General features: G+C 55.5%; 10 protein-coding genes and 1 long non-coding RNA gene across 25 annotated transcripts; 7 read left to right on the forward strand and 4 right to left on the reverse strand.

The window, feature by feature from the left end:
- The first annotated feature begins 13,825 nt into the window (after positions 1–13,825).
- On the forward strand, positions 13,826–107,703 carry TNRC6C (trinucleotide repeat containing adaptor 6C). 3 transcript variants are annotated; one of them, XM_045984159.1, is made up of 22 exons: positions 13,826–13,853; positions 14,600–14,621; positions 34,195–34,521; positions 52,936–55,521; positions 67,489–67,704; positions 69,494–69,660; positions 72,981–73,061; positions 74,341–74,398; positions 79,922–80,064; positions 81,624–81,797; positions 83,098–83,244; positions 85,006–85,125; positions 87,642–87,725; positions 87,936–88,164; positions 92,145–92,312; positions 93,429–93,620; positions 94,090–94,233; positions 97,638–97,754; positions 99,570–99,764; positions 100,581–100,651; positions 101,206–101,345; positions 104,692–107,703. In XM_045984159.1, the coding sequence occupies exons 4-22, from the start codon at positions 53,154–53,156 to the stop codon at positions 105,050–105,052; spliced, it is 5,175 nt and encodes a 1,724-aa protein (XP_045840115.1). In that variant the 5' UTR covers positions 13,826–13,853; positions 14,600–14,621; positions 34,195–34,521; positions 52,936–53,153; the 3' UTR covers positions 105,053–107,703. The 3 variants fall into 3 exon arrangements, with proteins under 3 accessions (XP_045840115.1, XP_045840116.1, XP_045840117.1); XM_045984160.1 differs by having other exon boundaries at positions 81,648–81,797; XM_045984161.1 differs by lacking the exons at positions 13,826–13,853; positions 14,600–14,621; positions 34,195–34,521; positions 81,624–81,797 and having other exon boundaries at positions 53,013–55,521.
- A 1,190-nt stretch (positions 107,704–108,893) lies between these two features.
- TMC6 (transmembrane channel like 6) lies at positions 108,894–124,409 on the reverse strand. Of its 8 annotated transcripts, XR_006815871.1 has the most exons (22): positions 123,954–124,185; positions 122,292–122,430; positions 121,982–122,121; positions 121,726–121,821; positions 121,247–121,405; positions 120,072–120,177; positions 119,841–119,937; positions 119,392–119,652; positions 118,846–119,033; positions 117,803–117,947; positions 117,081–117,236; positions 116,566–116,717; positions 116,383–116,464; positions 116,065–116,162; positions 115,250–115,345; positions 114,906–114,981; positions 114,097–114,230; positions 113,816–113,992; positions 113,601–113,679; positions 111,410–111,477; positions 110,713–110,856; positions 108,894–109,176 (listed from the first exon to the last, which is right to left on the reverse strand). XR_006815871.1 is itself a non-coding variant. In XM_045984167.1 (21 exons), exons 2-21 carry the CDS (start codon positions 122,345–122,347, stop codon positions 109,155–109,157), a joined length of 2,388 nt encoding a protein of 795 aa, XP_045840123.1. In that variant the 5' UTR covers positions 122,348–122,430; positions 123,954–124,185; the 3' UTR covers positions 108,894–109,154. The 8 variants fall into 8 exon arrangements, 6 of the variants coding, with proteins under 6 accessions (XP_045840123.1, XP_045840122.1, XP_045840118.1 ...); XM_045984167.1 differs by lacking the exon at positions 110,713–110,856; XM_045984166.1 differs by lacking the exons at positions 108,894–109,176; positions 123,954–124,185 and adding an exon at positions 124,218–124,409 and having other exon boundaries at positions 110,371–110,856.
- Positions 124,410–124,990: 581 nt separating this feature from the next.
- TMC8 (transmembrane channel like 8) lies at positions 124,991–135,903 on the forward strand. 2 transcript variants are annotated; one of them, XM_045984168.1, is made up of 16 exons: positions 124,991–126,159; positions 126,683–126,940; positions 127,170–127,318; positions 127,677–127,826; positions 128,099–128,181; positions 128,683–128,819; positions 129,076–129,223; positions 129,581–129,751; positions 130,058–130,197; positions 131,536–131,659; positions 131,919–132,016; positions 132,186–132,369; positions 132,551–132,681; positions 132,773–132,931; positions 133,342–133,420; positions 133,968–135,897. In XM_045984168.1, exons 2-16 carry the CDS (start codon positions 126,780–126,782, stop codon positions 134,223–134,225), a joined length of 2,172 nt encoding a protein of 723 aa, XP_045840124.1. In that variant the 5' UTR covers positions 124,991–126,159; positions 126,683–126,779; the 3' UTR covers positions 134,226–135,897. The 2 variants fall into 2 exon arrangements, with proteins under 2 accessions (XP_045840124.1, XP_045840125.1); XM_045984169.1 differs by lacking the exon at positions 132,773–132,931 and having other exon boundaries at positions 133,968–135,903.
- A 1,776-nt stretch (positions 135,904–137,679) lies between these two features.
- Positions 137,680–147,477, forward strand: C18H17orf99 (chromosome 18 C17orf99 homolog). Its single transcript, XM_045985821.1, has 6 exons — positions 137,680–137,767; positions 138,180–138,212; positions 143,896–144,195; positions 145,421–145,690; positions 145,835–145,931; positions 146,894–147,477. Exons 1-6 carry the CDS (start codon positions 137,731–137,733, stop codon positions 146,898–146,900), a joined length of 744 nt encoding a protein of 247 aa, XP_045841777.1. The 5' UTR covers positions 137,680–137,730; the 3' UTR covers positions 146,901–147,477.
- A 558-nt stretch (positions 147,478–148,035) lies between these two features.
- SYNGR2 (synaptogyrin 2) lies at positions 148,036–152,025 on the forward strand. 2 transcript variants are annotated; one of them, XM_045986571.1, is made up of 4 exons: positions 148,040–148,199; positions 150,034–150,271; positions 150,689–150,828; positions 150,918–152,025. In XM_045986571.1, exons 1-4 carry the CDS (start codon positions 148,101–148,103, stop codon positions 151,113–151,115), a joined length of 675 nt encoding a protein of 224 aa, XP_045842527.1. In that variant the 5' UTR covers positions 148,040–148,100; the 3' UTR covers positions 151,116–152,025. The 2 variants fall into 2 exon arrangements, with proteins under 2 accessions (XP_045842528.1, XP_045842527.1); XM_045986572.1 differs by lacking the exon at positions 150,689–150,828 and having other exon boundaries at positions 148,036–148,199.
- A 1,300-nt stretch (positions 152,026–153,325) lies between these two features.
- TK1 (thymidine kinase 1) lies at positions 153,326–164,289 on the reverse strand. 2 transcript variants are annotated; one of them, XM_045985534.1, is made up of 7 exons: positions 164,161–164,289; positions 163,990–164,021; positions 162,820–162,930; positions 160,291–160,384; positions 154,709–154,798; positions 154,350–154,469; positions 153,326–154,253 (listed from the first exon to the last, which is right to left on the reverse strand). In XM_045985534.1, exons 1-7 carry the CDS (start codon positions 164,224–164,226, stop codon positions 154,047–154,049), a joined length of 720 nt encoding a protein of 239 aa, XP_045841490.1. In that variant the 5' UTR covers positions 164,227–164,289; the 3' UTR covers positions 153,326–154,046. The 2 variants fall into 2 exon arrangements, with proteins under 2 accessions (XP_045841490.1, XP_045841489.1); XM_045985533.1 differs by having other exon boundaries at positions 153,326–154,469.
- AFMID (arylformamidase) lies at positions 162,974–178,865 on the forward strand. 3 transcript variants are annotated; one of them, XM_045985532.1, is made up of 11 exons: positions 162,974–163,174; positions 166,609–166,699; positions 173,073–173,180; positions 173,269–173,317; positions 174,386–174,471; positions 174,582–174,654; positions 174,840–174,955; positions 175,246–175,324; positions 175,434–175,575; positions 175,765–175,869; positions 178,547–178,865. In XM_045985532.1, exons 2-11 carry the CDS (start codon positions 166,675–166,677, stop codon positions 178,577–178,579), a joined length of 816 nt encoding a protein of 271 aa, XP_045841488.1. In that variant the 5' UTR covers positions 162,974–163,174; positions 166,609–166,674; the 3' UTR covers positions 178,580–178,865. The 3 variants fall into 3 exon arrangements, with proteins under 3 accessions (XP_045841488.1, XP_045841486.1, XP_045841487.1); XM_045985530.1 differs by lacking the exon at positions 162,974–163,174 and adding an exon at positions 164,467–164,580; XM_045985531.1 differs by lacking the exon at positions 162,974–163,174 and adding an exon at positions 164,506–164,580 and having other exon boundaries at positions 174,840–174,937.
- Positions 178,866–190,979: 12,114 nt separating this feature from the next.
- On the forward strand, positions 190,980–200,772 carry BIRC5 (baculoviral IAP repeat containing 5). Its single transcript, XM_045986564.1, has 4 exons — positions 190,980–191,146; positions 191,581–191,690; positions 193,272–193,389; positions 198,617–200,772. Exons 1-4 carry the CDS (start codon positions 191,036–191,038, stop codon positions 198,704–198,706), a joined length of 429 nt encoding a protein of 142 aa, XP_045842520.1. The 5' UTR covers positions 190,980–191,035; the 3' UTR covers positions 198,707–200,772.
- A 4,040-nt stretch (positions 200,773–204,812) lies between these two features.
- Positions 204,813–208,923, forward strand: TMEM235 (transmembrane protein 235). The gene is given in 5 exon segments (XM_045986287.1): positions 204,813–204,993; positions 206,519–206,599; positions 206,793–206,930; positions 208,608–208,813; positions 208,816–208,923. Coding segments are annotated over 5 exon segments (714 nt in total).
- A 1,998-nt stretch (positions 208,924–210,921) lies between these two features.
- LOC123930278 (probable low-specificity L-threonine aldolase 1) lies at positions 210,922–216,763 on the reverse strand. Its single transcript, XM_045986631.1, has 7 exons — positions 216,366–216,763; positions 214,833–214,916; positions 214,023–214,111; positions 213,402–213,587; positions 212,632–212,769; positions 212,207–212,399; positions 210,922–211,668 (listed from the first exon to the last, which is right to left on the reverse strand). The coding sequence occupies exons 1-7, from the start codon at positions 216,565–216,567 to the stop codon at positions 211,385–211,387; spliced, it is 1,176 nt and encodes a 391-aa protein (XP_045842587.1). The 5' UTR covers positions 216,568–216,763; the 3' UTR covers positions 210,922–211,384.
- Positions 216,764–264,196: 47,433 nt separating this feature from the next.
- Positions 264,197–266,539, reverse strand: LOC123928810. Its single transcript, XR_006815818.1, has 3 exons — positions 266,281–266,539; positions 265,992–266,094; positions 264,197–264,267 (listed from the first exon to the last, which is right to left on the reverse strand). It is a non-coding gene; the product is annotated as an uncharacterized LOC123928810 (long non-coding RNA).
- Between the last annotated feature and the right edge of the window lie 8,590 nt (positions 266,540–275,129).

Below are 275,129 nucleotides of genomic sequence, written 5' to 3' on the forward strand. Positions count from 1 at the left end.
TTTTGGGTCTTTTATAGTAGTTTTGCCTGTACTGTAAGTAATGAGCATCTGAGAGACTGTTTTGGTTGGGCTCTTCTATTTTGAAGAAATGAGGTCAGCCTTATCATCAGTTTATCTTAAGTCTGAAGCAGATGGCTCTCACTCTTGGGCTACGGTAACGAATACGTGCTCTCTGGGGGTGCAGTGTGGTGTGATGGGTGCAGCGCATGCTTGAAATTCCGTCAGACCTCCGCTTGGGTGACAGCTCTGTCGCTGTCTGTGTCACATTGGGCCACTCACTGAGAGCCCCCCAGCTTTCAGTGCTTCTCCGTTAAGATGCAGGTGATAATCCATCTCAACGAGATTTTTTTTTAAGTACGCTCTGTGCTTAACATGGGGCTCAAACTCATGACCCCAAGATCAAGAGTCTCCTGCTCTACCAAGTCTCTTAAATCCATTTTCATCGAGGCACCCCTCAACAATGTACTTTTGAGGAATGAATGAGATTGTCTATTCAAAAGCCCTGTCCTAGCCCAGTATTTAGTAAATGACAGGTATTGCCATCATTAGTTTTTCTAAAGACTAGAACCTCAAACTATTTGCCACCCTAGTATTTATTCAGGTGGACTTGATATTTATGGAGGATTGCTTGATTTTCTAGGTTATTTGTTTGGATTAAGCAAAACCATCAGAAACCTTCATATATTTGTACCATGTTGCCTTGGTTCCCCAGAGAACTGCTGGGGTTTTGAGAGTTTCCTGAGTTTTCCCATCATGCTTTTGGCTATGAGAGGTTGCAAGAGATGGTTTACTAAAACCTGCCCAGTGCATGCTCCGGGGCATGAAGAGGCTGTCCACTGCTTGACTCTGTCACCCTATGTGAGGCATACCCTGAAAACCTTATTTTTAAATTCTTTGTTTTTTTTTTTAAGATTTATTTATTTGACAGAGAGAGATCACGAGTAAGCAGAGAGGCAGGCAGAGAGAGAGGAGGAAGCAGGCTCCCCGCTGAGCAGAGAGCCCAATGTGGGGCTCGATCCCAGGACCCTGAGACCATGACCTGAGCTGAAGGCAGAGGCTTAACCCACTGAGCCACCCAGGTGCCCTGCTTTTCAGAATTTAAAAACAAATTTTTTTGAGTAATCTCTACATGCAGCATGTGGCTCGAACTTACAACCCAAGACGGCATATGCTCTGCAGATTGAGCCAGCCAGGCATCTCGGAAACATTCACTTTCAGAAATTGGTGTTTGGACATAACATTGGGTACACAGTCCCTACCAGACTCCAGACTTGGAGTCTCAGAATTGTGGGTTTAAGGCAGTAATTCCAAAGCAGCGCTGTAAAGTGCAGGGACAACAGTCCGTGACCGGTAAATACTTGATAATGTGCATGCGACTGAGCAGGTCAGGGTCTCAGCCCGGCTCAGGAAGCATTCATTGCTCTCTTGTTTGTTGAATGGCTAAAGACTAAACTAAATATATCTAAGAATGGGTACAACAAATTATAGAGCACTTCTTTTCCTACCCAGGTGCTTCCCCTAGCATCTTTCTGGACTTGGCATGTGTTTAAAAGTAATACAGAAAATTAAAAATTTTTTTCTCTAACTGGTATTTGTCAGGTAGGTTTTCTTGCTCATCATTTCTGAAATACAAGTGTTTACATTTCACATTTTTAATGTGAAATATTAACAATCCTTTTAATACCTGTGGGGTTCTTTGCACAAATATAATTGGTCAATCATTTTCTCTATCTTACGTTTCATTATAGAAACTGTTGCGGCAGGCATTTGACTCCTTTATCAGCTTATGACTCCTGTGCAAACCCCCGAAACCTTCCTTCCTACTGTCCTCACATACAAACCCTGAACTCCGCAGACATCCCCAGATCAGAGCACTGGGTGGATGGTGGTATCATCTCTTTTTATATTTGACTTTCCCCTGGTGCAGATTGTCATGAATCTATTTCTGCTCAGGTCCTGCGCACTTGCCTGCTCTCCCAAATTAGAATCCAACTTTGAGCACAAGTTAGTTTAATGGCTCCCGAAACGGAATCTACAGTTAACAGTCTTTTTAGTTCACAGAATTGCAGAATTTCCCAATAGAAAGCTACCCTGGAGATCATGTGCAGCCCAGAGCTCTCATTGATAAATGCCCCAGGTGCCGGCTTCCTTGCTTTAGTGGCTGCCCTGCGCTCCTGTGGCTGGGACTTTGTCCTTTCCTTTTCATAATCATGAAGGAGAGCCTTTTCTAAATTTGCCCAGATGTACCACAAGTTTAGAGCGTAGAAGTATAATGGAATTTAAAAAAAAAATACCGGGCAAGTCGTATTAGCCAAATTCAGGCATATGGAACCCCCCCATCAGGTTTCCCATTTGAGGTCTGTGTGTTATTAATCAAGTTTAACTTACAGTTTTATGCTGCGATGTCATCTGTTCGTCATTGAGACACATGTGGGAATTGTATGTACTTGTTGGTGTGACGGTATTAAAGTCTCCAGTTTATTGACCGAATTGAAATAGGCTCTAACTTAAGGATTCTTTAGTCAGTCAGGAGAGAGAACTGTATGGCAGCGCGAACAGGACAGTTCAATGTAAAGAGCTCCTGACTGTGGCAGGGACGGAGGCAGAAGGGACCGGCCAGCAGAAGTAAAGAGCAAAGAATGCGCGACTAGCGGGTCCAAGGAGAGCCACTGTCCCCGGGGCTGAGATGGCGCGCTTGCGAGAACCTCCAGGCTGAGACCCACACCTCACTGAAGGGAGTACACCCATGGCTTGTGGGATGGTGGAGGACTCACCGAGCGGGGGGTGACGGGAGAGGGGGGTGACGGTGGAAGCGACTGGAAAGTTGCTGGGGGGCTGAGGGCATTGCAAGGAGCCTGCTGGGAGAAAATTTTCTCCTGCCGTATCTCTCCAGCGCCCTCTACTGAACAAGCTTAGCATCGTGCCCGCTGGCGGAGGAAAAATGTTCAAAGGTCCACGTTGGTTTTCACAGTGGCCCAAAAGCTGAGTGTGGAGCTCCGAGGCAGTAAATCTGTACTTTGCCACCTTCAGATTCCTTAGTTGCAAGTAGACACTTGGGGAAAGGATGCTTAGCACTGGTTACACAGTACATACTTTTTTTTTTTTTTAGGTATGAAATTTTTTTTTCCCCATTTTATTTATTTTTTCAGCGTAACAGTATTCATTCTTTTTGCACAACACCCAGTGCTCCATGCAAAACGTGCCCTCCCCATTACCCACCACCTGTTCCCCCAACCTCCCACCCCTGACCCTTCAAAACCCTCAGGTTGTTTTTCAGAGTCCATAGTCTCTTATGGTTCGCCTCCCCTTCCAAATTTTTTTTTTTTTTAATAAACATATAATGTATTTTTATCCCCAGGGGTACAGGTCTGTGAATCGCCAGGTTTACACACTTCACAGCACTCACGATAGCACTTACCCTCCCCAATGTCCATAGCCCCCTCCCCCTCTCCCAATCCCACCTTCCCCCAGCAACCCCCAGTTTGTTTTGTGAGATTAAGAGTCATTTATGGTTTGTCCACAGTACATACTTTTAAATTTTTTAGCAAACAGTGAAATCCTGGTCATTATTAATAACCCCTCTGTGGCTTACACACCAGCACACGGCAGCAAGACTGCTGTGTCTGAGAGACTGATTGGAGATTTGCTTCTATTATTTTAAGCATATTTAAAGTACACATATTCAAGTGTCATTATATAAATTGACTACGAAAGTGGAGCAACATTAAAAATTATTGTGTCATTTTCAATTTGAGGCTGCTTTAAACTCAGAAATGAAATAAAAAGGTTTTTACAAAATGACATTTAGGACTCCTGTATCTGTAATTGACAAGTTAATATAGTAATACTAAAGCAGTTTTTATAGTGGTTAAAATGTTTGCTGAACCTGATTAGTTTTGAGACAAAGCATAATTAAATAGTGCTGAATCCAGTCAGCACTTCCTCTTCCTGAATAAACCTAAATTAAATAGATTATCGAGAAACCATTTGTCAGTGTTCTTTCGTTACAAGCAACAAAAAGTGACTCTGTACAGTTTAAAGGGGGAGGGAAAGAGGGACTTTGGGGATGATAGGAGGCAGCTGATGACCTTGAAGGAAACACTGAAAAGCTAGGCTTCGCAGCCTGCGGAATGTGGGTAGCGAGCACCAACGGACAGGCCTTTTAGGGAGCAGGCGGGGAGAGGCATCTGCTCCAGCTGACTCCCACACGGTTCAGGATTCGCATTCCGAGGAGTGTCTAGGAGGGCCAGACAAGGGCAAGGCGCTGAGGTGCCAGGCCGCAGACACACCGTGTTTCTGGGCTCAAGCGACATAGATCCCTGTCCCGCAGACTCAGTTCTCACTCTCTTTCTTAGCTTCTCTTCCGTGACGTTGGCTTCATTTTCAGGCCTACCGTGGCTGAGATCGCTCCAGCAGCTTCCATTCCTCTGACACAATTCAGTTCATCTCTGACCGTTAGAGTCATCTCTGAATCTAGTGGATGGCCCAGGAACGCAGCACCCTTTGATGGAGTCATTGCCCCACATGTCCATGGAGTTCAAGTGAGGGAAATTGGGGTACAATTACCAGTGGAGTGGAGGGAGCTGACAGGCGAAAATGGCAGATGGAGTCATCACCTTGATTGTTCGGAGAAAAGCCAGCTCACAAGAGGAACGTCATTTGTTCCGTGATGAAAAGCCAATGGAAGAAGATCCGGAGAAGCAGACTCCCTGCCGAGTGGAGAACCCAGTGCGGGACTCGATCTCAGGACCCTGGGGTCATAACCTGAGCTGAAGACAGACTCTTAGCTGACTGAGCCCCACAGACGCCCAAAGAGGTACTGTTTCTTAAAGAGTCTGGTCAGTCGGGCTGCGGTCCCTGCTCCTGAGGCACAGCTGGGTTTTGTTTGGGTTTGGTGGTGCGGACACAACAGTGACTCTCTAGAACTAAACCGTGGGGCTGAAGTCTGTGTTCATTCTCCAATGATAATCACGTCGGAGTTCTTTAAAATACCTTTAGGCCAACTGATTTTTCCATGGTTCTCCATCCTTCCGAAGTAAAGGTCCCTGCGGTCATCTGTTCCTAAGTTTCTTGGTCATCTTCTCCAAATCTTCCCCCATGCCTTATGGCATACTGGTCCTGTGGGGAGTGAAGACCTTTATCCTTAGCCCTGTATCCCGCCCCTCACGTACCCTCACCCCATCCGTTTACTCAGACCAGGAATGGAGGGGGGAGGGGAAGACACGAGGGGGAGGATTCAGCATTCTCCAGAACCACCCCCCATGACCATTTATAAATCATGATTTTTTTTTTACTTTTGATTTTGTTCTTTTTATTCACATTTTACAAGTTTGCATACAGTACCGTTCACTCTGCTCTACAGCTATGTAAGTGGCAGCGAATGCATGCAGCGTGCTCGCGCGGTCTGTGCGCACATGACCACCATTGCAGTCGAGACTTCCGTCTCCCTCCAGACACATTCCCTGCTCTGCCCCTTTGTAGTCAGTATCTTACTCCATGGGCTGTCTTCTGCTCCTGTGATTTTTCTTCCTCCGGAGTGCCCTGGAACTGGAGCCGTATGGCACACACATCCTTTCGGAGCTGGCTGCTCGGACTTGGTGTATGCTGTCTGTGTCTGAGTGTGCTTTCCTTTTAGCTTATCCCAGTTAGAGTCCACAGAGCTTTTCCAGTCTGTGAATTTATATGTATCACCACGTTTGGGGAGCTTTCCACCATCATTTCTCCACAATGTCTCTTTCTCTTCTGCTGCTGCTTTTTTTTTTTTTTTTTTTTTTATTTATTGGACAGACAGAGATCACAAGTAGGCAGAGAGGCAGTCAGAGAGAGAGAGAGAGAGAGAGGAAGGGAAGCAGGCTCCCTGCCGAGCAGAGAGCCCGATGCGGGGCTCGATCCCAGGACACTGGGATTATGACCTGAGCCGAAGGCAGAGGCTTAACCCACTGAGCCACCCAGGTGCCCCTCTCTTCTGCTTCTGAAAGTCCTGTAACATGGATGTTGGACCTTTTGATATTATCCTTAGGGTCCATGAGGATTTTCATTATTTTTCTTTCAATCTTTTTTCCTCTCTGTTCTTCAGATTGGATCATTTCGGTCGCTCTATTAAGTTTACAGACTCTTGCCTCCATCATGTCCATTCTTCCATGGGGCCCATCCAGTGAGTTCATTCAGGTTTTTATTTGTCAGTTCTAAAATTTCCAGGTGGTTCGATTTTTATAGTTCCTGTTTATCCGCTGTGAACTCCTAAAGTGACATTTGTTTCAGGTGTATTTACCTTTACTGTCTCCTGGAGCAAAGTTGTAAAAGCTGCTTTGAAGAATCTTTGATAATTCCAGTACCGAGGTCATCTGAGAGGTAGCATCCTTATCTTCTGTCTGGGCAGCTGGTCTGTTTTCCCGGTTCTTCGTATAAGGAGTAATTTCGGATTTTATTCTGGACAGTTGGAATGTGTTGTACAGATTCTGAGTCCAGTTAAACTCCTCCGGAGCCTGGTGATTTTTGTTTCTGTTGTTTCTCAAAGCCTGTGCTCTGCTGTTCTGGGTCTGTCCTGGATGCCCCTGACCTGAATGAGGGTGAGCCCAGATATGGGAACATTTATACATAGTATTCCGAGGTCTGGGCTGCCCCCCACACCATCTAGCTCACAAGAGCTGCTTTTCCAAACCCCCTGCTCAGGAGGAGGGTCCTCGCAGTGCGGGCTGTCTGTGCCGCCGCCGCCGCACAGCTCAGTGACTGCGCGAGAGAAGCGTATGAGACACTCACCCCCGTGCAGGGCACCTCCCCAAGTTTTGAGTCTGCTCCCTACTCTACCAGCTTTTGCTTGCTTTGCATTACTGTGGTTTTGTATTCACACTGTACTTCATCTAGTTTTTTGTTGTATTCAGCAGCTGACAGAGACTATCATGCTCTTCCTCTGTCTGGGTCAGCCCCAGAAGTCTTAGATTGCTACCTGCATTGTTTTTGTATGCTGCATTACAGATTACCACAATCTTAGTGATTTAATGCAACATTCATTCATTATTTCACAATTTCTGTAGGTCAAGAAGCTGGGCATGGCTTAGCTGGGCCTGCTGCAGGCTGCAGTCCAGGCCGGGAATGGGTCTCCACTGGGGGGCTTGACTGGGGAAGGGTGGGCTTCCAGGCTCACTCAGGCCGTTGACAGAATTCATGTCCTTGCAATGGTAGGATTCATGGCAGCTGTTTCTTCAAAGCCAGCACCCAAGAGGGAGACCAAAATCAGTGTGCTGAGAAGATGGAGTCTCACGTAACGTAGTCAGGGGAGCAGCGTTCCTTCGCCTCCACCATATTCTGAGGGTGAGAAGCAAGTTGCAGGTCCCTCCCACACTCCCGGGAGGGCATTTTACAAAGCTGTGAACATCAGGAGACCTGCGAGTCTCTATCAACTCTATTATCCTTTGATCCTCAAATAAAAACTCTTCCTGCTACCCTCTGCTCTTAGTCATCGGAGCCGTGGTTCTCTTTTCCACCCCCAGTTGCGGTGAAACACTGAATGACTTTGTGGTTCCTACAGACAGTCCGTCCGGTACTCGGACCTGTGGGTTCTTGACCTCCTGTGTGTTAGTGACCTTTACTTTAGAACTCTGTCCTGTGATTCTAAATCCCAAGACTGTGCTCTTCGCCACACACCTCTGTTTATTTCCGTAGTGTATCAAGTATTGAAGGTAACTCAAGTCTTACCTTCACTTTCCTGTTAGACTCTCTGTCACTTGAGGTCCAAGACTCTTTTTATGTCTCTGCCCTCTTGTAATGCCCACAGGGCCTCCTGCGTACTTCCTGCACAGAGCAGGGATTCAAACGCATGGTGAAAAATTAAGAACCTTAAGTATTTCAGTGACAGCTGGACAGAATACTACTTTCTTCTCCTTTTTAAATTTTGTCTGTTAACACTTTACCAGCCCTTCCTAACTTAAACACTGTCAGGAAATTCTAATCCAATTGGCCAGACTTTCTAAATAATGCACGTAACACAGACACCCAGTGGATTAGTGACTGTTTTAATGACATAGCATTGGAGTCTAACTGGGATAATTCCGAGTACAGGCTGTGGTTTTGTCCTCTGGGTGAAAACTAGGTTAGGATGAAAACCAATTACAATTTCTGGTAACTAAACCCCCAAGGTAGAAACAGGCCCCACCCTCTTTTAACGAATCCTGCTCTTTTGCAAAAAGGGAGTAAACAACGAAGGAGACTGGAAATTTGGGAGATTTTCCAACCAGAATAGTTTCGCGTGGGGTAGCGGCATTCCCAGTCCACCTGCACAGGCGTGTCTTCCGATGGGCAGTGTGTGGTTTCACCAGGATCCTGTAGTGATTGACACGCGTTGAGGCTCCAGTTATGGCGACTCCCCTACTTCCCAACGTGTCCTCCTTCTGGCTGCTTCCAGAATGAGAGTTACTTCTTCCTCTGCCTAGAATCTCCTACGCCAGTGATGCCGAACTATTTGAGAACAAAAGAAACATTAAATTATTAAAACCCAGATTATTAAAACTATTTTCTTTCTGATAAAACTCAGTATAGTGAGAACCCATTATAATGTAGGGGATTTATGTCCAGTCTGGCCCTGTTCCGGGCCCTGTTCCCTGGTTCCGGAAGTTGAGCCCCATATCAGATTTTCTCCTTCCCTACTTTTCATGACTACCGAAACAGAAGCTGCAACGCCAGTCAAAGCAGTGTTCTTATCGTTAGCCGAAGCTTGACAGGAAAGCTTGAGTTATTTGTAGTGGTAATAAACTGGAGAGGAGGGGCATGTGCGGACGGAGCAGTGATCGAATGGGACAGGACGACAGTCACACCACGGTATCTTACGTAGCCGTTAGAAATAACAGATTGGATCAATCAGTTGGGGGCGGGGCAGAGGAGAGAGACACACACATGTATTGAAGGAGACAAGCAAGATGCAAAAAATGTGTATAACACGATCCCACTTTTACAAAACAGACCAAATAAAATGCTTTGTAAAAATGTATAGGTCTGTATGTTTCCATACAGACCTGAGCACAAAGAAAGACCTGGAAGGGTGTGAACGGGGTGGTTAACATGGGTTATCTGGAAGGGCGGTGAGGGAGCAGGAGCTCTGCTGTAGGTGTGGAGGGAGGAAGAACCCGTGAGGGGACTCCAAGGAAATGAGAGACAGAAATGCAGAGTATACTGGAAAAAAATGCAGGGTCACCTTTACATATGTATGTGCAGTCGTGTATTTAAATGTAGTTTCAGGGGCGCCTGGGTGCCTCAGTGGGTTAAGCCTCTGCCTTCGGCACAGGTCATGATCTCAGGGTCCTGGGATCGAGCCCTGCATCGGCTCTCTGCTCAGCGGGGAGCCTGCTTCCCCCTCTCTCTGCCTGCCTCTCTGCCTGCTTGTGATCATTCTGTCAAGTGAATAAATAAAATCTTAAAAAAAAAAAAAAAGAGTAGTTTTGTTTTTTAAAGATTTATTTATTTGACAGACAAAGATACATATTAGTTTTTTTTTTTCTCCTCCAATGGGTCAAGAAACTTCCCAAATCTAAGTGGGGTGTGTGTGTGTGTGTGTGTGTGTTAGTGATCTCCGTTTCTGGTGTGAGGCTCAAACCCACCGCCCCAAGATCACGAGTTGCATGCTCCTCCAGATCTGTTTCTAACCTTCTCACTGGCCTTGCAAGATAGATGGAATCTTATTAAGTATTACTAGATCATTTCAGGAATAAGGTGTCCCTTGGAAAGAAAGGATACTTTCTTTTTAAAGTAAAAATGCGATTCGATGTTAATTTTTAAGAAATTATTGGTGAGAAATGGCAGAAACTGTACTGGAGGTAGAAGGAGTTATGTCAATTGGGGGAAAGTAGATAAAATTGTATTAAAGAGTATACATCTGAATTGTGCTTTGTCCTGTAAACATGAGCTCAGGCAGGTAAGGCTTAAGAGAGCTAAGGCCCATATGGTCTCTTTATTTATGGCATTTTATTTTACTGTGTAGTAAACCCTTGACTTCGCTGCTGGGGGAGTAGCAGCTCTAATTGTCAGAGCACTAGAATTAAGCAGTCAGTTTTAGTTCATCTTCAGTTGAATACCTTTTATTGATTTATTCTGGGGGGTAAATTTTTTCTTTTTTTTAAAATTTAAATTCAATTAGCCAACACATAGTACATCCATCATTAGTTTTTGCAGCTTTTAAAGATGCGCCTGTACTTTTCTATGTTGTTGAGTTTACTCTCTGAAGGTACTTTACGGCTTTCATTGTACCATAGATTAAGAAAGTGTAGCAGTAGAGGAGGGCAGTCACTGCTTGGTTTTTATTTATGTGCTTTCTCCCAAGATGTGTGGTGGCAGCACGATGGTTTCAGCCCGCGGCATGTACCCGGCCTGGCTCCCCCAGGCTCGCCTGTGCCTTCAGACCCCGTTTAAATGCAGATTTCCTGGTGTCCCTGCACTGTTGAACATGAAAATGTTCCTGGAAAGTGTCATCTGAAAGAACAAATGACCACCATTTTCCAAACTTGATAAACGTACTGAACGGACTTCTTTAAAAGCAGTGTTCTTAGCCTTGGCGAAACATCAGAGCCATCCGGGAGCTCTCAAAACTGCTGGCCTCTGCCTTCCGCTCCCAGAGATCGCACGGAACGGAGTGGCAGCCCCGGCTTCGGGAGGTTCCCAACTTCGCAGGTATTTCTGATGAACAGCCAAGACTAAGGACCACTGTGTGAAAGGAACAGTGTTCCCTAAGTAGCCCGCACCCACACCATGTTGCTTCAAATTATGTTTATTATGGTAGTGTTTGAATATGTACAGACTGACAGCACGTTGAAATTCCTGTGTATGTAGTTGTTTGGTGTTTTTTTTTTTTTTTAAGATTTTATTTATTTATTTGACAGAGATCACAAGTCGGAGGGGCGGGGGAGGCAGGCTCCCTGCTGAGCAGAGAGTCCGATGCAGAGCTGGATCCCAGGACCCTGAGATCATGACCTGAGCCAAAGCCAGAGACTTAACCCACTGAGCCACCCAGGCGCCCCCTTATGTATATAGTTGTATATAAAACCCATTAATGAATGAAAAAACCTCAAAATCAGTAAATTCAAAACAACATTCATATATATATATATGGATGTAATTTTCCTGAGGCTTTTGTGCATGCTTTTCTTTCTGTCTAGTCTGGTAAATTCTCTTTGCCACCTGGATCAGTCTGGGCCCAGGCAGAAGATAAAAGCACACAGTAATGTAAGCAGGGAAAGTTTCTTACAAAGAAGAGTTAAGCTGTGACAACAAAGTCACCTCAGAAACCGGATGGGACCTAGAGCTGAGGGAGGGTCCCCAAGGAAGGCTGGGGTTCAGCCTTGCTGAAGAAGGGGGAGTTGCAGCCCACCAAGTGGCAGAGCAGCTCCGTGACTTGCCCAAGTCGGCGAGTCTGCAGTTGCCAGGCAGCCACAGGACTGGCTCCGGAAAGCCACAGCCATTAGCGGGTCACAGGGCCGGCCGCACAGGCAGCGGGGGTCTGGGGGGGCGGCCTTCCTGGGGGCAGACTGCAGCCGATGGTCGCCCCTGTGCTGAGCAGGTAGGAGTGTCATCAGCGCAGCAGGAGACGTGGAGCCCACGGGCTCCCAGATGGGAGGGCGCTGTCCTCAGCAGGGCCACCGGAGATGAGTGTAGGGGCGGGGCAAGCAGCCCGAGGCCTGGAGCACACAGTGTCTGTTGAAAGGGTCGCGGGTAGATGGTTCTAGTCGGTGAGCTGCAAGGTTGCTGAGGGACCACCCTTTCTGGCCCATGGCTGGGGTCATCACTGGTGTCCTCACAGCTACGTGCTCAGTTGTGCTCCCTGGAAAGGAAGAACTACTTAAAGGAACTGCCCGTTTACTGCAGAGCACGTGTTGAAGGCTGAATTTGGAGTTGCCCAACGGTAAATTGGTATCTGACCCACTGCCCCGTGCCAGCCAAATGCTTTTGCAGTGTTTAAGGCCCAGCTTACAGGCTGCCTGACCCTTCCAAGTGGTGTTACCCTGTGCTGTGCTCCCATGTGTCCTTACAGTAGCTCACCATGCTGTGTAGGGATCTTTGTTCAAAAACTAATTGCTCGGGCGCCTGGGTGGCTCAGTGGATTGAAGCCTCTGCCTTCAGCTCAGGTCATGATCCCAGGGTCCTGGGAAGGAGCCCCGGCGGGCTCTCTGCTCAGCAGGGAGCTGCTTCCCTTCCTCTCTCTGCCTGCCTCTGTGCCTAATTGTGATCTCTCTCTCTCTGTCAAATAAATAAATAAATCTTAAAAAAAACAAAAAACTAGTTACTCTTGGGGTGCCTGAATGGGTCCGTTGGTTAAGCGTCAGAGTCTTGATTTCAGCTCCGGTCACACCCTGAGTGTGAAATCTGCTTAAGATTTTCTCTTTCCCTCTCCCCCATCCCAAAGCTCTCTCTTTCTCTTAAAAAAATTAACAAAATTAATTGCTCTTTGGGACACCTGGGTGGCTCAGTCCTTTAAGTGTCCCACTCTTGATCTCAGCTCAAGTCTCGATCTCAGGGGTGAGTTCGAGCCCTGTGTTGGACTCCACACTGGCCATGGAGCCTACTTGACGAAAAATTGCTCTTTCAAAAAATACCCTGTAGGAATCTTATTTAAAAAATCATTGCTTTCTCGTGACAAGAATGCCCATTCGCACTTGTTGGTGGGAATGCAAACTGGTGCATCCACTCTGGAAGACAGTGGGGGGGGGTCCCCTAAAAGGAACTGCCGCCCAGCGATCGCACTACTAGGTAATGACTCAGATACCAATTTGCAGGGTTACACGAACCCTGATGTCGACAGCAGCATTATTAGCAGTAGCCGAACTATGGGAAGAGCCCAAATGCCCATCGATTGATGAATGAATAAAGAAGTGGTGGTGTGCACGTCCATGCGCGCACGCGCGCGCACACACACACACACGAAACACACAATGGAATATTACCCATCAAAAAGGATGAAATCTTGCCATTTGCAACGACGTGGATGGAGCTAGAGAGTATTATGCTGAGCGAAATAAGTCAGAGAAAGAAAAATCCCTTATGATTTCATTCATGTGGAATTTAAGAAACAGATGAACATGGGTGGGGAGGAAGAGAGACAAACCGAGAAAGAGGCTCTAGACTGTAGAGAACAAACTGAGAGTTGCTGGAGGCGAGGTGGGCTGGGGTGGGTTAAACGTGTGCTGGGTTTTGTATGTAAGTGCTGAGCCACTAAATCCTACACCTAAAATTAATATTATACTGTGTGTTAACTAACCGGAATTTAGATTAAAACTTGGGGGAAAATCTAAAAAAAAAAATTTGTTTTTTCAAGCAAACGTATAATTACAGTATGCTTGAGAATCACTTCCAAAGATTCTGATTTGCTTGGGCTACAGTGGAACCCAGGAATCTGCATTTTTGACAGGTAGTCTGGAGGAGGCTGAGGATGTGGCTTCCGTGACAACAATGAGAGACGTGGGTCTGGGGCTGGACTGTAGGAACAGTGTCTTACTCCGTTCTGTACCTTTATTGCCTGACGCGCTCCCGGTTAGGAGTGTGGTGTTCGGCACCTGGGCAGGGTGCACGACTCTGGAAGCCCTAACGCGGTCGGGCAGCCCTGAGAAGTGGGTGGCCCAGAGAGGGGCCTCATGTTTCCCGCGCCTTCTCACAGTGCCCTTCCACCTTCTGCCCATGGAACTCAGCCTGACCTAAAACTCCCTGTAGCTAATGTTTTGTCGTTGTTTGATCTAAAATGGACATTATACCAATGCTACCTTTCTTTGTTTCATAGGGAGAAAGAACAAGAAACACAAAAAGAGGAACGTTTGATGGAAGAAAAGAAAAAGAAAAAGCAGGAAGAAAAGAAAAAGAAGGAAGGTGCTCAGAAAAAGGTTTGGCTGGCATTCCTCCTTCACTGTCTGTGATCACTGTGTGTCTCATTTGCATTGTCACAGACATTATGTTAGAGTTCCATTTTATGACCTCAGAAAATCCATATGTTAAATCTATAATTAGCAAAAAATAGATGTACTGGTGAAATAAATACAGAGTGACAGCCACAGAATGTCTTTCTTAAGGAACCGAGAAATAGTAGAGCTGAGTTTTAAGGAGGTCTGATTTTCGTTGTTGGTGAAAAAGAATGTCCATACTACTCCCCTTACTGTGAACTGTCCAGAACAACCGTGTCTTGATAACTGATTTTATTAGGAAAACTGGAAATAATTTTTGCAGGTTTGGCAAATGTTCTCTTATAAATCCTATCAGAAAATATTAAAAATTAAAAGGCTTTCTGTAAATCTTATCATCTCACTTGAATCTTACTGCATTTACTATACCGAGTTAGGCTGTTTGTTGTTGGTCTTGCCTAGTTTAGATGTACCTTTTAATTTAAACTGTACCTTTTGGCCTGTGTTAAAATACAGAGTTCTGATGAGCTACCAGATTGGTTTTTTTGGCCTTAGGTCAGTATTGCATATACTAGCATTGCAGACTGTGTGTTTTCCCAGTCATAAATTTTAATAAATTGGGCTAAAACTTGTTTTTAAAATTTCCAGTATTAAATCCTGCTTATAAAATTTCATAGATGTGCGCATTCTACACACTATTATTCCTGAAGAGTTTCTGTTTTTTTTTTCAGGCTGCTGATCAAAAAACCAAAGGTAAGTTTATTTTATTTGGGGGTGGTACATTTTATGGCAGCACCACACTCTTTATGATGAAGATGACTTTTAATTGATAGTTAAAAACAAAGACTCTAACTCTGGCTTTGAATCTTTTGAATCTTCTTTTTATCCCTTGTATTTCTGCATTTATCACTGGTTTCACCTCTGTATTTCATTGGCATTTGTTCAATCTAAAATGCCTAAAGAATGTTGTGTTCGCTTTCTGAGCAATGCTTTTTACTTTTCCTTTGGTTGGCTTTCCACCAAACAAGGACTAAACTGATAACGGTGATCCGATTTGAATAAGAACAGCTAAAAGATACTGCATTTTTTTTGAAACTTCCAATTTCTCTTTGCTCGACTGTATAACAAAAAGAGGTATATATTCTTTCTGTATTCCCTCTTTGCTAATTGGTATGTAGATTTCTTTTTTCTTTTTATTTTTTATTTTCTAAGTTGAAACTTTACTTGTTAACGTCTTAGCGGGTATTGGATACACACATAGTTCCCCCAGTAACAGAGGCGTCCCCGGGGTTTGCTGGAGAAGGGGCACAGCGGAGGCTGCACTGGGAGCCTCTTCTCCCTGTGCTTGCCCTGATCCCGGGCTGTGCAGGGAGGAGGGGTGTGTGCCCAAGAGCCACTTCCGCCTGCTCGGTTGAATTTGGGGCCAGTTACTTCATTTGTCCAAGCCTCAAGGATCTCCTGCTGAAAGTGAGAAAGCTGGTGAGTGAGTGGCTCCCACCTCAGAGAGCTCCTGTGAAGATTAAATGAGATCATGTCTGAAAAGGGCTCGGTACCCAACATGTAGTTGGCGCTCAGGAAGAGTGAGCTAGAACTAATTGTTAGGGCGGTCAAGATTCTGCTGATCGCGTGTACACGATTGCACGCGCAGGCAAGAGTGCTGCAAAGACTGACCAGCTTGCTGTCTTGGGCGGTACCACTGGTGTCGTGATTCGTAGTAAAGGGAGCACCACTGTGATTCGTAGTGCACCACTGCTCATATTCTACTTTTGGGGGCATCTTAGAGTTTCCAAAGTGAAGTTTATGTACATGACTTCATGCAGACTTCATAACTGAGCAGGGCAGGTGGTAGGTGACTGTGGAGAAACCGAGGCTGACAAGTGAGTTAAGGGGCTTGAGCCGGGCCTCTGCCCTCCGTGCAGTGGGCCTCTGGGCACTGGCACCAGGGTCACAGTAAGATGGGATTTCGTGTAAAGTAAATACTAAAACGCAGTCCAGTTCCCAGAAAGGAATTTGTCTCTCACTCTCAGAAGCAGTATGAATGTATAGCACACTTTTCCAGGAGGCCCGGAGGGTTGTGGTACATAGTTGTATTAGCAGGTATGATCTTGAATAAGAAAGAATGGTTTCTTCCACTTGTCATTTAAAACTACAGGATTGTTGTTCTGAGTCATTTCTTTTCTTTTTTTTGGTTTTTGGTTTTTTTCAAACATTCTGAGAAGTTTTTATAACCTGATTCAATAGCAGCCATATTCTGTTGTCACTTTCAATGTTTTCTCTTCATGGAGTTACAAATTGCTTCTGGTCGTATAATGATCCTGCCACACTACACAGAATTATTGTTTCATGTTAGAGTTCTGGTGAGCATTTCCTTGCTTACTCCAAAGTCTGCCGGTGTTTCCTCTTCTCCTTTTATCGTCTCTAAATTACTGCTCCTTTGGGTCTAATTTGTCATCAACTGTACTAACTGTAACTAGCCTTGGTGCACATAATAATAATGATTATTAATGTCTCCTAAACAGAAAAAAAAAAAAGCTTTTTAAATTATAGATAATCTAACAGTGCTGCTAGGTAATTCATTAATGAATACTAGCAGTATCAAGGTTTAAATTTTTCTCAGATGCTCCGTTATTACTCGTTCAAATCAAAATTAATTCCCTGCAGGGAGCTGGTTCTGAATTTCTGACCGGACATGTACGTTGGACAGTACAGGCTGGGCCTGCTGCTCCCCCCATTAACACTTCCCCAGCCCCTGCCCCTCACAGAGCTGCACTGAGCAGTTTGAAAGCCTTGTATGAGCCTTTCCACAAACAAAATAGTTTCTTATAATTTCTGCTAAACGTTGTCTTTGCTGTATCAGTGACTCAAGAAGGAGGTAGCTGAGCACAATGACCTGTTAGGCCTTCAGTGATACTCCAGATGCCCTCACAGTTGGGGGAAAACAGTCGGATGTAATCTTACCTATATATTGAATTTCTGCTATGGAGGACCGGTATCTGAGTGTTGGGCTCTGTATAATGGGTTTTGCTTAGGTAATCCGTAATCTCTCCTTTATTTTGGGCACTGCCCTTAATTTGGGCACAGATAATAGTAGCTTTATATGTGATGTGATGACTTTGTGAGCCTAAATTTTCCATATTGTGTTCTGGGTTTTTTATGGATTTAATTTTTTCTAAGGATTAATTATAATACCCACAAATGTGAAGTAATTTAATTCATTGGTTTTGGCCAGATTTTCTAAAGTTCATAAAATAGAAAGATAAGTTTTCATACAAAAAGCTAGAAGTTAATTATATCATGTGTGAAAACGAATATCTTTATGACCCAACATGTCTCGAACTCCATATGATTAATGCTTTATGATTTCGAGTCATATACTTTTATAAATTTATACATTATGGTTAGTCTCCTAATCTTGCTTGAAAGGACTATAATTTAAGTTTTGCAGTTGGGTATTAACTTTGCCATGCATTCAACTTGTAATGCTAATTTTAAGAAAACCTTTATGTGCGTTTGTTAATGTGAATCAGTTCTTTCAGGCCTTAGGTTGAGCGATAAAGGTTCTAGGGTCAGGGATTGTTTGCTCTGCTCTGTGTTCTGTTAAGGCTCATTCTAAACATGGTTTTCTCAGTATGAATGAAGGTAAGCACTGAAGTTTAAAGGGTGCCTTCCTAGTTGCATAGTCAGATCTAGATACAAACAAATACGAGTGAGAGCCCTCACCTCTGCACCTGGGCGGGTGGGCGGTGCTGCCGCAGAGTAGAGTCCGCTCTGTTTGCTCGACAGGACACTCAGCAGTTAGGGCTGTAAGGCATCACCTCTGTGTTTTCCTGAATTACACTGTGTCATAGGATCTGCAGATTTCTTGAGTTTACGTGTATTCATATTCTCATCCACATAACCAGAAATAGGAGTTACCCTTAGAAGCAGTAGCTAAAAGTCTCATTAGTGTGCATTGCACCGTGTATTTTATGAAATATGGCATTTTGTTGGCCTATCTGCAAAATTAATAAAATCTTGAAGTTTGAAGGGTCCTTAGAGATTCTCCAGTTCCTTCACTGGTTTGGAAATGAGATTCAGAGAGGTTAGACAAATTGCACAGATTTCGACAGCTGTACTTCGTGGCGGAACTAGTACCCTCCTCCTCTTGCTGCCAGTTACTGCTTCGTCCTGCTGTCGTATGAAGGAGACATCAGTATTGTTGATCCGTTATCACTACAGTCATTCATTTTAGGAAGCAACTTAGGATCTTTTCAAATAAGGCTGAAAGAAATTCCAAGAGATTCGTTATGTGACGGATCTTTATGGGATATGGGATCTTAGAGGATTTTAAATATTAGATGGCTTTCTTTAGCCATGTGGTTCTGAGTTTAAAGAAACTACTTAATTTTGCTGTTACACCCCTGACAGAAAGAAGATATAATACATGCATTAATATTTTTTCCATGGGAACAAAAGAAAGTATATTAAGATGTATTTTCTCCCTAACAGATAGGCAACTTATAAGGACAAACTTTGGGGGGAAAAAATCAACAACTCAGCAGGTACATACAAGTTCTTCATCGAATTTTAGAAGGAGGAAGTATAAATCCGCTGGGGCAGGGAGGCGGCTTGGTGCTCCTGCCACAAGCCCTTTAACAGCACCTTCTTGAGGGCCCTTTGCTAAGTCTCAGATAAAGTCAAAGTCCACGTCTCTGTTTAGCTTAACTCTGACGCTAGAGTTTAGAGAAAGTTACAGCTCTGAAGGAAGCCGACAGTCTCTGAGAAGTCACTTAACAGGCTACTTTCTTTGCTTTGCCTTTTAAACCACTTTATTGAGTTAAACTGGCAGGCGGTAAACTACGTGTATTTGAGGAGAGCAGTTGAGGAAGGCTCCGTATGTACGCTCCTTCGAGACCATCCCACCGCCCGGCCGGTCAGCGATCACGCCTGGAAGTCTCCCTGCGCCCCCGCCAACCCAGCCCTCAGCCCCCCGGCTTCATCGGTCCGAAGGCGAACACTGGCCGGCTCCCCGCGCCTGCACGAGGTTTTCTTTTCTAGATTCCGGTTAGACCAGTGGAACCACGCGGGGCGCTCCGGGCTTCTCTCGCTTGGAGTGACGTGTGTCCGCAGCTCACTCCTCCTCGCTGCCGAATGGGGCTTCCACTCTTTGGGTATCGCAGTCTGTCCTTTCACCTGACCCTGGACATCGGAGTTGTTTCTTGTTTTTAGCTTTTGTGAATAAAGCTTACGTGAGCTGTGGAATCCGAGTCTCCGTATGGATGTGTGCTTTGCCTTCTCCGTGGTAGACTTGTGGGGATGGAATGGCTGCATCCGGGGGTAGATGTTTGACCTTCAGGAAGCTGCAGAACATTTTCAAAGTGGTTTCCCAGTGCTACATCCTTACCAGTACTTGGAAGATCAGTCTTGATCAGTGTAGTCATTCTGATGGGTGTGTGGCCATCTCTCGCTGTGCTTTTGATTTGCGTTTCCGTAATGTGATGGTGTGGAATGTTACTGGCATGTGCTTTTCTGCTGTGTATCTTTGTCGAATATTCAAATATTTTGCTACTTTATAAAAGTTTAGTTACTTGCTTGCTTATTCCAGATTGGAATACATGTTCACTCTAGAGTCAGGCAGAAAGGCACATCACTGCCGCGTATTCCTTCGTATCCCATCAGTTCCCGCTCTCTCCCTGTGCACAGCTGTTTGTAAGACGGTCCTTTCAGAAAATACGCACTTTTAACGGCAATCCCATTTTGTCTCACTTTCAACACACCTACTAAAGATCGCATTAATAAATGAGCTGTTGGTCACATTTTGCTATCTAGAGTTGTCAGGTTAGTTCGTTAATTAAACAGTTAACAAATATCTATCAGATGGCAGAGATAAGTAAGTTCCCTGTTCTCAAAGAGATGTGTTAGTAGGGAGGGTTGGCTGTATAAGCAAATGAATGCACTGAAATGTTCTGAGGGTTGTGATTTGTTTACCCCACATCTTCTACCTGAAAAGATTTAACTAATTCACTGGTCATGTTTCTATTCACTGTTTATGTCCCTGTAAGAAAAAAATGACCTGTTTTTAAAAATAGGTGAGAAAACTGGGGGAAAGGCAAAAACTGCTTTAGAATGAAATGAATGCACGCTAGGGCTGGCCACTTTACCAGTTGTCCCCAAGTTAGCCATGAAAATGAGACAAGGGGGAGTGCCTTATCCCAGCCGTTCTGAACCCACCCACGAGGCCAGTAGAATGGAGCACTCTTTAACAGTCTGTCCTACCAAAAAAAGGGAGTTGAAGCTGGAGGCGTGGAGGGCAGGGAGACCAGTTCATACAGTCCATCTTGGGACTTTAGATTTGACCTTTCAGACCAGAGGGAGCCACAGGAGGTTTTAACTGAGAGAGTGACTTCAAGAGATGACCACGAGATATATTTTAGAAAGATCATGGAACATGCCAGATTGAAGACGAATCAGACAGTTGGAGAGGGAACTCCAACTGGATGCAGCCGGTGCAGTCAGACCGCTGCACACTTCACATTCTAGATGACAGCTCCGTGGTGAGGGCAGACGGGAAGGGTCACGTGGTAGATCCGGCAGAACTTGGAGACCAACCGGTTACACATTTGATCCAGCACATACTTACCGAGCACCTGTTTGCCTGGCTCTGGTCTCTGTGGGGAGAAAGATTAAAACAACAGCAACAGATGCACTTCGCACCCTCTCGCACCCTCTTGCAGCGTCGCGTCTTACAGGGAATGGGCAGAAACCTCGATCAGGACGCTGCGCGTGTCGTCGCTGACTGGGATGGCCACTGTGAAGGAAAAAGAACATTGTCTAATGACAGCATAGAACAAAAGACCTGGAACCAGGCTGCAGTGAGCAAAGGCATCCCCAGTGATGCTGAATCACGCGAGGTCTGACGGGTGGAGAGAAGGCAGCTAGGTCAGGCAGAGTAGAGGACTCGCGGGCTTCCGCATTCAGAGGGGACAGCATTCACAAAGGCTGACTGGCCCATGTGGCACTCTCCAGGAGCTAAACAAAAAAAAGCTGGCACAGAAGGTGAGTTGTCAGGCAGGAGGGAGAGTCGTGTCGCTGAGGCTAAGGTAGATGGGGACCCAGCGTGTGCAGGGCATGTAGAGTTGGAATATTCCTTTTTTTTTTTTTTCCTTTTTTTAAGATTTTATTTATTTGACAGAGCAAGAGAGCACAGGCAGGGGAGCAGCGGGGGGAGAGGGAGAAACAGATGCCCGCTGAGCAGGGAGCCTGACGTAGGGCTTGATCCCAGGATCCTGGGATCATGACCGAGCCGAAGGCAGATGCTTAACCATCTGAGCCATCTAGGCGCGCCTGGAATATTCCTTTTCAAAATCAGATTGCAACATGGCTGATGTCCCTTCCCCTCCCCATCCCTCTTTGACTGAATGTTGGCATAGTCTGACTCGGGCTCCCTCTTGTGGCAGGCTCTAGGATCCCGCGCTTTGGAGGACAAACATCCCAGGATTATTGCTGGTCCACGATTTGTACATTTATTGAAGAAAACACACAGTCCTACCACACAGGGCGGTACGCATGCTCTGAGAGAACACATTTCAGATGTGATTCCACTTAAAACTTGTGTTTCATGAGATTTAGAATTTGCTGTTTTTCAAAAGCTTGTTCCTTTACAGATGGTCGAGCGTGGAAAGAGACAAGGTCAGCCAGGAGGTGAGCAGGGTGAGAAGCTGTGCACTCGGGGGGCTCTGTTCACCCTCTGTGTCTGTCCAGTGTGTTGCCTCACTCAGGAAGTATTTCTGGTTAACGTTCCATATGGAGAAGAGGATGCAAAAGCCAGTATGTATCCGTGCTGTGTTTGGTACTTGCCTTTAACATACGCTGTTATCAGAAGTTTCTATTTTGATCTTCTGAATCTGCCAGCTCTTGCTTCAAAGAACTTAGAAATATTTGCCTGTATGATAAATAGTACATTTTTTTAGACTAGAAGAATCCAGGGACCACAACAAAATAATCTTCTAATAAAGTGGTTCTTACTGTTAGTAGTCATTATTAAAGTAAGTTTATTTTAACATTCATATTATCCAGTCTGATGTACTAAGAGTAGCACTTAATTTAATTTCATGCTTCTTAGAGAGGTAGCTGTCGTACGCGAGAATGGAAGATATCTCTGAACAGCACTCTCTCGTTAGCAACAGGCAGTAAGATGATGTAGTTAGCAGTTAATGAGTTGGTGCTCATTTTGAGTTGAGCTCCCGAAGTTGCCATGGTGACAGATCATCCAGAAGCCATCAACAGAACACACAGAAGGCCACCGCTTGGTCCCCCACCGGGAACGCCAGTGAGCACAGCAGATGGCCCCTCGTGCGCATCTCTGTCTTCCCCTCGCCTCTTGCTGCTCTAAGGAGCTTCTGGCCGTAGCCTTGCCTGCTGTGTAGGTGGAAGAAGAGATTGTGATAATGAAAATCTTCTTGGAATCACAGATTGTTTTAGCCCTGGAAAATAGTGCTCTTTTATATATGTTTAAGTAAATGTAAATTTTAAATTTTAAGAAACTCCGAATCTTTGAGTATATATTCTGAAATAGCTAGGTTTAATGGTTTTTGAGTGTTTTTCTTCTGTCATTGTGTGGGATCTGTACAAAAGAGAAATTCTCTGTTTTATCATACAAAAACGTCTGTGTCTTTGGGCTCATGAGGAAACTGTATTAAATTCTTACACTAATTGTAAGATGCATGCAAATTTCAGAAAGAAGACACGTTAAAGTGTCCCTCTTGGTTGGCATTTATCTATACTTACTTTTAAAATACACCGTTGCGTGCCTACAGTTGGCAGTGTGCTTTGGGCTGATTGTGGGAGCCCATGAGATGCTGATGGAGGGCATATGAAAAGTAGCCCCATCACGGTAAATGTCATTACGAGGAAGCCGTTGCTGAGTATCTAGGTCATGACCACACACCGTGATGTTGTCTAGGCGAGTGAAAGAGCTGAGTATACTACTTGCTAAAAAAGGATCTGTGCTCTTAATCAGAGTTCAGCTGGAGTGTCTAGAAACCACTCTAGCTTTTTTTAAGTACAGGGAATTGAGTGCTTATAAAACCATTGCGAGGCCAGAGGGAGGGGGCACACCCGAGGCTGGGCCTCTAGAAATGATTCCTCACAGAGTCATCCCAAAGAGCTGCTCGCTGGGAAAGAATCAGGAGGCCTCACTGGCACTATTGACTTCAAGGGCACAGTGTCACCGCGGCAGCCCAGGGGTCAGGAAGCTGCCGTCAGCACTGTCCCTCACCGCCACCAAGGCAGTGATTGGGAACTGGGAAGGACCCTGCACAGAAACGCCCACCGTTTCCAGGACTGTGCTTACAGTCGGCACCGGGGTAGCGGAGAGCAGCCAGGTCACATGGCTACACGCGTCTGCTTGGGGTCTGCTCCACAACAGGGGCCCCCTTGCAGCTGGGAACCAGACCCCTGTCAGTCATGCCCCTGGTGTGCATGTTGGGGGTGGGGGGCAGGGAGAGACAACTCTGACTGCTGCTTTGGAACATTTTTAAAAACGATGGGATGGATGACTGCTCATTAACTTTTGTATATAGTGTTTGACACTTTCCAGATGGTGGGAATGTGAGACCCAAATTAAGTGGGGAGGTTGAGGACCAGACTAGAGATGTAATCCTCCAGTCCTGAGTACAGCTGTTAGTATCTTGCTAAGTCGCCACGGTCGCTTCTGGCAGCCTTTGCTGACCTGACCCCCTTCTTCAGTTAGGTCGGGAATTGCAGTTCGTGTCACACGACTTTGAGTTTTGTTCCTTAGTTTACAGTCCTTCCCCTTGTTTTCCAGAGGGGAAGAGGAGTGAAGCGGATTATTAAGACTGACCAGGACTATTGACCTAACTTCAGTCAAGCTCCTAGACCACCTCCTAGGCTTGTCCCTGCACTTCTTGTAAGATCCGGTTTTAGCAAGAACCGTGCTAAGTCAGTTTCACCAGACCCGCCCCCTTGTGCTTCCTGGATGTCTGACCCGGTTCCGCATCCTCCACTGGCCGGGATGATTCCTGACACACTGGCCTGCCTTCAGCCAGGATCCTGCTGGGTCCGTTTAGCTAGAAGCCGCGTCACGCATGACGTTGCCTCGTAGAGGTTTTCTACTTGCTGCTCCACTCCTGTGCTCTCTGGCTTTAAATCCCCTCCTGTCCATCCCCCCTGTACTCGGGAGTCGAGCCCAGTCTCTCTCCCCCACTGTAAATCCCAGCGCCTGGTCCCTATACCCATCAGCCCAGTGAGGGTCCCAGATGGAGCTGCCTCCCCATCCTTAACAAGTGTCTTTGCACGGGTTTTCTTTACCATAATCAACACAGTGCACTTAGGATGCGCTAGACATTGTTCCGAACGGTTCTTTACGTATTGAACATTCTCTCCTCAAAGAACCTTCTCAGTAAGGTACCCTAACCCCCGTTTTACCCCCCACTTACCCACGTTTTACAGATGGCACAACTGAGTGACCGAGAGGTGAGCAATGTACCCAGCGTCACCGGCCAGGAAGGGGCAGAGCTGAAATTTAAACCCAAATCCGCACCCGTCGCCACTGCAGTGCATCTCTAGAGAGGCGCCCAGGAATGATAAAGCTCACGTTGCTCATGGGGAGACTCTCTTCAGAGCATACAGTCAGGCCGAGGGGAAGATGGGGCTTTGGTGGCATCAGTGAAATTATTCTTCTTAAGCTGGAGATTGGGTGCATGAAGGTTTGTTGATTATTTGAACTTTATGCCTTTTTGTACATCTTAAATATTTCCAAATAATTTTTTTTCAAGATTTTTTTTATTCGACAGAGAGCACACATGCACAAAGAGGAGGACTGCCAGGCAGAGGGAGAGGGAGTTTAGGGAGCCCAGCGCAGGGGGGGATCCCAGGACCCTGGGATCATGACCTGAGCCAAAGGCAGACGCTTCACCGACTGAGCCCCCCAGGCGCCCCCACATACACGTTTAAAGGAAAGAATGTCTTGGTCGGACGGCTTGGGCAATAAGACGGAAATGTCTCGTGCACTGGGCGTCTGTGCTCCCTGCTCTGTTAAGTCTCTGGCGAGGAAGGGAAGGTGGACCTTGATGGGAACCTAACATCCCGAAGGTGGCCCCCTGGGGATTCGTGGAGTGGAGCAAGGAGGGGGGCTGGTGCTGTGGGCCGGGGTGCAAGTGGTTTCCCTTACCTGTGAAGGTGACAAGGGGCAAGCACACAGGACCCCTGTCTCTAGAGCCTGCACAGACAGGTTCTTGGTCAAGGTCACCTGCTTGTTGAGTTAAATAGCAGCGAAAGAGTGTGTCAACTCTCTATGAATTTGTAATCAGAGGAACCTTTCCTGGAGAACTTCTCCCTGAAACCGGAGGCTCCAGACTCCCCTGTGTGCTGCAGCCGGAGAAGGACCCCCCCACAGGGGGGCGGGGCGCTCCCAGCGGTTGGCCACCAGGTGGACTCCGAAACCCTTACAGAGCCTGTGCCTGCCTCTCCCGCCTGGGGCCCAGCCGCTCTCCCTTGAGGCCCCAGGCTCCAGCCACACTCGTGTTGTTTCAGCCCTTGCCAGCACGAAAGCTCCTTCTCAGGTCAGGACCGTCCCCACAGTGCACCGGTTGGTGGGTGTGAGCTCACGAGCCCACACATACACATGAGCTTGGGTGTGCTCGCACACGCACCTCACCTGGCCGGCGCTTCTCTAGCCTCGTTGTCACTTCCCCACCGGAACTAGCTGCCTGTCATGCTTACCACGACAGGTACTTGTGTATTTCTGAAATCATAGCCTCTTACTGGGTTATAAACTACAAGGACAGGAACTGTGTGTTTTCCACGGTATATACTCAGTGTCTGGCACAAAATTGGTGTCCCTTAAATATGACCTGAATAAAGACGGAGAGGGGATGTGAGGGTACAGACACACTGGGGAGGGACTGGGCATGCGAGGCAGAGGAAGCCAGCAGACAGGGATTTGACCCCTGACTCCCCGTGCCCTGCTTTCCCGGTTTCCCAGAGCACCTAACCGCTGCAGCTGCGTATCTCACTGTGCGGCCTTTTCTTTCCTCCTTGCCCTGCTGAGACGTGGGCTCCATGGCGGGAGTCTGCCTTTTCTGTTCTTAGGCATTGCCCAGCGCCCAGAACAGCAGCTGGCTCTAGGGATGTCCACGTCATACGTGGAGGGAGCTAGCTGGTATCAGGGTTTCTTCTTTCTTTCTTTCTCTCTTTCTTTTTTAAGAATTTATTTATTTATGACAGAGAGAGACTGGAACACAAGCACAGGGGAGCTGGAGAGGGAGAAGCAGGCTTTCTGCTGAGCAGGGAGCCCAATGTGGGGCTCGATCCCAGGACCCTGAGATCATGACCTGAGCCAAAGGCAGAGGCTTAATCCACTGAGCCACCCAGGCGCCCCAGTAGTAGGAATTTAGAAGCTGTGTGGGCCCTGTTGTGACCATGCCCTTTGAAAATTGTAACTGAAAGCAGAAAATTGTTTTGAAGAAGCCTTGGTTTCTCAGAGGGTGGTTTTGTATCTGCCTTTCCCCAGCAGGTGTCACTGTTATTTGAAAGGAAAGGGGAGCGTTTACTGGGGAGAGGAGAGGTCCGGTAGAGTGCTCACACATCAAAGTTATTACGTAGCTGCTGTCTTCGTGTTCTCTAAGGCAGTGACTTGTTGATGGTCCCTAAATAAAATCAAGCTGAAATGCCCACAGCCTGGCTGAGTTCTGCTCTGTCAAAACTGATGTGTAGGATAGACTCGTCTGTGAGCCTCTGTGAGGTGAGGGGTAGCCTTAGACTCAGGTGACTTTGAGAAGAGCCGTGTCACGATGCTTGGATGTCCCACTCTTTCTTGGGGTGGCGAGAGATCAAGAAACTTGTGTCCGAAGAAAGTGGATGGCTGGTCAGAAACTGCCCATTTGGTTTATCTATATTATGAGCAGATCAAATTTTGAGATACTCCACTTATCAGTGGAGATTATGTGAGTTAGCTGCTAGTTTTCAAAGATCTGAAAAACACTCGTTGACACCAGAGAAGCTTTACCGCTGTCTCGTAAAAGAAGCCAGAGGCATAGTTCAGTAGGGTCAGAATTCTTGGTTCCTTCCAGCTCATCGCTCTGATGAGTGAGGCTTCTCTTCCCTTTCCTTCAGACTTTTCCTACAAAGTCCCAGATAGCACCTGTTTTAGACTTTGCTGGCCTTGAATGGTCTCTGTCATATATTCCTCATTGTTCTTTCCCGACCTTTCAGAAATGTGGGAAACCTTTAGTTCACCTGTTTTGACTCCTGCCCTACGCAGCCCTCTCCCCTTCAGAGGGGACACTGGTTTGGGATTCTTCGACTCTTAAAATGAGGCTCTAAAAGTGACCACACATCGTGTAGTGCAGACAACACTAGGAAAATGGAATATTCCATGTTCAGATTTCTTAGGATTGGTGCTTTATGTTCAGAACTAGTTACCGGTTGATAACACTCCTTTATTATACTTTACAGAACAGCGACTGATAGCATTCATTTACTATAGGAGACTTCTTCATTTCTGGAGCACGAATTCCTTTTCCTCTAAATATTTTGAAGAAAAACAGCCCTGTGTTTGTCCTCCCTTCTTTCTGAAAAGACGACAGCGGTGTCGTGGCAGCGGGCTGGCTCTCGGAGACGAGGCTGCCGGTGCGTCTTGGTCAGCTCACCTGGGCCCCTGGGGATCTGTGCGGAGCAAGGCGGCACAGGGTGATTTCCTTGCTGGTTGTTTCCATCAGGTTTTGAGCTCAGGCAGGTTTTCTGCACTTCCGTTCTTTGAGAAGGCTGGGCGACAGACAGAAGTACTTGGCTCTGATGGTAGTTGGCCTCCGGCGTCAGTTGCTACAAGAGGAGGGATTTTCATCGGAAGCGGAGGTAGAACTCTGCAGCTTACGAACAGTTCTCTTTCCTTATTCTGTCCTCCCTGCTTCTCCTTCTCCTCCTCTTCCTCCTTTTTTTTTTCAGCTGCTGCTTGTGAATTTTGTAGTACGAGAACCAGATGCGTTCATATTCTGGGCTTTTAAGAAGCAATGACTAGGTCTCGAGTAAGACCTTTGGGCCAGATACGTTAAAATGTGTAATAAAGTGAAACGATATCATGCTGACCGCCTATTTTTATTTTTCAAGAAAAGATTATATTTATTTATTTTTTTTTAAAGATTTTATTTATTTATTTGACAGAGAGAGAGATCACAAGTAGGCAGAGAGGCAGGCAGAGAGAGAGGAGGAAGCAGGCTCCCCGTGGAGCAGAGAGCCTGATGCGGGGCTCGATCCCAGGACCCTGAGATCATGACCTGAGCCGAAGGCAGCGGCTTAATCCACTGAGCCACCCAGGCGCCCCAAGAAAAGATTATATTTATTTAGAGAGAGTGTGAACTGGGGAAGGGGCGGGGGAGAGAGAGAATGACAAGCAGACTCCGCGCTGAGCGCAGAGACCAACCTGGGGTTCAGTCCCATGACCTGAAGATCATGACCCAAGCCAAAATCAAGAGTCGGAACTTAGCTGACTGAGCCACCCTGGTGCCCCCATGCTAATCACAGATTTTATTTATTTATTTATATTTTTTTAATCACATTTTTAAATAAATTCAGTGGTGGTGTTTCCCAGACAGATGTACTTCTGCCCTGCTCTCGATTTCATTTGCAAAGTTGTAATGGAAAGTTGCTATTGTGAAAGAGACAGCAAGTTTGCTTTAATTAATAGATTTGGAGGTGTTTTTTTTTTATCGAAGTATAATTAGTGTTCTGTTAGTTTCAGGTGTGCAGGGTCTGATGCAGCAATTCCATACCTGACCCAGTGCTCGTCATGCCAAGTGTACGCTCGATCCCTTTACCTGTCTCACCCTCTGCCACCCCTCGCCCCTCCGGGAACCGCCAGTTGTGTTCTGTATTTAAGAGTCTGGTTTTTTATTTATCTTTTTTTTTGCTCATTTATTTTGTTTCTTAAATTCCATATAAGAGTGAAATCATGTGGTATTTTTTTCTGACGCTTCCACTTAGCATTATATCCTCTGGCCCATCCACGTTGTCACAGACGGCAAGATCTCGTGCTTTACTATGGCTGAGTGATGTTCCAGTGGGGTGTGTGGGGGGGTGTACCACATCTTCCTTATCTGTTCATTTATCAGTGAACACTTGGGGTGCTTTCTTATCTCGGCTATTGTAAATAATGCTGCAGTAAACGTGAGAGTTCATATTATCTTTTCAAGGCAGTGTTTTCATTTTCTTTGGGTGAATCCCAGTAGTGGAATTACTGGATCATGTGGTCATTCTGTTTTTACTTTATTTATTTATTATTTTAGAGAGAGGGAGAAGGGGCGTGGAGAGAGAATCTTAAGCAGGCTTTGACGTGGCGCTCAATCTCACCACCTCGAGATCATGACCTGAAATCAGAGTCCGGCGCTTAACTGGCTGAACTACCCAAGTGCCCCTAGTTTTAATTTTGGAGGAACATCCATACTCTTTTCCACAGTGGCTGCACCGGTTTGCGTTCCCACCAACCTCATAGCCGTTTTTAGAGCAGTGTTTGGTTTATGGAAAGACTGAGCAGGAAGAATAGAGTTCCCACAGTATTTCCTCTCCGCACCCCCAACACATCCTCAGTTTCTCCTGTTACGAACTTTGGCCTTGGCGTGGGGCTTTTGTTGAATCAATGAACCAGTATTGGTACATTATTATTAACCGAAGTCCACCATTTACATTCGCGTTAACTTTGTGTTATACAGTTCTAAGGAGTGTGACAGATGCTGGTATCATACGTCCACAATTAAAGCACCACACCGGTTTACTGCCCTGAACACCCCTGTGCTCTGCCTCTGCCTCCCTCCCTCCCCATGCCCTTGTCAGCTGCTGAGAGTTTTACTGTCCCATAGTTCTGCCTTTTCCACGGCGTTCTGTAATAGGAATCATAGACTATGAAGCCTTTTCATACCGGCTTCTACTTAGCAGTGTGCGTGTAAGATTCCTTCATTTCCGGTTAGGGCTTCATAGCGCATTTCTTTTAAACGTAATTCTCCATTGTCTGGACGTACCAGTTCCTTTATCCATCACCTAGAGGAGGACATCTCGGTGGCTTCCCATTTTGGACAACTAGAAATAAAACTGCTCTAAACATTCCTGTGAAGGTTTGTGTAGGTAGAAATCTTCAACTCATTGGGGTAAATACTTGAGAATTTCTGCTGTTTTAATTAGCTGTAGGCCAATGTCAGAAAAAAATAAATACTCGAAAGCCCCTGTGTTTAAAAATCAACCTGTAGGGGTGCCTGGGTGGCTTAGTGGGTTAAGCCTTTGCCTTCGGCTCAGGTCATGATCTCAGGGTTCTGACATCGAGCCCCGCTTTGGGCTCTCTGCCCAGCGGGGAGCCTGCTTCCCCCCATCTCTCTGCCTGCCTTTGCCTACTTGTGATCTCTCTCTCTGTGTCAAATAAATAAATAAAATCTTTTTTTAAAAAAATTTTTAATTAAAAGAAATCAACCTATAATAGGTTTTATAGCTTTTTTTTAAATTTTTTTTAATATTTTATTTATTCGACAGAGAGAAATCACAACTAGGCAGAGAGGCAGGCAGAGAGAGAGGAGGAAGCAGGCTCTCCACGGAGCAGAGAGCCCGACGTGGGGCTCGATCCCAGGACACTGGGATCATGACCTGAGCTGAAAGCAGAGGCTTTAACCCACTGAGCCACCCAGGTGCCCCTAGCTTTTTTTTTTTTAAAGAAAGCTAGAATGGATGTTCATTTCCTGTGCCTTCGAGTTAAATGTGAATAACCATCAAATCTAAGTAAATCATAAAAAAATGTGCCACGTCTGTAGCCAGGCCAGGGAAATAGGAGCAGAGAGAGGCAGAACATGTAGGAGACGCTCGGTGTGCTGGGAAGGGCTAGCCATCACAGAGCTAAAACCACGTGCCACATCCTTTGTTCTTCCCTTCGAAAATCCTAGGCATTCGGAATTGGAGGGAACCTGAGAGAGTCAGCGGTCTCAGCCTTTCATTTCCCGATGAGGAGACCGAGCTGCAGGGAAACCTCTGGACTGGTACCGTGCACGTGATCAGTGGGCGCTGGCCAGGAATCCAGGCCCTCGGTTTCCCAGTCTAGTACTTTTTCTGCTTTTCCGGTTACCTTCTTTATATTCTGCTATTTCTGCATTTTGCTTTAACTTCAGAATGTGTGTTCGAGAAACAGTCAAGCCCTTGGACGTTTGTTGAGCGCTTACTGTGGGCCAGGCACCACGGTGACGTCCACTGCGGCCTGGCGGGGAGACAGCCGCCCAGAAAGCGGTGCGCAGTGCTGAGTGCCGGTGCGTGGACAGGGCGGTGGGGAGGTGGGGGAGCCGGCGGGGGGGCCTGAGGGGAAGTGACATTTAATCTGATAATTTACAGAATGGCTAGGAATCACCATGTTTTACTGAATCTGATATATTATCAATTATGCATTATTTCGTGTACCACTTAGAACAAATACTGCCAGTTAACCTGACACATATGTCGTTAATTATAAGGTGCGTCTCAGTTTCAGGAGTATGAACATGTGCAGGGCTGCGTATGGGAATTGATGAGACATGTAGTTGGATAGAAGAGGGGAGAACAGCGGTCCCTGGAGAGAGAGGGTCGCATGGCGGGGTCAGCAGGTGGGTCTAGAAAAGTAGGGCTGGAGAACGGCAAAGGGACGTGAGGACGCAGTTACAACAGGCCCTTCCAGAAGTTCGACAGGAGGAGAGGCAGCAAATCAGGGGTAGCTGCCGGGGAATTCCGGGTCTCGGAGGGCAGTAGTTGTTGCTGTCTTTGAAGGAAGTGGACATTTGTGCGTGTCCGAATCCTGACAAGGAGGGGCTTGCGGAGAGCGGCCACACAACCCCCGGGCAAGTTAGAAGTTGCAAATGTGCTTACATCCACTCTCCACAGAAACCCACGTGGCTAGATTGTCTTGCATGCTTGCGTTTATAAACAAAGAAATAATCGAAGACGCACTCTCCAGCTTTGGGCCTTTGTGTTGGCTCTGGAGAGTGTCATGGGCTGAAGACCCAGGGCACGCAAGGTCCCTGAGATGGAGTCCCCTGGAGGGCGCCACCTTGTGCTTCCTCCCCGAAGCCCTTGACTGTGAGCTGTACCAATATTCGTACACCAAGAGAAAACACTGCCAATTGATTGGCGGGTCATCGACAGTAGGACGCATCCTGATGTAAACGCGATTAATTTATGAAGAAATGTAAGTCTTAGAACTGGTAAAATACAGTATTCACCACAGATCGGAGTTAACAGGCATGGTTCAGAGAACGGTTTGATGCTCATGTATTTGGAGTGGCAGAAACTTGAAGGTTTTGCCTAATGGCTTTTATTCCTTCTGGAAAGTAAAGTCATAGTTCCTCTTCTGAGGAGGAGGAAATAAAGGCATCAGCGGCTGCGGAGTGGAAGTCTTTGAGTGACTCGACAGCAGTGGAACCCAGCAGGCCCAGGAAATGGTAGAATGGCAGGACGCTCTGAGCATGCCCTGGCTTAGGGACACAAACTCACAGTGACTCACATAAACTCAAGTCTGTGATCTGAGCCAGGAGTAGAGAGAGCACACAGTGGCTTCATCTAGGGTTAAGGGTCTGCTGGGCAGGGCGACACAAGAACAGAGGGCTGAGGCCTTGTAGATGTGGTCTGTGAGATAGTACAGGGCCACAGGGGCACAGCAGAGCCCAGGCTGGCAGACGAGAAGCTCAGGCCACGTGAAACGGGTAATGTCAAGGCCAACAGTAACATTTCGTGTTCCCCTGGGAGGGGCTGGAAATACTTTCATAATGTTACTTACACTTTTTTTTTTAAAGATTCCATTTATTTATTTGACAAATTTATTTATTTATTTGACATTTTATATCATTTATTTGACACAGATTTTATTTATTTTCTTTATTTATTAATCACAAGTAGGCAGAGAGGCAGGCAGAGAGAGAGGAGGAAGCAGGCTCCCCGCTGAGCAGAGAGCCCCATGTGGGGCTCGATTCCAGGACCCTGAGACCATGACCTGAGCCGCTGAGCCACCAGGTGCCCCAATGTTACTTAACACTTTTTAGATACTGAACTAGGTATAAACTCATTTTGTGTAAAGACAGTTACAAATTAAGTAGAAAAAATATTTTTTTCTCCAAACAACAAGGCAGGGGCACTCGGGTGACACAGTCGATCGAGTATTCAACTCTTGGTTTTGGCTCAGGTCGTCATCTCAGGCTTGTGAGATCAAGCCCCACGTTGAGCTCCACACTCAGTGTGGAGTCTGTCTGAGATCTCTCTCCCGCTCCCCTGCTACCTCAAATAAATAAATCATTCTTTGGGGGGCACATGGGTGGCTCAGTTGGTTAAGCATCTGCCTTCGGCTCAGGTCATGATCCTGGGGTCCTGGGACTGAGCCCGGCATCGGGCTCCCTGCTCAGCGGAGGCTGCTTCTTTCTCTCCCTCTGACAACCCCCCCCCCCACTCATGTGCTTTCTCTCTCTCAAATAAATAAAATCCTTAAAAAAAAAAAAAAGGTAAATGCAATGTCCTGGGTATTCGTGTTTCAAATTCAAGATGAGAATGGCTTTTGAGGCTCAAATTCTTTGCTTTTCATGTGTCTGGGCTCCCTTATGAATGCAGGGTCACTCACCTTTGCATTTGGCGTTTATTAGTAGTGACACAGCGCTCTCAGGCCCGCCCCTCGGCTCCGCTGCTCCCTCTTCCTGTTGAATTACTGTGGAACTCTGGTTCATGCAGCGCTCAGACGGCAGTTGGGCTCTCTCGGTTGTGAGCGTCACACACAAGTTGGCCGGTCTGTACCCTCTGCTAGCGAGAGTGGGGAGGAGTGTGCTGCTCCTGCTGACCGCGGCAGCCCCGGTGCTCTGCTCGGGGAGCGCGCGCTCGCGTTCGTGTGTGTGTGTTGTCCTCAGAATTAAAACAGAGCAAAGTACACGTATAGATGGATGAGCATCCAAGATCCTGTGCTTTGAGAAACCACTGGCCAAGAGCAGTGGTTCTCCAAGTGTGCTCCAGGGACTGCCGGCCTCAGATTAGGCACCTTGGGAACTTGTTGGGTCAAGCTGACGCAAGCCGAAGCGTAAACCACTGTGAACTGCTCTAGACTCGCTGAGTCACCCATTCTACAGAGCAGGGGACCGCGGCCCAAAACCTGCTGCTCAGAATGGCGCTCGGTTTCTAAGAAAACTGGGTCTCAAACCTGAACTTCTGGACTTTAGTCCGTTTCTATTTTCAGAGCACTGCGTTGTCATTTCTTTCTCAGTTTTTTGTTTTTGTTTTGTTTTGTTTTCTTTGGTTTGGTTTGGGTTTTAAGGAGCGTTCCTAAAGTTTTGGGTTCTCGTCGTTTTGTTCCTTATAGTGCCAGAACCTACTAAGACCTGCTCCAGCCCGCCCCAGCCCGCCGGTACCGGCACCAGCGCTTGCACCAGCACGCTGTCCAGCAGCAGCAATGGCAAACGCGCGCCTGCCAGCAGCCAGCAGCCAGCTGCCTCCCGTTACCTGCCTCGCGAGGTGCCTCCACGCTTCCGCCAGCAAGAACAGAAGCAGCTGTTAAAGAGAGGGCAGCCGCTACCCACGGGGGCTCTGACCGGTGTGAGCCCGACCCAGGGGGCTGGGCCCGCAGGGTTAAGCCCTCCTCCCCTCCCCGGAGCCGGAGCACAGCAGCACCCCAGTAAGCTCCAACCAGGTAAAAACACATAGATGAGGGAGGGGTTCCTTTTGTCTAACAGGTGGCATGCTGTTCTCAACTTCGCTCTCCAGTGATACAAATAGACATACTGTGGTCCGTATTCATTGTATGCGTCTAATGGAGTGATCTAGCCAGCTACATGGTGGATAGATTCATTTCAGTTGAAATTTTTTTAAAGATTTTTTTATTTGAGAGAGAGAGAGCATAAGCAGGGGAGGGGCGGAGAGAGAGGGAAAAGCAGGCTCCCCACTGAGCAGGGAGCCCGATGGGGGGGGACTCGATCCCAGGACCCCAAGATCATGACCTGAGACAAAGGCAGATGCTTAACGGACTGAGCCACCCAGGTGTCCGCGGTTGAATTGTAAAGTTCAGTTCTGTTTCCTCCTCCTCGTGTCTATTGTTTCTCATCTATTTTCCGCTGGCATGAGCTCCTTCAGCAAAGTCTGTTTCTTACCCGAAACGAGAGGTCTGCACAGGAGCACACGTGCGGCTGTCGGGGCAGTTGCTGTAGAGCCCTGCAGCGGGAACTCTTAACCTTCCTGCCCGTTTCCGAGGTCGGCCCGTGACTGGGCCTGTGCTCTCGCGGGGAGGTCACGGCATTTGAGCGGTAGTGGGTGCTGGGTCACTGTGACTTGTTCAGATACCTGGAACCAAGCCTGCCGGATCTCATGCTCAGCCCCTGCGTGGCTGGGCTCCTGACCTGCCTGCTTTTCGCTGGCCTCCTGGCCCGCAGTTGGACTCTGGCTTTCTCTTGTCTCCTGAGAGAAATTACCACTTCTGCATTTGCTTTCCAGCTCCTAGACTGCTGACAGCTGTCCTCTCCTCCTTCCCCTCTTCTCATCTTCTTGACCTTACTGATGGACTCATACTTTAAACACTTTCTTTACCGAAGCGTTAGAGAAAGTTTTGGTAGAGAGCAAAATACATGTATTCAGCCGCTGTTACTCTGCTATTTTCTTAAAATGTTCCATTTTGAATGATTTCACGATCAGCACTAGTGCTAGCTTGGACACCGTATTTGCTGATGGTAGTGAGACTTGGGCCTGGAACTAGGGAAGCAAGGAGGCTTCTTACATTAGATTGGGATCTAAAAGAAACCTGCCACGAGTTATATTGATATTTTCTTTTATGTGCTGCTTTCTGACATGGAGAATAATGCCACATGGCTTCAGAGTATTAATAGCAAGAGTATTTCTCAAAACTCTGACTTTGTGATATATTTGAAACAAATATTTTTAGACACCTTGGCCATGTGTCTTCAAATAGTCTTGACTCTGATCTGCTAAATTCCTGGTATAGGGGATGTAGGTCATTGGTTGTCAGCAAAAAGCAAGGAAGAAAAAGAAATTATCGATTATAATCATTGACCAAGAATATAGTCTTGTCTGCTTCACCGTATCAAACACAGTTACTTTCTACACTGAAACATTGAAACATGGTCCTCAGGAAAATCTTAACACAGACAACAGTATGTAGTCATCCCTAAATAGCTTGGTGTTTAAACTTCAGATGCTTCTTTTGAAAAACTGGACAAGAACTGTAACAACCCTGCTTTTTTCAGACCTTAACCCATTGTTCCATGATGAGTTGGCAGGACCACATCAGGGTTCCCATCAAATGCTGCTGGTGCAAGACATTATCAGGACCTTCTTAGAGAAGTAGAAAATAAGGAATTGCTTCCAGTTGGGGGACTGAAAATAATATTCTTTATTACAATATTTGCCTCTGTAAATATCCTCTGGAAAGCTATTTCTAGTTTATTATAGTTTGAATTAAATATATATGTATATATATATATATATAGAGAGAGAGAGAGAGAGAGAGAGAGAGGAGACTAAATCAGCATTTTCTGCATAAACATCTTAGAAAATGGAATGAATGTATATTATCTTAATAAAATAAATGATTGGTTTTTGGCTCCCAAACAAAAGTCTTCATTTTATACCAGGTTCATCTCTTTCCCAACAGTTGCTGGTATTATAGCCAGATGAGCCTTTCTAACTGATTCAGGTTCTCTTGAAACCTGTCCTGCCTCCCTTGTTCCTGCTGCACAAAGTCTCATTTTCAGTGATTGACTCAGAAATTAAAGGGCAGAGACCTTAGTGATTAGAGGTCCTGAGAAGTTCAGACCTCTGATTCTGCATGAGAGTGAAGTCCTAGCGGGGGTTTGACCAGTGCTATAGCTGCCAGGACTGCCTCCAGCTGCCCCCAGTGCAGAGCTCCTTCCAGCCCACTGGTCGGGTCATACCCTCGGAAAGTGCGACACTTTCTTTATAGGGTACTTTCAACGTAATTAAGAGCTGAGATGCTTATAGTTGATCAGCGAACAACATAGGCCGCACAGTGCGCACCGAAGAGGACAATGGGATGGGTCTGCAGCCCGACCACCTTCCTGCAGGAGGAGCAGAGAGTGGAAGTGCGGGAGGGGCTTCGCGGGGTGGGGCCCCGGTGACTGGGACAGAACGGAAGGGGGAGCCCATCGGGGCGTGCGTGTACTGGGACAGATGACACTGAGCCTAGCATATTTGTGGCGCGACAGGGAAACAGTGCTGCTAGAATGCAAAGCAGGCCCAGTGGGATAGAAGGGAATGTTGACTAGGCAAGGCTGTCCTGACGGCCAGGCGGAGAAAGCGAGACTTTGTGCTGCAGGAACTAGGAAGGCAAGACAGATTTCAAGAGAACCTGAACGTCCCCCACCAACAGCATTTGATGGGAACCCTGATGTGGTCCTGCCAACTAATCATGTAGCAATGGGATAAGGCCTGAAAAAAGCAGGGTTGTTAGAGCTCTTTTTCTGTTTCAGGACGTCCGTCCCCCCGCCGCCCCGCAAAGGGCTAGTGTGATTGGCAAAGAGTAAAGAAGGTTAAATATGCCTGGAAGGAATCAGTGGACTTTGACTCACATTTGCCACAGCTTTGAGAGGTTACGTAGTACAGACCTGCTAAAATAAACGAGCACTCTGGCTCCCCTCGCCTGAGGGCCGGGCCGCCCTACTGCCTGCTCTCCCGGGAGGGGACTGTCACAGGGTTTGCAGGAGTAAGGCAAAGTGATCTTGTCCACCCCAGGATACGGAAAACACTCACCAGGGAACAGTGGAGGCGTAGAAACAGGAATGTGTGTCAAAGAATCGAAAACTGAAGTCGTACTCGTTTAGCGAGCGTAGATCCGTTTTCCCTACTGTCACATAAGGTGGTGGTAGGGTTCGGAGAGACGCCCAGCCTGTCACTTCTGTATTCGTTCTTTCCTTCATGTCCCACATGCTTTGGAAAAGGGTGTTAAGTCAGTAGATCAGTCTGGCTCTTGTTAAGTTTTGTTATGATTCACCTTGTAATTTACAGTAATCTGTCAAGCTTGTTCATATGGAAACATCGCAGTGTCGGTTTTTGCCATTTTTTGACAAGCCTATACACAAGCTTAATACTTTCGCACTCTCTTTCCTGTGGTTACTCCATCAGAATGCCTAGGCGGCAGCCGCACACCTCTGACGGAGGAGAGGCTAACCTGCCAGAACCATGTTGTCTCTTTTTTTTTTTAAGATTTTTTTTTTAAAGATTTTTATTTATTTATTTGGCAGACAGAGATCACAAGTAAGCAGAGAGGCAGGCAGAGAGAGAGGAGGAAGCAGACTCCCTGCTGAGCAGAGAGCCCAATGCGGAGCTCAATCCCAGGACCCTGAGATCATGACCTGAGCTGAAGGCAGAGGTTTTAACCCGCTGAACCTCCCAGGTGCCCCAAAGATCTTATTTATTTGAGAGAGAACACGAGAGTGGGGAGGGGCAGGGGGAGAAGCAGACTCCCCCCTGAGCAGGGAGCCCGATGCAGGACTCGTTCCCAGGCCTCCAGGATCATGACCTGAGCTGGAGGCAGTCACCCAGCCGATTGAGCCCACCAGGCGCCCCGTGTTGTCTCTTCAAGCATGTTTGCATTAAGTCACCGGGCAAAATGTTTATTGAACGCCTACCAAGTATAGGGATAATAGTCATGCCCAAGTGGGTTGGGGTGCCACTAAAAGATAACTGGGGGGGGCCACATGCCCATTAACCCAGACCGAGTACAGGGGATGGCCAAGGAAGGCTTTCCCGTGGGGCGACCTGAGCTGAGTTTTGGATTAGCTGTGAAAGGCAGGTGATAGAGCAGCCTGCGTGGGTGCTGAAGGTGGTTCAGTGTGGCCGGGGGCACGGGAGGAGGAGGTGGGGCTGGGAAGGTAGCTGTATTACTCAGGAAAGCAATAAAGTAGCACAAAAACTTACTGGGGCGAGAGTAAACCGATAAATTGATGAGATGACACACACACACACACACGCCCGCACAGGCTTAGGTTAGCATGGCCCGGCCTCCCAAACCGCTGGGCACGCGGCGGCTCCTGTCAACACTGTGCTGGAGAACCATACACGAGACGAACATGGGAACTGTCGGAGGTGACGCAGACCATCTCCAGATCCTAAAGCTACTACAGGTGAGTCCTAAACTGGTTGAGAGCTAGTATTATTTGTGACCAGGGGAAAACGAAAACAACAGCGATGCACTGGTTTTCACTTTCCAGACGGCCCTACCTGACAGTCTGTTGAAATAGCAGCGGGACCCTGGACTGAGTGTTTTCCGTGTGCTGGGGTCCAGGTGCTTCACAGCAAGACCCCAGAACGAACACTCCGCCAGACTGCTGAGGGCCTGGGAAGGGGCAGCTCCGATTTGTTGCAGGTGGGGAGGTAACCAGTGCAGCCGCTGGGGAGGGCAGTCGGTAGAATTTATAAAAAATTTTAGGTGGTCCTATCTCCCAGCCCAGCTATTCTTTTTATTTTGTTTATTTATTTTTAAGTAGGCTCCATACCTGGCATGGAGCCCCATGTAGGGCTTGAACTCACAACCCTAAGATCAAAACCTGAGCTGAGCTCAAGAGTCAGGGCGTTGACTGGCTGAGTCACCCAGGCGCCCCTCCTGACCCAGCTGTTCTAGCTGGGAATACTTCTCTCTCCCCACCCACACCCTGTTGCTCAGCCGTATGGCTTGCTCTGTAGCATGAACTGGCGGTAGGTGAGTTGAGAACGTCAGGTGGCCGCTGTCGTCTCTCTGGAACAGTTACAAGTGTAGGAACGTTATTAACCTCGCAGTGACTGACATCGTGCTTTGCCGTGCGGAGCTGGAGCAGGACCTGTGGTCGGGAACCGGTGGAACTCGTGCTGGGTCTCAGGTCATCACTGGCAGTGATGACATTCTCACGAGCTGTCAGGGGTGGCGGGGGCTCCTGCAGAATGAGGCGGAGAGGACAGGGTTCCGCCCAGCCCCAGTCCAGCTTCCCTATTTATTTGTCTTGAAGTAAAACACTGGCCTAAAAAAGAATACAGGGGAAAATGGATTTTTTAATTCATGTATGAATTTGGAAGGGAGCGCAGTTGGCCAACCGGCAGACACTTACAGCTGGTAAGATGAGTGGTGGTTATCTATGAGGTGTCACTCGACTCGGGTGCCAGAAGAATGTCACTTTGTCGTGTGGTTTTCTAGGCAGACCATGTTCTTACCATGTTCTTGCAAGTCTGCTGCATAGCCCCAGCTCCAAACACTTGAGTTTTTACCTTCAAAAAAAAAAAAAAAAACAGACCAAACCTCTTTTTCATTGTGCTGAAGGCAGAACAATGTATTGTTTTGGTGGTGGCCTCGAACATTTATGAACAGAGGCTTTGATTCACATGCAGTGACAGGTGTGTTTGCTACTTAGATCTTTTTTAGATAGAGGCAGGAAAGTAATTAAGTTGGACACTTGCCAGTTTACATACGGGGCTCGTTTAGAATATTACCGCCAGTGTTGGTATGCCAAATGTTGCAGGGTTGTTGAGGAAAAGCGAGCAGGAAGGAGGAACGCGCAACAAAGGCGGCAGGCAGCCGCTGTCTGCACGCGGCCCGGGCACTGCGTTCTTCTTCCCGCTGACTTTCAGGGCCACAGAAGAGGGGCCCTGGCGCTCCCTGTAGCTGGTCCTGAAGTGCGAACGTTGGTGACAGTCGAAAGAATTTAAAGGGGAAGGAAGATCGGTTTAGTGTCAGCTGCAATTAGATAATCAGAGCTTCCAGATCCCCTCTGTGGCCGCCTCCCCCTCGCTGAAGGGGATGAATCGGATACCTCCCGGAGCGGAAAGGAGCAGAAAGGGCACGGCTGACCCCTGCCCCGCGGGCACCCGCAGGTTGCCGGGGGCCGGCCGGCGCGGGAGTCAGCTGGCGGCGCCCCAGCGGGAGGCTCCTGCGGCGCGCGGCCGACACGGTGGAGCTGCGCGTCCCGGCCGAGCTGCGCGTCCCGGCCGGCTCGCCAGGTAGCGTCCTCCAGCCCTCGGGCGGCCCCTGCCCGCAGGTACCCCACCCCCGGCGGCTAGAGCAGGACAGGGAGCACGGCGGCGGCAGAGGAGGCGGGGGATCGGGCTCTGCGCCCCGGGCCCCTGGCCGTGGCTCCGCCTGGATAAAATGGCGCCTTGGAGAGGAGCTCCGGCCAGCGTGGTGCGGCCCCTCCGGCCAGCGTGGTGCGGCCCCTCCGTCGCCGCTGCTGCGACCGGGATGGTGACCGCCGCTCTGCCCGCCGCTCTCCCTCGCTTGGCGAGCTCCCGGCGCGCCCTCCCCAAGCGCCAAGCAGCGCCTTCTGCCCCCGGGTTTTGTGGCAGTGCCCATAGGCTCTTAACCTGCAGGAAGCGAGCTCGTCCCCTGCTGGTTTGCAGAGAGCACAGGCCCGAATTCGGAGTTCTGTGCACACTCTGAGTGTTGTTTCCAGCAGACTTTTACTCCAGTCTGTGTTCCATAATTCCTTGGGTTTGTGAAGTTGACTGATGAAATGTTGGCAGAAATGTTGACAGACCGTGAGTCTGTCCCGCCTTGCAGTTCTGAATTCAAAGCGCCTTCTCGGTGAGGTTCTCGCGCACATGAAACGCAGTGGAAGGGGAGGCGTCTTTGCTTCTCAGAAGCTGAAACCAGTTGTTAACATTTATCCTGCTTCTTGAAAGACAAGTGGCAGGGAACCTCTGTTATTGGTTAACGTTAGGAGACGCATCTCAACTAGGGGAAAGCACTTGGAACCACTTTGTATAATGTATGCTTTGCTGTTTCGTCATTTCAGTCCAGGGCTGGTGGGTGCGAAGAATGAGCTCTGGGCTCCGGTTGCTGTTGGTGCTAATTCAGCATCCTGCACAGGTCCGAGTAAGCCCTGTCCACACGTCCCTGTCTGACGAATTTGATACCTCATTAACATTTTGCCTATTCCAGCTTCGGGAAGCTCTTTGTTAAATACTTTTCCTTGAAAATTTTATCTTTATATGGTAACATTTTGAAACTTTTAAAAAAAAGCTTTTCTCTTTAAATCATGCTATTGTGTAATCCTTTTTAAATTAATCACTTAAGACAGTTACTTAGATTTTTATAGAGATACCTGTCTTTAGAATGTGTAGACCATTTAGGTAGCAGGAGAAAAGAGAATTTAACATAATACACAAACCTCATTACTTTCTTATTTTTAAGGCTGTTCGGGGGGTTATTGGGATAGTAGAGGTGGAGTGGAAGGAGCACCAGATGCAGCTTTCGGTCCGGTCCTTACTGCTTCTTCGTGATTAACACCTCTTCCGAGTTGGACGTCTCTGAGCTGTTTGCCCATCTCTAAAATGGACATAGTTTGTTAGGGTTCGGTTGGTGCAGTGTGTGGAGATACTTCAGGATGTCGGAGTGTCATGCCACACCTGGTGGATGGAGAGAAACTCTTCCTGACTTGTCGCGTGTTACAGGTACGGATTTTAGCAGTTGTGAGAGAACTCAGTCTTGGTTTATTTCAGAGTTTTCATTCATTCAGAGTGCTTGCTCCTACAAATAAGTCATTTCACAACAATTTTCCCCCATGGTTCTCTTTTAGACTAGGACTAAAACAGGGACTGGCGAATTGAGAATACAGTCAAGAGACTTTGGCGAATGCGAAGTGTGTTCTTCAAATAGTGTCAAAGTCATAGCGCGCTCTTAGGAAGAATGGTGTGCCTTAAACTAAAAACAGTAATGATCTTTTAAATTGTCATTTTTGGAATAAATTCTCCTGTCGTATGCTGTGACAGCGGTAGATGGTGCTGGTGGTGAGTGCGCGGTGGTGGCGGTGCCGATGGTGCTGGTGACAGTGGTGAGGAGGGGGAGGTGGAGAGCGACATTTAGGGCTTCCCTGGAACAGAGCTGCTCAAACTGTGCCCCTCAGAGACCCACAGAAGACTTGAAAGGAGTCTGAGCGGGGAGGAGCCAGTGGGGAGCAGATGCAGCCCCGACTCCCCACCGCGGCTGTGTGTTGGCTGCATCAGCTCTGCTGTCCGAGTTTCGTTGCTTGTGCCGCGGCGGCCACGGCACCAAGAGGACTGTGCTGAGCGGCACTTCCCAACCCACTTGAGCCCGTAGTTGAAAGCCGTAGCCATTGCATTAAAATCATACCTTTCTGCTTTAGCCTTTGAGACCTTTCAAAGTTTCAAATACATCTTTATGTTCAAACTATTATTTTTTAAAGATTTTACTGATGTATTTATTTGAGAGAGAGAGCACCCAAGCAGGGCCAGGTGGATAGGGAGGGAGAGGCAGGCTTCCTGCGGAGCAGGGAGCCAGACGTCGCGGGCTCAGTCCCAGGACCCTGATCAGGACCTGAGCCAAAGGCAGACGCTTTACCGACTGAGCCCCCAGGCGCCCTTGAAACTATTATATTTTTAAATGTTAGAGTGATAGGACACGACTGTTTCTCATCGTCAAACTTCTTGAGCTGGAAAAACGAACAACAAAACAAGATACAAGCAAAAGAAGGGGACTAAGGAAAAACTGAGGCATGGAGCGGAGCCTGCCTGGGTCACGCCTGTCTCGACCATGGCCTGGAGTTCTCTTTGCAAAGAGCGTTCCTGGGGCACTGAGAACTTACCGGTGGGCCCCAATCAGAGGTACAGCACCGCCCGCGAACTCCGTAGCTTTTTGGTTTCTGTGTGTCTGAGCGGTGCCTACAGAAGCACTTAAAGTCCTGGAGGTCTGAGAGTTTAATCACGGTGAAAACCATCACAGTAACTGTCTCTCCCACTTTTTCCTCACCTACTGTTTCGTTACAGCTGGAAACATTTAACTAGAAAACTAGTTTTAGTCGCTTACAGAGTAAGTAATGAACCATTGGTAAAAGAGCAGCAAGTTACCCGGTTAGCCTCACTGTCAGCCTTCTGAAGAGTTCCATGTATAAGGGTCGCCAGTCTTTGCGGTCTGGAGGACAAAAGCCCTTGTTTCAAAGCAGACACAGGCATTTCCGTGCAGCGGTGAGGACCAAGTTTCTGGGACCCCCTGGTAGCAGCGTCATCTCCCCTGTGTCGCTGCCTTGCCAGAGCACAGGGCCGCACACCGTGCAGCCGAGCACCTTGACTGAGACATTTCTTCATCTGCTTTCATCTCTCCCGTCCTTTTGCTCTTCTCCGCTAGCCTTCTTGCTCCCTTTTGCCTCTTCCCACTGTTCATCCCTAGTTCTATTTTATTTATTTATTTATTTATTTATTTTCATCCCTAGTTCTAAAATGTTCACCTCACCTCTGAGTTCCGAGCACTTGTCCCCTGGCCCTCACCACTTGCAGACATGTTCTTGATTTTGAGGAAAAGAGTACTGCTCAGGGACGGTGTCCAGATTTCTCAGCGCCTGTTAGAGACCGCTCCCGCTTGACTGGGGTGTTGAGGACGCTGACAGGCCTAGAGAGGAGACCCGGGTGGCAGGAAGGGCCTTTCAAGGATCTAGATAAAAAAGCAGCTGCGGTGCTGGGCTAGTCCACACAGAGATCAGAGGGGACAGGCACACCCTGTGCTCGTGAGCTGAGACCTTCACATCTGAGCTTCTGGCTCATTTCTCCCAGGACCTTGGAGCAGATCTGCGTGGGTGTCATACAACCACCCAGACTCTCATGGCCCTGTGTGCACCCATCATCTCCTCTCCCCAGCCCTCCCTTCCCAGAACTACTGTGACTCCAGTACTCCCCAGCTCAGTGGTTGGAACTACCATCCACTCAGGGCCCAGACCCCAGATCTGGGCATCACTCTTGAATCCTCCCGCCTGCTCCCCACATGTCCCATCTTTCACCAGGTCCTGTGAATTCTGCCACCTGAACATCACGCCATCTCCCCATCTCCCACAGCAGGGCCTTCGGATTACATTATCATTGCCATCTGAGCCTCAACTCCGGCCACCAAAGTGGGGACTAGAGAAAAATAAGCATTTATATTTATTTTTCAATATAAAAAGGAAGGAAGGAATTCTGATATTCTAATATTAATTCTACAGCCTGATGTGTGTATCTTCTGCCGGTCACCCAGTTCTGGGTCCCAGGTGTCATACACAGGCGTACTGTGGTCTCCTGCGGTGGAGGTGGGGGTGTGGTCTCATGGCAGGAAGGACCGGCTGAGGGCTGCACTCATTCCTTCTTGCCCTGTGAGTTCCGGCGCCAGGGACAGCTCGCGTGGGCTCCGTTGTGTTTTCAAAGGCGGGACGGCCTTAGCAGTGCTGGTATCTGGGGAGGTGGGGACTAAGTGGGCTATCTCCTGGCAAAATAATTGGCTTTCTGTCAAAGGTAACTCTGTTAACAGGACACCTGGGCGGCTCCGTCAGTGAAGCGCCTGCCTTCTGCTCAGGTCATGATCCCAGGGTGCTCGATCGGGTCCCATGTTAGGCTCCCCGGGAGCCTGCTTCTCCTTCTGCCTGCCGCTTCTCCTGCCCTGCTCTGCTCTCCTCGAGCTCTTGCGCTCGCCCTGAGAAACAAATAAATAAAATCTTAAAAAAAAAAAAAAACAAACTCCGGTATCTCTGGCAGGGGCTGGGTGTTCCAAACTTGCTAATGTATAGAAAATGAGAACTTTTATTTTTAACAAAAAATACAGGAGGGATGCTTTACTAATCTTTGCTGTATGTGATCTGGACTTCCTGTTGGTCATCTTGCATGGGTCTTCTCCCATAAGTGTGGTCGTTTGTTTGTTTTGTGGGGGCAGCATTGTGAAGGTAATTTGCAGATACCATAACCCTTAATGTACACCTGTATACAAGACGTACTGTTGTAGTATGGTTATATAAGAGACAAATTAGGAAATTTAACTTTGGTATAATCCTATTATCTAATATTAAATTAATACATTTAAATTTCACCAGTTGTCCCAAATAATGCTCTTGATAGCAGTTGAATTGTCTCTATATTTATTTATATTTATTTATTTTTTCTAAAGATTTTTTATTTACTTATTTGACAGGCAGAGATCACAAGTAGGCAGAAAGGCAGGCAGAGAGAGAGGAGGAAGCAGGCTCCCCGCCAAGCAGAGAGCCCAATGCAGGGCTCTATCCCATGACCCGAGCCGAAGGCAGAGGCTTAACCCACTGAGCCACCCAGGCACCCCTCTATATTTATTTTTAAGTTTTATTTGTTTAGTAATCTCTGTGCCCAGCATGGGGCTCAAGGTCACACCCCCAAGATGAGGAGTCATACGTTCTTCCAGCCAAGCTGGCCAGGCGCCCCCGTCTGTGCTTGCTGACACCCACCTCCACACTTGGAAAGGAAAATGAAGGGTGCGCCAACTCGGAATTGTTTCTGACAGTGACCAGCAGCTCAGCGTGCTGTATAGTCCTTGGCTTTGTCATTTTTTTTCATTCTTAATTTTCAGAGAAATAACTGAAACGTGCCGGGGAAAGAGGGCTTTTAAATGGTAGAATAAACACGAATACCTTCTGTTTGCTTTTTTTTTACGTTTTAAGTACTTCCTATTTCCGCACACTGCCCCTGAATTAATATTTGGGGACCTACTTTATTTTGATGTTGAATAACCACAGAAGTGAGAAACAGAAGAACAACTGACATAGGGAAAGGAGGAGGAAGGCGTAGCGGTGCCCAGTGATGGCAGGACAGACGTTAAATGTCAGCTGCGGATGACACCGTCATGTGGACAGGAGGTCGCCTGGAGCCCGCAGCTTCTCTGGGACCCCGGGAGAGACCGCGCAGGTGGAGCAGGCGGGCACACGACTGACTGTGTAGCAGTTCGCTTTGTTTTAAGTAAAATATCATTGCTCTGGATCGACCCCTCCGGTTCTAGAACTTACCTTCAAAGGAAACTGTAGATTTGTAGTGTCACTTACCACTTCGACTGAATGTAGACTGGATCTAAACTTGATTTCACCAGCGATGGCGCATCAACTGCTCCGCTAAAAACTGGAAGGAGAAAAACGGGCAGCCCTTACCTTGTCCGAGTTTACAGCCAAGAGGGAGAGACAGACTGTCACACGGATGGAGAGCGCACACCAAGATGTGTGCCCTGGGGGGAGAAGGAGCTTGTCTGTCCTGTTCAATACCTTGTCCCCAGCACGGAGCCCGCAGGCGGGAGGCACCCCGTGATAGCTGCCGTCTAAATCCCAGCTTGGCAAGCCATGGCCCGCGAGCCAGATCCAGCCTGCCGCCTGCTTTTGTGAATAAAGTCGGACTGGGACACAGCCATACTCGTTCATTTACAGTGTATTCTCTATGGCGGCGCTTGCCCCACGGTGATGGGATTGACTAGTAGTTTCTGAGACCATCTGGCCCGCAGAGCCTAAAATATTTACTATCTAGCCCTTTACAGAAAGGGTCTGCCAACCTCTGGTCTAAATGAAGTGAAAGGAGAGGCAGACTGTTAGGATGAACGTGTCCGGGGGCGCCAGCGTGGGGCGGAACGGGGAGCTGCTCAGATGAAGTGTCCGCCACGTTGCGACAACAGAGTGGCTGTCTCATCCAGGTCAGGGACGCCACTGCCGAGCCCTGTGGCCGGGGGAGCCCCGCGCAGACGGCGCCTTGAGGAGCTGGCCTGAGCGCCGAGAGAGGGGAAGAGCGATGGGAAGTGAGGTCCCGAGAGAGAATCAAGCCTAAGGGCTGCTTACAGGAGCGAAGAAGCCCATGAGGTGTTCAGGCACCGTGATCTGCCCCGTCGGGCTGTGCGCTCGGAAGGCGCACCTATAGCGTGCCCTGGAGGGGAGCAAGGGTGGGGATGACGACGCTGTGGAGAACTGCTGTAACAGTCCAGTCAGGAGATGGGGGAGCTCCAGTGGGGGGTATCCACGGGGAACTTTTGTTTCTCTCTCTCTCTCTCTAAGATTTATTCATTGCAAGTAATCTCTGCACCCACCATGGGGCTCAGACTCCCAACCCTGAGATCAAGAGTCGCATACTCTGCCGACCGAGCCAGCCAGGTGCCCCTTTGTTTCTCATTTTTAAATGGAAGATTCTGGAGCCATTCAGTATTAAACTCACAGGCATGTGATCCTGCCCTTTTGTTTCAGATAGTGAGCACGTCTGTAGAAGTGAATGTCCTTCGTGCCCCCACTGCCACGTTGGTGCTAGTCCTGCCCCGCTCTTTGGAGTTTTTCAAACCCTGGCGAGGAGTGGGCGCCAGCGGGAGTCTTCTCACCGCGGCGATCGCTTCTTGAGAGGACAGACGTGTTTGTTAGAGACGGTCCATGCTGCATTGGCCCCTCTCGTGCCCTAGCTACAACTTGGCGCTGTTATGGTTTTTATCCTAATGACTGGGTTTTTTGGGAAATTTGAGAATTTTTCATTTTTGTCAATGAAAACATTATCTATCTTACATGATTATCTCCTTAGTTCCCATGTCTCAAGGGAAAGAACGGTCTGTAAAAGTACAGAATTCTAGTGTCGATCAGCACTAGCTTCTTCCTGCCCTGCAGAGAAGTTCATAAATTGCTTTTTCTTACAGATTGTTATATAGTTCTGAATGTAAAGATCTAGAGGGATTTATTTTTCTCATAAGCAGCAACATTGCCCTATAATTTATCATCTCACAGTGTCTAAAATGAAGTGTTTTGGGGGAGCACCTGAGTGGCTCAGTCAGTTAAGTGTTCAACTCTTGGTTTGGGCTCCGGTTATGATCTCAGGGTCCTGGGACCGAGCCCTGAGCATCAGGCTTTGTGCTCCATGGGGAATCTGCTTGAGATTTTCTTTCTCTCCATCTGCCCATCCCTCCCAATAAATAAATAAATAAATCTTTAAAAAAAAGTTTTGAAAAAAATTAAATGTTTTGGCCATTTGTATTCCTATTTCTTATTTACAGTTTCAGATTTTGATTATAAATATTTATAGAAAAGTCCAAAACAAAATCATCTGAGTAGCAGGATGGCATATGTTAGAAATGTTTTATAATATTTATTGAAAACTCACTGCATTTTTTGGTGGTTTATTTCCAGACAGTGTAGTTCTTCATCTTTGACTCTGTTCATTTCAATAGAATAAATTAAACAGTTTGATTATTAAAGTATCCTTGCTTTACATGTGAAAAGAAGCTCAACATTACTAATTATTAAGCAGATGCAAATCCAAATCTCAGTGCGATGCCGCTTCACAGCCGTTCAGGTGGCTGCTGTTCCAGTAGAAGGTAACAGGTCTGGTCGAGGGTGTGGAGCAATGGCGGTGGGGAGCCTGCTTCCCCCTCTCCCTCTGCCTGCTGCTCTGCCTACTTGTGATCTATCTCTCTCTCTGTGTCAAATAAATAAATAAAACCTTCAGAAAAAAAAAAGGGGGGTGTGGAGCAAATGGAGCCCTTGTGTCCTGCTGGTAGGAATCCTTACCGAGCCGCAGCTATGGTGGGAAACAGTATGGCAGTTGCTCAAAAGATTAAACCTAGATTTACCATATGATCTGGCCGTGCCACTTGTGGGGATGCACCCAGAAGAACTGAAAGCAGAGACTGGAACGGATACTTGCATACGGCTGTTTACGGCGGCGCCGTTAACAACAGCCGCAAGGTGGAAGCAGCCCACGCCGTCCATGGAGGAGGGGCAGGCGAATGCGCCCCGGTGTGTTCGTGCAGCAGGACGTTGCTCGGCCTGAGAAAGGAGGAAGGGGGTTCTGACACCTGCCACGATGTGGATGGACCTTGAGAACGTGATGCTGAGAGAAATAAGCCAGACAGAGAAGAGCAAATACTGGACGTTTCTGTTTATAGGAAGTACGTGGACTAGTCAGGGTCACAGTGTCACCGGAGCCTGGGGGAGGGGCGAGGGGCGAGAGGACGTCTTGTGCGTTAGGTTACGCTTTCAGGTTGGAGTGATGGATATAGCGCTGGCGCTTGTACAGCGTGAATGGACTTAAGCGCACTGAAGATGGGAAATGTGTATTTTACCACAGTACAAAGAAATCCTTGCTCTGATACTGAGGGTGACACTGAACGTGCCGGCTCTGTGGCTCGGGACTTTCGTGTGTGAGTCTCCTGTCCCCATGGAGAGTACGGCCGCTCTAGACTTCATCCGGTCTGCAGCTGAAGCCTTAGGGCTTCTGTAGTCCATCCCCATCTCTGTGGAGCGGAGAAGGGACGAGGCCTTGTTCGGATAGTGAGCACTTTTAGCTGGCACTCAGCTTGGGTTCCATTCGCGTACGTTCTTTGTTTGGTCCAGGAAGCCCATGCTGGCTGCCGTGCAGCAGGCGTGATGGCCGCAGAGCTGTGCTCCAGGGCTCCCTTCAGAATCCCACTGCACCCGGTGACCAGACTGGGCTTTCATCCCACCGCGTCTCCTTCACCCATGAAGTTCACATGCATTTCTGACCGTGCGGGTTTGACCGCTTCTCTTCGATACATCCCTGTGGCGAGGAGGATTGGTGCTTTGCTTGGGTCCCTTTCGGGATTCCATTTATGTCGCTTCCTTTGATACCACAATGAAGCATTTACCTTTTTTCAATTTTGGATACATTTTTAAAATAGAAGAAAGTATACAAAAACTAATGTAACTGAATCCACAGTACACATATAACAGTCCTTTGTCGCGTTCGCTTCAATCTCTCTTTTAGAAATGATACAGATGTTGCTCAGTCACATTTTTGTCTCCCCCGAAAGGAATCCCAGGCATCATGTTTCAGTGTGAGAGACGTCTCGCGGTGTTCAAATGCGTTTCCCAATTACTGATGAGATCGGTTATTATTTCGTGTGTTAGTGGCCATCAAGGGCCTCTTCTCTGGATTGCCTCTTTCTGTTGTTTTTCAAACTTTGTTGGGTTTTGGTCTTGTTCTTACTGAATTGTAGAGATTCTTCATTCTTTATTCTGTTCTCTTTTCTTCCTGTCTGTGGCTTGTTTTTGTTTTTTGTTTGCTTTTTTAAGCTTCCTTTATGTGATACCTGCTGTCATACGGTTGTTTTTAGTATTAACAGAGTCAAATTGATCAACTCTTTAGGAAGCTAAGTGTCCCACGTCATAGAGCTGGCCTCCTGTATTTCCTTACTGAGCTTAAGGAAGTCTTGCTTTTGTAACTAGGTCTTTAATCCATCTAGAGCTGATTTTCTGTATGATTGGAGGCAGGGATCTTATTTTTTCCATATGGTTAGCCACGTGTCCCAACAGCATTTATTAGCTGGTCCTTCCTTTCTCCACTGGCTCGTGATGCTGTCCTTCGTATCCAAGCACGCAAATATATATTTCAAACCTGACGCATAACTGAGTATGAGTCCAGCAGATTGGGGGCTGAGCAGCAGACAAAAGGCATTACACAAACCCTCTAGACCATTAAGAGAGAGCTGATTCTTTTGCATTGTGACCTATTATGGAATAGAAAAAATAATAATACGTATTCGAAAGGTACACCAGGAATGCATTGGTGAGCCAGGTTAGTGACCTCCTGCTGTCTGGGTGTGGGTTGCAGTTAGTACTGTCCTAGGCCTGGTGTGGCCTGTCCCCGAGGGAAGCAAGACTGTTGGGAGAGTGAACTCTGGGAGATTTGCTGGTAATAATCCATAAATCTCTGGTTTTTTAACTTGGTCTTATTTTCTGCCTTAAATGGTGAGTGGCACATTTACCTCTTGGAATTTATTATTACAAAAGCTAGTTTTCATAGCATATGCCAAACTCGTGAGTGCATGACCTGAGCTGAAAACAACAGTTGATGCTTAACTGACTGAGCCATCCAGGCGCCCCTCCTCTGCACATTTTTAATCAGATGATTTGGGTTTCTTGGTGTTGAGTTGTACCGGTTCTGCATGCATTTTGAATATTAACCCCTTGTCAGCTATGTCATTTGCAAATACTTTCTGTCATTAGGTAGCCTGCCCTTTTGTCTTCTTGGTGGTTTCCTTTGCTGTACACCTAGAGCAAAATTCTGAATTCATTACATCCCTTTTAAATCAAACAACAAAGCCGTTTTTTTTTAAGGTTGAAGTTGTCGCTAGGATGTTCTTTGTAGCAATAGTGATCATTCTTTACACACTTCCGCTGTTTTTCTTTTAGCTCCAGTAAACTTTAAAAGAGGTTTTCTTTTGGAAACCCAGTTTTACTTCCCAGGAGTAAAATTTTTCTTATTAAAAATGTGAGGAAAACATAATGAAGAAAAGGTTCTGAAAGAGAAGAGATATTTTATTGCAGTTATCTGTACATCGTACTATTGGAAGAAACCATCAAGGATTTCTAAGCTGTGTGAATTTGTTGTATGCAAAGATTAAGTCAATTTTTTAATGTTTTATTTAGTTTGGAATGATCCATGTTTTAGATAGAGTCTGCTGGAAACTCATTGGACTAAGTTGGAATGCAGTGTTAGAAATAGTCAAATAACTGGAAATCCTAGGAAATAAAATGCAGGTGCAAATACTGGATTCTTTAAAAGGATCATGAGTGTGAAATGAAATGAATGCTAGAACGGAAGACAGCGCATCCCATCATTCTGGGGCCTCCAGTGCGAAGACTGGATCGACGAGATGGAGAGCAAGGGGAGAAGGTCCTCAGAGAGTTCTAATTTGTGTTTAATAATGGCAAACCGTGATTGCTGGTGATAACAGATAAGTAATAGAAATATAATGAACTGTTTAGCCCTCTGTACTCGTGATAACATAAGATAGCATTTCCTAATGCCTCTTCTCTCTCTCCCTCTGGCCCTCATCCCCAAAATACTGCTTCTGTTACATGGTTCTGCGCTGTGTTTACCGTTGTTTTCTACTAAGTGAGCCGTGTAGCCTCTGTACTGTGCCGTAGCTCCAGTTGGAGTTCTGGAAGAGAACTACGGACTGTATTTAAGAAGCCCCGTGCACGTGGTGTCCCCGCAGTCCAGGTGTGTTCAGGTGCGGCTCGGCCACATCAGTGTCCCTACCTGCTACAATCCTGCCATGCAGCTTCCTTTCCTGCAGATGGCTTTCAGGGACACTCATGTGCTCACGTGCACCATGAGTCTCCTCAGGAGGGATAATGGTATGGGGTAGTGGTAAGGATTAATACCGTTTTAGAAGCACAAGCTCTTCTGTAAACGGGAACTTCCTATGAAGACAGGTAACTTTTTTCCTAAGTCATTTTTTCGCATTTGTCATTCAGCGTTGAACCTGGAAATAAGGAGCTTCCCCCAAAGACTAGTTCACGGTGGATTCATTGACAAGTGGGAGAAAGATCTAATTCTGAATGTGTTTCATGTTTTTCAGATCTCAGTCACGGTGGATTGGCAGATCACTATGAAAGTTCCCACTGGGGACAGCAGCCCACGTACAGAGGTGAAGCCAGCAGCAGCTGGGATAAAGTGATAATAGACAGGACTGACAAGGAGGCGTGGCCTTCCATCACAGGAGCAGAGACGGAATCTGCCTCAGAATGTACTACAGACACTGACTCTGCCTCCAACTGCGGCTCAGAGAACAGTAGCATGGCTACGGGGAGTGCCCAGGGCACCTTCACTGGACATACCAAGAAGACAAATGGCAATAATGGCCCCAGCGGTGCGCTCGTCCAAAGCCCTTCTAATCAGAGTGCCCTTGGAGCAGGGGGCGCCAACGGGAATGGAAATGGAGCCAGAGTGTGGGGCGTAGCCACGGGCTCCAGCTCCGGCCCGGCTCACTGCTCTCTCAGCGGTGGGGATGGAAAAATGGACAACATGATCGGAGATGGGAGAAGTCAGAATTGCTGGGGTGCCTCCAACTCCAACGCAGGCATTAATCTTAACCTTAACCCTAATGCCAACCCAGCTGCCTGGCCTGTACTTGGACATGAAGGAACTGTGGCGACAGGCAACCCTTCCAGTATTTGCAGTCCGGTCAGTGCCATAGGTCCAAATACGGGCAACCAGAACGGGAACCCGACAGGCACTTTAGGTGCTTGGGGAAACTTGCTGCCGCAAGAGAGCACAGAACCACAAACGTCCACTTCTCAGAATGTGTCTTTCAGCGTACAACCTCAGAACCTTAACACTGATGGACCAAATAACACTAACCCCATGAACTCTTCACCAAACCCTGTCAATGCAATGCAGACAAACGGACTGCCAAACTGGGGCATGGCTGTTGGTGTGGGGGCCATCGTCCCGCCCCACCTGCACGGCCTTCCGGGTGCTAACGGACCATCAGTTTCTCAAGGCAGCGGGAGCAGTGGCGAAGGAATCAGCAGTTCGGTGTGGGGACTGTCCCCAGGTAACCCTGCCACAGGAAGTAGCAATTCTGGGTTCGGTCAGGGGAATGGAGACACTGTGAACTCGGCATTGAGTGCTAAACAGAATGGACCCAGCAGTGCTGTGCAGAAGGAAGGAAGCGGAGGAAGCGCCTGGGACTCCGGCCCTCCTGCCGGTCCTGGGCTCCTCGCCTGGGGACGGGGCGGTGGCAACAACAGCGGCGTTAGTCATATCCATTCGGGGGCTTGGGGCCACCCCAGCCGGAGCACCTCTAACGGTGTGAATGGGGAATGGGGCAAGCCCCCAAACCAGCATTCCAACAGCGACGTCACCGGGAAAGGGTCAGCAGGGTGGGACAGTCCGAGTGTTAGCAGCCAGAATCCTGCCGTGCAGCCTGGTGGTGAGCACATGAACTCTTGGGCCAAAGCTGCGTCTTCTGGAACGACAGCCAGTGAAGGAAGTAGCGACGGCTCTGGCAGTCACAATGAAGGAAGCTCTGGGAGGGAAGGAGCAGAAGGCCGAAGGCGCGATAAAGGGACAATAGACCAAGGGCACATCCAGTTGCCAAGGAACGATCTTGACCCAAGAGTTCTGTCTAATACTGGTTGGGGACAGACTCCAGTAAAGCAAAACACTGCCTGGGAATTTGAAGAGTCCCCCAGGTCTGAGAGAAAAAATGACAATGGGACAGAGGCCTGGGGCTGTGCCGCTACTCAGCCTTCAAACTCAGGGGGGAAGAGTGACGGGTCCATCGTGAACAGTACAAATACCTCTTCAGTGTCCGGGTGGGCCAGCGCGCCGCCGGCTGCTGGGCCAGCAAGCACAGGCTGGGGAGACGGCAGCAGCAAAGCGCCGAGTGGCCCGGGGGTTTGGGGGGACTCGATAAGCTCTACTGCTGTCAGTAATGCTGCTGCCGCCGCCAAGGGTGGCCACGCTTGGAGTGGGACCGTGAATCAGGAGGACAAGTCGCCCACCTGGGGGGAGCCTCAGAAACCCAAATCTCAGAACTGGGGAGACGGACAAAAATCTAATCCGGCCTGGAGTGCAGGAGGGGGAGACTGGGCCGATTCATCCTCTGTCCTCGGACACTTGGGGGATGGGAAGAAAAATGGCTCTGGCTGGGATGCTGACGGTAACCGGTCAGGGTCTGGCTGGAGCGACGCTCCCAGGTCAGGGCCCAGTGGCTGGGGTAGTGGTGCGAACGCAAAGGTGAACCCGGGGACGAACTGGGGAGAGTCTTTAAAGCCTGGTCCCCAGCAGAGCTGGGCGGGCAAACCCCAAGACAACAATGTGAGCAACTGGGGAGGAGCCGCTTCCGTTAAACAGACCGGAACTGGGTGGATCGGGGGGCCAGTCCCTGTCAAACAGAAGGACAGCAGTGAGGCCACGGGCTGGGAGGAACCTTCTCCACCATCCATTCGACGCAAAATGGAAATTGATGACGGTACCTCAGCTTGGGGTGACCCGAGCAACTACAACAACAAAACTGTAAACATGTGGGATAGAAACAACCCAGGCCTGCAGAGCAGTGCCACGGTCGCCGCCGCGAGCAGCAGCGCGGACGCGGCCGAGACGCCGCCGCCGCACCCAGCCGGCGCCCAGCTCAGTCGGTCGCCGCTGCTCGGCCCAGGTACGGGGGCACTTAGGGAACTTTCGGGGTTAAAAAGATTGTTTCCTCTCATTACATACATATGCATACTTCAATGGGGTTTGCATACAGTGAAAGACATTCATTTCTGTGCCCTTCACCTTGTGGTGCTGTGTTCAAATGTTACCCCAAGAGAGTAAAGACCGGAGGATCCTCTGATAGCTTTCTACCCAGAAAGGAAGGATTTTCGGTACTTCCAGTGTTGAGGAGGGTAGAGAAGAGACGGATCCTCTTCAGGAAAGATTGGTGACCATTGTGTTAGCTGGTGTTTACTTAACAAAAGTCTTCGTTTCCTTCTGGGCTGAGCCAGTGGTCCTCACGCGCGGCTTGGTGAGAAGTGCTTGGGAGCTTAGGGGCTGGGGAGCCGATCGCCAGGACTCCTGGTGTCACTGGCCTGTGGGGCGGCCCGTGTGCGGGTGGCTGCAGAGCTCCATGGGCCTTCCTGATGTATGGTTGGTGCTGAAGTGGAGCCGCTGGTGTAGTGAGAGAGGCATCACACAATACGAGTCGTGCTGTGAGTCCCGCTGCAAGAAAAATCCTAAAATTAGACTAAAACTTGGGTCTTGAGTTCCCGCTTTGTGCAAGGCACTCTGCTGGACACTGTGGCGGAAAAGAGTCTTCCCAGACCAGACCAGACCAGAATCTTCCCGCGGGGCTCATGAATGGTGACAAAATACACATGCAGTGCGCCCCAGCTGGGCTGGGACTGTGTGTCCCAGCAGCCCCACTTTCTACCTGGGAATCGGCTCCTGACACGGCGGTCTCGCTGTGCTCTGGGCGAGAAGTGGGCTCATCGAATCACAAGGCCCCGGGTGCAGAAGGACCAGAAGGAGAATCCAGTCCAAGTGAGGGCATCACACTCAGGCCCTCCTCCCCCGTCTCCTTTTCCCCACACAGCTAGAGGCTGCTGCATCAAGGCCCACCCCAGAGCCAGGGAGGCCGCCTCCTGCCCAGCGCCCTTCTTTCCGGGGCACTCCGGCTGGCGTGTCTTTTTAGACTGACCATCAGCCTCCTTCCGCTGTCTGTAGTTGCTCGTGTCGTGTTGTCCTCTGGGACCCTATGAAGCAAGGCTAAGCTGCTTGTCCCGTATTGCAGAATTTCGGACAGTGGCACATAGTCATCGTGTCCCACTCTCCAGAAAATACTCCTGGCTCCTCGCTGCTGTTCCTCATTGTCCCGGTTTTAAGTCCTTCTTGTTGTCCTCTGGAAGAGCCATGGCTTGTGAGGGCCTTTGTGCCCATAACTGGCATCACTGGTTTACGCGTATGGTTTTAACAAGTGCAGAAGTGGTCGAGGCTGTAAGTTCCCTCTCTCCTAAAACTCCTACTCCTGGTGATGAATTCTGAGTTTCCCTTAGCCCCTCTGAGCCACATCTCACTATTTGTCCTAAACTCAGTCTAGAGTCTGAAGTTTTTCTTTTCGTTAAGACAGCGATGAAGCCCTCCCTCGCTCGGGATTATTCGTGTGCACTTGGTCACTTGGTGTCCCAAGTGTAGAACTTGGGCCCTGGCCAAGTTTTGCACTCCAGTCCCCCCAGCCTGTTGAAATCTTTCTGTACCTGATCTGTAATCAGCATGTTAGCTACTCCTTCGGTGTTCCTCCCATCCCTAAATTTGTATGAACATGCCAGAAAGACAGGACTAAGGATGGAGTCATTTCTGCAAGGTCACTCCCTCAGCCACCTTACGTATGGAGCTGAATTTGCATCCAAAATCCGGCCTACAAGGGAGTCTGGCAAGTGACGTGTTTTAGCTATGGGCCTTGGTAATACGGGAAGGCTCTTAGAGGGCCATAGAACAGATGCTGAGTGCTCGTTGCCTCTGTCTTGGGCTGAGATGTGGGTTAAAATCATTATTCTGACCATCGGACGTCATTCATGCAGGTATAAATGAAGAAGGATTGGTGCGCCCCCACCGCCAGAGCTCTGCCGGAAGCCCAGTTGAGGCTGGTGACTTCCATTCCCCTGGCTCCTACCGCCCAGCCTCCTCAGTCCCAGGATTTCTGATCAACCTGCAGAGCCCTGTAGTCAGTAAGGTTTAGTAAGGAGCTGCAGGGCTCTTGTACCCATCTGTATTAATGCTTCTAGAACTGGTACCTTCGTCCTTTTATTAGGCATACACTCATTTGAAATAAATCATTGAACACTACTATGTGCCAGGCATAGGACACAGAGGCCCAGGATAGGATAATGTGGAGGACAGGAGCTCTGCCCTCTTTAAACCCCCATGTGGCCAGAAAGGCAAGTACCTGGACAAAAAGAAGTCTAGAGGGACATCAGTAGTGGGGGTAAGTGTTAGGGTGACAGGAAGGCCTTGCAGAGAGAAGCTGGAGATCGGACAAGGCCTTTTAGGCCTTTGAAAGAGCTGGATTGTATTCAGAGGAGAGAGGCTGGTGAGAAGCTTTCGTGATTTGGTTCATGAATTTGTTTTTTAAGATTGATTTGTTTGCACGAGCAGTGGGGAGAGGGGCAAGGGGGGAGGGAAAGACTGTCTAAGCAGACTCTGCATGGAGCCTGACACAGGGCTTGATCCCATGACCCTAAGATCATGACCTGAGCTGAAACCAAGAGTCGGACACCTAACCGCCTGAGCCACCCAGGCCCCCCCAGTGAGGGGTTTTAAACAAATCGGTTGCTCAGACTGACTTGTAGAATCATTCCAACCATAAAATTAAGAATGGGTCAGTGGTAAGCAAAGCTGGAGAGGCTTTGCTCAGCCATGCTCAGCCAGTGATGGTGATGGTGGCCCTGGACTGGGACAGTGGCAGGCCCTGGAGACAGAGACAGACAGAGGAGACAGAGCTGCTACAGAGGGAGCAGAAAGGCTTGCAAAGGGTGTGGAAGCAAAGAAGGAGGGTGAGCAGAGGGTTCAGAGCTGGGGAGAGCGGGCCCCTGAGCAGGTCACTCACTGACTCCCACGGGAGCACAGCAGGGGGCACCTGTCCCTTGGAGGTGGAACAGAGGTGGCGATAGAGGCCAGCAGCAGCCAGAGCCTGGGCTGGGGGTGCAGCTATGGGAGAGCAGCGGGGAGTAGAGGCAGGATCAGAGTAGAGACTTTTTACTTAAGACAGTAGAGTTGGGAGCCTGTTTAAAGACTGCTGGGGGGCACCTGGGGGGCTCAGGCCGTGATCTCAGGGTCATGAGATCGAGCCCCACATTGGGCTCCCCGCTCAGTGCAAGGGCTCCTTGGGATTCTTTCTGCCCTCCCCCCACTTCCATCTATGGGTGCTGCTTCTCTCTCTCTCTCAAAATAAATAAAATCTTTTTTTTTTTTTTAAGAAATTTTTTTTTTATTTGACAGCGAGAGAGAGAGATCATAAGTAGGCAGAGAGGCAGGCAGAGAGAGAGAGAGAGAGGGAAGCAGGCTCCCCGCAGAGAGCCTGATGTGGGACTCGATCCCAGGACCCTGAGATCATGACCTGAGCCGAAAGCAGTGGCTTAACCCACTGAGCCACCCAGGCGCCCAAATAAAATCTTTTTTTTTTTTTTAAGATTTTTATTTATTTGACAGAGAGAGACAAAGCAAGAGAGGGAACACAAGCAGGGGGAGCTGCAGAGAGAAAGGGAGAAGCAGGCTTCCCACTGAGCAGGGAGCCGGATATGGGGCTCGATCCCAGCACTCTGGGATCATGACCCGAGCTGAAGGCAAACGCTTAACGACTGAGCCACCCAGGCGCCCCCAAATAAAATCTTTTTTAAAAATGCTAGAAAGGGGGGCGCCTGGGTGGCTCAGTGGGTTAAAGCCTCTGCCTTCAGCTCAGGTCATGATCTCAGGGTCCTGGGATCGAGCCCCGCATCGGGCTCCCTGCTCGGCGGGGAGCCTACTTCCTCCTCTCTCTCTTTGCCTGCCTCTCTGCCTACTTGTCAACTCTGTCTGTCAAATAAATACATAAAATATTTAAAAAAAAAAATGCTAGAAAGGAGTCAGTAGAGAGGGAGAATTATGCAGAGGGAGGGGATCCCTACTTCCAGCTGAGAGGAGCCCTTCCCCCAATTTGTACAGGAGGCCAGGGTGTCTGTGGCCAGAGGGTGACAGGGTGTCTGTGGCCCAGGGTGCTGGGCTTCTTTTTCTCAGAGTGTCAAGGATACCAGTCTTGAGTACAGAGGGGGCGGGCAGGAGCAGCAGTGCGAGCAGAGGTGAAGTTTCCGTTAGCCACGAACGAAATGGAGCAAAGGGCTTACCAGAGGTCCCCTGAAAGGCTGCTGGAGACTGTCCAGGATCCAGACGTCCCAGTTGCACAGGAGATGAACATTCATTTATCCAGCATGTGGTCAGTAGGACCCACTATGTGCCAGGCAACTCTCTGGTTTGGAGGACAGCAGGGAACAGAGGAGGCAGAACCCCTGTTCTGGTGGGGCTGCGATCCAGCAAGGGGGGCTCGGGCTTCATGGGTTCTGAGGCATGTAGCGGTGTGGCGATGAGGGTGCTGCAGGGAGGGGAGCCGGGCTGGGGCCTCCAGTGCAGAGGTGCTCATGCTGTTCGGTCTTCCCTGAGCAGCCAGAGCAAAAGGAGGGCTGTCCCCACTCCTGAGTTCGGTTCGAACACCACGGCCCTCCAGAGCCTCCCCTGGCCTGCCCGCTGGACGTGACCGCTCCAGCCTCCTTAGATGCCCGCACTTAGTTGACTTTTACCTCTCCGAGCCACCATGTTGGGACTCCTTGATGGAGCACAAGACTGTCGTAGCCTGTCCGCACACCTCTCCGTCCCTAAACCAAAGGTCAGAAACCTGGTGGTCCGTGGACGGCACCACATCCCACAGATGGGCCTTATTGCCCGTTTTGTTCATGTGAATCAGCATTTTTAATGAAAATGTTTTCTAAAAATTCCAGATTCCTGGCTTCTTTTGGAAACCAGGAAGGCCTGACTCCTTGGATTCGGACGGCAGCGGTCAGCCGGAGTGGCTGACTTGAAACGAGGCCTGTGCTTTCTAGTTTGCCACGCTGCCCACTGCCGCCCAGGGCGGCCCCCCCAAGGCTCGAGCAGAGCCGCCGGTCATCAGGCTTGGGTTTCTGTTCCTTTCGCGTGGGCCTGGGTGCGCTACCGGGCTGGCTCCCCAGGGACTGGAATTTGCGACTCCTGTGTTTCTTACTAAGACACGACTTAACACTTCTAAGCGCTTGAGCGTTTTATAGAGTGCTTGAGGGAATGAGGGGAAGTGAGAAGGGAGAAAGGTAATTGATGCCAAAAACGAAGGGATATGGACACTGAGACGTAACGTAGAACTCAGTGGTGCGATTAGCTTTGCAGTAAAGGGATACACACAGCGCTGAGGAGAATCGATGGTCACCAGTAGCCTTCATGTCCCTCCTCCCCAAGACCGTCTTCTGGAAATCCTCACGCCCAGGGCAGTTCGTCCCAGGTCACAGTCTGAGCCCGGGGTGCTGCGCACAGTCTTCTGGAAAAGTTCCAGCCGAAACGTGCCCTTGTGCACTGCGGTCCCGGTGACGAATGTGGCCTGACAGTGCTTGGGGACCACACGCATGTATCTTCGTACATCCTCTCGTGTCATCCTTAACGCCCCTCGGCCTCCGCCTACAGAGGTCGAGTGGCTCACGGAGGGCGCACACATGGTGAGGTCCCAGATGTGTGACAAACTCCTGCCGTCGTGCAGCTGTAACCCCCGCAGAGACCGGAGCCGCGTCGCCGTAGTGATTTTTTCCCCTCTCTGATATGCTGCTCTTAGAATCCACTCTTCCTGGTTTTTAGTGGACGAAGAATGGGAGCTTTACCCTGGATAAAGGCATTCTTGTTCAGTTGGATGGGCCCAAGCCGTTCCCTTTTATATGAAAAAATTTATAGATGATTTTTTTTTAACAAACTGCACATGTCATCACCGAGCAGGAAAGAAGGGAAATGTGGTCCGTCCAACCACGGCACCTGTTTGTCTTCCTTGCCGCCGCTCCAGCCCTCGGGCCTTACGCATGCAGTAGTGTGTGAGCTGCTGGGACCTCAGTTTCACTACCTAACAGAGACAAAAAGTGAGACAGATGTTTTCCATGGAGCTGGCCCGTGTGCAGAGTCTGCCGAGTTGAGTGTATGGCGCCGTGACGGTGCGGTCGCCACCCCATGGCTCCACCGGGGCCCCGAGCAGCCGGGCTGAGGGCCTGCTTCCTGCCCCACATCACCTGCGGTGTTCCCGTCCCAGGTCCGGAGCAGGCACCCTGTGCAGTGGGAACGGAGCTCCTCGCCCTCGGGGGTCACGGGTGATAGAAGCCTGGCACTTTGCAGCCTGGCAGACGGAGCCGTTCTTTGAGCTGATGGAAGGAGCGGTCATGCCATCAGGCCGGCTCCCTCCCGGCAATGGCGGCCCGCTCATTCCTTTCGGTCCTGCCCATCAGTGCACGCGTCCGCTCGTGGGCGTCCTCGGGGGCGTGGGGACATCTGGGCAGCCGGGATCACTGATGGCAGCAGCAGTCACAGCACCCGCCGGCCTGTGGGTTAGCTCATTGTGGCTTGAAGACTTGGCTGACTGGTTTCCATCCGTCTGCTGGGTTGCTGCACTCCCAGCAGAGCCACGCACCCGACTCGTTGATGACGTTCCTGCTCTTTGTGAAGTTGTTCCGTCCCAGGAATTCTGTGATTGTGCTGTAGGCCTGGCTGGCGTCACCCAAATTTGCACCTTTGACAGAGTTCAGGTGTTCAGTTGTTGCTCATCACCACTGGCCTGCGGAGCACCTGGGGGCTTCAGCCAGTGAAGCGTCCAACTCCTGTTCGCAGCAAGGGTCTTGATCTCAGGGTCGTGAGTTTAGGCCCCGCTTTGGGCTCCATGCTGGGCGTGGAACCTACTTCAAACAGACAAAGAACAGAACTCTCAGTGTTGATCTCGGTCTTACAGAATGTGTTTCCTCACTCGTCGTTTGCGTGTGTGTCTGGTTTTAGAGAAGTGAATGCAATAGGACAGTCATGTTGTCCCATTCTCGTTACACTGGTATCAGTTCATTTTCTGATAAGCCTGAGGAAAACTGGTAGTAATTTAGGAAATCCAGTGTAGTTTCATAAGCTGGAGTATTTAGATCTTCTTCAGACCAGGAGAAACAGATGGAACACAGTAATCTGGAGAAATGTTCCCGTGCCTGGCTTTCGGTCAGAGATGGTGAGCTGCCTGAGAGGGACTCATGAGGCTGTTATTAACATGGCATGTCGGGTTGGGTACAACGGGACCACACAGTACCTGCTCCTTGACCTTGCCCCGGGGACCGTGGGAATGCGGGCCGGACGCGCAGGACCCGCTGACTTGTGCCCTGATGTGCAAGGAGCCGGCAAGCCTTGGAGAACCAGTGTGTGACTGTGACGGGTACTGGAGGTGTGGCCTGAAGTGAGCGTCGCATTTACTTGTTTCTAAGGGGATGAATGTGGATCCTACAAATACTAACTGGCCTGATGAGCACACTTAGAAATAAATATCCTGCCACTTAAAAATCAGTTTGCAGACACAGGAGAACACTCAACATGAAATAACACAACTTCTGATGATAAACAGATCCTCCCTGTAGGCTCTGAACCTAACAGCGAGATTGAGAGAGAAGCGCACGGTGACCTCCGTGGGGCTCCTCTGGGACCGTGAGATGGATACTTGGATCGCAGCCGAGGGGTCGGAGAGTGGAGGTCACTACCTGTACAGTTAGTTCGGAGTCATGCAGAAGCCCATTATAGACGAGATCTGAGCTCGACCGGCAGTGTAGCGCGGTCGTAAAAATAAAACCCTGCCTGGGGTCCCGTCTTCCAGCGACGACCGGGAGGGAGAGCGTCGCTGCAGTAGGCTGGTCAGGTAGCTGGGACTGCACTGCGGATGTTGACCTTACTCCGGAGTATTGTCTTACCCGTTTCGCTACGTCTTCTCCCCGGCTCCTCAGGCAGGGCCCGCCTCCACTGGGCATGGCAGCGGGACCGAGCTGCTCACCGTGGTTGCCCCGTGCAGGCTGGCGGAGAGGCCAGCCAGAGGCAGACTCACTCTGCATTCGGGTGCTGAGTCTACGGATGCTGTGTCTGCTTCATCACTTAGTTTTCTCGCACGGGTGTCACAACAGGTGTCCCAACCAAAGGCAGCGATTGTGTGAGTCCATGACAGCGGAGGCGTATCTCCCACCTGATACCTAAAAACTTGGAAAAATTGGGTTTAGGAATCCTCTACATAGGGGCAAAACACGTCTGTTGTCTCTCCAAGTCTCCTTGAGAGCAGATAGAGAACACCGTCCTTCCTGCAAGACATGGTGTCCCGGCAGCCTCCTGCTCCCGCATCATTCTTTGGTATAAAAACGATACGAGAACATGGAGCCGCCTGCAGACAGTGAATCAGCAAGATGCTGCCAGGAGCCCAGCTGTTGTCCCAGCACGGCTTCGGAAATAGATCTCTCAGGCCTCCCAGCCGGAGCAGCACACGGCAGTGCCCGAGAGGGGTCCTCTGAGCAGCCTGCTCTTTGTGGATAGGGGATTTGGGGCAGGAGGAGGGGTTTGGTTAGAGCATTTTTACTTTCCTGTGTGTTGGGGGACTTGGTAGCTGGAGCAGGAATGGAAAGAGAACCAGGGCGCCATCCGTGTCCTGCTGGAAAGCTGGGAGGAGACGGTTTTCTGTGCATGTCCTGTGGATATACACGGAAGATTTTGCTATAGGCAAAACCTTCAGTTAAAAATGAATAAATAAGACCATTAAAAATACAGTTTGGCTCCCCCGTATATCAATAAAAAAGAGTACATTTAAAATCTGTATTAGTGCACTCAAAAACTAAAAAAACATTCTCTTTCTAATACGGACCCTCTGATGAGCCCGTAAGACAGGCAGAAGCACCTCTTCTGAGCAGTCGCCGTGTGGCTCGAGGCCACAGGGCTCGCTTTTGAAAAAGGACCTCGTCTGTGACTCTCCTGTAGCATCCCCGGAGTTTGGGAGAGAAGCTTCTAATCAGTGCTCATGAAGTGAGGCATTCTGAGAAGTAGGATGCTTGGCCATCTGAGAAGAAGGCCTCTGGAGGAAGGGCCACCAGATACATGCCTCTCGGTTTCGAATATGAAAACGTAATTACTGCTGCAGCTCTGGTTCTGCTCTGTCCCTCCGGAAGCCAGTGCCCAGCCCAGCATGGTAATAGGTGCGCCTTAGGCATAAAGGCCACTGGTGTGGACAGAATCCCATCCCATTACTAGTGAAGTCGGTGTGTAAAGTGCGAGGCACACAGCAGGCACTCACATCTTGTCAGTGCCATGTCGGGCTTTTCTCTTTGCACACCCAGTTACGATTGGCTGCTGTCTGACCACACCTTCCTTCCCAGCGAGGACTGCCTGTCGCACTTCGGCTGACACACTGACTGGATACGGTGCAGGTAGCGTCCATGCGACACACTAGAGCTGCCTTCTTACTTCACGAAAGAAGGAACTCCATCCACGGACTTGGCCGTCTGGAGTGTCCAGGCTGGGGATCGTTGGTCAGGTGGAACCTCTTGCCGTCAGGTGTGTTTCCCGGCGCTAGAACCGCTTTGTGTCCCTTTTTGTGCTGATCTTCGGGGTGCCTATCGCATAGGTACTTTGTGTTCTCCATTCTGATAGAAAAAGTGTGTTTAAAATTGAACGAAAAGTACATATTCTAATGACATTTCATTGTTACTGTTGTTTTAGTCCTAACACTGTGTTTGTTCAGTTGGAGAAGGGAGGCAAGAATTCCTGGACCCTGGGCCACAGAAACATGTAGTCAAAAGCAATAGTGTTTGAAGGGCCATTTAAAAAATGTTAATATCACTGTTTTAAATGCAAGATAGAATTTTTCTGCCCCGTGAAGCCTGTCTTCAAAAGAACCTCTTTGAAATTAACAAAAAGCTTACGAAAATTCATACCAGCAATAAACATTAAATGATGGTGAATATTTTGATCGTATGCACTTACAATTATTTTCTGTCTACTGGAAGTATTCGCTTTTAATCAAAATTAGCTGTTATGCCTCAAGATTATAGCATCTCTTCTAGGGCCTTTCAAGTATCCTGCGGTGCACGCGTTCTGATGTGTGTGTATGTTCGGCTTTATCGGTAAATTATATTCTTGCCAGAGATCCACTTAAAATGGAAACGTTGTCAGGGAGATAGATAGTCTTTGAGACACCAGTCCACTGTCTTCCTGGTGTTGGCATCACTGAAATTCCTTTCTTGGTTCACCACTAAATAACAAAACAAAACCAAAAAACCAAGGAAATAATGTTCTCTTCATTTGGGGGAAGCAGTTATTCTTCCATTTGTAAAATTTTGAAACATGCAGCTTGCAGATCATTTGCCTTGTGTAGAGACATACTCTAGACATTTCCATTGCTTTAACAGGAATTGAAAACTCTTATATTATAAATTACATTTAGATGTTACATATAAATTATAATTACATATGAATTTAAAAAGTTGATTATAATTATCATGGTCTTAATATGTATTCTTAGTTTTGACTTACTTTAATCATTTGTCATATTGCCTTTCAAAAAGATGGAAAGATAAGGATGACAAATTTTAAATGAGTGTGTTATTTAATTACCCACAATAAATCAGTATTTTTACAGCTGATTGATCTTTAGCAACACCTAAATTATTTTATCTTCCTAAAACATCCATAATTTTTGTCAGCTCTGTTAATTTCCCTGATTTAATTTGTCCCTTAAATTTATAAAATGATTTTTCCCAATATACATTATTGTTTTCTGTGTAATTATAGGGAATATTATAGTTAGCAGTTGCTGACAATAATTGATTAGGGCTAACTTTCTTGTTATTGGCAATAATTTATATAATATATTGCTCAGCATGGAGCTTGTAATTTAGAATGATTCATGGATCGCCTGGTCTTTTGCCATTAATCAGTATTACTGCATTTTGTAGAAAGCATCAGGGGAGCTGATTCCGTACTGTTTTTAGTCAGAAAAGTAATAAATTTCATAATTAATGGTAATACACATATTGCAACCAGATTATTTAAAAGTTAACTTTATATTGTATACTCTCTATTCTTCAGTTAGTGTTTAAAATGTTTGCATTTCCATCTCTGAGAAACTGTTATCAGTATGAAAATTACAACAGATGTGAGCTGTCAATATAGTTATCAGTAGGTTCAAGTAAGCTTACAGGCAGAAGCAAAGTGAAGTATGGATTTGGGAAAATGAAGTTTATGCATGTAATGTAAAATATTTCTCTTGCTAAAGTGTAAAGATACTGGCCAGATGCTTCTTGTTGCCTGGCCCCCTGACCTCCCCCATGCATGTCGAGAGCAATGCCGTGACCTTCCGGGCTCCACTGAACACCCTCGTCAGGTGCCAGCCCTGGGGTCAGGATGCTCTGGCCACAGCACTGGGCAGATGAGGGAAGGAAGTGTTCCCAGGACCCTTGCAGTCCGCCTGCCCAGTCCTCTAGTCTCTCCCTGTCCTGTAAGACAGATGCCGCCCTCTGCTCCTTCTCAGCTCACCAGGTGCTGCCTGAGAACCGTCTGGATTTCCTGTCACTGCTTTTCTGTACATACTTCATCTGCTGTCTTCTCGTATCTTTGCCCAGATATGTGTCTTTGATGGTTGATCAAAGATAAGCTAGAATGATTTTCAGTATATATTTGCAACTTACAAGTTTTTCTTATAAGAGAATAATATAACATAAAATTTCTTCTATAGATTACATGTAATACTAGAAGTGTAAAAGCTACTTCTTAAATACGAGTTTTAAACTCTTCTTTTAAACCCTCTTACATTGCAGACACTGTGAATTCAGTTGTCTTCAATGTTTAAGGGGCTCTCGATTTTAAGTGGGTAGCGGTCAGGAGTGAAAACACTGGGAATTTATAAGCTAAACAAATCTAATCAGATGTGATACCGTCTCCTTTCTACTTTCCCCCGAAGCCATTCTAAAGACAGATCATCTCAAAATTATCTTGAACTTGAAACAACCATTTCCATTTCTTGTCTGTTTCACTCTTACTGTGTTCTCTCGGTCGGTGTCCATTTCAGTCTCAGCGGGCTGGGGAGAGATGCCTAACGTCCACTCAAAGGCTGAGAGCTCCTGGGGAGAGCCGTCCTCCCCCTCCGCCCTGGTTGACAACGGCACTGCAGCGTGGGGCAAGCCGCCCAGCAGCGGCAGCGGATGGGGGGACCCGCCTGCGGAGCCGCCAGTGACGTTTGGGAGAGCCAGCGCCCCCGCCGCCGCCCCAGCCCTGTGCAAACCAGGTAAGTCCGACTAGGGGCTTGACAAGTGGGTCAGGGTATTTTCCTGAGAGGTATACTTCCTGTCGAATTTTAAGAATTCAAAGTTTAGGACAATTTCCTCATTTTATTTGTACTTTAAGACTAACATATTTGCTATGTCTGGTATATGGACAGAGAGGAGCTCCTAACAGAAGCCCATGCTCTCCTTTAAAAAAAAAAATTGGTTACCAGAATCCCGACCACACCATGTGTGTGCCGGCTACCCAGAGTGGCACCCACGCCACAACGGCGTCCTCGTGCCTGTCCCCCGCTTGCTGCTTCCCTGAGCGGCTGGATGAAAGAAGGCCGGTGTCCCTTCCTGAGACCTCTGGTCCTGCCCAGCGGTTGGCCCTTGCTGCCTCGCGTGTGTCTTGTGAGCACAGTTCTGCTCTCGGTGCTCCATGCTGACGCTTTTTCTCCTCTTCTTGTCTCATCTCGTCTCGTCTCCTCTCGTCTCTTCTCTCTCTTTCTCTCTCTCTTGAAGAAAAGGAAGCAAACAGGTTGCATTGTCCTCCCATTCTCTGGAAACGTAAGAAGTACACCTGCGAAACGTCCTTTCTCACAGATGCCCTCATTGCATTCACCGAGTGGAACTCTGTGACATGTGAATTTGACAGTGCGATGCGTAGGACATTAGTGTGAACCTACGATTGCGATTTAATAATAAGATCGGTTGTTAACGTGGCTGTAAAAGCTTCCTGTTCTCTTTGGACAGCCTTAAATGTCTTAGATCTTAAAATGCAACTATTTGTTTTCTATTTTTGCTGTTGCATTTTGCATTAGTTTTGTGTCTGTTACTTTGCTTTACTATTGTGTGTTCTGTACACCTACCATTCTGCTGGATGGTTTATTCCATTCATACACATCTAAGTGATAAGGAGGTACTTACCGTTTGTTGTTGCCAATCTAAAGGATAAGGAGCCGCTCAGGCAGACACGCCATCTGGAGGGGGAGTATATTTGTTTTTATAATCTGAACTTGGAGGCACTAGGCTTGTCTGCCTTGAAAAAGCCTCATATCTTCATAGTCTTACGAAGTCCAGCGAACTGTATTATCACTTAATCGTGGCCTTCTTCACCTTCTCCCAGGAAGTGAAAATCTGGGGTAACTTTCGTACCCAAAATCACTTTGTGTCTTCAAAAAGTAGAAAAAACAATATCCTGAAATCAGAACTCAGTAATGAGGTTGTGGCTCCATCTGCCCGTGGCCTTGGCTGTCTCCATCCTACTACTCCCAGAGTATCTCCTGGGAGCTTGACAGAAACAGACTGTCGGGCCCAACCGCAGAGCGGTGCATTTCTCGTGATCCCCAGGTCACTTGCGGCTGTTTGCGTTGGAGGAGCACGAGTCCGCAGACTGCTGCAGGTGTGGGCCAAGTGGTAATCAAAAACCACGTGAGGGACAGTGATATTTTTCAGGACTCGGCATTTTACTGGCCGTTTCATACCATGCAGACATTGTGGCCTCCTCCTGTGGCCCCCAGGTTTTATTGTTAAAAAGTCCATGCTTCCGCATCACCTCCAGCCGGTTAAGGGATTTTGTAACAGCCCCGATGACAAATAGTTGGAGTTTGAAGAAAAAAATTGACACGTGTTTGCATATCTATTCTATAAGACGTTCGAGAAATTCAGTTCTTAGGTCCTGGGGAAACGAAGTAGTAAAAAGGTAGATTACATTACACCCCTTTTGTCCCACCTCCCCCTAAATGTTATCTTACAGCATTTACTTTAGGACAGGTGAGTTTGGTGAGTTCATGTTTGCTCTCTTTCTAGCTTCAAAATCTATGCAAGAAGGCTGGGGCAGTGGTGGGGACGACATGAACCTTGGCACCAGTCAGTGGGAAGATGAAGAAGGGGGCATGTGGAATAATGCTGCTTCCCAAGAAAGCACCTCCTCCTGCACTTCCTGGGGGAACGCCCCCAAAAAAGGACTCCCAAAGGTGTGTGCAACACTAAAGAAAAGAGACTCTAAAAGTCAGCGGTGTTTAAAAACACTTTCGGGGTAGTGGTGCTATTCTAGTTAACGGCGACGGGTAGACCAGGAGTTCTCGAAGTGCTGTGAGATTTCTGGAAGACCCCGAGATTTGTCAGGGGTCTCGCCTGAGCGAAGGCTGGCATTTTCCAGAGACTGTTGGCATTGCCATCATAGCATACCGAAGGCAGAGAGAGACGTGAGAATCCAGCTGCTTCTAAGAAGCCAGCCAGTAAAGAGATTTGTAAGCATGTACAACAGTGTCACTCTTCTCACAGAAAGTTCTTTTAGAAAACATAGTTTTCCATTTAAAAAAGTATGTGATTGGGCTTAACATAGAATGGGTTTATTATGGTACTTTTTAAACAAATTAATAAGTATTTTTAAATTTCTCAGTTTTAATTTCTAATAACAGTAAATATTGATAAAAATAACCCATATAACCAGAATTTCTTTAGAATCCTCAAATCTTTAAGAGAGGGTAATGGAGTTGGTCCTCAGACCGTTAAGTCTGAAACTCCTGAGGTAGACCATTAAGTTGTCTTGTAGCAAACGGGTGGCCGTCTGGAAAAAATTAAGTGAGATCCACAACTCTCATATGCACCAAGATAAAATCCAAGTAGCTCACAAATTTAAGTATGATAAATAAAAATATAAAAATGGGGAAGGATTTTAAAAACAGTCTTGGGAGTGGGGATGACCTTTCTAGCTGGGACTAAAATCTAAAAGCCATCAAATGGGAGACTTACAGACTTCAGTAGATACACGTGAAAACCGTGCACGACAGAAAATACCAAGAAGTCAAAAGAAATAACAAGCTGGAAAAAAATATTAGTACCTAACATGGAGAGGGCTGATCGCCCAAATATATGAAGAAAGGTCCTAGAAACTGATTTTTTTAAAAAATCCATTAGTAACCCACTAGAAAAAGGTGCAAAGAATAGAAGCAGACGGTCCCTGGGGAAGGAATGCAGACAGCTCGGACTCCGACGAAGGGTGTTCAGCCTGACTTCCGGGAAGAGAGTTCAGTTTAAAACAGCAGTGTGAGGGGCGCGGGGGGGGGGGGCTCGGTCGGTTCAGTGTCCGACTCTTGATTGCGGTTCGGGTCCCCATCCCAGGGTCATGGGATCCAGCCCCGCGTCAGGCTCTGTGCTCGGTGTGGAATCCGCTTGTCCCTCTCCCTCTGCTCTTCTCCCCGCCGCCCACACCGTCTCTCAAAGAAATAAATAAGATCTTCTTAAAAAATAAAGCAACACGGAAGATGCCGGCGTCCTCTCTCAGACCCGCGGAAATCCGCACGTCTCGTACACAGGCCGCGCTGACAAAGCTGTGAGAAAACCCGCACCGCCGGCCGCGGCCGGTCAGAACGTGAACCCGCGCAAGCCGCGCGGCGGGCAGCTTGGCGCCCTCTGTTCGCGGACCTGCCGGCGCGCGGCTGCGGCGCTTGCTCCGGTGTCGGGTGCGGCCGGCGGCCTTCGCACACAACTCTCCGTTGCGGCGCGGTCGCGGGCTTGAATGTGCGTCCGCGGGGTGACTGGGCAGATGGCAGCATGTCCACGCTGAGGAGAGCCAGACAGACTCTTGCACAGAAATTCTGTATATATTCTTACGGAAAGACCCCCGGAGCACGTCGTTAAATGAAAAGGCAGGGTCCGGGAAGACGCGTGCAGGACACACCTCTGTGGTGGGAGGGAAGAGGAGTGTGCGTGTGTGCGCCTGTGCGAAGGGGGATCTCCTCGGGGGAGAGCAGAGCTGAGCGGGTGGAGGCGGGCGTAGGAAGAAGATGCTTTGGTGTCTGCCCTTTTTCTGCTTCCAGATCCTGTGACGGTATTGTCTGTTCAGAAAACCTGATTTAACAAAGCGTTCAGTTAGCAGCAAGCAGAACCCAGAAACTAAGATCAGAGCTGTCTTCATTAGGAGTAGAAATGATTACAGACCTCAAAAAGGAGTCTTTAACAATCGGACTGGCAAATAATCCGGTTAATGATGGGACCAGAAGTACCAAATTGGTAAATTAAAATATGGTGTCATCTTGGCCGCTCTGGCCCTGGCAGCGCAGCCGTGACTCCCATAGCCTCCGGGTAAGCGGCTTCCTCGAGGAAAGTGTGCCTGGTCGCTTCATGTCACCCCACACCTCCCTCCTCTAGTTAACGGCAGGCTCAGCTCTGTGAAGACTGGTTTTAGAGGAGGATGTTTTTCCTACTATATTAACGCGTGGTTGGAATCTCTGTGGTTGTGAGACTGGGAGGGAAACTGCTGGAAAATACTTCACATCCACACTCGGGCCTCCTGCGCTGCCCTGCTCCCCCCTCCTCTGCCCTGCACGTGCTCTCTCCTGTTCTCTCCGTCTCGCCCCTCACCGGTGTTTGCCCGTTTACTTTCTTCCCTACCCTAAGGCTGCAGGCGGTGAGGTCAGGAAAATTCACAGGCTTGTTGTGCCTTTCATCTTGTTGCCTTTTCGTTCTGTTGGAACAAATGCCCTGCATTTTGTCATCTTTCACAGTAAAGCTAATAGAAGCGCAGGAGACGTAAAATTTTTCATAAACTTCACATAGTATTAGCACAGGGCCGTGTTCAGAGGAGCCCTTACAGTTATTTGATAATGAAAGTGGCACTTATTTGTGATCAACTAAATTCTCGGGGGAAGAAAAATAATTCTCTTGCTTTTTTTTTTTTTTTCCAAGATTATATTTCAGAGAGAGAGCAAGAGAATGTGCAGGCATGAGTAGGGGAGGGACAGAGGGAGAAGCAGACTCCCCACAGAGCAGGGAGTCTGTGTGGGACTCGATCCCAGGACCCTGGGATCATGACCTGAGCTGAAGGCAGATGCTTAACCAACTGAGCCTCCCAGGCATGCCAATTCTCTTGGTTTTTTAAGGTCTATAAATGAGGGATGCCTGGGTGGCTCAGTCTGTTAGCGTCTGCCTTCAGCGTGGGTCATGATCTCAGGGTCCTGAGACTGAGTCCCACGTCGGGCTCCCTGCTCAGTGGGAAGCCTGCTCCTCCTGCAGCCTACCAGTCCCCCTGCTTAGGTGTGCACACACTTGCTCTCTCTCCGAAAAATAAATAAAATCTTTAAGAAATAAAGTCCGTGAATTACACACACGTGCCAGCTTGCAAATGCACCTGAAGCATTCCATAGAACTAGCCATGGAACAGAGTCAGGGACTTTCTGGTGCACAGCATTAGTCAACATGAAGGTTTTCTAACTTGTAAATCACTGGGAATTTTAGGCATCTCCCATTTCTAGAAGAAATGCATTAAAATGTGACCCATACTTCTTTCTAGGGCATGAAAACGTCCGGCAAGCAGGATGAGGCCTGGATCATGAGCCGGCTGATGAAACAACTCACAGACATGGGCTTCCCGGTGACTGGTGTCTTATTTTACTGCTCCCCTCCATGCGTGGCCCTGATTATGTCCTGCCCGCGGTTGTCGTGCATAACGAGGAAGATTTTTGAGGGAGGAGAATGTTCATACAACTTAACTCGTAAATTCCTCTTTCCCGTGAGCCCTTATGGTTAGGGATCGTTGCTTTCAACCACAGCAAGGGTCCACACAGTTTCTGCCAAGTAAGGTGTGAGAGCCTCTTCTGGAAGAAAACGTGCTGGGTCATGGTTCTTTTCATTGGCTTAGCCAGTGACATTCTTTCTTTTAATTTATAAGTAAAAGTGAATTTTCATTAGTTCATGCAGCAGCTTGACAGATGACAAGAGGAACACCTGGTATAAAGCTCTGTGTCCAGAAAAGGACTCCTCACCCAGCCTGTTGAGTTCCTGAGTCTCAGGGCCCGGGTCAGGAGAGTTCACATCGCAGGGCGGCCCTCTGAAAACGTGTCGTGATGTGTTCAGTTCCTGAGACCAAAAAGCGGGGTCAGATAGTGTGAATGTCACCTGCGTTTGTTACGTCTTGCCTTCGGAAGTCTTCTCTCCAGATCACTGCTCAAACGAACATTTATCTTTTGATTACTGTGGATGTCCCTAAAGAAGGAGTCCAGAATGGCCCCGTCTAGAAACCATACACTTCATAGCAGGCCCGGGTCCTCTGACATGGGGCGGGGCACAGGCCCAGGAGTGGCCCAGCCTCTTGCTGTGTGAGACAATGGAGGCCTGCCCAGGAGTCCCCATTTCCACTGTGGTGCTTGCACACAGTGACACGCATCTGTCCCATCATAGGGGGCTTTATCCAAATGAATCTACTCGTTTTGTTTTGATTTTGATCAAAACAAAATGTCTTTACATTTCTTGGTGGAGAGTAGTTGACGGCAAAGCCCAGAGTCCGTGAAGGACTAGCTCCGACAGTGGCTTTTCCTACACTGTCCTGGCGGAGATGTCACCTTTGCTGAATGGTTGCTGCTTACATAGAGTCGATGAAAAGATTCCACGGGCACTGCACTTAAGGTGCTAAATACAAATTCTTTAAAAGTCAGTTCAGTACCTAGTCGTCTTCTAAGTGCCTTTTACTTCGAAGACCTTTGTCTCTAGCCTCAACAGTAAGAGAAGTATTTCCAGTTCCAAAACCTAGTAAGATAGGTTAATATTAGGTCAACAATAATCATTTCTCTAAGTTTGTAGGGATAGAACTCTTCGCTAGCGTTTCTGTTATCATAAAAGCATCGTCCTAACTAAAACCCTCTTTGCCTGCACAGAGAGAGCCGGCTGAAGAGGCCTTGAAGAGCAACAACATGAATCTCGACCAGGCCATGAGTAAGTAGCACGACACACGCTTGGAGCACGCTTGTTCTGAAAGGTTCCGCTGTGTGGAGTTTGGATCTCCAGAAGCATTTCATTGTAGTCTTGGGTTAACGGGGAAAACCGCGCTGGGTAGACAGGACCAGGCTTCAGCAAAGGAGCAACCGCGCGGGGGCGCCTGGGTGGCTCAGTGGTTTAAGCCTCTGCCTTCGGCTCAGGTCATGATCTCAGGGTCCTGGGATCGAGCCCCGCATCAGGCTCTCTGCCTACTTGTGACCTCTCTCTCTCTGTCAAATAAATAAATAAAATATTTAAAAAAAAAAAAAAGGAGCAACCGCGCGCCGTGCGCTGGCCGTGCAGCAGCCTCTGCGGACGGGCGGCCTCAGGACGGATGGCTGGACCCCACGTGGAAGCGTGTTTGCTGCTTTCATTTTTCTCTAGTACTTCAGCAAATAGAAGAGTTTTTTCCCTCCATTCTGAGGGGAGGTCCTAGTGACGTTCTTAGAGAAAAGCTCTAGGACCACAGGCCAGACTTCATCTGACAATGACTGAGCCCGTTCTTCACGCCCGGCCCCAGAACGGGCCTGCTCGGGGACCAGCGGAGAGATGCCCGCGCCCGCGGAGCGCAGCCTCTGCACGCAAGATGACATTGACCTCAACGACAAGCAGCCCTCGTTCTGGAGCTGCTTTAATAGTAGTAATAACTGAAGGCGATAAAAGTCGGGATTGGAAAACTATCACTGTGTTTTAGAACGGTATAATAAACTCTTAAGTGCAGCATAAAGGTTACAGGAAAAGAGGATTAAACATAACTGTGGCTGCTACAACTTGGGAACAAAGTCTCAGCATAAAAAGAGATCATTTGTGACGTCAAAAACGTAACAGGAAAAGCAAAGCCGAGGAGGAGAAATTGCTGTCAGCAGGAAAAGGACTGTTCTCTCTGTGAGCCGGTTAAGGTGGACCCCGTGGTGACCACGAAGCAAACACCCAGGACAGACACACAAAACGGGGACGCAGAGAGTGGAAAACCACCAGTACACAAAGGTGGACAGGAACGGAAGGAAAAAGAGTGAAAGACAGGAAAACCGGAAGGCAAAGGATAGAAGGACAGCAGTAAGTCCTCATATGTCCGTAATCTCTCTCCCTTTTTTTTCTTAAGACTTACTTGTTTATTTCAGAGAGAGAACGAGCGTGAGCGGGAGGGGCAGAGAGAGGTGGAGAGAGGAAGTCTCAAGCAGACTCCACACTGAGCACGGAGCCAGACGTGGGCCTCGGTCCCCGATCCTGAGACAACAACCTGAGCCAAACGCAAGAGTCGTCCGCGTCTCCGGCCGCACCACCCAGGCGCCCTGGCGGCGTTCTCTCTTAGTGGCAGTGCGCTAATTCACCAGTCAGAGGCCCAGAGCGACGGGCAACGGGGTGGACTAAAGCCACAAGTCCTGACTCTGTGCTGCCTGCTAGACCCCTACAGCTCTGAGACACACACAGGCTCACGTGGGAAGGAAAATGATATTCCAGGCAAACAAACAAAGAGACGAAGGCAAGCACAGTAGATGCAGAATAAATTTAACCAAGGGAGTGAGATCTGCACAGTGAAAACAGCAGGACTTTGCTGAAAGAAACTGGAGAAGACACAAGCAAATGGAAGGGTAGCTCCTGTTTGTGGATCAAAAAACTAGTAGTGTGAAGACAGTTATGTTACCCAAGGCCATCTGTAGGTTAATTGCAATCCCCATCAAAAAACCAAAGTAATTCACAGAAGTAGAAGAAACAATTCCTAGAATGTGTATGGAACCACAAAACAGTCCCGAGAAAGAACAGAGTCGGTGGTGTCACACTTCTGGGTTTCAGGCTGTACTACAGAGCCATAATCGAAACTGTGCTACTAGAACAAAAATAGACGCATCTGGGCCCCCAGCCGGCTCAGTCAGGTGAGCATGTGACTTGATCTCAGGGTCATGAGTTCGAGGCCCATGTTGGGTCTAGAGCGTACCTAAAAAAAAAAAAAAAAGAATTAGACTCATCAACCAGTGGATGAGAACAGAGCCCAGAATTGAACCCCAGCAGCTACAGTCAACATAACACTTGGCGGGGCACCTGGGTGGCTCAGTGGGTTAAAGCCTCTGCCTTCGGCTCAGGTCATGATCCCAGGGTCCTGGGATCGAGCCCCACATCGGGCTCTCTGCTCCACAGGGAGCCTGCTTCCTCCTCTCTCTCTGCCTGCCTCTCTGCCTAGTTGTGATTTCTCTCTGTCAAATAAATAAAAAAAAACAAAAACAAAAAAAAAACATAACACTTGGCAAAGGAGCCAAGAATCCTCAGTGGGGAAAGGATGGTGTATCTGACACGCGGTCTGGGGAAGAATGGAGAAACGTGCAGAACAATGAAACTGGACCCGTGTTTCCCAGCACAAAAATTAGCTCGAAATGGATCAAAGGTTTAAACAAAAGATCTGATACCATAAAACTCCTAGAAAAAGAACTGAAAGAAGAGGCCTGTCAATATCGGTCTTAACAATGGTTTGGGGGGCATGACGTCCAAAGCACAAACAACGAAAGAAAAATCGACAAATGCGGCTACATCAGACTCAAAGTTGCCTCACGGCAAAAGAAACAAGCCTAAGGAATGGGAGAAAATTTTTCAAGCCATGTATTGGATAAGGGGTTCATATCCAAAATATGTACAGAACTCAGTCAACCAAAAAAGTTTTTAAAATGGGTAGAAAAACTAAACAGACATTTCTGCAAAGAGGAGGTCAGATGGCCAACAGACAGGAAAAGGTGCTAAGCATCCATCGGGGAAGTGCAGATCAGAAGCACAGTAAGATCTCACCTCACCCGTGTCGGAATGGCTTTCATCAGGACGACAAGGACGGACGTTGGTGAGGATGTTGTGAAAAGGGAACCCTGTGTACTGTCAGAACTGTAGATTTGTCCGACTGGTGTGGAAAACCATATGAGGTTCCTCAAAAAATGAAAAGTAGACTCACTGTATGACCCAGCAATTCCAGTTCTGGGTATATACGCAAAGGAGGAAAACGGGATCTTTTTTTTTTTTTTTTTAAGATTTTATTTATTTATTTGACAGAGATCACAGGCAGGCAGAGAGAAGGGGCGGGGAGCAGGCTCCCTGCTGAGCAGAGACCCGATGCGGGGCTCGATCCCAGGACCCTGTGATCATGACCTGAATCGACGGCAGAGCCCTTAACCCACTGAGCCACCCAGGTGCCCTGGGATCTTTTTTTATTAAGTTTTCTTGTTTTGTTTTTTTTTTGACAGAGATTCAGAGAGGGAACACAAGCAGGGGTGGGCGGTGGGAGAGGGAGGAGCAGGCTTCCTACTAAGCAGGGAGCCCCGGGGGCTCGACCCCAGGATCCTGGGATCATGACCTGAGCCAAAGTCAAGAGGCTTAACGACTGAGCCACCCAGGTGCCCCTGAAAACAGGATCTGGACGGGATATCTGTACTTCCGTGTTCATCACAGCATTACTCACAATAGCCAAGGTGTGGAAACAGCCCAGATGCCCATCAGCAGATGAATGGGCGAGAAAGATGTGGTTCATGGACACAGTGGAATATATTCGGCTGTGAGAAAGGAGGGTTTCCTGCCATCTGCACCAACATGGGCAGACCTTAAGCACTTGATGCTGAGTGGGCGAAGTCAGACAAAAATACTTCATGATCTCACTTAACACATGGCATCTATCCAAGTTCAACCTGCAAAACACAGACAGCGAACGGTGGTTACCGAGTGGTGGGGCTGGGGAGGTGAGCCGTGTAACCAGCAGAGGAAGGCCATGGAGATCCAGCACACAGTGGGCCGAATGCCATGTTGTAGCGTAATTACGGAACCTGCTAAATACGGCTCCACGGCCATCAAATTACGATATGTCAATGTATCAAAGTTACATATGTACCTGAAACTTCCACAGTGGTGTGCATCAGATTTATTCAGCTAAAAGTAAATAAATATGATAATGATGTTAAATAGTCACATGTAAAATGTGGCTGGTTCCCCAGGAAATACGGGGTCGGGCTCCTGCAAGCCTCTGGCCACAGCATTTTTGTTGTAACCTCGCTTTATGTGTGTTTCCATCTAAAGATGCTTTACTTAATGTAAGTTTCTCACAGGTAACAGTATGCTATATTTCTTTCTTTATAGTAAAACACTAGCTAGGAAAGATTTAGCGTTTTCCTGACCCCGGGTCATGTGACCGTGAATCTGTGGCCATCTACTCTCACACTAACGCCGTCTGCCACACTTTCTTAAAATTACGCTATCTTGGGGCATGTGGGTGGCTCAGTCCGTTAAGCATCTAATTCTTCATCTCAGCTCAGGTCTTGATCTCAGGGTTGTGAGTCAAGCCCCATGCTGGGCTCCATGCTGGGCGTGGAGCCAACTTAAAAAATCAGCATCTTGTCATCCAAAAAGTTAGGCACTCTTCCCATCCTTTCCCTAGCTTCGTTGCACACGTAGATATTACTGAGCACCCTCATGTACAGATTGGTGACTCTTCTCTTCCTTGAGCCGGAGGCACCATATCGCGGACTTGTTCACACTGAACTTGAACAGCAGCATGCCACTTGCGCCTGAACGACACGTACCTAACCTGTGTTTTCTCCGTCAGGCACCACACTGCCTTCCTGCACTCAGGAACGCAAGAGAGCACATTAGCACTACACTTGGGGTCCATTTTAAACACTGAAGTCACCAAGAAGCACAGAAACGTGGCACTGAATAGACCACAGAGGGACGCTTGTCACTGTAGGAGAGCTCAGTAAGAAGCCAGCATCTCTTTTGGCCTGAGTTAGGAATGTGTGCATCGGGCAGCCAACATTTTTCACCACCCTGCGCCTGCCCACAAAAGCGGACGATTACAGTTTTGGGGCTACAGGTAAATTTAGCCAGCCTGTGCATTCACGAGCACAGAATCCATGAAGGATGAGAACCAACTTTGTAATCAGCGTGTGGGTGCGGCAATGTGTGGTACAAGCTGCTAGGACAGAAATGACAATCCATGTGAGCTGGAATAAATTATTGTAACTTGTTAGAAGTGTAAAATAGCGCAAAGTCAAAGATAGCCATGCCAAACCAGTCACTAGCCTGAGAGCCCCTGAGGACAAAAACCTTGCCTGTTTGCACAGTATTGTGTCCCCGGTATCTGGAAGAGCCCTTGCAGCCCATGGGGGTGCAGGAAACGGAAACCACTGGCCGTGAGGGCAGCAGCACCATTTTAAACAGGAAGATCAGGGCAGGAACACGACGGGGAAGGCTGTGTGAAGAAGCGGGTACATCCCTGTGGGGAGGGAGGACAGGCCCCTGCAGGGCAGAGTGGCAGGTGTGATTGGAGTGGGCGGGGCAGGAGCAGGGGCGAGAGCAGGGCCCAGCCATAGACTGTGGGGGTCCCAGGAGCAAAACCATGGCCTCCCTGTTTTCCACGGGGTTGAGGGGCTCAAACTGGTGCCCGTCTTGTGTTCGGTACTCCTGACTGACACCCCCGGGGCATTTAGGTGTAAGTGTTGCTTCTGTTTGCTGCAGGCGCCCTGCTGGAAAAGAAGGTGGACGTGGACAAGCGTGGACTGGGAGTGACCGACTACAACGGAGCGGCCCCCAAAGCCCTTGGCTGCCGCCCACCAGTCTCCAAAGACTCTTCCGGGGACCGCCCCACCTTTCTCGACAAGGTATGGATTTAGGGAGTGTTTTGTTTGTTCGTTTTTAACAAGAAGTATTTTTCATTTTAACGGTGTCCTTGATGCAAGCTGGATTAAATATTTGCCCGACTATAATATTTAAGTGACTAATACATACTTTTTGAAAGTATGTATGAATGTTTAGCTCCGAAGAAATAGTGTTGTACTTCACACAATGTGACTAGGGGTAAAGAACCCAGAAACTGAAAACATTTTCATTTTAGTGGGTGAACTTGGCTGGGTTATCTGCTTCCATTTGTCCAGTAACAAAGGTCATCAAATTTCTGTTTTACTGTCTTATTTTATAAGACACTGGAAATAACGTGTGACATGTTTAATCTGAGGAGAAGAAACGAGGTGGCTGGGCGCAGGCATCGGTGTCCAGCCCGCCCAGCTCGGCCGCTGCCGAGCCGTGCAGATGTCTGTCGGAAGCCCCTGGGGGGGCTCACATGTCCGGACACTAGTTTGGTCCTTTCAGGATTGTCACGTAGAGTGATGTCCCTGCTCCAGATGGATGTGCCTTCACAAGGAAGGGGAGAATAGGATCCCGTGAAATTCAGTCAAAATGCTGAACCTTGAAAATAAGACTGAAGCAAGAAATGGCAGGTTTAGAAACAAAACTGGAAGAAAGGCTCACAATAAAACAGAAAGGCTCACAGGAGAGAGCTCTAGCCCTTCGTCTCTGCTCACAGAGAAACGGGGTCCCTTGCTACACTTCGCAGCGGAAAGCTGTGGCTAGGGAAGGCCTGGAGGGAGGGTCAGGTCGTACCCTGCCCCCCGCTGTGCCTCCATTCACGTCCAAGCTGCTTAGTGAAATTCCACTTTAATTCGGTATCTTGTTTTTTTATTTGCGAAGTGTGGGACCCTGACTTATTTCCTTATCTTTAAAATGTAGAATAATACCCCCAAAAAAGAAAAATGTAGAATACCACACACTGGTTGTGAAGTCAGAGGAGACAAATTTGCAAGGTATGGATTTAGCAAAGGGTCTGCTAATTTGCATTAGCAAATTTGCATCATAAAGTCATAAATTTGCAAAGGGTCTGATATATCACGTGACCTTGATGATGTACAGCAGAGTTAGTAAGATCCGTCTGCTCTATGACTTACCCTGTTACGGGATTAAACCATGTGAAATTGCTGTTGGTAGGTCAGAAACAGCCGGATGTCAGCAGAATGTAACCCAGTGCACCCCTAGAGCCTTGCTACTGAGAGAAAGGAGCCTGTTTATTTGAAAATGGTTGTGAAGTGTTGCCCAAATAAGGCTTTTTGCTAATGTTTCCGGGCTTGTCCTGGGTCCTGTCCCTGGGCGGGGTCGGCGGGGTCGGAGCACGTTGTAAGCTAATGTATGTGTTTATAAAGTGATTGTTAGAATGAGAGCAGCATCTTAATCCTGTTTCTCTTTTTCTTTTCCCCTCTTCCTTTGGCCCATGTTCTCCATTCTCTTGTTATCCACTCTTTTTTGATCTTTTAATTCTTCCATCCATACCCCTTTATATGTTCTTGGGAAACTGCTTTGTGCTTTGTCTGCGGATGGACGCCGCACACAGCTCACCCTTTCTTTCTCCAATCAGGACGGCGGCCTAGTGGAAGAGCCCACGACTTCACCGTTTTTGCCTTCACCAAGCCTGAAGCTCCCCCTTTCAAACAGTGCACTCCCTAATCAGGCCCTGGGTGGGATTGCCTCAGGGCTGGGCATGCAAAACTTGAATTCTTCTAGACAGGTAAGGCTTGGGCAGAGATCCAGCGCGATCTCGGTTTCACCTGCCTCTAACAGAGGTGTTTGGGACATGCACTTTGATTTTTAACTAATGCCCGTACTTCAAAATACAGCCGGCTGTGTTGAGGTAGCTGAGATACTAGAAGTGTGCTGCACAGGTACGCAGAGTGAACTCCGGTTCTTGAAACTGAACCGTGTTAGAGGAAGTGGATCCGGGTGATGCCGTCCTTCTCCTGGCCACCCAAACCTTGCATACACTGGTCTTTGAGAAAACACCACGTCCTCGCCCTGCTCCCTAAAATAAAGGTGGCATCTCAATGGTTTCCAGAGTGCCACGCGGACATTTTCCCTTCTCTGACACTCGGGAGGGGAGAGTCCCCGTCAGGCGTCACAGAAGGGAGGATTGTAAGTGTGTATTGACTGCTGCTCCGTGGCCCTTGCGTCTCCCAGTCCCCCACAGGACGGGACCTGCAGGCCGACGGTGCCTTTCCCGTCCAGGGGACGTCCTTTCTGTGGATTTCCTTGCACATGAGGCTGACACACACCCATCTCTGAAACATCTCTCCAAGGCGCCACCGTGATGGTCGAGGTGGCTCGACAGTAGGGTGCGCGCCTGTCGTCCCAGGGTAGCAGCGGCACCCCAACCCGTGGCCTCCCGGTGCTAGCGCCGGTGGTAGTTCAGTGCTGCGCCTGCCTAACGGGGCTCCTGCCGTTGGACGGCGAACAGGCCAGCGGGGTGCGGGGAGCGAGCCCACCTGGCGGCTCTTCTGCTCGGCGTCCCGCAGGGCTCTTAGGCCCGCAGAGCACGACGGGCCCCGAAAATGCGTTGGTTACATTTAACACGAAGGTAGCGACCTGGATTTGCCCATTTGTCAGCTTCTGCTTCGGTGGAAGTTGTATTGCTGTTTCCTGTTTGAATGTTGCCATCTCCAGGTTAGTAGTCCCTGCCCCTTACCGCTCAGCACCCCTCCACGGTGTCCTGTGGGAAGAGCTGTGAAGCCAGTAGCGACGCGTTGCTCTTGTTTGGCGCGCCCTGGGGTGATGCTTTCTTCGGATATGACGGCCTTGTCCGGGGCCCCCTCGGACTGACTCTGTCGCGTGGCTTCTGTGATTTACACACACAGTCTGCCTTCGTGCGCCGCCGCTCTGCACGGCAGCACGCACCCTGAGTGCGCTTCGGTGGGAGTCGACAGTGGAAGGAAGTAGGGACGGTCTTGCCGTCCCGTGCTGGCCAGCAAAGCCCCCTGCGGGGCTCCCGTCGCGCCTGGCCCTCGACCGACCCGGCCCCTCCCGTGTCCCCGCAGATCCCGAGTGGCAATCTGGGCATGTTCGGCAGTAGCGGAGCAGCACAAGCCAGGACCATGCAACAGCCGCCGCAGCCCCCCGTGCAGCCTCTGAGCTCCTCCCAGCCCAGCCTCCGTGCTCAAGTGCCTCCGTTTCTATCCCCTCAGGTGGGCCCCGTAGCTGCGCGTGCTGATGCCGGTGCCACCGATGGCCGGTGGCGTCGTGCCACGGCGACATCACTTGAATCGCGAGGGCGAGTTCACCCACCCCCAAGCAAGGTCATCTCAGCCCGTCCGCAGGGGGCATCTGCAGGACGGCCCCTTGGAGCGGCTGGGTCCCTGGGGGAAAGGATATGCCTCCCACGCTGCCGTGGTGCGGTTTTGTCCAGGTCTTAGAATTATTCAGGTGAACCCGGTGAATTGTCCTAGCTGGGAGAGGAACGTGACACGCCGAAATACTGCTTAGCCCAGAAGGGAGCACGTAGGAGCCCTCGGGGCCTGAAGAATGCTTCAGGGGCCACCTGCATGTGATCATAGGTCATATGATAAATTAATATAACTTACTATATTAATTTGGCTGCTTAGTTAAGTTCATTACTTAGTATTAGACTACGTTTGCCCATAGAGGTTCTTTTAAAAAAAAGAAAAAGGTGGATATCAAACCGAAAAGGAGGATACCTTGTTTGGCATAGCTCTTAAAGCATATGGATTTTTTTCATGTTAATATTGTTTACTTTTAGAACATTCCCTAATTTTACACTTTGACTGAGTTTTTCCTTATAGTATTTCAGTCCTCATCCCTTATGAAAATTCAGTAATAGAGACTAATGCTGTTATAGAATTAGCTGGAAGTAGTTAACCCTCCACAGCTGGTTGGCCCCAGATCTCTGCGCTGAGCTGAGGCAGCTGGGATGTAGGTGAAGTAGTTGTCCCGTTCATGCGTCAGGATGCAGGGTGAGCGGCTGTACCGCAGGCCCCGGAGTACGGAGGCTTCCCCAAGACAGGCGTTTGCTTCCCTGGGTGGCCGTGCGGGGGCAGCCGCTCAGGGCTGTGGGGCGCCCCTGCCGCAGCCCTCCCCGATCACTGGGCGCTGCATAGAACACTTCCTCTTGTGTCCCACTGGCCGAGCCTGGGGACACAGCCAGCCCAGCCTGAGGGCAGCAGGAGCGCCGGGCCTGGGTGATGGGCAGCGGGCTTCCCACACTCAGAGAGCGCGTGTCGCCCCCGTGCCCCCGTGTTACCTGCGCTGTGACACAGCGTGCTTTCTTTAAATGACGTGCCTGCTTAAGTAAATCTATTCTTAAAACCTTACATATATCTCAGAAGTAGAAAAATCACATTTTTCTGGTAACACGTTAGACAACTAATATAAAGTAAAAGATGCCCATCCATGTTCTACCTAAAGTCATCTTGCGTCTGGGTTGTGATAAACATACATGGCATGTGGTGGAAAGCCCTGGAATCTCCAGACCGTCCCTGGACCGTTCCAGTGCAGTGAATTCCAGTTGAAGGGCCCCCCTGAATGTGCAGGTGGCTTGATGGGCCAGGGCAGGGTTGGCAGAGGGGCCTAGACCCTTCCCCGAGGCCCCACATTCACTCTTTCCCATCCTGAAATCAAGCCAGTTATTTCACGGTGACAGAATGTGAGCTTAGTCTGCGATAGGGTCACGCAGAGTCCTTGTTTCTTACCTCGTGACCGAAATATTTGGAAGGGGGAGGCTCTTTCTCTCCGTCCGTCCTTATTTTCCACAGAAGCACCTTAACTACTAGTGGTGAAAAGCCTGTGAGTGTTTTAAGGGGCTTCGAAGTTCATTCGTGAGACAAGCTGAACTGTCAGTAATTCATCAGTTCCGCATCTTGAAAACTGCCTGGACGGGTGGCCGTTTGGACGGGGACGTGGTGCCTGACACTTTGTGTTGTGTCCGACAGGTTCAAGCACAGCTTTTGCAGTTTGCAGCAAAAAACATTGGTCTCAACCCTGCACTATTGACCTCGCCAATCAACCCTCAGCATATGACGATGTTGAACCAGCTCTATCAGCTGCAGCTGGTAAGCGGCTGCGGCGGTGTCTAGACCCGCGGCGGCGTGCACGCTGTGGTTCACGGGGCTCGCAGCAGCCTAGCCGCCGACTGACAAAAGTACTTCACGCCTCGCGTTCTTCCTGGCAGGAAATGGCCCTGAGACTTCCATAAATTTTTGTAGACCATTAAGAAAACTCGGCAGTTTTGTACTCAAGGGTGTTTTCCCTCAGCTTTGTGAGTTCTCTGGCCTCCTCACAGTGTGTCCCAGACCTCACCGGGAGGCGTGCCCTTCACTCAGGGTCGCGGCCAGCCTTTCCGACCCAGAGCTTCCCATCAGGACCCCAGAACTCAGAAACTCATTTAAGGGACAGTTTTCTAAATTCTTCAAGGGTGGGACACACAGAGACTGTTCTGGAAGCATGAAAGAGAAATTACTTCATTACATACATTAGATGCCTAAGAGGTTAGGGCTTAATTCCCTCTCACAGTCCCTGTGGGGAAGGCTGATGTAGCCTAACAGTTCTTGAAAGTTTTACAATTACTTACCTTAAATTTTTAATTTTCAAGAATCCTACTGCTCTTAACATAAAATGCCATATCCCTGTACCATCCATCTCTCGATGTGTCCTGGATTCATACACACTGAAGGACCTTTCTGTAATATGCTGACATCTGCTTTCTTTCAAAGTCTTGTTCAACAACTTCGTCTCCTTGAAAAGGACCAGGAATTGGGGGCACCTGGGGGGCTCAGTTGGTTAAGCATCTGCCTTTGGCCCAGGTCATGATCCCAGACTTCCCGGGATCGAGTCCCGCATCAGGCTCCCAGCTCCATGGGGAGTCTGCTTCTCCCTCTGACCTTCTCCTCTCTCATGCTCTCTCTCGCTCTCTCTCTCTCAAATAAATAAGTAAAAATCTTTGAAAAATAAGGGAAAAAAAGAAAAGGACCAGGAATCATTAAGGAAGGAAAAAAGGCCTCTAAAAGGACTAAAGCATTGATGCCAAAGCTTTCCTGACAGGAGCCCCCGAGCCCTGTCAGCCCTATACCCCGTACTGCCCATGAGGCTCCGTCTCAGCAGTCTGAAGGGCCGGTTTTCCAGTGAGTGGAGCCCGAGCCCTGCTCACTACTAGAACCCTGACAGTGACCCGGAGCCTGGCCTGTGCCTCTCGTTTCGGCCTTGTGGGTGCTCTTGAGAGCAGCCGCCGGGACACTCAGGTGCGCCGTGATGGTGGCATGGAAAGATGGCAGAAAAGGCAAGAAAATCTTGAATTATGTTAAATATGCTCTGTTTTACAAACAGTGCTTACTGTTTTTAATTTTTATTTTCTAAATAATTGGTAAAATGAAATTTTGGTGCATCCTGAGGTTGAGTTTTAGGGCCTTTAAGGATTCACTTAAGTAGAGTATTTTATTCCTCTATAACTTACAGTATAACAAGGCATTTCTAATAGTACAGTCTCTACCTTTATATGGATCCTGTTTTAATAAATCCGCTTGCTAAACATGTCCTAAAAAATCCATGTCATGGGGTGCCTGAGTGGCTCAGTGGTTTAAGCTGCCTTCAGCTCAGGTCATGGTGTCAGGGTCCTGGGATCGAACCCCACATCAGGTTCTCTGCTCAGCGGGGAGCCTGCTCTGCCTGTCTCTCCGCCTGCTTGTGATCTCTGTCTGTCAAATAAATAAATCTTTAAAAAAAAAAAAATCCATGTCCTAAGAAAACAGGGTATGGTAGGCAGCCAGCATTTTGAAGCGATCGGATGATGGAACTTGTACGTGGCTGTGTGGGAGGTGCTCATGCCCCCTTGAGCCAGCTTGGCAGGCAGGGCCGGGGCCTGTGATGGGGGTGCGCAGGCCAGGTTTCAGGCCGCCTGTGGGGGAGCATCACGTGGCCCCCAGCACTTGAGCCTTGAGCATGTTCTGACTGTCCGGGGTGGTGGGTCACTGCCCTTCTACCAGCCTCGGAGCCATTCTGGACAGCTTTCGTCCAGGTCACTGGAAGCATGAATAGTTTTCATTGTCCCATCACTTCTTTTACTTTTAGCTTATAAGATTTGAGCAGAAGAATTTTGATCTCTTCGTTAACTGAAAAATATTTGCTGGGGCGCCTGGGTGGCTCAGTCATTAAGTGCCTGCCTTCAGCTTATGTCATGATCCCAGGGTGCTGGGATCGAGCCCCACATCAGGCTCCCTGCTCGGCGGGAGGCCCGCTTCTCCCTCTGCCACTACGCCTGCTTGTGTTCCCTCTCTTGCTGTGTCTCTCAAAATAAATAAAATCATTTTTTTTAAAAAAGAAGAAAGAAAAATATTTCCTGAGAAATCTCCTTACCTACACTAAGCAGGGGTACTGACTGAACTACTTTTTGAAAATCTGTGTGCTAGAAGGGTTTGGGAAAGACATTTCTCCTTTTAAAAAGTCTTCTCCCTCACGGAATACTTAAACCACAGTATAGTAAGGGGACCAAAAGTCTTGGCTGTTTTCTCTCTGTCTCTCTTTTTAATACACAAAGTTGAACCATCCCCAGTACCTGAACCGTTTCTGCCAACAGGCGTACCAACGGTTACAAATCCAGCAGCAGATGCTACAGGCTCAGCGCAACGTTTCCGGACCCATGAGACAACAGGAGCAGCAAGTAGGTATCGCGGGGCGTGTGGCTGCCCTCGCCAGCGCCCCCCGTCCCTGAGTTCATGATGCTAAATGGCAGGCTGTTCCGTTGTTGACTTTCCTCTCGCTGAGCCTCCCTTTTAGCCATCTCGGGGGCATAGTTTGGGAGCAGGCGGGTCCAGCCAGCAGAGACCGGGGGCCGCTTCCGCGCCTTTTCTGACTGTGTGTCCGCCGCCAGGTCGCGCGCACAATCACGAACCTGCAGCAGCAGATCCAGCAGCACCAGCGCCAGCTGGCCCAGGCCCTGCTCGTGAAGCCGCCGCCGCCGCCGCACCTGCCTCTGCACCCCTCTGCAGGCAAATCGGCCATGGACAGCTTCCCCCCGCACTCCCAGGCCCCCGGCCTGCCTGACCTGCAGACCAAAGAGCCGCAGGCTTCACCCAGCACCTTTGCTCCTTACCCTCTCGGTGAGTCCCGGCGGGGCGGGCCCACACGCTGTCCCTGGCTCCTGCTGGGGGAGCAGCAGCGACCAGCTACTGCAGAGCGAAGTTCTGCGTCGGCCGTACGTACCTCTGGCCTAACGTCTTTTACTTTATTTATTTATTTTTTAAAGATTTTATTTATTTATTTGACAGAGAGAGCCCACAAGTAGAGAAGCAGGCAGAGAGAGAGGAGGGAAGCAGGCTCCCCGCCGAGCAGAGAGACCGATGTGGGGCTCGATCCCAGGACCCCGGGATCATGACCCGAGCCGAAAGCAGAGGCTTTAACCCACTGAGCCACCCAGGCGCCCCTGGCCTAAAGTCTTTTAAAGTAGCACCAGCGAAAGCCCCGGAATTCTCTCAGTTTGTACCGTTCCCAGTTTCCTCCTCTTCAGCGGCCACCGTCCCCCAACCTAACTGCAGGGACGAGCTTGTAATGGTTTTACTGGTAAAGGTGTTTAGATTTTTACGAATCAGATACTTCTTGGAAACCAGTGGTGGCCCATCCAAGCCCTGCGGTGTAGAAGACGGTTTGTGTAATCCGCCAAGTCCGCATGTGTGCATTGACCCCTGACCCATAGGACGCATGCTCAGCACATGAAACCTGCAGGTCTGCAGAAGGCACGGGGCTTCCCTCCAGGTCCTGCAAGCCAGCCAGGAGGGGCACAGGTTCTGTAACCACAGGTGGGATCAAGGAAATGTCCCAGGTAGGGACATGTCAGTAAACGGATTATAAACGAGACAGTTTGACGTAGGGGTCCAGAACCTGGCGGCAGCTCTCAGGCTTGTTTGCCAGCTGACTGTTAGTTGTGCAGCTGCATGACGAAGGGAGGACATGCCCGGAGGAACAAAGGTCAGATGCATGACGGTGAGTGTGCTGCTGACTGATGGGGTCCCCCTCCGTGACGCTGCCCTGGACAGAGCCGTTAATCCTAATCGTACGGGCATGTTCTCCTTGACATGCAGTCACTGTGGTATGTCCTTAATATGAACCTGGTGGGTGCTAACTGTGGTCATCCCTCCCTTTCTCGTTGCCCCATGCTCCCAGCCCTTATGTGCACATGGGAGGACAGTCTGGTGGCCGAGGCCTGGCTGGGGAGATGGCCTGCCACGCCGAGTCCCAGCTCTCCCAGGGCTGGCTCAGCACTTCCTTGCGTGACCTGCCTGACTGGCTCTGCCTCAATTCCCCATTGAAACTGGGGATATTTACCTCCTGGGGTCCTTTAAAGATTAAGATAACAGAAGAAGTTCGCAGGACACTGCCGCATGCCGCCAGCGCTTCGTGAGACACGACCCAGACTGAAGCACGTCTTGTTTCGGGCCCTTTCAGAGACAGATTCCGTTGTCTGGCGCCCACCGTGCTTCCGCTGCAGCTTCCTAGAGGCATGTGGGCTCTCGACCTGGTTTTGGAGAGTAGAGTACAATAATCTTGATTCTTCAAGGTTTTTCCTTAGTACAAATGAAAGAATTAGTGCAGTGGCTCTTCAAAATTAGATGAAAAATAATTTTGATACTGTTTTATGATATTCACATTAAACTTACAAACTTCCTGAACATATCTAGTAGGACGCCTGGCCGGCTCAGTCGGTAGAGCATATGACTCCTGATCTCGGGGTTGAGTTTAAGCCCCACACTGAGTGTAGAGATTACTAAAAAAAAATACAAGAAAAAAAAAAAGAAAGAAAAGAAATAGCTAATCAGGCGTGCCTGGTGGCTCAGTCAGTTAAGTGTCTGCCTTCAACTCTGGTCCTGATCCCAGCATCCTAGGATCAAGCCTCACGTCGGGCTCCCTGCTCAGCGGGGGTCTGCTTCTCCCTCTGCTGCGCCCCCTGCTTGTGTGCTCTTGCTCTCTCTCTCTCTGACAAATAAAAATTGTAGGAGAAAAAGAAGTAGCTAATCCAGTATAAGAAATGTAGCCTATAAGATGGCCTCTCTGCTTGGTGGTTGGCATTTTTCGTCAGTGGTTATAGCCCCGCCCACCTTCCTTCCCATGAGGTGTCTCCTTGCTTTGCTGTCTCTTGACTGCTGGAACTTGTCATCCACACGGGAAGATCAGGTGTAGAATAATGAAAGATAGCCTTCGTAGGCAGTGCTACAGGGAGGGGAGAGCTCGTGCTCACCTTGAGTGGCGAAGGAAAGACCCACAGTAGGGGCTGAACTCGGATCTCAGATGAGCAGGGCCTCGGTGACCAGAGCCTGGCCGGACAGGGCGTGCCCCGGTGGTCGTGCCGACTTGTGGCGGGGGTCCACAAGTGAGCGGGCATGCTGGGGAGATGGGTGCACGCCCAAAACTTTGAAGGCCAGGCTGGAACCCGGCCTCGTGGTCCCCTCACCCAACTAGGTCAGTGCAAAATGGAAGCGAAGATTGCTTTCCGTGCCAACCGCACACAGGCAGCCTCTGGCCGTCTCACCTGCACAGGTGTTGTGTTTCGTCTGCAAAGTGCGTGTGTGTGTGTGTGTGTGTGTGTGTGTGCTAGTTGCCAACATTTAAAAATCTTCAAATGACAGTAACTTCTGGCTTCTTTTAAAATGGCTCCGTGGGGCACCTGGGTGGCTCAGTGGGTTAAGCCTTTGCCTTTGGCTCGGGGTCCTGGATCAAGCCCCGGGTCGGGCTCCCTGCTCAGTGGAGGGCCTACTTCCCCCATCTCTCTGCCTGCCTCTCTGCCTACTTGTGATCTGTCAAGTAAATAAATAAAATCTTTAAAAATATATATTTAATTAAAAAAATAAGTAAATAAAATAAAATGGCTCCATGGGGTTTGCCTTCCATATGGCTGTCACAGGCTGACACCAGCCGCTGGCACTCTAGGTGGGACAAGCAATGTCCCCACCGGGCCCACTTCTCAGCCACTTGGCCCATGTAGGCATTGGAGTTTGCAGACGCAGATTCAAAGTCAAGAACAAAGCTGTTCAGTGCCTTGCTTAGGAGTAGAGATGCGCTTTGACCAACCTACCAAGATGATGGTCTGTGAATCCCGGGGTGCGCACCTGCCTGTTACTCTCTGCCAGCCGAGCGTTAGGTCCCGCTCGTAACTGGTATCCCCACTGGGCACTCTTTCTCGTCCTCCTCACCCTTCTTCAGTAACCCGGCACAGTGTGGCCAGGTACAGCAGCACGTGGTTTTAGCTGTAAGAAGGACAAGCCAGGGTTGGCGGCCATTCCAGCGAGGGGCACATGGCAGCCCTGCCACGCCATAGGTCATGTCTGTAAAAGGAGTTTGATATTCGATTTATAAACTCTGGAAGACTTTGGTAAAGTAAGATCACTAGAGGGGGAATGGAATGATCCCCACCAGCCTGTACTGGTACCTCAGAACACTGTCCAGAACTCCGAAGGAGTTGTGTTCATCTGCTGAGTTTCCCTAAGGTATCCTAAGATCAGAAAAGATTTTTCTTTTTTTTTTTTTTTTTAAGATTTTATTTATTTATTTGACAGACAGAAATCACAAGTAGGCAGAGAGGCAGGCAGAGATAGAGGAGGAAGCAGGCTCCCTGCTGAGCAGAGAGCCTGATGCGGGGCTCGATCCCAGGACACTGGGATCATGACCTGAGCCGAAGGCAGAGGCTTTAACCCACTGAGCCACCCAGGCACCCCGAAAAGATTTTTCTAATTGTCGGGACTTGCCCTGTCTTCCTGTGCGCGCTGGGGAGCAGCAGGACCCTGTTTTGCTCTGAGACAACCGAAGTGAAGAGAGTCATTGGTCTTAGTATATGTGCTGCCGAAGCGAGCACGAGAGTCATTGGTCTTAACCAGAGAATATTCGTTGCCATTTCACCTTAATTCGGGAATAATATCCTGGAAATGTGTGTTGTTAAAAAGACAAAAAGCTTTTCTTTCTATGAGCATGAAAAGTTAGAGTTCGTACGTGGCCATGAGTTAAGACTTGGATTGATTCTCCAGGAGAGCTTTGGAATGTAATAAAATTTTGAGGAAGAGCAGGCATATCCTAATAGCATTTTTATCTTTAGCTGGACTGAACCCAAACATGAATGTCAACAGCATGGACATGACTGGTGGTTTGTCGGTAAAGGACCCGTCTCAGTCCCAGTCACGCCTCCCTCAGTGGACACACCCCAACCCGATGGACAACCTACCCGGTGCTGCTTCTCCCCTCGATCAGAACCCCAGCAAGCATGGTATGTCCGAGCCGGGGTGCCTGGGGTCCGGTCACTCCTGCCGCACGGGCCGACGGTCTGGTTGTAGAGCATGCCCGTGTCACTGCGCACACCAGCTCTTGTCTAAGAATTCCGTTAGCATGGACCCTTCCATTCCCCCCCAAGCGCGTGAGATCCCAGCTAGTCCACGGTCAAAGCCCCCGAAACCGCAGCCTCCGGATTTTTGCTACAAACCCGGAAGGAGTTGAACATGCCCCAGAGCAGCAAAGAATGTTGGTGGTGGCCTGCAGATTTTTTAGTTTATATGTGTATTCTTCAACAAGAAATTTGCTGAGAAGACATTTTTTCAGTAAAATGATAAAACACAGTAGAAAAGCAAATGCGTAGGAAAAGGAGGAAGCAGAAGTGCTGATACCCAAAGCCGGCAGCCCCACTAGCAAGCCCGACCTTAGCTCCCTGTTTCTTGACAGCGCAGATAGCGGCGGAAATATAATAGCTTTAGGATTCTCTCTTGACTCTAAAAGGAAAAACCAAATTTTTCCTAACTGTTAATTCTACAAGAGAATCATCACGGGCTACCCGGGCGCTTTCCGTGTCAGGAGAGCGAGGTCACCCTTGGCGGTCCACTCCAGAAGATAAGGGCCCAGCAGTCACCTGCCCAGTTTGTCCTTGCAGAGGGAGGGAGAGCAGGACGCACACAACCACAGAGTCGCTAAGCACAGAGACTCAGAAGCTGGGCCCCAGAAAGGCGCAGGCCCACTTTCAGTGGTATGGGTTTGTGTTTTGCCAAGATTTCCCACCTGACAAACTAAAATGGTTCTGAAGGAGTTTTGGTCTTGGGGCGCCTGGCTGGCTCAGTCGGTGGAGCGTGTGCCTCGGGGTCTCACAGTTGTGAGTTTGAGCCCCACGTTGGGGTAGAGAGCACCTAAAAATAAAATCTTCAAAGAATAAAAAGAATTTCAGCCTTTGCAGACGAAGTTGGGGCTAACCAAAGTAGTCCCTTAGCCTTAGCGAGTGCAGGACAAACTAAGTGTGATAGTTCGTGTACGTCTGGAAGGGGCAGGGCCCGGTGCTTAGGAGTGAGGGCGCAGGGGCTCTCCTGTCCACTCAGCTCTCTGTCTCCCGCTGGCCCCACAGGTGCTATCCCTGGAGGTCTAAGCATCGGGCCTCCAGCCAAGTCCTCCGTGGACGACTCCTATGGCCGGTACGACTTAATCCCGAACAGTGAGTCACCAGCCAGTCCGCCTGTAGCTGTTCCCCATAGCTGGTCACGTGCCAAATCTGACAGCGATAAAATCTCCAACGGCTCCAGCATCAACTGGCCCCCAGGTGAGAGCGTACAACACGTCTGTCCAGCCGCAGGTCAGAACTGCCCCAAGCCCGAGGAGAGCACTCCCGCTCGGGAGAAGCCGGGACCTGAGCTAGGAGCCCTGGAAGCAGGAACCCCACAGCTGTGGCTTTTCCACTGGAAATCCTTTTGTCACGCAGATTTGGGAAGTGGTTAGCTCCCGGCACCTTCCTGTAGTCCCTTGGTTCCGTGGGAGGAACAGAAGGAGAGTGGATGCTCTGTTGCATCCGGCCAGACTGTTCTAGACTGCACAGCGTCTGAACACTCTCGATGTGGCAGCTGTGATCCCTGCTTCTGCTCGTGCCAGAGGAGCGATGATTTCCTGAAAGTCTAGGATGGGTGTCCTATTGTAACTAGCAGATCATAAGAATTTTCCTAAATTACCATGAAGGAATGGGAAGGTATGATAGTACTCGTGTTTTGATTTCCATTTTGTTCGGCATTTTCTAGAATTCCATCCTGGAGTTCCGTGGAAAGGACTTCAGAATATAGACCCCGAGAACGACCCCGACGTCACTCCTGGAAGTGTCCCCACCGGGCCCACTATCAATACCACCATCCAGGACGTCAACCGCTACCTCCTCAAGAGTGGAGGTGAGGAGAGCGGCCGCCAGCGGCCCGGCACGGAGGGCCTCCCGTGCGTATCCGGGGGCACCGGGGTGGCGTGCGGGCTGTGTGGCAGGGACACTGTGACACACACCTGTGGGCACTCGTCCCCGGCTGGAGGCAGTGCCGATGGTGAGATGGAGATTGATTTCCATCGTCTCTGACCGCTGTGCTGTACGATCCCGGTACCACCCATGCAGCTGCTCGGAGAAAGCTCCCACCTGAAATCTGGTTAAACTACGGGCGAATTGACCCCTTCCTCCTCCTCCTCCTCAGTCTGTTTCCTTCCACAAAGTCTGATAAGAGACTGAACTCCGCCCCCAGCGCTGTGTTCCGGGTGCAACTCAGGGTGCGTGTTGTGGGTGCTCGCTGTGTCAGACTCGAGCTTCCAGGGGGCGGCAGGGAGCAGCTGGCCGGACCGTTGGAAGCGTCTGTGCAGCTCTCAGGCGCGATGCCGAGAGGGCGACGCTGATACGGTGGCAACCCCGTGTCTGGAGAGTGGGAGGGAGCAGCAGGGCAGCCGTGGACGCTCGGGCCCAGTAAGGCCACTCGGGTGGTCAGACTGGCAGCAGCCAGAAGTCCAACTCGGCCCTCAGTGCTTGTTGCCCTGAGTGTGGCAGGAGGGTGGTGTCCTGGGACGACTGTCCGTCAGTGGATTTTGAGGATTGTGGACAGGTGTGAAGGGGCAGCCCTGACCCGGGTATTGAGAGATCTTGGAAAGTGTCCAGGTTGCTCGGCGTCGCACAGAGCTTTGTGCCAGTGCCCCGTGGGCCCTCTAGTGGTCCCTTGGCCCCCAAGTGGCCTCTGGAGCATTGCGGACGACCTCCGCGTTTGCACAAGGGTGCTGTGACAGGACGAAGGTGGCGTGGAGAAGGAAGTGAATTGTGCGGGCAGGACCTAACGGCTGTCCTCCCATCCAGAGTGGCTGAGGCAGAGCAGGCAGAAGGGCATCTAGAAGGGACAGAGGTCCTGGCGTCGGGATCAGATGAGAAAGTGGGGTCTCCGGCTCCAGGGTAAAGAGGAGGCAGGCAGCCATCCAACCTGGGCACCCCGAAGCACCATGTGATGTCATGTGACCGCAAGGGCTGTGAGGGGCCGGTCTTGGACAGCTCCTCCCGGATCCCTCCTGCAGGCCCCTTGCTCCTGTGCCCTCGTGGTTTGTATTTGGGAGAAGGAGAACATACAGAACTTCTCTTTATGTAGCCCCGGGCACGTGATCATGCCACTGCCCCAGCGCCAGCGCAGCCAAGCTGCAGAGTCCGGACCTTGCCCCCACCTCTCTCCGGAGCGCAGTGTGCTGCTCCCCACACACCACCCGCTTCCAGGCAGCCCCTTTGGCTGACCTTTTGCTCAGGGACCGAGCCACAAATGCATCATACTTTTTTATAGTTTGTTTTCGGGTTTTTTTGTGTTTGTTCTTGTTTTTTTGAAATAGGCCCCACACCCAACGTGGGGCTTGAACTCATGACCCGGAGATCAAGAGTCACGTGCTTCCCGGACTGAGCCAGCCAAGCGCCCCAGTTTTTTTGTTGATTTGTTTGTTTTTTTAATTTTTAAGTCCTCTCTGCAGCCAGCGTGGGGCTTGACCCACAACCCCAAGACCAAGGGTCACATGTTTCGCCAACTCAATCCGCTGGGCACCTCCTCCCTGGCTGCTGTAGTTTTGATTAAACAGCTTGACCTAAAGTCCAGAGAGAAGAAAAACAAGAAAACGTGCCCTAGACGGAAAACAAGGAGAATAGCTATTAACCTCTTTTTTTTTTTTTTTAAGATTTTATTTATTTATTTGACAGAGATCACAAGTAGGCAGAGAGGCAGGCAGAGAGAGAGAGGGAAGCAGGCTCCCTGCTGAGCAGAGAGCCCGATGTGGAGCTCAATCCCAGGACCCTGAGATCATGACCTGAGCTGAAGGCAGAGGCTTTAACCCACTGAACCTCCCAGGTGCCCCAGCTATTAACCTCTTGATACTGACTTATTTTACATGTTTTCATATATGATTCTCTATTTTTTCTGTTGAGTATCAACTATACTAGGTGTTGCTTTCTCATTTGTATTTTTGTTTTTCATTTACTGCCATTGACAGTAAGTTCTGATTTGATATTAACCTGCAGATTACAAGTCAGTTTTTGTTTTTGTTTTTGTTTTTTTTAATATTTTCTTTATTTGACAGAGAGAAACCACAAGTAGGCAGAGAGGCAGGCAGAAAGAGAGGAGGAAGCAGGCTCCCTGTGGAGCAGAGAGCCCGACGTGGGGCTCGATCCCAGGACCCTGGGATCATGACCTGAGCCGAAGGCAGAGGCTTTAACCCACTGAGCCACCCAGGCGCCCTACAAGTCAGTTTTAATGTTCGTGAGTTCTCGTGCCCTCATTCTAAAGAGGTCGATCACAGGGCAGCTGTAGACAGCTGTGCAGGTTGCACACTGCACAAGTCTGAGAGGTGCCCCGTGCCTGGTCATCTCTGTAAAGCGTATACCCCCGGGGTTGGTCAGTGCACCAGCCCAGGTGGGCCCCTGCATCTGGCTTCCATGTCTTGTGAGATTCTATTTGTGGAAGTAAATGTGACAAGCAGACTGTCACGTGCTCTTGTCCCCACCCCACCAGCTTCCACACACTGGTGGAATAACTTTCTGAATCAGAGGAGCTCAGATTCTGTTTTGCTCTAACCCACACTGTCAGCACTGCTTCACCCTTCTGGTTCCCCACCTTCCTGCCCTCGGAGAAGCCTGGAGGAGGGTGACATGGAGCCGCCAGACAGCAGGGAGCTGCACAGGGGCGGCCACCCCCCCTCCCCACAGCCTCCCTCCCGGGGCACTAGCAAGTGTTTTCACAGGAGGGGACTGTGGTTGGGGGAACAGTCCTCCGGTTCCCCACACGGGGCGCTACCTCATGCCTGTGTCACCAGGGAGAGGCGCAGACAGGACCTAGTGGACACCTGAGACGTTCTGAGTCAGAATGAAGTGCTGGTCTTTCTACAGTAAAATATATAACGAAAAGCTTAGAGTTTTTTGGCTTTTGAATTTGTGGATATTGTTTGAGGTGTGCAAAGATGGGGAGTGCCCTGTACTGTGAGTTTTATCCTACGTGGGAGGGAGTCAGCGCAGTCGGTTCACGTTCTGGGCAGCGTTCTCGGCATTCTGCCACCAACCCTCTTCTCCTGTGCCTGGAGACCCTGCCTGCAAGAGACTGCCACTGTCTCCTGGGCCCTGGGATCCAAGGGTCTGTCTGCCCTGGCCGTGGACCTGACCACGTCACACCTATATGGTCAACTCCGTGGCCAAAACCAGCCCCTTTGGAGCAGCCTCCCTCTCGGTGGGTGGCACGGCCACACCCCGGGCTCAGGGCTGCCCCAGTGCCCGCCTCCCACCTCTCTGAGCGTGTGTGTGCTTCCGCAGGGTCCTCCCCACCATCATCTCAGAGTGCCGCGCTGCCTTCCTCGAGTGCCTGGCCGCTCAGTGCCTCCGGCTACGGTCGCTCTTTCAGCAGCATCGCGCCCGCGCCCAGCATTGCAGGTATGCACTGGCTTCTCCTGACGTCCGTCCACTCGCCCCGGAGCTGGGGGCCGTGCGGGGTGATGGAGAGGGGGCCTCGGCACCCCTGCCCCCTGCCGTGTGCAGCAGGAAAAGGAACATCACCCCTGCGGGGTGGTCGTGAAGGGCACGTGGCTGTAGGACAGGGCCTACCTGCTTCCACGGACCTGCTCCCCTCTCCTCCCCTCCCCCGTGGCTGCAGCATGAGGGGAGCACAGGGGTGCGGAGCGTGCAGGTGGCCCCCGTTGGGAAGTCGATGAGGGAGATGTGTAGGTCCCAGAAAGTGTGGCCGCTTCCCACCTGTTGCCTTCTCTGTTACCCTAGGCTTTTAGAAGTTTTTGAAGTAAGACATCTTGTTTAGGCTTAGAGGAGCATTGAGAAGTGTTTGTCGTAAAAACTTTAGGGGAATCTGAACCAAAACATCTTAAGACAAGGACGTAAGGAGATGCAGCCCAGACGCTAACAAGGTGTGTGTCAGGTTTGTGAGTAGACAGAAGTCTCGCAGAAGGCATGTCGTCTACAGACTTCTTCAGATATGTTGCTGTATTCCTTCAAACCTTGTCACTCAGACCTGTTTGAACCAGTGTGAAGACGCCGTAGGAACCCCCTACCACCAGCACCTCGGGAAGAAAGCCGTTCTGATACGGTGAAGCACCCTTTTCCTTCCCCCTCCGTAGTCAGTTTCTCATTTTACTTTGACCCCAGTGTGTTGGCACACGGTCTCAGGTACGATCGTAGTGATCCAACATGCAGCTTAGCGTCTTACTGAAAACAGAGAGTTTCCGGATTATGTCATTCCTTCTGTTTATTCTTCCTGACGTTGACAGAGGAGACGCATGTCGACCTCTAGTACTTCTGTGATCATGTCGCTGAAGGGAAGGGGCAGAGTCTAATCATTTCCCGGTATCTCCAGCCGTTTTTACAGCATTTTTGCTTTTCCATCCAGTGACACCTTTGCTAAGATTAGTGTGTGCTTGGTTGTTTGAAGTCCTGGTGGCTAGGGGTGGAGGGGGCTCCACCCAGGCTCTGTGTTGGCCTGGTCGCTGCAGTGCTATGCCAGGAGCACCGTGACAGCGACCACTCCGTCGCCAGCACTTCCTGTCCCGTCATGCTGGGCGTGGGAGGCGGGCCTGGCAGACATCCAGGTGCACGCACCTCCCAGCTGAGGCCTGCGTGCAAGAGAAGCTGGTGTTTGGAGGCGTTACCCATTGGGTTTTTCCCTCCCAAAGAGCCTTCAGACACTCTGCCCCCCCGTGGAGGTACTAAGATGCCGAGCGCTCAGTCCCCAGCTGCTGGGCCCCACGTGTCCGTTTCCACTGTACGGCCCAGCGGGCTCATCTCAAAGCTGTGGGGTGTCAGGGGGCATTGCCTTGAAAAGGGACTGGTCGCTAAAGGAATGGTATAAAGGATCTACACATTAGGCTTTTGTCCTCGATTAACGTGTTCCGTTATAAGCTTATCCCAATAGAAGATGTCAGTAGTTCGTTTTAGCCTCGACCTGCAAAAATGCTGTTTCCTCGGTGGCAGACTTGGTTCTGGCACAGTCAGCGAATTCAGCATCAGCCTCCCGGCGAGGCCTCCCCGGGGCACTGGGCACAGGCCGGTGGTCGATCTTTAGGCAGGAAATCGAGAGCGCACACACCCCCGTGGTTCTCGCGTGGGAGCGCTTTCCTCGGTGTTTCCTGTCCATCCCGATGGTCTGCTGGTGCCGGAGAGCGCCTTGCACGCTTCTTCACACGCTGCAGTGACGTCTTCCGCTCTCCAGAACCCCTGCGCTCTGTCTCCCTGCCTTTCTAGGTAAACTGTCAGACATCAAATCGACGTGGTCCTCCGGCCCTGCCTCCCACACACAAGCCTCTCTGTCTCACGAGCTGTGGAAGGTGCCCAGAAGCACTGCTGCCCCCACAAGGCCGCCTCCAGGCTTAGCCAATCCCAAGCCTTCCTCCACCTGGGGAGCCAGTCCCCTCGGCTGGACCAGCTCTTACTCCTCGGGTACGAGTCCGGGTGCTCGATGTGCGGGCGGGCCGGGCCGGGGCACGCAGGGCCTCTGGGCCTGCTCTGCTGGCCCTTCAGGGTGTGAGTGTGCCCATCATCTTGTCCTCTGGTTCCTTGGGAAGGACTGCGCCCCACCCTTAGAACCTGGAGAGCCTAGGAGGGGCCCCAGATTCTCAGGGCAGCGTGTGGGCCGAGCACCTCAGCCGCTGTGGTTTCCAGTCTCTGCCCGGGGCCCCAGGGTCCGGCAGGTCTGCCCAGAGGCAGGCGGGCCCGGCCACCACAGCACCCTTCCAGGGGCCATGCTGGGCCCTTAGAGAAGGTGCTTCAGCCTTTGATACGTGCTTCTCCACAACATTTCCCTGGAGCAAAGGGCTTTTCAGGCCAGAACCCAAACCAAGCCCCTCGTATGAATCGGGCCCGCAGCCCGCATCCTGGCACCGCAGTTCTGCAGCCGCCAGCGGGGCCCTCTGCCGAGCCGCGGCCATGGATCCAAAAAAGCCGAGATGGAACCAGCTGCACGTTGCTCGAAATCCGCTCCGCGCCCATCCTGGCGGCCCTGGGGATCTGCTCTGTTAGCCAGAGCGTCTTAGACTGTTGATTCTCGGGAGAGGGGACGGGTGCTTCTGCCATGGTCCGTCATCCGGCCCCCAGGGCGCCTGCAGGAGTTGCGGGGCTGGGTTCATCAAACCAAAAAGAACGTGGGTTTTCAAAGGTTGAGAAGGGCTTAGAGCGTGCGGTGGTGGCGTGTCCGCCGCACCTGGGGCAGGAAGCGTCTGGAGGCCGTGCTGACGGGGCCGTCCCTGGCTTGTGCAGGTTCCGCCTGGAGCACCGACACCTCAGGACGGACAAGCAGCTGGCTCGTTCTCCGCAACCTCACGCCCCAGGTACGGGTACAGGTCACCGCGCAGCCAGACATGGTCCCCAGAGTGTTCCCGCCACCCCCAATGCATGCCAGCCTTTGCGCTGGGGACCCTCGCTCGGGCCCAAAGACAGCAGGGGCAGTGCAGGCAGACAACCTCCATGTTCCGGGGGAACTGTTTGCTTTTAAACAGAGTCGCTTGCCTTTAATTTTACCCACCGAAGAGTCATTTGTCCTGTGCTCCCCTTTCCTGGGATCAGGCGCCGCAGGGCTGCCACGAACTGCGGGCTCTGTGTGATGGGCCCCGGCTGGGTGGGTGGGAGGCCACAACCAAAATGGGGTCTTTCTTTCTCCTGATTGACGCATTCACAGAGTATAACTGAAACACCCAGGATTAAAAAGTTCATGGTAAATGACAACGTGTAAAAGGTTAAAATCATGAAGTCATAGATGCTGGGCCCTTTTCAAGACAGACCTTTGCCCAGTGCTTCATACACCCGGGCCACACACATTTTCCTTGAAGAATGCCGTGGAAGAAGTCGGGAAGCTCGTTACCACCCCCTTTGCTTCCTCAATCAGATCGACGGCTCCACCCTGCGGACGCTGTGTTTGCAGCACGGGCCTCTCATCACCTTCCACCTGAACCTGACTCAAGGCAACGCCGTGGTCCGCTACAGCTCCAAGGAGGAAGCCGCCAAGGCCCAGAAGTCCCTGCACATGTACGTGTCCTGGCCACTGTCGGCTGGTCCCGGGCTGCGGCCCCGGTGGCGCTGGGTTCGGGCTCCATGGGAGCGTCCTGAGGCTGCCGTGACACAGACACTCATCACCTCTCAGTTCTGGAGGCACCGAAGTGTCGGTGGGGTCGGTTCCTTGCAGGGCTCTTGTCCGTGGCCTGCAGGCAGCTGCCCTCTGCCTGGGTCGTCACATGGTCGCCTCTCAGTCTGAGTGTGCGTGTGTCCCAACTTCCCTTCTCAGAAGGACACAGGTCATCATGGATTAGTGTTCACCGATGGTCTCATTTTACTTCCATGACCTCTTTGAAGACCCGTCTCCAAGTTCAGGCACAGCCCAGGTGCCGGGGGCTAGAGCGTCCATGTGGGTAATGGGGGGCCCAGGATTCAAGCCGTAGCAGGTGTCTTGTGAAACGTGTTTCTTCTGCTGCGGAGTTGCCGTGGCCTGCGCCCCAGTAGGGACAGGTGCCCTAGGAGTGTGCACGTGAAGTACAGGGCCACAAGGAAGCCACTGTCTCCACCAGGCATGTGACCCACCTTCCAGCACCCCACCCCCACCCCGCCGCTGTTCACAGGACGCCCTTGCTAAGCTGCGTCAGGGGGTGACTCCACGACAGCCTTGGAGCTGTGGGGTAGCTGGGCCACACGTGGTCCCGCTTACGGTCTTCTGAGGAACCTCCGGAGCAGCTGCACTACTTTCCATTCCCCTCAGCAGTGAGCGAGGGTTCTCTTCTCCACATCCTCCCCAACTCTGGTTACGTTTTGTCTTCGCGAGTCTAGCCGTTCTAACGGGGCTGCAAGGTCTCATTGGGTTGCAGTTTGCATTTCCTTGATGCTCAGTGACGTCACTGACGCTGAGCGCCTTTTCATACACCTCTTGGCCGTCTGTATGTCTTCGGAAAAATGTCTGTTTAGTTCCTCTGCTCATCCTTCAGTCAGATTTTGGGGCTTTTGTTGTTGTCGTCCCTGAGTTACATGATTGTCTCTATATTTTGAAAATTAACCCCTTATCAAGTGAACACTTCATGAATATTTTCCTCCATTCCATAGGTTGTCTTTTCATGATATTGACAGTTTGCTTTACTGTGCAGGAGATTTCCAGTTTGATGTAGACCTACTCATTTTTCCTTCCATTGCTTGTGCTTTTCTTTTTCCTTAAGTTTTATTTACTTAAGTTATCCCTGTGCACAACACAGGATTCCAGCTCGCAACCCCGAGATCGAGAGTGGCACGCTCCTCCAGCCGAGCCAGACAGGCGGCCGTGTGCCTTCAGTGTCGTATCAAAAACCGTTGCCGAGACCAGTGTCAAGGAGCTTTTTCCCTGTTTTCTTCCAGGAGTTTTATGGTTCCAGATGTTATGTTTATGTCTTTAATTCATTTCTCGTTAACTTTTGTGGGTGATGGGAGACAGGCGTCCGCCGGTCACCATTCCCCACGTGCTTCTCCGGCTTTTCCAGCAGATTTGTTGGAGAGACTGTCCTTTCCCCATTGAGTGCTCTGGTGCCCCTGTCAAGTACAGATCAGTTGTCTACATGGGGCTCTGTTTCTGGGCTCTCTGTTCTGTTCCGCTGGTCTGTGCACCTGGGGTTTTTTGCCAGAACCATACTGTTTTGACTCCTAAGGCTTTGGAGTATAGTTTGAAATGAGCGAGTGTGATGCGTCCAGCTTTGTTCTTTCTCCGAATCGCTATGGCTGTTTGGAGTCTTTCATGGCTCCGTACGAATGTCTGTGAAGAATGCCGCTGGGAATTTTATAGACGTTACATGGAACCCAGATACGGCTTTGAGTTGCCTGGATGGCCTCGCATTTTATCTTCTTCAGTCTCTTTCACTTAGGTCTTTTAGTTTTTTGTTCGTTTGTTTTTTAAGATTTTATTTATTTATTTGACAGAGAGAGGGATCACAAGTAGGCAGAGAGGCAGGCAGAGAGAGAGGGAAGCAGGCTCCCTGCTGAGCAGAGAGCCCGACGCAGGACTCGATCCCAGGACCCTGAGATCATGACCTGAGCCGAAGGCAGAAGCTCAACCCACTGAGCCACCCGGGTGCCCTTAGTGTTTTAGTTTTCATTGTATGAAGTTTTCACTTCCCTGGTCAGATTTATCCCTAAGGGGTTTTTTGTTGTTGTTGTTTTTTAATGCTGTCATGAATGAGTTTTTTTTTTTAATTTTTTCTTCAGATGTTTCATTGTTAGTGTATAAAATGCAGCTGTTTTTCATGTTTGTCGCATATCCTGCAGACTTTATTGAACTCACTGATCACTTCCAGCCGTGTTTTTGGTTAAGTCTTTAGGGTTTTCTCTATATAAGATCACGTCCTCTGCAAATAGTGACCGTTTCACTTCTTCCTTTCCGATTTGGGCGCCTTTTATTTCTTTGTCTTGCCTGATCGCTCTGGCTAAGGACTTCCGGTGGGGTGTGGAGTAGCGATGGCAAGAGCAGGCGCGCCTGCCTTGTTCCTGACCTTAGAGAAGGCGCTTGCAACCTCTCCCCGTCGAGTATGATGTCAGCTGTGTGCCTGTCACGTACAGATGGCCTTTCTGACACAGAGCCACGTTCCTTCTGTCCCGTTTGTGGAGGCTCTTTAGCATGAAAAGTCGAGAGTTTCGTCAGATGCTGTCGCAGCTTCTGCTGAGGCAGGAGGACTTGGGTCTTTCGTCCGTGCGATGTGTCGGTTTGTGATTTGCGTGTGTTGACCCTTCCTTGCGTCTCGGGAGTAAATCCGGCTTAACTGCGGACGTGTAGTCCTTTTTATGTGCTGTTGAGTTCGGATGCTTGATATTTCGTTGAGAATGTTTACACTGTGTTCATCAGGGGTTTCAGGCTCTAGTTGTCTTGTGTCCAGATCTAGCTTTGGTAGCAGGATATCATGGGCCTCAGAAAAGAGTTCAGGAGTGTTTCCTCCTCTCCCGTGTTTTGAAGAGTTTGAGAAGAATTGGTGTTAATTCTCGTGGAAATGTTTGGTAGAATTCACCAGTGAGATCACGTGGTCCTGGGCTTTTCCTTGCTGGGAGGGTTTGTGGTCACTGATGCAGTCTCCTTACTCGTTACTGGTCTGTTTAGACTTTCTCTGTCTCCGTGATTCAATCTCGGTAGGGCATCTGTTTCTAGGCATTTGTCCATTTCCTCTAGGTTGTCCAGTGTGTCGGCACAGAACCCTTCCTAGAGCTCTCGGGACGCTCTGCACTTCTGTGTTGGCAGGCAGTCCTGTCTCCTCCTTCAGTTGTGACGGTATTCATTTGAGTCTTCTGGGTTTTTCTTAGTCTAGCTGAAGCGCTGCCAAATTTCTTATCTCCCAAAAAACCAGCTCTTCATTTTGTTGCCGTCCTGCTCTTTCAGGTGTGTTCTGGGAAACACTACCATCTTGGCTGAGTTCGCCGGCGAAGAAGAGGTGAACCGTTTCTTAGCCCAAGGCCAAGCACTGCCACCCACCTCCAGCTGGCAGTCCAGCACGGGCACCGGCCAGACGCGGCTGGGCGCCTCGGGCAGCTCCCACGGCCTGGTGCGCGGTGACGCTGGCCACTGGAGTGCCCCGTGTCTGGCCGGCAAAGGGAGCAGTGACCTGCTATGGGGCGGAGTCCCCCAGTACTCGAGCAGCCTGTGGGGCCCGCCCAGCAGTGACGACGGCCGGGTCATCGGAAGCCCCACCCCGCTGAACACTCTGCTTCCCGGCGACCTTCTCAGTGGGGAATCCATCTAGGACCGAGAGGACCCCAGGGGCGCCACAATCATCAGCACTCGGAAGAAAAAGCTGACCCTTTCCAGTCCGGGCGGCGCTGAGGACCCCGCGCGACCTGAGCAGCCCGGCAGCCCTTTGAGTACCTCTGTCCAGGGCTGAAGACGAGCCCTGGCCGCGGTCCTTGCGAACTGCCCGCGAGACAGTGCGGGCTGCGCTCGGCCAGTGTCACGTGCTAGCGACGGGATGTCCCTCACAGCTTTCCATGTTGTGTCGTCTTACGTCGGCGTGGTGTGTCGTCGATTTTTCAAGTATAAAAGCTGCTTAGAATAGTTCTATCATGAAGGGCACTTTTCAGATTGTGGGCTGGAAAGGGTTATTTTATCAAGGGGGGCGGGAGGGAGGGAGACGAGAAAGCCTATTTAAAACGAGCCTGTGACGATTATGCACATTACCAGAGGCGGACCCCGTAATCAGGGGGAGCTGGTGTCCATCACTGGGCGCACAGCACGGGCTCCACGCGGCGGGCCTGGTGGCCCAGACCGGCGAGCTGCGCGGAGGCGGCAGCCTGCGGCCTGCTCTCTGCTCCCACGGGTCCGCCTATGCACATTACCCTTGTTTCATTACTTTTTCATGCCATTTTTTTTATCCCAAAAAATATTTTTTAAAAGTTAAAAAAAAAGACATATCAAACATGCAAATACTTGAATCCAGCAGGCCAATAAGGAAATGTGAACACTTGCCGCGTCGAATTCTACACTTCCAGGCTGACGTCAGTGCGCAGAAACAGGCTCTAGGAAACATTTCTGAGTTCACAGCCTATGTGCGTGTGCGTGTGTGTGGAAATAGAAGCGTGTGTGCGTGTGTGTGCGTGCGCGCGTGGGCACACTTTGTTTGTGTGTTCCGTGTGTGAGGGATTTAACTGTGGGTTTTCCCTTTGATTCAGTATATGCTTTTTTTTTGGCGCATTGGTCAAACGTTTGTTACTATTATTAGCTTCTAACTTTGCACTGAGTGTCCCTGCCCTTCCTTTTGCTAATCCTATACACGAAAGAGAATTCACAGGACAGGGCCGGTGACAATTCACGTGTAAATGTTTACTCAAGGACTCTGTTATTGCGTTTAAAAATTACAGTGTATATCTCTGGAGAAATAATCTGTATACCTACCTTTAGCAGCTTTTTATTGTGGACTAATGCAAGAGAATTACCAGAGTATTGCACCGTGTTTCCATGTGGACTAGAAAGTGAGAGAGAAGACAGCTGTTGCAGAACTGTGGCCATAGATCCTCGCGGAGACCGGACGGCTCCGCAGGAGGAACGGAGACAAGCACTTGGACGTGGGTGGTGACCGCTTTCGGAGGGGCCCGTGCTCAGGGCTCCCACCTGTTTACAGACCTTTTTTTCTCCTTCAGACTTTAAAATAAAAAAATTTTAAAAAGGAATTTAAAAAAAAAAAAAGAAAAAAAAAAGAAAAAAAAGAGACTTCCGTGGTAAAGAAACCTATTTTCAGAATGCAGATACGCTACTTCAGAGCTCTGGGATTGAACAGTGTCGTCCCTTCCCTCCGGCCATCGTTGTGGACTGTCAATTGTCCCCCTTCGTCGAGGTGACGAGACGTTGTGGTCACTGTCTTGCACATGCGGACGCGCTCTCAGGAAAGCCAGGGTTCCCGAGGGGCAGCTCCACACCATTTCATGTATTTTGTAACCCAACTCCTAGCACTGAAGATGTTATTAAAAAACAAACAAAAAAATAAAGAAAAAAAAAGAAAAAAGGAAAAAAAAAACACAAAGAAGAAAAATACCTAATCTCTAATGTGTAGCAGTTACATATTTACCAAATAACGGACTCAAAAGAAATAGATGTTTGAAGAGTGCTTTATATATTAAAAATTGCTTTATGTTTTAAAAATGATCAATGTTTTGATTGTTTTGCAAGAAAGACAGACAATGGAGTAACATACCCTCAAGTATGTTTAAAAATATATGAACATTGTGCTCCCTGCCTGCTTGATCAGGAAACTTGTGCATTACATTTTTTTTAATTAGCTTTTTAATGGTTTTATCCAAACAAAACAAAACGAAAAAAAGAACAAAAAACAAAAAAAAACCACAAAAACAAAAAACCCACAAAAAACAAAAAAAGAAGGTCCTGCAGAATTGCAGGTCAACAAAAGCTGGTTTTATAGAGGATCATGAACTATGCACAAACGGGGTTCAAGACTTGTTTTCTCAAGCTGAGTGTGTGTGAGCTGAACAAACCTTCCTCAGAGGAGTAGCATCTCATTGCCATTACACGCGCTGTATATTTGATGTACATGTCCTCACGTATGTCTATCAAATGTGCGTGCGTGCGTGCGTGCGTGCGTGCGCCAGACGGCTCTCCTGCTGCCGCTTCGCATCGACTTGTAGAAAAACAGGTTTTAAAATTGGGGATGGAAGTAAAGACTCTGTCTGTTTGTTTCTGGGTTTTGTTGATTTTTTTTTTTTTTGACCGTTTTCTTTTGAATTAAAAGATGTCTGTAACTCTGAGATTAAAAAACAAGTTTGTGGCTTTTAATGTTTTTTCCTCATAGAATGTGATCGTTGAAGAACATGCACCGAGAGTTGCTTTCCGAAGTACAACGCTTTGTTGAATCTTAATAAATTGCAATTTTTTTCTTGGCTGTTCAGATAAATGTGTTTTTTATTTTTCACAGACAGATAGCATCGATTTGCGCTTTGTACGTGCTGGGGAGAGCGCTGCTGTGCCGTCCGTAACAAATTCCCTGCCTCTGTTCATGATATCCTTAGAGAGTTTCCCTTAGGTAATTAGATGAGCTCTGAATTTCTGTTGTTTGGCTTATAATTTTACCATGTGTTTTGCGGCTTTGCAGTTCGCACTGAAATCTTACTGCGGATCACGCAGAGGCCGCGGCAGGGAGGGTGAGCTCGCCGCTGCCGCCGTAGTCTGAGCCCGCCACATCGGAGATGTAGCCGGGGCCTGTGGGCCGAGCGTCCTGGCTGAGGACTGTGGCTTTGTCACCCGTGACCCGGTTTGGGCCTCGAAAATATTTGGACCAAATAGAGTAATGAAGGTCTTTTGTGTTTCCTGGACGCTTTATTCATATATCCTTGTAAAGTAGCCTTAACCTGTGAAAGGTGACGTTCACAAAGCATTTTGCACAGGCAGAGCGGACGGACCTCAGGGCACCGCAGGAGGCCGTGGCTTTGGCCATGTGGCATCTCCGGGGGCAGCTGGGGAGCCGGCCCACTCCAGACACCAGGACCTTAAGTCACTTGGGCAAGCATCGTTGCATTTGATCACCGGGGTTGTAAAGACGGTCTCTGGGAGGCAAGCCAAAGTGTCCTCTGACCCCTGCTCAGAGACCGGCAGAATGAGTGCCTAGGACAAGGGGTGAGCTCTCGGCTCTGCCCGACCTCTTAGGACAGTCACAAAGGACAGCACTGAAGGGGCGCCGGTCGGGAGAAGTGAAAAGGAGGAACGGGAGCCAGAGCGGGCACCGCACTGCGAGCATTCTGCCGAGCAGGGCCCGGGGCGCCCAGAGTTACTGGGAGAGCGCCTGCTCCCCGGGAGGATGAGGTCAGGGCCTTGGGAATACCAATGGCTACGCTGGGCTTCCTGCAGGAGGTGGCGTGGCCCCGGGCCCAGGAGGCGAGATTGGATTTCGACAGCCTGGGGGAAGCAGGGGGTGGGCGGCTGACACAAGGTAAACTGAGATCTGGAGTGACTGCTCGTGAGACCGGGCTGGGGAGCAAGGGTCCCGGTACCCCTGGTAGGAAAGGAGGCTCCGTGTCTAGAATCAAGAAAACAGGCGCGGAGCTGCACTTCTTTCGCAATTGTTCTGAGGACACCGTGGGGGAGTGGCAGAGACCAAAAGGGTGCAGTGGGTCGTAGCAGGAATTCAGAGAGAGCGGGGTCTGAACAGCGAGGAGGCCAAACGCTGGTTCTAGTGACAAAGACGAGAGCTGAGTGCTGAGCACGTGCTCGCTGACAGGAACAGAAACAGACGGGCATTTCAGGAAGATGCTTCCCAGGAAAACACATCCAGGATGGAGCAGGGAAAACCTACACCCAAGTCCCGGTGGAGTCGTCCTTAATCTGCCAGCCCCATGCACCGCACCTCAGTGTGAGACTGTGCCTCGGCTGTGAAAGACAGAAGCACATTTCCAGAAGCCCTAAGTGGGCTTAGTCCCCGATCAGATGCTGTGTCACAGGCGACACGTGCGACTGCCCGAGTGAGGGACGGATGCACAGAGCGCCGGTCCTGTAGGGACCTGGGCAACCCTCCCACTGTCACAGGCGACACGGACGGCAGTGCCAGCTCAACCCAGCAGTGGCCAGGTTGCGCCCCCTCCACCGGACACTGTATCTGTGACCAGAAGGAGACGCCAGGAAGGGTGGCGTAGCCCAGAGAGCCCTCGGCCAGCCCCACGCCGTCTGAGACCTCCACGCAGCTGCACCCCGCCCTGCCCATGCCCGAGACACAGCGGAGACTGGCTGCCAGGACTAGGATGAGATCTTTGCAGAGACCTCAAGGCTCCGGGTCGGGGCCCGGCCGTGACCAGCCCAGGAAGCCTGAGCTGTCGGGGGCACCAAGGGCGCCATCACCCACCTACGGAAGTCTAGGTGATGCCCGGTGAGCCTCTAGGCCACATCAGCAGATGGCAGATGGCACCTGTCCCTGCCCGTCTGCCAAACGGGAACACCCCCACGAGACCATCTCAGAAAGAGGCAGTTTGGGGGAGCACGGGCCCAGCTGGGGACATTGCCCGTGCTGGGGGCATCTCGACTGTGGGTCTGACCCGGCCCTCCCCGCCGCCTCACCCAGGCCTGACCTTTCCTCTTCTGGATCCCCCCGTGGGGTGAGGGGCAATGGGGCCCATCACTGTGCTCTCGTCCTGCTTCCCCCCTGGGGCTACTGCCCCAGCTTCTGCAGACGTGGGACAATGGGGATGTGACGGCCGAGCCCTCCTTCCCGCACTCAGCTTCACGGCATCCCACAGGACCGACCCTCAAACAGCCTGGCAGGATCTGGGGTCTCCACACCACCAGTTAGAGGCAGCCAGACCCCCTCCTGCCCCAGCCTGGGTGCTGGCCGCCCCTCTGCCTGGTAGGCCCCTCTTCCCATGGCTCACTGGAACCTGAGAGCTCATCCCCGCCAGCCTCTCCTTAAATGTGCCCTGCACGTCCCTGGCCTGATGACCACCAAGCGTCCGCACTGATGGCTTCATCGCCCTGGACACCGCCCTCCTGGCTCGCTGGCAGAGGTGCGAGCCCCCAGGGCACAGGCTGGTCAGGGGCAACCTCCAAGCCGGGCCGTGGTCCCCCCTGCCATCTGGGGCTTAGCCAGCAGAGGGCACCCTGCGCTCTGCGCCAGGCGGCCCCCAACCCACACCCCAGAGGGCCCTGGAGGGCGAGTGCCGGGAAGCATTCCGTCTGAAAGAGGAAGGGGGGGGTGGTTCCCACGCCCTCCACCCCAAGGCTGTGCACCGGGTGGGGGCGCACGGCACAGCAGGCCCGCCCATGAGCACAGAATCCCAGGGGCAGCTCATCTTGCAAAACACGTTTTATCAGAATAAATAGTCCTCGCAGGACACCGTCCACGGTGCCCCCCACCCTGCTTGCCCACCCTCCGGTGCCAGCCTCGATGCGCTGCGGAGCCCAGCTCGGCGTCCGCACCTCCGGGGCCGTGGGAACGGAGGGCGGCCCAGGCGCAGGCCGCCTTTGTGAGCAGACGCAGAGCCGCCGGACCTGTTGCCGTCCTACCAGGCGTCCGGATCGTCCACCAGCCTCTCGGCCTCCTGCCGACCCTCTCTGCCAACCCTGCCAAAAGGGGGAGTCAGCGAGGAGCCCCAGGGACCTTGGGGTATGTGGGAGGCTGAGGAGTCCCTCCAGGGGGCCTGAAGCCAGACACCCAGCAGCCCCCCTCGGGAGCCGCCTTCAGGCGTCCTGAGCATAAAGACGCGTCTGGACAGCCTCAAAGGGCCGGTGGGGCGGGGGGGAGCAGGTCAGACAGCTCAGTCTGTGGGTCCCTGGTGCCCAGGGATGAGCCCCAGCACCTCGGACGGCCCCCCCTGGAACGGCGCGTGCACCCCCCCCGGGGACCAAGCGAGCCAGCTCCCGGGCACTCCGACGTAGGAAGCAAAGGGGCCCGGCGCCCAGCTCCCTCTGCCCCGTGCACACTTCTTTCTTCTCTAGTTTCCTTTTCTCGCCAGACTTCACCCGGCCCGAGCAGGAGAGCCGGGAAGGAGGGCAGCCAGGGAGCCCCGCGCCCCTTCCCTCCTCACCCCCAGCTCAGCACGATGCCGGTGCCGGGCCTGGGCCCCTCCCCCGAACACTCACGCACCAAGTGCCCGACCCCTCCAAGGCCCCTCACCTGCTCCTCTCCTTCCTCTCGTAGACGGAGTGAAGCCTGTTGATCAAGAAGACTTTGTCTTCCCCCTCCTAGAAAGGCCAGAACACAAAGGGTGAGTGGGCAGTCGTCCATCTGTCTGGCCAGAACAGACTATTCCATACGACAAGCACAAAACGTTTGAAGGGGGAAAGGGCACCGGACGACAGAAAAACCAAGAGCCAGGCAACGGGCGTACGTATAGCTAGATCTAAGCTTCCTAGTGGCCAAGGCGAAAAAGGACATGCGATAAGGGTCACAGCGAAGGCCGCAGAGCCAGCCGGACTTGGCAAATTACCTCCCGTCTGACCTCAGAGTCACCATCTGCGAGCGGAGATAAGGGTGACTGCAGCGTCACCCGTGTGAGCTCCGACTGTCCTAATGACCACCAAACTGGTGGCTTACGACAACACAAACCCGTCTTTCAGTTCTGGGGGTCCGCAGTTCCAAACGGCCTCACGAGGCCGAAGATCAAGGTATCCGCCAAACTGGGTCCTTCTGGAGACTCTCGGGAAGCAACCTTCCTTCCTTTTCCAGCTTCTGGAATCTGCCCATAGCCCTTGGCTCTCCGCCCCTTCCAATGAGTCAGTGGGTACAGAGGGCCGTGCCTGCCTGCCCAGGCCGGGGAAGAGCCACTCTGGGGGCCTAGCCGAGCCCAACCCTGCAGCCCCCACGCCCTGCCCTGGTCTGCAGCAGGGGCCTGCCCAGAGAATGGTCTTCCCGCTCCCAGGTGGCGAGCAGGGAGAGCTGGGACCCTCCTCCCAGTGCAGCTGCACACCCACTGGCCCCACCGCCACCCCGGACTCCGCAGGTGCCCGGACGCGCCACGTGGTAGGGCAGCAGCCCGCTGGCAAAAACCCAGACCTCAGCCAGAATGCCTGGCCTCAAGCCCTGCTCCCTGGGGGTATAAGGGAAGCAGACGGGGGCTCCTAGTGTGTTCCCCGAGCCCCCCGAGAAGTGGGAGCTGTCCTTAAGGGACCTTCCTCTTTCGGACCCAGCCCTGCCCTGATGAGCCAGCAGCCGGGGCCCCTGCCTACCGCCCCCAAGCCTTGTCCTGCCCTGGCTGAGCCCCCAGCACACACCGGAGGAGGTGCAGCCCCGGCCCCCGGTGAACGCCGGGCCACAGGCACTGCCGGCCCCACAGTGGCCCAAGCATCCAGCGGGCAGTGAAAATCTCCCAAAGGAGGGGCACCTGGGTGGCTCAGTGGGTTAAAGCCTCTGCCTTCGGCTCAGGTCATGATCTCAGGGTCCTGGGATCGAGCCCCACGTCGGGCTCTCTGCTCAGCAGGGACCCTGCTTCCTCCTCTCTCTACCTGCCTCTCTGCCTACTTGTCATCTCTGTCAAATAAAATCTAAAAAAAAAAAAGTCTCCCAAAGGGGAACAGCCGTTGAGTAGACTGATGGCAAGGCCCGGGGTGAGGTCAGAGCACCCCCCGCATCTCCACGGAGACCCAGGGTCGCTGGCAGGTCCGGCTGAGCAGACCCCAGCAGGACACAGTCCCCAGGCAGGAAAGGGCTCCCCTTGGGCTGGGCTTGAGCAGCTCAGGGCTGGCAGATCCCAGGGGCGGACCGTGCGGTGGGGATCCCAGCACCCTGGGCTCCGAGCCCTACCCTGCCTCTCACGCTTTGGCGATAAACTGCAACGGGCTTAATAAAACTGATTTAGGGGCGCCTGGGTGGCTCAGCCGGTAAAGCGTCTGCCTCCAGCGCAGGTCATGATCCCAGGGTCCCAGGATCGAGTCCCTGCTCAGCGGGGGGCCTGCTTCTCCCTCTGCCTCCCGGCTTGTGCTCTCTCTCTCTCTCTCTCCATCTCCAATAAATTTTTAAAAAATAAAGATCTAAATCCGGGCCCACTTTCACCCTTACTCCACTTGTTTGGAAAATGTGGGTCCCCCAGGAAGTCCAAAAGCAATTTCCAATACCTCAAAGACCCCCACAGAGACCCCCGCGGGGCCACATGCCCTCACATGCCGTCTTTCCCCACCCGCGCCGCAATCCCACCCGGCTGGAGCCCTGCCCCTGGGGGTGTCGGGGCGGCCGCTGCCACGCTGCCCATCTCTGCTTCGTACCGGCCACACGCGGGAATGTGTCATTTGGCCGACCGAGCCTCTGGGTAGCCGGGGGTGGCGGGGGGAGTGGTGGCCCCAGAGCGTGGCGGGGGGGCGGGGACACTCACGTTGCTGATCTGCTCCTTGAGGAGGCAGATGACCCTCCGCTGCCCCTTCACCACCTGGATGTTGAGGTAGATCACGGCCCTGCGGGGTCAGAGCCAAGAGGTCCGGGGTGAGGGGGCAGGGGAGGGACCGGACAGGGAAGGGACAGGCCGGGGCAGGGGGCGGGGTTGGGGTGGTGGGGGCGGAGGGAAGGGACAGGCCGCCCCCGTGCACTCACAGCAGCAGGGCTGACACCAGGTAGACGGGGAAGGTGTTCTCCACCAGGTACCGGTGCACCCAGGGCAGCCAGGAGACCCGGGGACCCGCCGCCTCCAGGTGGCGCACCCACACCTTGCCTGCCTCGTACATGGTGTCCAGGGTCCGGAAGGGGCCGCAGGTGCTGGAAGGTTTCACCCTGCGGGGAGAGGGCGAAGGCGAGCGCCCCGTCACCCCACGCCGCAGCCCCAGATCCCGGGAGACGCCACCCCCCGCCCCGACCGAGGCCGAGCGCCCACTCACTGCCACACGGCGTAGCAGAGGAAGACGGCGGCCCCCAGGAACGAGGGGAAGCAAAGCAGCGAGGTGAAGACGGTGCTCATGTGGGAGGCCAGCCAGGGTCTGCGGGGCGCCTGGCAGTTGGCCATCAGGCTGGTCTGGGGACAAAGGCTGAGACTCGCCACTGCCGGCTGGGGCCTGGGGGTGGGGGGGCCAACCGGGGGTGGGGGAAGGGGGCGGTGCTTCTGGGAGGGGCCCTCCCTGCCCCCAGGGAGCAGAGAGTCTCAGGATGCCGGCCTGCAGGCTGCCAAGCTGGTTTACCGAGGGGAGACTGAGGCACACAAGGGCTGGTCTGTCCACCGTCCCTCATATACGGACGACCTGACAGGGACGGCCCCCTCTGGCGGCCGGCGGTCTCCGCTGGGCCAGGCCCATGCCCAGTGCCTTATGAATGCCATCCCCAGCCCGCGCGGACTCGGTCCCGCTGCATAGACCAGGACACGGGGCCGGAGGGAGAAGCTGGCTCTCCACGGAGGACGCCCCAGCCCGAGGACAGAGGAGCGGGGTCCCTCCCCTCGGCCCAGCTGCCCAGCCCTGCCCCGGCTGGTCCACTCGAGCAGCCGGCAATGACCACGAACCCCAGCAGGATGCTGCCCAGCCCGGGAAAGGCAGCGATGCCAGGGAGGGCAGTCAGCCATTCCCTGGGGCCGGGGGAGGAGAGGAGGGGTCCAGAGCCCCAGGGCTCCGTGTCCACCAGCCCCGTGGCCCAGCCTGGTGACTGCACAGTCTCCCAAGGCCCCACCGGCCTCCCGGGTCCCAGGGGACACCCTTACCTTCTTGACATAGAAGATGAGCAGCAGTTTGATGATCTGGATGGCAGGGAGGAGAGGACAGAAGAGGACCCCCAGCCTGGGGAGGCAGGGAGGGGTGCGGGCTGCAGTCCAGAGGCCGGAGTCGGGACCCCCATGCTGCACCCCAGAGTGACAACGGCCGGGCTCAGGGTCACCACGAGACTGCCCCAAGACCAGGCTGGGTACAGCCCTGCACCCTGAGATGCAAGGGGTCAGGGCCCAGGTCACCGCAGAACCCCCAAGCCAGGGCCTTGCTGCAGGCCTCGCGGGGAAGGGGCTGAGCCGTCCCGGGGGCCAGGCAATGCGGGCAAGCCGGAGACACTCACCAGGTCAGCGTCTGCCCGTAAATCAGCTCCAGGACATTCCCGGCAATGTCGAACTCTGGCTTCTCCCTCCTCTTCAGCTTCTTCTCAGAGATGAGCCTGGGGCAGAGGAGTCTCCGAGGGTCACGTGGGAGGGCCAATCCCAGAGGCCGATCCCCAGTGGACAGGCACCCGGGCAGGTGACCCTCCCCTCAGGCGCCTGGCGGATGTCAGGGGACACGGCCGGCTGAGGGCCTCCTCCTGAGGGGCTCCGGGCTATGGCTGATTTCCTCTCCGTCTTTTCTCTTTTATTAAACCAATCTCTACACCCGACGTGGGGCTCAAACTCAGGACCCTGAGATCAGCGTTGCATGCACCACCCACGGAGCCGGGCGCCCCCGTCTTGGTCTTTTTTCTACACTCAGGTATGAACACGCACAATAGGCCTCAAACGTTTTACTGACGGTTCAACATCCCATTTTAAAATTATCAAACTCCTATATTCCCAGAAAAAAAAAACAGAAGAAAATAAACGTAGCAGCTGCCCCCGTGCCCGGCAGCGTTCTGAAAACGCCCTCCACGTCCTTCCCTCCGTCCCTTCTCGGTGCGTGAGACGGAGACCAGACACGGCGCCGAAACCCTCCTCCCTCCCCCCGAAAACACACGTTCCGTCCGTCCATCCGCTGCTTTGCTCCGCTTGACGACCGCGCACAGGGCAGGCTTCGCTGGAGCGGACAGACGCGCCGAGGGGGACCTCCGGGAGCTCCCTGCCTGCCTCGTAGCCCTCCCCGGGGGCACGGGGAGCCCAGGGGCCCCGGGGGCACGTGCAGGGGCCTCACCTCCACAGCAGCTCCCCGAACAGCGTGTCCAGCAGCACGAAGATGAAGTCCAGCACCGTGAGCCGGTAGAGCTCCTGGCCCACGAAGTTCTCCCAGCACTGGAACGGACCGGCCTCAGCCCCTGGGGACGCCGCAGCCCCCGCCCCAGCCCACCCCAGCAGCCCGCCCAGGGGACCTCCCCTGCACCCAGACCGGGCCAGACACAGCACCCAGCCGGCCGGGGAGGGCCCTCCACCCCCACCCCGAGTAGCAGAGCAGCCCCCACGTCGGGACCCCCTGGCCTCCCGCCTCCCCAGGGCTGCCCAGGGCCACCGTCACCTGGTCCTTCAGGGTGCCCACCCTGCGGCCCAGCCAGTGGTAGCAAAGAATGCCCAGGATGGTCATCTTAAAGATGAGGTTCCTACAGAGGACAAGGAGGCGGGGAGCGCTGAGAGAGGGTGGACCCGGGGGGACAGAGGCCCCGCCCCAGGCCACCTCCCCCCGCCCCACCCGGCCACACACCTGCAGATGGCCAGGTACACCTCCAGGACCGGGGAGTCCTGCCGCTCCAGGGCCGCCAGGCAGCGGAACAGGTAGGGGGCCCCCAGGTTCAGGAGGCAGACCAGCACGGGCAGGGCCAGCAGAACCCCCTCCTGCGCCGCGGACACCGGGCTCTGCAGCAGGAGGGGCGGCAGTGGTCACGGCAGGTGCCGCGGTTGGCAGGTGCCGCGGCCAGGAGGGCCCCCCTACCGGGGTGGAAGGAAGAGGTCAAACTGCCTCACAGCAAACCGCCCCCCCCCCAGGCTTCGGGGTCAAACCACACAGGAAGGGGGTGGGGACACAGGTGTCAGAAAGAGAACCCGAAACACAGGGGGAGGGAGCTGGGCGCAGGCGGGGAGAGACCCACCCCAGGGAAAAGCTGCTGGAGGCGGCCGGCGTGGGGGGGGGGGCAGTCACCAGGGACCGTCCGAATTCAGCAGGGGTGTCTGACCCTGCGCTCAGGGCCCCCGGGCGGTCCGTCCTCTCTCTGCTCGCACCTTGATCATGAGCTCCGAGAAGGCGTAGACGGCCACGGTGCAGCCCACTGTGGTCCCCAGGCAGAGCAGCCACACCAGCCCCAGCACGGCCGCCTGCCGCAGCCGCCCACACACGCTCCGGGGGCCCTGCCGCCCCTGCCGCTCCGCCAGCAGCTCCTGTGGGCGGCCGAGCCCGTCGCGGACCCCGCGCACACGCGCCGACGCACACGGGGCCCTGCGGGGAAGACACCCGGGGGATCGCGCCCCCCCCAGCCCCCAGTGCCGCCACCTGTCCCTCCGGGCTGCACGGGGCCCCGTCTCCGGCATGAAGAGAACACAGGGCAGGGGCTCGAGGCCACATCCTGGCCCCCAGCCCCGCCAGGTCCCAGCTGCCCTCACCCTGGGCTCCCGCCCTGTCACAAACACCCGCCCTGGGCCCGCACGCACACCGACCCACACTGCGAGCGCAGTCCTGCTCACGGCCTCCCGCACACTCGAGGGCCCCGGACTCTGACCCCAGCCAGCGGGGTGAGAGGCAGCCCCGGATGAGACAGTCGTAGGGGAGGAAACTCCAGGACGATTCCCAGGGCTGCCTGGTGTCCCTGGAACCAGGGTGACAGGCCAAGACCCCACCCTCATGCCCCGCCCACAGCTCTGGCCACGCGGGCCTAAGAGGATGTGGGCCAGGCCTGCGGGAGCCGAGCAGGTGGGGACAGCAGCCTCAGGCCCCCCAAGCGGCTCACCTTCAGATGGGTTCGGATGTTGTCGCATTGGAGGCGGGAGGCCCGTCTCTGGGTCACCTTGTGGTCCCAGGAGCAGAAAACGGTGACAGCATGAACCCCTGAGGCGCTGCCCACCCGGTAGCTCTCCCCGAAAGAGCGGGACATGCTGGGAGGGACAGAGCCAGGAGAGAGGTGACGAGGGGCACAGAGGCCACGGAGAGGGCAGTCAGGATGCTCCCCGCAGCCAGAACCCACCACGAACTCTGAGGAGCCCTCCGGGTGCGAGACGGTCCCTCCACCGACCCCCCACCCCTCCTCCAGCCCCGCGCTCTGGGCCTCCTGCTGCGGGCTGCCGGTCACCCTCCATCAACTGGTCTAACTCGCTGCCCACCAGCCGCACGTGGCTGCACTGGGACCCGCCGACGGGGCTGGCCGCCTCCTACACAGACATCCCCGCGGCAGCATATGCCCGCTTACCCCAGGCCTTTTGCACGGCCTATCCCAACAGTCAAAACACCTTCCTCCACTTCTCCCCCGCCCAACCGTGTTCAACCCCTGTCTGACACGAGCACCTCCTCCCAAGCCAGCCCGGCTCCTCCAACGCCCCAGAACAGCCCCGCAAACACCTCTAGGGCACTGCGCCTTCCCAGCCTCCTCACTGATCTGTCTTTTCCCCTAGACACCAAGTTCCTCGAGGACAGGCCCCACACTCATTCACCCTCCTGCCCTGAGCTGAGCACAGCCAAGGTCTGGAAGAGGGAAGGGGATGAGCGGGTGGAAAGAAGGAAGGAAGGATGGACAGATAGACGGACAGACGGATGGATGGACAGAATTAATGGAGGGATGGATGGATGGAAGGCAGGCAGGATGGATGGACAGATGGACGGATGGATGGACGGATGGAAGGAAGGAAGGGTAGATGGATGGATGGAGGGACGGAGGGATGAAAGGGCAGACGGACAGATGGAAGGGTGAGGGGATGGACAGAAGGAGGGATCCATAATGAACGGTGAGGAGAGGAGCAGTCGTGCTCAGAGCCCAGGTCATACGGGGGCGGCTGTTACCTGTACACCAGCGTGATGCAGGTGATGAAGAAAGCGATCCCCACCGTGAAGAGGTAGGCCAAGGGCATGTTGTAGGGCAGGCTGTCGGCCTCGTGGCCACACTGGCCATCCGGCGGGAGCGCGCACGGCCGGTTCAGCGTGCTGTTACTGTAGTAGCCGTAGTACAGGACCGTGTGGTTGAAGCTGCCCTGCAGGGAGGAGGACCCGTGGAGTCATGGACCCTCCCCCTGCCCACCCCTGACCCAGCCTCAGGCTTCACGAGGCAGAGGAAGGGCGCCCACAGGGGCAGGACGAGGAGAGGGCAAGGCAGGGGCAGGGAGGAGAGCACAAAGGTCGAGAAAGGGCCACAGCCGTCCTGGGGCTCCCCGGCCCCGGGGAAGCCAGGGCAGGACGGAGGTCAAGGAGTGGCCGGCCACGGCCCCCCGCCCCGCTGGGAGTCCCGGCACTGGCGGGGGGGGGGGGGGGCTCCCTGGAGGAAGCTGTGCCAAGAGGGGCCGAAAGGGGGGCCCCCGACCGCAGATGCCCCCCACCCGAGCGAGCCCTCACCCCGCCGGTGAGCAGCTCCAGGCCCGTGAAGCTGCGGGCAGAGCCCGGGGAGGCGGGCGGCGGGAAGGCGGCCTGCACGCCCACCAGGAAGGCGAGCAGCGGCAGCAGCAGGAGCGCGTTGAAGGCCAGCAGGGTCTTGAGGAAGAGGAAGTAGGAGAGCACGCTGGAGCCGAACCGGCCTCCGATCTGCTTCAGGGCGTAGCGCCAGGGCATCAGGGCCAGCAGGCCGGAGAGCAGCCCGAGCCCCAGGCTGTGCAGGGCCTGCGGGCACAGAGACAGGAAGGGAAGAGGGGCCGCCCTGAGTCCCCGGGGGGAGAGGAGGCCAGGCTCGGAGGTGCAGGGGCCGCGGAGGGGAGGGCTGGGACACCCCACACACAGGACGGCCACAGAAGGGGGCCCCCCACACCTGCCCGGCCGCCCGGGGCCCGCCGCGGACAGCGGACTCCTACCAGGATGCAGGCGTCTCGGAGCCGGCCACAGCAGGGGAGGAGCCCGCGCCGGCCCAGCCGGCCCCTCCGCATCCCCCTCGGGGTCCGGCTCTCCTCTCTGGGGGCACAGGCGGCATCAGGGCGGGGCCAGGGATGGACCTGACGCCCCCCAGGGGGTACCCGCTGCATGCCCAGCCCCCCTCCCACCATGGCAGTGGGTCTGGAGACGGCCCGAGGCCGACGGGCACTGACCGCAGGCAGCGTTTCTCGGCCAGGCCCAAGGGCATCCCCCGGAGCATGTGGTCCCGCTGGGCCACAGGCAGGCCCTGCAGCTCCTTCACCAGCAGGAGCCGCTTCTCTGCAGGAGGATGGGGCAGTGGGTGCCCACCGCATCCCTCCTTCCCTCCCTCCCATGCCCGGGCCCCTGGGTAAGGCTGTCTGCCCCGGCCGGCCTGCCCCCCCCACCCCCGCCCCAGACCACTACTCCCGGCCCGCAGCACTCAAGCCAGACCCTGCTGTGCCCGCCTGTCTTCCCCGCTAGCTGTCTTCCCTACCCGCTCCCAGCCTATGAGCCCGGTGCCCCTCCTCCTGGATCCCAACTCTTCTCCTAGGTCCCCACAAGCCTCCCGCTCTGACCCCCCGGACCTGAGCCTCACCCCCACCCTCCTGCTCAGCAGTGATGAAGTCCCAAGCCCAACCCCTGACACTCCCCCCCTCACCAGCTCCCGTGAGGTGCTGGGGGGACGAGGTCTGCAGACCCACCGCCCCCCTCTCTCTCCCACCGTCGCGACCACCCTGGGAGGGGACACCGCCTCACCCCAAAGTGACAGACAAGCGGACACCTGGCCAGGCCTGCGAAGCGCAAGTTGCCCAGAGCCCGCTCCTCCCCGCCCAGTCCATCACCCACCACAGGGCCTTGAGTAAACTGGGGAGGACACAGACAGGACCCCAGCTCAGTGCCTGAGCTCCGGGCCCCCGAACGCCGCAGGCTACCTGGCTGAGGCCTGACCTGTGACGCTGGCCTGTGGACCATGGTCCCTTGCCCTCTAGCACCGCCACACCCGCCTCCCACCTCAGGGCCTTTGCACGTGCCCTCTGCTCTAGTGTCTCTTCCTCCAGGAAGCCTCCCTGGATCCCTGCCCTGCCACGTGCCTTTCCTCAGTCCCCCTCATCTGAGCTTGGGTCTGCTGTTCCCTTTTGCGGGCTCCTGTCTGTTCTACTGGGACCTGGTCTGCTCACCACCGTCCCAGGCCGAAGCCGAAAGCGGCGAGTGCAGATAAGTGCTCAGCACGGGCATGTGGGGTCTGGACACTTAAGGGCGCTGCGTGACATGGGCCAAACCCTTCACAGTCCAGGCGGCCCCCACTGCTCGGCTTCTCCGCCCGGGGCCCCTGCCCCCCACCCCCCTGCCTAGCCCACTCTCTCACCCTCCTCCTCGAGGGCCGCAGGGTCGAGCTCCAGGTCGTAGAGGCGGAGGCTGGGCCGGGCCGAGCGCCCCACACTCCTGAGCTCAGGCGGGCTGACCCGGCGTCGCAGCCGCACCGTGCGGTTGTAGTACTGGGAGATGATAGCTCCGCGGCTGCGGCCTATGGGCAGGTGGGGGCGGGGGGTCAGGGGAGGCAGCGCCAGCCTCGCCCCCCTGCCCCTCACCCCTGCTGGAGCCCATGACGTCCGTTTACTAGAGACCTCGGGCATCACTGTGTTCCCAAGAGCCTATTTTTATCCCTGGGACTCTGGCGTCGTTTCTGGAACCCCGCAAGGCCGCACAGGGCTGTGCTGGGGCTGTGCTGGGCCCCCAGGCAGCGGACGGCCGGGGGCAGGGTGCGGGGCAAAGGGCCCAGCTCCACGCAACACAGATCCCGCTGAAAGCCGGGCCGCCCGGGCCAGGGGAGAGGGGCCCACTCACCAATAGTGCGACTGGGCATGCTGGCCAAGATGCGCAGCGTGGCTGTGCTGTACTCCCCCACATCCTCCGGCCCCAGCGGGACCCGGCGGCCACTGCCTGCAAACCACAAAGACCGGTCCGGAGGTCCTGGAGACGCGGCGGCCGGCGGTCTCCCCAGCCAGGCCCGCAGCCGGGAGAGGCTGGGAAGGCTCAGAGCCCCGCCCGCAGCGTGCAGCGTCCCAGCGCCTGCGCACCGGCCCCGGCAGGGTGGGCTCACCTGCGGTCTGGGGGGCTTCAGCCTCCCGCTCCCTCTCCTGCAGCTCCAGCCCCTCCTCGGCCACCCACCGGCTCTGCTCCTGGATGAGCTGGTGGAAGGAGTCGTGCACGTCGCTCTCGTCGTAGGGGCTGGGCTCCTGGCTGCCCAGAGGAGAGGCGGGCAGGGCGTCAGGACTCGGCTGACCCAGCCCTGCCCCAGCAGCCACCCCCTCCACAGGCTCTGGTCCTGGTGGCCTCTCCCAGGGTTGGGGGAGGGGGACATCTCGGCCCTCCAGCCCGCCACCCCCCACCCCCAGCCCCAGCGCACTTACCCGTGGTCCTCTGGGGTCTCGGGAACACTGAGGACAAAGTTCAGTGGCTGAGCCATGCCTAGGACCCACGCCCGGCCTGTCTGCCACCCTAGGGCAGCTCAGAGCCTGGGCACAGCGTCCGAGGCCTCCCGCTGCCCATCTGAGGAGACAAGGGGTGGTGCCCCGAGGTTGGCTTCCAGTGCCTGGCGCCCAGCCAAAGCACCCACTCCCTGGGGACCGTGGGGGGTGCCCACAGCCTAGGCCGCCGGAGCCGCTGCCTGACCCCCCCCACAGCCAAACACGTGGTCAGGTTAGTGACCCCCAATAAACCACATGCCAGATGGACCGAGGGGGAGTCCCTTCCACCGCCTGAGGGACAGCGGAAGGAAGGGGGGGTTCTGGGCAGTCCTCATCGGTTTCCTCTACGGCGCCAGTCCCTGGGAAAGGGGAAGGGGGTGGCGGCCTATGGACACAGCCCTCCTCTCCTCGGCTCCGCCCCAGGTGTCCGCAGCCCTCTTGGGGGAAAAAGGTCAGGGCAGCTCCCAGGCCTTCCCAGGCCCGCCCTGAAAGCCCAGAGCACTTCCTCTCACAGGAAGCCCCTCCCACAGCCAGCCCTCCCCACCTCCCACTAGCTCCAGGGGCCTCCTGCCCGGGACTCCCACCCATCGCTACCCACCCTCACCCCCCAAAACAGGGACCACTGCCCTCCACACTGGGCTGGGCTGGGCTGCTGCCAGGTCACCAGTTCTCAGGAGACCGACTCCCCTACATTCCATCACCCCGGGGCCAGCGGGCAGCGGGCTGGGGGGGAAGGGAGGCTGGGCATTCAACAGGCCGCCTTTGTCCTGGCAGAGGGCTCTGTCATCGCCCGGGACAACTGGAACCAGGGTGGCCTTGTCTGGGCGCTTCGCCCTGTGGGAGCAAGCAGCCCGGGGCCCAGCCCTGCGTCTGCCCTGCGCTAGGTCCTCCTCCCCCGCCTCCCCTTCCTCCGCGGGGAACTCAGCACTCAGAGAAGTTGGGCTTGGCTCAAGGGGGCTCACCTGGGCTCACCCAGGCACTGCCTAGGACTTCTGCCCCGCTGACACCCAGCAGCCGGGCACCGTGCCCCAGGCCCCCCGGCCGGGCAGGTCGGGCTGCGTTTCCGGGGCGCAGCATTCCTGAGCCCTGAGCCAGGTGGGGAGGGGCAGGGTGGGGCGCGTCTCGGGGAGCCCCGGCCCGGCCGGCAGCGAGTCCTCAGGGAGCAGCAGCAGCCGGGGAGAGCCGCAGCCCAGCCGCGGGACGCAGGGGCCGCCCCAAGTCCCGGCGCCCTTCGACCCCTCTCCCCGCCAGCCTCCCGCTCCTCCGCCCCGGGCCGCGCGACCCGGCCCGGCCCCGGGGCATCGCCGCTGCCCTCCCCGCTGGGGCGGCCGGCTGGGGCGGGCTGGGGGGCTGCCTGCGCGGCGCGACCGTCCCGACAGCGGGAGGCGTCAGGCCACCCGCGCGGGAACTCACCGCCCGGGGGCCCCAAGGAGTGGGGAGCGGCTGTGGCGGCCGCCGCAGGGGAAGTGGCTGGGCCGGGAGGACCCGGGCGCCGCCCCCAAGCCCGGGGCCCCGAGGCCTCACCGGTACCCGCACCCCGATCCCCGCCGCTCACCCGGGGCGCACGGGGGGAGGCCGGGCCCTGAGCGCTCGCGAGCCGCTCACCTGTCCCCGGAACCGCGGTCCCGGCTGCGCCACCTGGGGGCGGGGCCGCGGGGTCAGGGCGGAGGGAGTGACCGGGAAGCGGGGCCCGGGGGCGACCTGGGACCCTTGAGGGACCGACGGGGCCGAGGGAGCAGCGCCGCCCAGTCCCGGCCCATGTGGTGGCGGGCCTTCGGCGTCACGTGACCCGGCGCGCCCCCGCGCCCTCGCGCGCCCTTGCCCTCCCCCCCCACCCCCGGCCGACTGCAGACCCCGGCTCCGCCTCACCCCGAGGTCTGAGCACGGTGCGGGCGGCCGAGCGTCCCGGTCTGAGTCCACAGTGTCAGCGGGACTCAGTTTCCCCAGGTTTCAAGTGGGGACAACACTTCTCCGGCCGCCCTTTTCCAAGGGCAGTGATCAAAGCAGCCCGCGGCTGCGGAGCCCCCCGCCATCGGCGCCCCCGCAATCGGCGCCTTGCCACACCGGATTGGGTAACGCTTTCCTCCACACCACCCCCTGCTGACCAACGACTGTCCCCAGCCGGCTGCAGCACCAGCCTTTCACCCTGCTCTGGTCCGGGCGTGGTTTCTGCCGCTACTGGGGCGCACTTCCTGGGTGCTAGGTGGGGAGGAGGGGGCAAGCCCCAGGGAAGCCTGACACTGGGACTGTCCCTTCTGCTGTTTTCTTCGTGATTCCCATAAGCCAGGAGGCTGGACACCCACTCCCTGCCTCACAGATGAGCCAACAGGCACCGACCACTTTCATCAGCCCCCAGGGGTGTCCTCTGCCAGGGAGCTCCACCTGCACCGAGAACCCTGACCCTGACTTTGAGAAAGCCCGGCAGGTCAGAGGGGAGGCTCTCCCAGGGACTAGAGTGATAATGGGTGGGATTTAGACAGTGGATGGGGGGGGGGAACCTTCCAGGTGAGGAGAAGCCTTGAGAGGCGGGCGGGGTGGCAGGTAAAAGGAAGGAGAGGGCCCTCCTGGAGGGGAGAGCAGGTGGGCAAAGCACAATTCCCAAAGGACAAGATACAATGCAAGTGGTAAAGGCATCCCCAGACCTGAAGTTGGACAAAGTTGGAGGGGCCGGCGCTGGGGCTCAGATGGACTACTTTGGGCTGGATCTTGGCACAGGGCTCTACCGTATGAAGACCAGGCGGGCTGAACCCTTGCCTCTCCTCCCACACTGCCCCTCTCCGTGCACACCCATGCTCCAGCCACATGGTACTTGCGTGACCCCGGCCCAACTTGCAGGTCGCCTCCCGTGGGAAGCCTTCCTGGATTGAACCCTCCCTGCTGGAGCACTTGCCACTTCCTGTTGACATGTTCTTTTTGCTTGTCTGTTCACCCTGCCCCCACTCTCTGAACCACTGTGCACTGGGCACCAGCACCCAGCTTGGAGCCTGTCATAGAGGAGGGCCCTGGAAAACGAGGGGATCCAGGCAGGGATGCGGAGAAGCCATCAGAGCTCAGCTGGATGCACGGGGCCCTGAAGGAGGTGGAGAGGGAGCAAGGAGGAAAGGCAAGACCGCAGGGTCCCAGGGGACCTCCAGGAGAGAGAAATGGCCAAGATGGCTTGCCTAGCTGGAACGAGTGGCACCGATTCCTGAGCCCTTACGAGAGGCCAGGCTCTAAGTGATAAGTGCCAGTGACCCAGGCGGGATGTTGAGGATTAACGCCAAGGGCTTCTGGAGCAGCCCCAAGGGATGGGGTCCACCCATTCTGTCACTATCTGCTCACTCTCCCGAGGACAACCTGCCACCCGTAGATAAGCGCCCCTCCCCCCACCTCTGGCTTCAGCTCCCCAGGCACAAAGGGACCGGTAGGTGGGGGGAGCACACTGGAGTGGCAGGGAAGGACAGTGTCACACCACCCCACCCCCTTGCCAACCCTGACCCCACAGGCCTGGAGGCTGCCCCTCCTTGCCCCGCCCTTCCCCCCTCCCGCCTGCCCCCGCAGGACGCAGGAAGTGTCGCCCCAGAGAAAGCAGAGGAAACTGTGGAGTGGGGGGAAGGGGTGTGAGAAGTGGAGGGGGGAGGAGATGGCGGGAGAGCTGGGGTTCCTGTCACGTGACCCCTCCCCCGGCTCCCTCACAGTCCCGGCCTAGCGTGGAGGGAGCCTGTCCAACGAGGGGGCTCCTCGGGGGACTTGGTCCCTTGTCCCCAGGTGAGCTGGTGCAGAGTGGCGGGAGGAGACAGAGCCCGAGGGGCTGAAGTCCGGACAGAATCAGGTGCTGGGACTGCTGAGGGGTGGGGTCCCCTTCCCTAGTCGGGGCTGTAGCCACGACTCCTCCGCACCTGGGGTCCCTGGGGGGCGGGCAGACCCAATCCTGGCGTCTGGACCCCGGGTAGCAGACGTAAGGGGGAGGGTCCCCGTACCTCCAAACCCTGCAGGATACTGGATCCTAGGAACTGTCAGGGTTTGGGACAGGGGCCTGTTCCCGCTGGGAGAATTACTATGGGGAGAAGAGCCAGAATTGTCTTGCCAAAGGGTGACCCCAAAGGCCTGTGGCCACAGGCGGCAGGTGTGACCTGGCTGCAGGAGGCCCCGGACCCCATCGCATTCCTCTGTGGCCACACCTGGCTTTGTCTTTGTCTGGGACAATCCCATCGTCCCACTACCTTTGGATCTTTCTCCCCACTGACAAACAGGAAAACTGAGGCCTCTGGCAGGGGGTTGCTCTGAGATGTGCCTGGGGACCCAGCCCAGAGCCGCTCCATCTGAATTCTTTTCTTCATCTCTGGCTGAGCCAGGGCCAAGAGCTTGAAGCTCACCCGGCAGGTGGCCCACGTCCCTTCTAGGAGGGGCAGATTGCAGCCCGGCGCCTCCAATCTCAACCCCACCGCGGAGATGCTGAGGCAGTGGTCAGTGCAGTCCGGCCAGGCCCTCGTGGAGCCCGAACCTGAGCCAGGGGTGGAGGAGCTGTGGGAACAGGAGATGGAGCGGCTGTGGTCCTCCCAGGCTCAGGTGCGGGAGCTGCCCTACGCCATGCTGGACAAGCGCTTCATTCGGTGGGTGCCTACCCCCGCCCACCCGCCACCCGCCTTGGGCAGGACCCTTTGGAGGCCAGATGGTGGGGGTGGGCGGGGCACCACCCAGAGGACGCACCGGTGGGATGGGGGTGGAAGCCAGCAGCCGTGGGAAGCCGTGGGATGACGCCTCTGGCCCCTGGCATTGCTCTGCCTGGCCCGGTGGGTACAGCGGGTGACTCAAGGACGCCCCATCACCACCCCACCCCAGGCAGCTGCGCGAGCCCAAGGGGGTGAAGACCTCTTGCTGGCAGCGACGGCAGCGCAGGTGGCGGACTGTCCGGCGGCGCCTAGGGGAGGCAGCGCAGCGGCTGGCCCGCGGCTTTGGGCTCTGGGAAGGGGCTCTCTACGAGATCGGGGGTAGGACCCGACCCCCACCCCCCCACCTCCCTTCTCTGGAGGCTCAGGATCCGGTTTAGAAACCCGAGGCCACCGTCCCGCTTGTCCCTTCCGCCCCCACCAAACGACCCCCCCCCCACCGCCGAACAGGGCCCCCCATGCTTTCACACCCCTCCCGCCCCCGCCGGGGTGCAGAACTAGGCGAGTGACAGCACCCCCAGGTGGCTGTCGGAGGTACTGCTGGCCACCGATCCTCGGTCCCGGCAGGGCCGGTCACCCTCGCCCTGGTCACCCGCACCCTGCCGGCTTGGTCCGCCCTCAGGTTCTCAGCGGACGCCTGGCCTGTGCGGCTCTGGAGGCCCTGCTGCTCTCTTCACAGGCCTCTTTGGCACCGGAATCCAGTCCTACTTCACCTTCCTGCGCTTCCTGCTGCTGCTCAACCTTCTGACCCTGCTGCTGACCGCCGGCTTCGTCCTGCTGCCCCTGGTCTGGCTCCGTCCCCCTGACACGGGCCCCTCCCTTAACTTCAGTGAGTGCCCAGCCTGCCCCCCACAATGAGGGCCTGGAGGCCCTCCTGCACCCTGGGGACCCTGAGGGGCTGGTCCAGGGCTCAGAGTGCTGGGACAGCATCGTCCCTCTAGAGGCCAGCCCTGGGACTCTCCCTGACCGTGCCTTGTGCGGCACCCTCCTCGGGTCCTGCTCAGGCCTCCCCAGGATGGGGGGTGCTACGGAGGAGATGGGGCAGAGCCTCACCTATGCCTTAGGGACCCTTCCCTACTGCTCCCCTCTCCCTCCCGACAGCCCTGGAGTGCCCTGGTGGCCTCCAGCCCCAGACTGGTGTTCCCAGATTCCACAATCGACTTTGGAATGTTTTAACCGGCAGGGTAAGCGAGCTCCGTCTCGGCGATGCATCAGGAGGGCTGGGGGACCCAGAGAACTGGCCCCAGGGGACCGCCGTCTAAGAGGACCCGCATCCCTTCAAAGACATTGGCTTCTAGGGGGACGGTTTTACATACACAGGCCGGCAGGGACAGTGATGGGGTCAGAGAGAGGCTGAGGCCAGTATGCACAGCCTAGGGCCATGGTCCCCAGTACCCAGCTGGGGGTGGTGCGGTGTAAAGGACAGAAGGGAAGAGCGTCCGGGCCTGTGGGATAAGCACCAGCCCACCCTCGTCCCTGGGTGCCACGGAGAGGTCACCGAGCAGACTCCTGTATCCCAGTCCTCTCTCTTCGTCAAAGCTGTGCGGCCTCGCTCTGGGACTGTGACATGGTGGGGATGCTCTCCCTCCCTCCCTGCCGAGGATTCTGTGACAGTGAGAGAGCCAAGACACGGGAAGCACCTAGCGCAGCCTGCCTGACCCCGCTGTCACCGTCCACACCCCCAGGCCTTTGGCGACAGCTATCTCTTCTACGGCGCCTACCGGGCGGGGCCCGAGGGCAGCTCGGCCTACAGCATCCGCCTCGCCTACCTCCTGAGCCCGCTGGCCTGCCTGCTGCTCTGCCTCTGTGGGATTCTGCAGCGGTGAGAGCCGAGCCCCTGCCTGCTTCTGGCTCTTTCCCTGATCGCCCCTCCCTTGGCATGGCAGGAGGGCCCCGGCTTCGTTCGGGCAGGCTCATGGGTGGTTTCGCGGCCCTGATTGTGTCCCCAGTGGCAAAGCTCAGGGACACCGGCCCCATATCCCCACCCCTGACCCCAGCCTGCACCCGGGGCTGTCCGGGGCTTCCCGCCCCAGACCTGGGTCCCTCCCCCATGGGCCCTCGCCGCCTGCTCCCTCCAGGATGGTGAAGGGGCTGCCCCAGAGGCTGTTCCTCGGCCAAGACTACAAGTCGCCTGTCAGTGTCAAAGTGTTCTCCTCCTGGGACTTCTGTACCCGGGGACAGGAAGCGGCCACCATCAAGAAGCATGAGATCAGCAACGAGTTCAAGGTGTGTGCAAGCGACTGGTGTGGGGACGTGGGTGTGTGCACGAGCGCATGAGCGTGTGTGACGGCGCGTGAGTGGGTGTGACTTGGGAGTGTGCGCACACGTGCGTGTTCCAGCCGGAGGCGGCTGTGCCAGTGTTTGGGCATGAGCCCGCCCACCCCGTGCAAGGGGCAGTGGTCTAGGTAACACCGGCCTCCGCCCCTCACCTGCACCTGCCCCAGGGTCACACCAGCCTCGCCTGGATCCTGGCAGCCCGTCTCCCCGCGAACACTGACCTGGACCTGACCGCCTCCCCACTCGACGCAGCACCCTGCTGGCGGCCGAGAGACCCGACCATCTGTGTCCCCACCCCCATGACAGGTGGAGCTGGAGGAAAGGCGTCGGTTCCTGCTGGTGCAACAGGAGACCCGGGCCCAGAGGGCCTGCCACCTGCTCTCCCACCTGCGGGTCAATGTCCTCGTCGGGCTCCTGGTGGTTGGGGCCATCACTGCCATCTTCTGGGCCACCAAGTACTCGCAGGACAACAAAGAGGTGCCAGGCCACGGACGTGCATTCGTTTAACCCTGGCCAGAACTTTGGGGGGAGACAGGGTGGTCCCACTCGGCAGACGGGCAGGCTGAGACTCAGAGAGGTAGACACAGTGTGCCTAAGGTCCCGACGGGCCAGACCGCCTGCACCTGAGGTACCCCAGCCGCCGTGCTGTCGCTGGGAACAGTCCGTGGGCTTCCTGATGCCAGGCCTGCACCGGGGCGGACACTTGAGGGGGCTGTAGGGTGTGGGGGTGCTGCTGGGGACCCTCCGGTCCCTGGGCACCCCCTTACCTGCTCTGCCCTGCAGGAGTCCCTGTTTGTGGTGCTCCAATACCTGCCTCCTGGGGTCATCGCCCTGGTCAACTTTCTGGGGCCCCTGCTCTTTGTCTCCCTCATCCAGCTGGAGAACTACCCTCCCAACACGGAGGTCAACCTCGCCCTCATCTGGTGAGTGCCACCCTTGGGGGTGATGGGTGGGACAGCCGTGCGGAGGGTCAGGTGCGGAGTGCGCTGTGTCCTGCTGTCCATCTGGGTTACTGCCTGAAGCTGGGGCACCCGAGCAAGCGAGGGCTTACAGGAACTTCCAGAAAACACCATCTCCGGAGCCTCCATCCAAGGTTTTCCGGTCCCTTCCATCCAGAGCCAGCCAGCAGCCTGCACCACACACCAGCCATTCAGAGAGGCCAGTGACAGAATAGCCAGAGGGGGTCGGGAGCCGGGGTCGGGAGCCAGCTCCGCACACAGGGAAATCGGGAACGTGGGATGGCACCCCGTGACAGCCTTCACAGGACTTGTGACATGGAGACCATCCTCCGCCCCATTTGACAGATGAGGAAACTGAGGCTCCCGGGGGTCCAGTGCCTCAGCCGCGGGCAAGCCTGCGATGCCTGCTGGGTGCGTGTTTGGTACAGGCCCTCCTCCAGCCCTGTGCTCTGCTCTGTCCCCCCGCTCAGGGCCAGGATCCTGCCTTGGACTGGAAGCCCCTCTCGGAGCCTCCCCTCCCTCCGTGAACCCCAGTTCTGCTTTTCTGTCTGCCACTGCCCCCCCAACTTAGCTCTGTCTGCTTTGCCTTCTGCTTCCCGGGAGCAGAGGCTGTCCGAGCCCATTCAGATTTCCTGCAAGGTGGGCTGTGGTTTGAAGCCTTGCCTTCGGAGCAGATGGTAGCACGTGGTAAGAAGTTCAAAATGCTCCAAGGGATGAAAGAGGAAAAAATCAGCCCCACCTTCCCTGCTTCCCAGGCTCCCTCAACAAAAGACCCACTGTTCCCAGGCAGATTGCTGGCGCCTGTCGACTCTGAGAGTCCACCCCTAGATATAAGGGGCATGTGATGGTTGGGGGGCTAGCCATCCCACCCGTGTGGTCCGGTGTGGCCATGTCCGGGGCCGTGAGGCTCGAGTGGGATGGTGAGACGGTGTGAGCGGGCCAGCGCGTTAACAGGCACGGAAGAAAGCTCGGCTCTGCTCGAAGGATACGAAAGGCTCGTACACGCCAGCAAAACTCGACTGAGTGTGGGTGGGGGAGGGTAGCTGCACTCCACCATGTTTCCCAAAGTGATTTCAAAACAGAACCCGTCTCTCGTGAATCATCTGGAGACCAGGACTCTGGGGAACACCCTCTGGGAAAGATGGCCACGGACAGAGCAGGTGGAAAGGGGGCTGGGCTCTGGATTTAGAGGGAGCCGGACCGGAAGAGACATGATCCCAAATAGAGACAGGCCACACGCGGACCCTGGGTGGAATGTGTCCGCGTGCCTGAGCCCCTCCCCCGCCCTGTCGCGCCCCCCAGGTGCGTGGTGCTGAAGCTGGCCAGCCTGGGGATGTTCTCCTTCTCTCTGGGCCAGACCGTGCTGTGCCTCGGCAGAAACAAGACCAGCTGTGCGTCCTACGGCTACAACGCCTGTGATTACCAGGTGGCTGGTGGCTCCATCCAAGCCTGTCCCTCCCGCCCCTCTCCAGGGTCCCCTTTGCGCGCGGGCAGCGCACGTCCAGGGGCACCGTGCACAGCACCCCGCGCGCTCGCTGTGGGGAGTCCCTGCTCGGATCTCACCCCGGAGGCCCGGGTTCTAACTCAGTAACCACGTCAGACTCCGGCCCGGCTCCGCCACCACAGGGGCCTCCAGGGTGGTGGAGGGGCGGCGGGGCCGGGGTGACCGGTCCCCTCTGTTTCAGTGCTGGGAGAACGCGGTCGGGGAAGAGTTGTACAAGCTGAGTATCTTCAACTTCCTCCTCATGGTGGCCTTTGCCTTCTTCGTCAGCCTGCCAAGGAGGTGAGGTCTGGGGACCCCCTCGGTGGGGGGGACGGGGCTTGTCTGGGGGTGGCCGCTGGCCGCGGCCAAGGGTGAGCAGTTCTTCCCATGGGTCTCCGTGTGGGCCAGTGAGGGGTGGTCGGTCCCTGGTCGTGACGGATGTGGGTGCCGGGACGCTCCCCGCCCCCAGGCTGCTGGTGGAGCGGTTCTCGGGCCGGTTCTGGACCTGGCTGGACCGGGAAGAATTCCTGGTGCCCAAGAATGTACTGGACATCGTGGCGGGGCAGACGGTCACCTGGATGGGCCTCTTCTACTGCCCCCTGCTGCCCCTGCTCAACAGCGTCTTCATCTTCCTCACCTTCTACATCAAGAAGGTGAGCGACACCGGCGGGGGAGGGGGGCCGGGGTGCAGCTGGGGGGCACGTGGAGCCGCTGTCAGCAGGCCGGGTCTCGGGTCCCGCTTCCGCCCGCCCCCTCGGCGGCCCTTCCCCAGGCCTCGGGCTCCTTGGCATCTGCGAACTGGCTAACGCCCATTTGCCGTTGCTCGCCCCCCAGTACACCCTCCTGAGGAACTCCAGGGCCTCTCCAAGGCGGTTCCGTGCCTCCAGCTCCACCTTCTTCTTCCAGCTGGTGCTCCTCCTGGGCCTGCTCCTGGCCGTCATGCCCCTGGGCTATGTGGTCAGCAGGTGAGAGCCGCAGAGGCGCCTGCAGCTGGTGGGCAGGGAGCTCCTGCCGGGGGGCCCTGCTGCCAGCCCTGCCCTGGCTCTCTCTCCCCAGCATCCACTCCTCCTGGGACTGTGGCCTCTTCGCCAACTACTCAGCCCCCTGGCAGGTGGTCCCGCAGCTGGTGGCCCTCCGGCTGCCGCCCTCTGCCCAGCGTGCCCTCCACTACCTGGGGTCCCACGCCTTCAGCTTCCCCTGCCTCATCCTACTCAGGTGCCTCTCAGGGCAGCAGGGGCCGAGGGAGGGCACACCTGGGAGGAGGCCCTTCCTTCAATGGGCACCCCCCAAGCAGTCTCACGGGACCTCACGGGAGCCAGACAAGGACAGGCAGGGAGGCAGGGTCCCAGGGGGTGGAGCGTGGGCCCAGAGGCAGGTAGGCCTGGACAGCGCCTTGGGATGTCACCTGTAAAGCAAGTACCCATGTGATGGGGGAAACACAGTGCCTCCTGCAGACGCGCTGAAAGCCTGCCCGGAGCGGAGAGGGGCTGCCCGTGGGAGTAAGGAGGGGATAGATACAGGGGTCTGCAGGGAGAAGAACTGGGGAGGTGTTTTTGAGAAACTGAGGTGGGGAGAGAGAAAGGTCGGGGCGGCGTCACTGACCTTGGATCTCCGTCTGTCCAAAGCCTTGTCCTGACCGTCTGCGTCTCCCAGTCCCAGGCCAATGCCAGGGCCATCCAGGGGCTCCGCAAGCAGCTGGTGTGGGTGAGTGTCCGCTGGGCTGGGGAGGGGCCAGACTTCGCCCGGGAGTGCGGACTGGGACTCCCAGTCCCCGTTTCCCCGGAACTCGGACTGGGAGCCACCTGACAGGAACACGGTTGAGAGTCCAGAGCACGCTACAGCAGTAGCATCACCTGGCGTCACTAACTGCACAGCCGACATTTAACTCGGGCTCTAGGTGGCGGGCGGGGACAGGACCCTGGTGGGGGCGTGGTCTCGGACCGGACGGGGGCGGGACCCTGGCGGGGCGGGGCCTCCTGGGGGTGGAGGGGCGTGGTCTCCGGCTTGGCTGGGGCGGGACCTGAGGGCAGACTGGAGGCGGAACCGTGGCGGGGCGTGGTCTCGGTGTGGAGGCGGTGCCTGTGGGGAGGATTTGTGCTGGGCGGGGCTAGGGGCGGGGCCTCGGACGGGGGCCTGGCAGGGGACCCAGGACCGCAGCCGCCGCGGCCGGGCAGGCTGCTTCTTCCCGGCTGGCTGCTCGGAGGAGGCGCCGCTCGTAACCGCCCGCTCGCTCCCCAACCCCTCCGCACAGCAAGTCCAGGAGAAGTGGCACCTGGTGGAGGACCTGTCGCGACTGCTGCCTGAGAAGGGCTCCGGCGGCTCTATGGGGCCGGAATCCCCTCCCTCCGGAGCTTCCCGCCCACGGTCTTTCTGTCCCGGATTCCCGTGCCCCGGCTCCCCGGGCCCCAGGGCCCCTAGGCCAGGACCTTGCTTCGAGGATCCAGCCAGGCCAGGCGGTGGCCCTGTCGCCACCCCTAGATTCCGCTTCCCCAGCGGCTCGGAGCTGTAGCACCCACCTCTTCCTCCAACCCAAGCCTCCCCAGGGCCTGACCTACCTCCCTGCAGCCAGACTGTCCCTGGCCCCAGGCTCCTGCCCCCTGGTGACTGATGCTCTCAGCGGGCCCTCCAGCAGGACTCGGGAGTGCTCGGGGCAGAAGAAAGAATATGGGAAATTGTATTTATATTTTTACCTCAGTCCTGTAAAATTTCAATTTTTGTTGAACGTTTTATAATGTACATAATGTATTACATAGTCATATAGCAGAGTAACCCCTGAATGCAACTTACAGATACACGTTTATGGGGGTGCTCAGAAGTGCCCCCACTGTGGGGAGCACCACCGCAACGTGTCCGGGAAGGGTAAGGCCTGGCCACGGTCGAGCAGACCTGTGCCGTGGATCTGCTGTGTTCTGAGGGCGCATGGGCCCCCACAGCCTCCTGGGGCTCCTTCTCCACCTGTGAGACCCCCGAGCCCACAAGCAGTGCTTGCATCAACAGCAGCAGAGCGGACCCCGGAACTCGGCTCCAGCATGCCCAGGGTGCGCCAGGAACACCCCTGACCCTGACCCTGACCCCAGGGGCTTCCCTGAGTCTTCGGAACAGAGGATCCAGGGCCAGCCTCTCCCTGGCAGGATTCCTCACCATCTGTTCTAACCCAGGACCCCACGTCAACAAAGTGGGCCTCCTCAGCACCCGGGAGCCCCTGCCTCTGCTGCGGTTCTCAGTCCAGGGTTCGCAGCCTTAGAGGACTGGCCCTGTGCAGAGGCTGCCGACGTGCTCAGCCCAGGTGAGCCAGGCATCGGGACTCCCGAAAGCTGCCAGGTGACTCTCCCCGGCGGCCAGGGCTGAGAACGCTGGCCTGGAGAACTGGTGGGAGGGAGGCTCAGGAGAAGCAGCCCCATGACATGCTCTCCAAGCCTCTGTTTCCACCAGGGGCCTGGCGCCTGGCGGGATTCCCAGCCTGGGTGCTCTGGCCTCATGCCCTCAGGCCCCGGCCTTCACGTGGGCCCCGAAGGCTTGGCGGCCGGGCCTCTCCCACGGCTGTTCTCTCTCCCTCACCCAGCGTCACATGACCCTGTCAGCCTGTCAGCAACTGCCGGGCCTCGTTCCAGGGAAACACACAGTTTGCGGTGGGCTCAGCGGGCCGAGGGCCACTGGCCTGTCCCGGGTGAAGGTGACCCATACTTTCAGCAAGTGGCTTAGGGCCAGTGTGTGGCCCCCGCCTGCCGCAGTAGCAGGCGCTGGGAGCTTGGCAGAAATGCAGATTCTCGGGGCACCGTTCCCCCCTCCCCCGCCCCGACCTCCTGACACAGAAACCGAAGGGGAAAGCCCAGCGCAGCAGACGTTCACAGAGAGCCAGCCAAGTGCAACACCAGGAGAGGACAAGCTTGGGGAAACCAAACTCTGGGCCTGTTTGCTCGGCTGGAGCATGGGGCTGACACGGCCCTCTTCTGAGTGGCTGCGAGGATTAAATGAGCGATTACATGTCAAGTGTCCTGACATGTGCCTTGAGTCACGAGGCTTTATTATGGCCTGACTCCATGCAATCCAGGTGACCTGGACCCTCGTGAGTCCTCTCCTACGTGCCGCCTGTGGAGGGAAGGAGCAGAAGAGCCCCGAGAACCAGCCCCCTCTGCAAACACTCCAGGCTGACGCACAGGTGGTCGCTGGGGTAGGGCGACACCCGGTCCCATCAAAGCCTATGGGAAATGTCTCGAGTCCGCCCACCGAGCTCTCCTCGGCCCTGCTCCCCAAATACACTGATGGAAGGAGGAGGCTCCTTGGCAGCCGCCTGAGCTCAAACCCCATCCCCTGGGCACAACATGGAGGAAAAACCACAAGTTTTTGGAGATGAACCGGCAGCAGCCTAGCCGATCCCTCTGTCTTACAACCTCAGTTCTTCCGGTTCCTCCCCAACCACTGCAGCAGCGCGAGGACAGACTTCCCGGACCGGAAAGAACAGAGAGAATTTGGAGAGAATGCTCTCGCTCCCCACCTGCATGCAGGTGGCCCTAGGGCGCACCCCCAGGCTGTGAACCCGGACTCTGGGTGGCAAGTGACAGATGCCGATTCTTGCCTCCTGGGCAGACAGGGGACCAGCACGGCGACTGACAAATCTAGTCCCCAGCCGAGCTCCGGGATGTCAGTTCCCAGGCTCCGGCTACCCCCCCACCCCTCTCCCCATCATCCCTGCCGCTGTCCCCCTGTGAGCAGGTCATCTGCTCGACCTGCTTCCCACCACACCCAGACCTCTGGGGCCTCCACGCCTTTCCCCGAGGAGGGCCAAGGGCACCCAAGGGCAAGGCTGTTCGTGCCTTCCTTGGGTCACTGCTGGGCTGTGCAGGGGGTGGGCATGTCGTCCACCCAGGGAGCTCTGCAGGAGAGAACAGCCCCAACTGGAAGCAAACGGATTCCCTCCCGGGGCGGGACATCTTACCCAAGGAAGGCAGCCCAGATGGGCGTCTCTCATGCAAACTGAATGAACCAGTTTAGCAGCCCCCGGCTTGGCTTGGGAGGAGCCCAGCTTGCCTGGAGCAGGCAGGAGCCAGGGGTCAGGGGCGGGGCTGGCTGGGTCCTGGCCCACACCTCACCTGCTCCCTCCATTCTCTCTGAGCTCCAAGCTGCCCTGAGCCCCCAGCCCCGAGGGGGCACGCCCTGGTCCAGCCTTAGGCCTTAGTGTTCCCAGAGGTTTCCTGGCTCACCCCACCCTTCCTTCTCCCTGGATCCAATGAGCTCTGTTGCAGACTGCCGAAAGGGCCGCGCCACCACAGGTGATGTGGTTTGGCCTCCTTCCGGTCTTGCTAGCATTGGGTCCAGACCCTGGGGAATGACCGCCGTCCATGCGCAGGAGGTAAAACCCCTCCCTGCTCTGAGCTGGCCCGCTGCAACACACTCCTCCGGGGACCAGGGGCCTCGTCTGGTCTGAGCTTTAATCTGGGGGCTGAGCCCAGTGTCAGCCGCCCCCCCACCCCGTGCCCACCAGGTGGTCATTGAGGAACCAGCGTGAGACGGGCTGAGGCGGCCTCTCCTGCCTGTGTCTCGAACGGGCCCAGCCCCCCAGGTCTCCTGGGTGTATGTCAGACTCTCCTGCGGGAGTTTGGGAAGGACCTTGGGGATAACCGGCACGTCCTGATAATTCAGAATAAGGACCTCATCTCAAAATCAGAAGATTAGCAACCTTACTACGCCCTCTCCATGTAACGGACATATCCCAAGGCTTAGGGGTACACATCTTCTCCCCAAACAAGCCAGGCTCCTACAGTTCAGCCGGGATGGCTGAGAGGAAGCCCCTGGTTTGGCTTCGAGCCCCAGGGGCCTCCTAATCCCCCCCCCCCGAGAGTGTGGGGGCCTAGCTGTTCTGGGCCCGGCCCTGGCTGCTGAGGCGCTGGGGTGCTGTGGCCTCTGGGTTATCTGCCTGCTGCAGGCACCCACCCCAGGAGCGTCCGGGGGCCCCAGAGTGGAGGCGGCCCTGCTGACGGAGCTCTTGCTAGCCTGCGCAGGGCCCTTACCCCGGCATGCGGCTCCTTCTGCTGCTGTGCGCGGCCGTGCTGGGTGAGCTCACGGGGACGCCGTCGGGGGCAGGAGGGACCACTGCCAGGGCCTTGGGGAGGCAGGCCGAGGGTGCAGGGATGCCAGGGAGCACAGGGGAGGGACCCGGAGGCACGGATGCTTCCAGGAGCATGAGGACAGCGAGGGAAAGCTGTGGGCTTGAGTCTCAGACCAGCCCCTTACTGCGCAGTGTGGCCCGGCGGCTGGGTCCCTGCGCTGGACGCACTGTTTACTCAGCCACCAAACGGCTGATGATTCTGAGTGTTGTGCCTTCGAAAGAGCTTCTGGGAGCGAAGACGCTTGTGGAGTCCTGGGCCTCCCTTCCGGCCTTGGCAGGAGGCTCTCTGGGTGGTGTCCTGTCTCCCCTCCACGCTGGGTTTCCTGCTTACTACCTTCGCACCCTCCCCTTTTCCAGCCACCAGCAGCTTCTCCGTGGAGCCCGAAGTAGGTGAGTAGCCCAGCACGCTTGAAGGAGACGGTGGGTGCCGCGGTGGGTGTTGTGGCTAGCGGAGATTGCTGATGGTGAATGGGTGTCTGGTGGTGGACAGATGGAGAGTTCTGGAACTTGGCCTCAAGCCCTGCAGGGCCCTGGAGAGCATGGAGAGGAGCAGGGTGAACAGGCCAGAGGGGGACCTCGAGGGCACTTGCGGCAAGGAAAGAGCTGGCTTCTGGTTGGGCTACGGAGCTGGGAGGGAAGGGGAGCAGAGGGCGTGTCCCTGGGCAGGTGCACCCCAGTCCCTCTACTACAGGTCCGCTCTGGAGCAGATCTGCTAGGTGGGTGTGACCCCGATGAGGGCCGGGGCGTCCAGGGCGGGGCACTCAGGCTGAAGAAGTCCAGGCACCCCCCCCAACCCCCCCAGGTCTGGCAAAGGAAATCTGACTTAGTCTCCCAGGCAGCTGGAGGGCAAGGGGCCCCTTCTCCACCAGGGGGTGGTACAGAGCGGGGGGGGGGGGGGGGGGGGGGGGCGGGACTCGCCTGGTCCCGCCTCGGCGCCGGCCTCCCCCACCTTCCTTTTCCGGCTCTTCCCCCACCCACCCCATTTCTAGTCCTGTGACCCTTAAGGTCAGAGTGGTGGGTCACCTCCTCCTCTCACCAGGCTGGGGGGTGGTGTTCCTCCCCAACTTGTCTCCACCATCACCCCGCTCGGGTCACCCGGTCACAGAGCTGGCATCTGTCTCTATTCCCCTGAAGGGTGGGTCTCACTTGAATGCGGCACAAGCAGAATTATCATTTCCTCATTTGCTTTAAAAACAAACACGTCAGTTCTGGTGTTTCTGCTAAAAAGAGAGCGGTTGAGGCGGCAGACGTTTGCGTCCCCGTTTTGGGAAGTACCTGGCCAAGGGCTGGTGGGCCCCCCTCGGCCCCTGACTTCTGCTCAGACTCTTGCCCAACAAGCCTGGCTAACTCAGCTCCGGAGAGGCCCGCTGGAAAAACATTCATTCATTCATTCAGCAGAGACTGTAGGAGCCCCTCCTTGGTGCCAGGCACTGTTCTAGACCCCAAGGTGGGTCCCCAAGGTGCAGAAAAAAAAACAAAGAAAACCCCCAACCCCTTCCTGTAGCTTACATTCCAGTGGGGGCAGGGCGGGGTGCAGAGGACAGAGGGTAGTGACTAGAAGCACCTTCTTCTACTGTGTGCTGCGACCCGGCAAGTCCTGGAGAGAAGCAAGCAGGGGAGATGGGGAGGGAGCACGGGGCTGGGGACCAGGGGTGGAATCCCGGGGCACCATCAGGCGGTTCCCGGGATCCAGAGGAGAGATTCGGTGATGGCCAGAGCCCCCGGGAGAAGTGCTCAGGATGTATTCTGAAGGTCAGGTCAGCAGCGCGTGGGGAGCGGATGGGATGTGAAAGACAGAACCGGAGAAGGTGATCCCAAAGGTTTTTGCCTGAGCAGCTCGAAGGATTGACCAAATAAAGTGCAGCCAGACCGTAAAATAATACTCAGCTAAACACCTCCGCGGGAGCGAGCAGTGGGGCAAAGAGATGGGAAGTTAAGGAACGGAAGAGCCAGGATGGTCTCTGGAAGGTGATCTCTGTCGGTTGTGAAATCCCCCGGGACTGCGGCTGGTGTGCTGTTGGGAGTGGTGGGAACCTGGGGCAGGAAAGTTCGAGGAATGATGGGTGTTTCTAGGCAACTAACCCAGGGGAGCAGGGTAGAATATGTCCGAAGACATGGAGTTCCAGGCTGGTGTTTAGGAAGGAAGGCAGGAGAATAGTCCAGACATGCCAAGAGGATGCCCACTCCTGTCCTCCCAGGTCAGTGCTGGGAGGCCATGGGGACCCCACGACCCAAGACAGCCACGGGGTAGGCCCGGCCCTGGCAGGGGAGGCTGGTTCCCGTAGGCCTCGGTGAGGTGTCGGAGTCCCAGCAGAGCCTGCCTTCCAGAGGGTTCCGCGGGAGGAGGACAGGATTGGGAAAGTAGGGGAGGCTGTGGGGTGAAGGGGGATGGGCAGAGCCTCCTAAGGGGGGGGAACAGGAAGAAGGGTGGCCTGGGGGCCTGGGGCTGCTGTGAACGCAGGACAGTGTCCTCAGTCAGAGGGGCGATCTCTGGATAAAGCAGGGATTCAAGCTCGATCGGACTCCCGAGAGCGAGCAGAGGGACCTTGACGGATGGGCCTCTGGTCCTCCCTGTATCCTAAAACCTGTGCGGAGTTTCTCAGCGACGTTCTAGAACCCCTCGGAGGGGGTGCTGTTGTAACTTCCTGGGCTGCATAAAGAATTACCACACACCGGGTGGTTTAAAACGACAGCCAGTCACTCTCCCCCAGTTCTGGAGGCTAGAGGACCAAGACGATGGTGCGGCAGGGAGGGGCTGACTCAGGCCTCCTCTCTCCTGTCTTCTGGTGACTCCTGGCAGTCCTTGGTCTTCGTGGCTGGTGACAGCCTCCCTCCAACCTCTGCCGGCCTCTTCCCATGGCCTCTCCCTGTGTGTGTGGGTCTCTGTCTCTCCTCTTACCAGGGTCACTTTCATCCGCTGTGGATCCCTGGACAGCGTCTGTAAAGACCTTGTTTCCGAATAAGGCCCATTCATGGACCTGGGGGACAGGGCTTGACCACATCTTTCTTGGAAGACACAAGTCAACCCTCAACACGTGGGCTGCTTGTTCAAAATCAAATCCCTAGACACCCACACCTGCCCACCTTAGGTCTAATACACTGGATCTCTAGGGTTGGGACTCCAGTCGCCAACCTCTGGTTATCACAGACACAAGGCTGGAGAGAGAGGCAGGGGCGATCCTGAAGGGCCTCTGGGCCGTGGAGGCGGCAGTCCTGAGGTCCCCCCATTCACCCAAGGGGCTTCCTTCTCCCCTTAGCAGCAGAAGGTGGCTCAGCGCGACCACCCACCCACCCAGCCCGGCTCGGCTCGGCTTCAGGTGTGAGTGTGGGCCTGTCTCTTCATCCCACTCAGTGTCCCGTCCCACTCTGCAGTGCCCTGACGCACTTGATGAATTTTTAATTGGATGCCGGACCTCTCCCTGTTGCTGGGTTAAATGCGTAAACGAAACGGTCAACGGACAAAGACCACACCGGGCTTGTTAGAACAGAAAGTGAATGCCCCATCGCCTAGCGCAGCCAAAAGTGACTCTGGTCTGTGAGTTTATGTAAATCAAGTGTCTATTACCGGCCCTCGAAATGGAAACCAAGGTGGCCCAGCCTTTTCTTTCAACTTGTATTTGTCGTTTCCCTCCACGAAGAGAGCAAGGAAAAGTCATCGCACTGAACCCCCTGAGCCCCCATTTCCCCTGTGGAGGGAGATTCAGGCCCAAGAGCATCTGGGCAGCCAGGAGCTGGCCCTTTGGCCCCGGGTTGCGCCCACAGCTGTTGGCATCTTTGCAGCCCTGGGCAGGGCTAGAACTCTGTTCTGGAAGGTTCCTGAGGGTTGTCAAGACTGCGGTTTCTCAACCTCGACTCTCCTGACATTGGAACTGGACAGTTCCTTTCCGGGGGCTGTCATGGGCATTGCTGGAGGTTTTAGTGACCTTCCTGGCCTCCCCCTACTAGATGCCAGGAGCGCCCCCCCCCCCCCACCATTCATGGCAACCAAAAATGTCTCCAGGCACAAAGTTTCCCTGGAAGACGAACCAAAACCGGCCCGAGCCGAGAACCACTGGCCTAGAAAGAAATACGCTTCGTGGTCAGAAACGTTAGGGTTCCAGGAAAGGTCTCTGAAGGAAGCACATTCTAGCAGGTTCTGGTTCTCCGCCCTGTGAGTAGTTTTCTGATGGCAGCCTGGTCCCCAGGGCCGAGGTGCCCGCCCAGCAGGGCAAGGGTGACGCACGAGGCTCGTGATATTTTGATTTTGTCAACCTTTTCCTCTACACACACACACACACACACACCCGCCCCCGAGGCCGCCCTACACACTCTCCTCCAGCAGGCGCAGAAAGCTGCGGCAACACCGCCTCCCTCCTGCGCCCCCACTGGGAGGCAGCTTTGTTCCCTCCCGACCTGACCTCCGTCTGGAAGAATTCAGTATGGGCAGCAAGAGGGCCAGTGGGAAGCTCTTAGAAATGTTTTCTGCATCAGATCAACTCCAGCATCTGCCTGCAAAACAGAGCAGTTACTCCCAAGCAGAGAGGCGGTCTTGATGGGGGAACGCAGGTTGCCCCTGGAGGGCAGGTCTGGCCCCCGTGTCCCCAAGAGCTCCGGCATCTGGTCCTGCGCCGCGGCCCCCCCACCCGCCACCCAATGGTGCAGGCATCCAGTCTCCTTCAGGGGCCTCCCTGCTCTCTGGAAATCCTGCTTTCCCAAGTGGCCTTTCTCTCTGGCTCAGCTCGCCCCTGTGGATCTGAGTCTACCCTCTACCCTCTCCTTCTGACTATCCCTTTAAACCACATTTTGACACCTCTGGGCACAGGGGCCTGGCCAGCTCCCCTGTATCCCAGGTTCCCTGCTGGGTCTGGCAGGAGCAGGAGGCCTCTGATGCCGGAGGGCAGACAGGCATTCAGCACAACCCAACCCGAGAGTAACTGCCTTGTCCTGGGAGGTGGCCGTTCAGTCCACAAGCAAGAGATTCCTGGTCTCCTGCCTGGGCAGGAAGGACGCCGGTGCCCGTCCCCTGCCACGTACAGTCGACCAACCTGAGCTTCTAGAAGCTGAATTCAGTGTCGGCTATCCAGACCTGTGTCCCAAACTTCTCCATGCTTCCTACTCGCGTCCTAATTTCATTTTATTTTTGTAGGAAAATATTCCGGGCAAAAAGTCTAAACCCCAGAGGTAGACTTTTATCCAGGAGGGCTTTCTTTCCTTCCCTCCTTCATTCCTTCTTTCCTTCCTTTTTAAAATTGGGGTGAAATTCACATAACACAAAATTAACCATTTTAAAGTGACAATTCATTAACATTTAGTGCACTCACCATGTTGTGCAACCGTCATCCTATCTAGTTCCCAAACATTTCCATCACCCTGAAAGGAAAGCCCCGACCCACGAGCAGTCACTCCCCATCAGCCCCTGCCAATAGGGCAGTCTGCTCCTGTCTCGGGATTTTCCTATTCTGGACATTTCCCATGAACGGAATCGAAGATAGGTTGCCTCCTGGGTCTGACTTCTCTCACTCGGCATGATGTTTCTAAGGCTCGTCCGCGCCGCAGCGTGGGTGAGAACTTCACTGCTTTTCACGGGTGAGGACTAGGCCATGGTGTGGCCAGACCCCGTCCCCCTTACCCATTCATCCGTGGACGGACGCTGGCTTCTTCCGCCTTCTGGCCGTCGTGAATGGTGCTGCTGTGAGCCCGTGTGTACACGTAGCCATTCGAGTCCCCGTTTTCAGTCCTTTGGATAGATATCTAGAAGTGGGATTTGCTAGGTCACATGATAATTTTTTAACTTTTTGAGGAACCACAAAACCAGCATTTTCTTTCTTTTTTTTTTTTTTTAAATATTTTATTTATTTGACAGAGAGAAATCACAACTAGGCAGAGAGGCAGGCAGAGAGAGAGGAGGAAGCAGGCTCCCTGCGGAGCAGAGAGCCGGACGTGGGGCTCGATCCCAGGACCCTGGGATCATGACCCGAGCCGAAGGCAGAGGCTTTAACCCACTGAGCCACTCAGGCACCCCAACTAGCATTTTCTTAAGGTGTTTGATCCATGTTGGTTTCCTTCTTCCCCCTGGGACACTTTCACCTGCCAGAAGTCACCCATGAGACCTTCATTGCCTACAAAGTCCTGGAGGTTTTCCCCAGAGGCCGCAGGGTGGTCATAACGTGCCACTCACCCCAGGCACCCCCGCCCGTCACCTACTCCCTGTGGGGGGGCCAGGGAACTGAGGTCGCCAAGAAGGTGGTGAAGACCGCAGACCCGGCCTCCTTCAGCATCAACATCACGCTCAAGTCCAGGCCAGACCTGCTCACGTACTCCTGCCAGGCGGCCTCCCCTGAGGGCATGCCCTCGGCCAGCGCCAAGCTGCAGATGTACTGGGAGCTGTGGACCAGTGAGTGCGCGCCGGGGGCTGGCGGTGGGGCAGGGTCTGGGCTAGAAGGCAGGAGGTGGGGACAGGACAGGTTGCTCACCTCCAAGGCCACTCTGGGTCCCTTAGACCTGCGCCCAGAATAGTGTAGCTTCCTGGCTGGGCCCCAAGGCACCGTCTACCAGCAGGGGCCCTCGGGGCGGGCCAAAGTGACCAGGGCCGGGGCCCCATCGGTTGAGCTCTGGCCTCATGCTGATAAAGGGGGCACGTTCCTGCTTTATCTACTTCAATCCTTGCAGCAACTGGAGAGTGGGGTTCGTGGTTCCTTGGCCTATGTAAAGCCCAGGCCAGGGGCAAAGGCTGGTTTCAAACCCCTCTCTGTTCAGCTCTAAAATCTGTATTCGTCCCACTTCTTCCCCTGATCTTAATTCAGGTGTCCCTCCTGGTGGGAGGCACAGGGTGTAGCTGGTGGGGAGGAGGGGACTGGAGGGTGTTGCCCAGGCCAGTGGTGGCCCCCGGGGGCGCCCTGACCCCGCTCCTGAGAGGAGCCAGCCTGGTGTAGGAGGGCCCAGGGCCTGGAGGCTTATGGTCAAGGTTCAGGTCTCCACACTTAGCAGATGGTGGGTCTTGGACAAGTCAGTCAACTTCTCTCAGGCTTGGTTGCTTCATCTGCAAAACAAAAACAGTAACAGTTCCTAGCCCAGGAGGGTAGAAAGGATTCAGCAGAAGCTTCTAGTAGGTGGTCAGTATGCCACAAGGGGTGGTGGTTGTTACTCATCTGTAAGTCTGTTTATAGCATTAGGCTGAAGGCCCCGGGGGTTTCTAGAATCTAGACTCTTAGAAGTGACAGTTCTTGCTCGGAGGAAACTATTCTAGTAAAACAGCCAAGATTGAAAGAATATAAATAGGGCTGCCAGATAAATTTTGCACAGCACAGAGTTAGTCATACTAAAAACTTTTTCATTATTCACCTGAAATTCAAATTTAACCAGGCATCCTGTATGTAATTTTTAGTCGGTGAGCCCGACAACCCAGAAGATACCAGATGCGAAATTGTGTCGTAGACACTGCAAGTAGGGTAGAAGCTCAGACATGAGACAGAGGGAGTAATCCGGAAGGCTGCCTGGAGGAGGGAGCAATAACAGTTAGGCCTCCAAGCTCAGTAGGCATTTCGTAGCAAGGGAATTTTCTGGGGAGAGGGTGTGAAAGTCACCCAGCCACGCCTGTGCTGACGTCTTCCGCCTTCCAGAGCCCGTGTCCCAGCTGCAGGCTAACTTCACCTTGCTGGACAGAGGGTCGGGCCCCAGGGTAGAGATTTCCTGCCAGGTGTCCTCGGGCAGCCCACCCATCACCTACAGCCTGGTCGGGAAGGATGGGACCGTGCACATGCAGCAGAGGCCGAACTACGGTCAGCCGGCCAAGTTCACCTTTGCCCTTACCGACAAGTCCACCAGGCTCCGCTGCGAGGCTGAAAACGACATCAGTGTCCAGTTCAGCCCCTTCAAGCTGGTGCCCCCAGGTGAGAGAGCCCCTTGGTTCCCAGACGGGCCACTGGCACTTCTGGGTAGGGCCATGGGGGTGGAAGAGCTCCGCCTTGCCACGGCCAAGAGCAGGGACGGGCGCTGGGAAGGGACGCTAACTCGGCCATCTCCCTCCCTCACAGGACAGCTGCCCCAGGGAGCCATCGTGGTGCTGGCGAGCAGCCTCCTCTCCATTGCAGGTGTTACCTGTTGGCTGCTGGGCCAGGCCTGGTGGACCAGGTAGGAACTGGATGCAGGATGTCAGGGACTGTGAGGACAGCTGGTGGCCTGTATGGGCCACCACCAGAGTCCTGCTGGAGGCAGTGGCTGAGTGGGTTTGTAGAGCAGGGCCGCCGCCCCAGCAAACAAAGGGCCATATGGCTCCTGCGCATCTTGGAAAAGTTCATGGTGCCAAGTGCTGGCTGAGGGCTTGCACGTCCCTGGTTTTATGTGACCCTGACCAACACCCTCAGCAGCCCTGGGATGGAGCCACCTGGCCTCTGGGTGGGGCGTTCGTCTGTCTTCCTGATGGGTCCGAGGAGGGACGGCAGGAGTGTCGATGATGCCCTCTGGGGACCAGGGCGGATCACGGGCTGTGGCTCTCCACCACAACTACGTAGGCGGGTGACATAGGTTCCCGGCTGGTAACAAGAGGCAGGTCCAGACCTCCTGGGGTCCCCTCTCCAAGGCTCTCACTTCACTGACTTGTAAAGTGACCAGGGTCTTTGTGTCATCTGTCCCCCTCCAGCTGTCGCCTGTGCCCCGTGAACTTCTCACCTCCTGGGCCTCTAAGACACTGCCATCTCCTGGTTGCCTTCCTCCCTCCCTGGCCAGGCTTCTCCGTGGCCATTGTCTGTCCTTGGTACTCCCCTTGCTCACCTCTGGGTCCCTCCTTCCCGACTCTGTCCCTTCCAGAGGCCAGATTTGTGGGAGAGCCGTGCCACCTCTCTGAGCCTCTGGTGTTCCCTTCTATAAAATGGGATATAGAGACCCGGCTCTCACTGGCCATGTGACCAGGGGCCAGTGCTTGTCTCTTGGTGATTCACCCCTTCATTTAGTGGGGTGACTAACCCTTACACCTCTTCTGTTGCCCAGGGCACTGATGCACTTGACACCATAAAACTCCCAGAGGCCTTGCGAGGGGGTGGCTGAGGTGTGTTTGCCTAACCTGGAATCTTAACTCCTCTGTCTCTGTCGTCAAGGTTGTGACCAGAAGAGGCAAGCTTGACAGAGTCCCCTCGGGAGGGCCCTGGTCTTCGTCCACGATGGAAGGACCCACCACTTGAATGAAGAAAACGGCGGCCCGCCCTGGTTCTGATGACACGCACTCGGTGTTAGGCTGAGGATTTTAGGACGGAGTGGGCTGTGGTGGAAGGGGGGGTCCACAGGAAGCGGGGGAGCTCTATGTAGTCCCCGTCCTCACCTCTAAGCTGCTCGTCACCATCCCCGCGGGTGTGGAGAGAAAGTGGGGTGCATTGGGAAAAGTCCCGGCTGCACCAGCCCACCTCCCCCCCAGTTGTTCCCCGGTCCCTGGAGTGGCAGCCCATCTCCTGGTGGCCTAGTCTTGTGGCCCCGCCTCCTCACCTGGGAGTACTCTGAGCCCCCCCCCGCCCCCCGCACCCCTGCATTAATCCTGGCCTGCAACTAGCAAAAAGTGTGCGGAGTTCTTCCCTGCCATTCGGCTTGTGACCCTCGGGAACGCAGCCCCACCCCCCACCCCCACTCAGGCTTCCCGGTTCCGATGCTCTAAACCACGGGGGCGGGGGGGGGGGGGCGGAGAACTGGATTAAACCCTGTGCTCTGCCTGCCACCCTGGAAACTTCGTTTCTGTCCGCACACTTGGGCATGGAAGTCTGAAGCCATACATACTTGGGACCTGGTCCAGCCGGGGAAGATTTGGGGGGTGGCAGGGGGGCGGCTCAACGCCAGCCCAGGCTTAGCTCCACAGAGAAGCAAAGAGTGACAGGCCGGTCGGGGAGTGCGTCCAGGCTGCGGCCTGGGGTTTGGGGTGCAATGGGGAGAGAAGACCGGGTGCTTATGAGCCTGGGTCCTGGGCAGGTGAGGCCCGGACAGGCATCCGGTGAGCTTCCGGAGAAGAAGGCGGGACGGCAGGGGCAGAGTGTAGGTGGGGCAGAGGGGCGGGCCCTCCGTGCCTCCCTCTCTTCCCGAGCCCGCCGGGGCCCCTTTCTGCGAGCTGGGGGACGGGGCCGGGCCACGAGGTGGGCTAGACCGCGGTCCGCCTCCGGAACGCGGGCCCCGCCCGCTCTACTCGCCCCTGGCGGCGAGCCGCACTTTGCCCTCGGTCCCTGGGGCCGCGCTGGCCACGCCCCGGGGGCGGGGCCGGGGCGGGGAGGTGGCTGGGTCCTTGGCGGTCCGCGGCGGCGGCGGCGGCGGTGGGGCGACGGCGACATGGAGAGCGGGGCCTACGGCGCGGCCAAGGCCGGCGGCTCCTTCGACCTGCGGCGCTTCCTGACGCAGCCGCAGGTGGTGACGCGCGTCGTGTGCCTGGTGAGCCGGGCGCGGGGCCGGGGGACCGGACGGAGCCGCGGAGCCCGGGCCGGGGAGGGGGTGGCCTCGAGTCTGCGAGCGCGACAGGTGGCGGCGGCCGAGGCCGGGAGGGTGCGGGTGGCGCGCGTGGGGCCGGAGAGAGGGCCCGGGCCCCGTCGGCTCCCACCCACGGGCCCGGCTTCCCCCGCCTTCCCCCGGTCCCCGCTGCCCCCCACCGGCCGGTCCGGCCCGGGGTGGCGCGGAGGCACGGCGGGGAGCAGGCCTGTCGCCCTGCTGGCGGTGGGAGGAGCTTGGGGCCGCTCCAGGACAGGTGGCCGGCGTGCTGGGACTCCGTGCTGGGGGAATTCTCCGGGAAGGAGCTTTCCCAAGCCACGTCGGGTACGGGGCAATGTGGCTCCCTGAACCAGCATTCCGCCTTGCACTCTGGAGCAGGCCGCGGGGCGGCTCCCCCACCCAAGATCAGGTGACCCCAGGATGTTCCCTTCCCTGTGAGGTAGGGGAGCCCTCCAGGACGGGGGCGGGGTGGGGTAGGGTGGGGCAGAGGGGTGGGGGAGGTCACAGGCTCTTGGACAAGCAGCGCCCAAAATTGGACAAGGTGTTAGAGTGGGCACAGAAGGCTGGGACCCAAGTGCCCTCGTCATGCCTTCCTGGGACGGGAGCCTAACGAAGGGTCTTAGTGGCACCCATGTCCCCTCCCTGCCCGATCGTGGGGTCTGCTCCAAGGGGCAGATGCCCCGTGTGTCGGGATGGCTGTGCCAGGAGTGGGGCCTGGCACGCTGCCCCCAGCATCCCAGAGTTCCGGCTTCATCTCCAGCTGGGGGTGGGGTTTGTGACTGGCGGCCCCAGAGCCTACTGACAGGGCCTTGTTCCGGCAGGGCCGGGCAGGCCTGGGCCCCTCCCACTGAGAGCCAGGTGTCCACGCAGTCCTGCATCCTTGCATCTGCTGACATGGGGTGGTGGCCTTGAAGTTGAGGGAGGAGATGAGGGGACATGAGGCTATTCCCAAGTGCCGAGAGCTGCTCCCTTGTCCCCCCCCAACTAGGACCTGCAGGGTTCCAAGTGTAGAACCGTGCCCACAGGGCTTGCCAGTCAGACGAGCCTGGGGTGCCCCAGGCAGCTCGGACTCACTTACGGACAGGAAGCAGGTTGGGGGTCCCTCAAAGGGGAGAGACACGATACCACAGAGGCCAGCCGTCCTTGCAGGAAGACGGTTGGCTCAGCTGGGGAGGCCAGGCTGGAGCAGGAAAGAGTTGGGGGGGCACCAAGAAGTGGGAGTTTGGGGGCACGGGCTTCTGCTCAGAGCACACTGGTGGGCCTTTCCTGAGACGATGGGGCTGGCGGGGCGGGAGTTCTCCACCACCCAGGTGTTCAGGCAGAAGACGATCTAGACAGGGCGCTAGACAGGTGACTCGGGCAGAAGATGATCTGGGGGCGGGGCTCCAAGCCTGGGTTTCTGTGACTTTGTGGCCTGTCTCCTGCTGAACCACGGTGACCCCTCCTGGCAGGCAGCCCGGGGCCGGGCAGTCCCCTCTCAGGAGATCCCCGTCTCTTCCCCACCAGGACCCGGTCCAGGAATCCCCAGCCCTGCCCCTGCTGATGGTGGCTGTGCTGGCATCTGCTGGTGGCCTGGGAGAAGGGATTAGGGAGAAGTGGGGATTGTGCACCGGGAGGCGGCCTGCTTATCGGCTCCCGACCCAAGTTCGGAAGGAGCCGCAGAGCCTGACCCACGCCCAGAGGGGAAGAGCCGCGGTGGGAGAGTCCGGGGTCCCCATCATGTGTGTCCCGCTGTGGGTTGTCCGGTGCCCGCTCAGCTCATGCCCCCCTGTCCGCCCAGGTCTTTGCCTTGATTGTGTTCTCGTGCATTTTCGGCGAGGGATACAGCAACACCCACCAGTCCAAACAGCAGTACTGCATTTTCAACCACAACCAGGACGCGTGCGGCTACGGCAGCGCCATCGGGGTGCTGGCCTTCCTGGCCTCGGCCTTCTTCTTGGTGGTTGATGCCTATTTCCCCCAGATCAGCAACGCCACTGACCGCAAATACCTGGTCATCGGCGACCTGCTCTTCTCAGGTACCTTCCAGCGGCACCCCGCTCTATTTGGGGAGGTAAATAGGAGCAGCCAGTGTTCCCCAAAGCCCTGGAGCTCTGGGACTGCAGGGCCTCGGCAATCAACCTGGCGTGGGGGGCCGGAGCAGCCCGGGGGTCCCCGCCCCACTCGAGGACGCGGGCCTTTGCACAGGGATTTCTGTCAGTCTGCCAAAGCCCACCAGTGTTGAGCGATGGTCACAGGGCTCTGGAGCCAGGCTCCCCGGTCCCCACCCTGGCTCCTGCATCAGCGGCCTTCACACGCCTGGAAGCTTCTGGGAGATCCTTGCCCAGGGCCTCCCCCGCACCCATCCCCCCACCACAGGGGGCCCCTCCTGGGTCGCTGAACAGCCCCACGCCCCCTCCGCGTTGCTGACCCTGCTCTCCGGGCCTTCTTCCCAGCTCTCTGGACCTTCCTGTGGTTCGTTGGCTTCTGCTTCCTTACCAACCAGTGGGCAGCCACCAAGAAGGAAGATGTGCTGGTAGGGGCCGACTCGGCCCGGGCGGCTATCACCTTCAGCTTCTTCTCCATCTTCTCCTGGGTAGGTGGGCCGGGGCGGACGAGGGCGGCAGTGCCTTAGGAGAAGGGTGGTGGAAGGCTGAGGAACCCGAAACTCGGGGCTCCCTGCAGGGTGCGCTGGCTTCCCTGGCCTACCAGCGCTACAAGGCTGGAGTGGACGACTTCATCCAGAACTACGTAGACCCCACTCCGGACCCCAGCACGGCCTATGCCTCCTACCCTGGAGCGTCTGTAGACAACTACCAACAGCCGCCCTTCACCCAGAACGCGGAGACCACTGAGGGCTACCAGCCGCCCCCCGTGTACTGAGCTGCAGCCGGGGTTGGTAAGGGAGGCAGGAAAGGTGCTCGGGGGAGAGGGGCCTCCCCGCTGGCCTGGACTCCTCCCATGAGCCTTGCCTCCTGGAGCTGTGCGCCCCCACCCCCACCGGTGTGCCCATGGGAGCCGCCGCACAGCCTGGAGGGCCCCTGCTTCCCCCCTCCCTGGCTGCTGGTGCAGAGCCCCAGCCCCAAGGGCCTCTGCCCCAGGGCCTTCACCCACCACTCCTCGAGGGCATTTTCTAGAAAAGGGTTTTTAGCCAGATGTGTTTTGTTACTGCTTTTCATGACCCCCAGCCAGCTGAAAGAGCTGGACGGGCCCGACACACCATTTTGACAAGTGCCTTAGCTTCTGCCCAGCCCAGGCAGGCTCAGGTCCAGGCCGTGGTGGCCATAGTGCCTTGGGGTTCTGTGCCAAAGAGGAGGCTGCGAGCCCCCCCACCCCCACCCCCCGCTCTGCTGCTGGTGCGGGGTCGAGGCCCCTTTTCCCGCTCACTCAGGTTTGTTTCCCACCTCCTGGCGCTGTCGTGCCCGCAGCCTCCCGCCTGCTCTGGGAGCTGGCAGCCCCGGGCCCACTGCTGTCGTGTCTGCTTGCTCCTGGATCTGGGGTTCCCTTCCCTGTGCCTGGACCTCTGGGTGGATGCTGGTCTGCTCACTGCAGGGGCACGGGGTAGCCCTTCCTTCTTGTTCCCACCCCCTAGCAACAGGGAGGGGCTTTGCCTGATCGGAAACACCCAGCTTTATGTAAATATCCTGCTACTGTTAGGTGTGGGGTGCACCCACAGCCCCCCGCCGCACCCCGGGCTGTTCTGAATGTACTAAGAAGCCTGGGGGTAAGACGACAGATCCTTGGTTCTAGTAGATGGATCCCAAGACAGAATAAACGTTTTTCTCGTTCATAATCTCCATTGTCATTCGTTGGGCCTCAGCCTAGGGGTCCAAGAGAAATTCCGCTCTGGGGTGCACCCTGGGAAGGGGGTGCTTTATGAACTTGCATTTTAATAGTCACAGCTTCTGCCCCACTGGTATGCCTAGCGTACGCCTGCGCACACTCTCCCTTGTCTGGGGTCTCGTGCCTCACACTGCCCTCCGCGGCATCTTAAAATAGCAACTGTGCTCAGCCAGTAAACAAGACTCTTTCTCTGGACTGCCTTGCCAAGGCCCTGCTGTGCCCTTGCTGGAGTTGGGGTGGGGGGGCACCTGGGAGCTGCCCCACTGAATGTCCCTTCCTTGGTAACTCTCTCCTTCCCAGCCCCTCCTAGCAGAGTGAGGAGCCCCAGGCCTCCACTTCCTGCAGCCAGGGGTTAGCACCTACGGAGCTCATCGTGGGCCCGGCCTGCCCCGAGGGAGAGAGCCCATCTCTGGCAGGAGAGGTCAGGGTCCCTGAAGCATCTCTTTCCCCTTTGGGAGCAATGATAGCAGGGACTGTCAAAAGTGGACCTGTTAGTTTGAAAATCCTGAGTAGCAACTAATGTGCTTCTGTGAACGCCCGTGATTCAGAGCCTGTCACTAGCAAGCTGGAGTAGAACAAAGGGGAGAGGCAAGCCAGGGCGAGGAGGCTACCCCAGAACCCTGATCCCATCTGCACCGGAGTTGGGAGAGGGGCTCGGCCACCCCAGTGGACTCTTGCTTCCATGTAAGCCGCTGACAGCCCATTTTACAAGGTGCAGCTGAGCTAGTCTTCTGGGCTCCTGAGCTATCAAATGTCTGTTTCACAAATAAAACCTGACCCCACAGCCCCAGCTGGCAGCCCTGACCGTAGCCTTGTCTTTCCATCCTGGGCCCCAGGTCCCTCCGGCCACCCATTTTGTCCTGAAACTCAGAAGAGCAAGCAAATGTTCCCAGAACATGCTTCGTGGTCGCTTCTCAGTTAAAATGGCGCTGCGAAAAGACTAGTAGCGCTAGAAAAGGATCTGGAAGGAAATCCCCCCCCCACACACACCGTGTCACGTCAGAGCTGTCTACAGTGAGACCCAGCATCCCAGGCTGTAAGACAAAAGTGCTTCTGGGGCCCCTGGGTGGCTCTGCTAGTTAAGTGTCTGACTTCTGCTCAGGTCATGATGTCCGTGTCCTGGGACTGGGCTCCTGCTCAGTGGGGAATCTGCTTGTCCCTCTCCCTTCCGCCCTCCTCCCACTTGTGCTCTCTCTCAAAAATAAAATCTTAAAAAAAAACACCCACAAAAAAGAGACACGTGCTTTCACCAACCAGTCAATTTTAATATTAGTTATTAATTCACAGGCTACAGCAGGATCATAGATCCTAACCCTAGCCACCTCTGCCCCTAATACCTCCCCCTCCAGCTTTAAAAGAGAAGCCCCTGGGACCTGAGCCCCATCAGGCTAAGGGTCTCCCGTGTGAGAGAAGCTGTAATTCCGGAGAAAATGATCACGGGGGTGGAGGCAGCAGGAGGACCCAAGTCCAGCCACCCTGGGGGCCGGGAGTCAGTCCCAAGCAGAGACAGAAACCCCTGCGTGGGCCGAGGCTCGGTCTGCACGGGAGGTCCCGGCGCACGGACTTCCCAGCGAGAACAGAAACTCAACAGCGAAAGCCACAAGGGGGAAGAGGCCACGGGCGCCGACGTCGCCACAGTGTGTGATTCCGCCCGCCCCCCCACCCCGACCCGGGAGGGTGGGGGTGGGGCTGACTGCGGCGGCCGGACCTTAGCTCGTGGGGGGACCGGCGGCCGGGAAGGGAACCAGGGAAGGGGGAACCGGGACGCGCAGACCACCGGCCCAAGGCCCGCAAGGCGGGAGGCAGAAAGTCCCGACTTCGCCCCGCCCCGCCCCCACTTCCTCCCCCGGGCGGGCCGCGCGGCTGCCAGCGGGGGGGCGGGGCGGGCGGCCGGCAGGGGGCGGGGCGGGCGGGCGGCGCGGGCGCGGGTGCGGGCGCGGCCGGCAGGGGGCGGCCGCGGGCCGGCGAGCCTCAGTTGGCGGGGCTGCACTGCAGGACCTGATGCGGAGCGAAAAGCTTGCGGGCTCCCGCCGCCTCCGCGGGCTTCGCGGGCACCAGCACCGGGCAGTTCTCCTTGTTCTCCTTGCCGTCCGGCGCGGCGGGCAGACCCGAGGCCTTCTTGAAGTAGCAGAGGCGGCACACGGAGTGGTACTTGTCTGCTCCTCCAATCACCTCCACCTGGCCGCGGGACGCAGAGGGCGCGGACTGACGCGGGGCACAGCGCCTGCGGGCCTCTCCCCACCCCGCGCCCCCGGGCAGGCAGGTGGGGGCTACCTCCTTCTCCGAGCCGAGCCGCTTGGTGTACGCCGCCTCCCGGAAGCACTCCATGCACACCGCTGTCAGCTTCACCACGCTCTCCGCTAGGGGCACCAGGTTCAGGATGGTCCCGAACGCCTACGCTCCCAAGCACAGGACCGCAGGTGAGCACATCCCCCTGGCCGGGAGGGCTGTCCCTTGAAACCCTTGGATGGACCCGGGGCAAGCCAGGAGCTCGGTCTTGCTCACCTGCGTCCCCCCGGCTAGGGCGCGGCCAGGCTCAAAGTGCCGCCAAGTGGCAAGCCCGGGTCATCGAGGCCGGCGGGTCTGCCCCTGTTCCCGCCCAGGCCCCTCCAAAGCCGGATCAGATGCCTCACCTTCCTCTGGAAGGTCCCGTCCAGTGCGGCCACGATCACGGTCTTCCCGGCGTTGGCCATAGTCTCGCTGAACTCCACGATGTCTGGGAACTGGAAGGGGGCAGGGGGTGGGGGGGACGTCAGGCACTCAGGCAGTGATGTGCCCTCTGATGCCTCTGGGGGATCAGGGCTCTGCCAGCGCCTTACAGAGCAGGAGGACACAGCAGGCCCTGTGTTCACTTTGTCAATCAGCTGTCATGCTAAGCGGCCCAGGACTGTTTCTGCAGGTCCTTTGTGAGTTTCCCTGCTCAATCATTCTGCCTCCAGTGGGCGGTGTTTGTCTATCTGGATTGGTCTCCAGGTTGTGTGAACAGGCACGTTCTTGTCTTGGGGCAGCGGGTCTCTCCCTAGGCCGTTCTGGCCGGGCTTGGCCCATTTATCAAGGCGTGTGAGGTTACCGGGACCTGGACGGTTAGCAAGAAAAGGTCCGCGAAGGTGACTGTAGGAAAACAGAGCAATTCGAGTAGGACTCAGCTGAAGCCAAATCCCGTTACCCTCTGTAGGGCTGGCCAGGCCCAAGCTACAGAGGCACGCCCTCCACCCGCGCTGACTCTGGCATGCTCCCCCACGCTTTGCGGGTCACAGAAATGCAGCTCCCAGTCTACAAGGGGCTCTGGGCCCGTCAACACCCCCTTCTCTAAGTTGTCACAGAGAAAACAGTTTCTAGACGTTACCAAATAATCCCTGGGTGGGGCCGGGTGCAAAACCACCCAGAGATGAGGCTCCCTGTGCCTCGCCCACCACACGGAGGCATAATGTCAGGACCCGTCCTTCCACACCCAGGTCTGGGGTCCTGGGAGGGCCTCAGCCCCCCTCCTGCCCACTGCGCCGACGCCAACATTCAAAGAGCTCACATCATCCCCTGCTCACATGCCACCTCCCTGGGAAGGGGTCCCCAGCAGGGGTTCCCGAGGCCTCCAAGGTAAGGACAGCGCTGGGCACACGGCCAGTACACGGTAGAACACCCGCCGGGAAGCTCGTTACTGACATTGATTTCTATTGCTATTCGTTTTTACGTTATGTTATGGGTTGACCTGTGTCCCCTCCCACCCCCCCAAATTCCCGTTGAAACCCTAACTCCCAGTACCTCAGAACATGACCTCATTTGGAGGTAGGGTCTTTGCAAATGCCACCCCATTACAATGAGGTCAGCAGGGTGAGCCCCGATTTCATATGACTGCTGTCCTTACAGGAATAGGCCATTTGCATGGAGACACGGAGGGAGGCCAGCCACCCGCAAGCCAAGGGGAGGAGCCTGCCCGCACCCTGATTTCAGGCTTCCAGCCTCGAGAACTGGGAGAGAATCAGCTCCTGCTGTGTGAGCTGCCCTAAGCAACTAACACAGCTTAAACTTAGAACTTTAGGGGGCGCCTGGGGGCATGGTGGGTTAAGCCTCTGGCTCTTGGTTTCGGCTTAGGTCATGATCTCTCAGTCAGGAAATCAAGAGCCCACCCTCACTCTCTCTCCCAAATAAATAAAAAATCTTTAAAATAAAATAAAATAAATAGGGGCACCTAGGTGGCTCAGTGGGTTAAAGCCTCTGCCTTCAGCTCAGGTCATGATCTCAGGGTCCTGGGATCGAGCCCTGCGTCGGGCTCTCTGCTCAGCGGGGAGACTGCTTCCCCACCCCCCCATCTCTGCCTCTGCGGCTCCCCCTGCTTATGTTCTCTTTCTCTCTCTCTCAAATAAATAAATAAAATCTTAAAATGATATAGAACTTCAGGGCACCCAGCTGGCTCAGTCAGAAGAGCGTGCAACTCTTGATCTCAGAGTCGTGAGTTTGAGCCCCACACTGGGGTGCTCGCTTCGGCAGCACATATACTAAAATTGAGCCCCACACTGGGTATAAAGATTATTTAAATAAATAAAAACTTTTAAAAAATAAACAAAAATAAAATAGAACTTCCAAGCAGTTAGCAAATTTCGAGTTGTCTTGGCGGACACAAAAAGTTAAAGCAGGGGCATCCAGGAGGGAAAGTACCAGCAGAGGGTTCTTCCTGGTGGTGAGCTGGCCCACTGGTGTCCAGCTGCCTGTTCCATACCTCCGGGCGACCAGTGGCGAGCCGCTTCCTAAAGGAGCTTTGATGCAGGGGAAAGAACCCAGAGCCAAGCTTAGGAAGCCTTGGAGGGGATTTGCACCTGCATCATCAAGGAGAAAGAAAGGATAGCCGATAAACATGGAAACAAGACTGTGAGGGTCTTGGAGACAAAGAGAAACGCAGTGGAGTAGGGTATACGGCCGTGTGTGCACTGGTGTGTACGTGCGTGCACATGTGGGCACGCTCTAGCACCCGCCCTTCATGCCTCTCTCCTGGGGATTTCTGCAAAGGCCCGGTGGTCACACTGCCCTCCGCACCTGCCATCCACCCACCTCCCTCCTACCCAAGACACACGCCACCGACCAGCTGCTCACTCCCTGGCTCTTTCACAGGCCCCTTTCTGACCACCCCACCTTAGCTCTGTCCCCCTGACGTGCCTTTCCCTCCAGTTGTCGCCACCTGACCTATGACGTCATTCTCTCCCTGGGCTGGAGTGTAAGCGCAGGGGTGGAGATGCTGACTGGATCCCCAACACTGAGAACACGGCTGGCGTGGGGCACAGGCCCGGAAAGTACTGATGGGTGGATGGAAGGGACTGGCCCTTTGACCAGCAATTCCACTTCACAGGGAAACCCCAGTACGCCTGACAGAAGATGCCCATCACAGCCTTGAAATGGCACGTGCCAGGGCGCTCGCACAAGAAAGATATGGTGCATTTGTAAACATTCGGAAGGACGAGTACCTCCTTCTAGCAGGGACGTTTGCTGACATGGGGAAACAGCCACACAGCGTGATAGGAGCCCCCCCTTTAAAAACGTACACCTACAGGGACACCTGGGTGGCTCAGTCAGTTAAGCCGCTGCCTTCGGCTCAGGCCACGATCCCAGGATCCTGGGATCGAGTCCCGCATTGGGCTCCTTGCTCCGTGGGGAGCCTGCTTCTCTCTCCGCCTCTGCCTGCCGCTCTGCCCACTTGTGTGTGCGCTCTCTCTCTCTCTCTCTCTCTGACAAATAAATAAGTAAATAAAATCTTTAAAAAAAAATAAAAGTACGCGTACAGAACGGATAAAGAAGATGTGGTAGATACACACAATGGAATACTATGCAGCCATGAAAAAACCCAAAATCTTGCCATTTGCAACCGTGTGGATGGCACTAGAGGATCTTATGCTAAGCAAAAGAGTCAATCAGAGAGAGAGAATTATCAGATGATCTCACGGATACGAGGAGTTTGAGAAGCAAGGCAGAGGACCATCGGGGAAGGGAGGGAAAAATGAAACAAGATGAAACCAGAGATGGAGACAAACCATAAGAGACTCTTCATCTCAGGAAACAAACTGAGGGTTGCTGGAGGGGAGGGGGCTGGGAGGGACGGGGTGGCTGGTGACGGACACTGAGGAGGGTGTGTGCTATGGCGAGTGCTGTGAAGTGTGTAAGGCTGACGAGTCACAGACCTGTCCCCCTGAAGCAAATAATACATTCTATGTTAATAAAAAAAAATGTACACCTATAAAGACTAGACATATAGAACCAACATGTAATGGGTTTTTGGGTTGTTTTTCTGGGTTGTGAAAAGAGAAGGGCAGCCCCAGCAGCCGGAACTGGCCTGGCACCCACAGCCGGGCCCCAGTGTTACCCCGCGGCACGGAATTAATTTCAGAGCCCGAGCATCAGGCCAGGCCACTCCACGACCGCAGTGGGTCAAGGGGACAAGACCCTCGTAGTCGTGTCTGAGCAGATGGACATGAACACTGTCGAGGCTGCAAGGGAGCCCACGTTCCTGTCCTGGCTGACAGGAATGACCAGGACGGCTTCACCAACTTGGCTTCAGCCTCCTCGCGCCCCTTCCTGGAGAGAAGGTTTAGGATGCCGGGCAGGATCGCCCTGCTTCCTGAGGGCACCGCATCAAGGGCTAAGCCAACCTCCTAAAATCCTCCCCAGAAGGAGCCCCATAAGCAAAGCCCTCCCCAGGCCCTCAGTGAGACGCTCCTGGGTCCCGCAATGGGGGTTCTCCCTGCAGCAGTGACGAACCCCGCCCCCCCTTCAGGGCATAGAGGTGGAGTAAAACACAGTAAAAGGGACCATGTGCCCAAGCCAGTACGCGCGCTTTAAGAAAGCGCTTTAAGAAAGACTGAGCCGGAAAAGCCTTTCACACAGGATTTTCCGAAAGGCAAGGGAAGGAACGGCAGCAGTTAAAGCAAACGGTACATCCGTAAACAGAAACAGGGATATGTGACTGAGAGCGGGAGTGACGCAAAAAGAACTACCTGGAAATCCCAAATGGAAATCAGTCTTTGAAACCACACACGCTTTGGGAGATGTTCCCAGAACACCTGCCGGGAGGTGAGGAGATGTGGAGGGGTAGGAGGGGTAGTGGCTGCATTCTCCCCGCCAGGCACGAGGGCACCGGCGCTCAAATGTAAAAGACGCACCAGTCACCAAACTGAACACAACACCGCCCAGGACACCCGTCACCCAGTCACCTGCTCAGGAAGGCAGCCACACACCGGCAGCGGCCCTCTCGGTAGCGGCAGGAAGGGGCGCCACTTCTCCAAAGCCATAGGGAAAAACCATCGTTAAGCTACCCTTTGCCACCCTGCTTATCCTACAGAACAAAATAAAGACATTTTCCTACCAAGACTCAGAAAGCTTCCCGCTCAGATGTCCTGGGCTGGAAGAGCTCCTGTAGGGTGCACTTCCAAAGAGAAACAAACCCGTAACAAACAAGCTAGAAGCCGCAGGGAGGCAAACGGAGCACCGCTTACAGACCAGCGCTGAGAAATGAGCTTGAACTGATAACCCCAAGGTCAAGAATCATAGGCTCTACAGACTGAGCCGGCCCAGGCACCCCAAGAAAACGGATTTTGTCGTTGATGTTCACTGTAAGTATATGTATATATATTTTTTCTTAGGGGGGTGGTGAGTGAGAAGGGAATCTTAGGCAGGCTCCATGCCCAGCGCAGCCCGACAGAGGGCACGATCTCATGACTCTGGGGTCATGACCTGAGCCAAAATCAAGAGTCAGAAGTTCAACCGATTAAGCCACCCAGGTGCCCCTGCCGGCTTTGGGTTTTTTTTGTTGTTGTTTTAAGATTTTATTTATTTATTTGACAGAGAGAGAGACAGCGAGAGAGGGAACACAAGCAGGGGGAGTGGGAGTAGGAGAAGCAGGCTTCCTGCCGAGCAGGGCGCCCGATGCGGGACTCAATCCCAGGACCCTGGGACCATGACCGGAGCTGAGGTCAGATGCTTAATGGCTAAGCCACCCAGGTGCCCACCCTTTTTAATATATATATATAGATAGATAGATATAGAGTTTTTTTTTTTAAGAAGGTAAAATAAATCCCTTAAAACATGAAAAGCAGTATGGAGAATCCAAGGGCATTCAGACACGAGCTGAAGCAGGTTACCATTGCTTGCTAAAAGATCAGAGAGAGAACCAACAAAGTAGGAAGGGGGACAGACTGGGAGTTCGTCGGCAGAACGCCAGGACAAGCCAACTTACAAACTGCCCTTCGTCGATGCCTATGACAGCCACCCCCAGGGCCTCCTGAGCCACGTCCCGGAGCAGGCAGGCTGGCACTGCCTCCATGGTGTTCCTGGGGAGAGAAAGCCGGCAGGTGAGCAAGGCCAGCGAGTGGAAACCTGACTGCTGGGGCTGGGGGCCAGCTCCCAGGACCACCCTACCCGCAAAGCAGCTGCACTGTTGGGCTGGGGCTTGAAGTTAGTGCCTGTGGGAAGCCTCTGGGGAGGATAAAGACCCGTGATCAGAAAACCAGTCATTCAACCCGAGCTCTTTCCTTTGCTGCACCAGACTGGACGTTACCATGCACATTACAGTGCTTACCGGAGACTCAAGGCTCCTCTTCTGTTCAGTGTGGGCCAGGCAAGTGAAATGCTTTAACTTCTTTTAAAAGTGGAAAAAAGAAGACCTCAGTACAACTCAGGCTGCATTCTAGCTGTCTTTCTGTCAATGTGGTCCTAAAATTTAATCTTTTGCTTCTTTCTTTCTATGGACTAAGGAGCCCACTCAAGGCTAACGTGCTCTGGAAGGTGCAGCGTGGTCCTGGGCGGAGGCTGGCCACCAGACTCAGCCCTGTGTGTCCCCGCGGAGATAAGCCCGGAACCCCAGCCAGCACTGCCGGAGAATTCAATCCATTTGGCTCTTCTGACCGGTCGGAGGATTTTTCCACTGTCACAGAGCTATTAACTGGCAGAGCCAAGATTCAAATCCAAGGTCACACTGTTGCCCAATGGGGAGAATCGTATCCAGAAGTGTTTGAAAGCCGAAGGCCATGTGTGGGAAGGTTCCAACCCAACCTGTCCCCACACCAAGGGCCATTTCTTTCTTTCTTTTTAAAGATTTTATTTCTTTATTTGACAGACAGAGATCACAAGTAGGCAGAGAGGCAGACAGGGAGAGAGAGGAAGGGAAGCAGGCTCCATACTGAGCAGAAAGCCCAATGCAGGATTCGATGCCAGGACCCTGGGATCATGACCTGGGCCAAGGGCAGACGCTTAACCAACTGAGCCACGCACGTGACCTCTCTTTCAAGATTTTGTTTATTTATTCAAGAGAGGGAGCACATGAGCGGTGGGGGGGTGGAGGCCCAGGGAGAAGCAGACTCCCTGCTCCCCGGGACCCCGGGACCCGACCTGAGCTGAAGGCCGCTGGTACTCTCTGAAGGCCCTGCAGCCTGTAGCTGTATTTAGAAAAATAAACAAAAATACTTTATAGCAAGATAAGTTATTATCTTGCTATAATTCTACTGCAAGATCTGGGACTAGCGTGAGATAGGATTTCAAATCCCCCCTTCCCTCCCCAAATAGAAAAAAACAGAGGGCGGGCAAGGGCAGCCTCTCTGGAGCCCTGTCCCTCTGGGTCCCAGCCGTGGCCCATCCCAGCCGTGGCCCACCCCAGCCCCTGCAGCCCGAGTCAGAGAGCATCTGTACCACTCCAGGCAGAGCTCCCAGGGGCCCCTCATCTGCCTGACTTCTCCCGGGACACTGCTGCCGCCTCTGCTCCCACCGTCCTCCCTGGATGGGCCCTCGCGCGGTGCAGCAGCAGAACGGCATGTTTTAGGCTGGAAGCAAACTGGACGGCAGAAATGACCAGCGTCGGACCGCGTGGCCGGAGCACATGGCCCCCAAAGCCTCCCGCTTAGCTCTGAGTCCCAGGCACTGTCCACCCCACCCCAGCTGGCTTCACAAACCCCACACTGCCACCCCGAGGCTACACACACGGGGCCGTTCTGAGGTTCCCAGGCTGCAGGCTCTGTACGTGGCACAGCATGGCTTTGCCACGGGGGTGGGGGGTGGGGGGGGTGTTGTTTCAGTGGGACAAGCCCTGAGTACAGGATCACTTCCCAGGCTCAGAAATCTCAGGCCGTAGCCAAGGAACAGGCAAGAGCCAGTGTAAATTTCCCCTTCCCTCCCCTCCTCACGTAGCAGACAGAAACGTCCTCAGGGCGCAGGCAGATAAACGTGATGGGAAAGCAGGTGCGTGAAGGCCACAGGACAACCAAGAGTGAGCCAGGCTATAACGAGGACAAAGTCAAATGAAAAACAACACACAGGCTCAAAGAAACCAGTTTGCCAGGGCACAGCCGTTGCACAGCATGTTAACAACCGCGGCAGGACAGATCCTGGCCGTGGGGCTGTCCTGTGTGTTCTGGGATGGTGGGTGTGTTAAGCATCCCATGCCGCTCCCCCGCTGCAGGCGTGAAGACTGGAACGGTCTCCAGACGTTGCCAAATGGACTCCCGGGGACGGGGGCGCAAAAGCTCCCCTGGTTAAGAACACTGGGCTAGAACTCCGCGAAAGGCCAAGTCCATGGTCCCTGGCCGAGCGACTTTGAAAGTTTGCAGAGCTGCATTGTTTCGATGCCCGGCGTCGGCATTACTAACCATTCCTGCTAAAAGAGAGCTCTGACTGTACGTTCTGGGCCCTTGGGAATTTTCACCAGGTTTCCGGGGGACGGGGGGAGGGGGTGGGGGGCGGTCGTGTGACAGGACAGACGCGGGCAGGGACTCACCGGTCGTGCGTGGAGAAGCTGCTGCTGTACCGAGTGTCCTTGGCGTACTTGATCACCAAGCACTTGTACTGGGCAACCTGGAAGCGGCGGACCCTTCGCATCAGCTCCGTACTGCAAGAGCGGGGCCCTCCGTGAGCCCCACGGTGTTGAGAGTGGACAAGGAAGACCCCCTCGGCACATGAGGGGGCGGGGCGCCCCACCACCTTATAGGGGTCTGCAGCCTGAGACCCACCAATGGACAGAGAGAGGACAGAGGGCCGGTGCTCTGGGCGTTCACAGTCCAAGCCTGAGAGGGATGCGCGAGAGCTGCGAGTCAGGGAGCCCGGGAATAATGGAATAGTGGCGTGCTGAGGTGGTAAGTGTTCTCCTTGGGGAGGGTGGCAAGGAATGACCCCCAGATGGTCCGGGGAGGGGATGGAGGGGTGAGGGTCTCAGGGATCTGGTGGAGCAGGCAGAGGCAAAAGCCCCACGTGGAGGAGACGGGCCAGACTGCCTTCCAAAGCAGTCTCGTCCCGGAGGCCTTCACCTGGTCTGAACTGATTTCGTAAAATTTTTTTGCGCAAGAAGAAAATCACTTTGCCTCTCCCAGAGTCTAGAGCTTGCACTGGAGGGACCCCACCCCCACCCCCACCCGGGGCAAAGGGCGTTTCTCAGGGGGCGGGCTGGTCCTGCCTAGGTCAGGTGACGGTGCCCTCCCATCAGGGGAGCAAAGGTGCCCTGGTCTGACTCCTTAGTGTGTAAACTAAGGAAGCAGTCACATCGGAAGGTGGGGGGTGGGGGGGTTGCCCATACTGCAGGGCGCATAGGACCTAGCCCATGGTAGGCGCGATTTTAAAAGAATTAAAAAATTTAATCACAAAAAGCATTGAAAGACTTGGCTGACCCTTTCCGAGAGGGCTTGGGTGCGAGGCTAAACCGTCCGCAGCTGCAGCCAGAGGCAGGAGGGAGCGGTGGTGGAACGACTCTTACGGAAGGGAGGCCTTGCCCAGGACCGCATCCGGGGAACAGCAGCATCCCCGGCGGGCACGCGCCGTCCGGCCGCGGGGGCTGTCCTGGGGGTGCGGTCTGAGAGCGGCGGCCGGCCCTGGAGGGGCGCCGGGGGAGGAGGACGGCCCCGGGAGGGGAGGGATGGGGGAGGAGGCTGTCCCCACGAGGCCGCGACTTACTTACCTTTTTCCTGAGAACATGGGTCCTAGAATCACCTAGGAGGGAAGGCGAGGTTCACTTCGGGGCCCGCCATGCACGGACGCCCGGCCACCGCCACGGCCACAACCCCCACCCGGACCCCGCTCCCGCTCCCGCTCCCGCTCCTGCGCGCAGGGTCCCGTCCCCGCGCGGCACCTGAATCTGCCCCCGGGTCTTGCTGGGGGAGCCGGGAAGCACGGTGGGCAGGTTGATGCAGCTCATGGCGCCCAGAAAGCCTGCAGCTCGGGGACCCTCGGGTGCCACCGCCCAGCCGCCAGGCGCGGCTTCCCGCGCGCTCCGCTTTTACCCCCGGCGCACTGGCCAATCGGGAGCCGGCGCCGGCGCCCTGGAGCCAATCAGCGCGCGGCCGCGGCCCGCCGGGAGATTCGACCGCAGCCCGGCCCCCGTGGGCGGCCCCGGGGCTCCTGCGGGCTCGCGTCACCGGGAGGGTGGGCCCGGGCCCCGCCGCCGCGTATAAATAGCTGGGGTGGCCTTCTGGCCGGCCGCGGTAGGACGATGGAGGTCCCCGGCCGCGGCCCCCGAGCCGAGGCTCCCTGGAAGCAGCTCTCTGCAGAGGTAGGCGGGCCGCGCGGTGCGGAGGTTAGATGCGGTTCCAGCAGCTGAGCTCCGGCGGGCGTAGACCCTGCGCTCTCCGGGGCAAGGGGGGCACCTGCGTGCCTGCTCCGAAGGCTTTAGCGTCCCGACCGGGTGTGCTTCTGGCCACGGGCAGGCTTCGGTGAGCCTGGTTTCAAGGGCAGAGAAAACCGAAGCTGTGCTCGCATCCATAGAGGGGGCCACGGTTCCCCACCTGATCCGAGGTTCCCCCATGCGGATGGTCCCCCATGCGGATGGAGGACGGGGAGGATGCAGAAAGGCTGCTGTTTCCTGACCGTGATCCTTGGGCTAGAAACCACCCAGGCAGAGCACGCGCTCTGATTGTTACTCGACTGTAGTTTCCTAACTAGTTTCCCTGAATTTCAGGCACTGTTCTGGGGGTTTTCGGCGTTTTTGTTGTTGTTGTTGTTCGTTCGTTCGCTCGTTCATTTGTTTGTTTGTTTGTTTGTTTTCCTGGTCCCTGATACACCTGAGAATCTGATAAATTATGCTTACTACCCCCAAGAAATGCTCTGTCTCTCTGTCACACACACACACACACACACACACACACACACCCTTGCTCTGCCAGGGAACTCTCAAAACCCCACTGCATTATTGTTACCATACATAACAGGTGTGAAGACGGTGATTGCACTCAGTATGTGTCAGGGATGACTAGGTGCCCTACAGACACAGATTGTACAGATGTAAAGAATGCTGGCCAAGACTCTCGCTCGGCGGGAGGAGGCAGTAACCCACACTCGAAGGGTTAGTTTTACTTCATTTACATGCCTTATGTCCTTCAGCCTTGGGCTGAGACCCAGAGAGGATAAGTGAGTTGTCCAGAGGAAAATAGCCTCTTGGTGTTGTTGGAGCTTGGATGACATTCAACCCATCAGACTCCAGAGCTCAAGACCCTTCCATGAAGCCACCCCGTCTGCAAATTCCCCATCTTAGTCTCCACTCTTTCTCCTTGCCTTCGAGCTCTTTATCCAAAATCTGGTTCCTCGTTGCTCTCTGCATTACATCTGAACATCTTAGCCTAACATCGGAGACCCTCTCCCCCAGCCCCAGCTTCCCTGCCTCACCTCTGTGTCTCAGCAGTCTCGCCCAACAGCATTTCCAAACTGACCTTTGGTTTCTTTGCTGTGACTCCTGCAATCAGAATCCTGCCCCCTCAGGGGTTCCTGGGTGGCTCAGTCAGTTGAGCGTCCGACTTCTTGGTTTCAGCTCAGGTCATGATCTCAAGATTGTGGGTTCAAGCCCCGTGTCCAGCTCCACACTGACTGGGGGATCTACTCGGGATTTTCTCCCCCTCCCTCTGCCCCTCCCCCTGCTTGTGTGCTCTCTTGCTCTCTCTCTCTAAAAATAAATGAATAAACTCTTTTTAAAAAAGGATCAGGGGCGCCTGGGTGGCTCAATGGGTTAAATCCTCTGCCTTCAGCTCAGGTCGTGATCTCAGGGTCCTGGGATCGAGCCCCGCACCGGGCTCTCTGCTCAGTGGGAAGCCTGCTTCCTCCTCTCTCTGCCTACTTGTGATCTGCCTCTGTCAAAGAAATAAATAAAATCTTAAAAAAAAAAAAAAAAAGATCATGCCTGCTCAGAGAAGATAAACTTTCTCTGGAGTGGCCCTGCCCCCAGCTCCCTGGCCTCCAGCAAGCAGGAGTGGTGCCCACAGTGGCATTAACCAGGACACATTTATGGGACCTCATCTCCCCGTTAAGGCTGTCCACTAGTTAAAGCACGACTGTGGCTCTAGGCCACGAGTCTGAGAGCACCCACCCAGACATTGTGTCTGAAGTACCTAATTAACTGATGTTGGGGGGAGAGTGAGGAGCAGGTAACCAGGCTGGAGATGGGAGGGGACTGAAGGAAACTGAGAGCCTCAGCCTGAGATCTCGGGGAGGGGGCTTCTCAAGGCGGAGAGAAGCATCCAGACGTTAGGAGGGATGGGGGCACAGTGTGGAGAACAAAGGTCTTATGCAGCCTTGTCTCTGCGTTCCACAGGAGTTGGAGAAGCAGTACCGCCCCAGCAGATGGGTCATCCGACGGGGAGCCGAAGAAGCCCTGAAGATGTACTCACACCGAGGAGACCAGGGTACTGGGACCGTCCCCATGGCTGCCGTGGGTGGACTTTGGCAGGTGGCAATGGTTCAGATTGCGGGGAGCAGGAGGAGGCTCTCAGGGCAATTCCCAAAGTCCAGGCACTGGGCAAACCTTGTCAGCTCAGGGCCACTCAGAGCCCTCACTGCAGGATGGCTGGAACCGGGAAGCGGCCCTCCACGCCATGATCCACCTCTACTCCGTGCTCAGCCGGACATGCTGTGACAGGCCACAGGGGCACGGAGAGGCGGAGTGAAAAGCCGAAAGGTCTCCCCCTTGGCCCAAACATTCAGTGTTGATGCTATTTGTAAGCAAAGAAGACTTTGGTTTCTTTCAAGAAGTCAGGGCTTGGGACCCTGTAAGCGAGTGGAGGAATCCCGAGGTGAATCTTGGTTTCCCCAGACCGAACAGAGCATTCGGATTTGGTGGTTCTGTAAACTGAGATAATCCTTCTGGAAGGACAGGCTCGTGGAGGTTTATTCCAGGACAGACCAGTATCCTCCCTGTCCCAACAGACGCGGAGTGGAGTTGTGTCCTGGGCTCTTCAGAGTCCTCTGCAGGGCCCAGCTCTGTGCCAAACACGTTACTATTTGATCAATAAACTAGACTGTGTGGTGAAACCTACACGAGCTTGTAGAAAAGCAATTTTTTTTAAAAAAAGATTTTATTCATTTACGTTACCTGGAGTTCTAGGATCAAGTCCCACATCGGGCTCCCTGATCAGCAGGGAATCTGCTTCTCCCTCTGCCCTTCCCCTTGCTTGTGCTCTCTCTCTCCCTCTCAAATAAATGAATAAAATCTTTTTAAAAAGAGATTTTATTCACTTATTTGAGAGGGAGAGAGAGCAAGAGAGAGCACGAGCAGCAGGGAGGGGCAGAGGGAGAAGCAGACTCTCCACTGAGCAGGGAGCCTGACCCAGGCCTCGATCCCAGGACCCTGGGATCATGACCCAAGCCGAAAACAGATGCCCAGCTGACTGAACCACCCCGAAAGCCTCTTTGTCTATCTTAATTGTCTTGAAGGAAAGGAGAGCTGCCCGCCTTGAGAAAGCGAGTTCCCCATGAGGGGTAAGAGCTGAGGAAAGCGTGCTGTCCGCTGCCCTCAGAGACTCCCATCCGTGATTGCTGTCCACACTGTGGACAGCTTGAAGCTCACATTCCACTCACCTTCCTGTTTTCAGTGCTGTAGCTGGCCTGGAGGAGCTGCAGGGGCCGCTGACCCATTCCATGGACGCAGAACATGAGCCCAAGAGCAGGGGGGCATGAGGGCCAGGGGAATGAACAAGGGCCATGCCCGTGCAGGGCTGGAGCCTGTCGCTATTTAAAATGTTGACACTTTGTTGGCCACGGACATTAGCGTTACTTGAGATTTAAAATATGTACATACATTTACTGCAATGAAATAGTATTTCTCTTTGGGGTGCCTGGATGGCTCAGTCGGTTGAGTGTCCAATTATTTTTTTTTTAAATATTATTTTTTTAAAGATTTTTATTTATTTATTTGATAGAGATCACAGGTAGGCAGAGAGACAGGCAGATAGAGAGGAAGGGAAGCAGGCTCCCTGCTGAGCAGAGAGCCCGATGCAGGGCTTGATCCCAGGACCCTGGGATCATGACCCGAGCCGAAGGCAGAGGCTTTAACGCACTGAGACACCCACGCGCCCCGAGTGTCCAATTCTTTTTTTTTTTTTAAAGATTTTATTTATTTATTTGACAGAGAGAGAGATCACAAGTAGGCAGAGAGGCAGGCAGAGAGAGAGGCAGAGAGAGGAGGAAGCAGGCTCCCCGCGGAGCAGAGAGCCCAATGCGGGGCTCGATCCCAGGACCCCGAGATCATGACCCGGGCCGAAGGCAGCGGCTTAATCCACTGAGCCACCCAGGCGCCCCCCGAGTGTCCAATTCTTGATCTCAGCTCAGGTCTTGATCTCAGAGTCCTGGGTTTAGGCCCCACACTGGGCTCCATGCTGGGCATAGAGCCTACTTTTTAAAAAAGCTCTTCTTTAAAGTAAGTATTATTTATCTTTATATCGGTCAGCTTGGTCTGCACTAACAAAAGGCCATTGAATGGGTGGCTTAAATAGTAGGAATCTATTTCTCACGTTCTGGAGGCTGGGAAGGCCATGATCAAGGTGCTGGCTAGTTTGGTTTCCTGGTGAGAATCCTCTTCCTGACTTGCTGACAGCTGTCTTGTCCATATGTCCTCACTTGGCAGAGAGAGAGAGAGAGCAGGAGAGAGAGAGGAAGAGCCCTGGTCTTTCTTCCTCTTCGTTTAAGGGAGCACTGCCTGGCCTCTGCTGGAGGAGCCCCCCAGACCCCGTCAGTGCTGCCTGCGGACTCGGGGATCGCCCCGCAGTCACACTCACAGGACACGGCAAAGGGACACCAAGCACTAATGGTGGAAAATTGATGCCAAGCCAGAAAGCCTCTCCACAAAGGACAGAGAGAGAAAAGAAGACATGTTATTATTGAACAAGGGTTAGCCAAACTGTGATGTGCCCCATAGGAGAGCTGCTAGAGACCCCAGAAAGAAACGTCACCCTTTTATACAGGCCAGCAATATGCCCCATCGCAGACCAGATACACCTGCTCTCAAGATAGAGGGTACCCGTGCTCAAGCCAGAGAGCCCGTCAGAGCCCCCTGATTCTTCCACAATCCACCCAGTACCTAGGGTGGCCCAGGCTTGCAAATTGCCATTCTCCAGAGGAAAAAGAAAATTCCCCATCTCTTCAAGGCAAGAGGTAGTCTTGTAAGTTGGGAGCCAGACACCTGCTCCTGCCCTGCCACGGAATCTGGGAGTAGGGGTGCTGGCTTCCGGTCCTGGACAGAAACATTCCTAGCTTGTAAACTGGCAAGAGAGTTCTTTAGCTTTTAAAAATATTTACATACACCTCAAAGGGGTAGAGAAAGGATTTACAATGAGTTTCCCAAAATAAATACTGGAACAAAAGGGAGGGAGGAAGCTCTCTTTTCCTTTTCTGCACCAGGGAGACTTCAAAAAAAAATTTTTCCCCCTTACTTTTGGTTTATATTCACCCTTACAGCCACTGACCTAGTAATTTGCAGTAGGGGAGTGTTCTGCTCTAATGCATAGCTGACCTTTCTCCGCCTTAGAGACCTGGCCTCGCTAAGGCTGGACACGCAGGACTGCTGAGTGAGCATGGCCAGAGAGCAGAAAGGGGCGGGGAGGGGCCGGTTTTCAGAACTATTCCCTCTGTCAGTAAGTTTAAACTTGTTAGACCGCAACTCTTAGGACTGATACATTGTACACTAAAGGAAGGATGGATGCATGCATGGAAGGGGGGATGCATGGATGGATGAGATGCCTCTCAGATCATCCTGCAGCCTCCAGTCCCCCAAACCACGCCCTTCTCCAAGAGAACCAATCGCCAGTCAGGTGGGTGGAGCCTCATGATTGACAGCCTCTGGTGGGATCCGGATCTCCGTGGGCCCTTCCTGCCTTCGCAGGCTGGGGTCTTGGGCTTTTTCCTCTCCACCAGAAAAGCCAGAGGTAGAATCAAAGGCACAAAAGATACAAGCGCCAGTTTTGTTTGACTGTGCTGTACAGTACACGTGACATAAAATGTACCACTTAAACCATTTTTTTTTTTTAAAGATTATTTATTTATTTATTTGACAGAGAGAGATCACAAGCAGATAGAGAGGCAGGCAGAGAGAGAGATGGAAGCAGGCCCCTGCTGAGCAGAGAGCCCGATGCGGGACTCGATCCCAGGACCCTGAGATCATGACCCGAGCCGAAGGCAGCGGCTTAACCCACTGAGCCACCCAGGCGCCCCTTAAACCATTTTTTTTAAAGATTTATTTATTTGACAGAGATCACAAGTAGGCAGAGCGGCAGGCAGAGAGAACAGGGGAAGCAGGCTCCCCACTGAGCAGAGAGCCCGATGCGGGGCTCGATCCCAGAACCCTGAGATCATGACCTGAGCCGAAGGCAGAGGCTTAACCCACCAAGCCACCCAGTCACCCCTGGTCATTAGACCTTTGCAGGAGTCACACCTCAGGCCCTCTGAGCGGTTGGTCACTTGAAGCATTAGGAGTTGGGAAGTCTTCACCCACTCATCCACAGGAGAGGGAGCGGGGACCCACAGCGCATAGCACAGCACATCTCTCTCCTAAGAAAACTTCCCTTCTCTTGTCACCTCCCTCCAAGGATGATGGGGGCGGGGGGGGGGGGGAGGCGTGGTGTGTGGTAAGTAGACACTGTCAGTGATGGCAAACTGGTTTTGCCTGTCCTGCAAAGGCAGCCTGGTCTCTGGGTTTGGCATGGGGAAACTGGGCGTCTACCCTGCTCAAGGCCAAGACCAGTTGTTGGTCTTGGCCTTGAGCCGTCCAGCCAAAATGTCAGCCGCCCATTTTAACAGTTTATGTGCACTTGCCCAAACACGCTTTATACAAACTATCTCTACACAGTGAATTTGCCCCTTCTGGAGGTCCAGGGTCATCCACCCCAGAGGAGCATTATTTTCCTTGTGGGCCCAGCACCGTGGCCAACAAGGCTGGGGACCTGGGCACCTCTGGGGATGTGGATCCCAAGTTCACATCTCTCCCCACCAATTTCAGTATCAGGAAGATCACCGTAATCTCTTTGCTATTTACACAACCTGTTCTGCTCTTTGCATCATGAAATACTCATCCATTTCCTTTTTGATTAATGTGTTTGGGGTCCTACTTATGTAGTCTTTGATTCCCAAGATCATGAAGATCTCTTATTCTCTTTTCCAAGAGCTCTGTTGGCCTCTCTTTCATGTTTAGATAGTCCATCAGGAACTGATCTGGCGTGGTGTGAGGTAGGGATCAAGAAACTTTTTTTTTTCCATTTGGATATTTGGTTAACCCAGCACTGCTTGTTGAAATATTTATCACACGATTTTCTCTTTTAAGATTTTTTTTCCCTTTATTCATTTGAATCAGAGAGAGACAGAGAGAGCAAAGGCAGGGGAGAGGGAGAAGCAGACTCCCCACTGAGCCCCGAGCCCAACGTGGCACTTGATCCTAGGACCCTAGGATCGTGATCCGAGCCAAAGGCAGACGGTCAACCATCTGAGTCACCCAGGCGCTGCTATCACACAATTTTCTTTTAATTTTTTTACTACCTATCAAGTCCTGGGTATACAGGGGTGGGCAAAGCAAAGCCCTTCTCTTCACGGTGAAGGCAACAGACAGGAAAAACAGTGAAAAGCATATCAAGAGGGGTGAATGCCAGACTCCATGACAAAGCCGAGAAGGGGGATAGGCCATAATGTCTCCGAGCAGCTTTCTACTATCATAGGTCACTGAGGCTATGTCCGGTATTTTGCTATTATAAATACCATTACTGTGGGCATCTTTAAAACCAGTCTTTGGGAATATATCTGATCATTTCCTTATAAAAACTATGTGGATAGGGACTTAGGAATCAAGGAATACAATCTTCTTGGGCTTTGATACCTATTTCCAAGCCGTCTTTCAGAAGATCTTACCAATTTACACTCTCCAGTACCCAGTGTGGGAGGGAGCTAAGCTGCCTGCATTTCACTGATTTTTGGAGGAGAGCACTTGGGGGAGGGCATGAATGTACAGACTCCTCTCTCACCCCACCCCTTCACCTCTGGTATTTATTTCCCTAACAATGCCCCTTCTCCTTTCTTCCACCCAAGTCCTAGCCAATTTCCACATCATTCTCACCTCTCCCCTTCTGGCATCCAATTACATATCCATATTGTTTTATTATCTATTTATTTGAAGTGAGATTAAATATTTTATTTCTTTGAGAGAAAAAGAGCACTTGAGTGGGGAGGAGCAAAAGGGCAGGGAGAGGGAGAGGATCTGAACCAGACTCCACACTGAGCGCAGACCTGACGCGGGGCTCGATCCCGCCACTGTGAGATCATGACCTGAGGCGAGATCGAGAGTTGGACGCTTCACCAGCTGAGTCCCCCAGGCACCCCTACTTGAAGTGAGTTTATATCTTGCTTCCCTAGAAGATTGTTTTTCCGAAGACTCGGATAAGTCGACACTTCCTGGAGCATGAAGCAAAGTGTAATGCCTGCAAAAACCCCGTAATGAAACAGTGGACAGAGTGCGCCCTTCAGAACCATGGTGCCCTTCCAGACAGACCTTGGCAGACCATATCAGTCCCACTTGGATGGGCCAGTCTGCTGTCGTTGCAACTGACCGCACACACCCATGTGATCCTTGGGAGCCCAGCTCAGATGACCTTGAGGACTTGGGGAAGCATCGTTCAGGCAAACAGTGACAGCTGGAACTGAGCAGTGCACCCCAAGGGGCTTTCAGCAGAAAAGATTCTACCTTCAGTGATAGAGAAATCACACAGGTTGTGCTGACGGCGACTTGTCCGTTTCTTGAGACAGCCACCAAGAAGGCCCGGGCCACCAGGAAGAGCCTGCTGCATGTCCCCTACGGGGATGGCGAAGGGGAGAAACTGGACATCTACTTTCCTGGAGAAGTGGCTGCTGAAGGTAGGCCATCGGGAGGGCCGTCCCTGGGCAGATCTCGGCTGGCCTGGCCACCTGGGCTCAGCCCCCACGCCTTTGTCTGTCTTTACAGCCTTGCCTTTCTGTTTGTTCCTTCACGGAGGGTACTGGCAGAGTGGAAGGTGAGTCCGGGTCTGGATGAGCAGGATCTGAGATTCTTCTTGCCATGGTGTAGGAGTTCCTTTGGCGGCTGCAACAGATGACTGCAAACTTGACCGCTTATCACTGAAACACATTCTCTCCCAGTTCCGGAGGCCAGAAGTCCGAGATCGCGGTGTGTGCAGCGCCCTGCTCCGTTCTGAGGCTCCAGGGAGAACCTCTTCCCGCCTCTTCCAGTTTCTGGGGGTTCTTGGGTTTTTTTTTGGCTGTGGTCACCTCATTTCCGTCTCTGCCTCCATTCTCACTGGGCCTCCTCGGTGTCTGTGTGTCTGTGTCTCAGACCTCCCCCCACTTTCCTCTCTTATAACGTCACCCACTGTAGGATCGAGGTCCATCCTAAATCATGAATGACCTCACCTCGGGGTCCCTAATGACAGCTCTGTAGACTGTGTGGCCGTATTCCCAGGTGCTGGGGTTAGGACGTGGACCTGTCTTTTGAGGGAAAATGACTTAACCCGCTGTACCCGGGGAGAAGTACGTTCAAGCTACTTGCAGTCAAAGGGAAACTGCAGTGACTGACCGTCCTGGCCTGCGTGGGACTGAGGGGTTTCCCAGGACATGAGGCTTTCGGCGGGAGAGCCCCCGGGGAACCCAGGTCAGCTCATCACCGTAAGATAAGCAGAGGCATATTTGAGATCTTCAAGGACACTATCGTTCCCTAGGATCTCACTAAGGAGTTTCCTGCTATAGGATCTCTGACCCTTCAAGCATAGGCATCTTCGCGGCTGAATTTATGGCTTTACCCTTTGTCCCACAAAGCTCTCTACGCATCTGATCTTCATTTCTCAAAGACAGCACCTACGAGAAAGTAGATGTCCCCATTTTACAGATGAGGAAAGCAGATTTAGAGGTTAAGTAAAGCCCCCAGGGTTTCAGAGCTATAGCACGCGATAAGGTAAGGACAGCGCCTACCTTCTTCCTTATACTGCACAGGACCAGAGAGGGCTGGAGCCCTGAGTGGACGTGACCAGGAAGGAGCCTGGTTGGTGGCCGAGGTTCCTCCATGATCACATCTTTGTCTCTTTCCTCAGTAAGGACAAGTCAGCCTTCCTGGTCGACCCACTGACGGCACGGGGAGTTGCTGTGGTAGTCGTGGCTTATGACATTGCCCCCAAAGGTAATGAGGATGTCAGTGAGGATGGTCGTACGGGTTTGAAGGCTGCTGGGCTTTGGCGGGGAGAGAGCCACCCCCCATGGACCCTGACCCCGTTCCTGCTCTGTGTGCAGGAACCCTGGACCAGATGATAGACCAGGTGACTCGCAGCGTCGCGTTTATGCAGAAGAAATATCCGTGCAATGAGTGGGTGTCCCTGCAGATCTTCCTTTTGTCAGACAATGCGGGAGGATGGTGGGGTCAGTGCCTTGGGTGCAGCCCAGCTGCCTCCTCCAGGCTGTGGAGCAGAAGGCAAATCGGGAGCCTCTGGTACTGGTCTGATGCACTTGGGAAACTGAAGGCAGTTTTGGCTCTTCTCTGACCCGACCCAGGGGACTTTACATTTGTGGACACTCAGCAGGGGCCCACCTGGCTGCCATGATTCTCCTGGCCAACTGGACCAAGCACGGAGTCACACCCAACCTCAAAGGTTCTCACAGGACTGCAGGTCTGGCTGGGCAGCCTTCGCCCTCCTCAGGTGGTCGACACCAGCTGCTCCAAATCCCAGCAGCCACAGAGGGCTTGACCTGGGGGCTCTGAGCCCTGTGAGACAGGCCTGCTTTGCTTCTCTCCCCCTACCGTGGTCTTGCCCCTTTGGCCCTGGAGGCTGGACTGGCCCCGGAGGCTGGGCTGGCCCCATATTGCTCCCCCCACCCTCCGGGTCTGCTTGAGGCCTGGTTTGGTGGAGGCTCGGCCCCACCTGCAGCCTGACCCTCTGACTCTTCTTCCCCTTCACAGGTTTATTCCTGGTAAGTGGGATCTATGACCTGGAGCCCGTCGTGCACACCACTCAGAACGTCCCTCTCCTCCTGACCCCGTGAGTCATTTGCCCCCTCCCCCCTGAGCTGAGGGGGACCCTCCCAGGAGGGCCAGGGGTGAACTGCAGCCTCCTCTCTGTCCTGACCCACGCCTACCCCCTGCATCAGGGAGGACGCTCGGAGGAAGAGCCCCCAGCTGCTCCTGGAGGCGGCCTTGACTCGGCCCTCGGGTCAAGCCTGCCACGTGCTGGTGACTGTGGGCCAGTACGACTCCCCTGAATTCCACCGACAGTCTAGGGAGTTTTTTCAGGTACCCCCAGAGGTTGAGGGTCCTGTCCTCCTATTACCTTCCTCTTTGTTTCGCCCCAAGGGACCCCAAGACCAAGAGCCATCCATCCAACAGACACTTAGCAAGCACCTGGCACATGCCAGACGCGGGGGGACGCTCCCCCACCCTCCCCAGCCTGCCGCCTCTTACTTGACTCCTTTCTTCACCAAGGTGCTGCGCCGGGGAGGGTGGGATGCCTCGTTTGAAGAAATCCATGACGTGGATCACTTTGAAATCATCTGGAGCCTAACCCAGCAGGACTCCGCACTCACCCAGGTGGGGCACAGCCTTTCACCTGGAGAGTGCGGATCCCACAGGAGAGGTGGGGGGGGGGGCGCACAGGGGATTTTTGGCCTCCAGGGGGCTAGGGTCCTGATGGTAGGAACTGAGAACTCACTGGCTTCCTCTACTTTGCCTCCTCCTGAAAGAGCCCCCCCGGGATCTGCAGAGTCTGCTCCTGGGCACACAGGTGGGAGCTGCCTGGGGCTTGGTGTGGATAGGGCGGGGCATCGATCTGGTACAAGGAAAGTATTCATCTGTGTGTAAGCAAACAGCAAAGCCAGCTCTAGGTAGGAGAGGATGGATGGGTCTGGTTCATAAACGTTCATTACAATTTTAACATGGAGAATCCTGTTTATTTATTTTTATTTGTTTTAAAGATTTGTATTTATTTACTTATTTATTTGACAGAGGGAAAGAGACAGCAAGAGAGGGAACACAAGCAGGGGGAGGGGGAGTGGGAAAGGGAGAAGCAGGCTTCCCGCTGAGCAGGGAGCCCGATGGGGGGGCTCGATCCCAGGACCCTGGGATCATGACCTGAGCCGAAGGCAGACGTGTAATAACTGTCCAGGGGCGCCTGGCTGGCTCAGCTGATGGAGCGCATGACTCTTGATCTCAGGGTCGTCGAGTTGGAGCCCCACGTTGGGGGTAAAGATGGCTTAAAAATAAAATCTTTGGGAAAAAAATTAAATATTACAATTTTAATGTGGAGAATTCTTTTAAAAGCCAAAGAGAAAACTGGGGGAAATACTTGCCACAGATTTGGCAGATAAAGAATTACCAATTCTGTTCCCCCGACCCCCAACCCGGGAAAGTGGGCGTGGCATTAACTTCACTTTTTAATCAGCTGCCGCCTCAATAAGGCTTTTTTCTTTATTAAGATTTTATTTACTTATTTGACAGAGAGAGACACAGCGAGAGAGAGAACACAAGCAGGGGGAGTGGGAGAGGGAGAAGCAGGCTTCCTGCCAGGCAGGGAGCCCGATGTGGGGCTCGATTCCAGGATCGAGCCGAAGGCAGATGCTTAACCGACTGAGCCCTCCAGGTGCCTTTCAATAAGGGTTTTTATAGCATTCCGTTTTAACTCACATAGTTAATATTCTTACTATATAAAGAGCACTTTCAAATCAAAAAGAACAGTTTTTATTTCTATTTAGGAATAGATTATAAATAGAAAACAATGGATAAGAATAAGAGATGATTTTTCAAAAGATTTTATTTATTTGTCAGAGACAGAGAGAGGGAGAGAGCGCAAGCAGGGGGAGCAGCAGGCAGAGGGAGAAGCAGGGAGCTGAGCAGGGAGCCCGATGCAGGACTCAATCCCAGGATTCTGGGATCATGACCAGAGCCGAAGGCAGACACTTAACCAACTGAGCCACCCAGGCACCCCAAGAACAAGGGATAATTTAAGAAAAAATGTACATGGCTGATAAACATGGGGGGAGATTAAATTGTACTAGTGATCATAGAAATGTCACTTAAAAGCCCAGTCCTTTCCCACCTGTCATGGAAGATGTTCTAATGATAATTATGTCCAGCCCTGCTGGAGAGGTTGGGAAGGGGCTCCTCTCCATTTCTGCCCTTGGGAGCACAGTCTGGTGACGGGAATCCAAACCCACAGGCCCGGGAATTCTGTTGCTTGGAATTTCTCTTCAGGATAATCAAGAAATACAAAAAGGTAGTCTTCCCAGCTTTATGAATATTCAAAACTTAGAAACAGCCCACACGTCCCAGTGAGTTTAAATTCTGACATAATTCGGTAACAGAAGGAAGTTTGCGAAAATAAGTTAGGATACATCAAATTGTTTCAGATGTGAGAGCCACAGCACAAGAAAGGAGTGAGCCAACATATTCCCAGTTTCATAATACATAGGCAGCTAGACCCTGGGCATGCTTGTGAAAAAACCAAGTACCAGTGGTGAGAGGTGCATTTAAAAAATTCATTTCTGCATTTGCGAACAGGAACAGGCATTACTTTTTTTTTTTTTAATGGGGGAAAAACAAACGCTCATAAGTGACATCTCTTGAAGAACTTAAGAAATACATATTTCAGGCTTTGGGGGTCACCCAGTCTCTGACACAACGACCTAACGCTGCCGCTGTACTACGCGCTGAAGCTGCCACGGCAGTTCACAAATGCTGAACATGGTGGCTGTGTGCCAATAAAACTTTATTCATCCGGACATTTGACTCTTACATAATTTTTACGTGTCAGGAAATAATATTATGTTTCGATCTTTTTTCAACCATTTAAAAATGTAAAGCCGGGGGCACCCAGCTGGCTCAGTCCGTGGAACGGGCGGGCGGCTCTTGATCTCAGGGTCGTGAGTTCCAGCCCCACGTTGACTGTAGAGATTACTTAGAATTTGGCCCTGGAGACTTTTAATTAATTGATTTTAATTAATTAACTAAAAACCTGAATAGTTAATTTCATAAAAACGTAAAGCCATTCCTAGCTCGTGGGTCCAGAAAGCGCATCTCGAGCAAGGTAAGTCTACGAATGGCTGGAGGGTCATTTAGGACACTTCAAAGGACAGCTGGGACTGAGTTGTCATTGTAAGTTACTATTCTATGCTCAGGAATGTAGTCTGTTTCGTTCATCGGATTCTGGAGAGAGAGCCTCCCAAGAGCCTCTCTGAACCTGAAGGTCTTGGGTCTTTTCTTCCTGCTGCAGATGATTTTGAGCACAATCCTTCGGGAGCTCTAACACCGCTGGAGTGTGGCCCCTGCTACCGATGATGAAGGTCCTCCACAGACCCCACGCGCTTCCTCTTCCTGCCAGCACCCCCTCCCCCGTGCCCAGGAGCACCTCCGTTTGCTCCCAACACCACTACAAATCTCCCTCCCGCTGGCCTGGATGGAGGGGCTCCAGGGAAGGTCCAGCCCAGTCAACACTATGATCCCCAAGCCACCTGGGCCCCTGCCTGCCAAGACGGCATGACAAAAATGACAATGCCCGGCAATCAGTAGACCTAGCTCCCGCTGAAAGTCTGCAGTCCGGCGGAACACAATGTAGCCATAAGAAAGAGACATGTTTACCAGGTGGGAAATACCCCGAAAATATTGTTACATGACAAAACCAAGACGCTTGCTTAATTACCACTTAGTGGCTGTCTCAACGGCTTTAAACAATACACCCCCACAAAAAGACGTTTTTCTCTGTGTGCTCACGTGTGTGATGCAGAGGACAGACCCTGGGGAACCCACACCGAAACCCTCTGCTCCCCTCCAGGAAGGGAGGTGTTTCCGCTATATTTGTATTCTCTAACGCTGGGGCTGAGAAGGTAATGAGTATTTAAACGTAGTATGTAATCGGAAGTGCTCAAATACTCAAAAAGCTTTCAGGACACAGGCAAGTGAGAATGACAGTAACTTGAATCTATCCCAGACCTGCAAAGGACACGACTCACAGACTGTAGGACTTCCGTCTGATATCTGCAACCAGTTCTGAGACTGAGACCCCTCGCAGCTGCTGGAGGGGGCCCCCCATGGCACACCTAGGTTGGGAATTGCCCCCTTAGGTTACACCCTGATGAGATAAAATGTCTTAAACGAAGCAAAAGAGAACAGAAAGGAGTTCACCCCCTTGTGATCCTATTTTCATTAAAAAAAAAAAAAGTTTATATAGATGGGGCGCCTGGGTGGCTCAGTGGGTTAAGCTTCTGCCTTCGGCTCAGGTCATGATCCCAGGGTCCTGGCATCGAACCCCACCCTGGGCTCTCTCTCAGCGGGGAACCTGCTTCTTCCTCTCCCTCTGCCTGCCTCTCCCCCTGCTTGTGATCACTGTCTGTCAAATAAATAAATAAATACAACCTTTAAAAATAAATAAACATACATTGTAATTTAATATACGACTTGCGTTAACTATGCTGCGGACTGGACAACTATTTTTACGGCTTTCTAAAAATGGCTTCATGATTTCTTTTTTTTTCTGTAACTATACTAAACATACGGCACTCTGTTTCAGGCGGACGCTGTAATGGCTCAGGGTTGGTCTGGGTAAATGTGCTCTTAATCCCCTTTATCTATTTCGCCCATTCCCCCCCCCCCCCCCACCTACCTTCTAGCAACCACCGGTTTGTGCTTTGTACTTAAGAGTGTGGCTTTTTCATGTGTCTCTTCCCGCCTCATTTGCTTTGTCTCTTCAGCTCCCCGTGTGACTGCAATCTTATGCTTTTGTCCTTCTCCGCTGGACTTACTTTACTTCGCCTGATGCCCTCTCGGTCCGTCCACGTTGTCACAATAGCAAGCTCTCCTCCCTTCTGTGACTGAGTGATATGTCGCTGTAGGCGTGTACCACACCTTCTCGATCCATTCCTCAGTCCGTGGGCACTTGGGCTGCTTCCGTATCTTGCTGTCACAAACCATGCCCAGTAAACCTCAGGGTGTGCGCATCTTTTCGAACGAGAGTAAATTTTCTCTGGGTAAATATGCAGCGGCGGAATTGCCAGATCATACGTGTTTCTATTTTAATTTTTTGAGGACGCAACATACAGTTTCCCGCAGTGGCCGCGCCAGTCTGCCTTCCCACCGGCAGCGCCCGATGACGGCTCCTGTTTCTCCGCACCCTCCCCGACACTGCTTACATTTTGTGCTTTTTTATTGTAGCCATTCTGACAGGTGTGAGGCGAGATCTCCTTGTGGCTTTGATGTGCATTTCCCCAGCGAGGGGATGTTGAGCACTTTTTCATGTGTCCGTTGGCCATCTGCGAGTCTTCTTTGGAAAAATGTCTATTTGGGTCCACTGCCCAATTTTTCATTGAACTCTTGGGGGTTTTTTGGTGTTGAGTTGTATAAGCTCATTATAAAGATAACTGTATTAATGTTAAATTCCCTGATTTTGACGATTCTGCTGTGGTTATATGAAAGATGAAGTAGGTAGGGGTAAAGAGGCAAAATGCCTTCACCTTACTCTTAAATTGCTCAGATTAAAAAAATACATATATACACATACTATATATATATATTCTATTTTCTCTCTATATATGTACATGCATCACGTAAACAGAAAATCTGGATAGAGTACACATCAGTATTCCTTGTACCGTTCTTATAAGCTTTCTATAATTTAAAATGATACAGTGCAGGGGTACCTGGCTGGCTTAGTCAGCAGAACATGCAACTACTGATCTCAGGGCTGTAAATTCAAGCCCCTCCTTGGGTGTAACAATTACCTAAAAATAAAATCTTTAGGGGGGCGCCTGGGTGGCTCAGTGGGTTAAAGCCTCTGCCTTCGACTCAGGTCATGATTCCGGAGTCCTGGGATCGAGCCCCACATCGGGCTCTCTGCTCACTGGGGAGTCTGCTTCCTCATCTCTCTCTGCTTGCCTCTCTGCCTACTTGTGATCTCTGTCTGTCAAATAAATAAAATCTTAAAAAAAAATAAAATAAAATCTTTAGTAGTAATCATCATCATAATAAAATGATACAATAAAAAGTTTCCAGGGGCACCTGGCTGGCTCAGTTAGTAGAGTGTGGTAGAGCATGGGATTCTTTTTTTTTTTTTTTAATTTTAAGATTATTTATTTATTTATTTGACAGAGATTGACACAGCAAGAGAGGGAACACAAGCAAGGGGAGTGGGAGAGGGGGAAGCAGGCTTCCCAGAGAGCAGGGATCCCGATGTGGGGCTCGATCCCAGGACCCTGGGATCATGACCTGAGCCGAAGGCAGACACCCAACAAGTGAGCCACCCAGGCACCCCTAAGCATGGAATTCTTAATCTCAAGGTTGTGAGTTCAAGCCTCATGATGGCCGTGGATCCTACTGAACTAAAAAAGCTGTTTCCAAAACGTTGCGACATTGAAAGAATGGAAGCCGGCAGCCTGCGTGGGGCTGGAGCGTTGAGAAGTCCCCTTATTTCTGGCCCGCGGATGTGAGAGGTGCCACTCAGCCACCCCTGCAGCTCGGGAAGTGACTTCAGAACACCCTATTCCTGACCCAGATGGAGGACACACAGTTTTCCCTGTAGGCTGCGGGATTTGCGGTTGCTGGGACACCACTTTGAGGAGGGAAGGGGGGCGTTTGCCCTGAGGTCAGCCTCACCCATCCTCTCTGTCCTGCCCTTTCTCTCCCACAATTGTCATTGCCGCCTCCCCCCACGCCCCTCCCCCCAGGTCTGTGCGGTCAGTGATGCCCTCGGGGACTTAGAGTTCTGTCTTTCTCCGTCTCTAGTCCTTCAAGCTCTCCTGAAGCTTTTGTGTGGCATTGAAGCCCTCTCGAATTTTCCTTTCTGACTCTGTGGAGCAGGTGGGGGACGATGTCTGCTGTCTTTGGTTGCCTAGCACCCGGGAGCTGCTCCAGGCTCTCTTCCTGGCGTTGGTTTCACCCCCTGCCCTTTCCGACTTCCACCAGCGACTCTAGGTCTCCATTTATTCATCTGTTAAAAAAATCCAGCCGGAGCGGGAACAGGCAGACAGACCCATGGGCAGAACTGAGACTGAGATGGACCCCAGAGATGGGTCCCAGCACACAGGGGGGTTTACTAAGTGATAAAAGTGGTGTTTCAGGGGCATCTGGGTGGCTCAGTTGGTTAAGCCTCTGTCTTCGGCTCAGGTCATGATCCCAGGGTCCTGGGATCCAACCCTGCATTGAGCTCCCTGCTCAGCGGGGAGTCTGCTTCTCTCTCTGCCTCCGCCTACTGCTCCCCCTGCTTGTGCTCTCTGTGTGTGTCAAATAAATAAATAAAATCTTAAAAAAAAAAGTGGTGTCTCAAACCTGCCCTCATTCAAAGCTGCTTACCAAACAGTGTAGAGTCAACTGGCCAGATCGTGGCAAACAGGGGCGCTTGGGTGGCTCAGTGAATTAAGCCTCTGCCTTCAGCTCAGGTCATGGTATTGATGAAGTTCTAGAACCTAGGTGAGGTTTGGTGGGGTGAGGTCTGGAGCCGATGACCAAGAAAGAATTCTTGAGACATCTTTGGTGCAAAGTGGTGGTTTATTAAAGCACGGGGACAGGACCTGTGGGCAGACAGAGCTGCTGCCTCGGGGATGTGAGGAGTGGCTGGTTATATACACAGGAGTTGGGTAGGTGAGGACGCAGGGGTGTTTAGCAGGGCTATCAGGGTAAAGAAGACTGTCAGGATATTGAAGGCCTGGTTACTGTCAAGCCAAGGCCAGTCTTTGCCTCTAATGAGGCACTAGCAAGAAGACAATTGGGAGTTTCCTGGTGGAATGTCGCATTCCTGCTCTCAGGTGTCCTTGTTAGTGAGATTTGGGTTTAGAAGAAACTCAACTTTATTTACATTTCCTTCTGCCTCAGCCTCCTTCAGTTTTTATGGGGGGAGGGTGATGTTAGGGCTTGAGGAACTGAGTTATGTGCCTCTGGAAATTGGGCTATTGATAAGATAACTTCTTTGTTGTAAATCTCTAGGACATCTGTAAACCAAGGGAGAAAGGACTGTGATCTCTGTTAACTTTTTGTTTTTCTTTTAGGGCAGCCAGGGGTGCCTGAGGAATGTCACACACGTGACCGAGGGGAGCGGGTGGCGAGGGGGTGCAGGTGCCAACTTTTTCTTTGTCCTCAGCCAGCCTCCTGCTCCCTCGTCATTCCCCCCTGAACAGTTTTGACCCTTTAAATCTTTAAGGTAGTTGAAGGGGGAAGGTCTCGTCTTCTGTAACTTCTTCCTGCTGAATAGGGGCGTAGAGCTGTCCCTACCTACTCGGGTCAACATTGATCAGTGGAGGAGCGTACAGGGGAGCTACGGAAGGCGGAGGCAGCTGAATCCAGCGCCGACAGTGAAGAAGTGTCTCTGCGCGTGGTCAGGATCATCTGTCGTCGTGAAGTCATTGCAGCGAGGGAGTCTCGGCACCAAGTAGAGAAACACTGAACACAGCAGCACGTTAAGATTAATAAGGCCGTAAGAATGAGAAGATTTCGAGTCTTCTCCGAAAAGGAGATTTTTAATGGTTGTCCATAGTCCTCCCTCAAACCAGGAACTTAACCAGTTACTGAGAGAGAGAGAAGGATCCTCAGTATAGCGATAAGGAGGGTTTTGTAACTTAGGCCCATATTTGATTGGGGAGGTATGGCTTGACAGCAATCCCCTTTCCTTCCAAATAGCTCCGTGGGCATGGTACCAGGAGGGCATATTTGGAGTCAGTGTTAATGTTTACTTTTAAGGCTTTGGCGATTGCAAAGTGCTAGTGAGCATTATGGCATACCCAGCTTTTCTTATTCTTTCTATGAAAACTATTGTCATCACTAAACCAACTGTCATTTGTATTTTTCATAGGAGCATCTTAAATCTGGCCAAATAGAGTAAGCAAGTTCAATAACCTCTGAACAGTTTTGCTCTATAGAGAAAGAAGTACAAGGGTCAGGTTCAGGCATACAGGTAACTAGGTTTAAAGTTTGACAAGTTTTAGCCTAGTATTTAATAAGTCAGCCTTCATCATCCATTGGTGTCCTTTGGCTTCTAAGACAAATCTGGACCTGATGTGAAGTCATTACAGTCAGGGATGTTCCATAGTGAGCTTTGAGGCTCTTTTTATGAGGAGGGCTGTTCTATGCTCGGCTAAAGCATCTGTTTGCAATTGCACCTCAACAGAGGTGGCTTCTAGGATAAATATGACTGAGGGATGAAACCATTAAGAAGCCCTTTGAGTGGTCCGGCCTTAACAATATCCTGATTACAGAGGATCACTGGCAAGTGGGAGAAAACTTGTCAAGAGATAAGGCGAGTCCCCCATGCATCATCCAATCCACTCATAAGGAAAGTGGGGTCATCCCTTATCTCCACAAGTCCACAGTTAATGCTATGGAGTGCGGTATGCCGGCTTTTAGGCAATTTCATTATTCCAGCCACACACAAGGTAAGAGTTACGTTATACAATTGTTGGGGAATCGATCCCACTTTACAGCTGTTTAATCATGTGCCATGGGGTCTTGTTATTATCCCCACAGAATAAAAAAACCATGAAGATCGTCTAAACGAGCTATTGTGCAACTTCTCTGGAGTTGACCTCAAGTTGTCTAGCTTAGGTAAACAAACATTTAAAGACAATCAAATCTAGAATTTAACATTCATACAGGTGTGTTATTAAAACATAATTTTTCTCTCTAAAATAACCCTCATTTCTAGAGATAGCCAAATCAGGACTAATTTACTTGAGAAACAAGTCCAGTTTTAACAAACGTGGCCTAATTATTTACATAAGCTCAGCAAGAACAGTGAGTCTGACCGTATAGATCTTTTAGAATCTGGTTTGCTGGAACTTCTTATAAGGAATCTCTACATTGAACTTTAGCAGCTTCTCCGGGCCAGAGGCCAAGCCACGGACTTGCCATCAGACATGCCTGCAATACCTGTCGATTTGGGTGAATTCCCCTTCCTGAGGTTCCTGTGCTGCCAGGAAGTGACATTCTTTACTCACCCGGTGAGGCTGCTGGGAACTCTGTAAGTAAGGTGTCAGGCCAACAGTTCCAAAGGGCTTTACGGCCCCAGGTTTTATAAGTCAACCTTAGTTCCTTTAAGCTGCCTGGTCATATCTGAGTCTTTTCAAATATGACATCCCAGTCAAAGCCTTGGTAAAATAACCAGTTTCCAAAGGCGTCCTGTTACAAGGAAGACAGATTCTTATTGAACTTATGCAAATGACTGATTGCCATCCAAGAAAGAATACTTACTAAGACCTATGGTTTCAGAGGGTTCAGACAGAGAGAAAAGTTGATTGCCTTGATTTGTTTGCAAATAAATAATTTTACATTTCTGTAAGTCACAGACATCTTAAGGAAAAAGTATCCCTAGTCTGGAACAGCAAACCATAGAGAACCAGCGATGTTTAAAATAAGACAAAACATTAAGAGACACAACACTGTAATTTTTTTAGTTCATCTAGTCCCATGTTACTAATTCTGGTTTAGTCCGAATGCAGCTCTTACTTCTGGAAATGCTTACCCATTTCAGTTTCAGGATTTTAACATATCAAAGACCTGTATTTGTCCTGAAAGTCTCCCATATGAATTTCCTCTAAGACGGAATTTATCTTACAAGACAATTAAAACAATTACAAATGACAAAAACTCAGAATGGATATGGTTAGAGCTGATGAGACGAGAGTTTACAATTTAGCTGGCAAGGAGATCAGGTTACTTCTGTGACACGTAACATTTCCATAATTCAAGTGATGATCTCTCAAAACATTAAAACTTCAGGAAGTGCATAGAATCTCTAGAATAGGTATAGCATTTACCCAAATGTAACCCAAGGTTTATTATTGGTTTAGCAGTACTTACTGAGTAACTTAGTATACCAAGGAAAAGCCTTATGAGTCAAAGAGATCTCATTTATAATTTAAATCTTGTCAACAATTGCTAAAACCTTAGAAAGTTTTAAAACACATGCCTAAATAGAATTAGGGCTGTTAAACACCTGATAAAACAAAACATAGAAACTGGGTTTTCTGGGCAGGCAAAGAGAAAACCATAACAGATCAATTAACCTAAGAAAATGTTGCCCCTTTAAACAGAGAAAACCAGCTTTTTTATACCAGTGTTTTTCCTTTTTATTCTTAAGCATGTAATCTTAAGACAGCGGGTTTACTAGGTTTCCTTCCCATCGTGAATGATGTCGCAGACAAAGGGAAGGGGATCTTTTAGATGCTGTCCTGCTCGCATCCCTAGCGGGAACTTAGGAGCATCTTAGCTAAGGTCTGTCCGTATAAGTCCCGGACCAGGCTACTCCGTGGAGTAGATGACCATTATGCCATATGATGCCCCGCGAGACTCAGGGTGCAGCCCACTCAGACTCCGTAGCCAGAGCGGTGGAGCCATACAGACACATTCACACAGTCAGGCACTCTTCAGATTCAAACAGGTTGGACACCCGCCTCTGGGTATCCCTGGCTAATGGGAGGTGATCAGTCTCCCCTTTCATTCTTTATGAGTAAGAGTGAGTTTCTATGGTTACAGGCAATGGGGGATGGTAACAGGGTGTTTTCCCAGTCCCTCAAGGTTGGGCCGCTTTCTGAATCTCTCAAGGCCAAATGGCCCTTTCACTTGGAAGTATAATCTATGTGGAGGTATGTTAGGAGAGTGCTAAATCACCTTGAGGGCTGGTTATTTGTTTTGTTTTGTTTTTTTTTTCAGCCCATCCTGACCACATCTAAAATCCCTTTTCTGAAGATTTCCCTTCACAAACCTTCTACAACTTTCCTTTGCACTCAGGTCTCTTTCCAAGCCATTTTCTTCCAAACAACCATCTCATTTAGGACAAAATTACCTTTTATCTTTAATAAAATACATCTCCATTCCTTAAATATTTCTTACACATCTCTTACTTTCCTCTATACAGAATTGTTTTCTTTATTTCCATCAGTCTCAGTTACACTTAGCAGAATTTTGTCCTCTTAGAAACACCTTAATCAGCTATTAACCAGTTGTGACCGGTCATCACAGAAATCCTCAGATGCCGATCTGTGAATCCGTTCAGCACAAACCCGGCTTACCAACAGATTTAAATATTCTTATTTTCTTTGCAGTAAGAAGTCAAAAGCACAAACCTATGTTAAGTAATCAATGCCTTAGCATTTTATCTTCTTTGGAAAAGACCTAGATGTCCAACAAATTTAATTCCATTTGTCATCCAAGCAAAACTTTCAAGTTTCAGGTTACCAAAGACTTTGAAAGCTATCTCAGCAATTACCTATTAAAACTTTGAGAGAGACAGTTAACCATCAGTTTAGTCATCTCTTTGCTAACAGATTTTAACAAATAACACGAGCTTATTTGACCTTCAGTAGACTTTGATCGAAGTTTCACATTTACATCTGATAACTTAAAAGACATGTATATCTTGATTAAACCAACAAACTTAACTCAGTTCAAATACTGATTTACGTTCCACCTGGGCCCACTCCGCTTTGCATGTTTACCTGAGACATGGGTGGGAAGATCTGGAGTGGGGGGTGTTGAGTCCAGGGGGTGCTCTTCTTGCTCCTTGACAGTAAGAGAGAAGGAGCCGTGGTGCAGGAAGCACCGAGGGTGGTCTAGAGGCCAGTCATGCAGGCCGTACGCACGTTGGTGCAGAAACAGAAGGGGGAGACAGAAGAACCAAGTGCTGCCAGAAGGCAGAGAAAGGCTTCCCGGTTTTAGAGCTCATCAGCTCCAACAGAGGAGCAGACACCATGCTTTCTCATCAGCAAGGGGGAAGGGGTTAAGCAGTCCAAGTCGGGCCAGAGAAGACAGGGAAACTTCCCCGAAACAAAGGGAGTTTCGGCAGCTGCTTAGGAATATTCCTTATGGTATCTGTCTCGAGTTAGACTAACCCCAGTTGGCTCCAGTTATAGCCATTAGCCCGGGGAATGAGTGAGGGAGAAGCCCCCACATCTATTAGGAGGAACAGAGAGAGATAAAGTCAGAGTCCCCTTTGCTAGGGATGGCCCAGCAACCTGGGTTTACTAGAAGAAGGTTATTAACGTAATTATCGTCCAATATGTCAGGAAGAAGTTTACTAGCTGACTCATTCAGGCAAACACATTCTGCAAAAGGCCCTTAGGTCGGGGTCCTGGTGTAGAGCAATGAAGGCCTAGGTATGAGCAAAGAAGGTATCCTAGGTGCATTTGCCCTGTTTCCTGCAGAGGAGATCTAACTGATAGTTCCCACTGAGGCCATGCAGTGTTATACGAGCTCAGTCCTTTTCTAAGTTTTGCAATCCAAATGATTTCCAGTGGGTTAAAAGGCATCCCAAGGGAGAGTCCTTGGGCACAGAAGAGGAGGATCCCATGGAAATACTAGAAAAGTTTGGCAAGGGGAAATTACCCAATTTTTGTAGCTTTAAATAGTCTGTAGAAGACACTGACAAGAAACAGTAAAGACTGAAATCCATCATGGTCCATGCGACATTCCAACACATGTGCTCCTTGCAGCCAACTTCCCCAGGAAACGGTCCCCGGTTGCGTTTTATTTTTTTTTTTAAGATTTTATTTATTTATTTGGGGTGCCTGGGTGGCTCAGTGGTTTAAGCCGCTGCCTTCGGCTCGGGTCGTGATCTCAGGGTCCTGGGATCGAGTCCCACGTCCGGCTCTCTGCTCTGAGGGGAGCCTGCTTCCCTCTCACTCTCTCTGCCTGCCTCTCTGCCTACTTGTGATCTCTCTCTGTCAAATAAAAAAATAAAATCTTTAAAAAAAAGATTTTATTTATTTATTTATTTGACAGAGAGAGATCATAAGTAGGCAGAGAGGCAGGCAGAGAGAGTGAGAGGGAAGCAGGGTCCCTGCTGAGCAGAGAGCCCGATGTGGGACTCGATCCCAGGACCCTGAGATCACGACCCGAGCCGAAGGCAGAGACTCAACCCACTGAGCCACCCAGGTGCCCCCTGGTTGCGTTTTAATTCAATTGGGTACTGGTTTCTGCCGGCTCCCAGTGGAGGTCCCGCAGCCAGAAGTGGCTAGACCAGGGATGTGGAGGGGATCACATTAGATCAATCAGGCGGAAACCTCACACGGGAGTCTTAAGATTGGCAGCCGTCCTGGTGACTTAGGTGGCTGTCCCGTGCCCAAGAGAGACAACTTCATATAAGAACAGGAATAAAGAGAGGGTATCAAGTTTTTGGGTCTTATTGCCATTCCGGCCAGGGTACTAACTTACAGCCAAAAGGCAGACGCTCTCCTCCCCATAGAGTAGCCACAGGCTAGAGGATTACAGCCTGAGCAACTGACATGCAAGTGTTCCAATAAGACCGCACTCCTTGAAAAGCCCCTGAAATGAGAGTAAAGGAAGAAGTGAGAAAGTACTCACCAATTTTGCACCGAAGCTCAGAGTCCAAATGTAAAGACTCACAGCCCCACGTTGGGCGCCATACGATGAAGTTCTAGAACCTAGGTGAGGTTCGGTGGGCTGAGGTCTGGAGCCGATGACCAAGAAAGAATTCTTGAGACATCTTTGGTGCAAAGTGGTGGTTTATTAAAGCACGGGGACAGGACCTATGGGCAGAAAGAGCTGCTGCCTCGGGGATGTGAGGAGTGGCTGGTTATATACACAGGAGTTGGGTAGGTGAGGACGCAGGGGTGTTTAGCAGGGCTATCGGGGAAAGAAGACTGTCAGGATATTGAAGGCCTGGTTACTGTCAAGCCAAGGCCAGTCTTTGCCTCTAATGAGGCACTAGCAAGAAGACAATTGGGAGTTTCCTGGTGGAATGTTGCATTCCTCCTATCAAGCGTCCTTGTTAGTGAGATTTGGGTTTAGAAGAAACTCAACTTTATTTACATTTCCTTCTGCCTCAGCCTCCTTCAGTTTTTATGGGGGGAGGGTGATGTTAGGGCTTGAGGAACTGAGTTATGTGCCTCTGGAAATTGGGCTATTGATAAGGTAACTTCTTTGTTGTAAATCTCTAGGACATCTGTAAACCAAGGGAGAAAGGACTGTGATCTCTGTTAACTTTTGGTTTTTCTTTTAGGGCAGCCAGGGGTGCCTGAGGAATGTCACACACGTGACCGAGGGGAGCGGGTGGAGAGGGGGTGCAGGTGCCAACTTTTTCTTTGTCCTCAGCCAGCCTCCTGCTCCCTCATCAGTATCAGGGTCCTGGGATCGAGCCCCGCATCGGGCTCTCTGCTCCGCGGGAAGCCTGCTTCCCCCCCTCTCTCTGCCTGCCTCTCTGACTACTTGTGATCTCTCTCTCTGTCAAATAAATAAATAAAATCTTAAAAAAAAAAAAAAATGGGACCCCAGACAGTAGGAACTTGGCACAAATAATGCAGAAGGATCAAAATGGCAGAAGCTGTTATCGGTAAAATTTGGCACAGCTGAAAGCTGATCTATGAATTAAACATGTTACAAAATCTTACGGAAAAGGGGAGTGTTTAATGAGCACAGGCTTAACATAGGTGTGCTCGACAGCGGCCACTCCTTGAACCCACCCGGGGGACGTCAGAGAAGCCTCAACGCCCCTTCCCACCAGTCTTCGTAAGCCCTCGGCCAAACGCTAAGTGTGGGAAGGGGCCTGCGCCGGGCGGGGCGGCGGGGGCGGGGTGCTCCGTGCGCCACGAGTAATGGAGCCGTGAGGCGGAAGGACTACAACTCCCAGCACACCCCGCGCCGCCCAGCCTTGCCTTCCCAGAAAGCCGCGGGCGGAGCGCGGTGGGGCAGCGCGTTCCCGACCTGCCCCGCGCCGGCCGCCAACCGCCGGATTTGAATCCAGTCGGCGCTCGGCGGCTGCGGCGGCGGGATGGGCGCTTCGTCGTTGCCCCCCGCCTGGCAGCTCTACCTCAAGGACCACCGCGTCTCTACGTTCAAGAACTGGCCGTTCCTGGAGGGCTGCGCCTGCACCCCGGAGCGGGTGAGACCGCGTGGCTTCCCTGGGCCCCAGGCCCGCCCCTCCCCAGAGCCCTGACGCGGCCCCGGGGTGACCGGGTCCAGCTGTGGGCTCCCGGCCCCGTGAAGCCCCTCCCCCTGTGGGCTCCCGGATCCTGAGCGACCCCTCTGTGGGCTCCCGGGCGCCCCTCTCCCTGTGGGCTTCCAGACCCCGGGGCGACCCCTCCAGCTGTGGGGTCCCGGCCGGGGCGACCCCTCTGCCGCGGGCTCCTGGACCCCCAGGCGACCCCTCCCTCCCTCCCTGGGCTCCCGGCCGGGGCGACCCATCTGCCGCGGGCTCCTGGACCCCCAGGCGACCCCTCCCTCCCTCCCTGGGCTCCCGGCCGGGGCGACCCCTCCGCTGCGGGCTCCTGGACCCTAGAGCTCCCGCGGGGCCTGAGCCTGCGCTCCCCCCTGCAGATGGCCGAGGCCGGCTTCATCCACTGTCCCACTGAGAACGAGCCCGACTTGGCCCAGTGCTTCTTCTGCTTCAAGGAGCTGGAAGGCTGGGAGCCGGATGATGACCCCATGTAAGTGCCCCAGGCCGGCCTCGCTGGGCTTCCGGGGCGCCCCGCTGCGAGCTGGGCCTGAGAAAACCATGCGAGTGTCCGAGACACTCGGTGAGGGATCCTGGGCTTTTGCAGCTCGTGTTGTGCCCCTGTGACGGCCAAGGGACGAGTTTCCGTGCCGATGCCCCGGGGCGCTTAGGCCTTCTCAGACCCGACTTGGCCCGACGTCCTCCAGAGCGGAGGCTGAAGGAAGGCGCGTTCCCGGAGGACTGGCCTTGACGCCTGTCGGGGCCGCCGGGCAGGAGCGGGGCCTGTGGTGTAGGTGCTTTCCTCGCTGGCGGCTTCAGACCCGAAGTGTCACGGGGCTGTCACTCACGCCAGAGGAGACACTCCTAAGGGGTACCCTGGCGGCCTTTGGGGTTTGGTTCTTTTTTTTTTTTTTTAAGATTTTATGTATTTATTTGACAGAGAGATCACAAGCAGGCAGAGAGGCAGGCAGAGAGAGAGGAGGAAGCAGGTTCCCTGCCGAGCAGAGAGCCCGACGTGGGGCTGAATCCCAGGACCCTGAGATCATGACCTGAGCTGAAGGCAGCGGCTTAACCCACTGAGCCACCCAGGCGCCCGGGAGCTGTTTCTTTTAATTCCGTGTGTGCGTTGGCGCGGACCCTGGCGGCTGTCCTATACGTGGCGCCGCCTTCTCTCATTTTCGCCCCGTTCACACCCCGGTGCGGCCACAGCGTTAGTATTTCCTATAGAGAGTCACCGGGCTGTCTCTTCTCGGCCAGAAGAGAGTTGCTGCTTTCCCTAACCTGCTTGCTCTTATGCCCATTCTTTTTTTTTTTTTAATATTTGATGTGCTCCCTTAACGGAGAGAGCAGAAGCAGGGGCAGTGCAGGCAGAGGGCGAGGGGGAGGCAGGCTCCCCACGGCGCAGGGACCCGATGCGGGGCCTAATCCCAGGACGCTCAACCGACTAAGCCACCAGGTGCCCTGGTGACCCCTTCTCGACTGGGCTGGCACGGTGCGCGTACCGGGACGGCCGAGGAAGTACCCGTTGTGCTCCTGGGAGTGAATTTCTCAGTGCCGGAGTACATTCCGACGCTTCTTCCTGTCGGCTGGCCTCTGGGGCTGGCGCGGCTGTGTGTTCATCCCCGTGCTGTTCCGCTCACACTGCTGTCCTCTGTGCAGGGGTAATGCAAGGACAGGTGAGGCCGGGGAGTTCCCGGAGAAGCCTGGCCAGCGAGCAGATCCCGTGACAATCCCGGGGAAACGGGGGGGTCACTTCACACAGTTCCTTCCTTGAGGGCTTTAGAGGGGTTGGAGGCGTGCTGCCCCTGCCTTTTCGTACCACTTCCCCTGCTAATCGCTGCGGGGCTCCAGAAAAATCCCCTCAGCCCTAAGCGTAGTGGGAGAGGTCCCGAGAGAGGGCAGGCCGGGGCTGGGCTGTGGGAGCGCGCCCTGGGACCCAGCCCTGGTCCTGCGAGCTTGAGCGAGCAGAGGGAGGCACGTCTGGGAGCCGGGAGCCGGGTGTTGCTGACACACTCGCCCGTCTCCCTCTCCCTGACTTTCCTCTGTTGATGTGCTCCCGTATTGATTTTTCTAGAGAGGAGCATAAAAAGCATTCATCTGGTTGTGCCTTCCTCTCCGTCAAGAAGCAGTTTGAAGAATTAACCCTCAGTGAATTTTTGAAACTGGACAAAGAGAGAGCCAAGAACAAAATCGTACGTATCATCCGGAGTGAGACCCAAGGGCCAGCCCCGCTGAGCACTGAGTTCTGCGCCCTCGCCCCGAAGGGGCTTTGTCTTCCTCGGAAAGCAGTGTTAAGCCCCTCGGAGCATCTGTCCTAGAATGTGGCCTTGGGGTTGTTTCCTCTTGGAAGATGTGTTTAGTGCGAGGTCCTCTGGTGGGGGGCGGTGGTGGTCAGGCTGGCGTCCGGCCTTCAGCGACAGTCTGTGTGGGAGGCCATTTACGCGCTGTGCGTTCGGGTGGAGGCATGCCGGGGCAGAGGGTCTGGGGGCACATACGAGCATGTCGGGGAAGGGGCCCCATGGGTCTTGGGAAGAAGAGGCTCCAGTCCAACTGGACCTTGGGATCAGGCATCCTGGGATATCGGGGGAGAGGGGGGTGAGGCTGAGGGCCCACAGCGGGATGGGTACCAGGCAGCCCGGGTGGTAGAGAAAGTCGGCTCCCAGTTAAACCTGAATTTCAGGTATAGTTCGTGTTTTGTATGGATGTATTCTAAGAAAGTTACTTGTTTTTGTGAAGTTTATGAAGTTTCAATTTACTGGGCATCCCCTATTTTTATTTGCTAAGTCTGACAATATTACAGAGAATAACTGTTTGGGTGTTTGCTATCCTGTAGCAGAGCACTGGGCCGGGAGTGGACATCCTGGTTCCGTCCCCGCCGCTCACGGACTCCATGAGTTCAGGCCAGTCTTGGTTGCATGTGGAGGGCAGAGCCCCATGATTTCTGAAACCCTTTTCTGGTTGAAAATTTACGTTCCTTTTTAGAGATGATTATGAAATAGTTCTGGCTAATATAAGATAAATGCTGAATACCAAATTTTTTGTTAGGAAAGTGGGAGAACTTGGCAGTCAGTGTAGCGTGTTGGGGAGGAGTGTTTGCACAGTGGGGGCCTTGACAACTGCAGGGCTGGAAGCGGGAAGTGGGCCAGGAAGAGCCTTCTAGGTCAGGGGTCAGCACACCCTCCGTGAGGTGCCACAGATAGTCAATATTTCAGCCTTCATGGGCCGCAGGTTTCTGTTAGATAATCTTTTTCTTTCTTTCTTTCTTTTTTTAAGATTTATATAGAGCGAGAGAGCATGAGCAGAGGGAAGGGGCAGAGGGAGAAGCAGGCTCCCCACTGAGCAGGGAACCCCATGTGGGACTCGATTCCAGGACCCTGGGATCGTGACCTGAGCCGAAGGCAGACGCTCAAACAACTGAGCCACCCAGGCGCCCTCTAGTAGATATTATTCTGTTGTTTTTGTTTTCACAACTGTTTAAAAATGTGACAACCTTTTGTAGCCCAATGACTGTATGAGAAATAGGCTGTGTCCCATGGGCCACAGTTTGCCAAGCCCATTCTAGGTGAGAGACCAGCCTGTTTACTTAGGGGCAGGGGTGAGAAAGCTGTGTCCCAGCAAGCCGGAAGGGGATCAGTGTGTAGCCCAGGGAGAGGCTGAAGCCAGACTGTGGGGCACTGAAAAAGACAAAGGTTGTTGGGTGTTGCAACAAAGAGAAGGTCGTTGTGACAGTACAGCCCCGAGACAGTGAGTGACCCACGGTCTGGTGGGCGGAGCCAGGTGGCCTGTGGGGAGAGGTGACTCACTGGAGCAGGAAGCCCACCAGGTCGCCTCCATCTGCGGGAACAGCAGTGGGGCCACACCAGACCAGGGTCAACAGGCAGGTGAGAAAAGTGGGGGATGGGAAGAAAATGTTTTGCTTTCATTGTTCAACTGTCTCTGTTCTCCCCAAGTCAGAATGCAGGAAGCTTATTTTTTTTTTTTTTTAAGATTCTTATTTATTTGAGAGAGCGTGCAGTTGAGCACTAGCAGGGGGAGGGGCAGAGGGAGAAGCCGACTCCCCCCTGAGCAGGACCCTGGGATCACGACCTGAGCCCAAGGCAGACACTTAAACTACTGAGCGACCGAGGCGCCCCAGAAAACACAAGATACTTCCAAAGGATGCCTTTGTTGCTGTTGCTTTGTTTAATCACAAAACAATGTAAGCTTTCAGGAGGGAGACTCAAAAGCTCCATGTTATGCTAAGGGCGACCACCACTAACTGTTTGCTGTGTTTCCTTCAGATAAGTTTAAAATTTCTGTATTTCAAAAAGACTAAAAAGCGTACGCTGCTCATACTTTCCATAATCAGTTTACACAACTCACACGACAGGGAGCCTGTGAGCCTGTGGCCCTCACTGCACTGTTGTGATGCTGCGGAGCTGTGCCCGCCAGCCCTGTGACTGTCACTGGCAGTGGCTTCGAGGCCGAGACTCTGTAGAGGGCAGGTTTCCGTGCTCCGGTGCCACAGTGTCCTACCTGCCCCGTGGCGGGACGCGGCCAGTTGCTGCCGTGCTGCATGGCGCAGACGACAGACTAGTTTTGTCGCTGCGAAGGGTCCTGTGGGACATGCTGTTCTAGAGCACCAGCTGACTGTAAGATCTGCTGCGAATAATTATCACTCGTGTAAAACTCAGGTCCCCTCGTGTCCCCATGCACTCGCCCATGTGAACGGATGGTCATGTCTGGGGTCAGAGCCAAGTGCAGGGAACCGGCATAGCCAGAGGTCTGTCTGCTTTGCCCTGGAGCCCCCCGGTGGGCAGTGGCGGGCATGGCACTCCTGAGCGCGGGCTGGCATGCAGACCTCGTCTCTGTGAGGGGGAGTACGGCTGGGGGCTGGCGCGTTCAACTGCGAAGCCAGCTCTGTGGCCGCGGCATGTGGCTAAGGCTGTCGTGTGTTGGACAGTTGCGGAGACGGTCGGCTGCGGATCCTGGAGACCCGGCACAGGCGTCTGCGGTGATGCCGCGGGTGTCTGAGGCCCCAGACTGCCACGGGAGATGCCGTTGCTCGTCCGCTGACAGGATCGCTGAGGGAGTGGCCCACCTGGGGCCTGACGCGGGAAGGCGTGCTGCCCCACCGGACAGCCAGCCTTTTAGGGGTCTAGGCTGGGAGCATGCTCCCTGCTCATGACCTTCCTGCTGCTGCGTCGCCACCTCGACCTTTTGAGGAAAATGAAGTAACTTGGAACCAGTTAGAAAATAAACCAGTTCAGGGGCGCCTGGGGGGCTCGTCGTTAAGCCTCTGCCTTTGGCTCAGGTCATGGTCCCAGAGTGCTGGGATCGAGCCCCACATCAGGCTCCTGCTCAGTGGGAAGCCTGCTTCTCCCTCTCGCTCTCCCCCTGCTTCTGCTCTCTCTCTCTCGCTGTGTTTCTCTCTGTCAAAAAAATAAATATTTTTTAAAAAGAAAAGAAAAGAGGGGCGCCTGGGTGGCTCAGTGGGTTAAGCCCCTGCCTTAGGCTCAGGTCATGATCTCAGGGTCCTGGGATCGAGTCCCGCATCGGGCTCTCTGCTCAGCAGCGAGCCTGCTTCCCTCTCTCTCTCTCTCTGCCTGCCTCTCTGTCTACTTGTGATCTCTCTCTCTGTCAAATATATATAAAAAAAGAAAAGAAAAGAAAAGAAACTAGTCCAGGGAATGACCTTAATGGGAGCAAGCAGACCTGCGTTTGTGGACACGAGTGATGAGGGAGAAAGAAGCCCAAGAGGAAGGAGGAGACGCCAAAGCTCCAGAGGGTAAACTTCTGCTCAGTGAACTTATGTTTTTAATAGTGAGTTTCCGATTTTTTTTGGAAGATTTATTTATTTATTTTAAGGAGAGAGTGGGAGAGACAGAGGAAGAGGGAGAATCCCGAGCAGACTCCTCTCGGAGTGTGGAGCCCGATGTGGGGCTCAGTCTTGCGACCCTGAGATCATGTCCTGAGTGGAAATGAAGAGTCAGACGCTTGACCAGCTGAGCCACCCAGGCGGTGCCCCATGAGTTTCTGATTTTTCCTTCAATCCACCTTTATTAAGAAAATAGAGGGGCACCTGGGTGGCTCAGTTGGTTGAGTGTCTGGCTCTTGATTTTGACTCGGGTCATGATCTCAGTGTTGTGGGATCAAGCCCGAGTTGGGCTCTGTGGTCAGCAGGGAGTCTGCTGGGGATTCTCCTCCCTCTCCCTCTGTCCCTCCCCCTGGTCACACACACACATGTGCACTTTATCTCGCTTTCTAAAATAAACACATCTTTAAAAAAGTGTTTAAAATGGAGGTATTGACCTCCGTGTTGTGGTGGTTAAGTTACAGCCTGTGTGTATCGGGGCTTAATTAATTTAAGCTTTATTGAAAGAGAAGAAAAAAATAAAAATATATATATTTTAAAAGGCCATGGTCAGGGCCCCGGCCTGGCTCAGTTGATGGGCCATGCAACTCTTGATCTCATGGTTGTGAGTTTAAGTGCCATGGTGGGCTCCCAGATTACTTAAAAACCAAAAAGACCATGGTCGTCTCCATATCCATAGAGACGAGGTGCTCAGGCTGCAGGGTTGTCCATTACAGGGCACACCATTAATTGTCAGATACTGTTCTCTTTTTCGTGTCAATTTCTTACTTTCTTAACCAATTTTTCTTTTAATTAATAATTTTAAGTAAGCCTTACATATGGCAGCAAAATTAAGATACACAAAAATACTTAACGAGAAGTAATTTTTTAAAGTTAGCCTCTAATTAGAAAACAAACGTAACTCAGTAAAGGTCTGTTAGCTTTTTAACGTGTCAGAGAAATCCAGGAGAACACACATGAGGGTCGGGAGAGAGGTTCCTGGATCTGCTGATGGGATCCGGCATTTGTCCTGGACGGAGCACTGGGCGGCATGAACAGGACAGAAGGCAGTGTCAGAAGACTGTTCTGTTCCAGGAGAGAAAGCCGACGCCGGGCAGTGTGTGCGTGGACAAGAGGGGGGCTCTGGGCCTGAGCTGGGGGAGTTTCTGAAGCAGCGCGGGCGGTGGTGAAGCGCAGGAATGTGCCAGGGCCTCGCTGGGCCACCTGCACACGCCTGGTGCGGTGTGGTCTTCCTCCTCGGAGAGCGCGGACCGTGGTGGCACCCGCCTCACGGGGACGCCGAGCGAGAAAGCTGTTCGCGCGTGTGAAGCAGGTGAAATGATGCTCGGGACACAAAGGTTGTGGAGTGTTTTCTTTTATGATTATTAGGATGTCGCTGAGGTGGGGGGCTCTTGAGTCGGGATATTCAGCCCCAGATAGCAGAAGGGGGGTCTCCACCCTAACCCAGCGCCTGATTTGTTAGGGGCTCAGTCAATGTTGCCTTGTTCTTTCCGCGTTGGTCTTACCTCCAGGGTGTGATGGGGAAGCTCTTGGTTCAGTTTCATGCGCCTCTTCTTTATTTCCAGGCAAAGGAAACCAACAGTAAGCAGAAAGAATTCGAAGAGACGGCAAAGAGAGTGCGCTGCGCCATCGAGCAGCTGGCCGCAGCCGAGTGACCCCGCCACCGCCGCCGTGTGGGACGCGCTCCCCGCGGGGACCCTGCCCAGCGCCTTAGGGACCGGGAACATCCACGATCTGAAATGAGAACATTTAAGCTAGACTTTTGCTTTTTTCTTGAAAGCAGTGCCGGGGGCTGCTTCTCCTCGGGCAGCTGGTGCTGCTGAGTCCAGGAACCGATTCTCTCACTTTTCTTTGGTAGTTTTTGTGCCGTTGGTTCCTGGGCTCCCGGGGGTGAGAAGGTGAGCAGCGTGTTCTCCCGCGGCGCAGCGTCGGCTTCAGGCTTACAGCGGCTGCGCAGCCTGAGATTAGATGCCTGGCCGTAATCATAGGTCTCTTGTGGCTGGACAAATAGAGAATTAAGGATGCCATTTTAGATTTTATTTGTCTGATAATCTGAATTTATGGTGCGCATTTCTTGTGTTCCCGCTACTCTCCTTTATCTCACTCAGGTATCTCCAGGGCCTGCAGCCGTCCTCGACCCCGCCAGCTCTGGTACGGTGGCCTCTGCCTTCCGGAGCAGATCAGACAAAATGCCATCCCTGCCGGGGCTCTGAGGTGCCGCGTGTGGGCTTCCTTGCCTGTCTCGTCATTTTGGAATTTGCACAGGGGAGCTATAGGCATCCAAACCTAGGCTGCCTTGGGCCCCCAACCCTAGGCTGCCTTGGGCCCCCAGGTGTGCCAGAGCCCTTCCGGCCCGAAGGCCACGTGGCGGGGTTGGGTGGCGGAGGCCTGATGTCCTGACAGCAAAGCCGGCCTCTGGCTGGGAGGTCGGCCGACGACCCACCCCTCCGGCGTGTACCACAGGCACATGGCAAGGTTGTCCCCTCTCTCTAACACAAGGAAACTGTCCAGGCCTTTGGAAAAGCTCCTTGCTCTGAATGAGCTGTGACACGTGGGTGGGGCAGGCAGGGCTGGGACCAGAGACCCGCCGAAGAAATTCCTGGTCTTACGACGCTGCCGGCACTCCGCAGGTCGCTACTTCCCTCTCACCACGGGGGTTAGGTGGGCCGTGAGGCACCTGTGTTTCTCCTGTGAACCCCCCTCCAGGAGGACGGAGGGATCGATTAACCTAAAAAGTGCACTGGAAATGTCTTTTGGAGATATTTTTTTGTTTTTTTTTAATTTGACAGAGATCTCATCAAGTAGGCAGAGAGGCGGGCAGAGAGAGAGGAGGAAGCAGGCTCCCCGCTGAGCAGAGAGCCCGACGCGGGGCTCGATCCCAGGACCCTGGGATCATGACCTGAGCCGAAGGCAGAGGCTTTAACCCACTGAGCCACCCAGGCGCCCCTGGAGGAAATTTTTTATAGATAACTTAGTTATATTGTTCGCAGGCTTACAAGATCATGGATTTCCGTGACGTCACTTGGAGCAGCAGCACTAACCTCGGCCGCTTGGTGCCCCTGAGCTGCGGTGTGCTTGTCTGTAACGCGGGGTCACAAAGCCTACACCACCGCAGCTGGCCTTCTGTGTGGGTGCGGGATGCGTGTGCGAGGGCCGCGTGACACAGCATCCCAGCTTCTTGGGCTCCGCAAAGTCGCTCTTGTTTTGTTTGAATTACTCCTTCGCAGAACAGCACGGAGTACAGTGAGAGTGAGCACAGAGCCATTCTCAGTCCTCGGGGAAATCCGTGGGAGCCTCAGGTGGCTCTGGAGACAAGGCAGCAGGAAGCAGGCGGCAGAAACCGTCACGCGCGAAACTGCTGCCTCATCAGACGCCCTCGTCGGCCGGCCCCGCGGTTCCTGCCCCGACAGCAAGGCAGAGGCCCGAATCCTTTTGAAATCACTTGGCTCCGAGCTGTGGGGACTTGGTGGGCTGCTGCGGGTCATCTGTCAGCCCCAGGTGGCTGTGTCTCCGCGGCTGCTACCCCCCCACCCCAGCGCATCTGCCTTCTCCCCATCCTCACCCCCTCCCCAAGGCCGGCTCACACGCGGCTGAAGCCTGGTGTTACGTGACAGATTGTATCCATCCCTCTAGCAAGTGGAGCTGCAGGGTGGGCTGTGAACGGTCCTACTGGAGGTCATCTTGTTGTTTCGGAAAAATAAACCATTTCCTTTCAAACACAGCTGCAGACCCTACTAGGTTTTTAAAATCCTGTCAGGTCTGTGTGGCGGTTCCTGGCCGCCACCTGCTGCTTCCCGCCCACAGGCTTGCGGGGCCTTGGGGCGGGGATGAGCCCCGGCAGACACGAAGCCGGCCCTGACCTGCACGGCCCGCCCCTGTGTGTAACCTGCGCCCGGGCCGGCTGCAAACACGCAAAATGTGTTTCAGACTCCGCTCTTTGTGCCGCATCAGTCAGGGAGGGAGGTGTGTTTTTCCCTCCAAGCTCGGAGGGATATTTACTGCAGTGGTTTCTGTTGGAGGGGAAAAAAGCTCTCTAGCCTTCGTACTCATCTGAGCTGCTCAATTTTGATGTCCGTGCCCATCCGTCATGGGTACTTCGCTGTAATAGCGGCCCTTTACCGGTGGCTCTGTAGAGAAGCTGGCCCTTTGCGCAGCGGGCGGTGATGTGGTTTTCGGCTTCCGCAGGCCCTGCTGTGGGGCAAAACCCAGCGGGAGCTGCCCCTCGGTCCATCTTACACGTCCCCTCCTACAGAGTGTTGTCTAGAGGCCGTGTTTCTCCCTGGGCCTTTGTGACCGTCCTCTCGGAGCACGAAGTAGACCTCCATTAATCAAGCCACAAGCCTTTGCCAAGGCCCAAAGCCTCAGGGTTTTTTTCATATATGTGTCCCCTTTTGGGTTCTTCAGGTCTGTGGGAGTCTGGAAGGGTTGTGACGGGTGCTTATGGGCTGGCACGTGCAGAGCGCGGTGTAGAGGTTAGAGCCCTGCAGGCCAGCCTCAGGATCCGAATCCTCCAGCTGTCCCCAGCACTGACGAGTACCAGCCCGACCCAAAGCGACCTGCCAAGTATGGGTGTTCAGACAGCGCCGGCAGGTTGCACCCCCTTGGGGGGCTGACCACTCTTTGCAGGTTGCACTTAAAAAGAAAGTCACAGTTTGCCAGTAAAGTCTTAGGTGGTCTTACCTGCATTTTTTCATGCAGAAATAGAGCCTCGCAAAGAGGTGGAGAAACTTGTCCAAGATCGTACAACGAAGGTCAAGGGTGGAACCCAGGCCTGCTGGCCCCAGAGACGGGCCCTCCCTGATGAATGACGCGCCCCGGCCTTGCGGGTGTGGCCGGGGTCGGCTGCCTGACTCCGGAGCCGGGCCGGGCTCGAAACCATGCCCATGCCAGTTTTCAGACTGCTTTGTCAGGACTTCATTCAGGGGACAGAAACCATCCCCGCCAAGGGTTCCATTGATCTTCCGAACACAACAGTTTTAAAAATTTCGAACTGAGGTTCATGGGAACTTGGAAAGACAGTCCGAAGGGGCCCCACGTACCCTTCTCCCAGCTCGCTCTGCTGCGATGACGGTGAAACGTCTGTGCTCGCTTTTGACACGGAAGGTCTGAGCTGAGAAGAGGGTCCGTCGTGCAGGCGTCTTGCTCTGAACCAGCGCTGCCGTCACAAAAGGTTCCTTGTCTGGACGGGGTTCGGGGGCGAGGAGTTGGGGGTGATCTCGTTCTTAAAGCAACTGCGCCACCGGTTCCCCCGCGGGGCTCAGCCTACAGCATTCGGGCCAGTTGTCAGCTGACCAGACACACTGGGGCCTTAGCTTCTCTGGTTATGTTCCCCTTGACCCCCAAGGCGGGTCTGTCCGCTGGTTCACTCCGATGCTTGAGCACTGACTGGAGCCACGTGCTGCGCCCGGAAACCCGGTGACGGCCAGGGAGGACCGAGTCTCGCCGCCGGCTCCAGGCCGCAGCCAGCAAATAGTCGTGTGGCGGGCGGACTGGGAAGACAGCGCTGCCTTAAGCAGAGCACGGAAGGCCTGAGCTATCTGTCCAGGGACCGGAGGAGGTGGCCGACGACCGAAGCAGGGAAAGCTGTGTCCGGCGCAGGGAACAGAAGTGTGTGCTCCGGGGACTCCAGTGCGTGTCGTGATGTGGGGCCCTCCGTGGCACCCTCCTGTTTGGTAGCAAAGCTCCGTCGGAGGCCCGTGGGCAGACGCTGGCGAGTCCGACGTGGCCCTGAGGCGCCCTTCCTAGATCCTATTGCTTCCTGGGATGAGACTGACCCCGTGTGTGGCCGCCTCCCCGCCTGTGCCGTGGCCCAAGGAGCCTGGCCACCGACTGAGCCTGCGTGAAGACCTCCGTGTCCGATCTACGGTCTCCGCCACTCTGAGCCCTGTTGTGTGGTTGGTTTGGGCCAGAACAGCGTCTCCATGAGTGTCCCGGGGAGGACTGGCTCCTCAGGGCACCCCTGTGCACGGCGCTGGCCTGTGGGTAAATGAGCGAGGTCCGGCTTCTGTTGGAGGAGTTTGCTGAGTGCAGCGAGCTGAGTTGTGGCTGAGCCGCGACGCTGAGCGGTTCCGTGATTTCTCCGGCGGTTTTGGCTGCTTCCTCAGCCCGGGGCTGGAGGCAATGCCCTGCCGCATCAGCCAGGAATGGGAGGCTCATCGGCCCGCGGCTGTTGCTGGGGTCAGGCATCCTGTCCTTGCCACCCCTGAAGAGCTAGTTGAATGCAAGTTTTTAAAAAAGAGGCTTGGGTGCGGCCCGGTTCCTCTGTCACTTAAAATCGGAATTTCTTCCATCCAAAGGTCCCTCCTGTCCCTGATTTTGGTGGTGGTCTGACGCGATCTCCGAAGGCCCTAGCATCCTGGAGACGGGCTTGGTACTTACCAAGTGGCCAACTAACAGTTCCAGCTATGAGTTATGAGCCGGTCGTAGGAGGAAGACCAGTGAAAAGGGGGACATTCCAAAGGGGCACTTTTTCAGAACCAGGCTAGGGTATAATCTGGGTCCATCTTGGGGACATAGACTGGTGGAATTCATCCAAGTAGCCCCGTGAGGACCAGTGCCTGCTGCCTAGGGGACAAGGTGCAGTCCCCAACTGCACGCTGGTTTCCAGCACAGAACTTTAAAGCGGGGAGATAGGGTGCAGACCGCTAACACGGCCGTCTACACTGCATCGTGAGGGCGAGACGTGTTTATTCCTGTGTGCAGCTGTGTGGCTCGGTGCTAACAGTGGCCTCGGCCCTGCCGGCGGAATCCTCTTTTTGGGGGTGCCGAGGAGACGCTTCCTGACAAGCTCGGGCTGACAGGCGGGGGTTGCTGGGAAACAGCATATGAAGCTGCCGCCCAGGAGGGGCTCCTCCCGTGCTCCCAGTCCCCCCATCATACCCTCAACACAGAAACCAAGGCTGCGACCCACTGAACACAGAATGGATCCTTATCACATTGTGGCTGAATGCTGGGGTCACTATTCACCTTCCCCCTGTTTTCCAGCAGGGACCCTGCCCTGCCTCCTCACTCCCCTCCCTCCCTCCCCCCTCTCCCCTCCTGCTTTTGTAGAAGGCTGCCTGGAAGCAAGGCTTCTCCTTCCACAGCCCCCTTGCCAGCCTGCCTAGGCCCTTTGCCCATCCACCCAGCCTCACTGGCTCCCTTTGGGTAGTCCTGGAGACCGATTAAGACCAGGAGCAGCCAGGGCTCAAGTGCCCCAGCCAGGGGTGGCTGCCTCCCACCATTCAGGCTGCCAGCTTCCTGGCCAGCGAGGTCAGCTGCCTGCTGAGCCCCCTCCTGAGACCACACAGGCCCCACCCTTCCTCCTCCTCAGCCCGGCCATTTGGCAGCTGAAAAACTGGAGGTTTGGAGAGAGTAAGACATTTGACGAGGGACCCACACCAGCGGCCAGCTCCTCGGGGACGCTGGGATCTGAACCCAGGTCTGGGGCAGGTCTATCTGCAGCTCTGAGACTTCCTTCCATCCCTGCAGCCGGGATCTGCAATCGCCTCACGGAGAGGTGGGACCGATCCTCCTGCAAACCTGGGGGGGGGGTGTATCGGGAGGCCGGCGCAAGGGCAGAAAAGGGGGCGCCGCGTCCAGAAAAGCCTCGGAGTTTCAGCGCCAGCTTGCCTGCCCCAGCTCCCCGCATCCCCCCAACCGTGCCCCCTACTCCCTGGCCCAGCTCACCAAATCCCGGCCCTCCCTTCTCCCCGCTCCCTGACTCTCTCACTCCCGAGGTCCTCTCTGCTCCCCAAATCCCCGGCCCCACTCCCGGCGTGCATGGCCCGGCTGGGCGCGCTGCTCCTGGCCGCCGCCCTGGGCGTGCTGCTCAGCTTCGCGCTGCTGGCGGCCGCCGTGGCCAGCGACTACTGGTACGTCCTGGAGGTGGCGGACGCCGGCAACAGCACCGGGCACGCCGCGCGGCTGTCGTCGCACTCGGGGCTCTGGCGCGTCTGCGAAGGTAGGGCGGGCGGTGGGCTGGGGCGCAGAGGGCGCGGGCAGGGCAGCGCCCCTCCTGCCCCCGCTCCCTATCCCGGACTCTGTTCTCTCCCAGAACTGGGCGGTGACAGTAGGGCTACCCCTCCCGGCTCAGAAATGAAAGGGTCGGGCGCCGGGCGGGTTCGGGGAAGAAGGACATTTTGGGGCCCCCAGAGCCTGGGGAGCAGGAGCCCTGGGCATTCCTTTGCCCTCCCTGGCGGGGGCGGGGTGCACTGTGTTAGGAGCTGCCGGCACGTCGCTCAGTAGATGAGAAGCAGCCCCCCCCCCAGGGGGCTCTGCCATTGGCTGCCGCCTGACCTGGCACCTCGTCCTTCCTCCGCCTGCAAGGCTTTGTCCCATGGGGAGAAAATGCTACTTCTCAGGCTGTAAACCGGTGGGGGCTGGTTGGGTGAGGGAGGGAGGAAAGCAGGGGCAGGACCCCCCACCCAGGGCGTCGGGCTGCTTTTCTTCCTCAAGCAGGGGTGCGGGCGCTGAGGTGGGAGGTGCGGGGCGCTGGGGACCTCCGGGAAGGGCACGGTTCCACATCCAAGTGACCAGGAGTTGTTTCTCAATTGCTGTCCCCAGAGGTTCAGCCTAGCACAGCCAGGGCTCCCCGGGGTAAGACCCCTGTGCCTCTCTATCCCCCCACCCCCCTCCCCACCACCTGACGGCTTGACGAGCGCTTGGGCACCAAACAGGAGTGCCTTGTACCTTTCACACCTGCGGAGAGAGGAGGGCTTTCCCTCCGCAAGGCCTGCGTGACGGGGTGACCAGCAGGCTGGGGGGCCTCCCCTGCACAGGACCAGCCCTGAGGGGGCAGCAGTGTCTGTGAGAGCATGTGAATGTGTGTGTGCGCATACACATGAGCATAGGCCTGTGTGACGCGTGTGAACGTGTCTGAGAGTATGCGTGTGTGCACGTGAGTGTACGAGTAGGTGACTATGTGTGTGTGTGTGCTCACACGTGGGCATGTACATGCATGACGATGCCTTCCTTGGTGGCAGCTGGGGAGGAAAGACGAGCTGTTTGTTCATCCGCAGAACAGACTGTGCCGATTGCTCCAAACCCCCCCTGATGTGTACACGTGTGCGTGTGCAAATGTGGGTGGGTGTGCAAGCGTGTGTGCAAGAGTCAGAGTCCACGCACCTTTTCCTGTCCAGGCAAAGCCACACGTGAGCCTGCTCAGGGCCGCAAGCCTAAGAGAGAGCTGAGGGCAGCGTCTCCGGGATGTCTGAATTTCAGACCAGCGTCTCTGTAGGCGTTATTTGTACATTACAGAAACAAAACAGGCCTTAAATCCTCCAAACCCACTTGGAGCCACAAACTCTGGGGTCCAGAAGAGAATCTGATGGGGCTCCGTGGCCACTGGCCAGCCCGCTGGGGTCGGGCAGGGCTGAGAGCGTGCTGTCCAGCGTGCCCGCAAGACCACCCATCTCAGAGGGACCCAGGGTGGGTGGTGACCCCACAGGGGTCCGGCCCCCCAGGCTCGTGTCCTTTCTGCTTTTTAGGGCAAAACAGCTGCATCCCCCTGATCGATCCCTTTACCAGCGACAGCCTGGATGTCCCCACCTCAGTGCAGCACCTCATCTGTGAGTCCCGGGCCCGAGTCACCAGCCCCCACCCCCGGTCTGTCCTTCATCTCCAGGCAAAACTGGCCTGCAAAGGTGGACGTCCAGGCAGACAGGGCTCTGCAGTGCTCCCTTGGATCTGCCGGCGGGGGCGTGGGGGCAGTGGGGGCCGGTCCAGGTCCCAGCCGGGACGCTGAGCCCCCTCTCCTGGCAGCCCTGCACCGAGCTGTCATGGTGATCGTGCCCCTGAGCCTCGTCCTCGTCGTGTGTGGCTGGATCTGTAGCCTCTTCAGCTCCCTGGCGCGGAGCGTGGTCCTCCTGTTCTTCACTGGCTGCTACTTCTTGTTAGGAGGTGAGTGTGGGCGCCCTGGGGGCCACTCCTGCTCCCATCTGGCCTGTGCTCAGCCTGGGCCCAGCCTTGGGATCAAGCCGCAGCAGGCAAAAGCATGTTGGGTGTTAGGGGGCCTTTCTAGGGACACAGGCAGGGGTTCTGGCTGGGCCTCGAGCCAGAGAGGGAGGAAGCCCAGGGCTGACCTCCCCAAGGTGATCTCTGGACCTGGTCTCCTAGACCTGCATGGGGTGGGGGGGCATTGTTCTCTCCTTCCCGGACTGGCCTGGTGGGAGCAGCTGGAGTGGGCAGGCCCTGGCAGTGACACAGGTGAAGAGGGGCCTCACGGTCCTTGGCAGTGACCCCGGTCTAGGCCCAGAATGTGACTGGTAACAGTTCCCCAGCCGACATTCCCCTAGACTCTGCTGGGCGCTGGCCAGGCGCACCCTCAGGGCCGCAGCCGAGGCCTCCCTGTGGTCCCAGTTTCCAGCTGAGAGGTCCAAGGTTTCACCAAGGTCACCAGTGCTTTTTGGTGCCATCTGCCCCTGCCAGCCAGCCAGTGCCCCCCTGCGGCCCAAGCCTGGCTGTCGCTGGTGCTGCCCTGGGGCTCCTTGGGGTCAGCCGTCAGAGGCCGGTGCTATCGGGGCGAGGCCTGAGCTGGGTATGGCATTCGGGCCAGCTCTAAGGGCAAGTCCATAGCATTTGAAGCCCAGACCATGGGGCCTAGGGCTTCCTCTGGGGCAGGCCTGCTTCCTCCCCAGGGGGTGCTGGGCCCTGTGAAAGATCTTGGTCAAGTGGCAGCAGGCGGGCTTGCCTGGTGCCAAGAGCCTGGGGGACCAACAGCCCGGGTGTGCGCTTTAGAGAATGACAGCAGCAGTCAGCTGCGGCCGGCCCCCAGAGACCGGCTGTGTGGGTCCAAATCCAAGGAAGAGGACCTTGGGAAGCCACGGAGAGGAGTGATGGGGTGGGATGGTATCCAGGAAGCCTTGGCATGACGCTCTCTGAACCATGGCCCAGCCGAGGGGGTGGACGGAGGGCCTGGGGGCAGCTGCTGTGGGGCGCTCCTCTTCCGAAGGACCCGGTTCGAAGAACACCCCACCTGCTCCGCTCGCTCAGGGTCCGGGCTGGCTGCTGTCCTCGTGGGGGATGCTCCTTGGAAACGGGTCCGCTGACATCACTGTCAGCGCTCCGAGCAGCCCCAGAGGGTCCAATGGAGGAGAGTGTCAGCATTGGGGGGAGACGGGGCTAATGGGAGCAGGCGGGGGCGATCGCAGACGGGGGAGGGGGCAGGCAGGGGCCGGGGGAGTCACCCAATGAAGTGGAGGGAACGGTAAGGAGAGGGGAGCTGGTCAGAGCTCCAGACCCCCCGACTGCCAGTAGAGGTCACTGGCTCCGTGTGTGTGCACGTGTGTGCATGTGTGTGTGTGTGTGTGTGTGTCAGGGACACTGGGGGACACGGGAGGGTGCTGTGTATGCAGAGGCAGTAGAGTGGGGACATTGCCAAGGGTATACGTGGTGTCTTTCATGGGGGGTTGTGGGGTGAGGCCCGGGGCTTTGGGGACTGCATCAGAGCCTCTGTTCCCCCCAAAGGCCAGCAGGGAGGGGCTCCTGGTCTCCAGGACCGCCCCGGCCAGGTCCTGGTAAGGCAGTTGCCCTCAGTGGGTAGACACAGCAAGTGGTCCCCCTGCGCTCCCCCCCCAGGTGCCCTGACCCTGATAGGGGTCAGCATCTACATCAGCTACTCCCACCTGGCCTTCGCCGAGACCGCCCGCCAGTACGGCCCCCGGCACGTGCAGGACGTCCGCGTCAGCTTTGGCTGGTCTCTAGCCCTGGCCTGGGGCTCCTGCGCCTTCGAGGCGCTCAGTGGCTTCCTCCTGCTTGCGGCAGCCCGAGCCCTCAGCCTCAGCCGACAGCCGGGGGACCCCCACTCTGTGGTCATCTGAGTCCCAGAGGAGCGAGTGGCAGGGGCGAGGGGCTCAGTTTCCCTTTGCATCCACAGGCCTGGCTGGAGTTCTGATCAGGAGGGGCACCTGCGGGGTGGGGGGCTGGGGCAGAGCCAAGGAGCCAGGCTCCTGTTGCCTGGCAAAGCTGGATGTTTTGGGGGCTCCTCTGCCTGGTTTATGTCCTTTAGGGACCAACTGGTGTGACTCCCTCTTGGGAATGAGAAAAGGGAGTCCCAGAAAGAGTCAGCAAGTGACTCACAGGAACGTTAACGGGGTCGGGGTAGGATGCTGCAGGTTCCCGGTGCCCAGCAGGTGCTCTTGCCTCTCGAGGGCATGGCCTGCCCTCGCCCTCCCCCATCAGCCCTGGTGTGCCATGCGGTCCTCTTTCCTGGGCCCTGGGTCAGGTGCAAGAGCTGCCCGCTGTGCTGGGCAGGAGGGAGTTTGAGTCTCAAACACCCACTGAGTTAAATGCCGAGCCCAGTGTCGCCTGCTCATCTGATTGTCCCGTCCTCCAGTCGCCCTTCGCATTAGCTACCGTTCACCCATTTTACAGAAGGGGGCTCTGAGACCCAGACCATCCCAGAGCACACGGCAGGGCCAGATGCCCCTGCAGGCTGGCGGGCCTCCCAGGCCTCTGTTCAGTCCCCTGGCTCGAGGGCAGGTGTTGGCGGGGGGGGGGGGGGGGGGGGGCCCGGGAGTCCCCTGGGATTTGCAAGGGCAGCTGAGTGGGCTGGACGCACCCTGTTCCCTCCCTGTTCTCAGGCCTCTGTCCTTGTCCTGGGGTGGCTGCTGCTTTTGCTGGACCCCATCCTCCCATCTGCAGCCCCCTGGGGAATGTCTGTGACTGTGGGGGGTCTGGGGGAGGGGGACCCAGAATAAGTAGGGGCGAAAATCCTAGTAGGGGTGGGGGTGGGGCTTCTTAGCCAGGAGGGGCGGGGGCTGCCCCAAGAGGCAGAGGCCGGGGCTACAAAACAGAGGTGGGTGGCGGTCAGCTCCCAGACCCGGGTGCAGGCCCACTGTGAGTGGACTCCTGGGTCATCGCGGGGCTCGCTCCCTCTCCTGTAGGCAGAGAAGCCGAGGTGGCAGAGGTGAAGGGTCCCCAGGGGGGCTGTGGAGCACCCGAAGCCCCACACAGCGCCTTCTGGGGTTCAGGAGTCTGGGGTGCGTGTGGGGTCTGGAGGGCAGCCCCTCTGGCCTCGGTCCCCCTCCCCCAGCCTCCCTTTATTGCTCCAAAGGTTACAGGAAGCTCCTTGGGGTCCTGGGGGCTGGTACCACTTGGGGGTCCCCCTGAGGGCTTCCCTTCGTACCTACATTTTAGCGTTTACCACTGCGTGTCGCGACGTTGTGCCATTTTGTCCTTAAATAAATCAGTTTATGCTCCGTGCAGATAAGCCTGGTTTTTCTGTCTTTTTTTTTTTTTTTTAAAGATTTTATTTATTTATTTGACAGAGAGAGATACAAGTAGGCAGAGAGGCAGGAAGAGAGAGTGAGAGGGAAGCAGGCTCCCTGCCGAGCAGAGAGCCCGACGCGGGACTCGATCCCAGGACCCTGAGATCATGACCTGAGCCGAAGGCAGCGGCTTAAACCACTGAGCCACCCAGGCGCCCCTGGTTTTTCTGTCTTAACGTTTTTTCAGAATTGATAAAACAGAATTATAAACAGTGTGAGAGCAGTAACACTCTTACCAGCTCTGTGTGTGTGTGTGTGTGTGTGTGTGTGTGTGTGTGTCCGTCCAGCCAGAGACGTCTTCTGCAGACACAACAGCCCCTTCTCCGAGGGTCGGCACAGGTGGGAGAGGACCCCGCGCCCCGACCCCACACCTCCGCGTTGGATGGGACGGCTTGGCGGGCAGGTCGTCTCCGCTTGTGAGGCTCTAACTGTTCTTCTGCGGTTCGCCGGGGAGCAGGGAGCACAAGGGTTTGGTGGGGGGCCTCCTTGTCTGCCTCTGGACCTATGCGACCCCACGAACTGCTAAAAACGAGATCCAATCCCAAATCATCTACAATAAAGACATACTCTTTTGTAAGCAAAAAAAAAAAATTTTTTTAAAAAGGAACAAGTATATAGATGACCACAGGATAAACCCCAGCCCCCGACACGGGGCAGCTAGGGCTCGGGCATCCAGCCCCGCTGTCCCTTTCTAATCTCCGGTCACCCTTCCCCGTGTGTCCCCGAGCAGGAGCACGGGACATGCTCACCAGCTGCGTGCCCCCAAGCAAATGGCTCGGGACAGTTTCCTCTTCTGTGCGCTGTGAGCGGAGCCCCTGCCCTGGCTGCTTCCTGGGCTCCGGCAAGGGGCTCGGCTGGGCCCCACCTGTCCGCCCCCGTGGCGCCCTGTCCCAGATGCGGGAGGCACCGCGGGCTTGCCGGGGGAGCGCAGGTGGAAGGCTTCCCCCTGAGTGTGGGGAGTCAAGGGGTCCGAGCAGGTCGCAGGGTCAGGGGGTGTCGGGGTGTCGTCTCACTGCCTCTCCTGCCACCTGCTCCCTCAGGACACCTGCGCCCCCACCTGGGGCACAGGGTCCAGTCACCCCGTCCTCAGGGTCCCAGCTGCCTTAGCACAAACCCCCACTTCTTCAGCGCCAGCTCGGTGTCCTGTGCGGAGACGTCGCGGTGCCACACGGCGCGCACCGACCGCTCGGTCCAGGGGAACAGCAGCACGCGCACCGCGCGGCCGGTCTGAGCCACCTCGTCTGCGCTCACGGCCTGCAGACGCCGGCAGAGTTCCTCGGGCGGCAGCCCGTCCACCTTCACCATCACCATGTTCGTCTCCACGGCGGCGAGGTCCACGGAGCAGATGGGGGACGCCAGCTCCTGGAGCCCTGCGCCCGGGGCCTCTGGTGAGTGGAGCCTGACCCCAGGACCTCAGCCCCGAGGTCCGGCCCTGTCATCCCAGCAAGGGCAGAGGGCAGCCCAGCCGCCGTGGGGAAAAGAGGGACCCTTGGAGCTGCACGGACTTGGCTCTGCTACTTTCCAGCTGTGTGACCTGGGGCAAATCAGTCAACCTCTGGGTCTCAGTCTCCTCATCTGTAAAGTGGGGACATCATGGAATTGTTTCGAGGACTCAAGTGATAAAGATTAAGACCTGGGTTGGAGGCTTCCCTCGCCAGATCCTGCAGGAAACAGGAATTCCTGACCTCCGTTGAGTGCTTCTTGGTCCAGACCCTCCACCAATGAGGTCTGGAAAAGCATTCTAATTTCCCCGGCCCACGCCTCACGACTCAGTGGCTGCCCTACACGTTCTAGAGTGAGAAGGAAGTACCCCCGCTGGGGATTTGGGCCCTGCTGCAGGGGACCCCCAGACACTCTCCTGGGGGCAGAAGGAAGCGAGGGTCGGGGTAGGGGCCGTGGTCCACGTACCTTTGGCGAATCTCTGGGCATTCTGGTGGTCCCTCTGCAGCACCTCCTCGAAGTCCGTCAGTCCTACTAGGGCGGCAGCAGCCAGCACCCCGGCCTGGCGCATCCCCCCGCCCAGCGCTTTCCGGAGGCGCCAGGCTTCTTCAATGAAGTCCTTGGGCCCCCCAACCAAGGCCCCGACCGGTGCACCCAGGCCCTGGGAGGAAGAAAGGAGAGAGTCCTGCCTGCCAGCCCCCCAGGTGTGCATCTCTGTCCTTGTGGCCGGGGGAGGGGCGTGGGAAGGGGACGGGGCCCCACCGGGGAGGGGCTGAGGGGTTAAGTGTGCCCAGGGCCAGCCGCTGCCAGCGTCGGAGCTCGGAACCCCGCTGACTCCTACTGCGGACACCCCCGCTGTCCTGTGTTTGGGAGGCAGCCTGAGGCTTCCCGACCTTGGAGAAACAGAGAGACACAGAGTCACAGTGCTCCACGATGCGGGCGGGGGGCACATGCAGAGCCACGGCGGCGTTCATCAGCCGGGCCCCATCCAGGTGGACGTGGACCCCGTGGCTCCGGGCCAGGAGCTGCACCTGGGGGCAAAGAGCAGGCAACGGTCAGAGGGGCTGGGCTTGGGGCCCAAGCGGAGGGAGGATGGGTCTTCAGGCGCCTGGAGGGGTCCAGAGAGATCAGGGCTGGGCTGGTGTCCAGCATGGCCCCCTCGGACCGGAGCAGGCGCTCAGTTGCCTGAGCCTGGGCGTCGTGCTCTGTGAAAGGGGGTTGACAATAAGCGGTGGGCTCACTGTGGCCAAATGCGGACGTGGCACGAGCCATACATGTCGCGCCCTGTTTAAGCCATGCCGTGCCTCCGGGGAGGAGATGTCCACTGCCGTGGACAGGGAGAGGGTCTGGAGGGTCATTAGCGGCAAGTTCTCACACCGTGGAGCCTCGAGGTTCAGCCCTCATACCATGTTAGCAGGTGCTCGTGGGACTCACTCCCTGGGGAGAAGGGGGGTGCTTCTGTCCTCGGGGCTAACCTGGGGCCATAGTGCCCCCCGTAGCTGCGGGCGACGGGCACATGCGTCCCTCCCACAGCAGTCCTGGCTGCCCTGGGCACACATGGCCTGTATGAGGAGACACCCTCCCAGGAGGGGGCTTTTGGCACAGGTGGGGAGGCTGGCTGGGGGCGGGTGGGGGGTGGGCAGAGTGGTGGCGTCGGGCCCACCTGGCGCAGGTAGTCAATGGGGAGGACGCGGCCCCCGGAGCTGCTGTGGGTGTTCTCCAGGCAAATGAGCTCACAGACCGGGTGGTAGGGGCTCCCGAGGCCCCTTGTGACCATCCTCTCCAGCTCAGCCAGATCCAGGGTGCCGTGGGGCAGGTCTGGGAGGGGGTGGGAGTGCACCCCCGCGATCTGCAGGTATTGGGGAGAGAGGGAGGGAAGATCAGGTCCAGGGGCGCAGCGTCGCCTCCTACATCTGTCCTGGCGGCTCCTCCCCAGCTCGGGGCCATCGAGCCTGCCCCTCTGCTGCGGACGTGGGCTGCGGACGTGGGCTCGGACACCCCAGCAAGAAGGGGAGGAACCAAGAGCTGTTCTCCCGAGACCGAGCGCCGCGTGCTCCGGGTGCCCACTAGGGGGCAGCAGAGCGCCAAGAACAGCCCGTGTCCGATCGGGCGGGGGCGGGGGGTGCTGGGCCGCGGCTGCCCCCACGTGGTCCGTCTGGGAATGGCTCCCTTTCCCCCGACCCTGGCCGTCTCTTCCCTCCGCAGGTCCCAACATGGTGCCTAGGAAACTGGTTCCCGCCAGAAATGCTGAGCTGGCCCCAGGGGAGGGGCGCCGTGTCCTTACCTGAGCCACCCCGCCCTGCTCGAAGACGTGGAGATGGCATTCCTGCCCGAGGAGGAGCTGGGAACCCCTGCGCCGGCAGCGACACATCACTGATCGGTGGGGGAGGGCCGTGTTGGCTGGGAGTCCCGTGCGGCCCACCTGCTCCCGCCCCGCTCCTGGCTGAGCCCGGAGGCTAGCTCCCAAGTGCCTATGCCAATTAGGAACAGGCACCCCTTCAAGACATCTTACTGCCCTGGGCCAGAGACCCGTCCCAGGAACCGCGGAAGTCCAGGATAACCATCCAGTGAGGTGTTGTGCCCTGTGCCCTGCAGCCCACCCACAGAGCACGTCCTGCCCAGGAAGCTGGTCACCATGCTGCTCCTGGGGGTCAGGCAGCTCGGGGCACGGGCATCAGTCGGGCCCAGCAGCAAACAGAGGCCCATGCCCATTAGGAAGCCAGAGAGTTTAATAAAGGGGCGATTTACAAAGGTGTCGCAGCGTGGAGGGAAGCCACAAGGGACAGAGCAAGACCCCCAGGCCATAAGGGTCGAGAGGGAGGTGTAGTCACCAGAACTGGAGACAGGGAAGCTTGGAGAGGGCTCCCAGGAGACCACCTGGGGAGGGAGCAGGGGGAGGAGCATGGACACGCTGACCTCACTCTTTTCTCCTCTCCCTCAACTCCTGCTAGGGACTCTCTCCGCTGAGCCCAGCAGAAATCCAGACGACTCAGCACCCCACTGATGTAATTCCAGCTTTGCCCCACGCACCAAAGAGAGAAATGCAGAGGGAGGACCTGGAGGGCAAACGGGAGTCACCCCACACCACGCTCACCAGAGATGAGGTTGGCCATGGTGTTGGTGGGCACAAACAAGGTCTGGTCCACCCCCAGCAGCCTGGCGGCCTTTTCCTGCAGCTCTGAGGAGGGAAGGGACAGGAGGCGCAGGGAGACTCCGTCAGCAATGGCACTCTTTTTGCATTACTCATAACAGTGAGTTCGCGTCCTGCTGAGGTGAGTGGCCAAGCCAGACAGAAGCCCTGGTCTGTGGGCTACAGACTGTGGTCTTGGTGACCACATGTCTGGGTACAGAGGCTTCTCAGTCAACACCCTGCACCCAGCCTCCCCCTGGGCCCTGGTCTCCCCCACATTGAAACTTTGTGGTTTGAACCCCCCTGTCCCATCCAGACCTCACACCTGTCTCACTTCCTTTCCCATCAGCCCCTTGCAGGTGGGGCACTGCGGTTTCTCTGCTGACTTCCTCTCCCAGAAGAGAAGGACAGGAGCTCTCAGAAGGGGAGACTGGGGGGGGGGGACTTCAGGCTCCTGCTTTAAAGGCTGCTCTGGCTCCCCTCTGCCTGTGGTATTAATTCTGAAGTCTTTAGCATGACATTCAGGCCCAGTGGGATTTGTCCTCTGGCTTTACCTCCAGTTACCGTGGCTCCCAGTACCCCACACTCCAGCCACAGTCCATATCTGTATCCTCAATACCCAATGAGCCCTCTCCCTTCCCGGCCTGGGGCGCCACTCGCCATTCTTTAAGAGGCTACTCTGCGAAATCCCCCTTCCCTGTGAGTTCCACGCCTCCCCTCCCCCCCAGTTCCCAAGGCACTCTCTGAGGACAGATGCCAACCCCAACACTTCCCCCACCCCACGGTGTCTGTGTGTCTGGCTGCCTTCTAAGCAGTGGGCTCAGCATTTTCGAAGTTCCAGGCAGTAAGTGTCTGCAGAATGCATGATCACCGATCACCACCTGACCCTACACACAGCCCCTTGGGGCTCAAACAGCAACGTGTGGCTTGCCCCTGGCAGGGCAGAGGGTAAACACCCTCGCATAGCAGTGGTCCACTACGGTGGCCACCCTCAACACTGCGTGTGAAAATGCTCCCTAGGTTATCGGAGTCCAAATCCTCTTTTCTAGACCGGTTTCCTGTGTGTCTTCATGTGGAAAGGCGGTGGGTGCAGGACAATAGCTACAGGTTTGAGAGAGAAGACCTGGGTTCGAAGACTGCCTTGCCATTCGCTGGGTAGGAGACCTCGGGTGCCACACTCGCTCGGCATCCCCGAGCCGTCCTCGCAAGAGACCACACCCATCCCATCCGCAGCCCGACACCTGAATGCGCACAGCGGTCCCGGGAGTCCCGAGAGCACGCAGACTCTGGCTCGGCGGGTGAAAGTGTGGGGCCCGAGAATCTGCATTTCCAGCAGGCTGTCGGGTGATGGGCCGGACTGAGCAGCAAGGCCGCAGGGCATGACGCCCCGCCTGCGCCGCCCCTGCGCGCCCCGGGCCCCTTCTCCCGCCAGCACCACGGACAGCGCCCTAGGGTCGCCGCGACGCCCCCAGGCCGCGGCCCCCACACCGGGCTCACCGCGGACGGTGGGGTCCTCGCCGTAGTCGTCGTCCCCCACGACCGCCTCGGCCATGGCGCGCCTCATGGCCGGCCCGGGTCTGGTCACCGTGTCGCTGCGCAGGTCCACCACGTGCGCCGGGACCCCCGTCCCGCTCCCAGACCCCCGCGTCCAGAGGGCCCCGGGTCGCCCGGCAGCGGCCCGGGCCAGCCCGCGGAGCATGGCGGGGACAGCTCCCGACCTCCACCCGGACCCTTCCCAGCGAGGGCGACCGGCAGCGAAGGGGTTGGCGCGGCGGGGCTTCGCGGTCTTCGACCGCAGCGACTGACCCGGGCCCGCGGGTGTGCCCAGGGCATGCTGGGAGTTGTAGTTCGGACTTCGTCCAGGCGGCGCCGTACGAGCTCGGGCAGGCAGCCCCCGAGGCATGCTGGGAGTTGCAGTTCGGGCTTCCTGGCGGAGGGCGCCGCGCGAGGGGAGCATGTGGGAGAGGGAGGGTATCGCTTACCCAAGAAGAAACCGAGGCCGACGAGCGTTCCAGAGCGCACGCTCGTGTGACTCCTGCCGTGTGCCAGGCACTGTCTCGGACACCCTGCAAATGTCGGTGCAGTTACGCCTCCCGGCAGCTCTAGGAGGCAAGTCCCAGTAGCATCCCCGTTTCACAGATGGGAAAACTGAGCCGCGCACCAGCTGCTGCCTGCGGTCACTTGGCACGGAAGCGGCCGGCCGGCCGGCTCCGTTCTTACATGACTCCGTGTGTCACATCGCCCCTGAAAAGAGCGTCCCATCATTGACTTTGTTTCGGTACAGATTTGTTGAGTACCTACTAGGTGCCAGGCAGAGGGATGTCGAGCTGGTGCGACCGGTGTGGGCGTCGGGCTTTATGGCGCATGAGGGAGGCAGCGTTGGAGGGGTGCACGGAGAGCCCCCTGCTGCATACCCTCGCCCTGGAGAGGGGGCTGCCTCCCGCTGAGGTGCACAGCTGGGTTGAGGGGTGAAGGGCACGGACGGACTCAAGTCCTCACTCACCAGGTCAGCGGCTTTGGACGAGCCTTTTCTCCTCTCAGTGCCTCAGTCTCCTTGTTTTGAGGATCATGACTCACTGTCCTCAGTGCTGACCCCGGTCCCTGGCTGTGCGTGAGCACTCTGTATGAGAGTTCTTACTGCTGCTGCTAGGACCATCCTTACTGGTCCGAGCCCAGCGCCCTGGGGCTTGGTGTTGCTGCCACGGGGAGGACCGTGACTCAGCCCAGACTGGCCCTTCTGCCGGGTGACCTTCCCTCACACAGGGAGGACAAGTCTCCCTCTGAGTGCCCAGCCTCACTCGGCTGCTCCCCTCCCTGGAGTAAGGCCACAGAAGTCGCTGCTCCCCCCATGGGAGGAAGTTGGTCCCAGAGGGGCCCAAGGTCCCCAGAAGAGGTGCCCACAGCTCTGGCCAGGGCAGCCCTCATCAAAAAGGGCATTCTCGTCTTCATCAGAGGCCTGCCATGTGCCTGCTCCCAGTTGGGTCTGGGGATAAAGGCGGACAGAGCGGACTGTTGTCGGAGCCCAGGTCCCCTGGGTGGGGACAGGACGCTGCCCAAGAGAGGAGCACTGGGAAGGGGGTGGATGTCAGCCCCGGGACACTGCCCCGGGCCTCGGTGAGGCATCAGTGTAGGCTTCCTGGAGGAGCAGGAATCGGGCTGAGCTGTGAAGACACAGCAGGTCGCTCCTTGGACGAAGGAGGAACAGAAGGCAAAAGCTGCAGGTCGGAGGGAGGTGGGCCACTAGAGATCTGGAAGGAGGCCTGGGGAGGCCAGCCAGGCGGAGAGGAGAGCAGGGCTGGGGATGGAGCTCTCTCGGGGTTGGGGCATCTTCGCCCGAGCTCTCCACCTCTCCCCGCATGCCTAGTGTTGGCCTCTTGAAAGGGCCCAAATCTCAAGATCCCTGTAGGATCTGCGGCCCCAAGGCCCCCATCTAAAGGAAAGGCTCATTGTGCCTTCCCCCACCCCAGTGCCCCTCTGACCCTGACCCGCAGTCTGTACTGAATTCCGGGCCCTTGGAAAACAAGCCCCTTATCTCTGAGTCTGGCTCCAGCCCTTCTGCTGGGAAGAGGGGGTGGGGAGCAGAGGCCTCTGTGGACAGGAAGGGAGGGGTTGGGGCAGCCACGATGGCCCTCGGAAGAGCAAGGAGTAAGGGCGCGAGGGCAGATAGGATCCCGAGGCACGTCCCAGTCCTGGCCTTCTGTTTGCAGGTGCTACCCAGTTTGCTAAGCCTACCCACTCACAGCCTCCCTGTCCATCGGCATAGCACCCTTGGAGGAGGGGGACTGGGCAGGGGGCTTAGGGCCAGCCCACCATCCAGAGGCCACCAAAGTGACAAAGCTGGTCACCAACCCAGCCTTTCTCCTCCCGTAACAGCTGTCTCCCCGGAGGGCTGGCCTCTTCCTGAGGGAAGCTGGGCCTCCCAGGTTCCTTCTGCCTCTCAGCGGCTGCCGCCTCCTCCCCAGTCCTAGGGCCCGTGGGCCAGCCCTGCCTCACCCTCGTGAGGGAGGGAGGGGGTGGAGGGAGCAGGTAGGGTAGGGGCCCTCCCCTGAGCAAGAAGACGCGTTTCTGTTTTCTTTTGTTCTAAGATTTTTATTTATTTATTTGAGAGCAAGAGAGTGAGAGAGTGAGCAGTGAGCGAAAGAGAACACACCTGCAGGGGTGGGGAGGGCAGAGGGAGAGGGGGAAGCAGACTGCCCGCCGAGCAGGGAGCCTGATGCGGGGCTCGATCCCAGGACTCCGGATCACGACCCGGGCTGAAGGCAGATGCTTCACCGGCTGAGCCTCCAGTTTCTGAGGCCTTGTTGGGGAGTGAGGGGGAGACCCTCTGCCCCCAGCTTGGCCTCGGGGGAGCTGTCGGCTCTCGCGTGTCTGTATCAGTGTGCACACGTGTCTGTGAGCACACAAGTGTGAGCACTGTTAGCAGGTGCAGAGCAACCCCGTGTGCGTGTACACGTGTGCGCATAAGTGTGTGGGGAGTCTGTACATGTGTGTAAGTGTGCGGTGGGTGTGGGGTACCCACGTACGCGTGTGTATACGCCTGTGTGCTTGCGCGCGAGTGTGTCCCTGGCTGCGTCTGATCTCTGGGTCGTCTTGTTGATGAGCTGGGAACAGCTCACAGCTCCAAGGCCGGGGCTGAGGAGCCGGAAGGCCCCCGAGCAGCCCCCTCCCCGCGACCCCAGGTTACTGAGCGGACCCCAGCAAGCGTCTCAGAGGAGAGTCCAGCCCCTAAGCAGTGGCCGTAGCTGCAGGTCGAAGGTGGCGGGATTGTCTCCTGCCCCCACGCAGACCAGCCCTACCCCGCCACATGGGCTGCCTCCTCCCCCAAGGCCACAGCCCTGGGCTAGGCCACCTCTGGGTCAGCCCCGCCCCCTCCCTCCCCAGCCAGGCTCTTTGTCACAGTCCCCTCCCTCTCGCTGCATGGCCACACTTGGGTTCCCCGAATGCCCTGGCCTCTGTCTCACCCCTGGGTCTTTGCACCTGCCTTCCTTCTGCCCCGGAAACCCCCCCAACCATCCGCACACGTCCTTGCTTGTCACCTTCTTGGTCTTTGGGTCTCTGCTGAGCTGTTCTTTCTCCCAGGAAGCCCCCCTAAGCCCTGCCCCAGCGGGGGAGGGAGGTGGCCCGCCTTCTGGGGTGTCCATGTCATCTCCTCTCCTTGCCCCCCAGGGTTCCGGGCCAGGACGCTCTTAGCCTTTGGAGTGTCCTGTCTGCTCAGGCTGGAGCTGGCCCACTCCGGGTCAGCTGGTCACTCCGGCTGAGCAACGACAAAGGGAGACTCATGGGTCAACTTCCTCCAACCGCGGTCCCCGGGCTGCGTGGACACTGTCAGCGCAGATACTGTCGTGGGAGGCCAGGAGCCGTGTCAGCAGCTCTGACCATGGAGGGCGCTGGGGTCCTGTGCAAGAGGGGGCCAGGAAGGGGTGAGGAACAGACCCTGCTCCTGCCTTGGTCTCTCCACGAAGGACACTCCCTGGGGGTCCCTAAGAGAGCCCCTTCCCTGGCCTTCTTGAGATACCTACTTGCCACTCTCTGGCACCGTGAGAGGACACAGGGCAGGCTTGCGGGGTGTAGCAAGATGTGAGTTCTGGGGTGGCTGCTTTCACGGCACCCCCAGGCTCGCTGGCGCCCCTCCAGGTGCAGGCTCTGGGGTGTGGGCACACACTCACACACGCACGAGCAGAGTTCAGCGTGCGTATTCCTGTAACCCTGGGCTGCTGGCAGGAAGTGAGTGGCGGGGAGGCTGCTGCTGGGAACCAGGGGCTGGCCCCACTGAGATAAAGGGAGGCAGCAGATTGGAACTGGAGATAGCGGCCTTGGGTCCTGGTAAACAGGTTGGGGGAAATGTCCTTCCCATCCCAGCCTCTTGGCCCTGAGCCCGCAGGATCCATAGGGCGCTGGCCTGCGTCCAGGCCCAGCTGCCTGGGAGTCAAGGGAGAACTGTGTGCACCATAATCTCCGCAGACTGGGGGGAGGGGGCGGCAAAGAAGAGAGTGCTGGGCCCCACGTCAAGGCCACATGTGCTGTTAGAGAGGGCAGGGGACAGGAGGAGGACTGCTCCAAGCCCCCGCAGAGGGAGAGGTCCGTAGCACGACAGAGGGGCCACCTTCAAAGCCATCTCGGGAAATCGAAATGGCAGGAGACCCAGGCAGAATGGGGGCAGTGAGGGGGAAGGGGCCGCACCCCACTGCCCAGCAGGCAGGCCCTGCAGCAGCCCGCAGTGGCCTTGACATCCTGGCTGCTGGGAGACCCTGCGCCGGCCAAGCCAAGGGAAACCCGCACAACCTTCACCGGCACCCCACCACGGCTGGGCCTGGGACTCTGCCTGGCCAGCGCCCAGCACCCAGCGCCCTGCACAGTGGGCCCTCAGATACGCTTGTACTTTCAAAAGCACGAGGGGGCGCCTGGGTGGCTCAGTGGGTTAAGCTGCTGCCTTCGGCTCGGGTCGTGATCTCAGGGTCCTGGGATCGAGTCCCGCATCGGGCTCTCTGCTCAGCGGGGAGCCTGCTTCCCTCTCTTTCTCTGTGCCTGCCTCTCTATCTACTTGTGATCTCTCTCTGTCAAATAAATAAATAAATAAAAATCTTTAAAAAAAGCACGAGGAGCTGCCACGCAACAGAATGCAGAAAAGTGCGTGAAGCATATTTGCCCCGTTTTACAAATAAATACGTGCAGAGAATGAACTTCTATGGCGTTGCTCCTCAGATTGAGAAATCGAGAGTGGCCAGGGGTTCCGGAAGCTTCCAAGTCATTCACAAGCGCTCCCTCTGCCAGCAGCGACTGCTGGGACCATGTGACCACTGCCTTTTGGGACCATTACCTGCTCTCTCTGTGGACAGGTCACTCAGTAACATCCTAGGGGGGCATGTGGCGCCTGTCGGGAGCTGGGCTTCGGGCTTCGGCGGGGCTGGCGCTCTGCACGGGGCGCCCGGACCTCGGTTTGTTTCTCCTTCCCGCCTGCTCCGGGGTCCAGGTGCTTTTCAGATTTGCTTTACCAGCAGCGCCGCTGTGAGCATCAGCATTCGCGGGTCCCGGGGTGCGCGTGCTCCCGTGTCTGCAGGCGAGCCCCCGCCCGTCCGCGGCTCCCCCAAGCCCCTCTCCCCAGGTGGCTGCAGTGGTTTCCATTCCCACGTGCCTGTCGCCGGCCGTTCCTGCTGTCCCTGGGCAGGATCGCACTTCATGACTTCAGCCCTGCAGTGCCCGCGCGTTGGTACGTTTTTATTTTTATCTGCTCGTTCTGATGAGCAGTGGAGCTGAACGCCTTTTCTGACGTTCTAGCCCAACGCTGTCCTCCTCCGTGCGGAGCCGAAGCCTTTTCTTGGCGACCCGCCCATTATCTCGATGTGCTCTGTACCGACAACCCGTGTGCGGCTCGGTTGCCGAAAAACGTTTCTCTCCTCTACGGCCCTGTCTTCGCGCTTGTATGAAGTACTTGATGGATTACAAATTCCCTCTCTTATGTACTTAAATTTTTCGCCCTCCCTTTATAATGAGTGTCTTGCTTAAAAGAACTCCCCAAGGGCACGGTGATATTCTCCCAATTGTTCTAGAATTTGGAACTTCTGCCTTTCCCCTTGTGTTTACATTCATTGATCAATTGAATTGATCAATTGTTTCCCGCCACTGCTCGGAGGGCGGGAACCACAGCTCCAAGACAAGTCACCCCCTGACACGGAGGTCGCCTCCCCTGCACTGCGCGGTCCTCCCTTTGCTGTGCGGGGTGGTTGGCCGTGTACCCGGTGCCCATCGTGCCCTGGGCCAGGCTGGAGGGGTTGGTTGGCTGCCCTGGCTGTTGGTCGTTGTGGGAATCAGAGGAGGGAGTGGGGGGGGGCGGGGCTGGGAAGGTCTTGGTCAGACGTGCCAGGGAGGCTGGGAGGCAAGCCGCCACCATGCTTTCCAGAATGAAAAGTGGGGGGGTATAGCTCAGTGGTAGAGCATTTGACTGCAGAATGAAAAGTGGCCTTGGCTGGGCCTGTTGGCCCCGTGAACCTCAGAGAGGTGAACACCATCCCCTGGCACTTCTCTCTGGCAAGCTGGAGGCCCTTCCTCCACCGGGCACAGCCCTCCATCCCTAAGGCCCAGAGTGGGGATGGGAGGCCTCTGATGCCCGCCGCACCCCCCACCCGCCCCAGACTGTGCAAGACTCGAGACTGGAGGTGCTGAGTCAGGATCCGACCCCTTCCACAGAGGCCCCCACAGCTTGGTCTCCGGTGGGGCAGGCCCATGGGGCGCTCCAGGTCCCAAGGGAACAGAAGAGCCCAGTGTGAAGGCCTGGCAGCTGGAATCCTAGGAAATCCTCTGGGACAGTAGCCCCGGGGCTCCCTCTGCTCTGCTGGGAAGCCGCCAGCCTTCCAGGAATCAGCTCAGGCGCGGGGGCAGGGAGGCCTGCAGCGGGGAGCCAAGCAAGCCCAGGGCTGGGTCCCCCATTACAAGAGCCTCCTGGGAATGCACAGCCACAGAGCAGGAGGCCCTGGGGACCCAAGCGACCCTCTGAAGAGCTTTGGAGAGTCCTAACATCTCAGGACCTGGCGTGGGACGCTCTGGACACCCCCCAGCCCCGCTTTCTAGACGCCGCCTGCAGCTCTGGTTGCAAGCCGAGCACACCTGGCACCTGCTGCCCCCCCCACCCCTCCCCGGGGCCCTGGGGCCCCAGAGCTGCACTGCCCAGCTGGGCTCCGACAGCTAGAGGCCAGTGTTCAGGGTCTGGTTATTTACTGCCCAGCTTCCTCCTTCTTCCAGTAATCTGTCCTCCGACTCCAGGCCGCTTCTGATCAGGCAGCAGACCTCTGATCTCTGAATCTGCCTCGCTTACCGGCATCGGCCTCTGGCTTCCTGTTACGCGGCCTGGGCTGAGGCTCGAGGTCAGCTTTGTGCAGGCTGGGCCCTCGCCTGTGCCCAGGGCCCTCTGCCCTGGCCCCTGGGCCCAGCGGGCAGGGAGGACAGAGGGCTCAGACGCTGGGCTGGGCACGGTGGTCCATCTAAGGGTCCGTCCAGTTCTGCAGACGCTGATCCTGGGCTAGATGCAAAGGACTCAAGGGTGAGGGGCCCACTGTCACCTGAGTGAGGCTGAGCACCTGGGGCTCGGGGTCTCGCCTGGGGGGGAGGCCCAGAGCTCCCACCATTGCCCCCCACCCCAGCTTGGCAGGGTGCCCTTCCCCAGACCCTCCCCCACCTCCCATCTCCTCTTCCTGTGGCCAGGGGGATAGAACCTGTGCGGCAAGGAAGAGCAGGGAAGGTTCTAGAGAGTGGACATGGACAGAGCTCATACGGACAAAAGGAGTCAGACTTTGGGCTCTGCTGTCCTAGAGACGCCGTTGGCCCTTGGCCTCAGGAGGCAAGTATGGGAAAGGGCATCTGTTGTAGGTTTCCAGGCTTGCCTACCTTGTCCAGCTGTGCGGATGTCCCTAGAGGAGTCACGGGTCATAAGGGACAAGGGTGACCATGGCTGCCTTGCCTCTGGCGGGGTCTGAATTCAGGGACAGACAGACGTCCAGTGCCCTGGGGCAGAGCCTACCTGGGTTATGAACAACATCCCTGTGTCGCGCACCTGCTGTGTAATCTAGATACAGACCCTTGGGTTTGAACCCAGGTTATCAGTCACTGAAGGGCACCCTCCTGTGCCCTAACCGCAGGACGTCTGTCTGCTTAGGATCCCCGGTCTCTCCGTTATCTTGTTCCCGGTGGGCCCGTGTCTGTCCCCTGCGCCCCCTTCCCTGCTGGCGGCCCTACAGAGGGCTGACTAGATCACCCTTGCTGGGGACACCCTGAGGACGCCAAGCTTGGTTCGCCAGCTGCCGACAGAATGGCCGGGGTCAGGAGAAGCATGATCCTCATAGTGGCAGAGGGTTTTTTGTGGGGGAGGGGTCTTTGGGAAGCAGGAAGGTTGGACCTGAAGCTGGGGAATGGATCAAGGTAGGGGAGGCACTCGGGACCCCGACACAGCATGGGGATTCCCAAGAGCCTCCCCTGGCTCTGGTCTCCAGAGTGGACTACACACGCCTCGCCCCGGGGTGGGGAGGAGAATTTTATGCTTAGATTTAAAATTGATCCTTTTAAAATATCAGCTTTCTGTGAATAACGTATACCGCAAATAATCCATTCATGCAGTCATGGAAACTTGAAATCTGTGACTAACAACACGATATACTGTTATGGCTCAAGTGTTTCGCAGTAGAGGGCACGTGATCCAAACAGCAGGAAGGCTTGAAAGTCATCGTCCCTTAGGTCCTAGAAGTCCTAATCCTGGACAACTGTGCACCGTGTCCGAAGTCCAAGATGGAGAAGGAGGCCTCTGCTCGGGGTCCTGGAGGGGCTGTGGCTGCGGGGCGTGGGAGCCACGGGGCACGGTTCAGGAGAGCCCGACGGGTCCGGGCACCTGGCTGGCGTGGCTGGTAGAGCACGTGACTCTCGATCCAGGGGTCATGAGTTCAAGCCCCACGTTGGGCAAAGAGATTACTTAGAAGATAAAAAACATGCTGAGGCCTGGAGGTGCCGGGGCCACAGATGCTGGGCGCAGACCCAAGCCTGGGCTCACCCTGCCCCTGCGTGTCAGAGAGGGGCAGCCACGGCTGGGCCCTTTGACCAGGAACCCCAGAATCCCTTAGGACATTAGGACAACACACAGAGCCGCACCACCTGCTGCGCGCCCCCCCCCCCCCCCCCCCCCCCGCCCCCGTCTCTTCTGCATCCCTGGGTGGAGCTTCCTCCCTGGAGAGCTTCGTTTCACAAACAAATATTGGTCATGCGCCTGCGGGGCCCGGGTCAAGGGCAGGACGTGGCTTGTGGCCTCACGTGTTCCTGGTCAGGTGGGCGGTTGATTGCAACAGGAGAGCCATCCCCAGCTAAGGTGCGTTCCGGACTCCTGGGTGAGCGGAGGCTAGTGCTCCCTTCTGGGGCGTGCTGCCGCTGAGGAAGGAAGATCCAGGGAAGCTCCGAGGTCCTCAATCCACCCACCTCTTAGGTGTGCTGACCTGTGCTGGGTGCTGGGGTGGGGGGTGCTTCGCCTCCTGATAACGGAGGACCAAGGATAAAGGGTCAGGAGCTCTGCACAGCGGGGGCCGTGACCTCCATTTTGCAGGTGAGGAAACCGAGGCCCAGGAGGTAGAGTAACTTGCCTGTAAGCAGGCAGTTAGGAATGGAGCCCGGGGCTGTGAGTACCACCGGCGTGGGTACAGCCGGCAGGGGGCAGTGCTGGGAGAACCTGGAGGCACTGTCAACCCGTCTTGCCTTCTGCAGTTGGAGGAATCCCGTGTCTTCCAGACGCCACGCACCTTGTCTCCTCCTCCAGGAAGTCTTCCAGGATGGCCCCTCGACCCTCCACCACGATACACACCCTTTGCTCACTCTTTCCTCTGCACCTGGCTTACCTTAGAGCAGCCCTTGTTGTGGGTCACTTGCCAGTGTCCCTGAGCTGTGGGCCAGTGGAGGGCAAGACCTGTGTCTTTCATTCTCAGGATCCCCAGCGGGGATCCAGGTGGGGGCCTGGAACATCCTAGGCATGAAGGAAATATGTGAAATGACGTGGATGACAAAACAGGAACAAGGGGAGAGGGGCTTCCTTTGGAGGGAAGCCCACGACTTCCATGAGTAGGGGGGAGTGGGGCAGGCGACCAGGGGACAGCTCCAGCAAGGGCCTGCAGAGAGCTGTGCGCGTGGAGTCCTGCCTGAGCAGGTGGGTGGCCTAGAGGGACAGGGTGGGAGGGACGGGATCAGACAGTGCCTTCAGGATGGAGCGCTGGCAGGTCCTGGAGCAGAGGCACCGCGGGACACGCCTTCCTTTAGCCTGGGGCAATCCTGGGCTGACCCTCGGGCCTGGACAGAAGGCGACAAGCAGAGGAGGGCAGCCGCACCCTGCCAGGCCTGCAGCCTGACTCCCTCTGGAAGTTCTTCCAGTCTCTCACCTGAGGCCCTCAAGCTGCACCTGGGAAAGGTGTCCACCAGCAGCTGGTGAGGGATGAGTGCCCTGTGCCCTCAGCCAGAGCTCCCCACGGACACGCGCTGGAACCTGACTCATTCATTCATTTCTTCAGTAAATGTTTACGGGGCACCAACTGGGTGCCTAGACCCCGCCTGGCGTACGAGTTGGGGGAACCCTACCTAGAGGCCTGGTCTCTGGGGATGCATGGGCGCCCCCCCACCCAGGGGTGCTAGTGGCCCCCCACCCCCAAGTCCTGGGCTCAGAGCTCCGTCGCCACCATCTCCCCTCCCACTCTGGGCCCTGCAGAGACGGAGCTCCCCCGGGGCTGGGGGCGGGGCTCGCTGGAGGAGGAGCCCCCGGCTGGCCCGCCCCAGAGGAGCGCGCGGGCTGGGGACGGCCTCAGTGGGGCGGAGGTGGGCCTCCGCAGCCCCGCCTGGGCCCCACACAGGCAGCTGTTCCCGGAATGGGGGTTTTAAACTTTTTTTTTGTTGGCGAATATGCATGTGGTCTTAATTATTTATACGCAGCACTTATCTCCCCCAAATGTTTTATCGGGATTCGGCAGATCCGAGAGCGCGAGATGGAAGCCCCGGCGGCGCGGGGGCGGGGAGGGGCTGTAGGGGAGCAGCGGAGGCAGGCGGGGGTGGGAGTGGGGGCGGGGGGCGGGGGCGCCGACCTGGGTGTCCCCTAAGTCGGCCCGGGCCGGCGGCCGAGGCTGGGGTGAGGGCGAAAGGGACCTCGCCCACGGTCGGTTTAACTCTTTCGGGCTCCGACGGGCGGGGGCGACCGCAGCGAGCGGCCCGCCTGCGGGAGGCGGCGCCCGGGGTGGGCCTGGGCTGCGGCCTGCGCGGACCCGCCAGCAGGGGGCGCTCGCGGAGGCCAGTTCGCCCCGTCGCGGCCCGGCGGTCAGCCACGCGGGGAGCCGCGGCTCGCGGCAAATCCCAGGAGACCTTAGAAGGGTCCCAGCCGTTTCTCGTGGGGCTGGGAAGAGGGGAGAGCGGGCGCGACCCCGGCCCTTAGTGCTCACGGCCCCCGGAGACGGGCGCGGTCTTGCCCTGCCCGTTGGACAGCTGCGGAAGCGGGCCGCGGGGCCGCACGTCCAAGGGCCTCCCGCCGAGCTGGGGCTGGTGCCCACGTGGACTCGGGCGGGTGGTCCTTCCTTCGGCCGCGGGAGGGGGGACGGGGCCCCCTCCCTCGCTCCCCAGGGCCCCCCAGCTGCAGATGCCCTCCGTATGCCCTCTTCCTGGCCGTCTGGGCAGCGCCACTGGAGATTCCTGGAAGCGCCTCCCGGGCACACCCCCTCCCTGTCGCACCCGCCCGCCCAGGGCCTGCAGGATTTGCAGGGGGGCTCAGAGGCCGAACTCCGCCACCCCCCTCCGGGCCCCTAGGAGCCTGAGCCTGGAGCGCCTGGGAGCTCCAGACCCTCCCCCCGGCCGCGCCCAGCGCTCCCGGCCTGAGATCCTGCCGGCACCCGGGAGGCCCGGGGCTCCCCGGGCTGCAGAGAAAGGCAGGGCGAAGCGTCGGGAAACCCACGGAGGCGGGAGTGGGCGGGGGGGGGGGTCGGGATTCCGGATTCGCGGGTGCACCCTGGAGCCTTCTGTGCCTGGGGGCTGCCCCAACCCCCCAAAGCCGCCTTGGGCTTGCGGAAGCCCCTCACCCCGAGTGCTGCGCGGATTTGTGCTGGGAATGGAGAGGATTTCCTTGAACTTCCCAGTTAGGGCCAGCGGGGACTGAGCTCTTCTTGGACCCCCCTGCAATCCTAGCCGCCCGCGGTGGGGCAGGTGGGGCAGAGTCGGGGAGGGGGAGCCTCATTCGTGGCATTCCCTGAATTTCAGCTCCGGCCACGGAGTCAGCCTCTCCCAAGGCTAAGCTTTTTCAAGAGGGAGGTTCCCGCGAGCTCCCGAGCTCCCGGGCGGCCGCATGGTAATGGGTCTATCGATTAATAGCTCGGTGGGGGTGGGGGGGGCTTAAATGGCGGGGCGGGGCGGCTGAGTTAGGGGCCCGGCCCTGGGGAGAGGTTGCGGGAGGGAGGCGGGGAAGTCGGTAATTCCAGGCTGGGGAGGGTCTCCGTGCCTCCTCAGGAGGGCGAGGATCCCCGCAGAGGCAGCCCTGGGGCCCCGGGGGGCCAAGCGCCAGCTGGGCCCCCTGGGCCCCTGGCAGAATTGGTTCCCACCAGCCGACCTGTTCCCATAGCCAGAAGTTGCCATGGTGACCCCCTCCCACCTTCAGCTACAGCTTTTCCAGTAAAACCACTGCAGAAATCCATACTTCCCGACAGGCACGCCCCCGGCCCCCCACCCCCCACTCTACGCGGTCTGGGAGCTCCCGGGAGTTAACCCTCAGCTTGCCGGGCGATGCTGTTTGGGGGCGTCCAGGGAGAGAGAGCCCGTAACGGGGGGGGGTCTGGGGGGTGAGGAGAGGGTGGACGGGGGATCGGCTGGTCACCCTATCCCTCAGGGCCCTTGCAAGGGACTTGAACAACTCCAGGAAGCTGGAGGGGAGAAGGGAAGCTCACTGGGGACTTAGGGCCCCGCCTTGGAGGAGCCTCCCCCGGGCACCAGGGCGGCTCCGCCTGGGACCCAAGGGCCCTCCCTGGGCTCCAGCTTTCCAACAGCCACTTCTGTGGGCAGCGTTGGTGTGGGGGTATCGCTTCCACCGGCCTGGCCTGCCCGGGCTGGCGGGATTCACTCTCATCTCCTCCCAACGCAGCGCTTTCCTAGAGGCCCAGGGGGCTTCTGCTCCGGTATGGTGCGGGACCCTGCAGCCCCTCAGGGGAGGCTGGAAGCCCGCAGCCTGGCTTTTCGTCTGCAAGGCTGTGGGACAGAAGTCACCGCAGCTCAGGGTCTCTGCTTTCCCCAGAAGTGAGGCTGAGGATCTTGAGGGGGGAAGGGGGATCCACCCTGCTGCTCCCCAGGGACAAGGCCTGTGGCCTCTGCTGGGGGCGGGGTCCCTGGGGACCGCTGGGCTGTGCAGCCCTGGGGTCCGGCTCTGTGGCTCAGCCTCGCCTCCACTCCCAGAGCCATGAGCCGAGATGCTCTAATTGTTTTCTCTGTAGTCGGGGATGAATAATTGAGAGGTCTTTGAAGAGAATTAATTAGCCCGTTTATTGACTGTAAATGCTTTGCTGCAGATGATAAAGGGAAGGCTTACCGCCTGTGCGGGCTGCCTGCTGGCGAGGGCCCCCCCGGCTGGCCACTGCGTGTGCACCCAGGGTCCCCTCCGTGTGACCAAGGCTCAGCCTCTGCCTGGGAGCTGCCCCCTTTTCCCTGAGAAAGGAGGCGGGTGGCCGAGCCCCAACTTCCTGGCCTTCCCGGTCTCCTGCTGCAAGGTCCTGTTCCCTTTCTCTTCTAGGAGGCAAGATAGGGATGCGCTCCCTGCCAGGAGCACGGATGGGGTCTGTCCACTGTGGGGAGCGCTTCCCCCAGCACTCTGGACTCCTCTCCTGGGGTCAGGCTCCTCTCAGGGTCCCGGGACCTTCAAGGGGAGAGGCACCCCTGGCAGGGGATCTGTCCTGGGGCTGGCTCTGGGGTCCACGCGTCTCTCTCCATGCTGCACCATGATCCTTACTGTACCCCAAATGTCCATGCGCTGGTGGGACCAGGGAAGGTGGGGCTCAGGCGGCATGGACAGCGTCAGCTTGCTAGGTGGGTGCTCGTCGTTCATAGTAACAGGAAACACTTGTGCACCTTTCAGCGCACGCCAGGCCCCGGCGCATTATTGGACTCAGTCAGTCCTCCCACACAGCCCATTAGACCTGAGAAGGCAGAGCGTGGCCTTGGTCCGCGATGCGCCCATGGGGCTCAGTGCAGAGCCCAGCACAGACAAGGGCTTAGGGAGGGAGGAAGGAAGGAAGGGGGGGGGGGAGGAGACTGAGGGGCAAAGCCGGACTCATAGGAACCTTTTGTCCACTAGAGAACCCACGCTCTGATGTGTCTCCCAGCCCCGGGAAATGGCATCTTGGGGCCCCAGGCCATGCCCAGGGGTCAGCCCCTACCCGTGCAGCCACTGGGCACCAGTGAAGGCAAGGAAGCCAAGAGCGAGCTGGCTTAGGAGCCCCAGCCCTGCAACTGTGGGCTTGGGCTGGGGAGGGGAGACCTCGCTGGGGAGCCGGCTGGACCCACGCACACGGCACTTGTCCTGGTGAGCTGGGGCTGACCATGGAGATGGTCACAGGCGATGGAGAGCCTGTGACAGCTCCCGTGGGGGAGAGGAGGGAGGGGCGACGGGATGGAGTGACTCGGTCACTTGTGGACCTGGGGAGAGGGCCAGAGGAGTGGAGATGACCCCGGGGTCACCTCAAAGGAGTACCTGTGTCAGCAAGAGAGGTGGCCGGGGAAGCCCAGTGACCTGGCTCTGGCCCAGAGCCGTGCCCCCCGCCGCGGGGGAATGAGGACCCCCCCCCCGCCAGAGCTCCCCCGTCCTTCCCTGCCTCCCCTCTGCGCACTGTGCGCCCCTGGGACGCTGTCCTGTGGGGGGCGTCACTGTCCTGTGGGGGCCACGTCAATGGACTCCCTCTTCCCCGAGCCTTCAGTTGGGACTCACAGGCAGGGGCAGAAGCCTGGGGGTCGGAGGACAGTGTGGCTGGCTGGCTGTGCCGCCCTCCCCGTCCACTCAGCTCTCTTCGGAGGGCCGCCCTCAGCATCGCCGCCCGTTGGTTTTTCTCGAGCATCTTCTAGGCGCCGTGGCCTCTGGGACATCCTGACAGTCCGACGAGGCAGGCCAGAGGCAAGCTGTCACCACCCCATCAGCAAATCAGCAAGCGCTGGCAGCGGGGCTTGAACCCACATCTACCACACTCTGCTTCTCCCGCGCCTCCCCTTCCTCACCTCTGGGAACTGCCTGCTCTCCTCTCCGCATGGGCGGGGGAGGCCCAGGGCCGCCTCATAAAGGCTTCTGCAGCCGAGAAGGGAGGGTGGGTGACGCGGAGCGCACAGGGCCTGGGAACAGGTAGCACAGGATGCGGGAGCTGCCTTTTTTTTTTTTTTTTTTTTTGACAGAGAGAGAGAGAGAGCACAGGTCGGGGGCAGAGGGGGACAGAGAAGCAGGCTCCCCAAGACGTGTCGTCCAAGTGCCGTTCAGCCTCTGCTCACTGCATATCGCCGGTCAAAGCGAGGCCTGCGGTGCTGTGGTCAGATGGTTTGTGTCTCCCTAAAACCCGATCCCGACGGCACATTGATCCCGGACTTTCAGCCTCCCAAACTGGGGAGCACACGCCTGTTGCTGGTAAGCCCCCAGCCTCTGGTCTGTGACCGGTGGCTGGACAGCCGGAGGGAGACACATGGCTGTGCCCGGAGCCAAGGACGTGGCTGGATAATTCTGTTAGAAGGGAGGGAAGGGGTGAGACCGGGAACGCAAGCCCGTTTTTCATTATGAAAATAGCTTTGAGGAACTCGGAAAGCAAAAGGAGGCAGGAGGGTACCATGAGTGCCCGCAGAACACCGCCCACATTCCATGCTTACTAGTGTCCGGCCGTATTTGTCTGATCAGTCAGCTTGTCCTGGTAAGGTGTTTTAAGCCCTTTTACAGATCGAGCTAAAATATACATCACGTAAAATTTGCCACTTCAGTCCTTTGTAAGTTACAGGTCAGTGGCATGAAGGACACTCACCGTGCCCGGCAGCCGTCACCGCCGTCCATCCCCGGGACATCTCCATCTTCCCAGGTGGACCCTGTCCCCATAAACACTGACTCCCTGTGCCCTCCCCCAGCCAGCCCCTGGCCCCCCACCTTCTGTGAATTTGACCAAGCCAGATAGTTCAAGGAAGAGAAATCAGGCAGGGGCGCCTGAGTGGCTCCATCCATGAAGCGCCTGCCTTGGGCTTGGATAATGATCTCAGGGTCCTGGGATCGAGCCCCATCTCTTTCTTGCTCTCCTGCCTTCCCTCCCTCTGTGCTCTCCCTCTCTCTCAAATAAATAGATGAAAGTCTTTAAAAAAAAAAAAAAATAGAAAGAGAGAACTCAGATAGCATTTGCCCTTTCGTGTCTGGCTTATTTCACTCAACATCTTGTCCCCCCGGGGGCCACCGTGCTGCAGCAGGTGTCTGAGCTGCCTCCCTTCTTAAGGCTGAATACTGTTCCGTCGTGTGCACTGACCACGTCGAGTCTTTCCCGTCATCTGTCGGTGAACAGTTGGGTTACTTCTCCCTCTTGGCTGCTGTGAATCACGCTGCTGTGAACATGGGTGTGCAAACATCGGTTCGAGGCCCGGCCTTCGGTTCTTCTGGGAGCATCCTCAGGAGCGGGACTGCTGGATCTTGCGGTCAGTCTAGGTTTTGCTTTTTGAGGACCTTCCAAGCTGTTGTCTACAGTGACCTCGGGAGCTCCCATTCCTGCTCACCCGCCCAGGATTCCGATTTCTCCACGTCCTCGCCGATACCTGCTACTTTCTGGGTCGTTGTTGTTTAATTTAATTTTTTAAAGAATAGCCATCAAGGGCACCTGGCTGGCTCAGTGGGTTAAAGCCTCTGCCTTCTGCTCAGGTCATGATCCCAGGGTCCTGGGATCCAGCCCCGCATGGGACTCTCCGCTCAGCAGGGAGCTTGCTCTCCCCGCCCCCTGCTTCTCTGCCTACTTGTGATCTCTGTCTGTCAAATAAATACATAAAATCTTTAAAAAAAATAAAGAATAGCCATCAAAATGAGTGTGAGCTGTGCCTCACGGTGTTTTGGATTTCCCTTTCGATCTCCTTTGACTTCAGCTGGTTTCAGACGGGTTTCTGGTTCTTGTGGCTGGTACTGGTTGGGGGAGAGGGGGGAGTGGCAGTGACCAGGGAGCCAATCACTGTGCTGTGGCTTGTGGAAAAGTTCACTTCTCTTTCACGGACCAGCAAGGGTGCGTGCTCCCGGTCAGGGGAAGTGCTCCTCCTTCCTGGGACCCAGGGCGGTGGCGGCTCTGCCTGCTCAAGGAGGAACACCTGGGGCGCTCAGCCCTGGGGCAGGAGGAAGGAGCCCAGCTCGATGGCTTCTCCCCGCAGAGCGCCCGTGCTGCAGGAGGGGCTGGTCGCGTGCCTGGGCACAGAGGAGGAGAGAATGAGCTGCGGACATTTCCAACTGGAAGACGCCGCGCCCCGCCCCCATGTCCTGCTGTACAGACAGGACCCCATGCTGAGCTCAGGGCTGCGGGGAGGACCCAGGCCGTGGCCAGCAGGATGCTGGTGGGGGGCAGCCTCCATGAGGATTGGAGTCAGGACCCCATTGCATTAGGCCCAGGCCCACCGTGCCTGTGCACGGCCTCCCTCTTTCTTTCGGGGCCCGGGAGCACCCAGGGCTCGGCTCTCAGAGGGGCCCCAACCCTCCTCTCCACGTTGCTTCTCCGGCTGGGAAGAATGCAGCTTCCCAGGAGTCCCATCCCCAGCCGGGCCTTCTTGACTGCAGACCCCTCCGCTCTGGACACCAGCTCCCGCGGAAAGCCTGCTGCGAGCCAGGTCCCTGCTCCCCACGCACTGTCCCCATTCAACCTCCCAACAACCCAGACAGGTGCGCACGGCTCACGACACTCCCTGTGGGGTGAGGACACGAGGTGGGGTGGGCAGACGGTGTGCCCAAAGGCATATGGCTCGGGTTCAAGGGCACGTTGACTCCTGCAGCGGGACCTCTGGAGCCCAGGAGTCCCTGCCAGCGGGTGGGCGGCAGCGGGGGCAGCAGGATGCAGGAGACGCTGGGAGGGGACAGTGTGGAGACCCACTTCTCTCCCAGGGTGTATTTGGAGGCTGATGGCATCTTGGAAAGGAGAGTTCCTTGCCCAGGAAGGCTGCTGTGGGGTCCAAAATACAGGCTTCCTTCCTTCTGGGAAGGAGGAGGGTTGAGGAAGAAACCTCCCAGCCCTGTTCTCTGCTAAGCTGATTTCTGTTAAAACTCTGCCTCCCAGCCTGACCCAAAAGGCCTTGGGCGCAGCTCTGAGCCTTTCTCCAGCCAGAGAGGCCCGGGTCTCCGAGACTCCAGATCTGTGTGCAGCCGGAGGCAGACCAGGCGGGATCTCCGGCCTGCTCAGTGCCCATGGCCCCAGGCCCCCTTCAACAGGGGACTTTGTTTCTTTCCCTGTGGCCCATAGGATGCGGGAAGAGGTCTGTGGAAGGGGGACAGAGCCGGAGGGGTGCGGATGTCCACCCCTGCCCACCCCCAGGGCCCCTCTGTGCCACAGGACGCCCCCTGCTGCAGGAACCGGGTGGGCAGGGCCCCGCTGGGCCTGCGGGAGGTGGAGAGGCCCCTGGGGAAGGGAGTTACCAGCAGCCTGCTCTGCCGAGACCCCAGGAGGCCCTCCTCCATTCCCGTAATGACGAGGTAATGACAGAACCAGGGTGGGATGCCAGCTTCTGCCCCCAGGGCCCAGGCCCTCCCCTCGGCTGTCTCCCACCTGCTCCCCACACACTCCCCTCCTGCCCCCCCCACCGGAAGTTGCAGAGATAGGTCTGGCACACCCAGACAGGTGTGCAGGGCCACGCTCAGTGATGAGTTGGGCCGGCAGGTGGTGGGGGGAGGTTCCTGCCCAGGTTGGTGGTCCCTGCTGAGGGGTTGGGGATGATGCCAAGGACAAAGGCAAAAGAAAATTAAATCTCCTTACAACTGACAGCCCATTGACAAGACCTTGGGACCGGCCGAGTGACCTTCATCTGGGAAGTCAGCGGCCTCCATGTTATGCTTCATGAAGAGCCAAGGGCAAACTTAGCTTAGTCCTAGCCCGACCTCCAGGACCCCGTAAGTCTACTTGAACATATCAAAATTCCTTTGGAAACTTCCTTTCTCTCTACTGCCTGAGATATGCGCTGATGACTGCCCCCAGGCATATGACCCAGCGATACGCATCCGAAGTCTCATGACTCGGGTTTGCTCGGCGGTAGGAAATGACCTCTTCCCAACACCAGCTGGCCCCTCACGGTCCCACAAACCTTGCTTCCAAAATTCCCTAGAGACTCACGCTCTCCCTCGCCACCCCCCAACTAGAGAGCACATCATGGGTCACTCCTCATGACCCCAGTGCAGCCCTTCCTGCCCACGGGTCCCGTCCCCGGGCGTGAAGAAAACCACCTTTTTTTTTTTTTTTTAAGATTTTATTTATTTGCCAGAGAGAGATCACAAGTAGGCAGAGAGGCAGGCAGAGAGAGAGAGAGGAGGAAGCAGGCTCCCCGCGGAGCAGAGAGCCCGATGCGGGGCTCGATCCCAGGACCCTGAGATCATGACCTGAGCCGAAGGCAGCAGCTTAATCCACTGAGCCACCCAGGCGCCCCGAAAACCACCTTTTTGAAGGTGAGGGTGAAGATATCTCAAGAATTCGTTCTTGGCCGTTGGCTTCGAACCCTCACATCTCTCCTACATCGCTAGCACATAAGCACTAATGGTCCCGGTTGCTGGGGCCAGGGGTCTCCCAGGTAGATGGCCAGGGATCTCCTGGGACCCTGCTCTCCTCCACTCTGCAGCTGGCGGAAGGGGACGGGGCTGGGCTTGCCCCCTAAACTGACGCTTCCTCCCCAGCCTCCGTCCCCCCCCCCCCCCATCTCCCTTCCCCGGATCAGTCCTCGCCCCTGCCCAGCAGCTCAGGTGCGGGGAGCCTGGCGTGGAGGCCCTTGGGCCGGCTCCCAGGGCCTGTGGGGCGGCCCCCTCTTTTCCCAGAAAGAGGAAGGAAGGCCCAGCATCTGGGGAGCCAAGCCTCCATCCCCACCCTTTCTATGGCCAGAAGCTCCACCCTGTGACCTGGCTGGCCTCCTGGACACCAGCCATCTGGGGGGAGGGGCAGTGGAGATGGTCCCCAAGGAGCACCCCTCCTCGGGGGGAGGACATCTGCCCTCTGTGCTTCAGAGTGAGCCTTTAGGGGTCCGCGGGCCAATGTCTGCCGTGCCCACTCTCCCTGGCTGCCTGTGGCCAAGGGGAGGGGCCAGGCTCTCCCGCTTCCCTGGAGGCCCCGTTGTGGTCCTTTGCTCTCTGGCCCGCACAGCAACCCTTGCCCAGCCCCAGGAGCAGGCTGCTCCAAGGACCCTCATCTTGGCTCTAGGACCCCCCCCACCCCCCGCTGCCTGGGCTACAGAAAAGGCCTTCTGGGAGCAGGGCTGGGCCGGAAGCTGGAGGCCTGTGCAGGCCATGATGCAAACCCGTGTAGAGGAGCCCCCCTGCCCCGCCCCTGCCAGTCACCCCCACTCCAGCTGAGATGCTGTTGTGCAGGCCCGTGGCCAGGGCGCAGGCTGCCTACGCAGGTCGCTCTCCCGCGGGCAGGGCCTGCTGCGGGGAGGGGCGCCGGTGGCTTTCAGCGCATTTCACCCTGACAGGAGGACAAGGAGCAGGCAAAGGCATGAAGGGGCCAGCGATGGTGGTCCCGCACCCCAGAACAGTGAGGTCACGCGCCATGTCCAGAGGTCACTGTCATAAGGCAGACCGGTTCCTTCATTGATCCGGCAACTGTGTGCTTGGGGTCCGTTGAGAACTGGCGCTGTTCTGGGGGTTCATGGTCCAGAGGGGAGACGCACCCCTGCCAGGGAAGCGAGGCTGACAGGGAATTCGAAGGACTAAGGAGAGCCGGGTTAGGGGGACTGAGGCGAGGGACAGGCGGATGACGGAATTCCAGACCTGGTTAGGGCAGGCTCCTCGTGCAGGTGATTGGGCCACGCAGTGAGGGGTGAGCCACGGAAAACAAACGTGGGGGGTCCACGGCCCTGGGGGGATGCTGCTCTGGGCACTGCCAGGGGGCCCGAGAGACTCGGGGCAGCAAGGTGGGAGGCAGGCGGGGAGGACCTCGTGGGAACCTTGTGGTCACCTGAGCCATGGGCGGGGGAGCCCATGGGGAGGAGCTGGAGGCCCCCGGGTGGGCGCTGCAGGGGCCCCGGGAAGAGTCCCGAGGTGCTGGGAAGTGGCCGCCTCTGGGTGCCTTTTGAAAATACTATTATATTTCCACCTTATTTGCATTAAGAAAAAACAAAAGGCAGAAACAATGGTCCGTGTGTCCTGTGCTGGTAGGGGCCCGGGGGCCTGTGGGCGCACCTGAGACGGGAAGTGGGAAGGGTGAGAGGCCCCAGGGGACACAAGGCGTCTCCGAGGTGTTCCGCAGAGCCCAGCGGTCTCCTTCAGCGCCGCCGTCCGGGTGCCACGGGTGCCCACCCACAGCCAACACCCAGAACTAAGGCAAGCCCCAGTGAGGGGCAGTAAGAGGGAAGGGGGCTATTTATGTAAACTGATACTCCCTCATCCGGGGCGGCCCCGGTAGGGGGGATGATGACTACTCCAGAGGTCCCCAGGCTCACCTCTCCTAAAGTCCCCCTGTTGGAAGGGGAAGGAGCAAAACAGCCCCCTTGGAAGGTAGACTTTTTGCTAATGAAGCTGGGCAAGCGAGGCTGATCCAACCCAAATGGTGCAACTTTCGTGTCTGTTTTTGTTTTGGGGATTTTATGTTTAAGTAATCTCTACCCCCAACAGGGGGCTCAAATTTACAACCCCTGAGTCCCGTGCTCTGCTGACCAGCCAGCCAGGCGCCCCTGGATGGTGCAACTTTTGATCCCAAGCAAGCCCTTGCTCTAAGTCTTGGCGCTGACTTTCCCAGGGGGCTCAGAGGCCAGCTCTCAGCCAGGCCTTCTGCAAAGCTTCTAAGGACTAGAGGTGCCCCTCCTGAGTTAACAGCTCTGCAGAGCTAAGAGAGGCACCAGCTGCGAACTCCCCAGGAGCTCCCCCTGCAGCAGAGGGGGAAGCACCGCGCTCTGCCCAGCACCCAGAACCCTGTTTAGTTTAGTGACGGACATCTGCGACTCAGCTCCCCTTTTGTGAAACGGGCGATCAGTGTGCCCCCCACATCCCTCCACAGTCCTGAGGCCTCACTGAAATGTACATATAAATCCTTATCACCCCCATAAAACCAAAAACCGAAAAAAACAAAACAAAACAAAAGTCGCACTTTTCTCTTATTCTTTACCTTTGTACCTGAACAGCCAATGCCAAGGCTATGTGAACGCTCTGAGGGCCCCTCACCTGTCCTCAGTCCAAGCCTGGGGACTTGGTGGAACCCTACTGAGACCAAGAGCCATTTCTTGCCCCCCCTCCCCCACAAATGTTCCCCCAGAGTCCGGCAGTTGACTTGAAGAAGTCACTTATGGTGGGGTTGAGGGGTTCATCCTCGCTCTTGAGTCCCTCCCTGGGGATGCTGCCAAATTCAGTAAAAGAAACAACGAAAAGAAGGATCTCATTAAATTCCCATTTTTTTCAACGGCAAGTGTTGCTTTAGTAGAAGTATATCCGTGCGACGGGTGGGGGGATACGTAAACTAACGATTGGTTATTCCTTACGGATCGGAAATTCCCGTTTGCCTGCGCCCCTCGTATTGTCTCTGATGACCCTAACCCCCTCTGCCCCAGAGCGTCTCTTGGCCTCGAAGCTATATTTTTTATCATCCTGTCCTTCCCGGAGCTGAAACGGCTGCTTCTTTTGGCATTTTTGTAGCTTTATAGTGGCAGTGGGGAAAGAAACTCGGGTCAGCCGGACGATTGAAAACTCAGCTACAAAGGGAATCATTTGCCTTATTTGTGCGCGGTCAGAGGGCTAGGACGGATTCTCGGGGAACACCGCCCCGGCTTGCGAATGTCACCTGAGTGTCCGTCCGTCCTCAGAGTTGTCCCGCGGACGTGGGACGCCCACAAGTACCACACCCCTTTGCAGCCAGAGTGGAAGTGTCAACCGTGTTTGGGATCCCGCAGTGACGTTGATTCCCAATAATCGTGTTGTGGCATGTTCTCGGTACTTGACGGCTACGATTGCAGTAAAATTTATATTCTCCAGAATGATGACGGTATTCAGCTACTAATGGGTTTATTATTTTTGTTTGTTTGTGTTTTAGAACCATGGAAATAGAATTTACTCCCAACAATAAGGCTGCAAGTTGATGTCCCTAAAACAGACCGTAAATAATAAATGTAATAACAGAATGTCTGTAAAACACATAAAAAAAACACATAAAACAGCCTTCTCGGAAAAAGTGGGCTCTCTGTGTCTCCCCTGCTGGGGCTGGGAGGTGGGGGTCGGGGGTCAGGAGCCCAGACCAGCCTTCAAGGTCAAGGTCGCTGGGTTGGCTTCAGGACTCTGCCAGCTGGGGAGAAGTTGGTTCACATGTCAGAACCTCCTAACCTGGGAAGTGGAGACGGAAAGACGGGCTCGGAAGGGATGACCGTGAGTGCACGTGGTGACCTCCCTCTGGATGGTCCCCGTAGTGGTTTCCTGGGGCCTCGGGGACGAACTACCAGAAACTGGGGAGGAGGAGGGCTTAAAACAACGGAAGTCAATGCTGTCGTGGTTTTGGAGACCAGAAGTCCAAAACCGTGGTGTGGGGAGGGCCATACTCCCTCCAAAGGCTCTAGCAGAGAGCCCTTCCTTCCTCTTCCAGTCTGGCGGCCCAGGTGTTTCTGGCTCATGGCCTCGAGGATCCTCCAGCCCATGCCTCTGTGGTCTCCGGTCTCTCTCTGTCTCTGTGGCTCTCGCTACTTGGTCCCTCGTAAGGGCACCTGTCGTTGGGTCAGGGCCCATCCCGATCCAGGATAACCTCAGTCAAGATCCTTAACTTAATGGCATCGCCGAAGACCTTTTTCTCCAACAAGGTCCCATTGTTGGGTTCTGGGTGGACGGATGTGGGGGAGGGTCCGTTGCACCCACTACACTGACATCATCACCATTTTCACCGTTCATTCTGCTTCCGGTTGAGAGGTACGTTGGGAAAGTTGAGAGGAACCAGCCCTGAGGATGGAGGTGACCCCAGGGGACCGTGTGTTCCCTCCACACAAGGGAATATCACCCAGGCTTAAAAAGAATGGGACTCGTGGCACCTGCTGCAGTGGGAGGAACCTGGAGGACAAGAGGCCGGTCACGAAAGGATTCCCTGACGTGCGGTGTCTGGAGTTCAAGTTCAGAGAGACAGGGCACCTGGGGCTGGGACAGGGCTGAAGCTTTCCTACCTCATGGGGCACCCACTCAGAGCAGCGATGACTCAACCTTCCAATCTGCTCTCTTCCTACCCCGAGCCCACGCGCCTACGGGTCGGCAGAGCCGCACGGCCCGGGGCCCCAGTCCTGCACGCAGCCTCCTGCCTCCTGGGCTGTCTTTCTCTCCTTCTGCCTGGATGTTGCTGGCTACGGGACCCCCCTCCCTCGCCGTGCTCGTCCTTCCCTCTGCCCACTCTGGGAGTGGTCTGCACCCTGGTGTGGCTCTCAGCACCTGATGGTGGCTTGTTCCACTCCCCCCAGCCTGGGTCCCCCTCAGGGTCCTGGACCTTTTCATTCTGCTCTGAGATTCGAGCCTCTGGCTTGAGCTGCTGCCGGCAAGAGCTCGGTTCCTGATGCTCAGAGGAATGAAGGGACAGAAGGCAGGGTCCAGGCCTGGCCGGGAGCTGGCCAGGAGCTGGGGCCTCTTAGGATTCTGCTATTGTGAGGTCGCCCTGAGTTAGAAGTCAGGCTCTCATTTACCCCAGAGATGCAAATGTAGGGATCCAAAGGGGCATGTGCACCCCAATATTTAAAGCAGCAATGTCCACGATAGCCAAACTTACAGAAAGAGCCCAGATGTCCTCCGACAGATGAATGGATAAAGAAGACGTGGTTCGTATGTACAATGGAACACTAGGCAGCCGTCCAAAAAACCAAACCTTGCTATTTGCAACGACGTGGATGGAACTAGAGGTATTACGCTGAGCAAAAGAAGTTCAGAGACCGAAAATACCGTAAGATTCCACTCATCTGAGGAATTTAACAAAACAGAGGGGCTTAGGGGAAGGGAGGGAAAAGTAAAACAAGACGAAATCAGAAAGACGAACCATAAGAGACTCTTTTTTTTAAGATTTTATTTATTTATTTGACAGAGAGAGCACAAGCCGGCAGAGCAGCAGAGAGAGAGGGAGAAGCAGAGGGAGAGGGAGCAGCAGAGGGAGAGGGAGAAGCAGAGGGAGAGGGAGGAGCAGGCTCCCCTCTGAGCAGAGAGCCCGATGTGGGACTCGATCCCAGGACCCCGGGATCATGACCTGAGCCGAAGGCAGACGCTTCACCAACTGAGCCACCTGGATGCCTCATTAGAGAAACAAACTGACAGTTGCTGGAGGGGAGGTGGGTGGGGGGTGGGGGGACTGGGTGCTGGGCACTAAGGAGGCCCGTGATGGATGAGCGCTGGGTGTTACGTACACCTGATGAGTCACTGACCTCCACCTCTGAAACTCATAACGCACCCTATGTTCATCAATTGAATTTAAATAAAAAACAAGGGGCGCCTGGGTGGCTCAGTGGATTAAGCCGCTGCCTTCGGCTCAGGTCATGATCTCAGGGTCCTGGCATCGAGCCCCGCATCGGGCTCTCTGCTCCGCGGGGAGCCTGCTTCCTCCTCTCTCTCTGCCTGCCTCTCTGCCTATTTGAGATCTCTCTCTCTGTCAAATAAATAAATAAAATCTTTAAAAATAAATAAATAAATAAAAAACAAAAGACAATACTATTTAAAAAAAAAAAAAAAGGGAATTCAGGCCCTGGCAGCAGCCACTGTTTCTGGGGCCGCTAGAGGGAGACCTTCACAGCCTAAGCCTGGCCTCCCACTAGGCCAAGGCCTGGAGGGCGGTTGACAGTGAGCCGCGGTGGCCCTGCTGGGCCTTGGTGAGAATGAGCAGGGAGAGAGAGAGAGAGAGAGAGAGAGAGAGTGTGTGTGTGTGTGTGTGTGTGTGTGTGTGTGTGTGTGCGCGGGCGCGCGCCCGTGCAGCCTGGGCCGGAGGGGCCGTGGACAGTGAGGCCCCTCGTGCGCTGCCAGGTGGCCTGGCTTCCTGCGGGTCTGCTCTCTGGAAGGTGGGCAAGGCTAAGAAGCTGGGGGCAGGGTGGGCGGTGCCGCTGGGACAGGGAGGGCAGCAAATGAGAATCAGCAGTCTGGCATTGTGGGAGGACGCGTATTTGGGGCTTTTCTGTGCCCAGTGCTGTTCTCAGCATTCTGGGCGTATTTCTTTTTTAAAGGTTTATTTATTTATCCGAGGGAGAGAGAGAGAAAGAGAGAGAGATCACAAGCAGGGGGGAGGGGTAGAGGGAGAAGCAGGCTCCCCGCTGAGCAGAGAGCCCGATGCGGGACTCGATTCCAGGACCCTGAGATCATGACCTGAGCCAAAGGCAGAGGCTTAATCGACTGAGCCACCCAGGCGCCCGCCCAGAGCTTTAAGTAAGGCCAGAGCTGGGATTTGAACCCCTGGAGGGGGAGCCAGGATTTGGGCCCCACAGCACTAAGACGGGGAGCCCTCTCAGGGCACAGCCAGGGAGGTCCAAGATCGCCCTTGGGGACCCCCTGTGCCTGGCCAGCTCTGCTGCCCTCCAACCGAGTGTCCTTGGGCAAGACCCATACTTCTCTGAGCCCCTCCTCCTCTGTAAGCTGGACTCGGGACACTTCTCTCATGGGGCTATTGAGAGGTTTAACTAAGACACGGGATGTAAGGGGGGCAGACTCCGGGGCTCTTGTCAGAGTCCTTGGTGTGTGGCCACAGGGCTTTTGCACGTGTTGGGTGTGGATCTAAGATGCCCATTATAATGCTCTTGCTCCCCTGGCCCTGGACTTGTCTTTGCTTTCTCCTCCCGCTGCCGCAGGGCTGGCTTCAGAGAGTCAGACCCAGGAGAGGACCCACACTCCTAAGGATCTTGTGCTGGGCTTAATGCTTGGCTGTCATTATTAGGAAATTCTCCATACCACGGGGCGCCTGAGTGGCTCAGTGGGTTAAAGCCTCTGCCTTCGGCTCAGGTCATGATCCCAGGGTCCTGGAATCAAGCCCCGCATTGGGCTCTCTGCTCAGCAGGGAGCCTGCTTCCTCCTCTCTCTCTGCCTGCCTCTCTGCCTACTTGTGATCTCTGTCAAATAAATAAATAAAATCTTAAAAAAAAAAAAAAAAGAAAGAAAGAAAATTCTCCATACTTTCTGAAGCCCAGGCCGGGCATTTTCACTCTGCATGGGCCCTGCTCTCGTTGTGGTCGGGTTAGCGCTCCTCATTCTTTCTTCTGTTCCTGCTTCCACCCTGGATTCTTTTCAGGGACCCCTGAGGCCTCCCAGCACCTCCAGTTCCCATGGGTGGGTGGGATCTCAACCAGGCAGAGCTCAGCCTAAGCTTTGCCCCGTCTGGGCACAGAAATCCTTCTGCTTCAAACGAAGCCTCCGTCCCAGCCCCAACCATTCACCCACCTCCAGACCCGCATCTCAGAGCACCCACAGCGTCTGTGCCCCCAGCGAACTCGAGGGGAGGCACAGGTAGGGGCTTTCAGCCAGCAGCGCTCATCCTCGGCCCCTGGCTCCCGGGCTGGGGACCTGCCCTCTGGCCCAGCCCGATCGTCCAGGGTGAATGACCTTCAGGGCAGGCCGTGTTCTGGGAACAGGTAGTGCTCTGGCCATCAGGGAAGCCAGAGCTGGGGCTGAGCTGGAGGTCTCTCCAAGGTCCACCTGGGCCCGCAGGATTGTCCCAGGTGCTGTGCACACTCTCCAGTTACTGACCGTCCAAGGGTCAGCTGAGGTCACTGGGTAGGAAGGAGTGGGGACTGGTCTTTCCCACCTGGCCTCCCCCACCACTGAAGCCTGGTCCGGCTGTGACTCTCACCCTGGTTTGCGCTCTCTGATGTGAGAGGTCGCCCCACCCAGGCTCTGCCATAGTTCTCAAGGCGGACATCAAAGAGATGTGGGGACTACAGTCATCCCTCCCTCCTCCCTCCCTCCCTCTTCCCTCCCCTCTTCCTTCCTTCCTCTTTCCTTCCACCCTCCCTCCCTTGTTCTTCCTTCCTTCCTTCCTTCCTTCCATTCATCCGCCCAACAATCAGTTACCAGACACCTATGACGTGAATGTCCTACAGCCACAGGATGTCGGGGCTCGCCCCTTCCGCCCCCTCAGCGTGGACACCTGCTGCTTCCCTCCACCCCCTTCCCCTTCCCCGTTGACCCAACTCCAGCCGCAGGGCTAGGCTGCATCGTCACCCCCGTGGTCACAGTGATTTGGGGCTCACATGGCACCGCTCAGGCCGGCGGGGGCCCACAGGTGCCCGTCCTGGGCTTCTGCTTGGCCGGAAGGAGACTCACTTCTCCTGTTGGCCTTGGACCCCGAGACACACGACTCCCCAGGCACTTGCAAGCCTGCAGAGAGCCTGCCGAGGACCCAGTCAGACCCCAGCAGCAGCACGCCCCTCCTTGGCTGCTGCTCTGGAGGGGTGAGACGTGCGGGGGCCCGAGCTGAGAGACGCTCCGGGATGTTTAAGCGGCGTTGAGCTTGGTTCTAGTTTACTTTAGTCCGTTCCACTGCCCCGGGGGACAGTTCTCCACACTCCTGAGAAGAGCGCCCAGCCATGGGGCCCACTGCTGCATGAGGCAGCCTGCTTGATTTCTGGAACATTCTGCCTCGGGAGAGGACTAATAGTGGCCCCACATCTGCCATTTTACTTCTCTGACCTTTCTGCCCTGGGTCTCAGGTCCCGGCATGGGCCGAGTCCCGACTCCCGGAATGCTCTGCTGTTTCCGCTCAGGGACACCAGCTCAGAGCCCTGGCTGGGGGTCACCCCCTTTTGCATCTCTCCAGAGAACCCCCTTCCAGGGGGCCTTCAGAGACAGGCCAGCTTGTCCTGCTTGACCTTCCCCCGGCCCTCAGGGCCACCTCACAGGGGTGAGGTGGACACAGGTAATGATGTTTCCAGGAGGCGTCGGCCGTCCCCAGGGAGCCCCCGCGGATGGAGGCCTTCCGGGGGTCAGTGAGTGACCACCAGCGGTGGCCCAGGAGGCAGGCAGGGGCATGAGGAGCAAACGGGAGAGCAGGGTCCCCCTGGGGGCTCTGGGAGAGGAGCCATCTGAAGGGAGACTGGACGAGCCCTGGGGAGAATAACTCAGGAAAAAGGCCACCCGTGTGTCCTGGCCAGGCTCCCAGGCCGATGCCGCCAACACATAATCTTAGGTGTTGGCTGTCCCGGACCGTGATCCTCACCCCGGGGCTGAGCAAACAGCTTGTGGCAAGGCCCAGAGAGCCCCGCGGCATGGACGCTTGCCCGGGCACCGTACTTCGCGACCGTTTACAAAGAGCGGCCGCTTCGTGCGTCTACGCTCGGCGTCACGGAGTCTGAAAGAGAGAGGGGAGCCCAGGTGAAGAGCAGGAGAAGACGCAGGCTGGGCTCTGCCCCGGTTCCTGGCACCAGCTCTGAACACCCTCGCAATTCCCTAAGAGCACGGGGCGCGTCTTTCGTTCTTGGATTTCGTCTTTGACCCCCGGGTTCCTGGCTCGGGGTACTAAATCCCTTGGAATTTCCTGGGTGATAGCAGGGACTTTTGTCCTAAGGAGGTGACTCTGGCTGGGCTCTGGGGTGGGGACTGGCCACCAGAAAGACCGAGCCGTGGAGGCTTGGATGTCACCGGGCAGGAGGAGGAGGAGAGGGGCTGGAAATGGGTTAATGGTCGATGGTGACTATGGGGGAAGTTTCCATAAAATCCCAAAAGCACAGTGTTTGGAGAGCCTCCAGGTGGGTGAACACCTCAGGCGTCAGGAGGGCGAAGCACCCCAGCTGCGCGGGGACAGACGCTCCTAGACCTCACCCTCCCCATCATCCAAGCCTCTGGCATATCCTTCACTTTACAATAAACCAGACACGTAGATGTTTCCCTGGGTTCTAGGAGCTGCTCTCGCAAACGCTCGAAGCCAAGGAGGGGTCTTGGGAACCCCCAGCAGGGAGCCCCGTCAGACAGAAGCTGGGGGTTACCCGGGGACGCCCTACTTGCAGCTGCCGTGCGGGGCAGTCTCGGGGAACGGAGCCCTTGACCGGTGGGATCTGTGTCCAGGGAGAGGGGGTCAGGACAGAGCTAAATTGTGGGACAGCCAGCTGCTGTCACGGAGAATTGCCCTGTGCGGGGGCAGCCCTGGGGGGAATGTGGCTGGCTCTGCGGGGAGTGGGGAGCGGCTGGGCCAGAGTCCGTGAGAGGGAGGTGCAGACGGGGGTGTACCTGGGGCGGTGGCCCTTGGCCTGGGTGAGCTGAGGGCACGCTGAGGGGGTGTCCGAGGAGGGATACGGTGGGGCCTGTCTGCGGGGGAGGTGGGAGAGATGGGATGAGGCAGGGCTGGGCTGTGGAGGGGCCTGGGGTGCTCCTTGCCCCAGGGGCGGGGGGGGGGGGGGCTCAGCGGGAGGTGGATTGGGGTTTGGGTTTTGTTCCATGTGTAGAGAGCAGGGAGGTGTGAGGAGAGCGGAAAAGTCGCTGCTGGTGTGAAGCGGTCACAGGGGCATGAGCTCAGGAAGGGAGAGGATTGGGGGGCCGAGGGGGGGAGAGGTTCCTCTGCAGACCCCCAGATCTATGGCAGGAAAGCCCAGCCAGCAAGCTCGGGACTTCATGCAGCCCCACTGAGGCGCTCAGGTGCCCAGGGATCCAGGAGTAGCCGGGTCCATCCGGGAAGCCCAGCAGAGCTGGCTGTCCCCTCCGTCCGGAGCAGGTGGCGCCCTATGGCCCCGTCCCCGCACCTTGCTCTGGCTGGCAGGGCTGGTGGGTCAGCCTGTGCCGCTGGTTTTCAGTCCAGGAGTGGGGACCCTAGGCCATCCTGGGGGCCACCCCACATCTCTTCACAAGAGCCGAGCATCCTGGCGATAGGCCGCCGGTCACCATGGGGCCGACAGCACCATGCCTAGCCCAGGCCCCAGCTCCTGGAGGCTGTCAGTCAGTGGCATGGCCGTGCATGGCCCCCACTGCCTCCTAGTTTCCAGAAGTCAGGCCTCTTCCAGGCTCTGGCTGCCGACAGCAAGCACTGGCTCTGGGAACACCCCAGCCAGTCCCTGTCCCCTTGCGGCACTCCGTGACAAACAGCCTCAAAACAGTGGTCAGAGCTTTCACGGGTGTGTGTGTGTGTGTGTGTGTGTGTGCCCAGATCCGAGCCCAGGCATCCCCGGTTTCTGTTTTGGAGGTACTCCAGACTGACACACGCCTGCTTGGCTGCCGACAGACAGTGCCAGAATTTCTGTAAAGTTCCTGCAAACTGACCGATGCAGCAGCCAGGAAGAGCGGGGGCTCTGGGACCCGTCTCTGGGCTGCTTATCCGACATATTCTCTGGGCCACTTGGATGGAATATTCTTTGGGGAGGCCTGGTGCCCATCGGGGAGTGGCGCTAAGGCCCCCTGAGCCTGGCCGAGCTACTGAGGGCAAGAAGCCCACGGCTAGGCCTGTATTTGACGAAGGACCGGGGTCCGGGATACGCACAGTCCCCCAACACCAGCAGGACAAAGACAGGGCGTCAAAGGACGATGGGCCAAGGACGTGAGGGGTCCCAAAACAGAAAAAAGGCTCACAGAGTAAATGCTCAATGTAACACCACCTCAACCCACAGAACGGCTACAGTGCCAGGGGCAGCGGATCCCCAGCGGGAGAACAATGGGTTCGTCCGAGCTGGGCGAGCTCCACCACGCAAGCGCGACGGGCGCAGGCGGTCCCAGCCGCCACTGCATGAAGCCAGGCTGAGAAGAGTTCACGCCCTATGATTCCCTTCATATAAAAAGTGCAAAAACAGGAAAAATGAGGACCGTGTTAGAAGTCAAGGGCACGGTTATGAATAACTTTGAAGAGCTGCTTGAGGACTCATGGAGGCTGGAAATGTTCTGTGTCCATGACCCAGCCACACACCAGGGTTTCTGCATTTTTCTCTCTATGTATTTCAATTTAAAAGTTTTTTTGTTGCTGTTGTTGTTTTTTTTTTAGGGGCGCCTGGATGGGTTTTTTAAGCGGCTGCCTTCGGCTCAGGTCGTGATTCCGGGATCCTGGGATCGAGCCCCACCTCGGACTCCCTGCTCAGTTGGGAGCCTGCTTCTCCCTCTGCCTCTGCTGCTGCTCCGCCTGCTCGTGCTCTCTCTCTCTGTCTCTCACTCGCTCTCTCTCTGTCAGAGGGAGAGGGAGAGAGAGAATCCCAAGCAGAGTTCCCACTGAGCACAGAGCCTAAAGGGGGCTCAATCCCATGACCCCAGGATTATGACCCAAGTGGAAACCAAGAGACAGACACTTAACCGACGGAGCCACCCCTCAGTTTAAAATATTTTTTACCCCCCCACAACCTGCTTCACTCTACTGGGTGTGCGCCCGGGTGGCTGGCCCAGATGTGATGGAGAGACTAGTCGCACGTAGTCCTTGTGTCCGTCCATCTGTCTGCATCCAGCCAGGCTAATGCCTGGATCTATCCCCACCCCCTCCCCCTGCCCCCATAAACAAGGCCACCAGTTGCCCCGGCCCCAGGCCGCGCCTCTGCCCTGTCCTCTCTTCCTCTTGCACCCCAGTCGGTACTAGCAAAGCCGGTTCCACTTTCTGAGCAGATCCAGAAACCTGCCCCTCCTCACCCCCCTGCCTCTCCCCTGCAGGACCAAGATGTTCCATCTAGGGCTCCTTCCTGCACTCCCCCGGGTCTTGGCCCAACAGCGGCAGGAGCGGGCTTCCTGAAACACAAACTTGGCCACGCACTTAGTGACTCTCCTGCTCCACGGCTCCAACATCTGCAAGTTCCATGGGGGAGATAACCCAAGCTCCTCCCCAGGGCCTCCCAGGCCCTGGAGGGACTGGGCCTCCGCCCTTCTTCCCACCCCTCTCCCAGGGCTCCAGACTCACTGGCCTCCTGGGCACTGCACCCCCCAGCTCAGGGTGCCCCCGTTTCTTCAGCTAGCAACCTCTTCCTCTTCCAGACCCCGCATGACCCCACCTTCCTACCATCCAGACCTCCCTGAAGCCCTGTGCTTTCAGCTCTAGTCCAGAGAAATCCTGTGCTTTCCCGTGCCCCACTTTTCCTGGGGAGCCCAGGGCCCCAGGGATGAACCAGTCATACCAACCCCCTACTCTTTGGCCAGTGACTGGTCTAGGGTGACCATGTAACGCAGGCCTCCCCACGAAATGAGGGGAGGGTCTCTGAGGGCTTCTGAGAAGCTCAAAGAGAAATCTGTTTTGCTTGTGTCCCATTTCCTCTTGCTCAGCGCCCTGTCCCATGCGGATGTGATGCTTGGAGCTGCAGCAGCTCTTTTGTGCCCATGAGGAGTACCATCTCCAGTACCAGGGTGACCACAAGCCTGGGCTGGATTTCCTGTGATGCAGGATGTTCAGCACTAAAACTGGAGATGTCCTGGGCAACAGGATAATTAGTCACCCTAAACTGGCGGCCTGGAAGCACAGAGAGGACTTGGGCTCTTGCCGATATCGAGCTGCCAACTGGCTCTGGAACCCCGAACCTCTGGATTTTGTTGTATAAACTATGGCTATCTTTGTGGTGTAAGTCTTGTTTTGTCACTTGCCGCTGAAACCACAGGCCCGGGATGTTCACACCTCTGTCATTTCCCACCTCTCGCCTTCCTGCCGTTTCAAGCACGGTGCCCCCGACCCCCGACCCCCAACCCGAGGGCCCTGTGTCTGCGCTTGACCCTGCATTCACCCTGTCAGTCTGGATCCCGACCGCGTCCTTGCCCAGGGTGGGAAGGTTTCCTGGGCTTTTCCTCAACCAGCTACAGACGCGCTCACCTCCGCACACTCGGGCCTTCCTTCCCTCCTCCTTTCTGCCATTCCTGCACTCTGGCTGCGGTGTAGCTGGCTGGGCTCCCACGGTTCCCCTCCTCGCCTACTCCACCCTCTCCCCCCCCCCCCCGCCCAAGCTACGAGCCCCTGGGGGCCAGACAGCAGACTTCGCCAGCCTCCCCACCACCACCATCCTAGTCTTGGGAGCACAGTCCACACTGTCTTCTTGGCCAGGAAATGAGGTCCGGCCTGACCTGACTGCTGTCATTCCTGGGTCAGGGGCTCAGTGCACCCTCACCCAGTTCCCGAGGCCTCAGGGCCACCTGTGGTGTGAGATCCGGACAGCCTCTCCTGCCCTGTTGCTGACTCAGCTCCTTATCACAGGTTCTGCCCCGAGACCCCTTCCTGGGAGAGGCCAGCAGGTGGGCGCTTCCCTGCTGAGGGAGGACTCTGGCCGTCCCCTCCCCTCCCCTCAGTTCTCTGGATCCTGCTGTCCCAGAGCCCCGCACCCACTTTGCCCATCCCTGTGCCCAGGAGGTCCTGCGATTAAGGACTCCCCACCCAGGTCATTTCAGGATTCACAGCCTGGTGCCAGGAAAACACTCCAGAGGGTCTGAAACAGCCCCAGGTCCTGTCCTATTTGCCACTCGTTCCGGGACCCCCGGGCCACTTCCATCTTCCCCCGGACCTCAGTCTCCTCCTCTGGCAAGAGATGTGTCTTGACACTATTTCAGTCCTCTAATTCGACGAGGGGTGGCGTGTCTTTGGGCCAATACCCGGATGCGAGCAGGGTTCAAGCGGGGAACAAGGAGGGCTGCGTGGGCAGCGTCACGTTCAAGCTGGACATGGGGTCCTGACCCCTGCGGGGCATCGAATGGCCAAGCAAGCCTCTCTGGAGTGGCCGCTCCTTTTCAAGGGGAATCCGTGCTAGAGGGGGAGGTGGCCTGGCTTGGAGGCGACGCCGCTGGGCCATGGTGGGACTGGAGCCAGTGGGCTTCCAGGAAGGGAAGCTAAAGATACCCCCTTCCCGGCACGGCTGGAACCCTGAGAGGACAAGGATCTAGTTCCAGTCCTGTTGTCGCCGGGGGCAAGGGGTGGTGACCAGGAGGGCCCTACAGCAGCTGTGTTGGGCTGGGAGCTGCCGGGGGCCGGGGCCCAGGAGCAGGCATCTATTGGCTGAGTGTCTGAGCCGGTGGGCGAGGTCAGGCCAGGGCCAGCGTGTTACTGGAAGCCCGGTGGCTCTGTCTGTCTCCCTGCCAAGCTGCCCACTGCATTCTTTGGCCTCCTATTTGCAGGCAAGCTCTGCAAGGTCCCAGCCCCGGCCTGCCTTGAGCTTGGGTGTTATCGTGCCTGTGTTTTGGATCACTTGAGCTGTTGTCCGGGACGGCCGCGGAGATGGTGGGCAGGACGCTAGGAGGGTAGCCGTGCTCTTTGGGAGCAAGGGTCACCTTTCCCTGTGCAGTTGTGGGAGCTCAGGCGACTCGGGCGAGGGGACCCGTGTGCACGTGTGTGTGCGTTGTGAGTGCTTCGCTGAGACCAGGGGTCACAGACCTGAATTTGCCCCGGGATGGATTCCAGGATATGTAGGAGGGTGTGCCGGGCATGGGGGTGCAGAGAGAGCTGTTCCGACCTCCCAGACTGGCAGCCCACCTATTGGATTTTGGATCTGCAGTCGCTGGGTCCGGGGAGTGACGTGGACAAGCGGTAGGGATAAGCCCCGTCCTGGGGCTGTGGCGGGGACAGGTAGGTGGGACCCAGTGGGGCAGTGAACTTGGAGGAGGGGCAGAAGCAGCCCTTCCTGGGCTTCGCAGGGAGCACTAGGGTTTTCTCACATCTGCATCTCCTCCCCAGGGGCCGTTCCCCCGAATCCTCTCGTGGGGGTGGGGCGCCGTCTACCTGATCTCCCTGACCCAGACGTGATCTTTTTTTCCTGCCTGGAATTCCAGGTCCACGAGCTTTCTTGCCCACCGGAATGTGGCCTCAGCATTCCCACCAGACCCTCCCCTTGAAGTGCTAGGACCTTTTCTGGGACCCAGAGCCCGGGGCATTTGGCAGAGGAGACCTGAGCATCCAGGGGGTTCTGGGGTGTCCGCCACCCATCTCCTCTCCACATGGGAGCTTCCCCACTGTAGCCAGGTTGGGCTGGCCCCAGAGGAGACAGCAGGATGGTTCCGGGAAGCCTGTGCCGCCTGGGATGGGAGTCTGAACTCCTCAGGTCAATGTGGGGAAGGCTGGTGGCCAGCAAGCCAGCCGGTGGCGAGAGAGCCGGGGTCTCAGATGGCTCGGGCAGGATGTTCAGCCCTTTTCCAGGCTCAGCCCCTCAACCACCAGCCCCGCACCCCCTGCCTGGCACTGACCTCCCCAGAACTCCCCCTCCTTCCCTGCTCAGCTTGGGGAGGGAGGCCCTGGGTGCGGGAGCCTTGAGAGGACCCCCGAAGTATCAAGGAGGCTTCTTCCCCCCTTTCTATCCCACTTGCTATGCGACCTCCGAGCCTCAGTTTCCTTATCTGGATAATGCAGCTGGACGGCACCCCACGTGAGCGTCATGCAAGGTTTCTGTGGGGGAACGCCGCACGGGGCCTGGCCAGTCCTGTGTTAATACCGTCTTGCTCCCGTCCCAGGCCCCCATCTCTCAATGGAGGGAGCAGGTGGAACTCACCGGCACCAAGACAGGAGCTCAGGGAAGCTGGGGCCCCGCAGCAGGGACAAGTGGCCCAGATAGGGGACACTTCCTTTCCCTGGCCCCTTTCTTCAGGGCCCCACCTCCGGGGTCCAGGGCCCGATTTGGAGAAGCAAGACTGGGACCCATGATTTTCTTCTCCCAGCTCATTCCCTGAGGAGGGAGCTGGGGGAGGTGTGAGGCTTCACACTTGAGAGCCTTGGGGTATGCTCAGAGAATTCCCTAGCTCTCCAAGTGTCCCGCTCTTCCTTCCATAGCCATCTCCAAGCCCCCAGCAGCCTCTGCCATCCTTGTATGGTGGCCCGTCTCCCAGATGGCCCCAGGGAGCCTGTGTGCTGGTGTCCGGCCTCTCCCACACCGAACCAAGCTGGTGCGCAGCCCCTTCCAGCTTGGACTTCCGGCCCTGGGGGCAGCCAGTCCCCATTCCAGGAGGACACTCCTGCTGCCCCATGGGAAGGCTCATGGGGAGAAAACGGAGGCCTCCAGCCAGCAGCCATGTGGACAGACCACCGGGGAAGAGGGTCCTCCAGCCCCGTCCGGCCTTCAGAGCACGGCTGCCCCGTGACAGGCCTCAGGCGAGACGGCCCAGCCGAGCCACTCCCAAGTTGCGACGCTCAATGAGCGACACCGAGGGAGGGCTGCTCTGAACCAAGGGAAGGGCGCTTTGTAATCCCCCAGAGTAACCAGCGGGCCCTGGGGAATCGTACCCCAAGCCAGTGAGAAGGGAGTCGTGGCCTTTTGTCCCCTCTGGTGCCTCCTCTCTCTGACCCCCGCAGACCTCAGCGGGAGGCCACGCTTGTTCTCTACTCTGTGAACACGCTACCGTGCACTTGGCGGCCACACGACACACGGACCTAACAGCGGACGGTTCATTAGGTCAGAGGTCCGTGGGCTGTTTGGCGGGGTCCTCGGCTTAAGATCTCCCAGGGCTACCGTCAAGGTGGTGGCTGGACTGGGTCCTCGCCTGAAGCCTCCCCAAGAGGAAGATCCACTTCCAAGCTCCTTCCAGTTACGGGCAGAACTCCTTTCCTTGCGGCCGCGTGACTGAAGGCCTGGGGGCTTTGCTGGCCAGAGGCCAGAGGCCACCTTCAAGTTCTAGAAGCCACAGCTCCTGACTCCACAGGCTGCCTCAACACAGCTGGCCCCTCCCTTCAGCAAGGGGAACGTTCTTGTGTCTGTCTGCTAAGAGGGAGTCTTAGCTATGACCATGGAGGGACATCCTGTCCCCTCTGCCAGCTTCTGTTCTTGGACCCCCGTCCCAGCTTCCGCCCGCACTCCCAAAGAGGGAATTACAGAGGGTGTGACACGCTGGGACCATCTCAGGACGCTGTGTCCACAGGGAGAGGGTCTCTCCCGCCGTGACATGGGTGTTCTGCTCTCACTCCAGCTAAGGCTGGAGTCTTAGGGTTTTTTCCTGTAAACTGGAGCGGTCTTGTTTGAGTCCTGCATATCCCTGAGATTACCAGGGCTCTAACCCACCTGCTACGGAGTGGTTACTTTGTAGCTGACCATGGATCTAACTGGATCCTTTGATTCTTCTTAGTATCATGCAACCACATGGGCAGGCAGGCCTGTCTTCTCGGGCACAGAGCACGTGCGGCAAATGGCCAGCACGCTCCGCTAGTAACTGCTGGTCAGGACTGGCCAAGGCCAATGCCGACTGGCCAAGGCCTTTGGAAGGGGACTGGCTCACACGAAAAGCACACAGGAGGAGGACAAGGCCTGGGGCCCATTTGGAACCAGATTCACCAGCACCGTCACCTGGAATTGGTCTCTGTCCCTCCCTGCCTTCTGCTTCCCCCCTGCTGGCTTCCTCCGCTGGGCAGGCTGTCCCTCATGGCAGCACAGCAGGTCGGCCTCAGCCTACGAGGTCCTTGTCCCCGTGCCGTGCGGGGACCTTGTCCTGACTGGACCATCCTGGATTGTGCCCGGCCTCCAGGGCCCTGGGGGACATCTGTCCCATCAGTGAGCCACAAAGACCGAGCACGGCCAAGGAACGGAAACTGGGTGCTCTTACTGAAGGAAGAGAAAGGGGTTCCGGTAGACAAGACGATGCGCGGCCAGTCTGGGGCAAGAACTGTGTTCCAAGACACTACCTCCAGACTCCAGGCTCGTGCCGTCAGTCCTGGGGCCTCCTGAACCACCCCATGATAGGAGCAGAGGTGAGATTCCAGGTGTGGCTGGGATGCTGTCGGAGGGTGCTGACTCCCAGGCCCCCTGCCCCGCAGCTGTTACAGGGAGCAGATGCCCCAAGGGCACCAAGGGCGTGGAGCCTTTGAGGACAAGTGGGACCTCCGTCTCTGTGCTGAGGACAGCAGAAAGGACATCTTAGGGACACAAAGCCAATGGGTGGCTTTGTCACGATTTTTCTACCACAGGTTACCGCTTTGGGTGCATTTTGGGTATGTTCAGTGCTTTAATCTCCCAGCAGCGCCAGGAGGAAAGGAAATACCACCATCCCCTGGAACCGGGGGAAGGCTGAGGCTCCGAGGGCTTCAACGGGCTGCTCCCAGGCCCGCAGGCCCGGATCTGTCCACTGCTGCCCCGTTCCCTCAGAGGAGAGGCATAGGCCCAGGGAGGGGTCAGCGCCAGCTTACACACACACACACACACACACACACACACACTCTCTCTCTCTCTGGATCCCTCTCACCTCCCCTGAGTTTGACTGGCATCGTGTTTCTCAATAGGTAATAGACGTAGGTTTCAAAATTGAGACATGACAAGTGTTGACTGAGAAATGTTACCCTCTGTGGTTGGCTCGGGGCCCCCAAAGACGTCCACACCCCATCTCCCAGACCTGCGATGATGTCACCTTCTTTGGACAGAAGGGACTTTGCCAATGTGATGAAGTTAAGGACCTCGAGATGAGGACAGTATCCTGAGTCATCCAGGTGGGCCCTGAATGTGATCACAACGGTGCTTGTAAGAAGGATGCCCGAGGCCGGAAGAGACGCGAAAAGATGCTGCTCGCTGGCCCCGCAGATGGAGGAAGGGGGTCTCGGTGAGCTCGGCTGCCATCATGAATACCGCGGACGTGGGCCTTCAACGACATTTATCTCTCACCGTTCTGGACGCAGGAAGTCCAAGGTCATGTCCAATCAAGGAGGCTTCAAGTGAGAGCCTTCTGCCTGCCTAGCAGACAGCCACCTTCTCACTGTGTCTCCCCCCGAGGGACAGGGAGCAACCTCTCAGGTCATTCTTCTTCTAAGGGCACTAATCCCCTCCTAGGGCCCCACCACCATGACCTCATCTAACCCTAACCACTTCCCAAAGGCCCCACCTCCAGACACCCTGGCGCTGGGGGTTAGGGCTTCAACTTAGGCCTGGAGTGGGGAGATACAGTCAGTCCATAAGGAAGGGGCCACAAGCCAAGGACCACAGGCAGCCTCTAGAAGCAGGAGAAAAGGCGAGGAAATAGATTTTCCCCTAGAACCCTTAGAAGGACCACAGTTCCATGGACCACTTGAGACTTCTGGTCTCCAGAGCGATACAATAATAAGTTTCTATCGTTCAAGGCCACTCACTGGTTACAGCAGACGTGGGAAAGGAACGCACCCCATCCCCAGCTACCTACTGCCCCATCACAGAAGCAAGCAAGGCTGAAATTTGTTTTCAAATGTATCCTTCCACACGTGTTCCGTGGATACCCAAGCATGTGCCCACACACCACGCACACACTTTCCTTCTTCCTTCCCCCCACAAACCAGAGCACACCATACATGCTGTGGGGGGGAGGGTCTGTCCTCCCGGTCACAGATTTGCATACGGCTCCCTCCTCTGGCGAACAGACTCCACCAGACCAGGAAGTGTGCCCAGCCTGGGATGCGAGATGCCGAGACCCAACCCCTGCTCTCGAGGGGAGGTTGAGGCAGTGACCCAACAGGCCAGCAGGGCCGGGAGGGGATGTGGGAGCAAACACCTTCGACCTGCTGCTCAAAACTGGCTTCTGCTGGGGCCTGGAGGCTACAGGGTGCTGGCAGGGGTGTGATGGGTTACCAAGGGCAGTGCTGGGGAGCAACACAGACGATAGGGTTCTATGAACCAAACAGACACGAGTGAGACTCCGGAGGAGGTGGGCAGATTATGTGAAAGCCAAGACGCAGGCTGTGCTACCGCCCTACGGTTCGGAAACATGTGACCACGCGGGGAAGCCGGGCACAGTGTACATGAGATCCTTCCGCTATTTCTTATAACTACATATGACTCTAAAATCAATACAAATTTCAACTAAAAGAATTGATTTCTGGTGCCAGAGTCCAGCTTGGGGGCTTCTCCCCTGGGCTCATGGCTGCCCAGGCTGGTCACAGGGGCTCCCCTCCACCAGCCCTGAGCCCCTTCCCCATATCTCCGGGTTGAGGGGGAGACCCGCCCTGCTGGGGCACGCAGCAAAGCTGGGCAAGAGCCTGAAGGCATGTAGGAGTGGACGCACTCCAGGTGGGGCCGAAGGGCCATGGAGACTCGGGCTGGAAGGTCATCCTCCTTGGACCTTGAAGCAGGACAGTCTCCCAGAAAGCTAGGACCCCGTGCCTTGCCTGAGATCTGGGTCCTCTTCCAACGACCACTGCCCAGGCACCACCGACACCACCAAGCCCCTAGCTGCCCGTTCCAGACCCCTGCTGTGGATTCGAGGTCCACAAGCAACACTCACCATCCCACCACAAACGCCCACAGACCCCCCAGCCCCCGCCTCTGATCCTGCCTGGGTGGCCCCTGGAGTCCCCCCTCCATGCTGCCATCCCAGGGGAAGCAGGGCCCTGGGCCAGTGAGTCTGAAGAGGCAGATGGGGGGAGGGAGAGGGTTGGGGGGGGGGGGCTTAGACCCAGGTTTCTTTCCAGAGCTGGGCTTCTTTTCCACATCCCGGGTGAACCGAGGGCCCCTGACCCCTGGCAGGCAGGGGTGTGGGGTGGGAAGGAAACACTGTTCAGGGCTTGCAACGCTTTTATGGTTCCTGTTCTGACTCTGGTGCTAGGCCCCCCATTAGAACCCCTCTTCGGGGCTTCCCTGGCAAAGACAGAAACTGGGCACTGACACAGGCCACCTAGTGAGACCAGGTCTAGAGACGCCCTGGTCTCTTCTTGCTTTAGGCCTCCAGGAAGGGACTGGGGCCCCAGCCCTATCTGTTGCCCCATCAGACCTCCCCCACATTGGGGGAGCTATGCCTGCACCTTCCCAAAGGCTCAGTCTGTCTCCTACCCGGTCTTTGTCCTCTCCTTCCGTCCCTCTCTCCCCAGCAGTGTCCCCAAACCAGGAGGGGCTGGCACCTGAGCTGAGAGGCCCAGAAGCCTTCGCTCCCCTATCGACCCGCTCCGGCCGCTGCACAGGGATGCACACGGTGGGGGGATGGGGGAGAGGGGGACAACCCTGGGCTTGGGGAAGTCCCTGCGGCTTCTTTTAGGAGTTCTTTGGAACCCCCTTTTGAAGAAGCAGAGGCCGGGCAGGCAGAGAAGGTACTAGTTTAGTGGGGAGCTCCTGGCGGATCCAACCTCGGGTCAGTGGGCCCGCGGCAAGCCCGAGCGTCCTCCGAGCGGCAGTTAAAACGCTGGGCGCGTGCAGGATGGGTCCTGGTCCTTGCTCCCCGCAGCCCTGGGGGTGGGGATGGGGGTGGGGTAACCGTCGCTGTCATTTGGCAAGCGGGTCAAGGGACCCGTCCCCCCAGGGAGAAAGGGAGCCGCCGACAGGAGCCCAGGACCCGTGCGCGGCGGGGCGGGCGCGGTGCCCCCGCTGGTGCCGGCGCTGGCTCGGCGGAGGGGAGTCCGAGGGGAGCCGGGGCGCATTGATTGCTGGTGTGGACGCAGCCGCGGCGGCGGCCCGGCAGCTGCTCTCCGCGCCCGGCCGGGCTGTCGGGAACTCGGGCGGCTCGGCTCCGGCTTCCTGGAAACGCGCTCCTGGCGGCACAGCTGGGGACGCAGCGGGCCGCCTGGCCAGGGGCCGCGCGGGGTCGCCCACCCGCCCCTGGGCGCGGCGAGGGGCTCTCAGGGCCTCCGGGAGGGGGACACGCTGGGAAGCCGGGGACACGCTGGGAAGCCGTGGCCACGCAGCTCTGGCCACGCGGAGCGGCCCCCCTTCCCGGGGCCCTCGCGGCCGCCCAGGGGAAGGTGGCGCCGCGGGGGGGTGTGGTGAGGGGGGACGGGTGGTGGCCTGGGACAGGAGGCGGGCCACAGCCAAGTCCCTCCGGTTCTGCCCAGGGGTGGGGGTGCAGGGGACCGGTAGGGGCAAGGGGGTCTGCGTCCTGACCCGGGAGAAAGCCACTCCCCGGGCACCGCCCCCGCCCAGGGACACCAGGCTTGGCGCGGCTTTGCCTTCAGACACGACACGGAAGGGTTTACTGGGCACCTGCTCTGCGAGAGTCCCTGCGTGCAGCCAGCTGGGCTGGGGGAGTGTTCTTCCATGTTCCAGAGCGCGTCGGTCCATTTATCTACAAACCGCAGGCACTTTATTACTCTGCGTGTGTGTTATGTACCCACAAAAGTTGAAATTTTAAAAGGGCGAGATGAACAATGGAAATATGTTTCTTCCATATGCCCATGGCCTGTCTTGCCCAAGTCCCACCCCGGAGACCTGGGATTAGTGGGGGCATCCGGACTAGGGCTGGAGCCAGAGAAAACACCCCTGCCTTCCCCCAGCCCTCCCATTCTGGTCCCTATCTTCCTGCACCATCAGGCCCATGGCTGAGCGGCCCTCTGGCCCGTTCCCCATTCATAGACCCCGTGGGGGGTAGCAGATGGCCGCGAGGGTACTGGACATGCTCAAAGGTCTGGGTTCAAATGTGGCATCTGCTGCTTAGTGACACTGGGCCTCTCTGAGCTTCGGGCTCCTTGTCTGTAAAATGGGGGGCCAGCGTCTCCCCGCTGCCTGGTAGAGTGCCTGGTTGGCAGGCTGTTTCCCGACCAGGCTGTGCTACCAGGTGGACAGGTCTGAGCGACCCTGATGGCAAAGCGATTAATAGCCCCCCGACAGCCCCTCAACACCCCCCCGGGGGGGGCAGACAGAGGGACAGTCATGCACACTCAGAGAGATTGCATTTATCACTGTGTCTGGCTTAGGATGTGGTCCTGGGGAAGGGAACTGCTAGTAAGTGTGCGTCACCCAACTGAAGGGCCGTGGGAGGGAAGGGTTCCAGGAGGGTGGGTGGGAGAGGAGAGGGAGGGAACCCAAGTCGTCAGTGGGTCAGTCAAATGTGACCTGAGCCCTAGCTGCAGACCCGGCTGTTGTAGGCGGCATACGGTCAAGGAGCTCGCAGCTCGCTCAGCCGCGGGGGATCCCTCACAGGCCAGGCGCCCCTCCCCTCCCCAGCACTGCTTCCCCAAGGAGCAGCGAGCTGAGCCGCCCTCAGACCAGGGTGGGAGGGTCTCCCAGGAGCTGGAGGGCTGCCCAGGCCCACAGCTGAGGTGTGGTCCCCTTGGGCGGAGAGTGACTCAGGCCCCGCCTGGCCTCCCCACCGGCCTGGGTTTGGTTTGTTTAAGAACAAATTAGTCACGGAGCAGGCAGCTTTCCCGAAAATAAAATGAGAATCCCCAGGAAACAGGGAAAATTGGAGGCAGGAGGGTGAGTCAGCACGTGCTGCCCCAGGGCTCCACTTTCCAAAAGGCTGGGTCCTCCTTCCCCCCCCACCCCCCCGCCCCCTCCTGGGCCTCCCTCCTCCAGCAGCTCCTCCTCCCTCTCCTCCTGGGCCTCCCTCCTCCACCCCTTCCTTCTCCTCCCCCCTTCCCGGGCCTCCCTCCGGAGCACCAAGCGGGAGCACAGACTTCCCACCCCCATCTCAGCGGGTTTTCCACCACTAGGCCCCGTCGTTGTACTTCTCTTGCTTTTCCTCTTTGTCCCTCCCGGACCGCGCACTTGGCAGGGCTCAGTCCCCACGCACGCTCATGGACCTCCCACGCCTTTCCTCCATGTCCACCCCTCCCTCCGTCCATCTGTCCATCACCTGCGTTCATTCACAGCCACAGAGCACCCGCCGGGTCCCGGTGCTGCGGGCGGGAGGAAGTCGGGCAGAGAGCCTCACCTCTCCCCCAGAAGGCTTCCTTGTGGGGAAAGGAGACTCCTACGTGGGAGATGTTGCCCAACCACAACTGGGCCCTGGGCCCGTCCCCACCTCCCCTTGCTCCTCTGGTCACTCCTTCCTCGGGGACAGGCAGAGATGGAAGGAAGAAAGGACAATGCTTGAGACTTCTGAGCTCTCTGTCCCGGCCTTCCTCTGGGTCAGAGCACAGGGCTTGGGGGCTGACCAGGCAGGACAGGACGGCTGGGGTGAGCGTCCCTCACCCCACAGCCCTCCCTGTCCCAGCGTAGAGGTGAAGGGACATGGAGCCGCCTGTGTTTTGCATTTGAGGGAGGAGCTCTGATGTCCATCTGTCCCGTGCCTCCCCCTCCTGAGCATCTGGGGGAGTGTACCTGAACTTTGGACAGGACTCTGGCCACCTCCTTCCCACCCCAGGCACCTGAGGTCAGCAGGGACAGCTGTAGGTTGCAGAAAGGAGTCAGCGTGTGGAGCCAGGCACCTTAAAACCTGGTGTCTCAGGACAGGGCCAGCCTGCCGTGGTCTGGGGTCCACCTGGCCAGAGCTGGGGAGACCCCTGCATCAGGACAAGTCCTCAAGGGACCAGGGACACCTCTCACTGCGGCCCCCTATGTGGCCAAAACCCTTTGATTCAGTGTCCTCCCCACCCCCATCTCCCAGCTGGAACGATGCTCTTTCTACTCTGCGGGACCCCCAGTGTGACTCTGTCCCCAGACCACTGTAACTCAGCCTGACCCCTCAGGAGCAAGGGGAGACGGTCTCAGACCTGGGTCACGGACTAGGCTCGGGGCCTCCTGTCTCTCAGGTCACTGTCCAATCTCTGCCTGCTGTTCTTGATGAATAATTTAGCTGTTCGAATTACAGTAAAGAGCTCTTCTGCTTCCCTTCCCAAATCGTTAAGAGCTGATACAAGACGCCTTGGTTCATTCTAAGGAAAGTCCCTTTCCCAGCGAGGCTGAGCCTCATGGGTGGGGATCCCCCCTCCCCATCAATCATTCACCAATTTCAGATAGGAACAGGGGGTTGGTTTGGTTTGGTTTTAATCTTGACCGTAAATAATACCCAAGCATCAGATGCCAAGTCTTGGGAGCAGGCAGGTACCACGGTCCGACAGGTGTGGAGGGGGTTGGGTGGCTACTCTGGAAAGAGCCTTGGGGAACTAGCGAGTCCCAAGTTTGGAGGATGGGTCCCTGTGGGTGCTGGAGAGGCAGGCGGAGGCTGGGAGGAAGGTGCATGGGGCACAAAGCCAACTGAATGGTGTGAGAGCGCACACGTGGGTGTGTACACACGCACGCCCGGCTCTGCACAGGTGTGCCCACACTTGTGCGTGTGTGCGTGTTTCCACGTGCCAGAGTGGTGGCTGGAGTGTGTGGCAGGGACCGGACGGGGGCTTGCAGCCCTGAGGCTGCTGTTGCAGCTGCCCAGGAGCCCCAGGTCCTCAAACGTTTTTTCGGAGCTGGGAGAGCTGCGCTCGGGCGCCCAGTCGGCTGACTTGCAGGCAGTCAGCGGAGGCGCTTTAGGAAGTGGGGGGGGGGGGGGAGGGCAAGGGTGGGGACCTTGGCTGGAAGATCCAATGACGAGTGAGGTAACATCCAGAGGCCTGACCGTCCTGGTTCCAGAGCCAAGGATGGCGGGAGGTGGGGCTCTGGGGTGATGGAGCCTGAGGCTGTGGCCCAGGGGAGCCAGGCTGCTGGGGGCCTGCTGATGCCTGGCGGGGACTGCGGTGCCAAGTGTGGGGGAGGGAGGGTCCTGAGGTCGCGGTTGCACACACCACCACCCCCGCCCCGCCGGCCCTGCAGCTGTGTGAAGGACGAAGGGGGAGGACGGGAGCCCGGGAAGTCAGGCCTGGACCCCCTCCTCCAGCCCACCCTCCTGTTGCAGGGACAGATGGCGTGTCCCCCTGAGGCACCCCTGTCCACGCTCACCTCCCTGCAGCCTACACCTGATTCACTTGGGACCTGGACAAGCTGCGGCCAGGGGTCTCTGTGCCTGCCCGTCTGTCCTGCGACACCCAGCGCAGGAGCGCCCTGCTCACAAGAGACGTTGAGGGGCAGGTGGAGACCCTTCCTCTCTTCCTCTTCCCCCCACAACACTGTCACCAAACCTTCCAACTTTGGGGGGTCCAGAGAGGCCCAGGTCACTCTAACTGGTCCCACGCATGCCAGACTGTGACCGTCGGGGGCTGGTCCGAGGAAGGGAGCAGCACAGAGACAAATGTGCAAAGGTGGTTTCTTGGGGGAGGGGGGGGTAGGACCACCCTATCCAGGGCCTGTGCATTGGCAAGGGTCCCTCAGGGATCCATCTCTCCTCAGGGCACCAGCCAGGGCCCTGGCCCCAGCGCCATCCCGTGGAGAACCGTCCTAGCCTGCTGTGGGGTGGGCCCCCGTGGCTTTCCTGCTGGGGGTCAGCCCGCAAGCACACCGGGACCACAGTGGGCACCGCCTTCTGCCAACAAGATGGAACGGTTTGCCCCATGAATTGTCCAGGGTCCCCCCGAAGGGTGGTCCCAGCCCCGAGGCAGCCTTGAGGAGGCTCTCCTGCCCTCCTCTGACTCCTCCTCCTCCCCTCCTTTCTCCCTCCCAAAAGGCCTTGGGGCCCAGCTGTGACCTCAGCACCCCTGGCCAGATGTGTGCCGGCCCCAGGGCCCCTGGGGTGGCCTCAGTCTGCTACATTAGCATCCCTCAGGCTTTGGCTGAGCAGGAGCTGGAGAGAGGAGGGAGCACCCCTCAGCCTTCCTGGACTCCTCTGGAATCAGGACAGCAGCCCCTGGTAACCTCCCCAGCTTGGTTTCTTGGGGAAAACGAGGCATCGTTGAGCCCCACAGAAGGGAGGTTTCCTTGGAAAAGATCGGAAATCTTCTGATTTCCAAGCCCTCTTGGGGCCCCAGGAGGCTCATGCAAGGTGGCATCTGGCTGGTGGCAGCTGAGGAGGACCCGCTCACCCTCGACTTCTGTCCTCTCCTGGGTGGGACCCACAGGGTTGTGGCGAATGCGTCACCTCTGTGGCTTCCCTCCCCCCCCCCTGCCCCCCCCCCCGTTAGTTCTCATTTCTCCAGTCCAGCCACAGTGGGCTTCTCCCCCTACCTAGAACGTTCCATTCTCTCTCTTAACCTCTTGGTATTTGAACATGCTTCTCCTAGGCCAGGAGTCAGCAGCATTTTTTGTTTTTTTTTTCCCCCTGTCCTTTTCGGGCTCTGCAGCGAAAGCAGCCCCAGACGACTCACAATTTGCAAACAAATGCCTTTGGCTGTGTGCTAATAAAACTTTATGGGTATTAGAACTTGAACTTCATGTCATTCGTATGTGCCAGGAACTAGTGTTCTCTCAATTTTTGTTCTGCGACCATCTGAAAATGTAAAAACCGTTCTTTGTTCATAGGCTGAACCAGAATAGGCACCGGCTGGATTTGGCCTCGGGGCTGTGGTTTCTGTTCCGGGGCCGGGCTGCAGGCCGACCCGCTCTACAATGCCCCCTTGGGTCACTTCTACTACCAGGGCCACTGACTCACCCCTCCCCGACCAGGTGAGAGCTTCCCGTTGGACACACCCACGATTCCCCATTCTACCTCTCTCCTAATACCCAGCCTGGCACGGAGCCCGACACACACTAAGAGTTCAGTAAGTGTCAATTAAACGTGGTTCCCCCATATTGTCTCCTTGCATGCTTACGATCTCTGAGTGAAGCATAGCTATTATGCCCATTTTATAGATGAGATTTCAAGGCCCAGGAAAGTTAAGTGACGCCCAGGGTCACCCAGCTGGCTGGGGCAGAGGCGGGAGTCGAGCCTGTACACCGTTCCCTGGGCAGGTGGGGGACAAGGGCCCAGTTGCAAGCTTCTGGGGATGTGGCTAGGCTGCTCCGGGGGTCAGGAAGCACCCCTACCCCCGACCTTCATCCCTGGTATCGTGGGTGCTGATAAAGCTCTCATCATCCTCTGTTCTCCCAAAGTTTTCTGCTTTCCCCTGGGATGTGTGTGTGTGTGTGTGTGTGTGTGTGTGTGTGTGTGACATTCTTTGTGCCTCAATTCTGCCTTCTCAGGACTAGACCCAGTGATGCTGGACCTCCCGATTCTGCGGTCACGGCCTGCCCCTTCCCGGCAGCCCATCTGAGCTGCCACTTCCCTCAACATGGGCCGGTGACAGCTGTGCTCCCAGACCCCTGCCGTGGACACCCCGTCCCCCGCCACCCCCGGCTGCTGTGGACACCCCGTCCCCCGCCACCCCCGGCTGCTGTGGACACCCCGTCCCCCGCCACCCCCAGCCTAGGTCTGCCCTTGGCCTCCAACCCAGTCCTTCCGGCCAAGTGTCGATCTCCCCGCATGTGAGAGGAGGACGGTTACCCTGACACTCTGGCCCCCCAGTGTCAGGCTGGGGATTGGGGTGCACTGCGGGGCGGGCCGGCCTGGATAAATGCATGGTCTGGCTGTGGTCTGCCTTCCCCTCATGGGGCATCCCAGGGCCTTTCCGAGGTCGGGGGTGGGAAGGTGCCAGCCCCCAGCTCTGTCCTGCAGTCGTGACCCCAGAGCCAGCATGCCCGCTGCAGCTTGCCTCTCCCTTCTAGCTCTTTCCCACAGAACATCCTGGCTTCAGGAATTCTCATCGTCCAGGCCAGAGTTCATCGGAAGTTCCCCCATCCACCCCCCCTCCCATCCCCAGGAGGGAAGCAAGGAGAGAGAGGGTCATGCAGCTGAGCTGGACGAGAAGAAATCTAGGCTCCACTGGCCGGCGATATCTTGGGGCAGGTCCGAGCAGGTGGCCGCTGTGTCCATCCTGTGCTGGACATCGTGGCGGCCAGGGCTCAGTGCTAACACAACCCCCCACCAGAGCCCAGAGGTTCAGGGAAGCCATGCCCAGGCCCAGGACACCAGCTGTCCCTGCCCGGGACCATGTGCAGACAAAGGGGCTGGCCAACCGGCAGAGAAATTCCAAGGAAGCAGATGTGGTCCGTTAGAAGAGGCCCCAAATCTCTCCCCTCTCCCCCCTCCTTCCGGAGAACCACTGCCTAAAAGGACCCAGGGTCTCCAGCCAGAGACTGTGAGGCTCTGGCTAGGCTGGGCCCCAGGGGGCTCACCCCATGCAAAATCAGCCCTCTGGTCTCAGTCATGCCAAGGCCACCTGCCACCAAGAAGGTGGGGACATGGTTCCTCGGCTGGGGGGAGGGCAGGATTGAACACCTGGGAAACAGGGAGGGGAAGATGGGGTTGGGGGAGGAAGAAAATAAAGAGATGGGGAGGGAAGGAAAGGGGAGAGGAGGGGAGGGGAGAGAAGGGAGGAGGCGGGGCCATGAATCACCTCCCCACTTTGCAGGGATCCTTGGGAGGGCCTTGGGCTGAGAGGCCCCTAGGTGTGTCTGTGCTTACTGATTTGCTCTGCGTGGCCCTCCCCCAGGAGCCTCCTATGGGCTCTGGCCCCTGGTCCAGCGGGATGGGCAGCCTCCGTGCCCGCAGGCCTGGTTGCCTGGGTGACGTCCTTTGTGAGGCACCAGCATCTGAAAATGTCAGACCGTTTTCAGTGGGTCAGATCTGGCTCCCTCCCTTCTTTCCCCTTCTCCTTTTTCAATTCCAGTTGCCTCTGCCCAAGCTGCAAACTTCCTCTGTCTCCATGGGGATGGAGGAGGGCTGTCTCTCTTTTTCCGTCCCAAACATCTGTCTCTATAAACAGTTGCGCACACAGCACCTCTTCCTTCTGGGCCTGGGCTGCGAGGAGGAAGTGCTTTGTTTATCTGGAGGGGGTCGGCTTCCTCGCTCCTCTCGGGTTGGCTGCAGACTGGACTCTGGGAGCCCCGGGCTGGTGGGCAGACAGCCAGTGCTCGCTGCTCCCTGGGGCCAGTGCCTGGTGGCTGCTCTGCACGGTCTTCTGGTAGACCTGGGCTTGGCTTTGCTGGCTGGGTTGCTGTAGACAGGTGACTTACCCTCTCTGAGCCCGTTTCTTCTTGAAGATGAGGTCATCTTTACAAGGTGTGGGGCGCATTCAGGGGAGTTCCCTCTAGAAGGCTCTCATATTTCCTGCTCCAAGAGACCCTTCCGCTGATTGACTACCATCACCAGCCCCATTCAGGAGAAGCTGAGATGCAGAGAGGTGAATTGGCCCGACCTCTAAGGGAACTCAGCGGCAGGGATACCCCAGGACGCAAATCTAGACACCCTCCACCCCAACAGGACCTCTGCCCAAACCCCACAGCCTCTGCTTGCAGAGTGAAGGGCTTGGTTCGAGTGACCTCCTCCCCAGCTTGAAACTGATTTATTTCAGGGAAGAGGGTGGGGTGAGCTAAGAAGTTAGTGGGGTTTTGCCAAGAGCCAGGGACTGGAATGCATGATGTATGGGCGAGGAGTCAGGGACAGGGACTCCGGTGACTCAGCCCCGCTTTCCCTGGCTGGTGGAAATGAAAACTGGACCACAGGCCAGAAGGCAGGACTGGCCCCGGCCCAGGCCCAGCCCCTGGCTTGGCCACCTTGGAGAGCGCGTCCTGGGCCCACGTGGCCCAAGCGCCAGCGTCACTCCCTCAGGGTCGCCAACCTAAATCCCAGCTCCAGGTCTGAGTTTTCCTGTGTCCACAACTCTGGTCTGGGGCCCAGAATGAGATCAATGACCCCGTTTCTCGGGAATCAAAGGAGAGACCCCAGAAGCAACCACGTCAGCAGCCAAGAGTGACAGGTTGGGCTTCAGAGCAGGAAGAATTGGGTTTGAGCCCAGCTTACGTACTTACTGGTTGACCTCAGGTGAGTGAAGCTCCCTGAGACTCGGTTATCTCGTCTGTAGAATGGGGAGCAGAACGATACCCACTGGAGGGATGCTGCTCAGGGTTTAGGCCAGGGAGTGGCTCTGAAGGACCTCACTTAGAAGACCCAAACTGAAAGACGAAATAATCAAGAGTTTCAAGGTGACCGCAGGGCACTAGACCCCAAGCAGAGGACTCCTGTGTGACCACCTGTCCCTGAGGACGTGGGGTGTCTCCTGTCTCCCAGGGTATCTTTCAGGAAACTGGCTACAACCCACTTGAGCCCCGGTGCCGGGAGGAAGGAAGAAGTCGCACACGGGTTCCCGTCCCTGCTTTGGTCAAAGTTTCATTCCCCAGAGAATGGCCGTCCCTGATTGCAAGGACGCCGAGTGGTCCTTCAGCACCCCAGGCCCGGCGGGAAGAACTTGGGGGTGCTGGCCCCTGGCCAGGTTTGGGGGGCGAACCACCCCTCCCCGCGCAGGCCGGCTCTCTGCGAAGGCTGGTCCTCCATACAGGCCAGACGCATCTGAGATGCGATATCATCGGACATGAAGGCCTTTCCTTTTTTTTTTTTTTTAAAGATTTTATTTATTCATTTGACAGACAGAGATCACAAGCAGGCAGAGAGGCAGGTAGAGAGAGAGATCACAAGTAGGCAGAGAAGCAGGCAGAGAGAGAGGAAGGGAAGCAGGCTCCCCGCTGAGCAGAGAGCCCGATGCTGAGCTCAATCCCAGGATCCTGGGATCATGACCTGAGCCGAAGGCAGAGGCTTTAACCCACTGAGCCACTCAGGGTCCCCTCCTTTTTTTTTTTTTTTAAGATTTTATTTATGTATTTGACAGAGAGAGACGCAGCGAGAGAGGGAACACAAGCAGGGGAACTAGGACCAGGAAAGCAGGCTTCCCACCAGAGAGCCTGATGCGGGGCTCCATCCCAGGACACTGGGATTATGACCTGAGCTGAAGGCAGAGGCTTAACAACTGAGCCCCCCAGGCGCCCCCATGAAGGTCTTTCCTTAAGGTTGCTGAGTGAGCTGTGATTCTCTAAGAAAACCCTTTTTTTCGGGGAGGGATGTACAACCCGGAAGCGTTTCAGGATGAAAGAGACCTCATGTCTGTAACTTACCCTCAAATGGCCCAGAAGGAAAGGGCAGAAAGAGAAACAGTAACAAGAACGCACTGGCAACAAGTTGCCTTTGGGGGTGTCCCCGGAGTACCGGGAAACCTTTGTAGCACTTTTGCAACTCTTCCGTCAGCCTGAAATTATTTCAAAATAAAAAGTGGGGGTTTCTTGTTTTGCTTTGTTTTGAAGGGGATGGGGGGGGGATACCAGCAAAGAGCCAGTCCTGCTGGCGGCGGGTTGGTGCCGCTGGGAGGACTCCCGCTCCTGCGGACGCACCTTGGCCATGGGAGAGAAGAGCCCCGTGGCCCCGCAGCGCCAGCACCCCCCGCTCCTGCCACCGTGGGTCTCCAGCTTTCCGGCCTTGTGGCCAGTCTTTCCCTTTGGGGGGCCGGTGACTCAGCCGAGGGCTCTATGTGGCAGGAAGTGGGCACAGTGACTCACGGGGTGGCTTTGCACCCTCCCTCCTGGAGGCCGGGATAGCAGCTGAGGTCCCCAGCCAGAGATGCCCCCCAAAGAAGGGGATCTGCACCCCGCAGTCATAATTCCAGGGAGGGCTGCACTAGAGCACGTGGGCTTGGAGCACCGGGCTGGGGTGGGCCCTTCCTTGCCCTCTGGAGGCTGGCTCGATGTGCCCTCTGCCAGCTCTGCCCACGGCCTGTGTCATGTTCCCACCGCTTGCGGGCACATGAACGATGCTGGACACTCCTTAAGAATTCCCCACCGTCTGCAAAGGCAGCAGCCGCTGCCAAGGCCCCTGACCCGGCTGGCGGTCCCCAGCTGCTCGCATGTGCAGGGCCTTGTTAGCACTCAGCGGCCGGGCAGACGCCTGGGAGCCCCGTTCCCTGGGGCCCGGGCCACTTCCAGCCTGTTTAGCTCAAGCTACACAGCATCCCCCTCTTGCCCTGACTATCAGTCCTGGGAACCTATCTGCTCCCTCACTGGAAGGTTCAAACCCAGCACCTAGTTACTGAATGAACCTTGAGCCGTCCCTCCAGGACTCCCCGACCTCTCCAGCTTTTCTTCTCGCTTAGGGCTGAGGTTCCTCACTTCAAACGTAAAGCCTGCTCTGGGGGAAGGGACCCTGTGCTTATGTATCCATGATCTCATTTACCCTCATAGCAGAGAAGGAAACGGAGGCTCAGAGAGGTTAAGAAACTTGCCTGAGGTTGCAGAGCAACACATCTGGATTTGAACACAGGTCTTCCTGATTCCAAAGTCATGGATCCACGCTTGGTCTCCCCAGCTCGAGGGTGAATCTGGGAGGGCTGGTCGGGGTCATAGCTCCGCGTTTTCTGAAGGCTCCTCACACCTGTACTTCCCGACAGCTCCAGGCACTCAGGTATGACTCACAGGTGGACCAAGTGTTGGATGGACCTGCAGGACTCTCTGCTGCAAACCCTGCCCCCGCCCGCCCACCCCCAGGGGGTCTCCGCCCACCCCGCCCCTCCCTTCCCAGGCAGCCTGCTGCGGGCTCCCACCAGGGCTCCCTGTCGAGCCTCTCACTTCCCATCCGCCACCCTGCTTTCCCTCTCGGTGCTTCTCTTTGTTCCTCTCTCTCTCTTGAGTTTGCTTTCTGTTCCCTCTTCCCCTCCTTCCCTTGACCCCCCTCCTCCTGTGTGTTACCACCGCGCTGCCGTCATCCCTCCAATGGCCATTCTGCCAGGGCTGGCTTCCCCCCAGAGCCACCCCCACCCAAGGGCCAGGTCTGTCTTGGTCCCTTTCCACTTCCTGGGTGCACACACAGCCCTGGGGCGGGCACTACCAGCGATCTGGAAGAGGGCCCTGGGGTCATCTGGTCTGGCTTCTCGGGCGCTCAGCCCCCCTGTGCTGGAGTCCCTCTGCCAGGGCAGACTCACCGCCGCCCTCCCTGTCCCCGGACAGCATCGTGGGCTCTTGGGAGACCCGCACAAGTCGATGCTCTGAGGATCTGGCGTTTCCCCCTTTCATTGGGCTGAGTTGAAACCGGCCTCCCAGAAACCTCCTCTGTTCTTTGATCTGGGGAAGGCATGTCCCTGTGATCATCCACTAGCCGGGGAGACCTGTCCTGCTTTCTTCTCTCAGGGCGGGGGGACGGGGGGACATATCCTGACTTCTATCAGGCAGATTTCCTGCCCCTCCGGGATGTGAGCGCTCAGAGCTTTCTGTCCCCCAACACCCTCGTGACGTTGCTCTTTAAATATGTTTGCCCAGCACGGTGCCCACGGCAGTCCACAAAGGACCGGAGACCACTCCATCCCGATGACGACCCGGGGTGTGGGGGCTTTCTGGTGTCCCGTGGCACCCGAGCGTGAACTCACATGCCATCAGCCTCTGCCTCTGTGTCTTTCCTCCTAGGATCTCCAGTCCAGGGGCCCCCGGGGCAGCTCATTCAGGACTCTATGCCCTAATCCTGTGTCTTTCCACCTCCTGCTCTAGCCTCTCCTAGGTTTGCATCCAGACGAGCTGGGTTACCCCCCGTTTTATCTGAAAATCTGATCATAGGCCTTCAAGCTTCTTACTCATGTCATTGATGAAAATATTGAATGGGCCTTGGTCTGGGCCAGAGACTTACACGTCTCTAGAGACTCCTCTCCCGGTGGCGTTGCTCATTGATCAGTTGCCTTCGGGTCTGTTTTGAGGAACTGCTACCTGCTACCACTGTGTTATTTTCTAGGCTACGTTCCCGTGTCTTCCATAACGTCATCGTAGACAGTCAGATGTTCTGATGGGATCTAGACATTCTCTCTTGGGGCGCCTGGGTGGCTCAGTGGGTTAAGCCTCTGCCTTCAACTCAGGTCATGATCTCAAGGTCCTGGGATCGAGTCTTATTTCAGGCTCTCTTTTCAGCGGGAAGCCTGCCTCCCCCCCACCCCCGGCCTGCCTCTCTGCCTGCTTGTGATCTCTCTCTCTCTCTGTGTCAAATGAATAAATGAAATCATTTAAAAAAAAAAAAAAAAGACGTTCTCTCTCCATAACAACTCTACCCTCTGAGCATCCTACCAAAGAAGAAAGGACTCACGTTGGCCTGAGTTGCTGAGAGCAAATTGTTAACTTTTTTCCTTGTCCTTGAAAAAGAATAGTATTCATTTTGTTAAAATTCCAAAATAGAGATAAATGAGAAAGAATCTGATGGCCTTGTAAACCCCCATCTGCAGAGATCAGTAAGTACTTTAAACACTGCAGTATGTACTTTGCCAAGTTTCTAAAAACATCTAGAAATGCATATGTCAAAAAAAAAACATAAAAAGGCTATCAGACCCCAATAGTCTTTTGTGATCTGTTCTCACTAAAATTTTGTGAACATCTTCACCTATGAATAGACGTATAGCTACATACCAGTTTTTTATTGGCTGCGTAGTATTCTTTCATAAGGGCATTGCCTGTTCAACAGACCCATGCGAGTGAATTCCGATTTTTTTTTTAACCTCTATAAACACTGGTATATATACGCCTATTGTGACCACTTCTGGTTCCTTCCCTGAAATCAATCCAGATACTCCAGTATCTTCCAAGTGCCTTTGGAGTCCCAACAGTGTTTTATCTGTACGTCCCTGGTAAAAGTGTTCCCCATTGCAATAATCACACACCATCATCTCCTTCTTGTAGCTGCTAAGGCCTTTAGCAAACAGTCTACCCCAATTTAAGAGTTCACCCCCTGTGCCTAACACGGTAGCTCGCCCTTAGGGACATTCCATAAACACCTGTTGACAAAGGGCACAAACAAATGAATTTGTTTAGTGGTTCAGAGGCCATTACTGTCCCATTCCCTGCTTTCCAGTTTCTCTAGTCTGGGGATGCTCCCCAGGGGCCTGGTTTGCCCATCTTCCCACCCCTCTCCCAATCTCGGGGGTGACAGAAGATAGCCGCACCCCAGCCCGGGGGGCAAGCTGTGTCCTCTCCTGGGATGACAGCTGTGGGCGGGCCCTTGAGCCGATTCAGAGCGTCCAACCCTTTCTTACTGATTTCTGCCCCACGGGATTTCAGTTCCCCCTCAACCTTGCCCTGTCCTGCTTTCTTTCTTAGTGTGACGGAGAAGCAAGGAAATCCGAGAGCGGTCTTCGTGGCCAGGGGAGGTTTCTGGAGAAGGGGCAAGGATGTGGTAACCTGGAGTTGCCCTCCTGTAGGAAGGGCTTGGACAGAACTGACAGACGTTGAGGGTGGCCCCGTATACAGTAGATGTTTAATAAAAGCAGTCTGTTCTCTTTCCTCTTTGACACAATCCAGTCTTCTCACCTAGGTGCTGGGTCTGTCCTTTTGCACTCACTTCTGGTTAAGGGCCCTCCCCCCTTCCCTCCTTCTTCTCTGCTCCTTTTGAAATATGACCTCTGCTCCTCCCTACAAGGCAGTCTTCCCTGTGTCCACCCACTAACCTTTCTCCGGGAGACCTTCTGTGCCTGCTTTGTCCAAACTCTGATTTTTTCCCCCTGGTTTCTCATTTCCCTTGGCCCATTTTCACTCTTAGGACTGATAGCTTTTGTGGGCCAGAAGTCCCTGAATTTCTGAAAAAATACCCCCTACATAGGGTACCCACCTGACAATTCCCCATAAGCCCACGGTGACATTCCTTTCCTAGAGTTCAAACACCAGCCTCCTCACTGCGCTGAAGACCACCACACACCCCCTCAAAGGTGGTCCCTGATCCCAGCCCAAGACCAATTCATGGTGCTGCGTCTGCCTCTTTAAAGGGTCGAGAGAGGCCGCGGAATCCCAACTCACAAAAATCGATGCAGCTTTGACCCTGCGACATAAACCCAGGGACCAGCGAGAAAAAGGGGAGTGAGACTCAGTCTCCCTGTTCGACTCTCAGGAGGAAGCCTTTAAGGTTTAGAATGGGAGCATTTATGGGGCGCCTGGGTGGCTCAGTGGGTTAAGCCTCTGCCTTCGGCCTGGGTCGTGATCCCAGGGTCCTGGGATCGAGCCCCACATCGAGCCCCACATCGGGCTCTCTGCTCCGTGGGGAGCCTGCTTCCTCCTCTCTCTCTGCCTGCCTCTCTGCCTACTTGTGATCTCTCTCTCTGTCAAATAAATAAATAAATAAAATAAAATCTTTAAAAAAAAAAAAAGAATGGGAGCGTTTGTGACAGAAAGTCAAGTCAAGTAAAGAGGAAGGGGGTAAGGCTCGGGATGGATTTTTTTTTTTTAAGGATTTTAAAACTCTGTTGCCTTCCTGTTTCTTCATCAGGGGTAAGTAATTTCCAGTCATCCCATCCATAAAACAAATATGTGTTAAGAGAGAAAAACACGCCAAGAGCCTGCTGTGTGCAGAGCTGGCCGTACAATGGGTCCTTCTTGGGAGACCGAGCTCTGTGCCTTGAGAAAGCATGAAACAGAGGGGACACCAAGGTCAGAGGACAAACGTCCAGCCCCTGCAGTGGGCGTCAGCTTGGGTTCCACTTGAGGGGCTCAGGGTTGGGTCATTGAGTGGAAATCTCTGGAAAAACCCTAATAACACTGTTGCAACATTCTAGGAAAATGGCCCATGTATTGAAGAAGGGTGAATCAGCCAGGGGAAGGTTTGGGGCAGTCTCTGCCCTCCCACAGCGACGTGTCCCCACCCTTCGGTTCCCCCGTGATGCTCCAGCTACCCTCTGGGGGCCGGGGTGTGGGGAGAGGGTGGCCCTCCTATCCGGAATTTCAACGAGACGCATGCAAATGGCCAGTGGGCCACTTCAGGGGAAGTTATGAGGTGAGAGGGATCCCGCAAAGCAGAAGTGAGAATGGTGAGATTTCCCAGTCCTCTCCTGCGTGCCCCTCCCCCCCGCCCCGTGGGCCCTGGTCCTTCCCTCTGAGAAAGGAGGCCGGTGGTTTTTCCCCAATTACCCAAGTCTGAGAAAATGTCCATGTTTAAAGGAAATTAACTTGTCCGTCTCATTTCAGCCCCAGAATTGAGGAATAGACTTGGGGCACCTGGTAGGGCTGGTGAACAGGAGACAGGAGGAAAGGGACAGCCACAGCCACCCCCCCCCCCACGCCCCCTAGAGCAGCACAAATCAGGCGGAAAACCCCGCCACGAGCCCTCCGCAGGTTGTCACCCTCTCTTAACAGCTCCGCAGTGAGGGGTGGGGCCAGGACTTGACCCAGTGGGCCAGGTTCCCAGGTCTTCTGGCCCCAGCACCCTGGCCCCCCTGGACTTCAAGCACACCCCAAGACCGGGCAGAAACTATTCAGGAAACCAAAACCCCACTTCTTCGAGCTCTGGCCTCCACACAGCCGCACCCCTGAGAAAGGCTGCCTTCCCTGCTGGGTTGGGATGGGGCAATTCCGCATTCCCAGCGACTCCCACCTTTAATTAACCGCCAACCGATTACCCTTCCATTTGCACTTGAGTATGAAGGGTCTGGAAGTAAACCAACTGTTGACAAGTGCATCCGAGCTCTGGGCAGCTGAGTT

This window comes from Meles meles, chromosome 18, assembly GCF_922984935.1.
Source record: "Meles meles chromosome 18, mMelMel3.1 paternal haplotype, whole genome shotgun sequence".
Lineage (NCBI taxonomy): Eukaryota > Metazoa > Chordata > Mammalia > Carnivora > Mustelidae > Meles > Meles meles.

Excerpts from the sequence above, each read along its gene's own strand:
- AFMID (XM_045985530.1), top strand. The coding sequence starts at position 164,521 with ATGGAGGTCCCCGGCCGCGGCCCCCGAGCCGAGGCTCCCTGGAAGCAG. Across the intron at positions 173,318-174,385 it reads GGGTACTGGCAGAGTGGAAG|TAAGGACAAGTCAGCCTTCC; the intron begins GTGAGTCCGGGT and ends CTCTTTCCTCAG. Across the intron at positions 174,956-175,245 it reads AGGTTCTCACAGGACTGCAG|GTTTATTCCTGGTAAGTGGG; the intron begins GTCTGGCTGGGC and ends TCCCCTTCACAG.
- C18H17orf99 (XM_045985821.1), top strand. The coding sequence starts at position 137,731 with ATGCGGCTCCTTCTGCTGCTGTGCGCGGCCGTGCTGG. Across the intron at positions 138,213-143,895 it reads CTCCGTGGAGCCCGAAGTAG|AAGTCACCCATGAGACCTTC; the intron begins GTGAGTAGCCCA and ends TTCACCTGCCAG. Across the intron at positions 145,691-145,834 it reads CTTCAAGCTGGTGCCCCCAG|GACAGCTGCCCCAGGGAGCC; the intron begins GTGAGAGAGCCC and ends CCTCCCTCACAG.
- BIRC5 (XM_045986564.1), top strand. The coding sequence starts at position 191,036 with ATGGGCGCTTCGTCGTTGCCCCCCGCCTGGCAGCTCTACCTCAAGGAC. Across the intron at positions 191,691-193,271 it reads GAGCCGGATGATGACCCCAT|AGAGGAGCATAAAAAGCATT; the intron begins GTAAGTGCCCCA and ends TGATTTTTCTAG. Across the intron at positions 193,390-198,616 it reads AGAGAGCCAAGAACAAAATC|GCAAAGGAAACCAACAGTAA; the intron begins GTACGTATCATC and ends CTTTATTTCCAG.
- TK1 (XM_045985533.1), bottom strand. The coding sequence starts at position 164,226 with ATGAGCTGCATCAACCTGCCCACCGTGCTTCCCGGCTCCCCCAGCAAG. Across the intron at positions 162,931-163,989 it reads CCCATGTTCTCAGGAAAAAG|TACGGAGCTGATGCGAAGGG; the intron begins GTAAGTAAGTCG and ends CCGCTCTTGCAG. Across the intron at positions 154,799-160,290 it reads GCATCGACGAAGGGCAGTTT|TTCCCAGACATCGTGGAGTT; the intron begins GTAAGTTGGCTT and ends GCCCCCTTCCAG.
- TMC8 (XM_045984168.1), top strand. The coding sequence starts at position 126,780 with ATGCTGAGGCAGTGGTCAGTGCAGTCCGGCCAGGCCCTCGTGGAGCCC. Across the intron at positions 128,182-128,682 it reads GGAATGTTTTAACCGGCAGG|GCCTTTGGCGACAGCTATCT; the intron begins GTAAGCGAGCTC and ends CCACACCCCCAG. Across the intron at positions 132,932-133,341 it reads CCCTGCCTCATCCTACTCAG|CCTTGTCCTGACCGTCTGCG; the intron begins GTGCCTCTCAGG and ends GTCTGTCCAAAG.
- TNRC6C (XM_045984159.1), top strand. The coding sequence starts at position 53,154 with ATGGCTACGGGGAGTGCCCAGGGCACCTTCACTGGACATACCAAGAAG. Across the intron at positions 97,755-99,569 it reads GCCCGCGCCCAGCATTGCAG|GTAAACTGTCAGACATCAAA; the intron begins GTATGCACTGGC and ends CTGCCTTTCTAG. Across the intron at positions 101,346-104,691 it reads GCCCAGAAGTCCCTGCACAT|GTGTGTTCTGGGAAACACTA; the intron begins GTACGTGTCCTG and ends CTGCTCTTTCAG.
- TMC6 (XM_045984166.1), bottom strand. The coding sequence starts at position 122,347 with ATGGCTCAGCCACTGAACTTTGTCCTCAGTGTTCCCGAGACCCCAGAG. Across the intron at positions 119,034-119,391 it reads TGGAGCTGCTCACCGGCGGG|GGCAGCTTCAACCACACGGT; the intron begins GTGAGGGCTCGC and ends TCCTCCCTGCAG. Across the intron at positions 116,163-116,382 it reads TGGGCACCCTGAAGGACCAG|TGCTGGGAGAACTTCGTGGG; the intron begins GTGACGGTGGCC and ends GGTCCGTTCCAG.
- SYNGR2 (XM_045986571.1), top strand. The coding sequence starts at position 148,101 with ATGGAGAGCGGGGCCTACGGCGCGGCCAAGGCCGGCGGCTCCTTCGAC. Across the intron at positions 148,200-150,033 it reads TGACGCGCGTCGTGTGCCTG|GTCTTTGCCTTGATTGTGTT; the intron begins GTGAGCCGGGCG and ends CTGTCCGCCCAG. Across the intron at positions 150,272-150,688 it reads CGGCGACCTGCTCTTCTCAG|CTCTCTGGACCTTCCTGTGG; the intron begins GTACCTTCCAGC and ends CCTTCTTCCCAG.
- LOC123930278 (XM_045986631.1), bottom strand. The coding sequence starts at position 216,567 with ATGCTCCGCGGGCTGGCCCGGGCCGCTGCCGGGCGACCCGGGGCCCTC. Across the intron at positions 212,400-212,631 it reads TGTCTCTCTGTTTCTCCAAG|GGCCTGGGTGCACCGGTCGG; the intron begins GTCGGGAAGCCT and ends TCTTCCTCCCAG. Across the intron at positions 211,669-212,206 it reads TGCCCAGAGATTCGCCAAAG|GGCTCCAGGAGCTGGCGTCC; the intron begins GTACGTGGACCA and ends CCCCGGGCGCAG.